Raw genomic sequence first — 288,358 nt, forward strand, 5'->3', positions numbered from 1 at the left:
TCACAGAGCAAGTGAGGAAGAAAGCAACCTCTACTTTTTCTTTGAGATGGACAAGGGTGTAATAAATATATAGATTGTACATCATTTAAAGGAATGTGATAGTGATGTAATGTATACATTATTAGTTTGTTGTTTTAGGTTGTTTTAGGTCATAGATTATCACAAAATGGTTGCTAATGTTCTGTTCATCATAGTCATTGTTTAATTTTAAGTCCAATATGAAGTACTGTTTAGTTAAAACAACAAGAATTGTAATCAATGTCTCACTACTTACAGTGCTCAGCATAAATGAGTACACCCCCTTTGAAAAGTAACATTTTAAACAATATCTCAATGAACACAAACAATTTCAGAAATGTTGACAAGACAAAGTTTAATATAACATCTATTTAACTTAGAACGTGAAAGTAAGGCTAATAATATAACGTAGATTACACATTTTTTCAGTTTTACTCAAATTAGGGTGGTGCAAAAATGAGTACACCCCCCAACAAAATTACTACATCTAGTACTTTGTATGGCCTCCATGATTTTTAATGACAGCAGCAAGTCTTTTAGGCATGGAATGAACAAGTTGGCGACATTTTGCAACATCAATCTTTTTCCATTCTTCAACAATGACCTCTTTTAGTGACTGGATGCTGGATGGAGAGTGATGCTCAACTTGTCTCTTCAGAATTCCCCAAAGAAAATAATTTCTTTCCACCACAAAGGTGAAGGCTACAAGAAGATCAGCAAAGCTTTATTTATCGGTCAGAATACTGTAGCAAAAGTGGTACAAAAATTTAAGAAAGATGGAACTGCATCCATCTCACAGAGACGTCCAGGTCGTCCATGGAAGTTAACACCTCGACAGGAGCACCTTCTGATGAGAAGGGTTGAAGAAAATCGGCATGCAAGTTCACTGCAGTTATCTAAAGAAGTAGAAAGCCAAACTGGGGTGACTATTTCCCATGATACAATATGGCGTACACTGCAGAGGAATGGCATGTATGGATGCTGTCCACAAAAGAAGCCTCTCCTAAAGCCCAGGCACAAAAAAGCCCACCTAGAGTTTGCCAGGGCCCATGCTGATAAAGATGAAGACTACTGGGACTCTATACTCTGGAGTGATGAGACCAAGATAAATGTTTTTGGAACTGATGGCTTCAAAACTGTATGGCGTTGCAAAGGTGAGGAATACAAAGAAAAATGCATGGTGCCTACAGTGAAACATGGTGGTGGCAGTGTCCTTATGTGGGGCTGCATGAGTGCTGCTGGTGTCGGGGAGCTGCATTTCATCGATGGCATCATGAATTCACAGATGTATTGCTCTATACTGAAAGAGAAGATGCTACCATCACTCCATGCCCTTGGTTGTCGTGCACTTTTCCAATATGACAATGATTCTAAACACACATCTAAGGCCACTGTTGGATTTCTGAAGACGAACAGGGTGAAAGTGATTCAGTGGCCAAGTATGTCTCCTGATCTGAACCCAATCGAACACCTATGGGGAATTCTGAAGAGACAAGTTGAGCATCACTCACCATCCAGCATCCAGTCACTAAAAGAGGTCATTGTTGAAGAATGGAAAAAGATTGATGTTGTAAAATGTCGCCAACTTGTTCATTCCATGCCTAGAAGACTTGGTGCTGTCATTAAAAATCATGGAGGCCATACAAAGTACTAGATGTAGTAATTTTGTTGGGGGGTGTACTCATTTTTGCACCACCCTAATTTGAGTAAAACTGAAAAAATGTGTAATCTACGTTATATTATTAACCTTACTTTCACGTTATAAGTTAAACAGATGTTATATTAAACTTTGTCTTGTCAATATTTTGGAAATTGTTTGTGTTCACTGAGATATTGTTTAAAATGTTACTTTTCAAAGGGGGTGTACTCATTTATGCTGAGCACTGTACTTAAACTGTACTTACATACAGTGAGGGGCTGCATTTGTAGTTTCATTAATGATTTGTGACCACGCAAGAATGAAAAGGAGATCATCAAAAACATAACTGTCCGCTTTTGAATTGAGAGGGAAGGACAGCAGTGTCAAGTACTGTGACAGCCAATCAGTTACCTTCTTAATCACATGGCACTTGGAGAAAACATATACTCCCTTCTGAATTTATCATGGCAATGGTGCAAAATAAACATATGCTAGCCTCTTCTGCACACATTAAAAGGACATTTAACATGCTGATAATTGGATAGGAACTAACTGATAGGAAAAAGTAATTTGCCTTCGTGAAAAACGAAAAAAAAATCACAGATCATCTTTTTCTAAGGGAACCTGAGAAGTAAAGCCAGACCAGCAATAGTGACACTATCACTAAGCTCAAGTAATGTTCAAGGAACACACACACACACACACACACACACACACACACACACACACACCATCATCATCATCATCATCATCATCATCATTCTCTCTCTCTCTCTCTCTCTCTCTCTCTCTCTCTCTCTCTCTCTCTCTCTCCTTTGATATGTGATCTAGGGGAAAAGTAAAAAAGCAGATCCATCTTCTCGTAAATTAAACAAAAGTTGTGACATTCCCACTGTCTCTCCTATTAAATCCTAAACAAGACATGGGAACCAACTTTGACAGAACTGACCACAGCCCTACCCTCCTTCTCCTAATGCCTTGTCTCCATAAACCCCTCTTCATGAGTAGGTCATGCAGGCCGAGCCAGTCAGGGAAGTGGTTGCCTGTCAGCATCACCTGCTCCACGACCTCACCAATGAGTTATGACACCCTTGTGCAGATTCACAGAGGACCATATACGGCAGAATGAGGTGAAAGCAATGTAAAACATGTGAAATCAGGTTTGGAATTTCACCTCTCCTTGTTTCTATATAGGAGTGAACTTTGATAAAGTTAGATAATGGGATAACTTCTTCCACTGTAACAACTATGTCTTTTAAAAGGCCCATGGATATAAACTAGGTAGAAAACCCATTGACAGCATGACTACGCACAGCTATCACTTGGGTTCACTTGAAATCCTACATCTGTGTGAACCCAATTCAAGTAGAGATGCTTATCAACAGGTATGTCAAATCAAGTCAAGTTTATTTTTATAGCGCTTTTAACAATAGACATTGTCGCAAAGCAGCTTTACAGAAAATTAAAGACTGCAAACATAAGCTAATTTTATCCCTAATCTATCCCCAATGAGCAAGCCTGTGGTGATGGTGGCAAGAAAAAACTCACTCAGATGACATGAGGAAGAAACCTGGAGAGGAACCAGATTCAAAAGGAAACCCATCCTCATTTGGGTGATAACAGACAACGTGATTATAAATAACTTGCTTCTATAACAGTGTCCTATATAGTCACAAAGTATAACTGTGAAACCAGGAAATTCATTATAGTTTTAACATGAAGTCTGTTTTGTTGAAGTTATAAACTGTTCATTGATGGAAACTTGAGTGCAAAACTGTTCATGACAACTGCAGTCCTAAAGTTAGCAAGTAGTCCTCAGCCATAAAAGCATTACTGTAAGTGTTCAGGGCCATCTTCCAAGTGCAACTTTCAACTATCCATATGGGGCTGTTCTCCATAGGGGCAATGTGATGAGACTCCAGCCAGACATAGGGCATCAGGATGGATCACGCAGGTCCAAGGAGCAGAAGAGGTCAGCATCTCAAATAATAGGAAGTAAACTCAAATGATCAGAGGTGCAGAGATATGTGAAAGATTTAAGCAGAAAACAAAATCATTTTAGTTCTTTCAAAAATAGACTAAGCTTGGCACCTTTGTTCTAACATTTCCAGATCAACTTGGCTGACATCCTGAAGATTTTGGTTGGATTAGACATATCTGTTTGTTTCTGGTGAGACTTTATTGAAAGACTTAGAGAATGATGCTAGGAGCCTGCTGTCATATATTTACTAAAGCTTTAATGTGATTTAAAGCCACCACCCCTGTTCCAGCTTCATTCCTGGCATTCCTAAGGCAAAGGCAGAAAGTGTCTATTTGTCCTCAGATTTATGGTCACTTTACAGGTCTGTGAGTGAACTCTGACATCTTGGAAGAGCTTTTAAAATGCCTCAGTAATCCCTTGTTTGAGCTGCCTGGAAACATCTTGTCAATGCCTATCATTGTACAATTACTGATAGCTTATGCTGTAGCATTAGGTCAGTAAATAAAACAAGCAGGCACCAAAATAAAGAAGTGTGGTTTTGACATATTTCAAAATTAATTTTTATGGAGGTGTTGTAGACCTGTCCTGTTGCGGGAAACTTCTTAGATGGGCACAAGGGCCAAAGATAGATGCCATGATGAATGTTAAATGAATCTACTTTTAAAGCAAACTGAGCCGCTATCAAATCATTGGTCATGAGAAGCTGGGAAAGATCTGCTAGAGCATAGCAAATGGAAGACAAACTCCCTCACTCTACATATACACAGTCCATCACCATGTCTGTCTTTACTTAACCCTTTTGCGTATTTCTGAAGGACATGCCAAGGAATATGCCAGGCTTGTGAGAAAAAAAACAACAACAAACAAACAAAATAACTGATAATTGACACATCCTGTTTACGCCACAATAAAAGTATGAATCCTGATGAGTGCAAGCCTCTTCAGCATGCTGGTTAGCAATGCGCTGGCTGGAGGAGTGTGGGATGTGCTGAAAGAAAAAATGTGAGCACAATAGAGAGAAAATGTGCCTGTTTACATAATTGTAGAGTCAAGAAGAAGAGTGGAATAGACTAATGTTTAAAATATGGTCCTGTATTTGGAATGTGATTTCCTCAGTGAAGAGTACCTACAAGAAATTAATCGTCATCCCTATTTAGAAACATTGTACTGACATTTGAAAGCATCTGAAGGAATGAACCAGGGAAGGAAAATAAAAAAAAAACCAGGTTATTCAAACAATGACTACCCTGCCAATAGCCCTTTTCTGCATTTTGTTGACATGTTACCTGGAACACAAAAAAGACACCATATTACCTGCTCATGTGAATGATGTAACAGTGTCACAGTATTTTCTACAAAATATCGCCATCACCTGTAAGCTCTCCATAGTGCATTAGACCACACTCAAGCCAACAAAATCAGCTTCAATATAAATGCACTGTCAATTATACAAACTGCCTTATAATATATAATCTTGCAGGGCAGCACAGTGGTGTAGTGGTTAGCACTGTTGCCTCACAGCAAGAAGGTCCTGGGTTCGAGCCCAATGGCCGGCGAGGGCCTTTCTGTGTGGAATTTGCATGTTCTCCCCGTGTCTGTGTGGGTTTCCTCCAGGTGCTCCGGTTTCCCCCACAGTCCAGAGACATGCAGGTTAGGTTAACTGGTGGCTCTAAATTGACCGTAGGTGTGAGTGTGAATGGTTGTTTGTCTCTATGTCAGCTGCAATAACCTGGCGACTTGTCCAGGGTGTACCCCGCCTCTCGCCCATAGTCAGCTGGGATAGGCTCCAGCTTGCCTGTGACCCTGTAGAACAGGATAAGCAGCTACAGATAATGGATGGATGTATGAATGGATGTAATCTTGTGTTAACATTAATTTATTAAGATCAGTATCTCTATGTTTGTTCATTGTCTTTGAAATGTTAATGTACATTATTGGATGTTCTTATATCCACCTATAGAATACCAATAGCCTGTAAGCAGACATGTAAGAATAGGAAAAAAAAAGATTATTAATGGTTTAAAAGGTTTATTGAAACATTGAGTATTTAAAATAATATCCAGAGAGTGACTTAAGGGAGCAACCCATCAATGAACTCATCATTCTGGTAGATTTTAGAGTCAGTAGCTACTGGGATAACTGTAGGGGTTTGTGTCTGTAGACATGTATTTAATCACTTTCTGGGGGAATACAGTATTCTTTTAAAGATGGAAATATGAGACCATACTGCTAAATTGCTGAAAAAAGCTATTGTTATGATAATATTGCCAAGTTTATTTGAAATAGGAAAGATTTCTTTTTCATAACAGAGTTTTGAGTTAGGTGTATAGGCACAGGGTATCTTAACCTTTCAAGTGTCAATTCATTAGCCTGTTTAGTGGCAATGCAGGCATAATAATTTAATCATTTATTCATTCTTTAATTGAAGTGCCTAGCCCAGTAGTAGTTTCATATGTGTAAAAACAAAAAATAAATAAAAATTATACCAATACTGTTATGCTTTCAGTCATTTAGCTAATAATGTCTACTAACGGGGCGGCACGGTGGTGTAGTGGTTAACGCTGTCGCCTCACAGCAAGAAGGTCCTGGGTTCGAGCCCCGTGGCCGGCAAGGGCCTTTCTGTGCGGAGTTTGCATGTTCTCCCCGTGTCCGCGTGGGTTTCCTCCGGGTGCTCCGGTTTCCCCCACAGTCCAAAGACATGCAGGTTAGGTTAACTGGTGACTCTAAATTGACCATAGGTGTGAATGTGAGTGTGAATGGTTGTCTGTGTCTATGTGTCAGCCCTGTGATGACCTGGCGACTTGTCCAGGGTGTACCCCACCTTTCGCCCGTAGTCAGCTGGGATAGGCTCCAGCTTGCCTGCGACCCTGTAGAACAGGATAAAGCGGCTAGAGATAATGAGATGAGATGTCTACTAATGGTAATAGAACTGTACAAGTTTGACTTTAAAAGTGAATAAAACTGGGGTGATGTTGCCACCTAGTGGTCCAGAAAGAATCGACATGGTTTCACCCCTACGTTTATGCCGAATTATCATTTTGCTTAGTGCCTCAAAGACCCAGTTATAAGTCTCCACATTGCATTAGCTATCATAGAAATCCAGGTAACACTTTACTATAAGGGCAAGCATTAACAAATCATATTTTTATATTTGTGACACTTGCTGTAGAACTAAAAACATCTCTTTGATAACAGTTCATAATACATGAGAATCATTAATAGAAGAAGAAACCTTTATTTGTCACATGCACATTTCAAGCACAGTGAGATTCATCCTGTGCATTTAACCCATCTGAAGCAGTGAACACACACGCACACAGAGCAGTGGGCAGCCATTCTCATCATCTCTAGCCGCTTTATCCTGTTCTACAGGGTCGCAGGCAAGCTGGAGCCTATCCCAGCTGACTACGGGCGAAAGGGGGGGTACACCCTGGACAAGTCACCAGGTCATCACAGGGCTGACACATAGACACAGACAACCATTCACACTCACATTCACACCTACGGTCAATTTAGAGTCACCAGTTAACCATGTCTTTGCATGTCTTTGGACTGTGGGGGAAACCGGAGCACCCGGAGGAAACCCACGCGGACATGGGGAGAACATGCAAACTCTGCACAGAAAGGCCCCCGCCGGCCACAGGGCTTGAACCCGGACCTTCTTGCTGTGAGGTGACAGCGCTAACCACTACACCACCGTGCCGCCCCACTGAAAAGATATCAAAAACATCAAGGGTTATGTAGGCTACATATTCAAAGACACTTCATTAATGGTTTGTTGTGGTTTGGTTATATTCAAAATAACAACTCAGATGTTAAGAATCATACAAACACTACTACTTAAAGACAACAGAAAAGCACGAAGGCCATGGAACCTGTCCACAGATTTCAGATTTTATAAATGAAGTCTTAAGTTGGATCATGGACAAGTAAGTTGAGTCACTGCCTTACACAATTCACTTATCTTAGTTCATTAACACAAACCCTTAATAAACATAATAAATGAATTCATTGTTACTTTTTTTTATTGCCAATCACATTTATAAGTAATTGTTACATTTGGTAATGCATTTATCAATCAATAAATTAAGAGTTTAGTGAACAAAATGTTTGCAAGAGAAAATGTTGTAGACAACAAGTATATGTTGCTGAGTTCCTATTACTTCCATTTTCAAATCACATAATTAAAATTGCTTAATATCCAAAATATTAGTTATAATTGCTGTCATTTGTTAAAGGTTAACAGAGTTATGTTACTATTGTACTAATTGATGTTTATTAATGTAGTGTTCAATCAGTGTAAAGAAAAGTCAATAAATAATGGACATTAACTTGACAAAACCAAATCAGTAACATAAACTGGGCAGCACGGTGGTGTAAGTGGTTAGCACGGTCGCCTCACAGCAAGAAGGTTCTGGGTTTGAACCCAGCGGCCGGCGAGGGCCTTTCTGTGTGGAGTCTGCGTGGGTTTCCTCCGGGTGCTCCAGTTTCCCCCACAGTTCAAAGACATGTGGTTATGTTAATATGGGACGGCCTTGGGCTGGGGTGCCCTTGAGCAAGGCACCTAACTCCCAACTGCTCCCTGGGTGCTGTTAGCATGGCTGCCCACTGCTCTGGGCATGTGTGTGTGCTCATTGCTCACATGTGTGTGTTCACTGCTTCAGATGGGTTAAATGCAGAGACGAAATTTCACAAGTGTGTGATGAATAAAGCAGGCTGTAATCAAAACTAAAACCAAATCAGACACAATGCTGGAGTGAGACTTCGCAATGTCGCACTGGTTATTTAAAGGGAGTAATGTGATGCACACAGGTGTGTGTCATTAGAAATCAGGTGACTGTGAATGGGGAAGTGTTTTTGACTGGAGGTTATGTGATCATGTGAGTATCATGGGCACTCTTCCACAGACAGCTGCAGACACGAGCGTGACATATACCCAATGTTTCATAGCTGAGGTCTGATTACAATCATAGTCTAGTGCCATGATTGAGACCTTCAGTCTAATCAGATCTGGCTTTAATCAAGATGGTTTTCTACTAGAAGAAAGTAGCCTGTTTTATTTTCTTATGTGCTAATATTTATTAGCCGAAGATGTATAGTGCTGTAACCACCAAATAAATATGAAAACTCATACATTTTCACATTACATTGCTTTCAGTGTAAACCCAGCTGTATTACTCACAGCTTCCAAGAGGTGGCTGCACTTACACATAGTACTATTGTTAAAGGCCATATACAGTATACAGCCCCCTCCAAAACTATTGGAATGGCAAGGCCAATTCTTTTGTTTCTGTTATAAACTGGAGACATTTGGGCCTGAGATCAAAAGATGAATATGAGATGGTGTATCAGAGTTTCAACTTTCATTTCATGATATTTACATCTAAGTTGTGTTAGACTAACTAAGTTGTGTTAAACAACTTAGAACATGTCACTTCTGGTGATATACCACCCAACTTTTAGATGAGCTAAAGTATTGGAACAGATAGCTACACATACTACTCCCGAGATACCAGTGACACCTTCTGCTTTCCAGACCTGCCTAATATATCCTGAGCTGTCCTGATGCCCTGCTTATGGTTGGAATTCTCATCACCTTACTCCTGCAAATGATGGCCTGAAATGGACAGCCTAAAAAATGCACTTAGAAAGTGTGAAGATGGCTTTGGACTCCAACTGATATAAACAGCTTTGCTATGATGGCTTAGACTACAATTGCCATGATAACTTTAGGACTGCAATTTCCATGAACAGTCCTGCACTCAAGTCTCCATCAGGGAACAGTTGACAACTTCATCAAAACAGACTTCATTTTAAAACTATAATGAATTTCTAGGTTACATTATTGCACGTTTTGACTTTATAGCACACAGTTATAGAAGCAAGTTATATCATACTATCCAGTATCACCCAGATGAGGATGGGTTCCCTTTTGAGTCTGGTTCCTCTCAAAGTTTTCTTCCTCGTGTTATTTCAGGAAGTTTTTCCTTGCCACTATCACCCCTGGTTTGCTCATTAAGGTAAATTTATAAACTTATATATATATATATATATATATATATATATATATATATATATATATATATATATATATATAAAGAGTTTGGTTCCAAAATGCAATAAGCGCCATTTTCAAAAAAATCAAGTTACTACCAAAAGAAGTTTGGCATTTGATCGCTATTCAAAGTTGAAAAATCAATTTTATGCAAAACGCGATATCCGCCACATTTCTCTGCATTTTATTTTACCTTTTTTTTCCAAAACATGACAAGCGCCACTACTGATTTTCATCAAAATGCGATTTCTCCACTCAACTAATCACAGCACACCATTCAAACACAGGAACAGTAATAGCAGCTCCCACTGACTGTCAACATTGTGGAGAATCCCTGTCTTTTAGTGAGATTTTGAACAAAATAAATAAATAAGTTTGATGGAATCAAACATTTCTTATCTTCATCTTTTATATAATTATTCCAGTAGAGAATGTGGTCCAATGTTATTTTCCACTTTGAGCATACCTGATTCCTCCTGGGGTCTAGATATGCCACTTATATATATATAGGCACTGCCTAAAAGCGGCACTCCCAATGAGTGTAAAATGTGTTAGTAAATAATCCCACGTTATTTTTTAAAACGCAAATTAAAAATAAATGCTGGACAAAAACCTGTCTAACTTATGTAAATAAAACTACAAATTCCATTCTCTGGTAGTCAAGTGTTTCTGAGATACATTGCCTTGCACTTATGATCCGGTATCCTGTGGTCGCAAAAGCCATCAAAAATCAGGTCAATGCTTTCTCTTAATATGGAGCTGTGCTTTGCGCTGCACTCCGCTCCACTCCATTATAAATTTAACTGTACATGCTGTACAACGTGTCCAAACTTCTAAATTTATTGTTCAGAATAAAAAGTTTGTCCTTTTTTCTGAAAAAAAAAAATTCCATGTAAACATCTGACTAGATCTATTAACATTTCTCAGAGCTTTGTGTGTAAAATAGATTGGGGCTTTGAGATGAAAAGTTGAATGTAATTTGGGAAGATCTCATCTCATTATCTGTAGCCGCTTTATCCTGTTCTACAGGGTCGCAGGCAAGCTGGAGCCTATCCCAGCTGACTACGGGCGAAAGGCGGGGTACACCCTGGACAAGTCGCCAGGTCATCACAGGGCTGACACATAGACACAGACAACCATTCACACTCATGGTCAATTTACAGTCACCAGTTAACCTAACCTTCATGTCTTTGGACTGTGGGGGAAACCGGAGCACCCGGAGGAAACCCACGCGGACAACATGCAAACCCCGCACAGAAAGGCCCTCACCGGCCACAGGGCTTGAACCCAGCCCTTCTTGCTGTGAGGCAACAGTGCTAATCACTACACCACCGTGCCGCCCATTTGGGAAGATCTGTTGTCCAATATAAGAGATCGTCGAAGTTCAGAGGCTGTCGTACATGTAGATCAACTTTACTTCTTGTTTCTATTTATATTTCGCACAATTTTTTTTTATTGAAGCAATGTATGTTGCATTTTTGAAAAAAATCATTTTTAAAATAAAATTTTAAAAATCAAAATTTAGAATTACATTTTTAATGTTATTTTTAATTACAACCTTTAACTTTCTGTTAAACTTTCAAACAGAAAATGGTGGTTTTCATGCTACCAATTTTTTTGGTGAAGAAAATAGATTTTTTCTCAAGTTTATGACAGTGGATTTATCACGTTTTGGAACCAAACTCATCTCATCTCATCTCATTATCTCTAGCCGCTTTATCCTTCTGCAGGGTCGCAGGCAAGCTGGAGCCTATCCCAGCTGACTATGGGCGAAAGGCGGGGTACACCCTGGACAAGTCGCCAGGTCATCACAGGGCTGACACATAGACACAGACAACCATTCACACTCACATTCACACCTACGGTCAATTTAGAGTCACCAGTTAACCTAACCTGCATGTCTTTGGACTGTGGGGGAAACCGGAGCACCCAGAGGAAACCCACGCGGACACGGGGAGAACATGCAAACTCCACACAGAAAGGCCCTCGCCGGCCCCGGGGCTCGAACCCAGGACCTTCTTGCTGTGAGGCGACAGTGCTAACCACTACACCACCGTGCCGCCCGGAACCAAACTCTTCATATGTAAAATTTATACCCAGAATTTCTATATTTCTATCAAGCTGATTTGTGACAATGTCCACTGTAAAAAGCACTATACAAATAAAATTTAGTTGAAATGAATTATCTTCAAGTAAATGAAAGCAAAAGACACTTAATATTTGGTAGCATACCCCTTGCTTGCCATAACTGCATCAAGTCAGTGACCCACTGACATCACCAAACTGTTGCATTCTTCTTTTGTGATGCTTTTCCAGGTTTGCATTACAGCTTCTTTCCATTGTTATTTGTTTTGGGGGTTTCTCACTTCAGTCTCCTCTTCAAAAGGTGAAATGCATGCTCAATTGGGTGAAAGTCTAGAGATTGACTTGGCCAGTCTAAAACCTTCCTTTTTTTAACACTGATAAAGTCCTTTTTGTATTGGCAGTGTGTTATGGGTCATTGTATTGCTACATCATGAAGTTTATCCAAATTAGATTGGACACATTTCTCTGTAAATTAGCAGACAGAATGTTTCTGTAGACTTCTGAATTAATTCTGCTGTGACTATAATTAGTCACATCATCAATAAAGATTAGTGAGCCTGTTCCAGAAGCAGCCATGCAAGCCCAAGCTTGCACTACATTACCTCCACCATGCTTGACCAATCAGCTCATATGTTTTTGGATCATGAGCAGATCCTTTTGAACAGAGCCTTTCTTTCTCCACACTTTGGCCTTTCCATCACTTTCGTAGAGGTTAATCTTGGTTCCAGAACTTTTGTGGCTCATCTCAGTATTTCTTTGTGAATTCCAGTCTGGCCTTCTGATTCTTACTGCTGATGAGCGGTTTGCATCTCATGGTAGGGCTTCTGTATTTCTGCTCTCAAAGTCTTCTTCAAACTGTGGATTCTGATACCTTTACCCCTTTCTGTTGAGGTTGACAGTGATGTCAATGTTTTTTTTTTGTGGTTTTTTTTTTTTGCTTCACAGTGCTCACAATGTTTCTATCATGTCTTCCTTGGCCAACCTGTTTAATGTCTGTTTATTAGTACAGCAGTGGTTTCTTGGTTTCTTTCTTTTTCAGAACATTGCAAATTGTTGTATTGGATTTGCCCAATGTTTGTGTAATGGCTCTGATTGATTTTCCTTCTTTTTTAGCTTCAAAATGGCTTGCATTTCTCCCAGAGACAGCTCCATCCTTTTTAACAACAAATGCAGTTTCACAGGTGAAACCCAGATTTCAAACCAAGAGCAGACATTTAATGCTATTGATTCTTGAAACAATCAATCTAACAGGGCATACCTAGGCAACAAGAAAAACCTGTCAGTTCCAAAATTTTTGGACAAATGGGTGGGTTCAAACAAAAAGTGTGAAAAGGTAATAGTTGTTTAACACATATACGAGTATATGTAAATATCAGGATATGTACGCTGAACCTCTGATCTATTGTGTCATATTCATCTTTTCATCTCAAACCCAAATGTCTTTACTGTATAGCAAAAACAACAGAATTGGCCTTTCCAATACTTTCAGAGGGAACTGTAGGTCTTTTATTCTTTTAGCTATTTCTGTTTCTTTTAGATACTTGACAACAAAGTGATGTATCTGACTTGATGCACTCCATTTTGTTTTCTACTCATGGCATATGAGCTGATAGCCTAGTAGTAGAGTAGCCAATCAGAGCACGTGATTGCTCATATCCAATGAATTTGGATAGAATATGAATATATATATATATATATATATATATATATATATATATATATATATATATATATATATATATAAAACCTTCGAAATAAAAAGGGGAAGGTAGAAAAAACATGATTGTTCTTTGTTTTTAATAGAATACTTACGCTCTGACCTATTTGTACTAGTAAGATAAGGACATCCAATGAATGCTTTAAAGAAATGATTAAAACAATAGCATATTTACAACCAAATATTAATTGCTGCAAATAGATGTAGCAAGCACTGCAATAAAATGCATATGTGTGCATTTTCTAATATATGTGCAAATGAATGTTTAATTTAATTTGTGTTTAATTATGCAAAAAGTTGTCTAGGGGCGGCACGGTGGTGTAGTGGTTAGCGCTGTCACCTCACAGCAAGAAGGTCCGGGTTCAAGCCCCGTGGCCGGCAAGGGCCTTTCTGTGCGGAGTTTGCATGTTCTCCCCGTGTCCGCGTGGGTTTCCTCCAGGTGCTCCGGTTTCCCCCACAGTCCAAAGACATGCAGGTTAGGTTAACTGGTGGCTCTAAATTGACTGTAGGTGTGAATGTGAATGATTGTCTGTGTCTATGTGTCAGCCCTGTGATGACCTGGCGACTTGTCCAGGGTGTACCCTGCCTTTCGCCCGTAGTCAGCTGGGATAGGCTCCAGCTTGCCTGCGACCCTGTAGAAGGACAAAGTGGCTAGAGATGATGAGATGAGATGAGAAAAGTTGTCTAAATTAAGGAAAATTAAAGTTTGGGAAGAGGTCATCACTACCAGCAGATGGAAACATTTCATTGTGTTGTAGAGCTGAAAGTTGCAGTGAAGTAGTCCAGAATGTTAAGGTTTCATACTACATGTACTGTACATGCTTTTTCTGTTTTAGAGATAACCTTCTCCCAGGCTACACAACCAACTCTAGCCTGAATGTTCAGCACTAAGAACACACGCCTGTTTTACAGACATTTTCCTTCCGTCATAACCACAGCTTTCCAACAGGATGAGTCACTGGGATACTATTTGCCAGCTCAGTATGGTGCTTTAGCCACTGGGAAGTTTTACGGACAGTTTCAATCAATGCTTTGATGAATTTTTAGCTTTTTCTACTTGTGTAACTTGTCTTCAACGAGGATATAAACTATTATTTGACTGTAACCTTAGTTAGTTCATCTGTTCATTTGAGAAATAAAATGTTTTAAAATGATTTGAGCAAATGTGCACAATGAGGTCCTGTGTCCATAAGCAACTTCAACAGCAAATCTCTGTAAGCTGATGACGTCTACTGCTGAAGTTTCATTTTAAGTGTAAACATAACTAATGTTTTCATAGGAGTTAAAAAACGAAACTAGAGACATGTTTTTTGTTTATTGCCTTCTTAAAATTATGATACAGAATTAGGTATAGGAAGTTATTTCAATTTCTCTAAGAGGAGTAAACATTCTAATCACTAATCTGATACAGTTATATTGTTATTTTGTTGTTGTCATCAGTGGCGGTGGTGGCTGTCCATCACCAGTGATGATGATTGCTTCATTAGGATGCGCAGAAACGCAGATGGTCTGTAAGGCCCACCCCAGAGCAACAGAGCCACCCGCAGCAGCGGCACAAACGGCCCGACTGAGCCACCACGGAATGTCTGGCCCCGTGAGTTCTTCCATACTATTCTCCTCCCCTAGCAAAGCACTTTGCACAGTAAAGTAAGACAAATGATGTCGTGCCCCCATCGTGTTGTCTCTCTGGACCTCCAGACTTGATGCCAAGTGGTGCACAAAAGTGCCACAGACCTGACGGGTATGGAAGTTGCCCCGCAGTGACAACTGACTTGCCAAGTGATGCCATCCATTGGCCATTTGAGTGGCTCTTCCGCATACCATCTGGCGGTGTGCCATTGACCCTGTTGGGTTCTCCATCCAGCATCCAGTCACTAAAAGAGGTCATTGTTGAAGAATGGAAAAAGATTGATGTTGCAGAATGTCACCAACTTGTTCATTCCATACCTAGAAGACTTGGTGTTGTCATTAAAAATCATGGAGGCCATACAAAGTACTAGATGTAGTAGTTTTTGTTGTGGGGTGTACTCATTTTTGCACGACCCTAATTTGAGTAAAACTGAAAAATGTGTAATCTAAGTTTATATTATTAACCTTACTTTCACGTTATAAGTTAAACAGATGTTATATTAAACTTTGTCTTTTCAACATTTTGAAAATTGTTTGTGTTCATTGGGATATTGTTTAAAATGTTACTTTTCAAAGTGGGTGTACTCATTTACGTTAAGCACTGTAGCATCAAGCACATGATGTATCTAACAGACTGCTATATGAATCTGTTTTTAAATGCCAAAATACTACAAACAAAATGAAGAATTAGATACATTACAGTATACACATGTTGATGCTTTCTGTCCAAAAAGTGACCATATGCATCTGGCTACCTAGAAAGAAGAGTGGCTCCGGAAAAGTACCGAGAGTGTTTTTGGACACATGCCTGTCTAAACTTATAATAGCAAAAACAGAGTCCTCACAAGTTTGCTGCTTGTTGATTCTACATATATAGATCAGCTTTATTTACTGTGACTGTACACAGTCAAATGTTCAGCTTGTTATTATTTGAAAAACATGGTGTGTTTGTTCTTGTGCAGAAAAGGGAGCATGTGAGTGATATCAAGACTTGCTATGTTTATAATCCATATAAAAATTGTATGTATAATCAGATTGAGGAGACCTTGGGTCTCTGCATTAGTAAAAAGTCTGAATTACTGAAGGGCAAACCTTAACCACACCCTGTAAAGGAAATTACAGCACTTTCTACCATCATGATTGCCAAAGCCATTAAGTGAATAATGCCCACTTTGCATGGTTGAAGGCCAGAACAAGTGAGTAATTTTGCTACTGCAAAGAGGCACAAAAACATCATCCACAGATGCTCCATACACATGAACATGAGAAATAGCAGTGTGTGACATTTCAGTGGAATGGAATGGAAAGACTCCAAGAATAGACTTGGCAGAGCTGTAGCTGATTTTGAGGATATTGGGAAAGAGTTTAACCAGAGTGAGTGTTTTAGAGAATAGAGTTGATTTTAAATAGATTTAATTGAGCATTTAGCTTGGCATGATCAATGAAGCACTGAAACAAAAACAATTGTCTCAGGACAATACTGCTGTGTTGAACTCAAATAACTTAGAAGTGCTGTCTTTCTAAATGTCTGTAAACCCCAAATATAAAAAAAATGAGCAGTATATTTTTTCACCTTTCAGATGTTGTTGTTGGAGGCCTCTGACGCAGAAATTAAAGAGTTTTCAATTTTTTATGTTTGAGTTAATTTTTAGGGAAATCTAATATTGCAATGTTGCACCTTGTTAGGAGCAGAATTTCTGTATTTGTACTCACACATTACACTGAGATCACACAATACTGTCTAGCTAGCCTATTATGTTCTCCACTTAACATACTAAAATAACTACATGCAACCCCCCAGACCACTTACATCCCCCAATTCAAGAACATTATCACCTGTCCCTGATCAATGCAACAACCCCCCCCCCCCCCCCCCCCCCCCAAAAAAAAAAAAGTTCCAGAACATTGAGAAATTGTTTCTGCCTAATACAACAAGCAGATGTTTGGGCAAACAACCAAAGTCCAGAAAAAAATCCCAGGAACAGTATTTTTAAATAAGATACAGATAGCTACAGAAAGAGCTTCAAATACGGCAACCAAAAATAATTTATTCCTTTATTTAATTCAGGTCAAAACTCCAAATTGTAACAAAGAAAATACATTTAGAACGTTTGAATCACCATCAACATTACATTTCCATTACTCTATTCTAGTATGTTATTTCCATATGTGAAAATGAAGTGCAATGTCCTCACGTAATGGGTAAGGTGCACATGATATTTTGACTGCCAACCTCACCCAGTGTTGTAGAATTACAACACAGACATAACAAGCTCAAAATCTAATTTGATGAATATGTTCCATAGTAACTAAGTATGTACATGCTCTAGACATTGTAATAAACACACAAAAATATTTCAGGCATTTTACTTACTTGAATCTTGTTATATCCTGGCCAATAAAACAAGGAGATGAGCGTCAAGGAAAGTTTGCAGTTAGAATGAGTTCATGGCCAGATGTACATACACATTTACTATCCAATAGCATTGTGAGGCAATAGGACCCATCGACTATGTAAATGTGTTTTTTTAAAAAAAGTTACAGGTGTATTTTTAGGAGAGCTAAAGATAATATTGTAATTTTAAAGCAGTGGGCCTTACTTAAACATACAAGGTGCAAAACAGAGCAATGTTATGATGCACAAACTAATAAGCCAGAAAGACATAAAATAATCTTTTTTTTTTTAAATGAAACACCCCTGCAGAAATGTTTACTTTTGAATTTGATACTTGTTATTAATTGTCAACAAAAGAAGTCAAATCTAATGCCATCAGCATCATAAGTGAAATAGGGCATTTCCTGCAGCACAGTGCGAAACGTGCTTTTGTCACAAACCCATCAAATTTTTTATAGATTCAAAGGCATTCCAGGTTTCTTACCACATGCTTTTTCAACTACTATATTAAGTGCTTTTTGTTAGCCTCAGAATCAGCATTGTCTTGACAAAGATTGCTTATCATGTTCACATCTGTTTGTCTGTGTACCCCATGAGGGAAAACTACTGCTGATAATTCTTAAAGCTCTTTAAATAACCAATACTACCACCCTCGTCTGTGTGTAACTGTTTATTTCCCAAGAGAAATCTAAACTTCTAGACAGAGCCAACCAAATACTGTGCTCCCCTACTGAAGGTGTCAGCCGTGTTCTGTTTTGAGGGTGGCACACTGGCATAACAGGCAGAGTTACTGCTGAACATGAATGGATGGATGGATGAGTGGATTGATGTTTGTTGTAGAGGAGGTACAGACTGGTGATAAATTAAAGGAAAAACAAATATATTTACATATAGTCTACAAACATCCAGAACTGTTGTGGAAGAGCACAATTTATGTTTTGATCAGTAACTTATGGCCCTTTTCCACTACCCTTTTTCAGCTCACTTCAGCTCGCTTCAGCTCACTTCAGCCCGACACGGCTCGCGTTTCGACTACCAAAAACCAGCACGACTCAGCTCGTTTCAGCCCTGCTTAGCCCCTAAAACTCGCACCGTTTTGGAGTGGGGCTGAAGCGAGCCAAGCTGTGCCGAGTGAGGCTGGGAGCGTGAGCAGACACTCCCCTGTGCACTGATTGGTGAGGAGGAGTGTCCTCACATGCCCACACACGCCCCGCGAGCGCGCTGGGATCTGTAAACACTGCAAACCCGGAAGGAGAATAATTATGAATTACGAGAATTTCTGAAGCCTTATGCGCCTCGCCTCATCTATACGCTCTTGCTAGTATCTGTCCGCGTTGTCGGTGACAACAAGCCACAGCACCAAGACCAGCAACACTAACGACTCCATGTCCTCCATGTTTATTGTTTACTATTCGGGTCGTGAGACTACCGCTTAAAAGCTCACTGAATCAGTGACATACAGAGCATCGTGGACGAGTTCGCGGAGCGCAAGGCTCGTCGTATGCCCTTCAAATAATGCACGCAGTAGGCTATTGATGTTTTATTATGAGCCATGTACAGTATGTCACCTAATGTTTTTTTGTTTCTGAGTTACATGTTCGTTTGAAGGACTTAATGTATAAAATAACATAGTTGCACCCCGTAGTGTTGAAATTGGTAAACACAGTGCATTCAGTGAGGTTTGCACCGCCCTCCTTTTATTTCTGACTCTTCCTGTCACCGTTGCAACCTCTGAGCGCTCATTCGTATGCCCTTCAAATAATGTGCGCAGTATAGGCTATTGATGTTTTATTATGAGCCATGTACAGTATCCTAATGTTTTTTGTTTCTGAGTTACATGTTCGTTTGAAGGACTTCGTTTTTGTAGCCTAAAATGATGTTATGATAAGCTTTAATAAAGGGCCCGGTCATTTGCCCCGCCCCCGGCCCGGCTCTGACTTGTTCCGCCACTGTCACTGATGTCACTGTTTGCGCTGCTTAACGACATCACGTGACGTCCACCCACTTTCGCTAACTCCACCCAATGTGTCCACCCACTTCCAGCCAGCACGGTTCAGCGCGGTTGTAGTCGAAATGCAACTCCAACAGCCCCACTCAGCTCGACTCGGCTCGACTCAGCACGGCACGGCTCAGCCGCGTTTGTAGTGGAAAAGCGGCATTAGTGTTGATTTGCAGTGACCCTTTACTCTAAGGTTACAAGCATAACAGAGCCACCACTTTTCCTTTGTCACAAAACGGTATGTAATTATAAAGTCATTGTGCTACTATAACTCAAGAAACAAGAAAGCAGTGATTAGTAAATTTACTTTGGCTTGTATTTCCTTGCAGACAGTATGGATCCAAGATATCTCATGTTTTGTTTAGTCAACTTCATTTCCTGTGTTAATATTAATTCATTTTCAGGCCTGCAACACATTCCAAAAAAGTTGGGATGTAGATAATTTAGAGCTAGTAATGAGGTAAAAAATTAAATAATGATTTGAAACAGGTGATGTCAACAAGTGATTGTAATCATGATTTGGTACAAAATCGGTATTCAAGAAAGGCCTAGTCTTTGAGGAGCAAAGATGGGCTGAGGATCTCCAGTTTGATTACTGAAATTAAAATCAAAATATTGAAATGTTTAAAAACAATGTTTCTCAAAGAAAAATATGAAGGCATTTGGATATTTCACTGTCTACAGTGCATAATATCATTAAGCAATAACATTTTGGTGCATAAAGGGCAAGGGCTCAAGCCTAAGCTGAACACCTGTGATCTCTGAGCCCTCAGACAGCACTGAATCAAGAACTGTCATTCATCTATAGCTGATATAACCACATGGGATTGGGATTACTTTGACAAACTTTTATCAAGCCCTACAATACAGAGTTACATCCATAAATGTCAGTTAAAACTTTACATAAAGGAAGTTTTATGTTAACTGTGTCCAGAAGTGCCATTGACTCCTCTGGGTTCAGAAGCATCTGGGATGGACCATCACACAGTGGAAACGTGTATTGTAATCAGACAAATCAGTATCCAGGTCATTTTTTGAAAGAAATGGATGCTGTGTGCGCCAGGCCAAAGATTAAAAGGACCATCCAGACTGTTATCAGCACCAAGTCCAAAAGCCAGGGTCTGTCATAGAATGGGGTTGTGTAAGTTACCTTTGCACTTGGCAAAGGTAACTTAAACTTCTGTGATGGCAGCAGTAATGCAGAAGAGTGCATGGAGATTTTGGAGTAACGTTTGCTGCCTTCAAGACAACAACTGTTCCAGGAATATTTCAACAAAACAATGCAAAACCACATTCTACACACATTACAAAGGCCTGGTTGTGGAAGGGGAGGGTGCCTATCCCCTCTGTCCCCAATAGAGAACATATGAAGAATATTGAAATGAAAAATGTGGCAATGACAACCCTGTACTGTTGCGCACCTTAAAGCCAAACAAAACCCAAAAATAAATACCATTTGTTGATCACGGCAAGTGCCCTGATGTGCCCCCCACATGTTTAAATTAAAAATAAAACTTTATAACAACAATTTACCCATTTTTAATTTATGATATTGCTAAAAAAATAGCCTTACCCGGATGCAGCCATTTGCACTGAAAACAGATATCCACTTGTGATGTAAATTAGTATGCTGTTTCCCTTGGTAACACAAAGCCATCAAATAAAGGCTTCTAATTCTAAAAAAATAAAAATAAAAAATCCCTGGGTGCCACTGCTCTCTCTCTCTCTCTCTCTCTCTCTCTCTCTCTCTGTGTGTGTGTGTGTGTGTGTGTGTGTGTGTGTGTGTGTGTGTGTGTGTGTGTTCACTGCTTCAGAGTGATTAAATACAGAGGGGTTAAATACAAAAAAATTCACTGTGCTGTAATGTATTTGTGTCAAATAAAGGCTTGTAGTTCTAAAAATCTAATCAGAAATTTTCTGTAACCATGAGATTTTTACTGGCAACAAAATACACAAATAAACAGACTGACTAAATCTAACTCAGCTAGATAATGCATACGCAACACTGACACAGATACTAGTAAACAATGGTCGTTGTCATAGCAATGTGATTCTTTCCATCTGAAAAGATTGCTTTCTCAGTAAATAAAAACAAACAAAATCATGTCACATAAAAATACAAGGATAGTTTTAATTTTTTGAAAGAAAAAAAATTACTGTGAGTAGCTGGTGATGGAGTTTATAGGCAGCAAAAGGCTCCCAAAGGCTGGGTATGTATGTGCTCCAGTGGCAGCTGGTAGTCTTTCAAACAGGGGAGGCTGGTCGGTTACGATATTTCCAGATTTTAAAAGAAAAAACACATCAATTTTGCCCATACTCTTGCCTCTGATCTGGCTGATTGTTGGCAGGGTCACAAACTGTGAAATAACAGGTTCTTTTGGCCCATTAGCCTACTGTCCAATATACATGATGGTGGTGTTGGGGGGGTATATTTTAACATTTTATATTTTAAAATTGTGGCATGTTGTTTAAAAATTGATCATTATTGAAAGCAGCTCTTTGTCAGGAACCTCAGCAGTAACAGCAGAGTGTTCTGGAATAGGCACAAGCACTGACCTTGGGGAGCCAAACATTTCATTCAATGACACTTTCCCTATATTTTACTTATTTTGACTGAGAAATGTTTTATTGACAATGTTGATAACCCTTCACTTTTAATCCAGGTCTGTAGTGTGAAATGTTCTCGGCTGTGTTTTTGTTTAAAAATGTTTTCCAAATTGTAGCGGTGTTTAATTCATATCCAGAGAAATATATATTCCAATATAATATACTCAGCATAAACATTTTAAATAGATTCTATATTTTTGGTCCATCCATGACATATTACTAAAGTAGCCTATTTACTGTTGTTGATGTGGGTCACTTGCTGTTAGCCAATTAACTTTCTCGTACCAGGAGAGCTGAAAGGAATGAGTATTATTCCCTACCTTTTTCACCAAGTCAATTTGAGGCGTTGGTCTACCCTGCTCTTTAATTTTAATTTTTTCCTCGAAAGGAAGACTGGCAAATGGCTTCGCCAAAATTAAATCAGCAATGCTTGGCATCCGTGCGCAGCTTTCTTGCTAGCTGACTAGCCCCCTCAAGTTCAAGTTCAGTCACTCAAATAAATGAAATTTCTGGAACTAAGATAGCAAACTTGACAACACTATATTTACACTTTATTTACAATGAAAATATATGCAAACTAAAAAAGCTGGTAGAAACCGTATGTAATGAATGAAATCAAAATGTAAGCTGATCTCTTACAATACACCACAGCACTTGCGAATCCGCATGGGACTGAACTGAGATTCACCGCTGCCTGTCTATAGTTGAAACGAGCTGTCAATCAAAGAAAATATCCGGCCGCTTTCACCAATCACCAGTCTCCTCACGGAAACTGCCATGTCCCTCCCACTGTGAGGCTCGGAGTCCGTGGGCGGGCATTTTCGCAATATTTGTCCAATAACCGTCTTGCATTTTGAGATTGACAAGCGCATAGGTCCCAAATGCCATTGAAGTCCACTGAGGCTGGGAGTCCGTGAGACTCCGTGGGCGGGCATTTTCGCAGTATTTGTCCAATAACCGTCTTGCATTTTGAGATTGACAAGCGCATAGCTCCCAAATGCCGTTGAAGTCCACTGAGGCTGGGAGTCCGTGAGACTCCGTGGGCGGGCGTTTTCGCAGTATTTGACCAATAACTGTCTTGCATTTCGAGATTGACAAGCGCATAGCTCCCAAATGCCATTGAAGTCCACTGAGGCTGGGCTGCATCGCGCTGTCACGAGGGGGAAAAACTCACGCACACATTAGGCGAACTGGGGAAAGTTATAACGGAATGATTTCGCACTGTAGTTGGGTTGAGCACATATATTTCTATGATTCTGGATCTGAAATAGCAATGTTATAAGGTCGGCTATAACATAAGCCTAGCGCAATTCATCCTATATGATGTTCGTCATTTTTAGAGGAGGCTGAGCCTCCCTCGTTGTCTTAGAGCAATCGCCCGTGATGTGCTCACTGTTTAATTGTGTGTGTGTGTGTGTGTGTGTGTGTGTGTGTGTGTGTGTGTGTGTGTGTGTGTGTGTGTGTGTGTGTTTCACTGCTTCAATGATTGGATTTATTTTTACACCCAAATACTTGACACTATGGCATCTTCAGGGTTGTTTAGAAGAATTTAGAAGTGATGTATCCACTAGATCTCAGCCTAAGTAAGTCATGTTGGCGTGTAAGTGACGTCACAATCTCAGATTCTCTCACGTAATTTGTACTCAGAGCGTGATATTTGAACATCAGAGAGAGTAAGATGTCAGCACCCAGGGACATTGTTTTTCTTTTAAAATACAATCTGTATACAGTATACACACTGTAAAACCCGGTAAGGTCACTGAACTCAAAAATTTTATTGAAACCGATTACGTAAAAATTTTTGAGGTAAGTAACTTAAATTTTTTAAGGTAAGATTTCTTAAAAATTACACTATAATTACACTTAATTGTAATTTTTAAGAAATCTTACCTTAAAAAATTTAAGTTACTTACCTCAAAAATTTTTACGTAATCGGTTTCAATAAAATTTTTGAGCTCAGTGACCTTATCGGGTTTTACAGTGCAGTTACAAATATGAACAAATTAACATTTGAACATGTCTCGTATGGATATTATCAGTTAGTATAAAGGAGTTTATTTTTTGGGTTTTGTTTGGTTTTAAGACCTGTTTTCAGGAAGAGTGGGACAAAATGACACCTGAAATGCTTCATGACTTGGTGTCTTCAGTCCATCTCATCTCATCTCATTATCTCTAGCCGCTTTATCCTGTTCTACAGGGTCGCAAGCAAGCTGGAGCCTATCCATAAACATCTTTTAAGTGTTGTGAGAAGGAATGGGGTGGCACGGTGGTGTAGTGGTTAGCGCTGTCGCCTCACAGCAAGAAGGTCCTGGGTTCGAGCCCCGGGGCCGGCGAGGGCCTTTCTGTGTGGAGTTTGCATGTTCTCCCCGTGTCCGCGTGGGTTTCCTCCGGGTGCTCCGGTTTCCCCCACAGTCCAAAGACATGCAGGTTAGGTTAACTGGTGACTCTAAATTGACCGTAGGTGTGAATGTGAGTGTGAATGGTTGTCTGTGTCTATGTGTCAGCCCTGTGATGACCTGGCGACTTGTCCAGGGTGTACCCCGCCTTTCGCCCGTAGTCAGCTGGGATAGGCTCCAGCTTGCCTGCGACCCTGTAGAAGGATAAAAGCGGCTAGAGATAATGAGATGAGATGAGATGAGATGAGAAGGAATGGCAATATTATAAAGTGTCAAGGACCAGACAGGAGAGGAGATCAAATGCACTCAAACCACAGTTTAATAATAACAGGGGAAAAGGGAGAATGTGTGTGTGAAGTTCAGTGGCAGGAGGACTGAGAGGCAGGGATGGCTGGTGGGAGCGTGGTGGTGACATCTGAGGTCTCCCATCCAAGTACTGACAAGGCCCAACCCTGCTTAGCAGCTGATCAGGCATTGACTGGATCAGGCATTGTCAGAGAGGTGTGGCTGCAGGCTGACAGCACTTGGGTTACAGGCAGTCTTCCAGCAGTAGTCCCTCAGCAAGCTGGAGATCAGGCAAAGGTACAGGAGAGGCAGGCAAGAGGCAGAGTCGACAGGACAGAAGGCAGATCAGGTTACCGGGGCTGGAGAGCAGACAGAGTCAGACGGAACAGAATATCGTCAGGAGTCAGAGTAGTAGGAACACAGAGCAGGTTATCATGCTGGAAGTTGCAGATGATCTGACACCGAGGCTTGGGAGAACTGCAGCTTAAATACACACAGGGGGGAAGCAGGTGATCGGCAACAGCCAATGACAGTCACTGAAAGTTAATAAGAGGAAGTCAGAGCGGGCGTGGCCGGTAATGCTGAGTGGAGATGTTACCTGAAGAGAGAAGCCCACAGTTAGGCCCATGACAGAACCCCCCCCAAGGGACGGCTCCAGAAGTCCCTAGCTACAGATCCACCAAGTCGGGCGGGAGGAGGGGGAATACCGGTGAAGCGTCAGAACTCCTCTGACCGGTCAATGTCCAAGGCCTCAGGATCTGGTTCAGAATCAGACTTGGGGACAGTAGCGGTTGGCGCATCGTCATTCCGACAAGGACCCCTTGGTCGACCCCTCTGGTTGGCCGGCTGGTCCGGATGCAGGCGATGAAAGGTGCTGATGAGGGTACGGTCTAAAATTCTCCCAGCAGGAACCCACATCCTCTCCTCAGGACCATAGCCCTCCCAATCCACCAGGTATTGGAGGCCCCTGCCCCTGCGCCGTGACTTCAGCAGTCGCCGGACGGAGTAGACCGGGCCACCATCGATGAGACGAGGAGGAGGAGGAGAAGGTGCAGCTGGGACCAGTGGGCTCTCATGCACTGGCTTAATCTTTGAGACGTGGAAGGTGGGGTGCACTCTCATAGACTTGGGCAGTCAGAGCCAGACAGCAGACTGGTTGATTATCCTCTGGATCGGAAATGGTCCGACGAACCGAGGTGCCAGCTTACGAGACTCCACCTGGAGGGGCAGGTCCTTGGCTGACAACCACACCTTCTGGCCCACCCGGTAGGTGGGCGCAGGCGTCCTCTGCCAGTTCGCTCCAATGGAGTAGCTGGTGACTGACTTGAGGAGTGCAGCGTGGGCTTGAGACCAGGTGCGGCGGCATCGGCGTGCATAGGTGAGGGCAGACGGGCAGGTGACCTCTCCCTCCTGGCTGGGGAACAGGGGTGGTTGGTAGCCATACACGCAGTGGAATGGGGACAGTCCAGTGGCTGAGCTGGTGAGGGAGTTGTGAGAGTATTCCACCCACAGCAGGTGCTCACACCAGGCCCTAGGGTTGCGTGACGCCATGCACTGAAGTGCCTTCTCCAACTCCTGGTTAGTCCGCTCAGACTGGCCGTTGGACTGGGGTCGGAATCCGGAGATGAGGCTGGCGGTGGCCCCGAGCAGGTGACAGAATTCCTTCCAGAAAGAGGAGGTGAATTGTGGCCCCCAGTCCGAAACAATGTCCCTGGGCAGCCCATGGATGCAGAAGACCTGCTGCAGGACGATCTGGGCGGTCTCTTTGGCCAACGGTAGTTTTGGGAGGGGAACAAAGTGTGCCATCTTGCTAAAACGGTCCACGATGGTGAGTATGACAGTCATCCCATTAGAAGGGGGCAGACCTGTAACAAAATCCAGGGAAATGTGGGACCAGGGTCGCATAGGCACGGGCAGAGGCTGGAGCAAACCGGCAGGGGGCCGGCTGGAGGATTTATTCTGATTACAGGTAGGGCAGGCTCGGCCAAAGTCTCGCACATCCCTGCTCATAGACAGCCACCAGAACCGTTGGGCGAGCAGGTGGTAGGTGCGAGTGGAACCAGGGTGGCAGGCTAGACGGGAGTCATGTCCCCATTGTATAACCTGGGATCGCAGGTCTTCAGGAACAAAGAGGCGACTTGCAGGGCATGCACTGGGGCTGGGTTGGTCACGGAGGGCTTCCCGCACTCGTTCTTTGATGTCCCAGGTCAGAGCAGCAATGATACAGGGGTCAGGTAGGATGGGAGCTGGATCCTTGGAGGAGGCATCATCTTGCTGGAACTGGCGGGAGAGTGCGTCAGGCTTGGTGTTGCGAGATCCAGGCCGGTATGAAAGGGTGAAATTGAATCTGGTGAAAAAGAGAGCCCAGCGGGCCTGTCTGGGGTTGAGTCGTTTGGCGGTGCGGATGTATTCTAGATTCTTATGGTCTGTCCAGACCAGGAATGGGACTACGCACCCCTCCAGCCAGTGACGCCATTCCTCCAGGGCAAGCTTGACCGCCAGCAGTTCCTGGTTGCCTATGTCATAATTGCGTTCGGCCGGCGATAGCCGGCGGGAGAAGAACGCACAGGGGTGGAGTTTGTTGTCATCTGCTGACCTCTGTGAGAGCACTGCCCCAACTCCCACATCCGAGGCGTCCACCTCAACGATGAATTGCCGCTCCGCATCTGGCATCTGGAGGACGGGAGCAGTGGTGAACCGAGCCTTGAGGGTGGCAAAGGCTTCATTGGCAGCCGGAGTCCAGGTGAAGGGCTGTTTGGTGCTGGTCAAGGCAGTGAGGGGTGACGCAACGGTGCTGTAATTACGAATGAATTTCCTGTAGAAATTAGCGAAGCCCAGGAACTGCTGAAACTTCTTCCTGCTCTCTGGTACTGGCCATGAAGTCACTGCTGAGACTTTGGCAGGGTCCATCTGGATGCTCCCCTCTGCCACGATGTACCCCAGGAACACCACAGACTTGGCGTGAAACTCACACTTCTCTGCCTTGATGAAGAGGGAGTTTTCAAGGAGACGACGGAGCACTTGCTGGACATGCTGAGTGTGTTTGGACAGGGTTTTTGAGAAGATCAGGATGTCATCAAGGAAAACAAACACGAACTTGTTCAACATATCTCGCAGGACATCATTCACCAGAGCCTGGAATACCGCTGGCACATTGGTAAGGCCAAACGGCATCACCCGGTATTCATAGTGACCGGTGGGGGTGTTGAACGCGGTCTTCCACTCGTCTCCTTCCCTTATCTGAACCAGGTGGTAGGCATTCCGGAGATCGAGTTTGGTGAAGATCGTGGCTCCCTGGAGCAGCTCGAAGGTGGAGGTAAGCAGTGGGAGAGGGTATCGGTTCTTGACGGTGATGTCGTTGAGACCCCTGTAATCGATGCAGGGGTGCAGGGATCCATCCTTCTTTCCCACGAAGAAGAACCCAGCGCCGGCGGGAGAAGAGGATGGACGGATGAGGCCGGCAGCCAGAGAGTCACTGATGTAGGCCTCCATCGCCTTCCTTTCCAGGGCGGACAGAGAGTAGAGACGGCCCTTGGGTGGTGCAGTGCCTGGGAGGAGATCAATGGCGCAGTCATAGGGCCGGTGAGGAGGCAAGGAAGTGGCCTTGGCTTTGCTGAATACCTCCCGAAGGCTGTGATAACACACTGGGACATTAGTGAGGTCGGGGGCAGAGCTGGCAGGTGGAGTACGAGGGGTTAGAGTGGAGGCTCGTAAGCAGGTCCGGTGGCAGTCCTTGCCCCATTCTCTTATCGCTCCAGTGGCCCAGTCAAGGTGAGGACTGTGCTGGCGGAGCCATGGATAGCCCAGGATGAGAGGTTGGCCGGGGGAACGGAGCAGGTGAAACTGGATGGTTTCGTGGTGGTTGCCTGACAGAGTCATCGGGACAGGGGCAGTGAGGCGGGTGACGGTGCCAAGGAGATGGCCATCCAGCGCCCTGGCTGGAACAGGAGGGAATAAGTGATGGCTTTGCAGGCCCAACTGGCGCGCAAGCTCAGTATCCATGATGTTAGCCTTGGCGCCAGAGTCAACCAGGGCGGCCAGGGTGTGGGTGAAATCCGACAGACGAAGGCAAACTTGGAGCATAGGTTTCTGGCTGGTGGAGGATTAGATGATCATTGAGCTCAGCCGGGCCCCTCCTATGTCCGGTGAGCTCGGGCTTCTCCGTGCGCTGATGACTGACTGAGTCTGGCGGGCCCTCTCTCGTTGAGAGGTCTGGACCCGGCGGTCAGTGCGGACGGCCAGGGCGATGGCCTCATCGAGTGTCGACGGTTGTTTGTACGAGACCAATTCGTCCTTCATGTAGTCAGCCAGGCTGTGCAGAAAGGCGTCCACCAGCGCCTGCATGTTCCACTTGCTGCGCTGGGCCAAGGTCCGGAAATCGATCAAGTAGTCAGCCACTGTTCGTCTGCCTTGGCAAATACTCATCAGTCCTCCGGATGCCTCTACCGCCGACGAGCCCAGGTCGAAGACCTTAATCATCTCCACTGCAAACAGGGAGAAGGAGCCACACGCCGGTGTCCGGCGTTCATACTCAGCAGTCCCCCACAGGCGGACGCGGCCAGTCAGACAAGTGATGATGAAGGCCACCTTCGCTGGCTCCGACGCGAAGGTTCTGGGCTGCAGGTCGAACAGCAACCGGCAGCTGGTCAGGAAAGCATGGACTTGGGAGGGGTCACTGTCAAAACGCTCCGGACTGCCGACCTTGGGTTCTGGGGCATCGAGTGCAGCAGGAGCACCTCACGGAGCTGGCCAGTCAGCAGCAGGTATGACAGGAGCTGATGCAATGAGGGGCGGCAATGGTTGACTCAGAGAAGCAGGGGGTGCTAGGGCGGTGAGCAGCTGGAGTGCTTGGTCCAGTCGTTGTTGACCAAGCTGGATCAGGGCCGCAACGTCGGCAGACATCCGACTGACATCTCCTTCGGTGCACTGCAGCCGGTCTAGGGCAGAGGGTTCGGGCGCTGACTCCATGGCTTGGTCAGATCGTTCTGTCAAGGACCAGACAGGAGAAGAGATCAAATGCACTCAAACCACAGTTTAATAATAACAGGGGAAAAGGGAGTTGGGAGGATGTGTGTGAAGTTCAGTGGCAGGAGGACTGAGAGGCAGGGATGGCTGGTGGGAGCATGGTGGTGACGTCTGAGGTCTCCCATCCAAGTACTGACCAGTCCTGGCCCTGCTTAGCTTCTGAGATCAGACAGGATCAGGCATTGTCAGAGAGGTGCAGCCGTAGGCTGATAGCACTTGGGTTACAGGCAGTCTCCCAGCAGTAGTCCCTCAGCAAGCTGGAGATCAGGTGAAGGTACAGGAGAGGCAGGCAAGAGGCAGCGACAGGACAGAAGGCAGATCAGGTTACCGGGGCTGGAGAGCAGACAGAGTCAGACGGAACAGAATATCGTCAGGAGTCAGAGTAGTAGGAACACAGAGCAGGTTATCACGCTGGAAGTTGCAGACGATCTGACACTGAGGCTTGGGAGAACTGCAGCTTAAATACACACGGGGGAAGCAGGTGATCAGCAACAGCCAATGACAGTCACTGAAAGTTAATAAGAGGAAGTGAGAGCGGGCGTGGCTGGTAATGCTGAGTGGAGATGTTACCTGAAGAGAGAAGCCCACAGGTAGGACCATGACAATAAAGTGGAAAATGCTTTACTGTCTCAAATTTTTTTTAAATATCTCATCTCATCTCATTATCTCTGGATGCTTTATCCTGTTCTACAGGGTCGCAGGCAAGCTGGAGCCTATCCCAGCTGACTACAGGCAAAAGGCGGGGTACACCCTGGACAAGTCGCCAGGTCATCACAAGGCTGACACATAGACAACCATTCACACTCACTTTAGAGTCACCAGTTAACCTAACCTGCATGTCTTTGGACTGTGGGGGAAACTGGAGCACCCGGAGGAAACCCACACGGACAACATGCAAACTCTGCACAGAAAGGCCCTCGTCAGCCACGGGGCTCGAACCCGGACTTTCTTGCTGTGAGGCGACAGTGCTAACCACTACACCACCGTGCTGCGCTTTTTGAAATATGTTGCAAGAATTAAAATTTAAATGTGTTTATTTTGAAAAATGAATAAATAAATAAAAATTAATGAGTGAAACATCAAATAATGTGCTATTGTATTGTTTTGAGTGCAATATAGGTCAAAGGTTATTTACAAATCATTGTTTTCATTATTTATTTCAATTTCAACATACCATCCCAACTTTTTCTGATTTGGGGTTGTATTTCAGTCAAAGTTACTTATTAACTGAGCCAACCTATCTTTATGCTTCATCTTTGTCATTGGTTTAATTATATATGCATGTAATTCAAGCTACAGTAAGCTCTAATTAAACCAATTACATTACAAACCATCCCAACAGAAAATAGCCTCACAGGACATCAGAGTTTAAAAATATTCTGTTCCATGGCTAATATGACATTGTGTTAAATATTCCATGTAATTAAATAATATTACACCAGTGAAAAGGAACTTCTTCTTCTTCTTCTTCTTCCAGTTGTTCCTGTTAGGGGTCACCACAGCGGATAATATCCCTCTATCTCCTCCTGTCTTCTATATCTTCTTCTGTCACACCAACCATCCTCATGTCCTCCTTCACCACATCCATAAATCTCATCTTTGGTCTTCTTTCCCTTCTGCCTGGCAACTCCATCTCCAGCATTCTTTTCCCAATATGCCCTGGATCTCTCCTCTGTACATGTCCAAACCATCTCAATCTTACCTTTCTCACTTTGTCTCCAAGTTGTCCTACATGTGCTGTCCCTCTAATATACTCATTTCTAATCCTGTCCAACTTTGTCACTCCCAGTGAAAATCTCAGCATCTTCAACTCTGCTACCTCCAGTTCAGCCTGTCTTTTTATCAGTGCCACTGTCTCCAAACCATACAACATAGCTGCTCTTACGACTGTCTTGTACACTTTTCCTTTCACTCTTACTGGTACCCTTCTGTCACAAATTACTCCTGACACTCTCCTCCATCCATTCCAACCTGCTTGCACTCTCTTCTTCACTTCTCTTCTGCACTCGGCATTACTTTGTACAGTCTGCTTTTACCACCACTATTCCTTGTAGTTGTACCATTCCACTGTCCTCCCCCTCACCAGTGAAAACGAACACATAAATGAAAAGATGGTATCCAAGTATAAAACTAAACAAAGGCCATCCCAAATTTTCACTAAAGCCAACTGTTTTTGTAACATGCTGAGGTAGGATTGTACAGTATGCATGCCTCAAACAGGATGTGGAAAGTGTGAGAGAGGTGGCTATGTGGGGTTAAGGCGTGGGCAATGCTGGTTAGTACTCTCTGGGGCTTCAAAGGGAATGTTGTTTTAATGCCTGAATGAGGAATTCCTTGTTTAAACACTGCATGCTCAGACTGTGCTTTAAAATTGAAATGTAAAATGGCAGCATCCACCACTCTCTGAAAAAGGCATTAAAATAAGCAAAAAATATATTTATTTATTGCCACTAGAAAATAAACCAGTACTTTAATATTCATTATAGTATTGGTTAGAATGTTGCTTCATACACAACAACAACAACAATAAAACAATGAAGAGCTTTCAGGAAAGTGATATTTGCCTTGTCTTTTTGAAGCACTGCTCAATGAATTCACAACTGTACAGGCTACTTAGGCCAAATTCTTTTAAGTCTAGCATGGCCAAACAAGAAACTGGGCCCTGACAGAGACAGAAAGATATCTGTAAAAGAATTTGATTTTATTTCTTTCTGTGTGTTTTTATTATTTATAAAATAAACCCCTAAACCTAAGGTTAACAAAGCCATAGCACATTCAAAACAAACATATTAATAGTATATACATAATAATCAGTATCTGTCATTGCTCATTATCCTCTTCTGCCTTTAACTTATTTTATTTTTTTGGCAGAAAAATTCATGACATTTGTGAAAGAAGATCTAACTGAGGAAATCCCAATAATGGTCTTTTAGTATTATCCAAGTATGTACTCAGGATAGTCCAAATAGCAAGTGCTTGTCTTTAAATGTGGTGGCCTAGATACTTAAAAACAATTCAGACTCCTTAACATAAGAAACATCTGGCAACCATGGAATATGGAGATCTTTCCCTATCTATCTTTGGAACTTAAGTCACGAACTATGAATACACCCCTTAGATAAAAATGTATTATGGCTTAATTATTTTCTACTAAATACCACCATACATCATAGGACAAGAACATCTAAAGTCCACATTTAGATGCTGAGTCTCCCAAACTTTCACAATTTGTTATACAGTGACAGATCTGACAGAAACTTACCTTCAGCTTTTGTGTAGTAATGTTGGGTCTTTGTGCTTAATGAATGTACTACCTTCACTGTGTATGGTGCCCAGATGTTTTAACCTTCTGTTTGGACCACACAGTCATGCAATCTAATATGCTGCTTTTGTTTTGTATGCTCAAGAAAGATTGAGTGCTGCGATTGATGCCAAAAATCAGTTACTTATCAGGATGTTGTTATTGCAGTTTTACAAATATATCCTTTAAAGCTATGAGGTTAATATATTAGAAAGGTATTTTTAAAAAAAGTAAATGCATGCTGATGCTGTGCACTTTATAATTCAGCTGTGAATGATTTTCAGATGAAAGGTTTATGCATAGAACAAGCTCTGGTTTTCCTTTCTGCAAAAAGTAAATCAGGGCTGTCTTGCAAAAGAGACGAGAGAATTTCGGGTTAAATAAATGTTAAATTTTAAAAAATAATAATAAAATATTGAAGACATCAGTCTGTGTTCTATAAACCATCACTGTTTTTTATCAATAGGCAGCACAATGGTGTAGTCAAGTCAAGTCAAGTTTATTTTTATAGCGCTTTTAACAATTGACATTGTCGCAAAGCAGTTTTACAGAATTTTAGTAACTTTAAACGTGAGCTAATTTTATCCCTAGTCTATCCCCATTGAGCAAGCCTGTGGCCACGGTGGCAAGGAAAAACTCCCTCAGACGACACGAGGAAGAAACCTCGACAGGAACCAGACTCAAAAGGGAACCCATCCTCATTTGGGTGATAACAGATAGCACAATTATAACATTTTAACAGTTTTAACATGAAGTCTGTTTTGTTGAAGTTATAAACTGTTCATTGATGGAAACTGAAAGTGCAAAACTGTTCATGACAACTACAGTCCTAAAGTTAGCAAGTCAACTGTAGTCCTCAGCCATAAAAGCATTACTGTAAGTGTCCAGAGCATCTTCCAAATGTAACTTTTGACTGGCCATATGGGGCCGTCCTCCACAGGAGCGATGTGATGAGACTCCAAACAGACGTAGGGCATCAGGATGGATCAGGCAGGTCCGAAGAGCAGAAGAGGTCAGCACCTCGATTTCAGGGTTGACATGTAACTCAGAGGGACAGACAGAGTTGGGGGGAGGGGAGAAAGAAAGAGAGAAAACACAGGTTGTTAGGTATACCCAATGTCACCTGATGAGTAAGAACAGTATACATTTTATACAGTTTGCATTTTGCACTGAGTGAAAGCAGGGACTCCAGGAAAACTATGACAGCATAACTAAAAGGGAAGAGCCAGAAGGTACCACAGGCATGAGGGTGCTCCAGGACATAAAGCAGCAGCCAATACACCGTCAACAAACTCGAGTGAGCAAGTAAGTGGGGGCTGACAGCATCCATACAGCCCAGTTTACCAAAACACTCTGTGCCTGAGGACCCTCCAGAGCTACTCCTTTACCTAATAAACTTAACAAAAGGCTTGACTAAACAGATATGTTTTCAGCCTAGACTTAAATGCTGAGACTGTATCTGATTCCCGAACACTACTTGGAAAGCTGTTCCATAACTATGGGGCTTTGTACCATAAGTAAAGGCTCTGCCCCCTGATGTAGCCTTCACTATACCAGCAGATAGCCCACACCTTTTGATCTAAGTAGGCGTGGTGGGTCATAAAGGACCATAAGTTTGCTCAGGTACTGTGGCGCAAGACCATTCAGTGCTTTAAAGGTCAATAGTAGTATTTTATAAGCAATATGAAATTTGATTGGGAGCCAATGCAGTGTGGATAAGACAGGGGTGATGTGGTCATATTTTCTAGTAATAGTAAGGACTCTTGCTGCTGCATTTTGAACTAACTGGAGCTTGTTTATACACTTATTGGAACATCCAGACAGTAAGGCATTACAATAATCCAACCTGGAGGTAACAAAAGCATGAACTAGTGTAATGGTTAGCACTGTTGCCTCACAGCAAGAAGGTTCTGGGTTTGAGCCCAGTGGCTGACGGGGGCCTTTCTGTGTGGAGTTTGTATGTTCTCCCCATGTCTGCGTGGGTTTCCTTTGGGTGCTCTGGTTTCCCCCACAATCCAAAGACATGCAGGTTAGGCTAATTGGTGGCTCTAAATTAACCATAGGTGTGAGTATGAATGGTTGTGTGTCTGTGTCAGCCCTGCGATGATCTGGCAACTTGTCCAGGGTGTACCCTGCCTCTCACCCATAGTCAGCTGGGATAGGCTCCAGCTTGCCTGCGACACTGCACAGAATAAGTGGTTACAGATAATGGATGGATGGATGTTTTTTATCAAGGAAATGGCACTGTGGTGTTAACTGGGTTATTTACTAAAACCAAGGGGTGTTGGTGCTACTTAAATATCCGTACTGTACAGAATAGAGTGTTTTCTCTTGGCTTAGCATTGTGCAATCAAATTATTATTTGCAATACTATCTGCAACCTCTTCTGAAATCAAGCTGTAAACTGTTTCTATACTAGAAAGGCTGATCATTAATTAGGCAAAGTCCAGCCCAACTACTTGCGATTCTAAGTGATGTATAAATGTAAAATATGAAAAATGTGTAGATTGTGTAACATTTCTGCACCAGAAAACAGGCTCCCAATATGAGGAATGCTGTTTAAAATTAATTTAAAATCTTTCATTACAAACAGTGGTGGAGATATTTTAAATATGGGTCAAGTTTTGGTTGATATTTAGATTGTCCACCCAGACTCTTAACATGCCATTTTCAGTTTTACAGTGTATTTATTCATTTTTCTCAAGTTCACCAGAATATGATCTCATATCTGAAAACAAGAACAGCTGTGTATTCATGTAAAAGAGCTCTGTTTCATCTCTGGGTGTTGTCTGTGCCAGTGGGAAAAAAATACTAAATCCCAAGGTAAAAAGAACTCTCTATCAAACACTTGGTGCTTGTGTTATCCTTTTCAGCTGGCTGTATTACAGTTATTTTAACACATGCAGTATATCTGTGATATTTTTCTACACAAAGGGAAAATAAATGATTTTTTCATGTGGAAAGGAGGCTCCGACTGATTGTTGAACCTCAGATTCAGGAGGAGCAATCCGGATTCCATCCTAGTCATGGAATGGTGGACCAGCTCTTTACCCTGATAGGATTGTTGGGGGGATTCATGGGAGTATGACCAGCCAGTCTACATATGTTTTGTAGATTTGGAAAAGGCTCATGACTGTATCCCCTGGGGGCTCTTGTGGGGGGCTCTTGTGGGGGACACTGTGGGAGTATGGGGTATTGGGGCCATTGCTACGAGCCATCCGGTCCTTGTACAACCAAAGTATGAGCTGTGTCCATATTCTTGGCACAAATTCAAGCATGTTTCCAGTGGTGTTGGACTCCACCAAGGCTGCCCCTTGTCACTGATCCTGTTTGTGATATTCATGGATGGGATCTCAAGGCGCAGCTGGGATGAGGAGTGTGTCCATTTTGGGAACCTCAGAATTGCATCTCTTCTCTTTGCAGATGACGTGGTTCTGTTGGCTTCTTCAGAGCATGACCTTCAGCAAGCACTGGGATGGTTTGCAGCCAAGATTGAAGCAGCTGGGATGAGAGTCAGCACCTTCAATTCTGAGGCCATGGTTCTCTGCCGGAAAATGGTGCAGTGCTCCCTCCAGATTGGGAGTGAGTTGCTGCCCCAAGTGAAGGATTTCAAGTATCTTGGGGTTTTGTTCACAAGTGATGGTAAAACGGATCGTGAGATGGACAGGCAGATTGTAGCGGCATCAGCAGTAATGCGGGTGTTGTACCAGACTGTCATGGTGAAGAAGGAGCTGAGCCGGAAGGCAAAGCTTTCAATTTACCAGTCAATCTACGTTCCAACCCTCATCTATGATCATGAGCTTTGGGTGGTGACCGAAAGGATGAGATCGTGGATACAAGCGGCTGAAATTAGCTTTCTCCGTAGAGTGGCTGGGCTCACCCTTAGAGATAGGGTGAGGACCGTAGACATTCAGAGGGATCTCGGAGTACAGCCGCTGCTCCTTCATGTCAAAAGGAGTCAGCTGAGGTGGTTTGGGCATCTGATTAGGATGCCTCCTGGGCACCTTCCTTTGGAGGTTTTCCGGGCATGTCCAGCTGAGAGGAGACTTCAGGGTAGACCCAGAACACGCTGGAGAGATTATATAGCTCATCTAGCCTGGGACCTCCTTGGGATTCCCCAGGAGGAAACTGGAAAGTATTACTGGGGAGAGGGACACCTGGAATACTCTGCTGCCACCATAACCCGACTTTGGATCAGTGGAAGAAGATGGATGGATGGATTTTCATGTGATGAAGGCTTGCGTGTTTGTTTGTTTTTCAGGACTCTGATACTTAATGCAGTCTGTCAGCTTGTTCTCTAAATTACAATTTCCCAAACATATGGATTGTGTAATTAGTATGAACGGTTTCTTGCTCACCATGGGTAAAAAATCTTAAAACTAAGAGGCTATTATTAGATGTTTATGTTTTTCTCTATGTGGGTTTGGATTGTATTTGGGTCACATCTGACCCTCAGTCCTGTCCGCTTTTGTATAATGTTTTTGCTTCACATACTGTAAAATAAGCACATTGTTTATATAAAAGGCAATAGGGGAGTCAACACTCTGCATGCCAGGATATACAAATGGTAAAAGATTACTGCCTACTTTTATTGAACCTGACTACACATTCTGTGATTACTGAAAGTTCATTCTCACCAGATGTTATGTCTGACTGCCAGATAATTATGAAACTGTAATACAACCCCGATTCCAAAAAAGTTGGGACAAAGTACAAATTGTAAATAAAAATGGAATGCAATAATTTACAAATCTCAAAAACTGATATTGTATTCACAATAGAACATAGACAACATATGAAATGTCGAAAGTGAGACATTTTGAAATTTCATGCCAAATATTGGCTCATTTGAAATTTCATGACAGCAACACATCTCAAAAAAGTTGGGACAGGGGCAATAAGAGGCTGGAAAAGTTAAAGGTACAAAAAAGGAACAGCTGGAGGACCAAATTGCAACTCATTAGGTCAATTGGCAATAGGTCATTAACATGACTGGGTATAAAAAGAGCATGTTGGAGTGGCAGCGGCTCTCAGAAGTAAAGATGGGAAGAGGATCACCAATCCCCCTAATTCTGCGCCGACAAATAGTGGAGCAATATCAGAAAGGAGTTCAACAGTGTAAAATTGCAAAGAGTTTGAACATATCATCATCTACAGTGCATAATATCATCAAAAGATTCAGAGAATCTGGAAGAATCTCTGCGCGTAAGGGTCAAGGCCGGAAAACCATACTGGGTGCCTGTGATCTTCGGGCCCTTAGACGGCACTGCATCACATACAGGCATGCTTCTGTATTGGAAATCACAAAATGGGCTCAGGAATATTTCCAGAGAACATTATCTGTGAACACAATTCACCGTGCTATCCGCCGTTGCCAGCTAAAACTCTCTAGTTCAAAGAAGAAGCCGCATCTAAACATGATCCAGAAGCGCAGACGTCTTCTCTGGGCCAAGGCTCATTTAAAATGGACTGTGGCAAAGTGGAAAACTGTTCTGTGGTCAGACGAATCAAAATTTGAAGGTCTTTATGGAAATCAGGGACGCCGTGTCATTCGGACTAAAGAGGAGAAGGACGACCCAAGTTATTATCAGCGCTCAGTTCAGAAGCCTGCATCTCTGATAGTATGGGGTTGCATTAGTGCGTGTGGCATGGGCAGCTTACTCATCTGGAAAGACACCATCAATGCTGAAAGGTATATCCAGGTTCTAGAGCAACATATGCTCCCATCCAGACGATGTCTCATTCAGGGAACACCTTGCATTTTCCAGCATGACAATGTCAAACCACATACTGCATCAATTACAGCATCATGGCTGCGTAGAAGAAGGGTCCGGGTACTGAACTGGCCAGCCTACAGTCCAGATCTTTCACCCATAGAAAACATTTGGCGCATCATAAAACGGAAGATACGACAAAAAAGACCTAAGACAGTTGAGCAACTAGAATCCTACATTAGACAAGAATGGGTTAACATTCCTATCCCTAAACTTGAGCAACTTGTCTCCTCAGTCCCCAGATGTTTACAGACTGTTGTAAAGAGAAAAGGGGATGTCTCACAGTGGTAAACATGGCCTTGTCCCAACTTTTTTGAGATGTGTTGTTGTCATGAAATTTAAAATCACCTAATTTTTCTCTTTAAATGATACATTTTCTCAGTTTAAACATTTGATATGCCATCTATGTTCTATTCTGAATAAAATATGGAATTTTGAAACTTCCACATCATTGCATTCCGTTTTTATTTACAATTTGTACTTTGTCCCAACTTTTTTGGAATCGGGGTTGTAGAGTGTTCTAGACACTACATGCAAAAATTCCAATACAGAGTTAATGGAGTTACTGTAGTCATTGACAATCTACTGAATAAAAGGACTAGGTGTGATCATTATCAGGACGGTGTAAATATGAACTGGACAATGTCATAGTGTTGTATTCACTCTGAATATCTTGGATTCATTTGCATTTAAAACATGGAGGGAAAAAATGAGTGTTTTCAGACCTTCTCTTCAGTTAAAGCCATGTACATTAACTGTGTGCAAACATATTAAAGTCATCAGAAGAGTATTTTACAGAAAATTTCCAATTAAAGTTTTAGAGATCAAGAGACATTTCAAAACATCACATGATATTGGTCAAAGCTCTTTTGCCAATATCCACACAAAGGATTTTCATTATAGACTTATATATATATATATATATATATATATATATATATATATATATATATATATATATATATATATATATATATATAGTGTGATGAGCCACATATGAGAGGATGTGGCTTGATAGTAGGCTGTGGATTATGGATCTTTTAGATGTAGAACATGTGCTGCACACATTGGAGCATGCATGAAAAGAACTAAATTCAAAACACCAGATGAATGAAAGGGACAAATATTTGAAGAAAAGCAGACACTGGGAAATGCTCTTGTGATTGTTCTTTTGAGTGCTTGCTTGTGTTTGTCTACCTGTATATTGGCAGACAAACCTGACCACAAATGATGGTCAGGTTCCTCATTTTTAGGAGCCTTTCATGAGGACCAGAGTTTAGAAAAATGCAACCCACCTGTTCAGACTGTATGTCAAAGTTCAGCCGAGGACAGAGGAGTATTTTACATCACTTCGTCTCATTCAACTTCACGGAGACTATCAATCTCTCATTTATTGTGCAATAAAGATCAGACCTTGAATTAATATGTATACATATGCACCTTCTCTTGATACTACAAACTGTTTAGGTGTTCAAAAAGTGTATAACCGAATACCCAAAAAGCTAGTGTTTAAACAAGGTGGTTTTGGTGGCATCTTTTTAAGAGTATATATATTTCCTATCGATCCAGTACAGTTAAACTACTCGATAGATGTGAAGCACAATATAAATCTTAATATTTCTGTAACTCATGCTGTAAGACTTACATAGTCACTTTAAAACCTGTCTCTCAACATGAAGACAAGGTGCATGTAAATCCCTGTAAAAAGAGCATTGTGATGAATACACAGTAGTGAGTTACTCAATACAAACAATTCAGCCAACCACAGAAAAACACATTATTTAATGACTGAATATTGCTGTTGATGCAGGCAACTAAGATAACATAAAAAAGTCTATTGAGCTCTGGGACAAATGAACCACCCAGTTGAGGACACCAGACAGAGTGGGGCAAAAAGAGAAATGCTATATGGTTTTTATTTATTTATTTATTTATTTATTTATTTATTTATTTTTATGAACAAGGAAGTTGTCACTGCTAGGCTATCCATTGAATATGCTATGTAGTGATATCTTACAAATTGAAATCAAGAACTAAGGTAAATATTTGCTCTTATAGTGAATAAGAGACCCTTTAACAGAAGAGACAAAAATGGACAAACTGATCATACAAAAACATTACCACTTTTCCTCCTAATTTTTATTTTAAAGTTCGCATCTCATTATCTCTAGCCGCTTTAACCTGTTCTACAGGGTCGCAGGCAAGCTGGAGCCTATCCCAGCTGAGTATGGGCGAAAGGCAGGGTACGCCCTGGACAAGTCGCCAGGTCATCGCAGGGCTGACACATAGACACAGACAACCATTCACAGTCAATTTAGAGTCACCAGTTAACCTAACCTGCATGTCTTTGGACTGTGGGGGGAAACTGGAGCACCCAGAGGAAACCCACGTGGACAACATGCAAACTCCGCACAGAAAGGCCCTCGCCGGCCACGGGGCTCGAACCCGGACTTTCTTGCTGTGAGGCGACAGCGCTAACCACTACACCACCGTGCCGCCTATTTTAAAGTTAAAATAAAAAAAATTAATCATTTTCTTATGTGGCAAAATTGTGACTTTTTTTGTCTTAGTCCTCAGAACTGTTTTTGCCTTTGACCAAATGTGAAATGCAAAATTTGGAACATTTGTCTGGAGATGGACACTTGATTATACCCAACATCACCCTGTAGCTACCTGATGAGTCTTAGACCATCTTGTACTTCGACCATCCAAAGTTGTAGGATTTTAAGAGAGCTTCAGTTGGTGCAGCCTAGTGGGAAAGCTGTGGATGTATTTCCATTATTTCCACCTGATCACTTTCCTCTAGAAAACACAGTAGGCATCTCAATCAGTTGGGTTCCTTGTTGTAACACCAGATTGATGATGATGATAGATGGCATGGTGGTTAGCACTGTAGCCTCACAGCAAGAAGGTTCTGGATTCGAACCCAGTGGCTGACGGGAGCCTTTCTGTGTGGAGTTTGCACGTTCTCTCCGTGTCTCTGTGGGTTTCCTCCGGGTGCTCCGGTTTCCCCCACAGTCCAAAGACATGCAGGTTAGACTAATTGGTGGCTCTAAATTGACTGTAGATGTGAGTGTGAATGGTTGTTGGTCTTTTTGTGTCAGCCCTTTGATGACCTGGCGACTTGTCCAGGCCAGGGTGTACCCTGCCTCTCACCCATACTCAGTTGGGATAGGCTACAGCTTGCCCGTGACCCTGCACAGGATAAGCAGTTATGGATGGATGGAATCATCATCATCATAATGTTGTTGTTGTTGTTGTTGTTGTTGTTTTGAGCATTACTTAGTCATGAGATAGGAAGTACAGAGCAGTCTGCTCCTACTGACTCCTGTCCAGTTTACCTCCTCATGACATTCACAAGAAATGTGAATAACAGAAAAATTGAAATGTTTTCTTTTGACTAAATTTATTCGGACATAATAATTTAGTTTTCAACATCATCCAAAATTGTGTAACTATTTGATCTTTTTTTTTTAATTTTAAATAAAGGCCACATTTGCTTTCAGTATAAACTCTTTTGTGACTGTTTTGAGTTTAAATCATATTTTATTCCGTAGTTCCTTATATCCCTTCCAAATGTATGATCATATACATCAGGTTGGCTTGAAAAGAAAAATAAGTGTATAAATTAGTCTTTATTTATTTTTTGATGAAATGTGACTCCATTCCAGACATGACTCTCTCGAGTTGCTTACAGAGTTATGTGGGTTGCCACAGTTTAGAAAACATGATGTAATCATCCTGCCATATTTCAACTGGGTGTTATAAGTAATGTCTCAAATTACATGCTAAAGAAAATCCGCCTTTTGCACATATCGGCAGTTTTCTTTGACGGTTCTTACGTGTCATTAACACTCCTACCAACTTGTTCATCGATACTGTCTACACTTTTAGCTTCGAGTAGAAGCAGATATTGAATGTCAGGGTCATTATCAGCCGGAGGAGGGTTAATGTTGTTCGATTTGGCAACCCAGGGCTCCAGGGGTTGGTCCTCTTCACAGTGGAGCTGGAGACTGAGGTTATTTGTTGGCATGTTTGGGATAACTTCCAGCATAAAGACTTTCCCTGCGTAATTTCTATTCAGTTTTCTCAAGTGATCAGACGCTGCTGTTTCTCCATCTGAGCCAGGAACACGTTTGCTGAGTTTGGGGACATTAAACTGGATGGAAGTTTAAATGTTTTTGGGAGGAAGTGGGTGGCATCTCTTTACAGAAGTAAGATGCGCCGATTTTGCCTTTGCGAAGACTCATCGGTGCTGCTACAAATGAATGAAGTGACTATATGAGAAATGCTCTCCAAATGACGGAGCGCTTTTTACATCACCTCGAACCTGCTTACTGCGATTAAAACAAACTGTGGTCCAGGATCATGTACACTGACTTACACTGAACGTCTTTTCTAGTAATCTGTAGCCTGAAATCTGGACTGGAGTGATCGAGTGGGATTATACTGTGAGTTGGTCAACACCTGAGCTGATTGAAATCAGTCATGTTTTGAAAGTATTCAACCTTTTGTACCAGTCATTTGGTATGCGGCTACAGTAGTCCATTATCCATCTTATGACACTTTGTTGGTTTGTTTTAGCTATCTTTTTCTAAACATAGATTTGTAAATATGAGGGGGGAAGCCATGTGGGGGGTAATTTTTGTGTATTGCTTGGCATTGGCAGTGTTTGTGTCAGATGGGAAACAAGCTGGTCTGCGACCCAACAGAGCACGGCGGCCGTCAACCTCCTTATCCAGACAGAGCCCTTTCCGCCGGGCAGCTCAGAGAGAAGTTCACGAAGAGATGCAAAAAGATGAACCCGGCACTAGCCAAAACAGAAGGGTGTTGAGCCAGACAAGAGGCATGCAGGGTGGGTTGAGAAAACTCCAAAGGGATGGTGGTGTGTCTGGAGCACGGGCTGCCCTGTCCCGCATGCCCAGCTCTGCTGGATCCCCCAATCTGTTGGCCACGTTTGCAGGGAAAAATCGTCTCCTGGTCATCTCAGCCCCTCATGAATCAGACGGCTATTACAGGCTAATGATGAGCCTGCTCAAGCCAGATGTGTATTGTGAGCTGGCTGAACGACATGTGCACCAGATTGTGGTGTTTCACCAGGAGGGCGAGATGGGTGGGAAGGTTAGACGCATTACCAAGGTGGGCAAAGTGATGGAGGAGCCTCTGGATACAGCACTCATCCCCCGACTCATGAACTTCCTCAAGTTAGAAAAAGGAAAATTTGGTATGGTGCTTTTGAAAAAAACACTGCAGGTGGAGGAACGCTACCCATACCCAGTGAGACTGGAGGCCATGTATGAGGTCATAGACCAGTCACCCATGCGAAAGATGGAGAAGGTGAGACAGAAAGGCTTTTTGCAGAAGTGTAAGGAGGCAGGGGAGGAGGGTCAGGTGGTTCAGGGCATCCCCAGCCCTGATACTCTGGTGAATCCACCCATTGTGAGAAGACCAGAGAGAAAACAGGAACCCAACAGAAGACCCAACCAAGTCACCACCACATTGTCTACTACTACAAGACCTCCTCCTACTACTACTACTACAAGACCTACTACTACTACAACTACCACAACAACTACAACCACCACCACCCGGCCCTCTACCGCCCGTCCCACAACAACCATCCGCCTTACCACGAGTTCCCCACAGGCCACCATCACCCAGAGGACAACAAAAAGTCACACGTCCCCACAGTGGGACCTCAATGCCAAGACCAAGAATTACCATTATGATGACAGGGACCAGTCTAAGAAAAACACTCTTCAGCCAACCACCCCCTCTTATTTCTATACTAAAGCCTACACTGCAAAAAATGGAGACAACCGTACTGACCGAAAGGACTACACTCATAAACAATCTGGTATACTGCCAAGTCAACACAAGCCAAGCAAATCTAAGCCACCTAAAAAAAAGAATGGAGATGGTGGTCTGAGTAATGCATATGATGTTGGCAAACCTACAGACACTTACCCAGTGGAAAAAGAGACTGAGGGCGTTCCCATCAAGAAAGTTAAAGACAAGCAGAACAAGGCAGAGAAAAAGAAGAAAAAAGTCAAATCAGACAAGCTGCCAAAGAAGGATAAGACAAAAAGGAAAGGGAAGGAAGATGGGGGAAAATCGGAGAGGAGAGAAAAGGAAGCAGGGCTTGGAAAAAAAATGGACAAGAAGTTTGAAAAAGAAAAAAAGAACTACCAGAAGCCTACAAAGAAACCACCACCTCCTACAAAGGGAGCCCTGGCAACATTCTTGGAATATTTCGAAAACAGAAGGCGGTTACTTGTAAGTGCAATCACGGTTAATTAATATTTAAGTAATGGCAAAGCGCATGTTTATCTTGCACATAAATCAAGGGCTCACCTTCGACACGTCTGTGTAATGTTTTTCTTTGTTGTGTGTAAAATTACAAGTATTTATATATTTTCTGCTTTATTGTTATTATTTTTTTTTTAATTCTAGCTGATTACTGCTCCATCAGAAGAGAACAGCATGTATGTGCAGCAGAGGGATGAATACCTAGAACATGTGTGTGAAATGGCTATTAGGAAGGTCTCTATCATCACCATTTTTGGCACTTTGACCAACAGCACAATGAAAATTGATCATTACCAGCTTGGTGAGCCAAAAGTTCCTCTGGATTTTGTAGCGCTTGAGAAATTATACTTTTAAATGACTGGTTATTTAGGGCTCTCTTTTAGAGTATAGATATCTTAAAATTTTCACATCAGTCCTTCCTGTACCTTGTTTTAATATAATATAAAATATAATATAATGCTACACGGCTCATTTGAATACTTGAATCTGATTGGTCAATGATGGCATTCTGTTGGTTTGTTTCGCAATAATGACCGGCTCCCTGTACATTTATCCCTTACATATAATATATACATAAATAGCGTTCTGTTTATTGGACACTGTAAAGGGGTGTTTTAACATATTGCCATTTTAACAATTACATTTGTACTGTATTTATGGCATTTGGCAGAAGCTCTGATACATAGTGACTTACATTTATCTCATTTCATTCGCATACAGAACTGAGCCATGCCTACCAGGTAACAAATGCCACTGATCTTTACAAAATACAGCAATAGTTTCCTGTTCTCTCAGCTTTTAATTACTCTGCAGTTTGTAATAAATGCAGCCTCATTTTTACTGTCCCAGAATGAACTTGTTGTAAAGGTTACAGGTTTTTTCCATAAGGTTTAATAAGTACCTAAGAAAACCTAGGAACAACAAGAATCTATGGAATCTATGGACAGAGTATGTGATTCTGTGATGTGTAGGTAATAAATATGAAGCATTCTTTTGACTGACAGTATTTGGAACTGTATAAGAAATTTAGACTATTTTTGCATGAAACATTGTATGAAGTCACATGAAACATATAATCAACGATGACACATTTGATTTTAATGTAAAACCAGTAAAGGCACCCAAAATGGTTCGGCTGCACTCAGCAAGGCTGTTTAACTGTCGACAGGAAGCCATGCTGGGAGTATAGTTTGTGAGCCTTCAGTGCCTAATTGTGTCCAGGTGGAAATGGCATTTGAACAGTTATCCATGATGAGAACTGTTGGGCTCTAAAAGAGAAAAAGACTTGTGTGCGACCAGTTCAAAGAGGGTCTTTTCACATTTCAATGGCTCTTTGTGTTGCTGATTAAGAGAATTAGAATGATATCCCAAGAGGAAAGGCCCTTTAATCTGACATTTGGCCTTTGGGTGTAAGTAAAAGCAGTACTTTTCCAGGCAGTGACTTCATATGAGTGTACTGTCTGCTAATCTATTTGAAGATTGGGACAGGGAAAATGGAGAGTTTGAGCTCATCAAGAACAAGAGCGAGTCAGTTCTTGGCTGAGTAGTTCTTAAGGAGGCAATAAAAATATGCCCAGTGCAAGGAAATGCCCCCAGAAAGAAAAATTACAGATACTATATTCTTCTAAGAATCTATTTTTTTTTTATAATTCATAAACAGACACGGATATGTTAAAGAGAAATGGCTATGGGGGCAATGTTTTCTCTATTCACTTTTACTGCTTACAAGTTTAAGAACAGCTAAATTAATATGAAATACTGTGGAGATTAAAGTCAGTAAGCAGAAACCAAAGATGACACTTTTTTTTTTTTTTTGCCTTGGTATGAGTCAGTGGACATTTACATTTCTTTCCACTTAGTCATCCGTCAGCTGTTTCTTGTGGTTATGTGGTAAGGGTCACTTTTACAGACATTAGATGAGAGGGAGAGGGAGAATTAAATGTTGGGTTGAAACGTTTGGAGATGAAGTCATTTTTTTTCTCAGTGTATTGGGCTCTTTCACTGCTATATCTGTCTGAATATGCTGGGTTCCTTCAGTACTGAATTTGAATCTTATTGTGTTTTATTCTTTCAGTTGTGAATCTGTATCTAAATGTGTTTGCTCGTTCATTGATGAGTCTGAATCTCAGTGTGTTGGGTTCCTTCAGTGCTGAATCTGAGATTCAGCATTGTGTTTTTTTGTGTACTGAGTTTGGAACAGGGGCGGCATGGTGGTGTAGTGGTTAGCGCTGTCGCCTCACAGCAAGAAGGTCCGGGTTCGAGCCCCGTGGCCGGCGAGGGCCTTTCTGTGTGGAGTTTGCATGTTCTCCCCGTGTCCGCGTGGGTTTCCTCCGGGTGCCCCGGTTTCCACCACAGTCTAAAGACATGCAGGTTAGGTTAACTGGTGACTCTAAATTGACCGTAGGTGTGAATGTGAGTGTGAATGGTTGTCTGTGTCTATGTGTCAGCCCTGTGATGACCTGGCGACTTGTCCAGGGTGTACCCCGCCTTTTGCCTGTAGTCAGCTGGGATAGGCTCCAGCTTGCCTGTGACCCTGTAGAACAGGATAAAGTGGCTAGAGATGATGAGATGAGATGAGTTTGGAACATATCTGGCGTCACAGTCTGCCAGCACGCTGTGACTGGTCCCAATACATCACAGAGAGGACTGAAAAGAAGTGTGTCTGAACTGAATGGGCTGTGGTTCAGGAACCACAATTAAAGGCTTCTTACCGTGGGTCTCTGCACTGCTGTACAAGTACAGATGCTCTTATAATTGGCTACATGCATCAAAATGTACTCTTTCATTTTCTTGCTCAAGAAGCTATGATGTATTTCTCCATTGGTGTGTGGTTTTAAAAACTATAAAGATTTCTCAGTACTGTGTGGCATTTTTATAAGTAGTCAGATACAGATACACTGTGCTGCAGAGGATTGTTATGCTTGTGCAGCAGTTTGTCGTAGTTCCCCATCAGGTAAAGTTACAGACGTTACAGAGCCTCCTGCTCAGATGTCTTCTGAATAAGGATATCCATGTAAGACATACTTTGACTTTTGAGGTAGGAAAAACAAACCTTTGGGTTTGGCTGCGTTTGCCTGTATGTCTCCAGTGGATGGATAGGGCCTTTCACATGCATGGTTTAGTTTTTATCTGTCTCATTCTGGACACAAGGAAGCTGTTTTCTCAGCATAAATGCCCATTCTTATATAGCTGAATAAGTTTCACATGGCTGGTGATTTTCCATCTAGACAAACAAGTGATTGGTGAATTTCTTAAGTAAACTTAACAGCTACCTGCTCTGGCCTGTTATTAAGAATACATTGTAGGTTTGAATTGGACAGTCAAATCCATCACTGCCACAGCAAAACTGTCATCTAAATCTTGTGTACTATATTGTACTTTTTCTATTCAGCTGACCAGACAATGAATTTGAATCATTGCAGAAAATGATAAACCTATGAAGGGCCTGCGGCAGGAGGATCTAGTGAACCAGGAGCTCATCACAGATCTGAGGAAAGAGTTCAGAATGACCTACAATGATTTCTATATGGTGCTGACTGATATCGACATGAAATGGAAGGTAAGACGATGTCCTTTTTTTATTTGGCATTTCAGGTTTTTCAGGCTGAGTATGTTTTTCACACAAATCCACTGCATTTTGCAGTAGCATGGAATATTAGCACTACACATGTACATGTGTATATATAAAAGTCTAGTAATTCTGTACAGTTTATAAATACCTGATAAAACCAACTGAACTGCTTCCAAATTCAACTTTCAACAGGGAAGTGCTACTTTACTGTGCTCTTTAGTGCACAGAGAGGTGACTGAACCCTTTACCCATAACCCTGTAATAGGATATACCATATTTTCTGCTATGTAATGCGTCACATTTACATCATATTACATTTTGACAGTGGTACGGCTTTAATTCTAAGTAGTTCTCAGTAGCATGTTTATGTGTTCAGGGTAAAACCAGGGCCCTGCTTGCAGACAGCTGGTGTAAACAAAGAGGCAGTGTGTAGGCAGGCTGCTGGGGCACGCAGACGAAGAGTCTTACTCCGTGTAAAAACTACACTGAGCTGTGGCTAATCAAGACACCATGCCAAGTCCTCAATAATGCAGTGTTGTCCATAAAGCTTCATTTGGTCCATTTACTCACACATGGACATGTTGTTGCCAAAAGCACAAGATGACAAGAAATATTTCACTTTGTTGCTTTGAATCTGGCTCTTGCTTGAATTGTCTGTTTATTGTGGTTCAGAATAAAACCTCAAAAATTCTTGTGAAATGTTACACACCATTAGGTTATCAAAAGCACTTTTCTGTGTTCTATATTTCCATGTTGCTGCAGCAATTTTATGAGGTCCCAATTGCCATGAAGGCTGTATTTGGCTACATCGACACATTTTCTTCTCGCATCAGGGAAATGGAGCAACAAAAGCGAGATGGGGTGATGTGTAAAAAGGAAGACAAGCCGCGATCGTTGGAGAACTTCCTGTCCAGGTAGCACAGATCTTCCAATGGGGAGATGGCCTGCAAAGAAACCATAATTGAACAGGGCTTCATTTAGACACGCATTTCACTCTGCAGCTGTCTTAATTCAGCCTAACTGCCCAAAATGGCAATATTTCCTCTCTCAAAGCTCATTTATTTATTATTTCATTTCTTATTTATTTTGTGTGATAACCTTTGCTTGACAGAGGAGAAAAAAAACTGTTTAATGCGCAATAATACAAAAGTGAATTGCGTACTTGTCTGTGAAAGCCCATCTTGGTCTCATTCAAGGCCATTCAGATTGATAACATTTCATTACCGTACTAATGATCCCTGAATGACCCAGTCATCCTGGTTACAGTCTGTTATTTTTCTATGTGATATAAGGTTCAGGTGGAGACGCAGACTTTTTGTGATATCGGCTCCCAGTGATGAAGAGTGGGTGTATCAGCAACAGCTCTATGCCCTGTCCAGTCAGGCGTGCAACCTTGGTAAGTCTGTTTCACTAATAAAGTGGCTTGTACTAGTTGTTTTTGTGTTCCAGACAAATGGGCAATTGAGCTCACAGAATGACTGCAGGCACCGGGAAGAAGAGCAAACTTTTGATTTCCATGAATCAGTCATGGAGGATGGTCAATCAGGTCAATCTTACTGTCACTAAGCTATGGTTTATTCTAATTTGTGTAAGTTTGATATTTGTCGATGTTAGTTTAGGCAGGACTAGCACTGTTGATATTGTACATAAAAACCTGTTTCAAATTGGCAGTTATTTCAGATTACCGTTTGTGCCAGTACTCCTGATAGCAACATTTTAAAAGCTTATATACTCTGCTCATCAAAGATTTAGACATAGTACATTAAATATATAGTCTTTATTGTCTTTGTAACATTTTGATAAATGCTTGTGGTTGAAATTTGTTTCGAAGGCAAATGTAAATATTCAACGTGCATGTATAAATGTATTATTATAAATGTATTTACATTTTTTTTTGTTAAATTGTTTCCCAAACAAGTTTTTTTTTTAAAGAACTTAAAGGAGATATGCAGAATCTTTATTTTTAAATAAATTTGAGTGGATAGTATCTCCATCCTTGACTCTTGTATGCTGTGTAAATGGGGAATAAAAAATATATATTTTTGAGAGTTAAAATTGACTGCAAAGTTGGCATTTGAGCTGCCCTGCTGAGCCAGCCAGCCCTGAGTGCGTGACGTCACAGCGGTAATTGGTTTTAAGGCCGAGGCCTTTGACAGCTATAGACCAAAGTCATATAAATAAAAATTTATGGTGAAAGTAAGAAATACCATTACAGACTTGCTCAACTAAGACTGATTTGACTTCATTGATTGTGAGTTGACACTCATTAAAACGGGATAGGTGTTATAACTTATGCAACATACATGTACATGCATGCATTTTCACTGATAAAACGTAAAAGGCTAATTAAATAATCAGAGGAACTGAGACAATCACATTCTGAAGCAAATTAAATAAACTTAAACACACAATACAAGTTACATGTATTAATCTAAATTCAGGTAAACATGTTGTTTTGTATCCAAACAAGAGTTGCTTCTTACCCGTCTGTGTTCTCGCTTCTTGAAGGCCGATCTTGTGGCCGATTGTTTTGAAACAATCTGACTTTCAGTTGACTTATAGCCAACGCTCCTCAACAGATCAGAGGTCTCGTACGAGTCTTCAGTAAAATGTGCAGAGCAGAGGAGAGACCACTTCGTAGGCGCCCAATGTGCCCGTGAATTTCTTGCAAAATGCGTCCAAATCTTTGCAGTTTGAACATTCTTGGGCCATGAATGCAACATAAATCCACCTTATGTCATGTTGCTGCACCCGCCAAAAACACATCTATGTGGCATGGCGATAAATTGGCTCAAAATGGAGGATCGGAGTTGTAGTCAGCTCTGTGTTTTAGTATAGCGGAAATGGCGATGAGACTGATAGACTTCCTGCTGTGACATCATGGATCTCAAGGTCATTCACTCAAACCGCTACCTATATAAATCACTTTAATCGTAAAAATTACGATCTTAGATTCATTGTTAATGCTTAAAACTATTCCTATGCCATTCTTGAGGTTTCAGGCATTTATAAATAAAAAGTGAGGCCATGGCTCTGAGTATATGCTTTAAGCAAAGCAGCCAAGCACTCAGTAACTTTAAGAAAAACTTCCTGGTTGAAACTCCCTTATGGCAAGAGTGTGCAAAGCCTCAATGGGAATAATGTTAAGAATATAAAATGCATCATTTAAAATAATTTGTTTTATTTAACGTTTCTTGGTCACTATATAATTCTACATTGTATAATTCTGTCTTCAATATTATTCTAAGACAGACAGACAATGGTTGACTGGTAGTATAAATACCAAGACCAAGATCACTACTGATAGGAACCATACTGAAGGGAAAAAAAGGAATGAATGCTTGGGGAAATGTATCTCTGTTTAGTTATTTAGTTTATATTATGTCTAATAAAATTGTATGTTTGTTTGCAGGGCTTCGTCATATTTCTGTTTTAAAGCTCCTGGGGACTGAAATGGTCGACATGGGTGGAGTGTTGGAGCTCTACCCCATTAATGGTAAGGATCTTCTTTTTTTTTTAAGCAGAAAATGTACTATTATAAAGAAATTACCCCAATATGTTGATTTGATGCAGTCTTATAAATGTTCCAGTTGTGTACTATGTCTAAAATGGCTGCAAATTCATGGCTCGCCTGTGTACTAAACAGGATTTTGTGGTACCAGGGTATATCGAAAAGAAAACAAACATGTGGCTAAGTTGGCAGCCAGGTGTTCAGCTCCAGGCTTCTTGGCATGTTGGTGTTGACGTGAGCAGCTTTGCTCAGTTGTACCTTAAGAACAGCAGGTAGGCTTATGCTGTGAAGCCTGCAATACCTTCCTTCTGTGATTCAGTCTCTCCTACTGAAGCCTCAGCCCTGAGGACCACAAGGCTCCCACAGGAATCCTACTTTGCAGAACAAACCTGAAAGCAGGGAAAGGTTTCAACATTGGTGAAACCACAGTGCTGCTCAGTATGCTTGTGCAGCTGATGCTGTGTTGAGTGTCAGGCTTATGTGTGTTTTGAAAATCTGCTTCAGCATGTCTGAGGGATGGCCTCTGTGATGTTTTTAGATCAAAGCTTTTTAAGTAAGCAGTACTGACTTTAGATGTAGCCACAAAAACGGACACAAGCCCAAGGCTGAACTCTGAGGATACATTAGGGAAAAAAAAAAATATATATATATATATATATATATATATATATATATATATATAATGTGTATGTATGTATATGTGTGGTCAAAGACTGTTTTCTTACGTTTTGCCTTAAGTAAAAAAAATAAAGTAAAAAAAATAAAACTGTATTACTCCCCTCCCCTAACATTCTCAGTACTTTGAAGTGGCCTTTTGCTTTCATCATTTCTCATGTGAACAATATTTGAACACCACGGTTCTCAAAGAGGGCTCAGTGCAGGTATACATATTTTATGAGCTCTTACTGAGGTATAAGCTTATTTTACTGTTCAGTTGATTGGGTTGTATCCAAACCTCACTAACTCAACCAAGTCGGTCAATAAATGATGTCAACATTGGTGTGATATATTCTGTCAGTGGAAAGTCAAGGAATAAAATGCTATGTTGCTTTGATAAATATCCATTGTGTTTTTACAATTATTGTACAAATTTAAATAATGAGCTTGATACTTGAATAGTTAGATTAGATACATAAAATACATTTGTAGTAAAGAGATCTGTGGAATTTACAATATTTTACTGCTAAAGGGGTCCCTGGCTATTGTAATAAATGAATAAGTGGATATGTTTAAGCAATATAGCCTGTCAGTTAATCATGACTTATTATTGTATCATTCCAGTGTAATTGTACCATAGCAGTAAGTGGACATGTCTGATTCTGGCCTGTATGCATGTTCCAGGCAGTGCGACAGTGGACCGTGAGGGCTTGTCAGCAACACTCGTGAGGGACATCAGGAATTATTTCCAGATCAGCCCTGAATATTTCTCCATGTTGCTGGTCGGCAAGGATGGCAATGTGAAGTCATGGTACCCATCGCCAATGTGGTCCATGGCCAACATTTATGACCTGATCGACTCCATGCAGCTACGTAGACAGGAGATGGCCATTCAGCAGAGCCTGGGCATGCGCTGCCCTGAGGATGAGTATGGTTCCTATGGCTACCACAATGGTTATCAGGAGAGATATCATGAAGGATATGGTTACTAAAGGCTATAAGTCAGTCTATGAGCCATTCTAAAGGGGCTGTATATTCCAGTGGACTGAATTTTAGTGTCAGAGGTCACACACCATACTTCCTCTTTTTAACTGTATTTTTTTTTTATTAAGCATTTGAATTTAGTCATCTTATTTGTATAGGTTCATCATTTCTCCCTGCCTGAGGATATAGTGTTTTGTATTATTTTCTGGATGAAGTGATCATTTTCAGGGTCACAGCTGGGTTTTTGGTAATGGAAACTGATTTGGATTTTTCTTACTCCACTGAAAATGAAAGACACACAGTTCTTATTTATGTCAATAAATGTCCTTAATGTTAATAAAAATAGCTTTAGGTTTACATTCTGTTTACTACATCACCTCCTGATGGTTTGGATTAGTTTAGCAGGTCATGTGGGTTACTGTGGATTGCTAAGTCTACATGCCAAAGGTTTTCAGGTACCAATCTTCATGTCCCCTTTCCTGCATTCAGGCTTTTTAAAGCCAGTTTGACTATATGTTCCCTCCCTGTTTTCATGCTGTAAGAATAAGGCTTATTAATCTTTTTCAGTATTCTAAGCCATTATAACCTTTCACTCACACTCATTCACTCACTTTTAATAGCCTGATCAGAATCGCAATGAATCCAGAGCATGACGTATACACACCATGGAAGGGATACCAGTCCATCGGATGCATTCACACACTTATTCATACCTACCTGAAGTAATTTAGCCTGCCCAATTCACTTACTTGCATGTTTTTGGGAGGTGGGAGGAAATCAGAGAAAACCCACACATACATGAGTACACTGACCCTGGGATCGAACCAGGGACCCTGGAGTTGTACAGTAGCAACAGCTACCTGCTGTTCTGCCTTTCAGGAAACGTTAATTTTATATTATAAAATATTGCACACAATATATACTGCACTTGAATGATTTTTGTTAAGACTACAGATGATCTAGGATAACTTGTGTGAAAACACAAAGGGGACATTATTTTTTTAAAGTATATCTTTAAACTATTTAAATTATTTTCCAGATCAAAAAGACATGGGATGGTGATTGAGCAGATTTATTTGAAGTGCTACCTAAATTGGCAAACTTGACTGAACTGTTCCTGATGAATTGAAGCATTTTGATTACATGCACTAAGTAGTGTCTTTATAGTGTCAGGAAAATGTTCCCAGTCAATTTTTTTGCCCAGCAGCATTTTAATAAAAAGCAACACTGTCAAGAACACTGATGACAGCTGGTCACAGAATTGTGATTATACAACATGTGACAAACACCACTCTGCCAGACTTCCTTGTGTTTCTCTGGAACATTTTAAAAGCCTTCAATCAAGAATTTTTATTCAGCCCTACCACACACACACACCTGACATTTGATACTGATCACATGAAAGTCAACACCATGGACACAGAAAAATAAAATACCATAATATACATATATTTAGGCCACATTGTTTATACCTATTGTTTGTCCCATTTATAAGAAGCTCGTACCAAAGCGTGGCACACTATGTTTACAATTACTGACTCTAGCCCATCTATTTCTGTACGTAATTTGTCAAACCACTCCATCCCATCCTATCCATGAACGGAAAGGAGACACCACTGACTAGATATGACTTGGGTGGGGGATCATTCTCAGCATAATAGGAACACTGACCTGGTAGTGTCATTGTAGTGGGTTTGCAGTACAACTGCATCAACCTTTTGCACCGATACAGTAGGCATCCCCGAAAAAAGGGTCAATAAATATAGCCATAAGAGCATTATACATACAGGCACATGGACATAATTTGCAAGATAATTACAGTAACATTTTCGTAGGTAAAACCTGAAGAGAGGGCAAATGGGCTCAGAAAGACTCCTCATCAGAATCACCTTCCGTGTCAGACTTATTTAGTCTCTCCAACTCTTCCCCATCCTAAAAAAGAATAAGCAGAAATGCACTTAGTAATGCAATACATGTTTAATAAATGCACAGCCTGTGCACAACATATTGAGATGAGAAATCAAAAGATTGTATCTTGTTCTACTTCAAGCAAGCTTTGATCAAGCTAACCTCAGAACATCCTACTAACCAACCACGAACCTTAAATTATTCCTCCTTTATTTTTTTATGCATGTCCTTTGGTCTAATGTAAGCAGGATCACATTTTCTAAGCTAGTGGCTTGCAAGAATTTATACTAGATTCCTAAATTCAGCTACGATTTCAATACCATATTTAGGAACAAATCGTAACTTGTCACTAAGAGTTGTCCTATGTGAGGTCCGATGTACAGTACCAGTCAAGAGTTTGGACACACCTACTCACTCATCAAAACTGTGAAATAACGTGGAACATATATGGAATTATGAGGTAAACAAAAAAGTGTTACAAATAAAACAAAATGTTTCATATTTTAGATTCTTCAACGTAACCAGCGTTTACCTTGATGACGCTTTGCACACCATTGGCATTATCTTAACCAGCTTCATGAGGGAGTCACCTGGAATGCTTTTCAATTAACAGGTGTGCCTCGTCAAAAATTAGTGGAATTTCTTGCCTTCTTAAGGAGTTTGAGATCAAACAGTAAATAATAAATATACAGTAAATAGCCCTGTTCCACAACTGTAGTAATCCATATTATTATACAAACAAGTGTTTTACTAGGAAATATGCCACTCGGATTTTTCATATCGACTACATCTGGGACACTAACATATTTTCCAATATCTTCACTTGTGAGGAAAATCAATTAATTGTTTTTATAAACTTGTGTAGTTTTGTTTGTGACTGTGTCTATACAATAATAAGAAAATCACATTACTGACTTCGAGATATGAAGTTTATCTTCTCGTGTTAAAAAACTTGTACATTTCATATGAAATACATCCCAGACCTGAGTAATATATTTTCAAGTCACGTATTTTCAATCACATTTTTGAACTTGCTTTAGCTACTTTTCTCCCAGGTGGTATAATCAATCAATCTTATTATCTCATTGCAAGGAATGCAGCAGAATGACAACTGCATAAGTTTTTGAACTCAGCTCTGTTCAAACAGTGAGAGACACATTACAGCACTGTGGCATGTTGAAAAGACGAGGCTTGGACCCGGAAAAACGGTCATTACTCCAGATTTTATCAAGCGGATATCCACTCACTGTCCACTTTATTAGGAACATGTGTAACACCGGAACATGTGTACACCTGCACATTCATTCATGCAGTTACATTATCTAGTCAGCAAATCTTTTGGCAGCAGTGCAACGCATAAAATTATGCAGATACAGGCCAGCAACTTCAGGTGATGTAGTGTACCCACAGCTGCTGGCCTGTATCTACATGATTTTATGCACTGCACTGCTGTCACACGATTGGCCAATTAGATAACTGCATGAATGAGTAGGTGAATAATAATGAGAAGGGTTTTTTTTTTTTACATTTTAACTAGAGGATTGATTTGCATATTGATCTACGTCTAATAGACAGTACACGATAATGTCTTTGTAGTGTGTGAACATCTGAAAGAAAACTGATTGAACTGTCAGATGAGGTGTGGAAAGCTGTGATGGGTAAAATGACTTGCAGACTCTATTTAGAGTTCATCCATGTTGCAAAATGGCATTTGCTTATACGGGCAATTAACAAATCTGTCAAAATCACAATCTGTACCGGAACGTTATTTCTAGGTGAAGTAACAGCATCTCTCACTGCTCCATAATCACTGCAATAGCTACAAAATCGAGAAGATACCTTTTAAAATACTCATGGTCATTAAAGGTACAATTCAACTGTGCATTAATGTGGCAGCTCATCTGGACTGCCTCTTTTTCCCCCTCCACAGGTTTGGGAGCTGCTTTTAGTGCTACAATGTTTTGTGAATTACATTTAGCTTAAAATAAATAAAACAAAATCTCTCTCATTCATTTTATATATATATATATATATATATATATATATATATATATATATATATATATATATAAATATAACACACACACACACACATATATATCTCATCTCATTATCTCTAGCCGCTTTATCCTTCTACAGGGTCGCAGGCAAGCTGGAGCCTATCCCAGCTGACTACGGGCGAAAGGCGGGGTACACCCTGGACAAGTCGCCAGGTCATCACAGGGCTGACACATAGACACAGACAACCATTCACACTCACATTCACACCTACGGTCAATTTTAGAGTCACCAGTTAACCTAACCTGCATGTCTTTGGACTGTGGGGGAAACCGGAGCACCCGGAGGAAACCCACGCGGACACGGGGAGAACATGCAAACTCCACACAGAAGGGCCCTCGCCGGCCCCGGGGCTCGAACCCAGGACCTTCTTGCTGTGAGGCGACAGCGCTAACCACTACACCACCGTGCCGCCCACACATATATATATATATATATATATATATATATATATATATATATATATAAATAAAAAAGTGTGTGTGATATATATATATATATATATATATATATATATATATATAGACACACACACACACATACATACATACATACATTATATATATAAATAAAACACACATACATACATACAAGGTCTTTTGAAAATATGGCTCTAGGTTTCTTTCCATTTTTCCTATACTGGATTATCACTTAAGATTTAGGGTGTTCACACGGCACATATTTGCATCGATGCTGCACCGATGTATTTTGTTGCGATATATCTTACACCGGTGTAAATTTTGCGCAGCGTTCACACGTCACAACCCTGCTTACTAGAGAGAAGCGTGTTAGCACCGGTGCAGCCCCACTTGCGGTCACACGGCAGTTTCTGCGACCGTGTTATAGTAGCAAAAACTTTATTACTATCATTTCCTATCATTATTACTATCATTTCCGATAGTAATAATGCGGAAATGAAATATGCGCATGCGTGAAAATGTACTTCTTTTTCCCGGTTGTCATGGCATCACCAAGCGCCGGGAAAACAACGTGGATGAAGACACCAGTGTTGCCAGATATTGCTGACGTTTTCCAGCCCAAAATATGTTCAAATCCGCCAAAATGCACTTAAAACTGCCAAATCTGGCAACACTGGAAGACACGCAGTTCTGCTGTTGTTGATATTCGCCATTTTGGAAGCGCAAAATACCAGGATGCAAATTATGCAATACCCTTATGTAATCAACTCTCCTCACGCGTAGCGAGTCTACCCCTGTAGCGTTCAGACGGCCCATTTTATATCGGTGCTGCCCCGCAAACTAGCATTTACTCCGGAGTAAATTTCTTAAACCACCTCCCGAGCAGGGTTAGATTTGCACCGGTTTAAGCAGCTTTCAGGGGCTACACCGGTATAACTTTGTACCGTGTGAACGCTCTACCGGGGCAGCCCCGGTGCTACACCGGAGTAAAAGTTGCCGTGTGAACACCCCTATTGCCTTATCTACAGAGAACCATCAGAGGACACATGAATTAAGAAACCCAGTCGCATACAGGAAAGGATGACATAACACACAGAGTATCAGTTACACTGGTCTTAGTCTATAAAGACAAACACAGCTGGAGAAGGCCAAGATGAATATTGATGAGTATTAGGTCTTGCTTGGGCGCATTTAGTTCATTTTGACAGATGTTAACACTCCAACTGTGTCGGGGTAGGCACTAAACTACTGAACTGTTACTTCTGATTTTATATAACTATAATAATGTAATTCCATCGTCTCTAGAAATGCATAAATATTTAAACAAAATCATTTTAACTCTGGTTCCAACTTTAGCAAATGAATTAAGTTTGAAAACATCCTTGGTGTTTTACATTAGTGCAGTTGAATCCTTACCCCTCGATGCCGCTCAAACACCTCTCCATTGATGACCCTGAGCCTCTCTTGCTGAAGCACATACTCTGGGTCCTTCAGGCTGCTGCTGTGGTATATAAAGATGGCCAGCAACACTACTGGCGCCTGTAGGAAGAAGTCTAGTTCTGGGCGGAAATTAAAAAGGAAGAATGACAGGGCTGTGACGAGCACAGTGGTGATTTGGCCCGTCAGCACATGGAACATGTTGTCACGGAACTTAAGGATAAAGGCAACAGAGAGACCAAGGGAAGCTGTGATGAAGGTCAGCGCTACTGAGTAGGCATTGTGGCCATGAAATAGGCCGTAGCGCAGTATCATCGTCCGGGAATCTGTACGCACCACCAATGCCAGGCCATTGAAGGCAACACCAAACACGTACAGCCGACTGTTCTGAATAAAAATACTTTCAGCCAGCTGCTCTCCATCCTTCAGGATCTTCTCATTGTAGATGTTGGCCAGTGCAGAGGTGAAGCACTGAAGCAGCAGCAAGACATAGCCCAGGCCGAAGCCACGTAAACGCTGGACAAGCTGGCTGTTCCAGAGATCAGGGGCTAGTCCCTCTGCCCAGCTGGTTTCACTCTGGTTGTGCTTCTTCATCTCCAACAATGTATAATTTGAGCAGCTGCTGGAGGGAGCAGAGACATGCGCTGCATGCAGGCCATGCACACTGACGGCATGCTGGTTAGTGCATGTGCTCATGGTCAGTGCCACAATGGAGAAGAAGAGAATGACGAGCGAGGCCCACTGCACCCAGGACAAACGCCGCCTGCAGAGTGTGGTATGCAATTACAACAGCTGAATGAGACCGAAGACATGTCTCAGCCTGATATGGACAGCTCATGCACAACACACAAATGTTCCCATTGCTCTTATATACAGAAAGCAGGCAAACAGAATTTGCTTCAATTGTATTAGAGTAGGAAAAATATGGAGTGGAAACAACAAAGCATAAATTTGTGTGTCTTTAACACTTACTTCAGAACAAACCGAAATAGAATGGCTGTTGTAAGAATGACGACATTGGAGAACAATACTGCCATTGCCTGTTCAAACAATCAATCAAACAAACAAACAGAATGATGCATTGACTGACTTAATATGTTGAAAAAGAGAAATACATAAGAAGTCCAAAAAAAAAAAATGCACTACAGAACTTAGAAATTTCTTTCCGACTAAGAACATATCACATTAAAAACTAACTCAACTTACAGGCTGGAGGTAGGTCATCACATAAAAAATAATGAGGTTGTCAAGAAAATAGAGAAATGCAGGGGCAGCCCATTTAAAACAGCTAGTAAAAGAGGAACCAGAGGAACAGCCCAAGTCCTTACACGAACGACTCTCTGCAAAACAAACACAAAAAGATTTAAGATTAAAACCAACAACAATTTGTGGGAAAACTTCTGGCCACATAAAGATTCATGTTCATATTACAAAGTAAAAGTGATACAAGTCTAGCTCTTGCCTAAATCTGCTACAGACCTGATATTAAACACAAATCCATTCCAAATTACTTTGCATGTAAATGCATGTACATATCATGTACATATCTCCCTCCTAGAACTGCCACCTTATTGTGGTGGAGGGGTTTGTGTGCTTGAATGATCCTAGGAGCTATGTTGTCGGGGGCATTATGCCCCTGTTAGGGTTTCCCAAGGCAGACAGGTCCTAGGTGACAGGCCAGACCAAGAGCAGTTCACCAAAAAACCCCTATGGAGAAAAAATCCAGGACCGTGACGTCGCCCGGTAGGACGCAGCCGGGGCCCCACCCTGGAGCCAGGCCCGGGGTTGGGGCTCGTATGCGAGCGCTTGGTGGCCGGGCCTTTGCCCATGGGGCCCGGCCGGGCTCAGCCCGAAGAGGTGACGTGGGCCCGACCTCCTGTGGGTTCACCACCCACAGAGGTAGCAGTAGGGGTTTGGTGCAGTGTGGATTGGGTGGCAGTCGAAGGCAGGGGCCTCGACGACCTGATCCCCGGACACAGCGGCTGGCTGTTGGGACATGGAATGTCACTTCGCTGGGGGGGAAGGAGCCTGAGCTTGTGCGGGAGGTTGAGAGGTACCGGCTAGAGATAGTCGGGCTCACCTCCACGCACAGCTTGGGCTCTGGAACCCAGCTTCTCGAGAGGGGCTGGACTTTCCACTTCTCTGGAGTCGCCCGTGGTGAGCGGCGGCGGGCTGGTGTGGGCTTGCTTATAGCTCCCCAGCTCAGCCGCCATGTGTTGGAGTTTACCCCAGTGAACGAGAGGGTCGCCTCTCTGCGCCTTCGGATTGGGGAGAGGGCTCTTGCTGTTGTTTGTGCCTACGGGCCAAATAGCAGTATAGAGTATCCAGCCTTCTTGGAGTCCCTGGGAGAGGTACTGAGGGGTGCTCAGACTGAGGACTCCATTGTGCTACTGGGGGACTTCAATGCTCACGTGGGCGATGACAGTGACACCTGGAGGGGCGTGGTTGGGAGGAACGGCCTCCCCGATCTGAACCCAAGTGGTGTTTTGTTATTGGACTTCTGTGCTAGTCACAGTTTGTCCATAACGAACACCATGTTCGAGCATAGGGGTGTCCATAAGTGCACGTGGCACCAGGACACCTTAGGTCGGAGGTCGATGATCGACTTTGTAGTCATGTCATCTGATCTCCGACCCTATGTCTTGGACACTCGGGTGAAGAGAGGGGCTGAGTTGTCAACTGATCACCACCTGGTGGTGAGTTGGATCCGCTGGCGGAGGAGGAAGCTGGACAGACCTGGCAGGCCCAAACGTATGGTGAGGGTCTGCTGGGAACGTCTGGCCGAGCACTCTGTTGGGGAGGTCTTTAACTCCCACCTCCGGGAGAGCTTTTCCCAGCTTCCGAGGGAGGCGGGGGACATTGAGTCTGAGTGGACCATGTTCTCTACCTCCATTGTGGATGCAGCTGTTCGGAGCTGTGGCCGCAAGGTCTCCGGTGCCTGTCGTGGCGGCAATCCCCGAACCCGGTGGTGGACACCGGAAGTAAGGGATGCCGTCAAGCTGAAGAAGGAGTCCTATCGGGCCATGTTGACCTCCGGGACTCCTGAGGCAGCCGACGGGTATCGGCAGGCCAGGCGTGCTGCAGCTCGGGCAGTTGCGGAGGCAAAAACTCGGAACTGGGAGGAGTTCGGGGAGGCCATGGAGAAGGACTATCGGTCGGCCTCGAAGAAATTCTGGCAAACCGTCCGGCGCCTCAGGAGGGGGAAGCAGTACTCTGCCAACACTGTTTACAGTGCGGGTGGGGAGCTGTTGACCTCGACTGGGGACATTGTCGGGCGGTGGAAGGAATACTTTGAGGATCTCCTCAATCCCACCGTCATGTCTTCCACTGAGGAGACTGAGGCTGATGACTCAGAGGTGGACTCGTCCATTACCCAAGCCGAAGTCACTGAGGTGGTTTGCAAGCTCCTCGGTGGCAAGGCACCGGGGGTGGATGAGATCCGCCCTGAGTATCTCAAGTCTCTGGATGTTGTAGGGCTGTCTTGGTTGACACGCCTCTGCAACATCGCGTGGCGGTCGGGGACAGTGCCTCTGGAGTGGCAGACTGGGGTGGTGGTCCCTCTTTTTAAGAAAGGGGACCGGAGAGTGTGCTCCAATTATAGGGGAATCACACTTCTCAGCCTCCCAGGGAAAGTTTACTCCAGGGTACTGGAGAGGAGAATTCGACCAATAGTCGAACCTCGGATCCAGGAGGAACAATGCGGTTTTCGTCCTGGTCGCGGAACACTGGACCAGCTCTATACCCTTCATAGGGTGCTCGAGGGTTCATGGGAGTTTGCCCAACCAGTCCACATGTGCTTTGTGGATCTGGAGAAGGCATTTGACCGTGTCCCCCGTGGTATTCTGTGGGGGGTGCTTCGGGAGTATGGGGTTCGGGGCTCTTTGCTAAGGGCTGTCCGGTCCCTGTACGAACGGAGCAGGAGTCTGGTTCGCATTGCCGGCAGTAAGTCAGACCTGTTCCCAGTGCATGTTGGACTCCGTCAGGGCTGCCCTTTGTCACCGGTTCTGTTCATAATTTTTATGGACAGAATTTCTAGGCGCAGCCAGGGGCCGGAAGGTATCCTGTTTGGGAACCACAGGATTTCATCTCTGCTTTTTGCGGATGATGTTGTCCTGTTGGCTTCTTCAAACCAGGACCTTCAGCATGCACTGGGGCGGTTTGCAGTCGAGTGTGAAGCGGCTGGGATGAGAATCAGCACCTCCAAGTCCGAGGCCATGGTTCTCGACCGGAAAAGGGTGGCTTGCCCTCTCCAGGTTGGTGGAGAAGTCCTGCCTCAAGTGGAGGAGTTTAAGTATCTCGGGATCTTGTTCACGAGTGAGAGAAGGATGGAGCGTGAGATCGACAGGCGGATCGGTGCAGCCTCCGCAGTGATGCGGTCGCTTTACCGGTCCGTCGTGGTGAAGAAGGAGCTGAGCCAAAAGGCGAAGCTCTCAATTTACCGGTCGATCTACGTTCCGACTCTCACCTATGGTCATGAGCTTTGGGTAATGACAGAAAGAACAAGATCGCGGATACAAGCGGCTGAAATGAGTTTCCTTCGCAGGGTGGCTGGGCGCTCCCTTAGAGATAGGGTGAGAAGCACAGTCACTCGGGAGGAGCTCGGAGTAGAGCCGCTGCTCCTCCACATCGAGAGGAACCAGCTGAGGTGGCTCGGGCATCTTTTTCGGATGCCTCCTGGACGCCTCCCTGGGGAGGTGTTCCAGGCATGTCCCCCCGGGAGGAGGCCCCGGGGAAGACCCAGGACACGCTGGAGGGACTATGTCTCTCGGCTGGCCTGGGAACGCCTCGGTGTTCTTCCCGAGGAGCTGGCCGAGGTGTCTGGGGAAAGGGAAGTTTGGGCTTCCATGCTTAGACTGCTGCCTCCGCGACCCGGTCCTGGATAAGCGGAAGAAGACGAGACGAGACGAGACGAGGCATGTACATATCTGGAAAGAGCTGATCAGCTGTCAACAGGTTATAATCAGCTAATAATCTGCAATGACGCTTTTGATAATAGTTCATTCATCTCACTACTACAAAGAAAGAATGTTTATGATACACATGGGTCATGGAGCACATGACCTTAATGATTTGGAAAATCAGTTCAAACTAATCTGCTCAAACTAATGATGACAGAGTTGGTCTTCTTACAAACAATTAGTTTCCAGCAAAATCAGGCTTATAATGCAGCCATAGCCTCAAAGACTTTAGAAGACAGGCCATAGTGAATCTGACTGAAGCTCCGATGTAACAAGAGGTGAGAAAATGTAAAAAAATTCAATACTGGATACAACACAGTCCAAACTTTGGAGGAAAAGAACAAAAATCTGCTACAAAAGGTATGTTCAGATTAGTGAAGTGTGAATGTAAAAACAATTGTTGAAAGACAAGTTTGTTTTACTGATGTTTAGGTTTGATAAAAGCTGATACTGGAGGCTCACCTCGAATGATCACTCGCACTGACATGCCTAAACAAAAGACAAGTTTAATGGTCTCTGCCATTAAATTCACAGAGGCAGGATGAAAGTCATACTTGTTTTCTGGAAAAAAAAAAAAAAAGCAAAAGTAAATTAGTAACAGGCCAACATTTTGTAACAGGCTACCTACATATTAACCTGAGCGCAATTGGGCAGCACGGTGGTGTAAGTGGTTCGCACAGTCGCCTCACAGCAAGAAGGTTCTGGGTTCGAGCCCATTCATGGGTTTGCATGTTCTCCCTATGCCTGCGTAGGTTTCCTCTGGGTGCTCCGGTTTCCCCCACAGTCCAAAGACATGCGGTTAGGTTAATATGGGACAGCCTTGGGCTGAGGTGCCCTTGAGCAAGGTACCTAACTCCCAACTGCTCCCCAGGCGCTGTTAGCATGGCTGCCCACTGCTCTGGGTGTGTGTGTGTTCATTGCTCATGTGTGTGTTCACTGCTTCAGATGGGTTAAATGCAGAGAGGAATTTCACAAGTGTATGATGAATAAAGTTGTGCTTTCTTTCTTAACTCTTTACCCCTTAAAGCAGTTGCTACAGTCACCCTTGTATATGTATATACTGTTCACCCTTAGAACATATATTTACAAGAAAAAAGTCTAAAGACAAGGTTTTGTTCATATCAGTTTTCTCCTTCATTATGTTGAAACAATCATGACATACATTTTTGAAAAGAGGGCATGACACAGAATACAAAAATCACTCAAAGTTATGTTTCAACATTCACCAACTCACAGGTAGTGTCTGAAAGGTGAGTAATACCTGTGTGAAAACCAATCTTCACATTTTACATGAAGAATTCATGTCAAATGGTGTACAATAAATGATTACTGCAACTTTCAATCAGAAAGCTTGTTTCACTCTACATATGTAGCGGCAGATGTCGTCATTATGGTGCATACAGTTAGGTCCATATATATTTGGACACTGACACAAACTTTTTTTTACCTGTTTACTGAAACATATTCAAGTTATAGTTATATAATGGACATGGGCATAAAGTCCAGACTTTCAGCTTTCATTTGAGGGTATTCACATTAAAACTGGATGAAGGGTTTAGGAGTTTCAGCTCCTTAACATGTGCAACCCTGTTTTTAAAGGGACCAAAAGTAATTGGACAATTGACTCAAAGGCTATTTCATGGGCAGGTGTGGGCAATTCCTTTGTTATGTCGTTCTCAATTAAGCAGATAAAAGGCCTGGAGTTGATTTGAGGTGTGGTGCTTGCATTTGGAAGATTTTGCTGTGAAGAAAACATGCGGTCAAAGGAGCTCTCCATGCAGGTGAAACAAGCCATCCTTAAGCTGCGAAAACAGAAAAAAACCATCCGAGAAATTGCTACAATATTAGGAGTGGCAAAATCTACAGTTTGGTACATCCTGAGAAAGAAAGCAAGCACTGGTGAACTCCTCAATGCAAAAAGACCTGGATGCCCACAGAAGACAACAGTGGTGGATGATCGCAGAATAATTTCCATGGTGAAGAGAAACCCCTTCACAACAGCCAACCAAGTGAACAACACTCCAGGAGGTAGGCGTATCAACATCCAAATCTACCATAAAGAGAAGACTGCATGAAAGTAAATACAGAGGGTTCACTGCACGGTGCAAGCCACCTCATAAGCCTCAAGAATAAAAAGGCTAGATTGGACTTTGCTAAAAAAACATCTAAAAAAGCCAGCACAGTTCTGGAAGAACATTCTTTGGACAGATGAAACCAAGATCAACCTCTACCAGAATGATGGAAAGAAAAAAGTATGGTGAAGGCATGGTACAGCTCATGATCCAAAGCATACCACATCATCTGTAAAACACGGCGGAGGCAGTGTGATGGCTTGGGCATACATGGCTGCCAGTGGCACTGGGTCACTAGTGTTTATTGATGTGACACAGGACAGAAGCAGCCGGATGAATTCTGAGGTATTCAGAGACATACTGTGTGCTCAAATCCAGCCAAACTGATTGGTCGGCGTTTCATAATACAGATGGACAATGACCCAAAACATAAAGCCAAAGCAACCCAGGAGTTTATTAAAGCAAAGAAGTGGAATATTCTTGAATGGCCAAGTCAGTCACCTGATCTCAACCCAATTGAGCATGCATTTCACTTGTTAAAGACTAAACTTCAGACAGAAAGGCCCACAAACAGACAGCAACTGAAAACCGCTGCAGTAAAGGCCTGGCAGAGCATTAAAAAGGAGGAAACACAGCGTCTGGTGATGTCCATGAGTTCAAGACTTCAGGCAGTCATTGCCAACAAAGGGTTTTCAACCAAGTATTAGAAATGAACATTTTATTTACAATTATTTAATTTGTCCAATTACGTTTGAGCCCCTGAAATGAAGGGATTGTGTTTAAAAAATGCTTTAGTTCCTCACATTTTTATGCAATCATTTTGTTCAACCCACTGAATTGAAGCTGAAAGTCTGAACTTCAACTGCATCGGAATTGTTTTGTTCAAAATTCATTGTGGTAATGTACAGAACCAAAATTAGAAAAATGTTGTCTCTGTCCAAATATTTATGGGCCTAACTGTACACACCGGCACCATATGTCGTCATTATGGGATATGCACGGGGTCATCATTAAGGGGTAAAGAGTTAAACAACATAAACACTGACAAACTTAAGTTACAGTATTGACCATTGCTAATTACATCACCTCATTCAGTTGAATTCGACAAGCTGAAGATTACCTTCATTTTCAGAGAACTTCAGCAAAATGATGCGACTGGTCCCTAGTATAATGAATATCAAGCCAAGAACCAAAGTGTAGGCTGAGGAGCGTGAGCATAGCCAGGTACGTTGAGAGTAACAGCCACAACAGGAGGAGGAAGAGGAAGGTGCCATTTTGGTGGAACAGAGCTGTGGCTGAACCTAGCAATGGAGACAAAAGCAAAACACACGCACACAGAGAGTCACCATCATCATAATAATCACCATTCACTAATACGAAGTGTTTCTTATTTCGCCAGACTTGTAATTGTAGTGTTGAAAGGTTCATCTAGACATATACAGCACACAAATTAAAAGTTACCACTATTTTCCCCTTTACAGATAATAGTAAATAATCCAGGATGAAGTGTCTCTTTATTTGCAGTGGATTCCATGTCAAATCTCCGAATGCTCCCAAATTTTAGCTCCCAACTCCTTATAGTTTTGTCATTAAAAAAAAATATTTTTGCAACTAACCTCGGACCCGTTTTGAACAGAGTTTTTTGGGGAGCCACTTTGAGATTGCTGCATCTAGAAAAGTATTTAAGCTACGTCCTTCAAATTTTCAAGGGTCAAAATTTGGCACCAGTACTTGTAGAATATGGACTATTACATGTGTGCTTTTGGTTTGTCATAGAATTCAGGGGGCTTGAATTTGCTCGGAAATTCTACACTACGCTCTGTGGCAGCATATTTGAAGGACTGTGGAAAGTGCAATTTCAAAGACAGAGGCTTGATATTGCACATACACCTTCCCATATACTGTGTACTTTGTATTCTAAAACTGCCCCTCTGTGATGAGCGGTTTGGAAGATATTAAAGTTTAAAAATGGAAAAAATTAATTTGGTGACGTTTTTGGCATGTTATAGCAAAAAAATGACAGCATCCACCAACATAAAATTGACTGTTTTAGAAAGATTAGATGTCCGTTTTTAACATATCCAAAATTTGTGATGTGTTCTGCCTTATTTTTGCAAAATGATTTTTTGAAAACATGGTGTTCGCATACACGCACAGCATTCATGGCCTACGAAAGCATTTTCAAATGCTAACAAAATGCCCTGAATTTATGACACACAGCTTAAACTCAACAAAATGCTTCATTTGGTTCATGGTAAACTATACCTGAAGGATAACCTATATGCAACCTTTAGATAATGAAATATTAGAGCTCCAATATGGGTGAAAACTGAAACTTGTTTTCATTACAACATTTCTGTTGTACCATAATTTAGAAGAAAAAGCAACCTGTATGCTTCAGTTTGTATTTATCCATGATAAAAAGTCTTTGACAGTCCAGTAGAATTGATTATTATGATTATTATGATTTATTAGGTGTCAGCCTTGTGATGACCTGGCGACTTGTCCAGGGTGTACCCTGCCTTTCGCCCGTAGTCAGCTGGGATAGGCTCCAGCTTGCCTGCGACCCTGTAGAACAGGATAAAGCGGCTAGAGATAACGAGATGAGATGATTATGATTTATTAGGTGTCAGCCCTGTGATGACCTGGCGACTTGTCCAGGGTGTACCCCGCCTTTCGCCCGTAGTCAGCTGGGATAGGCTCCAGCTTGCCTGCGACCCTGTAGAACAGGATAAAGCGGCTAGAGATAATGAGATGAGATTATTATGATTTATTAGGTGTCAGCCCTGTGATGACCTGGCGACTTGTCCAGAGTGTACCCCGCCTTTCGCCCATAGTCAGCTGGGATAGGCTCCAGCTTGCCTGCGACCCTGTAGAACAGGATAAAGCAGCTAGAGATGATGAGATGAGATGATTTATTAGGTTAGTTGCAAAAATATTTTTTATGACAAAACTATAAGGAGTTGGGAGCTAAAATTTGGGACTTTTCCTATTGGGAAGTGTGTGAACCATCTGGAATTTTTTCAGCCAAATCTGAGATGGTCGAGTGGGAGCATTCGGAGATTTGACATGGAATAACCCAGTGGGCATGTAGTTCAGATGTGTCAAGTATTACATATAAATGATCTTCCTACAAAAAAAGAGCGCTAGATAAGTCTTAAATGGCTATAATCCACAATCACACCTATAAATGTCAAAGTTTTTTTTTATGGGTTGTTTTACAATCAGGGTACGCAAGCTAAAAATCACATTTAACACTTATCTTCAATATCAAAAGGCTTGACTAAATAAACTTGGTTGTTTATTGTAGCCCTGTGATAGCTCTATTTACCATGCAAAAAAATTTTTAGTGATAACGTTATTTTTGGTGAATGTATGGTAATGTGTGTCATATTTGGCAAAATTACTCGTGTCATTTAGAAAAAGTGCTTTTTTGACCACAGGTAGCTCCAAAAGGGATGCACTTAAATCATTCTTTATACCATAAAACACATATTTGGTTCCATATCATTGGAAACATAGTTAAGTTTTAATGTTGAATGCCAGTAAGTTTTCAGACTATTTTGATCAAATAGTATGTAATTGTGTGAAAAAAATGTCCTCTCCAAGACAGCTAATTTTTCAATATAAAATAACATATCTAAAATGATTATTTTCATCCTAAAATGTGGTCAAGATATTGGGACATAAATATTAGAGACAACTAACACAAAGCTTACAGCCTTATATTTAAAAGCACTATGGAAGTTGTGGATTCTGAATTGTCACAAAAAAAAAAGTCCTCTCCGAGAATCACTTCATTTGTTTCTCCCATCCCTGCTTAAAGCTACACTTAATCTTCTTTATCTTATAGCAGATTACACAAAACTACCATACACGTACGTCAAAAAATTACCTGAAATCTGTTCTTTAACTTGTCCTTCACTTAAAAACTGGTACAAGAACCAGTTTGAATCTATTTGAATTTCGGACCCCTGTGACACAAACTTTGTACCCTGATTGTAAAACAACCCTTATCTTAGTAGTACAGTATAACACACCCAGTGCTCTACTTTCCGTTCGGCCTCAGAGATGCTCTGTGTTAGTGAGAGTGGGTCTACAGGATCAAGTACAGAGTTAATCAATATCTAACGAGAGTTACACAAATCAGATGCACACACAGGCGCGTTTTAATCACATTATCGCACTTTAAGGCGCTTCAATAGTGAAGCAGTTCGATGTCAAAGTTACTGATCTAAAACAACATGACTCCTAATAATTAAGTTGATATGTCGATATTAAACGACAACCTCTAATAACTACAGTAACGTCGGATTTCATACTTTTAGGGACATGCCTAAACCAGTGCTAATGCGGTATGTAACACGTCCGTTGTTGTTGTTGTTGATGATGCTGCTTTTTGATTAGCTAACTAGCTTACATCGGACCTTTTATTTCCCAATATAAAGCCACACACAACCCATCACCTACAGCTTTAAACAAAATGAAGCAAAACGACTAATATATTTGGTAAAACAAAAATAAATGAGTTATATTACGACCTGTCCATATGTCACACTGCACTTCCCATCCTGCCAGCCACCTTTCATCTACGTCACTGCACATGCGCAGTGTCTTCACTCTTACTTCACTCTAAAAGTCCCTCTTAGTTCACCTTGTCGGAATTGCCAATTAATAATTTGGCTCGAAATATAGGGTTGTTGTTTTTTTCATTGTTACTTCTGTTTAAAATGTACACACACATACAGAGAGAGAGAAGTGTGTGTGTGTACAATTTAAATAGAAGTAACAATGAAAAAAACCCTACATTTCGAGCCAAATTATCAATTGGCGCGCACACACACACACAAAGAGAGAAATACAAATAAATAAATAAGTAAAGAAAAGTAACACACACACACACTCTCTCTCTCTCTCTCTCTGGGTGGCACGGTGGTGTAGTGGTTAGCATGGTTGCCTCACAGCAAGAAGGCTCTGGGTTCAAACCCAGCGGCCGGCGAGGGCCTTTCTGTGTGGAGTTTGCATGTTCTGCCTGGGTTTCCTCTGGGTCCTCCGGTTTCCCCCACAATCCAAAGACATGCAGTTAGGTTAATGTGGGGTGGCCTTGGGCCAAAGTGCCCTTGAGCAAGGTACCTAACCCCTGACTGCTCCCCGGGCGCTCTAGTGTGGCTGCCCACTGCTCTGTGTGTGTTCACTGCTTCAGATGGGTTAAATGCAGAGGATGAATTTCACTGTGCTTTGAAGTGTGCATTAGAGCATGACACGGGAGTGGATTTTCACTCCCATCCCATCCCGCTCCCAGAGAAAAAAATCCCATCCCGTGGCGGAGTAAAAAGACAAATCCCATCCTGTCCCACTCCTGTAGAATGATTCCCATCCCACTCCCATTTTTTTTTAATAAGTTAAGTCATTCAGACAGTTAATGGTTTTTGTTTTTAGATGTTTTTCATCCAGTTTCATCAGTTTATCATGGGTGTAATCCATGGTTACATATCCAAACAAAAATAGGCAGCCGTGGGCTAGGGAGTTGGTCTTTAGATCAGAGGGATGCTGGTTCAAATCCTGCCCGTGACATGGCTTAAGTGCCCTTGAGCAAACCACTTAACCCCACATTGCTCCAGGTTGTAATCAATACCCTGTAGTAACTAAGTTGCTTTGGATAAAAAAAAGCAGCTTAGTGTAATGTAATAATGCAATGTAAATACCTGTAGTCGTTTGAGATGGAGGCCAGTTAAACCAACACAGTACAATGGTCACACCGTATCTATTTATGTCCATCTTAATTAAATTAATCCCAACATGTTGCAAAAATGTAGCAATTTTATTTGGTTCCCTTAAAGCATTAACATTGAAGTACCAATCTTAGATTGGTGTAATAAAAAAGTGCAAAGTGACAACTTTTTGCCCAATGAATTCTAACGTGTGAACCTAAAGAATCACATCACTTAACTCTGATCAGGTTTGCAAAATGTGTATTTTTTTTATTTCTTTCAGTCAATTTCAAATAGATTTTTAACCATTTTTAAGACACTGGTTGTTACACCTAGGATAGGTCACAAACAAAAAATAAGCGCCCATCACTATTGATATGTTGTCCTGCCCTTTAATGTCTGTCTATGCATAGGATAACTGAGAAACTTCCTTTTTATGAACAGGGCATGTGAAGAAATTGACAAAACTGAATTTGACTTTGCCCCTGAAAACATCAAATGGTACAACCACAACAAAAGTAAAAAAAAAAAAAATATATATATATATATATATATATATATATATATATATATATATATATATATATATATATATATATATATATATATAGCGCATTATGTACAGGGTGTCCCAAAAAATGTATACACACTTTAAATCATTGTAAAGTAGGTGTTTAGAATGTACAGACCTTAATTTAGTATTTTGTCATCACTTATTCTCAAAAACTGACTTTCAGTCTGGTCAAGGCACTGCTGAGTACGTGAAATCACAATTCTCTTGGAATTACTGCACTGACCTTCAGTGACTCTTGCAGGTCTCATAACAACCTTTAAACATCAGTTTGAGAATAGGTGGTGACAAAACAATAAAATGATGTCTGTAAATTAAACTTTGAATATTATGTACATTTTATTAAAGACCAACATTACAGTGATTTAAAGTGTGTATGCATTTTTTTTCGGAACACCCTGTATTTACTATACAGTGTGCAAGTGTATGTGTGAAAAACTGTTACTTAATGCCATTACATGTTCCTGTGAAGAAACAGAATTGCATTAACATTCTCGGGGTCAAGGGAGGTACGCCTTGTACCTACGAGTTGTACTGAGGTGTCTTTGTTTTTCACCTTACTTTGCAGGTCACTCTTCCTTTTTTCTCCGTTGCATCAGAGACCGACTTTGGTTGCATCTCGTGTTCTTCATTTGATTTCGTGCCGCCTTTACAGCATGCAAGTTCTGGTAGCGGAAGTCAAAGCATTGTTGGAAGTGTAGTTCTTTAGACTGTTTTTGGTTCATTGAAAGAGGACTGTAAAAACGACGTTCCCACTCCCGTCCGCTGTAAAAACGACGTTCCCGCTCCCGTCTGCTCCCGTTGATTTTTATTCCCGTCCCATCCCAATCACGGGATGAATAAAATTTTGATTCCCATCCCGTGGGAATCCCACGGGATTCACGTGACCCGCGGGAATTCCCGACAAATGTCATGCTCTAGTGTGCATGTGACAAATAAAGGTTTCTTCTTATTATTTATTTATTTGGGCAGCATGGTGGTGCAGTGGTTAGCACTGTTGCCTCACAGCAAAAAAGGTTCCGGGTTTGAACCTCACACCTGATGGGGGCCCTTTCTGTCTGGAGTTTGCATGTTCTCCCCATGTCGACATGGGTTTCCACTGGGTTCTCCAGTTTTCCACACAGTTCAAAGACATACAGATTAGGTACAATGGCCGCTGTAATTGGTGCAAGCTGTAGTGGTTTCCCAGCCATATTGTATGTACATACAGTGCCTTGCAAAAGTATTCATACCCCTTGAACTTTTTCACATTTTTCCACCTTACAACCACGAACTTAAAAGTTTTTTATTGAGATTTTATGTGATAGTATTTTATGTGATTAGTATTCAGTCCCCTGTACTCTGATACCTCTAAATACAATCCAGTGCAATCAATCGCCTTCAGAAGTCATCTAATTAGTTAATAGAGTCCTACTGTGTGTAATTTACTCTCAGCATAAATACACTTGTTCTGTGAAGGCCTCAGTGGTTTGTTAGAGAACACTGAAGAACAAACAGCATCATGAAGATCAAAGAACTCACCAGACAGGTCAGGGATAAAGTTCTGGAGAAGTTTAAAGCAGGGTTAGGTTATAAAAAAAATATCCCAAGCTCTGAACATCTCAAGAAGCACTGTTCAATCCATCATTCAAAAATGGAAAAAGTATGGTACAACTGCAAACCTACCAAGACATGGCCGTCCACCTAAACTGACAGAGCGAGCAAGGAGAGCACTGGTCAGAGAAGCAGCCAAGAGGCCCATGATCACTCTGGAGGCGCTGCAGAAATCCACAGCTCAGGTGGGAGAATCTGTGCACAGGACAACTATAAGTCGTACACTCCACAAATCTGGACTTTTTGGAAGAGTGGCAAGAAGAAAGCCATTGTTGAAAGACAGGCATAAGAAGCCATGTAGGGGACACAGCAAACATGTGGAAGAAGGTGTTTTGGTCAGATGAGACCAAAGTTGAACTTTTTGGCCTAAATGCAAAGCGCTATGTGTGGCGGAAAACTAAAACTGCTCATCACCCTGCACACACCATCCCCACTGTGAAACATGGTGGTGGCAGCATCATGCTATGGGGATGCTTTTCTTCAGCAGGGAAGCTGGTCAGAGTTGATGGGAAGATGGATGGAGCTAAATACAGGGCAATCCTGGAAGAAAACCTGTTGGAGGCTGCAAAAGACTTGAGACTGGGAAGGAGATTCACCATCCAGCAAGACAATGACCCTAAACATACAGCCAGAGCTACAATGGAATGGTTTAGATCAAAGAATATTCATGTGTTAGAATGGCCCAGTCAAAGTCCAGACCTAAATCCCATTGAGCATCTGTGGCAAGACTTGAAAATTGCTGTTCACAGACGCGCTCCATCCAATCTGGCTGAGCTTGAGCTATTTTGCAAAGAAGAATGAGCAAAAATTTCAGTGTCTAGATGTGCAAAGCTGGTAGAGACATACCACAAAAGACTTGCAGCTGTAATTGCAGCAAAAGGTGGCTCTACAAAGTATTGATGCAGGGGGGCTGAATACTAATGCACACCACATTTTTCAGATTTTTATTTGTTTAAAATTTTGAAGACCATTTATCATTTTCACTTCACAATTATGTGCTACTCTGTGTTGGTCTATCACATAAAATCTCAATAAAAACTTTTAATTTCATGGGTGTAAGGTGGAAAAATGTGAAAAAGTTCAACAGGTATGAATACTTTTGCAAGGCACTGTATGTACATACATACGTATCTTGCTTTAAAAAAATACTCTAAACAGCAGTAAGGCATAATAAATGAAACAAGGTCAATATTTGGTGTGACATGACCCTTTGCTTTAAAAAAAAAATAGTTGTCTCAGGTATAGTTAGTAGAGTTTTATAAGGAAATGAGCTGTAGGTTTTACTGAGCATCTTGCAGAACCAGCCACAGTTCTTCTGGACACTTTGACGGTCACACTTGTGTCTTAATTTTGCAGCAAAATCCAGTAGTCTTAATTTTGTTTTCTTTTTTAATCTGAAAAGTGGTCTCTTATGTAATATGCTGCTCAGATGCAAACATTTTTTTTCTGTAACATTTAATTTTGTTCTGGAAAATGAATGTTTGGAACTCTAAAATGTTTTTGTACTGACTCAGTAATGTAGAAGTCATAAAATAGAAATCTATAAACAAAGTTTGTATGAAAAAAAAATAGGGTGGCTCAGACCTCAGACAAAAAAATTTGTATGGCTCTTCTTGCCAAGTGTGGAAAACAAAACACTTAGATTTACTACCTCACATTATAGTTGTCTAGCAAAACAAAGTGTTGTTTTAATGTTAATGTAAACCGGGACAAAATGTTGACATGCACTTATTTTAGCTAACATTAACTAGCATTTACTTATGGAGCTAATTTTAATGCTAGCTAATTCTTTTTGCTAATCTGGAAAACACAAAGCACTAGACTTACTACCTCACCACATTAGTCAGTATAATAAAACTATCTTCCAGCAAAAGCAACAAAGTTGTTTTAATGCTGTAAACTGTATGTAGAAATCTATAAACTGTGGAAGAGGTTCATAAGATCTTGTGTAATCTAAATTCGAGCAAGGCTACTGGTTTAGATTAGCTGTCCCCTTGTTTTGTTAAAAATGGTGCCGAGCTCATTTTATCTCCCCTTGCCTTTATTCTGAATTTGTCTCTGTCTTCTGGTATTCTTCCTGATGATCTTAAGGTGGCAAGGGTAACTCCTCTTTACAATTCTTCTTCTTCTTTTTGCTGCTCCCGATTAGGGGTCGCCACAGCGGATCTTTCATCTCCATTGCTCCCTGTCTTCCTCATCCTTCTCTACCACACCTGCCACTTTCATGTCCTCTCTCACCACATCCATGTATCTCCTCTTTGACCTTCCTCATTTTCATGTGCCTGGCAGCTCCATCCTCAATATTTTCCTTCCAATATATTCTGCATCTCTTCTCAGGATGTGCCCATACCATCTCAGTCTCATTTCCCTTAGCTTAATTCCCAAGCTCTCCACATGTGCTGTCCCTCTGATGTGCTCGTTCCTTATTATGTCCAACCTCGTCACTCCCATCGCAAACCTTAACATCCTCAACTCCGCCACCTCCAACTTTGCCTCCTGTCTCTTTGTTAAGGGTACTGTCTCCAATCCATACATCATAGCTGGTCTCACTACTGTCTTATACATCTTACCTTTCACTTTTGCTGGGACTTTCCTATCACAAATGACTCCTGAAATCCTTCTCCAACTGCTCCACCCTGCCTGAACTCTCTTTCTCACCTCACTATCGCAGCCCCCATTTTCCTGCACAGTTGACCCCAGGTACTTGAATTCACCAACTTTCTTTACGTCTACTCCTTGCATCTTCACTATACACTCTCAATCCCATTCTCAATGATGCACATGTATTCTGTTTTGCTACTGCTCACCTTCATTCCAATGCATACCTCCATCTCTCCAAACCCAACTCAACCTCCTTTCTACTTTCACCACATATTACAATATCATCTGCAAACATCATGTTCCATGGTGACTCTTGCCTCACTTCGTCCGTCAAGCTATCCATCACTATGGCAAACAAGAAAGGATTCAAAGCAGATCCTTGATGAAGTCTCACCTTCACCTTGAACCATTCGGTTGTTCCAACTGCACACCTCACTGCTGTTTCACTGTTCTCATACATGTCTTGCACCACTCTAATATACTTCTCATTCACTCCACACTTTCTCATACAATACCATAACTCATCTCTCGGCACTCTATCGTATGATAGATAGATAGAGTTACAATTTTTATTGTAACTCCTCTTTACAATAAAAATTGTAAATCGAATCCTGGCAACTACAGACCCATATCAATTCTCAGTACCTTATCCAAATTATTTGAGAGAGTGGTGTATGATCAGCTTAATCACTACCTCTCTGATAATGCTCTCCTATATGAGTATCAGTCAGGTTTTCAATTAACATTTTTGACCGAGACCTGTTTGGTTCACCTTTTAGATTATATAAAGCTTGAACAGGACAAAGGCAACTATATAGGGACGGTGCTGCTGGACCTCCAGAAAGCCTTTGATACGGTGGACCACAATATACTCTTGATGATGCTGGAATTAATAGGTCATCATCAACAGACTGTGGATTGGTTTAGATCTTACCTTAGTAATCGCCAACAGGTGGTTGATATTGGAGGTACTCTTTCAGATCCAGCAGACATTTCTTGTGGAGTACAAGGGTCGACATTGGGCCCTTTGTTATTTTTTATCTATGTTAATGATATTACCTCTTCTGTTAGCTGTAAATTACTGCTCTATGCCAATGACTCTGCCCTGATTGTGGCCGATAAGAGTCCAGAGGTAATTTAACATAGACTTTCGAGGGAGTTGGAGTCAATCAGGGAATGGCTGATTGATAATAGGCTATCACTTCATTTAGGCAAGACTGAGTCTATTCTCTTTGCTTCGAAGAAAAAACTCAGTAAAACAAAATCCATTCAGGTGTGCTGTGGTGATAAAGAACTTGCCTGTTGTTCACAGGCCAAGTACTTGGGCCTAACTTTAGACCAGTCCCTTGATGGTGAGAGCATTGTGGACAAGATAGTAAAAAAGTCCAATGCTAAAATAAAGTTTCTTTATCGGCATGCTAACGGTGTTAGCAAAGAAACAAAGAAAATGTTAGTATCGGTCCTTATACAATGCCATTATGACTGTGCTTGCATGGCTTGGTATTCTGGGTTGACTAAAAAGTTCAAGCAAAAATTGCAAGTTGCACAGAATCAGATTGTATATTTCATTTTGAATACACCGGCCAGAACACGTATAGGGGCTGAAGAATTTAAGCAGGTAAATATGTTACCAGTTGAAGCACGAAATATCCAGCTGAAGCTGAACCTAACCTTCAAAATTCTCTACAGTAATGCACCAAATTTTCTTTCAGGCCAGTTCAGCTTTGTACAAAATTCCCATTCTTTTAACACAAGGTCAAGTGGCACTTGTTAGGGTTTTGCTAAGATTCGAACCCGGGTTGCTGGTGTAGTGATCCAGCAAACCCCCACTAGGCCACCAGGGGATTGACTCAAGTGCAGAGGCATGAGATGATAGTAGAGTACAAAAAAAAAAAACAGTTTATTTACAGAGTAAAAAATCCAAGGCAAAAAAAAAGTATAATCCAAAGGTTCAAAGTCCAAAAATGAGAAAAGAAGAGGCAAAATGCAAAACGCTCAGAAGATCCAAAAAGGTAGTACAAAGTCCAAAGATAAGAAAAGAAAAGGCAAAATGCAAAATGCTCAGAAGATCCAAAAAGGTAGAACAAAATCCAAAGAAAACAAAATACCAAAAAACAGAGCATAAGCAAGGTACACGGGACAGAGGAAACAAACCATAGGTAGCACAAAGACTCCGTGACTGGGGACCAAACTGAGGAAGTATTTATACACAAGCTAAATGGGAAACAGGTGACAATAATGAGGACTAAACAGGCAATCAAAACAAACACAAAACACAGAAGCAGTGGCGACCTCTAGAGGCCCAAAACAAACATGACAAGAAAAAAAAACATAACAGCGGCCTCTAGAGGCCAAGACCGTCCCCAGTCCTAACAGGACCCCCCCCTGTTCCCAGGGTGATCTGGATGGGCAGAATGGAAGTCCCGACAAAGTTCTTTATCTAATACATCCTGAGCGGGGACCCAGCAGCGCTCCTCAGGGCCATAGCTCTCCCAGTCCACTAAATATTGGAGCCCAATGCAGACCCGGCGGGAGTCAAGCAGGCGGCGCACAGTAAACACAGTCTGACCCTGGAGGATGCGGGGGGCCGGGGGATTCCTAGGGGCAGGGGCATACATGGACGACAGTACGGGCCGCAACAGGGAAACATGGAATGTGGGGTTGATCCTTAGTGTCCGTGGTAACTGGAGCCAGTAGGAGACAGGGTTCACCCTGCGCAAAACTTTGAAGGGACCAACGTAGCGAGGAGCAAGCTTGTGATTCTCCACCCGCAGCGGAAGGTCCTTAGCGGACAGCCAAACCCGCTGCCCAGGGCGGAAAACGTGGGCAGGCCTTCTATGGCGGTTGGCCTGAGTCTGGTTGGACCTGGAAGTCTGGATGAGGGTCCTCCTGACCTTGCTCCAGGTCTTGCGACACCGTCTCACATATTGGTTGACCGAGGACACCCCAGCGTCCTCCTCCTGGTCTGGGAACAGAGGTGGCTGGAACCCGAATTGGCACTGGAACGGCGACAGCTTGGTAGCCGATGACTGCAGGGTGTTGTGGGCGTACTCTGCCCATGGCAGCCAGGTGCTCCACGATGTCGGGTTATCCATCACCAGGCCTCGCAGGGTGGTTTCCAGGTCCTGGTTGAGCCTCTCCGTCTGGCCATTGGACTGGGGGTGGAACCCAGAGGAGAGGCTGGCAGTGGCCCCGATGAGCTTGCAGAACCCGTGCCACACTCGGGAGGAGAACTGGGACCCCCAGTCTGAGACGATGTCCTGGGGGAGACCAAAGACTCGGAAGACATGCATAAACATTAGTTTCACTGTTTCAAGGGCAGAAGGGAGCTTGCACAGCAGTATGAAGTGGCAGGCCTTAGAGAATCTGTCGACTATGACTAAAATGACAGTGTTACCTTGAGAGTCAGGAAGGCCCGTGATGAAGTCGACCACCACATGGGACCAGGGATGCTGGGGAATAGGCAGAGGATGCAGGAGACCCTGGGGATGCTGTCGTGGGTTCTTGGTTCTGGTGCAAACATCACAGGACAGGACGAATGACCTCACTTCCTTCTCCATGCTCGGCCACCAGAAGCGTCTTTTCAAGAAGTCCAGGGTCCTCCGAGTTCCTGGGTGGGCGGTGAGAGGGGACGAGTGACCCCACTGGAGAACCTTGGCCCGGGCTTGACGAGGGACGTACAAGAGGCCGGGTGGCCCCGTCCCAGGACCGGGGTCCTGGCGTTGAGCCCGTCGGACGACCTCCTCGACACCCCAGCGGACAGGGGCCACAATCCGGGACACAGGGATGGTAGGCCCAACTTCACTCTCCCTGTTGGTGGCAGAGAACAGCCTGGAAAGCGCATCAGGCTTGGTGTTCTTAGAGCGGGGGCAGTACGATAGGGTGAAGTTAAATCGACTGAAAAACAGGGCCCACCTAGCCTGTCGTGGGTTCAGTCTCTTGGTTTGCTGGAGGTACTCTAGGTTCTTGTGGTCCGTCCAAACCAGGAATGGATGTTGCGCTCTTTCCAGCCAGTGCCTCCACTCCTCAAGGGCCAGTTTGACCGCTAGCAGTTCTTGGTCCCCCACATCATACTGGGACTCCGCAGGGCTCAGGCGATGGGAGAAGTATGCGCAGGGGTGCAACTTCCCCTCCGAGCATTGAGAGAGAACCGGGCCAACACCACTGTCCGAGGCATCCACCTCGACGATGAATGGTTGAGAAGTGTCCAGGAGGACCAGAATGGGTGCCGTGCAGAAGAGGTGCTTGAGGTCCTTAAATGCCTTTACCGCCTGAGGAGACCAGACATAAGATCCATCAGTCCTTTTGGTGAGATCCGACATGGGTGCTGCTACGGAACTGAAGTTCCTGACGAACTTGCGGTAGAAGTTAGTGAATCCTAAGAACCGCTGCACCTCCTTAACGGACTTGGGAGTGGGCCAGTCCCGGACGGCCAGGGTCTTGGCTGGGTCCATTTGGAGTTGTCCCGTCCATACAATAAATCCCAGGAAGGAGACCTCGGGGACATGAAACTCGCATTTCTGGGCCTTAGAAAACAGATTGTTCCGTAGCAGCCTCTGGAGAACCTGGGGGACATGGTGGCGGTGCTCCTGCAAGGTCTTAGAAAATATCAAGATGTCATCGAGGTAGATGAAAACGTACTGATTGATCATATCCCTCAAGACGTCGTTGATAAGGGCCTGAAACACAGCTGGCGCATTGGTGAGTCCAAAGGGCATAACTTGGTACTCGTAGTGCCCTGGCGGGGTGTTAAAGGCAGTCTTCCACTCATCTCCCTGTTGGATGCGGATGAGGTGATATGCATTCCGTAAGTCCAACTTGGTGAAGACAGTGGCACCTTGGAGCAGATCGAACGCCGTGGACATCAGCGGAAGGGGATAGCAGTTGCGCACAGTGATCTTGTTCAGCCCCCTGTAATCAATACACGGCCGGAGCCCCCCATCCTTCTTGCCAACAAAGAAGAAGCCAGGCACCAGCGGGTGAGGTGGAAGGTCGAATGAACCCAGAGGCCAAGGCGTCCTTGATGTACTCCTCCATAGCCTTGCGTTCTGGCTGAGAGAGGGAAAACAGTCTGCTGCGAGGAGGGGTAGCCCCAGGGAGCAAGTCGATGGCACAGTCATAGGCATGGTGCGGAGGAAGAATGGCAGCCCTGCTCTTGCTGAAAACTTCTTTGAGATCCCAGTACTCTGTGGGAACTTGAGATAACTCGGTGAGATCAGGAGGCTCAGCAAGAGACACAGGAGAGCTAGAGAGCAGACAAGAGGCATAGCATGCAGGACCCCACTCCACAACCTGGCTAGCGACCCAGTCTATACAAGGGTTGTGGCGGGTAAGCCAAGGAAGACCTAGAATAACTGGGAACTCTGGTGAATGAATCAGGTGCAGGGATATTTCTTCCTTGTGACCTTGAGACTGGAGGAAGACTGGAGAAGTTACTTGGGTGACTCTTCCGTCACCTAAGGCTTGGCCATCCAGGGCAGACACAGATAGTGGGACTTCAAGAGGCGCAGTCGGGACATTGATACTTTGGGCGAAGTGAACATCCATAAAGTTTCCAGCCACCCCGGAGTCTAACAAGGCCTGGCAAGAGTGGACGGACTCACCCCAGGAGATGGAGACCGGGATGTAGACTCCTTAGCCAGGGAGTTCAGGAGAGAGGGTAGGCCCCGTCACAACCCTCCCTCGGCTGGACGGGGCGGTCCTTTTCCCGAGAGCTCGGGACATGATGCTTGGAAATGGCCAGGCTTGCCACAGTAGATGCAGCACTTGTCCCTCCTTCTGCACTCCCTCTCAGATGCGGAGAGACGAGTATGGCCCACTTGCATGGGCTCCGGACAGTCACTGGAAGAGGTAGACGGGTTCCAAGTTGAGGCAGTGAGGCCGGGGAGGCTCAGGACTTGGCGACGCTCTCTAATCCTGTTGTCAAGACGAATGGCATGTGAAATCAGTGTTTCGAGGTCACTTGGGCATCCGGTAGAGGCCAGACCATCTTTGATGGGGTCAGACAGACCATGGTGGAAGGCTGAAACCAGGGCAGTCTCGTTCCATCCACTTACTGCTGCGAGCGTCTGGAACAAAATGGCGTAGTCTGCGACGCTTCCTCCTTGCCGGATGGACATGAGCTTTCTGGCTGCATCTTTACTGATGCCTGCTTGATCGAAGACACGAAGCATCTCCTCCATAAACAGCTGGAAATCAGAGCACTCAGGTCCCTGTCTCTGCCAGATGGCTGTTGCCCAAGCTCGTGCCTTACCACCTAACAAGGTTATCATAAAGGCAATCTTGCGGCGATCCGTAGTGTAGGTGGTGGGCTGGAGCTCAAAGCTGAGTTGGCACTGGGTAAGGAACTCCCGGCACTCACTGTGCTTGCCGTCATACCTCTGTGGTGCAGGAAGGCTGGGTTCACAAGGTGAAGGAGGCACTGGAGCGGATGGTGGAGCAGAATCAGGCAGAGGAGATGGGGGCAGAGAAGTCAGCTGTGCCAGGGTTTTCCCAATTTGCTGAAGCAATACCTCATGGTGAACAAGGGTCTCATGTTGGCTTGCAAGAGTTCGTCCATGAGTGTCCATGGTAGCTCCGAAGCGTGTTAAAGCCGCCATAATTCCCTGAAGGTTAACCGGGTAGACAGTTGAAGAAGCCTCTGCTGAGTCGGTCATAACGGAGTCTTTCTGTTAGGGTTTTGCTGAGATTTGAACCCAGGTTGCTGGTGTAGTGATCTAGCAAACCCCCACTAGGCCACCAGGGGATTGACTCAAGTGCAGAGGCATGAGACGATAGTAGAGTACAAAAAAAACCCAGTTTATTTACAGAGTAAAAAATCCAAGGCAAAAAAAACAAAAGTATAATCCAAAGGTTCAAAGTCCAAAAATGAGAAAAGAAGAGGCAAAATGCAAAACGCTCAGAAGATCCAAAAAGGTAGTACAAAGTCCAAAGATAAGAAAAGAAAAGGCAAAATGCAAAATGCTCAGAAGATCCAAAAAGGTAGAACAAAATCCAAAGAAAACAAAATACCAAAAACACAAGAGCATAAGCAAGGTACACGGGACAGAGGAAACAAACCATAGGTAGCACAAAGACTCCGTGACTGGGGACCAAACTGAGGAAGTATTTATACACAAGCTAAATGGGAAACAGGTGACAATAATGAGGACTAAGCAGGCAATCAAAACAAACACAAAACACAGAAGCAGTGGCGACCTCTAGAGGCCCAAAACAAACATGACAAGAAAAAAAACATAACAGCGGCCTCTAGAGGCCAAGACCGTCCCCAGTCCTAACAGCACTTCTCTGCAGATATCTCACATAGATCCTTATGGTGCTTCCACTTTTATGTACATGGGTATCAAGGCCTGGAATGCTCTTCCAGGCCATATTAAATCCATAAATAATTAGTCAATTTTAAGTCTGCAGTTAAATTGTATCTTTTTAATCAACTTGTACACCAAGAAAATAACACTTTTATATATTTTTAGTTTTTGTTCTTTTTATAACTTTTGGTTTCTTGTCTTTTTTTTTTGTAGTAATGTGTCCATGATAGTTATGTGATTCCGAGGACCACATTGGAAATAAGTGTTTTCACTTTCATGTGTTATCCTGGTTCTTAATGTCTTTCATATATATTTGTATTTGTTATATGTTTTACATAATTTACTGAATAAATCAAATCAAATAAAATATGTAAACCGAGATAAATGTGCTAATTTTAGCTAACTAGAACACTGCAAATATGAAGCTTTTCAAAAGCTGTGCTATAACAGTGTTCTAAATGACAGAAAATTCAACTAGAGAAAGTCTCAATTATTTTTTACTTCAATGACAAGGACAATGGCAAAAAAAGAAATGGTGACTTACTCAGAGGAGTTTGGGGTGTCCATGCAGCTCCAATATTGCTCCAAGATTGAAATCAACAAAAATGTAATGCAAGCTGCAAAACCATCTTTTACAAGAAAACAAAAAGATATTGTTATGTTGGTTATCTTTTAAATTTTTGAGCCCACACTTTTCTTTCAACTTCCCAAGATGCTTCGCTGTTTACAGTAAAGTTTACAGTAAATTCCTGTAAATAATGGCATTCTCCACTGTAATCACTTTTTTTCCTCCCAGATTGCATTACACATTACAGTATGATACTGTATGACATTCAGCATCACTCAACAGAATACTGTTGAGATTTCACTGTAAATTTACATCAAAGTTTTACAGTGAACTTTTTCTGATTTTGGGTTGTATTTTATTATGCGTGCATACAAATATCCAATCATTTAATTAACATTCTACTCTAGATTAAAGTTTGTGAGTTTTCACTATGAAGGTAAAGTATAAATGAACTAGAGATCAGATATCAAACAAAACAAAAAATAATCCTGATAAACTTGGTTCAAGATGAAAAACCAGCATCTTATCCACTGTGGTTTGACAAACACTGATTGGTATTTTTCTATTTTGCCTTTCTTCTTGCACAAAATAGCAAGGACAGACTGTATGTTCTCCAGCTTTCTGTGGTTCAAGGAGCTTTGTGGTTTGACTGCAGCATGTGCACTTTTATAGTTATAAGGAACACTAATTTCTTATTAACATTAATAATTCTCTTTTCAATTTTTCATTCCAGTGTTTCAGTTAATGTTTATTTTGCTGTTTGTTATGTGATGCAGTGGGTGTAGATGTAGTTCTGGGAATGCAGATTTCAACAACAACAACAACAACTAATAATAATAATCATAATAGGTTTAACAGGCATTAGGTTCCTGTTTGCTTTGAAAGCACTGACCTGCTATTCATGAAAGTCTATCTGGATTTTATGAGATTTGCAGCGGGGAAAAAAGGGTAAGTCATACTATCAGGGTAATGATATATTTTCAGTTATAACCTTAGTTTCATCTGCACACTTTCAACAGCTAAGGGAAATAATTAAAAGTTGGCATTTTGTAAGATTTGTAAGAACGAGAGGACATGGTTCATTGACCAATGGTGTGTGCGTGCACGTATGTGTGTGTGTGTGTGTGTGTGTGTGTGTGTGTGTGTGTGTGTGTGTGTGTGTGTGTGTTTAGGGAGGTGGGGGATCTGTAAGGTTCTGAAGAAGAGCGAGTGAGAGACAAATCTAATCTTTACTGAGAGATCAGAAGTTACTGCACTCTTGAACAGACGCTCCTTACCTGGAGCTCAGGACTGAGATATGAGGTTTTTACTTTGGCCAGTTGTTTTGGGCCTTCTGTCTTTTCTGAGTCAGTGTACAGAAGCAGTGGAGAGACACTACTACATCGCTGCAGTTAACATTAATTGGGATTATACAACAAATGGAACTCCAAGGTATTTTATCAGTATCTGGCAATACTTTAAAAATATGTCAAAAATTGTTGAAACGTAGTCATGCTTTTTTTTCCCCTCACGTTTGTGTGATAATGACTGAATAATTTTAATGATGTATCCAATTAAATATTTTTGTTAATATGTACTTCTAGAAAACCAAAATGTGCTGTGTATAATTATATACGCGTACTGTGCGTGTGTGTGTGAGGAGGGGGTGCATTGTATGTGTCTTTTAGAGCATGGTCTATATCAATCTTGGTGTTTGTTTGTGTTTTTTTTTCCCCTGTGGCCTGTATTAAAATGCTTATCTTATTTAGCATTATCTATTTAGATAGAAAAACTTAGAAAATGTACTGAACTGGATTGGTTCAATTAATCTGAATTGTCATATTGAATTATATATTTTCATTCCTTTTAAAAGTATATTTCTGTTTTGTTTTTCCTATAGTAAAGGTCCCATCTATAGAAAGACAGTGTACAGGGAATATGACCCAGGTTTCAATACAGTTAAAACAACTCCATGGTCAGGTATTCAAATTACTTCTCTAAGATGGATGTTCTTATTTTAATATACATTCACTAAGTCATCACTTGCAAAACACACTAACAAGAATCCTACTCACTCCTAGTAGTGAGTCTCTGAAACTACTAAAGAATTATTAAGTTTATATCTACAGGGCTGCTGGGACCCACACTCCGCGGCCAAGTTGGTGACACCATCATTGTCACATTCAGGAACATGGCGAATCATTCCTGTAGTATCCATCCACATGGCATTGCTTATGGAAAACAGTCTGAAGGTCTGTAAACCAATGTGTTAAATGTATAAAATGAATGAATGAATGAATGAATGAATGAATGACAACATTATGCCAGCTATAGTCAGTCTCTATATAAAAATGTGCAATATTATAATGAAAATATTACTTAGGAAAGTGCATTTGTTAGTGGCACTTGCTCAACTGAGTAAACAAACTGAAGAGGTGTATTTATCTTTGTCATACATATTAACCACAGGCTGTACCTAAGTCCAAAATGAAGACTAAAATACTATTAACTATTTTGACTCTATCTGTTTTGATATGGACTATTTTCTTGTCATTCAGAAAAATACTGTCTGCTAAATTTGTATAAACAGTAAATGGCAGTGAAAAATTTAGCTAAATATCTTATCCCACCATAGTGTGGCCAGTTCTAAGTTATCAGGTTGTTATTTGCTTAACTGAGTAAAGAAATTGCCAGTAAGAATAGAGGTATTTTCCCACTCTGTCCCCAAGTCCAAAATGAAACCGGGAAGATGATTTTTTTCACCTCCACAAAAAAATTGATTTCTCCATATAGAATTTAATCCTGACTATAAGGTGAATATTGCCTGTGAAGTTTGTATAAACAGATAATATTTGATGCTGCAAACCTTTAATCCTTTAGGAGCTTTGTACTTTGACAACACATCCCAGTTTGAGAAAGAGGATGATGTCATATTTCCTGGTAAAGAGCATACATACTACTGGGAGGTAACTCAAGATGTGGCCCCAAAGGACGCAGATCCCCCGTGTGTCACATACACTTATTTCTCGCATCATGATATTGTCAAAGACTACAACACAGGCCTGATTGGTGCACTGCTAATTTGTAAGAAAGGTATGTTTATTTTTGTTATCCTCATTACTATAGACAATAGACCCTTTGTGCATGACATCACCCATCACGTGATAATTTCTCCTGGGGGACAACCAGACACTGTCTTTCCTGTAAGCAAGGCTTAATCTGTCTTAAATACGGTTCATTTTTGTGCTGTTTTTGGTTGTTCCAGTAGTTTCTGAAATAGAGAAAAAGATAAAAGCTATTACCATCTCCCTGCAACTTTGTCTTGAACTTCTGATTATGGCTTAGGAACTTGACTTGGGCATTTCTTTAGAAAGGAAATATCCCTGATGTGGGAGTAGGAGATTTTTTCACAACAGTAGGAAGAACCCAGTATGCATTTTTATCTGTAACTGTCAGCAAATCCCTTTGTTGCACTCCAGATTCAATAGCCCACAACAGTGATGCTATGTGAGAACAGCTCTCTCCAAGGCCTGCCATACAGTCACAATGTGCGGCCACCGTCTTGCCTTTTTTTTCACTGACAGTCCACGGGGTTAAAGTTTTTTTGGCCATTCTTTGCGAGTGGTTAACCTGGAATAAAGTATAGGTTGTATTCAGTCACATGACTTTTGCTTGTGAGTTTACTTCTGGTGAATGAAGTGGTGGTCAGACAAACCGATTTGGCTGCCATTATGCAAAGACCTAGTGAAACCATGTCCAACTATTTTTGCAGTTTACTGTAGACGCCAATACACAGTCATGCTACCTTCAGAAAGTTGCTCTTTGCAATGGAATAGATCCTTACACGCTAGTAAAGAAGGATTTTTCCAATAATTTGAAAAATTATCCAGCTGTTGAGTTCTCCAACATCTCAAACTACCTGGTGCTGCAGACCTCGTTCTACACGGACAAACAGATGCAAACCTGGAAGAGCATGGAGGTGCACAACTTTTTACATGTGGCTGGGTTAAAGATCTGGGGATCAGGACACTACACGATAAATCCTGTATCATTTTTGCCCGGGTAAGTAGGCATTTTGGGCCTTTTTGTATGTCTTTGTGGTGGTTGCCAGGACGTGATAAGTTTTAGTATCACGTGTAAACAAACCACAGCCGCTCGATTCTCAATCCTCCCTGCTCTTCTCTTCCAGCAAACAATAAGTTTTTTTTTTAAATTAAAACAGAGAAAATACAGTGAGAAGGTACATTCCAACATCTGTGTAGGTAACACTAGGCCACAAATCTACATCGTCAATCCAATTGTTTCAAGGAATTCTGTACGGCTCATAACTGCTAACAAACTAATTTCTACGTATATCTATCCTTTGCTTCTTTCTGACTTAAATTATCCAAGTAATCCAAGTAAAAGTAAAGCTTTTTTAGCTGTAGTTTTCTTCAAACTACAGACATCTGACATCTTCAATATCACTTGCCTTCATTATGTAAACTAAGTTCACTTGTCCCCCAGGACAAGGGTAGCAACGGTTGCTAACATAAGTGTGACATCAATGCAAGGGGTCTATATGAATCAGTTCATCAATTGTGAGATCTTTCCTTTTGGTCAGACATATTGGATAACCAATGGGTTACAGATAATGCTGTTTATTCTAAAGCTCAGTCAGCCTGATATGCATGCCTTTGCTCCACAGGCAGCCTTGATGAGTCTGGAAAGCAGGTCAATTTTCATCAGGAATTTACACTGTTGTTTGGGGTGTTTGATGAGAGCAACACCTGGTACAGCAAAAGGGATGCACCACTTAAGAACGATGTGAAATACACAATCAATGGCTTCACAAATGGCTCTGTCCCTGGTGACCTGGTTAATTTTCACCTATGAGAGAATATCAATGCTTTTCCAAATTCTAGGAGTTGGGTGTTCTCTTGTAATATTTCTCTTTATCTTCTCCAGATCTTAATGTGTGCGCACATTCCAAAGTAACCTGGCACTTGGTCGGTATGAATTCGGAGCCAGAGCTTTTTTCTGTGCACTTCAATGGCCAGGTTCTGCAGCAGAGTGGGCACAAGGTGTCTTCAATAGGCATTATGAGTGGCACAGCTACCAGCGCAGACATGGTGGCCATCTACCCTGGTCGCTGGCTTCTCTCTTCTCACATTAATAAACACTTGGAAGGTAAGACCTGGTGAGACAACTAGATTTAGTTGTTCCTTTGACAAAAGGCATATAATGATATAGCAACCAACAAAATTCAATAGATTTTTTTTTTTTTTTTTGGGGGGGGGGGGGGGGGTAAAAACTTACAATAACCTGGTTGCATATATGTGCATATCCCTTAATTAATTTTATGCTAAAACACCTTTTACTTGTAATATAGCACCCCGATACAGTCCTTTTAATTAAGAGTCTCCCAATATAGCACATCTTGATTTGGCAATTTCCTGTCGCTCTTGCTTGAGCTATTAAACTGTGAGGACAGCCCTTTCAAGTCATTACATAGGTTTTCAATAAAAAAAATTCAATGTTTTTGTCTAACAGAGGCCTGCAGGTTATGCGCCTTACTGAATTGATATTTGGAGCTATCCATGATTCCCTCTTGACGAGAGTCCCAGTCCCAGCTGAAAAAAAGCAGCTCCGTAGCATGATACTGCCACCACCATGCTTCACTATGGGTATGGTGTTTTTTGGGTAATAGGCTGTCTTATTTTTGTGCCAAACATGTCTTTTAAAATTGTGCCCAAAAAAGCTTTACCTTGGTCTCATTAGACCATAACACATTTTACCACACAGTTAGTGGTGATTTTAGGTGGGTTTCAATGTTTTGTTGTTGTCGTGTTTGTTTGTTTTTCAGGAGAAATTGCTTCTGTCTAGTCACCCTACCCCATAGCGCAGCCATGTGTAGAAGATGACAGATTATTACAGGGAATAATCTCCCTGATAAGATTTATTCTTGTCTTTTCATCATTTTGGATGATTCCTGTTCTTGGTAATGTCAGTGTGGTGCCTTCATGGTGTTCCATGGTACTGCTACATGTTTTGGAAGTTCCTCACGAGTTTAAATGTGATTGTTTAATTCTGAGTAATGTCACATGCCCCATTATATAAGGGTGGACATACTTGTGCAACCAGGTTATTAAAAAAAATATTTTTCACATCTAAAAGATTTCTATACATGTTTTTACTTGAATTTTGTTGGTTGCTATATCACACTGAAGGTAGAAAATGATCCATCTTGAATTTTCTTTTTCTTTTTTTATACATCAAAAAACCTACAAAAAAAAACCCTAAAAAAATAAATAAATAAAATTTAAAAACCTAATTTTAACAGGATGTGTAGACTTTTTCTGTGCACTGGATATTAACTTAATTATTCCTTATGACTCAAATCACACAATTACTTTAAAACTAAATATAACAAAAACATAACTAACATTCCTCACTTTAATTCAGCTGGGATGCACGGCTTCCTGCTTGTTAACACATGTGAAAAGTTTCCTGCACCAAAGCGAAGGCTCACCATTAAACAACAGATAGAGAGTCAAGAATGGAATTACTACATTGCAGCTGAGGAGATCATTTGGGATTATGGCCCAAATTTGCCAGATAATGTGGACAGGTACACACAAATCACTATTAAACAATGACCGATCCCCTGTGTTAACTGTGCTTACAGATATCTTGTCCCTTTTCACACAGGAATTTTCGGTCAACATACTTAAAACAGGGTGCAGACCGGATTGGTAAGAAATATAAAAAAGCTGTGTTCACCCAATATAAAGATGAATCATTTAAAGAAAGGGCAGAGCAAAAGCAAAGGAAGAAGGAGTTGGGAATTCTTGGTCCTGTGATCAGAGCACAGATCAGAGACAAAATAAAGGTAATTTAAAAAAAAACATACAAAACATTGCCATTTTACACTGTTGTTTTGGTAGTGTAGCCTGGTGTCCTTTTTGATAATCAATAATTATGCGAAACTATTTTTCCGTGTTTACAGATTGTGTTCAAAAACAAAGCATCACGTCCGTACAGCATTTATCCTCATGGATTAACCATTGATAAAGCAGCAGAGGGAGCCAATTACCCTGAGGGAGGTTAGTAAAATGCCATTTACATTTATAGTATGTCATACTGTATTCTAAAGTCTAATAGTTAAAATTATCTTTTTTCCCCTTTATGTCGATGGTGTAAATGCTGAGCTTAAACTTTTTGTAATGCTGTACATTTCTGTACCTGTACATGAAAATTAAATTAAATTATTTGATAACTTTAATCTCAACATACCATGCTGGCAAAACTCAGAGAGAGATGTTAGCAGGAATTGATGACTAAATGGCAAAAAAAAAAAGAATTTGTCAGAGGCAGAAAAGGATGTTGAGTCATGTCTATGGCAACAAAAATATTATTTATCAGTTTAACAATTCCTTGGAAAAATGGATCCAAATTACAGGTGGGAATTAAGTGAAATAAGAATGGTTTGGTATGAAAACAGAGAAAATCTATAACCAAGTGATCATGGACACCAAGCGCCTCACACAGAGAGCTGCTACAGTCCCCTTCTGAAAGTATTGGAATGGCAAGGCAACTTCTTTTGTTGTTGTTACTATACAAGAAGCCAAGCCAAGAAGCCTTTATTTGTCACACATATACTCAAGCACGGACTTAAGCACACAGTGAAATTTAACCTCAACCTTTACACTGAACACATTTGGGTTTGAGGTCATAAGATTAATATGAGATGATAGATCAGAATTCCAGCTTTCAATAGCTCTCAGTGTCTTCTCAGTACATGGAATTTCCACTAGACTGCAAGACCAGAGAGCTATCTATGAGAGAAAAGCTAGGGATCATTCCATGCCAACTCAACCAATGGCTCATGCTCTTTGGTCTCAGATTTTCTTCAGTTAGACACTAAATGTTTCTTTATCCACCAAATGAACTAATTTGAAGTTTGAACCCTCACTGTCAAATAGTTTCAAATGAGTGTCTCATCTCATCTCATTATCTGTAGCCGCTTTATCCTGTTCTGCAGGGTCGCAGGCAAGCTGGAGCCTATCCCAGCTGAATATGGGCAAAAGGCGGGGCACACCCTGGACAAGTCATCACAGAGCTGACACATAGACACAGACAACCATTCACATTCACACTTATGGTCAATTTAGAGTCACCAGTTAACCTAACCTGCATGTCTTTGGACTGTGGGGGAAACCGGAGCACCCGGAGGAAACCCACGCGGACACGGGGAGAACATGCAAACTCCGCACAGAAAGGCCCTCGCTGGCCATGGGGCTCAAACCCGGACCTTCTTGCTGTGAGGCGACAGCACTAACCACTACACCACCGTGCCGCCCTTCAAATGAGTGTATGAGCAAAATATTTGCAAGGGCACAAAATTAACCTGAATAAAAGAATAATAATATAGCATATGAACCATCGAATTGTGTAGTGTATTTTGCATCAGTAAACTGCTGCATTGTCATGACAGTGATACCAATAATGAGATACACATAGCAGTTACGAATACATATTTATTCCTTTCTTTGACACCACATGCCATGTGCCAGAAACACCACTACAACATTTATTATGGTGTGACTCTGCTGGGTGCCTGGTGGACAGCGGTGAACTAGCGCTTTCACTTTACATCATTACTATATAGTTATGATCGAATATCAAACTTGATGTGTCAAACAGTTGTCTGGTTACATCGGCCACGGCCACGCACAGCACCATTCGGACTAATTACCATGCACTTGTTCCTGATTAGAGTGCAATCACAGTGCATACACACAGTATAAGGATTCTCAGTAACACAGACTTTGTGAAGTATACGCTCTGTACCCTAAGTCTGATGTTACCAAGCCTTGTATTTTGTATTGTTTTTCTGGTTTTGACCCTGTTTGTGTTCTTGGACGTTGAGTATTGTATTACCTCTGATATTGTGTCTGTGCTTCACTCGACCACTTAACAGTTATTCCATGAAATCGAGTCGTACATGAGCTGATAGCCAATGAGGCACGTAGCACCGAGTTGGCCATAAGCCATATACGACGAGATTGAGCGGAATAACTGTTTGTTTTATTCTGTTCACATTCACTGGATTTTGAGAAACAGAGCATTTTTATTTTTATTTTTTTGCAAATTCGATGAATAAAATCTTGATACAAAACATCAGACAAAATAATTTCTGCTTAGAATGTAAGCAAACCAGTGAAATGACAGTAGCAATTTGTGAGAAATGCGATAATAATAATTTTTGAAAAATAAAAATAGACGTTCTTACCACGAAATACAACCCTGATTCCAAAAAAGTTGGGACAAAGTACAAATTGTAAATAAAAACGGAATGCAATAATTTACAAATCTCAAAAACTGATATTGTATTCACAATAGAACATAGACAACATATCAAATGTCGAAAGTGAGACATTTTGAAATTTCATGCCAAATATTGGCTCATTTGAAATTTCATGACAGCAACACATCTCAAAAAAGTTGGGACAGGGGCAATAAGAGGCTGGAAAAGTTAAAGGTACAAAAAAGGAACAGCTGGAGGACCAAATTGCAACTCATTAGGTCAATTGGCAATAGGTCATTAACATGACTGGGTATAAAAAGAGCATGTTGGAGTGGCAGCGGCTCTCAGAAGTAAAGATGGGAAGAGGATCACCAATCCCCCTAATTCTGCACCGACAAATAGTGGAGCAATATCAGAAAGGAGTTCGACAGTGTAAAATTGCAAAGAGTTTGAACATATCATCATCTACAGTGCATAATATCATCAAAAGATTCAGAGAATCTGGAAGAATCTCTGTGCGTAAGGGTCAAGGCCGGAAAACCATACTGGGTGCCCGTGATCTTCGGGCCCTTAGACGGTACTGCATCACATACAGGCATGCTTCTGTATTGGAAATCACAAAATGGGCTCAGGAATATTTCCAGAGAACATTATCTGTGAACACAATTCACCGTGCCATCCACCGTTGCCAGCTAAAACGCTATAGTTCAAAGAAGAAGCCGTATCTAAACATGATCCAGAAGTGCAGATATCTTCTCTGGGCCAAGGCTCATTTAAAATGGACTGTGGCAAAGTGGAAAACTGTTCTATGGTCGGACGAATCAAAATTCGAAGTTCTTTATGGAAATCAGGGACGCCATTCGGACTAAAGAGGAGAAGGTTGACCCAAATTGTTATCAGCACTCAGTTCAGAAGCCTGCATCTCTGATGGTATGGGATTGCATTAGTGCGTGTGGCATGGGCAGCTTACACATCTGAAAAGACACCATCAATGCTAAAAGGTATATCCAGGTTCTAGAGCAACATATGCTCCCATCCAGACGACGTCTCTTTCAGGGAAGACCTTGCATTTTCCAACATGACAATGCCAAACCACATACTGCATCAATTACAGCATTATGGCTGCGTAGAAGAAGGGTCCAGGGTACTGAACTGGCCAGTCTGCAGTCCAGATCTTTCACCCATAGAAAACATTTGGCGCATCATAAAACGGAAGATACGACAAAAAAGACCTAAGACAGTTGAGCAACTAGAATCCTACATTAGACAAGAATGGGTTAACATTCCTATCCCTAAACTTGTGCAACTTGTCTCCTCAGTCCCCAGACATTTACAGACTGTTGTAAAGAGAAAAGGGGATGTCTCACAGTGGTAAACATGGCCTTGTCCCAACTTTTTTGAGATGTGTTGTTGTCATAAAATTTAAAATCACCTAATTTTTCTCTTTAAATGATACATTTTCCCAGTTTAAACATTTGATATGTCATCTATGTTCTATTCTGAATAAAATATGGAATTTTGAAACTTCCACATAATTGCATTCCATTTTTATTTACAATTTGTACTTTCCCAGCAAGCACAAAGCATTTATAAAACGTTTTATTTGGGTTGCATTAAGGTTAGGTTTTATTAAACGTTTATGAAACGTTTATGAAACGTTGGTGAAAATTTAATAAAGTCATATTTGCTGACCCGTGGCACATTTTTTATCATCTCTTGGTATTTTTAGATATTAAGATGTCATAATGATTGTATTACAATTATCAAAATAATCAGTAAATGAGTAGCGTTTTATTGACGTTTTATAAACGTTCTCTTTAAAACGTTTCATTCACAACGTTTATGAAACGTTTATAAAACGAAAAAATTGTCCACAAATTTTCGTTTTATAAACGTTATTTTGTAACGTTTCTGAAACGCTAGCCAAACGTTTATACAACGTTATATAAACGTTTTTGTGTTTGCTGGGTTGTCCCAACTTTTTTGGAATCGGGGTTGTACTTTCTTTCCATATTTTGTTGCTTTTTTTGTGTTTTTTTTGGGGGGGGTTGTTTACGAGTAGTTTTTATTTCGTCCTTGGTTGGTTCAGCAGCACACTCTGCCATTTTGCTTTTCTCTACTCACAGTATATGAGCTTACATAACAGAAACTTACATAACAGAAGCTGTCAACTGTCCAACAAGCTAGTGGACTAATAAGTGTTTTAACTAGTTTCATATTAAACTGTTGTGAATATTTTCCATAAAATGTGTTAGTAAATAATCCCATGTTATTTTTAAAAAGCAAATTTTTAAAAAAGTGCTGGATAAAAACCCATCTATCTTATGTAAATAAAGATACAAATTTCATTGTCTGTGTTTGAGATATGTTGCCTTGTACTTACGATTGGGTTCTCTGTGGTGGTACGTGTATGGCTTTCATACGTACAGATATTGTATGGTCAAGAAAGCCATCAAAAATCACATTGATGCATTACCATATTCTCTTAAGTATGGAGCGCCACTCTGTGTGTTTCGCATGTGGGGAGTTCCACTAAAACTAAAGAAAAACCATTGAATTAGAAGGTGTGTCCAAACTTTTGACTGGTACTGTATATGATTTGACACAGCTGTATATAATTTATAATCTGAAAGGGAACCAGAGCCATGCAGTGCAACCAGGGGAGACTTACACATACGTGTGGAAAGTCATTGAGGAGGACGAGCCATTAAACAGTGATTCAAGGTGTCTCACCAGGATGTACCATAGTGCGGTGAACACTCCACGAGATATTGCGTCAGGCCTTGTTGGGCCACTTCTCATCTGCAAAAGCCAGTCCCTCAGTACCAGGAATGTCCAGGTAACTTATTGTGATTTTCTGGGGTTTTGTTTGTTTGTTTATTTTAAATAAGTAGTTTTGTATATTTCACGTGACAGCCATTATTAATTAATCTGCTACTGTGTTAATTACAAAATACTTGCTCCATTTTCCAGCTGAGAGCAGACAAGGAGCAGCATGCTATGTTTACCATTTTTGATGAAAACAAGAGTTGGTACCTAAATGAGAACATTTTCACATACTGTGGAGACCCAAAAAATGTAAAACCAGATGACCCAGAGTTTTATAAATCAAATGTTATGCACAGTGAGTAGATTTTTATGTACAGTGAGTAATTGTCTGTACAGTAAGCAATAATCTTTTCCTCAATTTAATTATTAATCATCATTATTTAATTATCTTTCATAGCAATTAATGGTTATGTGTATGAAAGTGGTCAAATCCTGGGGTTTTGCAATGGTGAGATTGCAACTTGGCATGTGTCTAGTGTTGGGGAACAAGATGACATCCAAACAGCCACATTTTATGGACACACATTTGAGCTGAACAACAGAGAGGAAGACATCCTCAGTCTGTTCCCCATGACAGGAGAGACGATCTCCATGAACATGGCTAATATTGGTCAGTATGCCTGAAATATGTAACATGTAAACGTTATTTAAAGAACAATTTTGTCAGAAATAAAAACCAATATTCTTGTAAATGTGTAATTATCACTAATATGTTCCTTAAAATGTATTCCATGCAATATGGAATGCATTTTTTTTTTGTAATGACATTATAAGAAATTGACAGTTATGTACTGTAACATTTTATTTCTCTTTTTATTATCCCTTCTTATTCTTAAGGAGTTTGGCTAATGGCATCACTGAGCACACATGAGACCCAGAAAGGATTAAGAGTAAAGTTTCAGGATGTGGAATGCTTTAGAGATTACATCATGGAATATCTTTCCAATGTTAAAGATGATGAGAAAGACAACATCTACGAAGTGTGGAAACCCACAACTGTAAAAGAGTTAGAAAATGAGAAACACATACCACCGCAAAGAAAAACTGTTGTTGATGAAGAATCTGATGATTATGCAGCACTTCTTGGTTTAAGGACATTGAACAACTCAGGTGCAAATTATATGGAATTTTTAGACCTTTCTCGCTTAGATAATGATGGTGTGCTATGGGACACTGATAAGATCCAAAACACAACTCATTTGGGGTTTGAGTTTGATAACAACCTTACAACAGAAGCTCTACAAAATGAAAGCACAACAGAGTCACTGATCAAATTCTCTCCAGAGTTGACGCCTGCTAACTCCATAACCAATGGAACTGACAGTATCACCACTAATCCCACTGCCATCTCGCTTCTACAAAATATTGACAGTGAAATCACCTCAGAGGACAGACACAATACATCAGAATTAACAGAAGAGATAAGGCCATTGTTATCAACCCAAACATCAAATACTCATAAAGAGAAGGTGGCAGAGGCAGAGACCCTGAAATTCTCAGGACTAAGCTCTGTGGAGGTGGTCAATGATGATTACATGTCAAAGGACAACATACTTATTTATAGTGTACCTGCCCTTAACTCTCATATTACCATTACAGACACTGAAGATATGAAAAAGTTTGTGCTATTGGATAATGGTGAAGAAACAGATGCAAATAGCCACAAGCATTTAGTTGAATATAGTGTCTCACCTACAGAACTTCCTAACAAAACCATTTTGGAACTGCTGGGCAATGCCACTCAAACCACATGGCTTGGGGATGCCCAAGAATTAAATCATACAAATATGAATTTTGAATCATTATATGACATCAGTCAAGGGAACCCCAAAGTGGTTTCAGATTTTACACTGAAGGTTAGTCAAGAATTAAATGGCACCCAAGTGGACTTTGACTTTTCAGTGGAGGAAGATAAAAAATTTAATGGCACCCAAGTGGACTTTGAATTTTCAGTGGAGGAAGATAAAAAATTTAATGGCACCCAAGTGGACTTTGAATTTTCAGTGGAGGAAGATAAAAAATTTAATGGCACCCAAGTGGACTTTGAATTTTCAGTGGAGGAAGATAAAAAATTAAATGGCACCCAAGTGGACTTTGAATTTTCAGTGGAGGAAGATAAAAAATTTAATGGCACCCAAGTGGACTTTGAATTTTCAGTGGAGGAAGATAAAAAATTTAATGGCACCCAAGTGGACTTTGAATTTTCAGTGGAGGAAGATAAAAAATTAAATAGCACCCAAGTGGATGCCACATTTTCACTGAAGGAAGATAAAGAATTAAATAGCACCCAAGTGGACTTTGAATTTTCAGTGGAGGAAGATAAAAAATTAAATGGCACCCAAGTGGACTTTAAATTTTCAGTGGAGGAAGATAAAAAATTTAATGGCACCCAAGTGGACTTTGAATTTTCAGTGGAGGAAGATAAATTTAATGGCACCCAAGTGGACTTTGAATTTTCAGTGGAGGAAGATAAAAAATTAAATAGCACCCAAGTGGATGCCACATTTTCACTGGAGGAAGATAAAGAATTAAATGACACCCAATTAGACACCACATTTTCATTGGAGGAAGATAAAAAATTAAATAGCAGCCAAGCAGACTCCAAATTTTCACTGGAGGAAAACAAAGAATTAAATAGCACCGAAGAGGATTCTGAATTTTCAGTGCAGGAAAATATCAGACACAAGGATATAGAAATTACCTGGGAGAAATTCAGACATCTTACTAGCATCCAGGATCACCTATACTCAGATGTTCAAAAATCCAACAGCACCAAACTAAGCTCCAAAATTTCCAACATGCTGTATGACTCATTCTTTGAAAGTGAAAGGACAGAGAGAACAAACCTTCCTCAGAATGTTACATTCCCTACCATAGTTCCTTTCACTGACTATGCACATAATGAGACAATGAGCCCAAAAGTCAGCAACTTCTGGACATCATCAGAAGAGTTCAGTTCAGAGAGCCTTAAGAATACTTCCTTCTCAAATTGCATTTTAAACCTTTCATCTACAGAAAGTAACTCTTCCCACACTAATATTCAACTGCCAAACAGCAGTTCAGAGCGGGTTGCTGAAGTGGCTATCTATCTAAAGGACAGCAAAAACACTATGGTCATTCTCACCACACCTTTGGATATGCAAACAAAGAACTGGAGCTATGATGGCAAACATGAACTGGTGCCAGTGGAGTTCCCAGATCACATGAACAAATATATAACAGACAAGCAACCAAATAGTGCAAAAGAAGACAAAGAAGAGAAGAAAAACACATATCTAAAAAGGGTGACACCCATGAAAGGGTATGGCATGAAGACAAAAAAGAGAAAGGAGTACAAACCGCAAATTTCTAATGGCATCTCTCAAAGAGGCTTCTCTCCACGAGGCTTCTCTCCACGGGGTTTTGCTCCCTCTCAGTTAACACCAAGGACTACCAAGCCCATCTCTGAAGAAGAAGACATGAGTCTAAAAGACATAGTCATAGGTGTTCCCAGGAATGACTTCAGTGGATATGACATATATGTTCATTATGAGGAGCAGGATTTTGATGTTGAGAACATCCCTGATGACAATGGAGAATATGAATATGTTGAATACAAAGACCCATATGGTAAACCGGCTCAAACAGAAGCTGATGTACTTGATGAAGTAACTAAATATTCTTTGCAAATGGCTGGCAAAAAGTCCAGGGTCTACTTCATTACTGCTGAAGAAGTTAACTGGGATTATGCAGGCTATGGACATAGGTAATCACTATTTCATCTCTTATAGTCAAAGAAACACCTTGCTTGCCCAGTGGGTGAAGAACTCCCCCTTCCAAACACTGTACTACTATATACTATTCCTTTCAAATACTATACTGAATTTTTATTACATCTACAAGTTAGTAAAGTATAATATCCTTATATATATATATATATATATATATATATATATATATATATATATATATATATATATATATATATAATTATCCCTAGCTGCTTTATCCTGTTCTACAGGGTCACAGGCAAGCTGGAGCCTATCCCAGCTGACTATAGGTTAGAGGCAGGGTACACCCTGGATAAGTCATCAGGTCATTGCAGGGCTGACACATAAAGATAAACAACCATTCACACCTAAAGTCAATTTAGAACCACCAATTAGCCTAACTTGCATATCTTTGGACTGTGAGCGAAACCAGAACACCTGGAGGAAAACTACACAGACACGGGGATAACATGCAAACTCCACACAGAAAGGCCCTCATCAGCCGCTGGGCTCAAACCCAGGACCTTCTTGCTGTGAGGCAACATTGCTAACCGCCACACCACTGTGCCGCTACTTTTTAAAATTTATTTATTTATTTATTTATTTGAGTTTGCAGGTTCTCCCTGTGTCTGCGTGGGTTTCCTCCGGGTGCTCCGGTTTCCCCCAAAGACATGCAGTTTATGTTAATTGGAGGCTCTAAATGGACTATAGGTGTGAATGGTTGTTTGTCTCTGTGTCAGCCCTGCGATGACCTGGCGACTTGGCCAGGGTGTACCCTGCCTCTTGCCCATAGTCAGCTGGGATAGGCTCCAGCTGTGACAATGCACAGGATAAGTGGTTACAGATAATGGAGATATATGGTATATACACTACCGTTCAAAAGTTTGGGGTCACTTTGAAATTTCCTTATTTTTGAAAGAAAAGCACTGTTCTTTTCAATGAAGATCACTTTAAACTAATCAGAAATACACTCTATACATTGCTAATGTGGTAAATCACTATTCTAGCTAAATTCTACTAAATGTCTGGTTTTTGGTGCAATATCTACATAGGTGTATAGAGGCCCATTTCCAGCAACTATTACTCCAGTGTTCTAATGGTACAATGTGTTTGCTCATTGCCTCAGAAGGCTAATGGATGATTAGAAAACCCTTGTACAATCATGTTAGCACAGCTGAAAACAGTTTAGCTCTTTAGAGAAGCTATAAAACTGATCTTCCTTTGAGCAGATTGAGTTTCTGGACCATCACATTTGTGGGGTCGATTAAATGCTCAAAATGGCCAGAAAAATGTCTTGACTATATTTTCTATTCATTTTACAACTTTTGGTGGTAAATAAAAGTGTGACTTTTCATGGAAAACACAAAATTGTCTGGGTGACCCCAAACTTTTGAACGGTTGTGTGTGTATATATATATATATATATATATATATATATATATATATATATATATATGTAGCAACTCGGAAGGGTGGGTGGAGCACAGAAGGACGGCAGGCCAAAACTGAGTTCACAAACACGTTTATTACAGCTTTTCAGCCTTAACTATACTTTGATATGCATATACACACACGCCACACACACATGTATTCTAGTCGGGAGAGAGCCCGCTCTGTTCTCGCTCTCTTCCTTAAATAGGGCGTGGCTCCTGGGAAGACACCCAAACAGGTTAATTCACCTCAGTTGTAGTGATTCTGCCACTTACCTTCCCTGACTCTGCCCTCCGGTCACAGACCGACGCTTGACCACGGCCCCACTGCCACATACCCCCACCGCCCGACTCAGGCCGGGCAGCCGTCCGGCCTGCAGCCGACTACCACCCCCCCCCCCCCCCTTGACAGGAGAGGAAGTCCGCCACGACCATCTGCGCTCCCGGCCTGTGGACCACCTTGAAGTTAAAGGGTTGGAGTGCCAGATACCAACAGGTGATCTGCGCGTTGGCATCCTTCATGCGGTGGAGCCACTGGAGGGGCACGTGGTCTGAACAGAGGGTGAAAGGGCATCCCAGCAGGTAGTAACGGAGGGCGAGGACCGCCCACTTGATGGCCAGGCACTCCTTCTTTATGGTGCTGTAGCGCCCCTCACGCACTGACAGCTTACGACTTATGTACAGCACTGGGCGATCCTCCCCCTCCACCTCCTGGGACAAAACAGGCCCCAGCCCTCTGTCCGACGCATCCGTCTGCAATATAAAAGGGAGAGAAAAGTCAGGGGAGTGTAACAGTGGCCCCCCACACAGTGCAGCCTTTACCTCAGAAAAAGCCCGTTGGCATTGCTCCGTCCACTGGACCGGATCTGGTGACCCCTTTTTAGTGAGATCAGTCAGCGGGCTGGTGACGTCCGAATAATTAGGTATAAACCTATGATAATAGCCAACCAGCCCCAGGAACTGTCTCACCCCCTTTTTGGTCTTGGGCCTTGGGCAGGCCGCAATCGCTGCAGTCTTAATTTGGGGACGCACCTGCCCATTGCCCAAGTGGAAGCCCAGATACCGTACTTCCACCCGCCCAATCGCACACTTCTTCGGGTTGGCTGTGAGACCCGCCCGCCTCAGCGACCTAAGGACGGCCCTCAGGTGTTGTAAGTGGCGCGGCCAGTCATTACTATAAATAATGATGTCGTCAAGGTATGCGGCAGCATAGGTGGCGTGGGGGCGGAGGACCCTATCCATCAGCTGCTGAAACGTAGCGGGCACCCCAAACAGCCCAAAAGGAAGTGTGACAAACTGGTGTAAGCCGAACGGTGTGGAAAAGGCTGTTTTTTCTCGGGATAATGGAGTCAAGGGGATCTGCCAATAACCCTTTGTCAAATCCAGTGTCGAGTAAAAGCGAGCTGTGCCTAATCGATCGAGCAACTCATCAATACGAGGCATTGGGTACGCGTTGAATTTAGACACCGCGTTGACTTTTCTATAGTCTACACAGAACCGGACCGACCCGTCGGCCTTGGGTACCAAGACCACCGGGCTGCTCCAGTTGCTGTGGGACTCCTCGACAATGCCCATTTCGAGCATGGTCTCGAGTTCTTCCCAAACCACCTTTTTCTTGTGTTCAGGCAATCTGTAAGGGCGGCTGCGCACTACCACCCCCGGGGACATCTCAATGTGGTGTTCTATGAGGTGGGTGCAGCCGGGCAGGGGCGAGAACACGTCAGAAAATTCTGTTTGCAACCGGGCGACCTCTGTGAGCTGGGTCGGTGAGAGGTGGGCTCCACAAGGGACCGGAGCGGTGGGTGATGCCAATTTTCCCTTTTGAACCTCCGGCCCCAGCTCCGCCTTCTCAGGAACCACCGACACCAGTGCCACGGGGACCTCCTCTCTCCAACGTTTGAACAGATTGAGGTGGTATACCTGTCACGCCCCACCCCTGTCCATTCGCCTCACCTCATAATCGACATCCCCGACTCGCCGTGTGACCTCAAAGGGTCCTTGCCACCTGGCGATTAATTTAGAGCTCGATGTGGGCAACAGTACGAGTACTTTATCTCCCGGTGCGAACTCCCTGAGGCGCGTACCCTTGTTGTACAGGCGGGTTTGTCATTCTTGGGCCTGCTGCAAAGTCTCCTGGGTTAGGTGGGCGAGTGTGTGGAGTTTTGCGCGCAGGTCAATAACGTATTGGATTTCATTTTTACTTTGTGAAGGTCCCTCTTCCCAATTTTCCCGCAGCACATCTAGAATGCCCCGCGGCTTATGCCCATATAACAATTCAAACGGGGAGAACCCCATGGAGGCTTGTGGGACCTCTCGCACTGAAAACAACAAGGGTTCGAGCCACTTATCCCAATTACGTGCGTCCTCACTTACGAATTTTTTAATTATATTTTTGAGGGTGCGATTGAACCATTCAACTAAACCGTCCGTTTGTGGGTGATAAACGCTGGTGCGGATCAGCTTAATACCCAACAACCTATACAGTTCCTTTAGTGTGCGTGACATAAATGCGGTGCCTTGGTCAGTCAGAATCTCTTTTGGGATTCCAATTCGGGAGATAACGCGGAACAGCGCCTCCGCAATACTGCGTGCTGAGATATTGCGAAGAGGGACTGCTTCCGGGTATCGCGTTGCATAGTCCACCAGAACTAATATAAAGCGGTACCCCCGTGCTGACCGATCTAATGGCCCGACGAGATCCATCCCAATTCTTTCGAACGGGGTCTCGATTAATGAAAGAGGGCGCAAAGGCGCTTTTGGAATGGCCGCTGGATTTACTAACTGGCACTCGCGGCACGCCGTACACCACCTATGGACATCACCACGAATCCCTGGCCAATAGAACTGGGCCATTATTCAGGCTAGTGTTTTATCCTGCCCTAAGTGTCCAGCCATGGGATTAAAGTGAGCTGCCTGGAATACCAATTCCCGGTGGCTTTTCGGAATCAAAAGCTGCGTGACTTGCTCTTTAGTTTGAGTGTCCTGCGTCACTCTGTTTAATCTATCCTTCATAATCACGAAGTAGGGGAAGGACGGGGTGGCGTTTGGCTGGAGCGTTTGACCATCGATTACTCTCACTTGGTCAAACGCATGCCGCAGAGTCTCGTCTCGCGACTGCTCTAACGGGAAATCCACCAGGGATTCCTGAAGAGAGAGAGGAGGAGCCGGCGGCTCCTCACTTTGACGCGGAGCTGACGTAGACGGCTCTGTGACAGCTGCTCCCGCCAACGCGACACCGGGACCTCCCCTTATTAAACTATGGCAGGACCCACTCTTTACTAGGTGCCTCATTAATTCCCCAAATCCCGGCCAATCCGTCCCCAAAATTATTGAGTGGGTGAGGCGAGGATTAACCGCCGCCTTCACTATAAATTTTTCCCCTCGGAAAAAAATGTGGACTGACACTAAAGGGTAGCTGTGAACATCCCCGTGCACACACAACACCTTCACCAATTGTGCTCCCCCCAATGCCTCGTCTTGCACCAGGTTTTGGTGGATTGAGGTCTGATTACAACCCGAATCCACCAACGCCTGATACGTATCCCCTTGGATACTCACCAGTATGCGATACGCTCCGGCCTGATCGAGGGCGGCTCCTGGCGTGTCGGGGATCCAAACCATCGCGTCCACCTCCATTACCGAGCACTGCTGTTGGAGGTGGCCCGGCTCCCCGCAGCGCCAGCAAACCAGCCCGGGCTTCCTCTCTGCACTGGTGCTCTGGGGCTCACTCACCTGAGGGGGGAGAGACAGACACAGACAGGAGGGCACCGCGGGTGCGGCGGGCCGGCTGGGGTGGGGCCAGCCCCCGCCTCCGCAGTGGGGGAACGGGGTGAGGACAAGACACAGGAGGAGAGGGAGAGAGAGAGAGAGAGAGAGAGAGGAGAAGGGAGAAGAGGTTGTTTGCTGTCCTGCCATCGGGACAGCCGCCAAATGGTCCTCCGCCAGCTCGATTGCCTGATCCAGCGACGCCGGGCGGTGGCACTGGACCCACTCTGCAGCTGGGCAATTCCAGCGTTATGGACGTGACACTTGAACTCAAAATGGCAACAAATGACCCAGTGCATGTTTTATTGTCTCCCAGTATTTAAACAGGTGTTGCATATTTTAAGGCTGTACCATACTGGAGAAGTGATAGAACAAGAACAATTCCCATAGTACATCTAGGGCATGCCAGAAAATGCCAATAAAAGATGCGTTATGGATGTGACAGAAAAAGTATCACTTTTCTTGGGTGACTGTACATTTTTATCAAACTCTGTGAAATCGTAAACCTAATGTCGAAATGGAGATATCCATTTGATAGAGGGGTCCAAGGTGAATATTAAAAAATCTTTGTTTAAAATATTTTGTATTTCATGCAGAGTTTCAGAAGGAAAAGTCAGCGTTATGGATGTGACGAAATTCCGTTATGGATGTGACGCGTCTGAAATAGACATGGCATATGTTTAGAAAATCAGCAATTTAACCACCATAACCCTTTGAAAAACTCTCTAAATATCAGCTAAAACTATCAAAGTTCTTAAATAATATTTAGGATGGCTATTGTTTTGCTGTTTTGTGGATTTTAGCATACATTTCTGTGGCTTGTGGCAATAATATAGAATTGTACATGATCAAAGTTGATTTTAGCTTGGGTTTTACATTATAAGAAAGAAAGAAAGACTGACAGTGACATATTAGGTTGGTTACAAATTGGTTCAACTTATTCACATCTGTAAAATACAGGCCTACTGTAGGTGATATCTCTGGGAGTGGTTTTGATGTATTACATGTTGCTTTATTTTTGCATGGTGAGGTTGACATTTACATGGAATTGCCCAGCTCCGGCTGGTAGACGCGTGATGAACTGCTCCAGCGCCACCTGGTCGATGATCCCCTCGGCGTCGCGGTTGTCAGCCCTCAACCACCGCCTGCAGGCGTCCCAGAGTTGCTGGCCAAACGCAAACATCCGGCCGACTTCCTCCAAGCGCAAAGCGCGGAAGCGCTGCCGTTGTTGCTCGGGGGTGCATCCCACACGCTGGAGGATGGCCCGGCGAAGGTCCGCTTAGGCCAGCCGGCGGTCGGCGGGGAACTGTAGCGCGGCCAGCTGCGCCTCTCCCGTTAGCAGGGGGAGGAGGCGCGCCGCGCGCTGTTCCATCGGCCACCCCGAGGTCTCTGCAACCTGTTCAAAGAGCGTGAGGAAGGCCTCGGGGTCGTCCTGTGGGCCCATCTTCATCAGGGTGAAGGGGCCCGGTCCCGCGGCAGTGGACCCCGCCGACGCGAGGAGGTGCCGGAACGCCTGTCGCTCCTCCTGCTGAGCCAGCATCAGGGCCTCGAACCGCTGTTCCTGTTCCCTCCGGAGGGCGACTAGTGCCTGGTGCTGGCTTTGCTGGGCCATGGCGAGGGCATGGACCAGCTTGGCGAAAGGGGAGGACTCCATGGGGCTGTTTTCTCCTGCGCTCCGTCCCAGGTTTCAGCACCACTGTAGCAACTCGGATGGGTGGGTGGAGCACAGAAGGACGGCAGGCCAGAACTGAATTCACAAACATGTTTATTACAGCTTTTCAGCCTTAATTATACTTTGATATGCATATACACACACGCCACACACACACTTGTTCTGGTTGGGAGAGAGCCCGCTCTGCTCTCGCTCTCTTCCTTAAATAGGGCGCGGCTCCTGGGAAGACACCCAAACAGGTTAATTCACCTCAGGTGTAGTGATTCTACCACTTACCTTCCCTGACTCCGCCCTCCGGTCACAGACGGACGCTTGACCATGCCCCCACTGCCACAATTATACACAGGATACACATATATATATATATATATATATATATATATATATATATATACAGTGGTGCTTGAAAGTTTGTGAACTCTTTAGAATTTTCTATATTTCTGCATAAATTTGACCTAAAACATCATCAGATTTTCACACAAGTCCTAAAAGTAGATAAAGAGAACCCAGTTAAACAAATGAGACAAAAATATTATACTTGGTCATTTATTTATTGACGGGCGGCACGGTGGTGTAGTGGTTAGCGCTGTCGCCTCACAGCAAGAAGGTCCGGGTTCAAGCCCCATGGCCGACGAGGGCCTTTCTGTGTGGAGTTTACATGTTCTCCCCATGTCTGCGTGGGTTTCCTCCGGGTGCTCTGGTTTACCCCACAGTCCAAAGACATGCAGGTTAGGTTAACTGGTGACTCTGAATTGACCATAAGTGTGAATGGTTGTCTGTGTCTATGTGTCAGCCCTGTGATGACCTGGCGACTTGTCCAGGGTGTACCCCGCCTTTTGGCCGTAGTCAGCTGGGATAGGATCCAGCTTGCCTGCGACCCTGTAGAACAGGATAAAGCGGCTACAGATAATGAGATGAGATTTATTTATTGAGGAAAATGATCCAATATTACATATCTGTGAGTGGCAAAAGTATGTGAACCTCTAGGATTAGCAGTTAATTTGAAGGTGAAATTAGAGTCAGGTGTTTTCAATCAATGGGATGACAATCAGGTGTGAGTGGGCACTCTGTTTTATTTAAAGAACAGGGATCTATCAAAGCCTGATCTTCACAACACATGTTTGTGGGTGTATCATAGCACGAACAAAGGAGATTTCTGAGGACCTCAGAAAAAGTGTTGTTGATGCTCATCAGGCTGGAAAAGGTTACAAAACCATCTCTAAAAAGTTTGGACTCCACCAATCCACAGTCAGACAGATTGTGTACAAATGGAGGAAATTCAAGACTATTGTTACCCTCCTCAAAAGTGGCCGACCAACAACCCTTACAGAAAAACCACATGAACTTCACATGTGAGTGAAATATGTGGAAAATGTGTTTTGTACATGGGAAACATGTTATTTGCACATGGGAAACATGCGGTTTTGGCCCAATTTTATGTGAATCACATGTGGGAATGTTTTCCACATGTGGTAACATGTTTTCCACATGTGCTCTACATGGTAACACATGTTACAAAATCTGATACCATGTATTCCACATGTTACCACATGTGGTAACATGTGAAATACATGGGAAATTCATGTGTTTTTTCTGTAAGGGAGAGCAAGGCATGTAATAGTCGGCAAGGTCACAAAGTACCCCAGGGTAACTTCTAAGCAACTGAAAGCCTCTCTCACATTGGCTAATGTTAATGTTCATGAGTCCACCATCAGGATAACACTGAACAACAATGGTGTGCATGGCAGGGTTGAAAGGAGAAAGCCACTGCTCTCCAAAAAGAACATTGCTGCTCATCTGCAATTCAAGTCAAGTCAAGTTTATTTGTATAGCACTTTAACAATAAACATTGTCGCAAAGCAGCTTTACAGAATTTGAATGACTTAAAACATGAGCTAATTTTATCCCTAATCTATCCCCAATGAGCAAGCCTGTGGTGACGGTGGCAAGGAAAAACTCCCTCAGACAACATGAGGAAGAAACCTCAAGAGGAACCAGACTCAAAAGGGAACCCATCCTCATTTGGGCAACAACAGACAGCATGACTATACTGTAATATTAACAGTTTTAACATGAAGTCAGTTTCGTTGATGTTATAAACTCTTCATTGATGGAAACTTGAGTGCAAAACTGTTAATGACAACTGCAGTCCTAAAGTTAGCAAGTCAACTGTAGTCTTCAGCCATAAAAGCATTACTGTAAGAGTCCAGAGCGTCCTCCAAGTGTGACTTTCAACTGTCCCCATGGGTCCGTCCTCCACAGGAGTGATGTGATGAGACTCCAACCAGACACAGGGCACCAGGATGGATCAAGCAGGTCCGAGGAGCAGAAGAGGTCAGCATCTCAATCCCAGGACAAACATGTAACTCAGAGGGACAGAATGGGGGTGGGGGGAGAGAGAGAGAGGGAGAGAAAACACAGGTTGTTAGGTATGCCCAATGTCACCTAAATAAGTAGGAACAGTATACATATTGCACTGAGTACAACTGAGGGCAACTAACTATGACAGCATAACTAAAAGGGGAGAGCCAGAAGGTAACACAGGCATGAGGGAGCCCCAGGACATAAAGCAGCCAGCCACTACACTGTCAACAAACTCGAGTGAGCAAGCGAGTGGGGACTGACAGCATCCATACAGCCCAGTTTACCAAAACACTCTATGTCTGAGGACCCTCCAGATCTACACCTTTACCTCATAAACACCATTAACAAAAGGCTTGACTAAACAGATATGTTTTCAGCCTAGACTTAAACACTGAGACTGTGTCTGATTCCCGAACACTACTTGGAAGGCTACCATAACTGTGGGGCTTTGTAAGAAAAGGCTCTGCTCCCTGATGTAGCCTTCACTATATGAGGTACCAGCAGATAGCCTGCACCTTTTGATCTAAGTAGGCGTGGCGGGTCATAGAGGACCAGAAGTTCACTCAGGTACTGTGGTGCGAGACCATTCAGTGCTTTAAAGGTCAATAGTAGTATTTTATAATCAATACGAAATTTGATTGGGAGCCAATGCAGTGTGGATAAGACAGGGGTGATGTGGTCATATTTTCTAGTTCTAGGAAGGACTCTTGCTGCTGCATTTTGAACTAACTGGAGCTTGTTTATGCACTTATTGGAACATCCAGACAGTAAGGCATTACAATAATCCAACCTGAAGGTAACGAAAGCATGAACTAGTTTTTCCACATCACATAGTGACATTAAATTTCTTATCTTAGCAATATTTCTGAGATGAAAGAAAGCTATCCAGGTAATGTTATCAATGTGAGTTTCGAATGAAAGACTGGGGTCAATAATCACTCCGAGGTCTTTTACTGCTGCACGTGAAGAAACAGAAAGGCCATCCAGAGTTAATGTGTAATCAGAAAACTTATTTCTAGCTGCATGTGGTCCTAGTACAAGTACTTCAGTTTTGTCAGAGTTAAGCAGAAGGAAATTAATAAGCATCCAGTGTCTAATGTCCTTTACACATTCCTCAATTCTATTAAGCTGGTGTCTCTCATCAGGTTTTGCAGAAACATACAACTGTGTGTCATCAGCATAACAGTGGAAACTAATACAATGTTTATGAATAACATCACCCAGAGGTAACATATATAAAGAAAAAAGCAGTGGACCCAAGACAGAACCTTGTGGAACACCAAACTTTACCTCAGTACATCTAGAAATATCACCATTTATATCAACATACTGATAGCGATCAGTTAAATAAGCGCTGAGCCAGGAGAGGGCCGTTCCCTTAACTCCCACAACATTTTCTAGTCTATCCAGAAGAATGGAATAATCAATGGTATCAAATGCTGCACTAAGGTCAAGCAACACAAGCAGCGAGACAGCCCTGATCAGAGGCCAACAGGTCATTTACTACTTTAACCAAAGCTGTCTCTGTGCTATGATTAGGTCTAAATCCTGACTGATACATTTCATGGATGTTATTCCTATGTAAATATGAGCATAACTGCTGTGCCACAGCTTTTTCAAGGATCTTGGAGATAAAGGGGAGGTTTGATATTGGCCGATAATTAGACAGCTGACAGGGATCAAGGTCAGGTTTTTTAATCAGGGGTTTGATAACTGCTAGTTTAAAGGATTTGGGTACATAGCCAATCGTAAGAGAAGAATTTATTATTTTTAGAAGCGGTTCAATTACTTCAGGTATTATCTGTTTGAATAGACATGTAGGTAAGGGATCAAGTATGCAAGTTGAGGCTTTTGATGCCGAGATTAATGAAAGTAATTCAGTTTCTTTTAGGGAAGAAAAACATTCTAATTGATGATCTGAACTGTGGTCTTGATGCAGGGGGAGAAAAATTTTTTGCTAAAGATCACGTGGACAAGCCAGAAGGCTTTTGGAAAAATGTTCTGTGGATGGATGAGACCAAAATAGAACTTTTTGTTTTAAATGAGAAGCGTTATGTTTGGAGAAAGGAAAACACTGCATTCTAGCATAAGAACCTTATCCCATCTGTGAAACACGGTGGTAGTATCATGCTTCGGGCCTGTTTTGCTGCATCTGGGCCTGGATGGCTTGCCATCATTGATGGAACAATGAATTCTGAATTATACCAGCGTCTTCTAAAGGAAAATGTCAGGACATCTGTTCATGAACTGAATCTTAAGAGAAGGTGGGTCATGTAGCAAGACAACGACCCTAAGCACACAAGTCATTCTACCAAAGAATGGTTAAAGAAGAATAAAGTTAATGCTTTGGAATGGCCAAGTCAAAGTCCTGACCTTAATCCAATCCAAATGTTGTGGAAGGACCTGAAGCGAGCAGTTCATGTGAGGAAACCCACCAACATCCCAGAGTTGAAGCTGTTCTGTACGTAGGAATGGGCTAAAATTCCTCCAAGCCAGTGTGCTGGACTGATCAACAGTTACTGGAAACGTTTAGTTGCAGTTATTTCTGCACAAGTGGGTCACACCAGATACTGAAAGCAAAGGTTCACATACTTTTGCCACTCACAGATATACAATATTGGATCATTTTCCTTCATAAATAAATGACCAAGTATAATATCTTTGTCTCATCTGTTTAACTGGGTTCTCTTTATCTACTTTTAGGACTTGTGTGAATATCTAATGATGTTTTAGGTCATTTTATGCAGAAATATAGAAAATTCTAAAGGGTTCACAAACTTCCAACACCACTATGGCATGGTGGTGTAGTGGTTAGCGCTGTCGCCTCACAGCAAGAAAGTCTGGGTTCGAGCCCCATGGCCGACGAGGGCCTTTCTCTGCAGAGTTTGCATGTTGTCCGCGTGGGTTTCCTCTGGGTGCTCTGATTTCCCACACAGTCCAAAGACATGCTGGTTAGGTTAACTGGTGACTCTAAATTGACCATAGGTGTGAATGGTTGTCTGTGTGTCAGCCCTGTGATGACCTCGCGACTTGTCCAGGGTGTACCCTGCCTTTCGCCCGTAGTCAGCTGGGATAGGCTCCAGCTTGCCTGCGACCCTGTAGAACAGGATAAAGTGGCTAGAGATAATGAGATTTTATATATATATGAACAGTTATTCCACAAATAAAACAGTTATTCCACAAATTCAAGTCGAACATGAGCTGATAGCTGACAAGGCGCATAGCCATGTACGACGAGATTGAGTGGAATAACTGTTTTATTCTATCCACATTCACTGGATTTTGAGAAACAGAGCATTTTTATTTTTCTCATCTCATCTCTTTATCTGTAGCCGGTTTATCCTGTTCTACAGGGTCGCAGGCAAGCTGGAGCTTATCCCAGCTGACTACGGGCGAAAGGCGGGGTACACCCTGGACAAGTCGCCAGGTCATCACAGGGCTGACACATAGACACAGACAACCATTCACACTCACATTCACACCTACGGTCAATTTAGAGTCACCAGTTAACCTAACCTGCATGTCTTTGGACTGTGGGGGAAACCGGAGCACCTGGAGGAAACCCACGCGGACACGGGGAGAACATGCAAACTCCACACAGAAAGGCCCTCGCCGGCCACGGGGCTCGAACCCAGAACCTTCTTGCTGTGAGGCGACAGCGCTAACCACTACACCACCGTGCCGCCCATTTTTATTTTTTGTAAATTTGATAAATAAAAACTTTATGCAAAACGTCCAACAAAATCATTTCCGCTTAGAATGTAAACAAACTGGCAAAATGACAGTAGCAATTTGTGAAAAATGCTATAAAAATAATTCTTGAAAAATACAAAAAGATTTGTTCTTACTATCAATATTATGTAATATGTTCTTACTATCCATATTTTGGGGGTTTTTGTTTCCTAGTAGAATTTTTTTTCATCCTCAGTTGGTTCAGCAACATACTCCACCATTTTGTTTTTCTCTACTCATGGCATATGAGCTGATATTCTAGTAGTAGAGTAGCCAGTCAGAGCGTGCAATAGCTCATATCCAGTGAATGTGGATAGAATAATACTCATCAGAGTACTAAATTTTATATACCGTGTGTGATGTCCCGAGAGGCTGTGTCGTCGAGGGGCGCTACGTCACACGCAGATGGCTCCAACTTCTGGCAGCTATAACTCCATCTGGTGGTGGAGTTAGGAACTTCACCCCTCAGCACACAACATGGCAGCACACCTGTGGCCAATGAGGGCCTAACGAGTAAGAGGACATTGTGAGGGTTTAAAACTCTCAGTGTGAAGCTAGAGGAGAGAGGTTTGTGGACTCTCATTGCTGAGTGGAACTTGCTGGGCAGAGTATTTGTTGGAAAGCTTATCTGGGATTCTTACCTGAAGGATTTTGCACTGAAATACTTCCCTGTGTTATGAATGCCTGCTACTGGGCTGCCACTGGGCTAAAGACTACAGGGATTGTTGACTGGACTCAAAGTAAGGCAGAAGATTTTGTTTGTTCTGAGAATGGGATATTGGATTAAAGGAGACCTGCCTATAATTTTGTTGTTCTAAAGCTAGAGACATTGCTTGAGTTGACTTTTGGGAATCCATCTTCATTTGAGCACTGAATTTTGAGTTACCTTTTCTGTTTAATTTCCTGGCATACATTAAAAATCTTGATTTCTTTTAACTTCTGTGTCCTTGCACTGATTGAAGGGTCCCGCTGAGAGCCAGCCAGCCTCTCGTGATATCACATATGGTGGAGAATGTGGGCATTTCAATCATTCATACTAGCGCATGTGTGAGGAGGACACTGAACATTTGATTGATCCATTTTCCCAGCTAACTATAGGCTCTCTGCATAACAAGATGGAGGAAGTTTTGAAGGCCCTTATCGCAGGCCAGCAGGCCCAAATGCAGGTGAGCGCAGCCCTCCTGGAGGAACAAAGGAAAGCCAACCAACTGAAGGCAGAGGAGTTGCAGCTACAGAAGAAGATGGCTGTTCGGAGTGTTGGCCCAATAAAGGCAAGTGACTTTATCACCAAAATGGGGGTTACAGATGATGTAGAGGCATACTTGCACACCTTTGAAGCCATGGCCACTAGGGAAGGATGGCCCAAGGCGCAGTGGGTTGGACTGTTGGGCCCCATTCTTATCGGGAGAATCGTTGAACGTTGTCCGAGACCTACCCCCTGATAAGACTACAAACTATGATGCTCTGAAGACTGAGATCCTCAGCAGACATGGGCTCACCAAGTTCGGTATGGCTCAACGCTTCCACAGTTGGACATTTCAAGCAGACCAGGCTCCCCGTGCACAGATGCCCGAACTTTCCAGAATCGCGAGGAGATGGCTTAGAATGGTTCCGGTCATACCTGGAAGGGCGCTTGCAGAAAGTTAGTGTCCAAGGAAAGGTATCCAGCTCTCTTCCTGTAACATCTGGGGTCCCACAAGGGTCGATATTGGGTCCGCTGCTGTTTATTGTCTTCATAAATGATTTACCTCTACACGTGAAGAAGACCAACATGTACATTTATGCAGATGATACTACACAACTTGCATCAGGACGTGATATCCACACAGTGGAAGCGTTGCTACAGGAAGATCTTTCGCTTATCGATAAGTGGGCAAGAAACAACAAAATGGCACTGAATGCTGAGAAAACTAAAACCAAGCTGGTGTGCAGTAGACCTAAGCACAGTAAGCTGGAGACGGAAGGCGAGTCCCTTGCTGTAACAATCTCTGGAAATCTTATCAACAGTGTTAAAACCAGCAAGTTACTCGGAATCCATTTCGATGACATACTTTCTTGGGCGGTTCATTCCGAGAAAACGGCTGCAAAGATATCCAAGAGACTGGGTTTGTTAAAGCGGACAAGAAAATTTCTAAATAAAAGAGCAAGAATTAGTTATTATAATGCTGTGATCCAGCCTCTTATGGACTATGGTGCGGTAGTGTGGGGAGATTCTTCAGTGAGTATCAGTGACACCATGCTACGTCTACAAAAGCGAGCTGCGTGGATTATTCTGGATGCTCAATGGGATGCACCATCGAAGGCCCTATTTGATGAGCTGAATATCGTCCCTTTCAAAGAAAAAGTCGCATGCGCTAAAGTGAAGGTGGTGTTCAAAGCCTTGAACGGTCAGGCGCCTGGTTACATCAGCGAAAAGTTCAAAGTTTATAACCAGATTCATCAAAAGAACACCAGGAACAGTAGCTGTAATGTAATTCTCCCAAAATGTAGACAATCATTTGGTCAGAAATCGTTTAGGTTTAGTGCGGCGAAATTGTGGAACAGTTTACCGCGTGACATGAAGTTGTGTAAATTGCCCATCGAGTTCAGCCGAAGGCTGAGTATGACATCATTTTTTTAGAATTGTCACTCTTAGATATTGTTTTTAAATAGATAGAATTTTAATTTTATTTACCTTTTTGATGGTGTTAATTTCATCTTTGCCAGTTATTTTTCTGAGGGCCATGTATGTTATCTATGGATATTTAATGTAACCCTCAATAAAAAATGAAAAAAAAAAAAAAGAACCTGAGAAAACCACAGCGGCTGCAGTAGTGGAGGCCGTTGTCATGGATCACTACATTCGAGCCCTGCCATACGAGATGAAGCACTTCATCAGCCAACAAGCCCTAACCACAGCTGAACTGACGGTTGAAGCTGTGGAAGAGTACCAGGCCACAACAGAAATGCTTCGTGCTTCCAGGAAGGACCCCAGGATTGTGCCCCCACTGCTGGAAGGGGGAGGCCACCCCAACAACCCTAAGGGGTCCAGCCCCCTCCCGATGGACTGAGGCGAAGCGGGAAACCATCCCAAGGTCCGATGAATCAAAAGCAGAACCCTCCCCTTCAAAAATCGTGGACACCACGTCCTCCAGCCCAGCCACAGCAGGACCTGGCTATGTTCCGGGGGAGCTAGAAGCCAGCCAGGTCCGGTTAGGATTCCTTGTGAAGGTGACACCCGACAATGCTTCCGGTGTGGGGGCAGGGGACATATGTCTTGGCAGTGTGGGAACCCGGTGGACGAGCCTATGCCCACTGCAGGGTCTTCCAGCTCATCCTCCGCCCAGCTGTTTGCATCACTCGTCGGGGCTGCAGACAGGCCCCCAGATCAACCCCCCCCCACCTGCCCAGTGACTGTGAATTGCCATGATGTCGAGGCATTGTTAGATTTGGGTAGTCGGGTCACCTTGGTGCATAAGGACCTGGTGGATTCATCGTGTCTGACCACTGACAAAGTTCTCCCAGTTTCCTGCATCCATGGGGACACCAAAGAGTACCCCACCGCTGAACTAAAAATAACCACCACCAGGGGGACTATACACATGAGGGTGGGAGTGGTTGATTCCCTCCCTGTCCCCGATCTGATTGGGTGAGATTGCCCAACCTTCCACCTGCTGTGGAGAGAGGCCCAGCAGAGGCCAGCCTGGGTACCCTGCAGTCAGAGAGGTAAGACTCCTCCTGCAACCACACAAGTACAACCCGCACAACCCCGCATCCCTGCTTTTGCCCTTGCAGGGATGACAGGCACCCAGGCTGACACAGACTGGCCTGGAGACCGGAGAAGAGAATGGGGCCCCAGAAAGCTCTCCGAGCTCCAACGAGGAAGACGCCCCTAGTATCGAGGAGCTTCCCCCTCTCACAGGCCAGTATGGTACTGCCCAGTTGCAGGATCCCACACTTGCAAATGCCTTGAAAAATGTACAGGTGCTAGAGGGTGTGCTGTTAGGGGGTAGAGCCAGCCCTACGTACCCCCATTTCGCAATTATACGGGGCCTACTGTATCAGGTGGTGAAGAAGAATGATGAAGTGCATGAACAGCTCCTGGTACCACAGCCCCACCGGGCGACTGTGCTCAACCTGGCACACACACATCCCCTGGGGGCCCACCTAGGTGTCAAAAAGACAAAAGAAAGGATCTTACAGCGGTTCTTCTGGCCTGGAGTGCACAAGGAAATAGAATTACTGCCGTTGTTGCCTGGAATGCCAGAAGGTGGCGCCTAAACCCCCATACCGTAACCCGCTCATCCCCTTATCAATTATTGAAACTCCTTTTGAGAGGATTGGCCTGGATATAGTTGGTCCTTTGCCAAAAAGCTCCCGGGGGCATCAGTACATCCTGGATTATGCGATCCGGTACCCTGAGGCCATCACCCTGAGGAAGGCTACCTCCAAACAGATAGCCAAGGAGCTGTTCCTCCTCTCCACCAGTCTGGGGATTCCAAAAGAAATATTGACTGACCAAGGCACTCTATTCATGTCCCGGGTGATGAAAACTGTGTGCCCTGTTGAAAATCAAACAGTTGCGAACATCTGTCTACCACCCCCAGACAGACGGGTTGGTCGAATGGTTCAACTGGACTCTGAAGTCCATGCTGAGGAAGGCGATGGAAGAGGATGGGCAGAATTGGGACCAGCTGCTGCCATACCTGCTGTTTGCAGTACGAGAGGTACCCCAATCTTCTACTGGCTTTTCACCTTTTGAACTATTGCTTTCTTACAGACCCAGAGAGCTGCTGGACATTGCCAAGGAGGCTTGGGAGAAGCAACCCTGCAGACAGCGGACCCTGATCGAGCATGTCGGGGCCATGAAGGAGAGAATGAGGGCCGTCTACCCGATGGTGCATGAACAAATGGAGACTGCTCAACGGCAACAGCAGGCCTCCTACAACCGACCTGCCCAGCCGAGAGGGTTTAAGCCAGAGTGCTGGACCTGGTGCCGACCGTGAAATGTAAGTTCCTGGCAACCTGGCAAGGACCGTATGAGGTCATCGAGCAGGTAGGAGAAATGAATTATAAGGTGAGACAGCCTGATAAAAGAGAACCTGGGCAGATATATCACGTTAACCTCTTGAAAAAATGACATGCCAGGGAGGCGTTGTTCAGTTGTTTGCCCCTGACAGAGTCCAAAGAACCCGCCAGAGAGGAGGTTCAGGTGGGGCCAGGCCTATCCCCACACCAGCGGCAGATGACCCTAGAGCTGGTGGACTCAACAGAGACGTCTTCTCCTCACTCCCTGGGCACACAGAGGTGATCCAACACGAGATCCGCACCGTCCTGGGCCGAACAGTGACCCAGCGTCCTTATCGGGTGCCGGAGGCTCGCAAGGTGGCTATCCAGGAGGAGGTGAGAAAGATGCTAGAGCTGGGAGTCATCGAAGAGTCCAAAAGTGCCTGGGCAAGCCCCATCGTCCTGGTTCCCAAACCAGACACGTCGGTGAGATTCTGCAATGATTATCACAAATTGAATGAAGTGTCAGAGTTTGATTCATACCCTATGCCCCGTGTTGATGACTAAGTAGACTCCTTAGAACATGCCTGGTTCCTCACCACTCTGGACCTGACAAAAGGATACTGGCAGGTGCCCCGACCCCGGCGTCAAAGGAGAAGATGGCCTTTGCCACCCTAGATGGTCTCTACTAGTACACACGGCTCCCATTTGGTCTGCATGGAACGCCGGCCACGTTCCAGCGCTTAATGGATCGGGTCCTGGCTCCCCACAAGAGGTATGCAGCAGCATTTTTAGATGTGGTCATTCAAAGTCCAGATTGGGACAGTCATTTACCCCGTGTACAAGCTATGCTTGATTCCCTCAGAGATGCAGGTCTGACGGCGAACCCAAAAAAATGCAGACTGGCCTTCAGTAAAACCAATTACCTGGGGTACACCATTGGCCAGGGACTAGTCAAGCTCCAGGAGGCGAAGCTGCGGGCCATACAGGACTGGCCGCAACCCCTCACCAAGAAGCAGGTGAGGTTGTTTTTGGGCCTAGCCGGCTACTACCGGTGTTTTATTGCCAATTTTGCCTCCATTGCTGCACCCTTGAAAAATCTGACAACTAAACAGCACTCAAGGATGGTGAAGTGGAACCCCGCGGCAGAGGCAGCCTTCATCAACCTGAAGCAGGCGCTCTGTTCCAGTCCGGTTCTGGTGGCACCAGACTTCAAGAGGGAGTTTGTAGTGCAAACGGATGCTTCAGAGGTGGGACTGGGGGCTGTACTCGCTCAAGTACATGAAGGTGAGGAACATCCCATCTTATATCTGAGCAGAAAACTATTCCCCAGAGAAAAGAACTACTCAACGGTCGAAAAAGAGTGTCTCGCCATTGTCTGGGCCCTGGAATCCCTACAGTATTACCTCCTGGGCCAGTGTTTCATGGTGCTCTCTGACCACGCCCCTCTACAGTGGATGGCCAAGAACAACGAGACGAACAGTAGGGTTACCAGATGGTTTCTAAGCTTGCAAGTGTTTAACTTCTCTGTTGTTCACAGGGCTGGCAGGTGCCATAGCAATGCGGACGCCCTGTCCCGGCAAGACATCCTCTTTGCAACCTTCAGCCCGACGAGGATGTCAGTCCCGGGGGGGGGGGTGAGATGTGTGATGTCCCGAGAGGCTGTGTCGTCGAGGGGCGCTACATTACACGCAGATGGCTCCAAATTCTGGCAGCTATAACTCCATCTGGTGGTGGAGTTAGGAACTTCACCCCTCAGCACACAACACGGCAGCACACCTGTGACCAATGAGGGCCTAATGAGTAAGAGGACTTTGTGAGGGTTTAAAACTCTCAGTGTGAAGCTGGAGGAGAGAGGTTCGTGGACTCTCATTGCTGAGTGGAATCTGCTGGGCAGAGTATTTGTTGGAAAGCTTATCTGGGATTCTTACCTGAAGGATTTTGCACTGAAATACTTCCCTGTGTTATGAATGCCTGCTACTGCGCTGCCACCGGGCTAAAGACTACAGGGATTGTTGACTGGACTCAAAGTAAGGCAGAAGATTGTTTGTTCTGAGAACGGGATATTGGACTAAAGGAGACCTGCCTATAATTTTGTTGTTCTAAAGCCAGAGACATTGCTTGAGTTGACTTTTGGGAATCCATCTTCGTTTGAGCATTGAATTTTGAGTTACCTTTTCTGTTTAATTTCCTGGCATACATTAAAAATCTTGATTTCTTTTAAGGGCGGCACGGTGGTGTAGTGGTTAGCGCTGTCGCCTCACAGCAAGAAGGTCCTGGGTTCGAGCCCCGGGGCCGGCGAGGGCCTTTCTGTGTGGAGTTTGCATGTTCTCCCCGTGTCCGCGTGGGTTTCCTCCGGGTGCTCCGGTTTCCCCCACAGTCCAAAGACATGCAGGTTAGGTTAACTGGTGACTCTAAATTGACCGTAGGTGTGAATGTGAATGGTTGTCTGTGTCTATGTGTCAGCCCTGTGATGACCTGGCGACTTGTCCAGGGTGTACCCCGCCTTTCGCCCGTAGTCAGCTGGGATAGGCTCCAGCTTGCCTGCGACCCTGTAGAAGGATAAAGCGGCTAGAGATAATGAGATGAGATGAGATTTCTTTTAACTTGTGTCCTTGCACTGATTGAAGGGTCCCACCGAGAGCCAGCCAGGCTCTCGTGATATCACCAAAAAAAAAAAATCATATAGGGGAGAGCGGGGTAAGATGAGCCACTTTTTACATTTTTCATCATAACTACATGTTAAAGCCATTTTTGCTTCCAGTCTACACACCATACCAAATTTCAAAGTGTACTGTTACTATCTGAGCAAAAAATAATTGATAAGCTCTTATGGTTAGAGTGATATTACCTCTTGAAAAAAAAATGTCAAGTGGCTCAACTTACCCCATGCACGGGGTAAGATGAGCCACTGTGTGGGGTAAATTGAGCCAACACAAAACATGTTAGGTTAACAAAGTAAACAACTTTTATTATTAGAAGTGCAATCAATGAATCAAGTCAAGTCAATCAAGTGGGGGATAGGGCCGTTGCATAGAGAAGGGGAGATGAAGAGAGAGGTGATAGAACGAGATGGGATAGGGAGGGATAGATAGATGGACAGAGAGAGAGATATGCATAGAAAGAGGGATGGTTAGAGAGGGAATGAGAGATATACTATATTATAGAAATTACTAAAACAGTAGAGCAGTGCCAAAAAATCTTATTTCTTTCAGTAGGTTAAAACATTGCTAAAACATGCAGCAATCATTCCATCAATCATTCAATCATTTCATCATTATTCAATGTTCCAAGCATTCAAATTGCAAGGGAACACCATTTGCCTCTCCCTCCGTGCTGTCCCACCAACAGTAAAGGGGCGGGGCAATTTTTTCACAATATCCTGTCTTGACAGGACAGCCTCATCTTTCTCTTTGAAGACAAAGGTTGGCTTTCTTGCAGAGCCATGGCATGACCAGCTTCTTTTGAGAAATCTTGCCTCTATTTCGAAGACATCCAATTTGATTATCTGGCCAATGAAGTAATGCACTTACACCAACTTGGTCTCTACCTCTCCATTCTTTATCTTTTCAATGAACCTAGTCAGAGTCATCCTGTCCAAATGCATATCCCTCGCCACAGCCCGAATAGGCCTGCCTTTCCTGACTTCCTCTGCGGCTCTCTCCAAAACTGCACGGGATTGTGCGGCCCTGTCTGTTTTTCTTTTGTATGAGTGTGGCATCATGCACACCTGTAATAACAGAGGGCATTATTTTATTTATTAAAAACCTTTTAAACACATTATTTATATTAACATGTTTATTTGTTGTTGTTGTCATATATGACCAGTAAATGTGAAAACTTAAGTGTCATCCATATTGGGTAAGCTCAGCCACCAATGGGGTAAGTTGAGCCAGTGGCTCAACTTGCCCCATATCTAATGGCTCATCTTACCCCGTGGCCACCATTTTGTAGAAAAATGCTAATAAAGGGGATTAGGCTAATCAAAATTATTTTTATTAGCATTCATGTCATAGCTTAGAAAGCCACTAACTTAACCCTAATGTGTCTAAATATTATTCTACTTTTGTCTTCTCTAAATCATCTTCACTGTGGACAAACATGGAATTGACTTAGAAAGCACAAAAACACATTTTTATAAATATCTCCCTCACCTAGTTTGACATGTGGTGCTCCTCTCCACAAGTGTAAGTAAATGGTCCCGCCCCCCCTTTGAATGTGGTCACATTTGTTTACTGTTTCTTAGAAACAGGGGGTGGCTCATCTTACCCCCTGGCTCATCTTACCCCGCTCTCCCATATATATATATATATATATATATATATATATATATATCACCCTGCATATCTTCCCAGGCATTAAAATATTTGGACTCTACACTTTGACCCTTTCCTGAATAAACACTTAATTCAAATTTAGAAGAGTTCAAAATTCAAGTTTAGAAATGTAAAAGTTGCACAAAACTGTGACTATATAAAAGACAACTGAAAAAGATCAATGAACCTGATTTTCAGCTGAAATCCTCAGACTTTTCACAAACAGTGTACCTTATGGTTCTTTTGGTTGAATCACTACCTTGTTTCTGCTGTTCTTCTCTCAAGGAGGGAAGATAAATCCTCAGTGAAGGAGAGGCCTACACTGTTCAAGAAAGTGCTGTTCAGGTCATATTTGGACAGCTCCTTTACAACCCCAGACTCTCGTGGAGAAGCTGATGAGCATCTTGGCATCATGGGTCCAGTCATTAAGGCTGAAGTTGGTGAAACCATATATGTAAGATCTGCTAACTGAATGAAATGTTTGGACTTTGGACTACAAAGATAATTCAAATCTACATTAAGCTTAATGAGTCTGTCTTTCACTCTAGGTAGTGTTTAAGAATCTTGCCAGCCGCCCATACTCATTACATGCAAATGGGGTGTCATATAGCAAAAATATGGAGGGGCTGAATTATGAAGATGGCTCACCTTACTGGTACAAGTACGATGATGCTGTTCAACCCAATAAAACTTTTACATATATTTGGACAGTAAATGACAAAGTGGGGCCATTAAACGGTGACTCTGGCTGCCGAATATGGGCCTACTACTCTGGCATAAATCCTGTAAGTTCAAATATCAGACTGCCTTATTGGTATCATGAAAAGCATTTTAGCATGAAGATGATTTTTGGATTTTGTTTATGCAGGAGCGCGATATCCATTCTGGACTGATCGGGCCTCTTCTGGTTTGTAGCAACGGCACCCTCTCTAAAAATCTAGTAGACAGACAAGACTTTATTTTACTTTTTATGATGTTTGATGAGAACAAGAGCTGGTACTATAAGGAAAACTGGGAGATTCTCAAGAAGACAAACAAAAGAGCAACGATGGACCCAAATTTCGATAACAATATCAAATTTTATGGTATTTTCTGGAGCTGTTTAGTGTTTTTGTTGCTGATTTTCTTAATCCCTGAGCATTAGTTCATACAAATCAACCAAGTATAGACTAGTACCTTAACAGCTGTCTTTTTTTTCTTATGTCCTTTTAGCCATCAATGGTATTGTATACAGTCTTAAAGGACTCCGCATGTACGCTAATCGGCTTGTACACTGGCATCTTATAAACATGGGCTCTCCAAAAGACTTCCACAGCATTCATTTTCATGGCCAAACATTCGTTAAAAAGCATAATGACCCCCATCGTCAGGGAGTGTTTCCACTTTTACCTGGTTTGCATTCTTTTTTTTTTTTAATGTTTTGTGTTGATTTACATTGCTGAAATGAGTTAATTAACCCTCTTTTGCATTTCTGCTGCTGTTATGCAGGAGGTTTCGCAACCTTGGAGATGTGGCCCTCAAAGCCAGGGCTCTGGATGTTGGAGTCTGAGGTTGGAATCGCCCAGCAGAGAGGGATGCAGACCCTATTTTTAGTGCTGGACAATGGTATCTAACTATTTGGATACTGTTTAACGTAATACTTTCAGAGATTTTCAATGAATATGAAATCTATATTGATGTTTGCCATACAGTGAGCGCCACTGAGATGAGCACTGTGAGCAGACTTGTATGTCTGAAGAGGAAAATTAACATCTAAATTGTTCAGAACAGCATAATGTTTGAAGCAAATTGAGCAAGAATAGAGAGAAATGGCAGGATGAGTGAAAGGGACTGATTGTGATCATGACAAATTGGTCTCCTCTGAAAGTATTGGAATGGCATGACCAATTCTTTGTTTTTGCTATAATTTTAAGATATTTGAGTTTGATATGATTATTAGACAATAGATAAGAATTTCAGCTTTCATTTCATTATATTTACATCTAAGTTTATATCTGTTAAATACATAGAACAAAGCACCCTTTGTTTGAACCCATCCATTTTTCAAGTGATCAAAAAATATTGGAACATGTGATTGACAGGTGTTTTTGTTGCCCAGGTATGCCCTGTATTTAAATAATTAATAACTGAGTGTCTACTCTTAATTTGAGCCCTGGGTTTCACCTCTAAAGACTGCATTTGTTGTTGAAAAGGATAAACCAACAAAGACCAGAGAGCTCTCTGTGGGAGGAAAGCATTCCATTTTGATGCTGAGAAGAGAAAATCTACCAGAACCATTGGTCACATTTAGAATGCTCTTCAGAGTTTCCTCTGGGTGTTCTGGTTTCCCCCACAGTCCAAGGACATGTAGGTTAGGTTAATTGGTGGCCCTTACTTGACTGTAAATTGTGAGTGTGAAGTGTTGTTTGTCTCTGTGTCAGCCCTGTGATGACCTGGCGACTTGTCCAGGGTGTACCCCGCCTCTTGCCCATAGTCAGCTGGGATAGGCTCCAGCTTGCCTGCGACCCTGCACAGGATAAGCGGTTACAGGTAATGGATGGATGAATGTTCCAATACTTTCAGAGGGGACTGTATGAGTGTAGTGAACAGGGTATCAGAATAAATAAATGGAAATCGTCTTCAAATTCCTCCCATCACTAGATTGCAAATGCATCCTTTCTGTTTTTATTTTGCAGAATGTGACCACCAACTTGGTCTGATTTCTGGAGCTGTTAAAGACAGCCAAATAACAGCATCAGATTCTAGAGGTATTATCACACCCCTGGTCATATGTAATATGTGAGATGATTCAGATAGTTTGATAACCATGATTGACAATCCAATTTAACTCATTCTATATTCAAGACTACTGGCTTCCCAATTTGGCCAGACTGCACAATACAGGAAAATACAATGCATGGAGTACAACAAAGCTAAACCAGTGGATTCAGGTATCATCACACAATGGCAGTCTACAAGTTATTATCCCATAAATTGCACCATGTTCCTAAGTAATTACAAGAAGATGGCTGGTCTTGCTGTTCAGGTAGATTTCCAACGGCCAGTGGTAATCAGTAAAATAGCCACACAGGGAGCCAAACGACTCTTCACATCTCACTATGTTCTGAACTACACAATTTTCTACAGTACAGACCGCAAAAGATGGAGTTGGTATAAGGGAGACAGCAAAACTTCAAAAAAGGCAAGTGACTCCTTCAGTGTACAGTACATATCAAAGATACTAGATTTGTAAATGCTGATTTTGCCTGCTTTCTTTTCCAATTCCCAAGACTTTTGAAGGCAATAGAGGAGCCCATGAAGTGAAGGAGAATATATTCTTCCCACCTATTATTAGCCGTTACGTGAGGCTTTACCCCTCACATTCATATAATTATCCAACTGTTCGCATGGAGTTCTTTGGATGTGAGCTAGATGGTAGGTGTGAAATGGTCTTGCATTATTTCTGTTTTAAGAACAATGAATGCACACAGCTTGGATATGCTATAATCAAAGACATATTTTTGGGTGATAGTATTCCATGTAGTACTCTAATGAGTATTATTCTATCTACATTCACTGGATATGAGCAATCGTGTGCTCTGATTGGCTCCTCTACTACTAGACTATCAGCTCATATACCATGAGTAGAGAAAAACAAAATGGCGGTGCATGTTGCTGAACCAACTGAGGACAAAATAAAAACTGTACTCAAAAACAAAACCCGAAAAAAATACAAAAAAGCTACAAAATATGGAATAAAAGGATTTGATAGACTTTTTTTTCAAGAATTATTAGAGTATTTTTCATAAATTGCTACTGTCATTTTGCCGGTTTGTTTACATTCTAAGTGGAAATGATTTTGTCAGATGTTTTTTGTATAAAGATTTTTATTTATTGAATTTGTAAAAAATAAAAATGCTTTGTTTCTCAATCCAGTGAATGTAGACAGAATAGTTATTACACTCAATCTCGTCATACATGGCTAATGGCTATCAGCTCATGTACAATTCAATTTCGTGTAATAACTGTTAAATGTAGTACTCTAGTAGTAGTTCCTGCATGATCAGTGTGGTACTTGCACAAGTAATACGTTGTCCAACTTGCTGTCCATCCCATCTTCACTTCAGCTTTCAATCTGACATGAACTTCTTTTTGTCTAATTGAACCTGTGATGTGCTTCAGTTTGGGCTTGGAGACAAACGTTTCAAATATAAACATTCATCAAAGCAAAGCAAAAAACATGCATCAAAGCAAAGTGGCTTCTGTATTTGTTCCTGGTATAATGCTGACCTAAAAGGCAGCATGAGAGGCAACAGTACTATTTTCTGAATATTGGAGTAGCAGTCTGACCTGCTGGCATCAGTAATATTGACCAGATCATGCGTGACGTTAGCTGCTAGATATTTTACAGCTTGCTTCAACTGTATCCATTCTCCCAAAGCAGACTCAACCTCAACAGACAAGCAGACATCTCATCTCATTATCTCTAGCCGCTTTATCCTGTTCTACAGGGTCGCAGGCAAGCTGGAGCCTATCCCAGCTGACTACGGGCGAGAGGCGGGGTACACCCTGGACAAGTCGACAGGTCATCACAGGGCTGACACAGACAACCATTCACACCTACGGTCAATTTAGAGTCACCAGTTAACCTAACCTGCATGTCTTTGGACTGTGGGGGAAACCGGAGCACCCGGAGGAAACCCACGGGGAGAACATGCAAACTCCACACAGAAAGGCCCTTGCCGGCCATGGGGCTCGAACCCGGACCTTCTTGCTGTGAGACGACAGCGCTAACCATTACACCACCATGCCGCCCCAAGCAGACATCATACTTCCGAATTACTTCACAGTGAATTCTGTTTACAAAAACGTGAATGTCTTGCTTATCCTTGGGACAGGTATGCTGATCAGAAGATCAGAAAACTTTTACATGCATGTAATTATTCTAAGTCAGAAATCAAAGCATTAGATGATTAAATTTTTTTTTTAGTTTCTGTGTAGCAGACTTTTTTTTTTTTTCTGTCGGTATGGCAAAAATCATACCAGTCAGCATTAGCCTTTAGCCAGGAAATGTCATTTAGCAGCTTCTCTGAAAATATTTGTTTACTTTATTCCAAAAATTTCACTTAATGATCTTTCTTTGAACATTATGTCAGCTAGAAGTGGGAAGTCAGTAGTTGCAACTCATACAGGTTAAGCACCTGTGCTAAGCATAAACTTCAATTCCACTGAAAACCTGTTATCTGTTGAAATATTTTAATGTTGGGTTTTTTTTTAAATCTGGGGTGGTACGGTGGTGTAGTGGTTAGCGCTGTCGCCTCACAGCAAGAAGGTCCGGGTTCGAGCCCTGTGGCTGATGAGGGCCTTTCTGTGCGGAGTTTGCATGTTGTCTGCGTGGGTTTCCTCCGGGTGCTCCGGTTTCCCCCACAGTCCAAAGACATGCAGGTTAGGTTAACTGGTGACTCTAAATTGACCGTAGGTGTGAATGTGAGTGTGAATGGGTGTCTGTGTCAGCCCTGTGATGACCTGGTGACTTGTCCAGGGTGTACCCTGCCTTTCGCCCGTAGTCAGCTGGGATAGGCTCCAGCTTGCCTGCGACCCTGCAGAACAGGATAAAGCAGCTAGATATAATGAGATGAGATCTTTTTATCTGTTGCATTATTTTATGACCTCTCGTTCCATGGTCTAAATAGGCATTTGTGTGTTATGCATAATTATGACAGACTATTGCACACAATCTTTTCACAACACATGTTTTCCATATCATTTATGTCAGCCCCTGGCTACAATAAGATTAATATGCATGTTTTCAGGCTGTTCTGTACCCTTGGGAATGCAGAGTGGATATATAAATGATCATCAGATCACAGCCAGTTCTGTTGCTACCAACTGGTATTCTAGCAGTTGGCAGCCTTGGTTTGCCCGCCTTGATAAACAAGGATCCCTCAATGCTTGGCAGGCTATGGTAGCTAATACACAAATCATATTTTTCTTGCATCCATCCTAAATCCATTCATTCATGACATTCTGATATAATTTTTCCTCCACAGAGTTATGACACAAAGCCATGGCTCCAGATAGCACTTAAGGATGTCAAGAAGATCACTGGAATTGTTACCCAGGGAGCAAAGTCACTGAATACAGAGATGTTTGTAACCACTTATGTTTTAGAGTACAGCGATGATGGAAAGAAATGGATCAAGTACTCAGATAACGAGGACTATGAAATGAAGGTACCTCACTGAACATGGGTAAACAAAAGTTTTTTTTGTACAGCACTTTACACAGTTGCCTGATTTAACCCCCCCCCCCCCCTTTTATTTTTTTGCAGATATTCATGGGCAACTCTGATAACAATGGCCATGTGAAGAATTATATCTACCCTCCAATATTCTCCAAATATATCAGAATTCTTCCTACAAAATGGCAGAACTCTGCCACCATGAGGATTGAACTACTGGGATGTGATTTTTGAATAATGATCATTCACCTTTGTTTCATCATTTTGTACTAAATCCACACATTGTGGATAATCGTTTTCTATATTTGTATCTAATCTCTGCCGCTGATAATTCTGTATTAAACTTACCAATGCAGATAGTCTTTTTATAGTATTTTTATGATCTGAAGACACAGTGGGCGGCACGGTGGTGTAGTGGTTAGCGCTGTCGCCTCACAGCAAGAAGGTCCTGGGTTCGAGCCCCGGGGCCGGCGAGGGCCTTTCTGTGTGGAGTTTGCATGTTCTCCCCGTGTCCGTGTGGGTTTCCTCTGGGTGCTCCGGTTTCCCCCACAGTCCAAAGACATGCAGGTTAGGTTAACTGGTGACTCTAAATTGATCGTGAGTGTGAATGGTTGTCTATGTGTCAGCCCTGTGATGACCTGGCGACTTGTCCAGGGTGTACCCCGCCTTTCGGCCGTAGTCAGCTGGGATAGGCTCCAGCTTGCCTGCGACCCTGTAGAAGGATAAAGCAGCTAGAGATAATGAGATGAAGACACAGCTAAACATGATGTTTTTCTAAAGAATGCTATCTCATAGCATAGGCCAATGGTTTTCAAAGTGGGGTCCTGGGACTCCCAGGGGTGCATGACACATAGCCATGGGGTCAGTGATTTTTGTCACAGTGGTGAAAATCTTATCTGCAATTTTTCATGTTATTATATTCATTACTGAGTGCTTATAATATTAGTTTATTTCACTGGTCAATTAAAACTGAATGAGTTCCATCCACAACAGGGTGGCATGGTAGTTTAGTGGTTAGCACTGTTGCCTCACAGCAAGAAGGTTCTGGGTTCGAACCCCACAGCTGATGGAGGCCTTTCTGTGTGGAGTTTGCATGTTCTCCCTGTGTCTGTGTGGGTTTCCTCTGGGTGCTCTGGTTTCCCCCACAGTTCAAAGACATGCAGATTAGCTAAAATACCTAACCCAGCCACTGGGGTTGCACAAGCCAGTGCATACTCAGCGCCGGTCCCAAGCCTGGAAAGATTGGGGAGGGTTGTGTCAGGAGGGGCATCCGGTGTAAAAATCTATGCCAAAGGGGTTGAAAATCAATTGGGGCTTTGCCCTGTATTCTTCCCTTGTCACTATATGACAAATCAAATAAATTAAAATAAAATTAAAGAATGTCATTTGGGGGGGTGGCACATTGGTATAGTGGTTAGAACTGTCGCCTCACAGCAAGAAGGTTCTGGGTTCGCGGCCAGTGAGGGCCTTTCTGTGTGGAGTTTGCATTTTCTCCCCATGTGTGCGTGGGTTTCCTCCGGGTGCTCCGGTTTCTCCCACGGTCCAAAGACATGCAGGTTAGGCTAATTGGTGGCTCTAAATTGACCGTAGGTGTGAATGTGAGTGTGAATGGTCGTTTGTCTTTGTGTCAGCCCTGCGATGATCTGGCGACTTGTCCAGGGTGTACCCTAGTCTGGCTAACGCGACTTCAAAGCTCTGCGAGCATTTGGTCTGGCAAAGATATTAAGCCCAACCGTTTCCCAAAGTGCGTGGTTGACCCTCCTCCCTGAAATGCCTCAGTTTGCTACTGGTCGAAGCCAGAAAAGGCTGTGACGAAGCTTAAACCAATCACATCACTCTTTCCTCTGACGTACGTGACGCGACGGGGCTAACTGGTAGATTAAACTCTTACCAAAGCCGGTCGGGAGCAAGGCGAAAACGTCCTTCCTTTCAATAAATACCTCCAGGGCTGCTCTTTGCTCCGTTTTCAATGAGAACTTGCTCCATGTTCGTAATGTTTCTAGTGAATGAAGCGCTTCCGGCATAGATTCTGTAAACAATCTATGGCTTCCGGTCGCAGTTCTACTACGTCACTGCCTTGAACACGCCTCTACCCAGGGCCGTTGGAGATGCTCAAAGTTGATTGGCTCCCGATTTTTCGGGAGCTTGGAAGAGCTAGGCCCTCGTGTTGCATCACGCTTAGGATGGGCGGGCCCAGGCTAGGTGTACCCCACCTCTCGCCCATAGTCAGCTAGGATAGGCTCGAGCTTGCCTGCGACCCTGTAGAACAGGATAAACAGGTGCAGATAATGGATAGATGGATCGATGGATGGATTGTCATCTAGGACCTAATGTGTTCCAGGGGAAGAAAGTTCAGGAATAAAAATCTGTGACTCTAATAAATAGACAAAATATTTTATGCACGTTTAAATAATGTCCATGGGAGAAATATATATATACTTGGAATTTATTTTACAGTTAAATGGGATCCTTGGCTGCAAAATGTCTGAGAACTCTCAGCTCAGGCAGTGGCATAACGTCCACTACACCCTTTGTAGTGTACTTCATTACCAGTAGGAAGCCGTTTAGATTTGGACGCTAGGGGAGGGGGATTGGATTGGCTGTGATTCACACATGATCCGTATGCAAAAATAATGCGGGAATATTTTAATCCACTTCATAATGCTGAGAATGTTTAATGTAAAGTGGTAATCTGTTGATGCTTCCTTTCTAACACGGTCAGTTAATTCCACGATGTGGGATAAGATATATTCACCCAGGGAGATTTTGAGAATGAAACTGGTTTCCCTTTCATACACGGGGACAAAAGCAGGAGCACCTACTTAAAGTAGATTTACTTGAAAAAGGAAGAAAAAAAAAAGTCCAATAAAAGTGAGTGGGAGTAAGTGTGAGCGCCCACCCGGGTTTGGTTTCCAGAGTGTTATTTTGTGGAGTCTGTGGGAAGGGGAGAGGGATTGAGGGAAGTTTTCAACCCTGGGATGCAGACGCCATTATAACCCAAGGACTGCCCTCTTCTTTATCCGCACCGACCACCACAAAGAAGGATTTCTCTCATGGAAAATGCATTTAGATATCACACACCGCTGGTAATTTCTTTAAGAAAAAGAAGGAAAAAAAAGTCCAAGCCCGGTTTCTGCCATGTTCTCACGGGACGGTGAGAGTCTGAAGCATCTCTGTCGAGGTGAGGAGACTTTATAAGCGCCTGAGCTACAGACCCTACAGAGAAACTTTCATTCCTCTAGATGCTGTGTTGTTAGCTAACTTGGCTAACATTACTTCAGTCTGCACTTCTCTTCTTACCTCTCTTTCTTTCTCTCTCACCGGGAAACGAGAGAAAGGGAGACAGGAAACGAGCAATGTTCTCATAAAATGAAATGTTTAAGGATGTTTTCGTAATTAATAGAAGAAGAAACGTAAATCACGTTTAGTTTCCTCTACAATGCCAGTATAATGTTGTGCTAGAAAGCTACGTTAGCGAAACTGGCTAGCTTGTTAACCCATTTATAGATTTAGAGGGTTTTTAAATTACATGTAAACAACAACACTAGCCATAGTTTAAATAGGTCGTGAGTATTTCTATAAATAATAATAATAATCTTTGCAGATTTTACCCAGGTGCTTTTCCTGATGCATGAAATTATGATAAATCCGACTGGAAGGGAAAAAAAAACAAAGCCCCATTCACATTATTTCAAATGACAGGATTTATCTCCATGTTTTATTTTCTGAGTTTTTCGATGGGGCCATGAGGCTTGTTTGTTTGTTTAGCAGCTTTAACAGAAGTTCATGACCACCAGTTATATTATGTAAACAGCCTGTTAAATGATCATACCTTTCACTCAAACGACATTATATACTGCCACTATGTTACAAGACTATCAGAATATATCCATCATTTATTAAAATGCATGTTTAAAGTTAGCGGCTGCTCCAGCTATTTTATTTATTTATTTATTTATTTTTTAATCTGTGCAATGGATCATCTGGTCATTTTCATAGCCTGGATTGCAGGATGTTTTACAAAGATGCACAGAAACAACACAGATAAGTGTATTTGATATTGAAGCACTATACTTGAAGTGTCTCAGTTGGGAGCGTCATCCATCCGTTATCTGTAGCCGCTTATCCTTGTTCTACAGGGTCGCAGGCGAGCTGGAGCCTATCTCAGCTGACTATGGGCGAGAGGCGGGGTACACCCTGGACGAGTCGCCAGGTCATCGCAGGGCTGACGCAGAGACAAACAACCATTCACACCTACGGTCAATTTAGAGCCACCAGTTAGCCTAACCTGCATGTCTTTAGACTGTGGGGGAAACCAGAGCAAACCCACACAGAAACAGGGAGAACATGCAAACTCCACACAGAAAGGCCCTCGCCAACCACTGGGCTCGAACCCAGGACCTTTTTGCTGCAAGGCGACAGTGCTAACCACTACACCACCATGCCGCCCTGGAAGTGTAATTAAATTACAATTATCAAACCCCTCTTGTGAGATTCATGCCTTTTTTTTGTTCTCTTTTAGATAACTGTTGTGTGATATTACTGTACTTTCATTTTTCTTTTTTTTTTTTGCTGCCTCATCCATTCCATGGATATTTGAGATCACACCAAGGTGTTTTGGATGTGTCGGAAGTAGGATGCATCATTTTTGTTGCCTTTCAGTTGACTGACTGAACCTCTCGACAATCTCCATAAGGAATAGCAGATGGGAAGTGAATGAAAGGGTGAATAAATGAAAAACTTTTTCTTTCTTCTTCGTTTGGCTGCTCCCGATTAGGGGTCGCCACGGCGGATCTTTTGTCTCCATTGCTCCCTGTCTTCTGCATCCTTCTCTACCACACCTGCCACTTTCATGTCCTCTCTCACCACATCCATGTATCTCCTCTTTGGCCCTTCTCGTTTTAGTGTGCTTGGCAGCTCCATCCTCAGCGTTCTCCTTCCAACATGCTCTGCATCTCTTCTCAGGATGTGCCCATACCATCTCAGTCTCATCTCTCTTAGCTTAATTCCCAAGCTCTCCACATGCGCTGTCCCTCTGATGTGCTTGTTCCTTATCCTGTCCAACCTCGTCACTCCCATCGCAAACCTTAACATCCTCAACTCCACCACCTCCAACTTTGCCTCCTGTCTCTTCGTTAAGGGTCCTGTCTCCAATCCATACGTCACAGTTGGTCTCACTACTGTCTTATACGTCTTAGCTTTTGCTGGGACTTTCCTATCACAAATAACTCCCGAAATCCTTCTCCAACTGCTCCACCCTGCCTGCACTCTCTTTCTCACCTCACTATCGCAGCCCCCATTTTCCTGCACAGTTGACCCCAGGTACTTGAATTCACCAACTTTCTTTACGTCTACTCCTTGCATCTTCACTATACTCTCAGAATAAATGAAAAACAAACAAATAAAAAAGGAAATTAAAAAAGACAACCGTTGCTTTGTTCTTTATAAACTACTTGACTATCTAATCTCATTAAAAGGGGGGAGATTTTCAGGCTAAAAATTTTTTAAGGGGCGGCACGGTGGTGTAGTGGTTAGCGCTGTCGCCTCACAGCAAGAAGGTCCTGGGTTCGAGCCCCGGGGCCGGCGAGGGCCTTTCTGTGCGGAGTTTGCATGTTCTCCCCGTGTCCGCGTGGGTTTCCTCCGGGTGCTCCGGTTTCCCCCACAGTCCAAAGACATGCAGGTTAGGTTAACTGGTGACTCTAAATTGAGCGTAGGTGTGAATGGTTGTCTGTGTCTATGTGTCAGCCCTGTGATGACCTGGCGACTTGTCCAGGGTGTACCCCGCCTTTCGCCCGTAGTCAGCTGGGATAGGCTCCAGCTCGCCTGCGACCCTGTAGAAGGATAAAGCTGCTAGAGATAATGTGATGTGATGTGAAATTTTTTAAGCTAAAATTTTATATTTACAGGTACCCAATTTATAAGTCTCCTTTTGTATAATTCAACCATCCCCTCTGAAATTATTTGATATCTATACAATTAGATCTCTGCATGGTATGAGAGTAGCCTGCAGTAGGAACAACTATTCTCTGTGACTTTGACCCTGAAAGCCTTTGTGACAAAGGACCACTTTTTAGGAGCAAATTGCCTCATGAGTCTGGGGACAATGAGCACTAAACAATCAGAATAATAACAAAGCTTGGGGTTAAAGCATTACAGTAACAAAAGCAGCTTTGTATAGCTAGTAGTAATCCCTGGGGATTTTTAATGAACAGCCTTGGCTAGCATCTCAGTGCTACACTATGAGCTCATTGGCTCCTTGAATAATTTGGTATTTCATCTACATCTGTTCATACGGAATACAGAAGGCTCTCAAACTGAGTGCTGATCATTGCTGAATTGGATCTTTTTCTTTCAGGTGCATAACAACCTGACATGATGAACAGCAGCAAGAATGGCACAGCAGTGGAAAGTTTGGGTGCCAGCGGGACCATGGTGCTCGAGTCAGCCTCAATCATAGTTATAGCTTTGCTTATCTGCTTGGGAAATCTGCTCATTGTTGTGACGCTTTATAAGAAGCCATACCTGCTGACACCCAGCAACAAGTTTGTGTTCAGCTTGACCTTGTCCAACCTGCTGCTGTCAGTGCTCACGCTCCCTTTCGTGGTAGCCAGCTCTCTGCAGCGGGAATGGATGTTTGGGGTGGTGTGGTGCAACTTCACAGCCTTGCTTTATCTGCTTGTTAGCTCGGCTAGCATGCTCACGCTAGGAGCCATTGCTATTGATCGGTGAGTCAGTCTGTTAGACTTTTTTACAATGACATTACAAAAGTCTGGATCTAGTGTATTTCTAAATTATATATGGAGAGCATCAAAGCTTATCACCTCGCTGTTTATTTTGTATTTTTTTTTAAACCACTGAGTGGTTTAAAAGTAATAGCAAATATTAAAATTATTAATTAACAATAATTCATCGAAGGTGAGGTGAATATAGGTATTATTCACTGAGCCTGAGGTGGATAATTGTATTAGCATAAATACGCAGGTGATTTATTTTTAAAAAAAAAATCATATTCAAAATAATTTATTTCAAACTTCAAAAGTGGCATACAAATGTAATAACAGCGAGGCAAAGACTTGCGTCACTTATCGATCTCAAGTCACATAAAATACTTTTTGTTTTGAAGTAGATAAAATAAATCACAATTTCACCTTACCTTTGAATAGTTTTAGACCAAACTTCATAGCATCTTTAGTGCTTTTAGGAACAGCATTTTCTTTCATAATTTGTAATTCTTCCTCACTTACGGTGACAAAGCGATTGGCTGCCGTTTTGCCAAGTCGCTTCAGGTGATTATCGAGAAATAGTCCGAATTTCTTGACCAATCAGCGCATGTGATATTTCTATAATCACTTGTGCATTTATACTAATACTATTAAATATACATTTTAATGAATTCATATTATTAAATGTTTTGCCATTTTGTTGACTCGCATGTCTCTTGTGACATTTTTAAGTGCAACTCTGTTGACACTCCTGTCCATTCTTGATCTTAGGTACTATGCTGTATTGTACCCCATGATCTACCCCATGAAGATCACAGGAAATCGGGCCACAGTGGCCATTGTTTACATCTGGCTTCACTCTTTAGTGGGCTCCCTGCCACCACTCTTTGGTTGGTCAGCATTTGAGTTTGATAACTTCAAGTGGGCCTGCACAGCAGCCTGGTACAAGGAAGTTGGCTATACATCTTTCTGGGTCACTTGGTGCTGCTTACTTCCCCTGGCGGCTATGCTAGTATGCTACAGTGTTATTTTCCGTGTTGCTCGTATCAAAGCACGTAAGGTGTATTGTGGGACTGTGGTGGTTGCCCAGGAGGAGTCTAGCATGCAGAAGAATGGTCGCAAGAACTCCAACACCTCCACTTCATCTAGCAGCAGCCGCAAGAGCCTCATTTACTCAGGCAACCAGTGCAAAGCTTTCATCACCATCCTGGTGGTGATAGGGACATTCTTGGCCACTTGGGGGCCCTATGTAGTGGTGATTGGAACTGAGGCATTGTGGGGAAAAGGAAGTGTTTCTCCACAGCTAGAGACTCTAGCATCCTGGCTATCTTTCACCAGTGCAGCATGCCACCCATTAATCTATGGGCTGTGGAACAAAACTGTGCGTAAGGAGCTGCTGGGCATGTGCTTCGGGGACCGCTACTACAGAGAGTCATTCGTCACACGTCACAGGACATCACGACTCTTCAGCATCTCAAACCGGATCACTGGTTAGTTCCCTGAGATGAATAGAGATTGTGTGCATGTTGCGTTTAAATGCCCTGAAGTATAGAAAGCTTAAAGGGCATATCACGGGTAAATTCAGGAGCAAGATCAATGTAGTAATTCTATTTTATATTAAACTTTGGTCAAATATCTGTAACATTCTGCATTCTCAGCAATTTTTTTTTACCTTGCGCAATAAAAGAAAAATTCAGTTGAAATCAAGCCATTTGAGGCGAATTGGTCCGCCTCTGAAAAAACTTGGCATTTGAATTTCCCGGGAAACATTGATTTTCGTGACGTCATCTGCGGGATGCCTCCCTCTGACTCCTACGTCAGCGCTGGTTTGTTTATGAGAAAACGACCTGGTGGTTTTCTGCAAATTTCTTCGTTATCGCGTAATTATTAAAATGGTTAACAGATGTATTGTAGGAGGGTGTAGCAACACCAATCTTGATGGGATTAGTACTCGTCATTTTCCAAAAGATCGGACAATGAGAGAGAAATGGGAGCGCTTGGTCTACACAGGCTGTGCACTGAAACTGTGCAAAGCTCGCGCAGCCTGCTGGCGCTTCCGCAGATAACATCACGAATCTGGCTCCAGACTCCCTTGGGATTTTTCCAGACGCATTTTATTTTATTTTTTTCTGCTGTAGACAGATGGCCTTGTGCAAAATTACCCTTCTGGATGAGTGTGTAAAGGGACATACTTTCATATAAAAAAAAAAAAAAAATTGTCCAGAATATGCCCTTTAAACCTGCTGATTTGTCTCAAATAAATGTCTTCTTCAGACCTGGGGATGTCTCCACACCTGACAGCCATGCTAGTTGGAGGAGGGCAGCTTATAGAGCCTGCCAGTAGCACTGGTGATACTGGGTTCAGTTATACTCAAGACTCAGGTATGTATGTGCAACACACACAGACTGCACTTGCCCACAATTCCCACACTGATTACAGTCAAAGGAAACTTTCTCCAGAGCACAACCAAACATTTTTGAAAATCCCAAAAGGCTATGATTACTGGTATTTTTATTTATTTATTTTTTAACTGTAAATAGAGCATATATATGGGCTTTTGTTTGATGGACATAGTCTGCATTAAGCATCTCAGACCTATGATGTGTAACATTTTAATGTATTTGGGTATTTCGGCAATCCTCACTGTTTTCTCCTTTAGCTACAGACATCATGCTACTGGATAACTACTCATCTGACACCTCCCATTTCACACACTACAATGGCTTTAAAAGAAGAAGCTCTGTAACATTTGAGGACCAAGTGGAACAACCTTATAAAAGTATTTGAACCCTTTTCGCTTTTGCATCAGCAAAAAATCAGTAAGACACACCAGTGTCTCATAAGTTCCTTAATAAAGAACGTTTATAAACTGTATAGCAACATTGAGAAACCATGTGCTTTTGTTGCAAGTCATGTCTTACCCATAATTACATCTTTGTTCAGGTGACTTCCCAACAGTCCAAGTTACTGCCGATGTCCATAAGTCCCTTGACAGCTTTGCAGCCTGTCTGGCAAAGGCCATAGAGAATGATGCCAAGCTGCAGCTGTTTGGGGACAGCACGTCAATTCCTAGCAGTTTATTGATGGTACGCAACACACCAAGAGGACCACGGTATCAAGCTGGACAGAGACTTAGGATGGAGAGCATTGATGAAGGAATAGTCAAAGATGATGATGATGAAGAAAATGCCCCTGACGAATCTGTCTGATTGTTTATACACTGCACTTTAAGTACAATATAGAACTGGCACACTGTGCACCAACTATGCTGCCTTATTTGGTACAGAATCTTCTGGTATGCATCCATCTATCCATTTAAAAAAAATGTTGCTTAGTGATTATGTAATTGATTAAACATAGGACCTATGAGCTGGTTAAAGACTTGGATAAAGGAGACTGAAACTTGTACAAACAAATTCCACGTACTGTAATGGAGATGCCGCTATAAGCTGTGTTTGTGTACAGGTGGCACTAAAAACAGGTACAACTTGTATACTTTGATTAGTACTTTTTCCATGTGCCCTATTTTTTTTTTTCTTCTTCTTTTTCCTTTTGGAGGAAGCCATAACCACTATATTGAGTAACTATGCGGTCTGTGGGAACAATTAGTGCTGAGGGGGCTCTTGTAATTTATGTTTAGTATAAATATTATTCTATACATGTTTTCTTTTGTATAATTGACTTTTTTATGGAGATGGTTGGTCTTAAAACAAATTAATTTTGTATTCCTGTTTCATGCAGAGAAAGGTAGCCTGGTGACACTATGCCACAATGTTTCTAATGTTTTATATATATTATTATTATTTTATTTTATTTTTTTTAAAGTTAATGTGGTACATTATAATCAGTATTATGAGCAGTTATTTATATGATTGTATTCAGTCAGTCCATGAGGCTTATCCAGCTGTAGGCCTTAGTTGAAACAGCATAGCATTAGGAAATTATTCCATAAGGAACTTCTCCAATAGTAATGAAATGAAAAGCAGTGTTGAGCATCTTTTATTAATACGGCAGCACTTGAAAATGGTATGTGCTGTCTTGATCATGTTCCTGTTCTACTGCTAATGTAAGAATAAGGAAAATGTTCCACTGGCATCCAAACTGTGCAACAAAGAATAGTTTGCAGTTTAGTTTGAGAATTCCTGTGGAATGTTTTATACCAAGGTCAATATTAATTGTGATGTATATTGTTATGGGGGGGGGGGGGGTGTATAAAAATACCATAAAACAAACTAGAGGAGTTTCTTGTATTTGTTTATTACAATCCCAAAGATTGATTATCCATTTGTGTATATGTATATATTAAATCATTTAAAAGCTACTCTTCCATGTCCATAATTACCACAGCACATTCAATTCCATAAATATTTATTTTGTCCTCTCAACCTGTGTACTTTGTACCTAAACTGCTCACGATTCTGAAACTGATGGCTGAACAGAAGATGGTTCACCTTCCTGAATGCTGTGAAATGACTGGTTTAAACAACGGGGAATGGAGTGGTGTGAGAGAGAGCCATTTTGTCTAATTCCCTGTAATCAGTGGCCTTTTAGCAGCACGCTTTGCCCACCAGCTGCCATGTCATGTTAGCAGAGAAACATTTTTAGTGTTGCTCTGCCATCTATCACTGAAGAGAACCACTTGAAAAGACAGCAGTGGGCTGAACTTTTCAATCAAAGGTCTTCTTTAAAAACCTACCCACTCACATTTCATTTTACACATCCAGTGAGCATCAACGAATCCATGTCTGCATCTCTCAACAATACAGACTTGCTCATTTGAAACCTTGAGAATTTGATTCTATCAGAGGTGCCTGGAAAAACAAATGAGGGCTCATATTTTTAAAAAGTAATGTAGTCTAGACAAACCACACAAGGAAAACTGACAAATCATATTGTAGCAACCCTTTTTTAAGGAAGAGAAACTTATGCATGTCAAACATAAAATCATGCTTTAAAGTCTACAAAACTAGAAAATTTCACACAACACTGCCCAAAGCTAGACCATTTGCACAATGGAAATATTGCCTTCAAATATTCTCAAGCATCCACCATCTAGCCACCTCGGTCACATTTTATATATTATATTTATATATTTTTATATCCTGCAAATTATCTTTCCCCACAGATACAATTTACTCCCATGTGAAGTAATCAGTAGAATAGTCATCTTTTAAAAAAATGAATACTACAAATGGATCTAACAAGGGAATATTCTACACAGCCTGTACAAATCTCAAATATTCATTCAAACGTTTTAAAGCAAATGATGCTGATTGTTTTGTGGGTGAGGGAGGAGTGAGGGGATAGAAACTCAGCAGAGCTACTGCTCATCTTCGTTCTCTTGTCCAGAACCCTCGGATCGGTCTGAGAGTTAAAGGGAGAGACAAAAAAAATAAAATAAACATCATGTTTCCCAATTACATAAACAATAAGTTATGAACTTATTTTGTCTATTTGTATTTTCATACTGTAATCCTCACTCTCTGCATGCAGGCCAGGGCATTGAGCACAGATGCTCACACAAGGTGAAGTATTTCTACTTGTAAGTAATATGAGTGTGTCCTCTAGAAGGTGGTTTAACATGAATCACAACAGAATTTACTGAATTAGATAGTGAAGAAGGGCCAAAAACAACACGAATTCTGTGTTTTACTGTAGGGGTCAGCATAGGCACTGACTGGTCTGCAGATATGCAGCCCTGTACTCAGCAAGATGTGATGCACTGTGCTCTGATGTGTTTCTATCACAGCCAGCATTAACTTTTTCAGAAATTTCTGCTACAGTAGCTCTTCTGTGGGATCAGACCACGCGGGTTAGCCTTCGCTCCTCACACAGATTAATGAGCCTTTGACACCCATGACCCTGTCACTGGTTCACTGCTTGTCCTTACTTGGACCACTTTTGGTCGGTACTAACCACTGCATACTAGGAACACCTTACAAGATGTGCCATCTTGGAGATGCTCAGACCCAGTCATCTAGCCATCACATTTGGCCCTTGTCAAAGTTGCTCAGATCCTTGCGCTTGCCCATTTTTCCTGCTTCCAACACATCAACTTTGAGAACTGACTCTTCACTTGCTGCCTAATATATCCCACCCCTGGACAGGTGCCACGGTAACAAGCTAATCAAACGTGAACAGTCAGTTCTCAAAGTTGATGTGTTGGAAGCAGGAAAAAATGGGCAAGCGCAAGGATCTGAGCAACTTTGACAAGGGCCAAATTGTGATGGCTAGATGACTGGGTCTGAGCATCTCCAAAATGGCACATCTTGTGGGATGTTCCCGGTCTCCATTTTACCCGTCAGTGGTTTGTATATGTTATGGTTGATCGGTCGGTGTATAGTCTCATACTTAATACAATAGTGATATTAACACAATATCATGATTGTAGCTTTCTGTAAATACATCCATTATACATTATAATGTGATCCCACTGCTGTATGTGAAGCAAACATGAAACATGGGAGAACTAGCTTGTGTTCATTTATACTCACTTTTCAGTACAAGAGTTTTTGGGTACATCCTATCCTGAGAAGTAGGCAAGAACGCAGGGAGTTTCACTGCTTGGTTCAGGAGTTGCTAAGACTGATAGCAAGCTTCACCACATCATAAGTAGGCTACAGACCTTTTTGCCGAGCTCCTCTCCTCTCCTATTTTCTTTCCAGAGATTGTTTTTAAAGCCGTTATATTTATAATTTTGTTGCCCTTGTCAAACAGCACTGGGTTTTGAGACATAAAGGTACCGTTCAACTACTATTAAATGCCTACTGAGTATTTGGACACCCTACATACTGCTTTTTGTGTGCTAATATTATGGAGGTATGGGTATGCATAATGAGATGCAGCCAAATTGAATGAGAGACTCCGCCAAGCCTGTAGCAATGTGATGTTTCCACAACATGTGCACTGATTGGTTGAATGCGTTCCTTTCGCTGACAAAATATTAGAAAAATCGAACCTGCTGCGAAAAAAATAATAAAAACACATCACTTTTTCGCACACATTCACCTTTGATAAGAAAGTGTTCATTTACAGGATAGTTGTTCAAAAAATATATATATTTTCAGATGAAAAAATCGTGACGACAAATCGCGCTGTATATGTGTAAAGACCTTCACACTGATTTAAACATTATTAATCTGAATTTGATTACACCTGCAGAAAAAAAAGTCACAACGTTTCACCAAACTGTTTCCATCTACATAACTGATACGCCTCTCCACCAACGATACGCACAAGGAGGACTGCATGCTCTGCCTGTCACATTTACCCATGATCCCCCTCTCTGTTTCGCAATGCAAAGACACAAATACACGTTAACACAAAAGTACAAATCTGCTTTTAGTCACCAAAGCTGGAATCTGTAAAACAGACAACACTCTGGACAACAGCTGTACTAAAATAGTATGGAATGTGAAGTTCACCTGTCCGGAGGTGATTGAGTGAAGCCAGCATTCGGAGCATGAAGGAGGCAGGGACAGTAATGGTGTTTCTTGTCTCTTCCAGCATCAGTTCATTACGAGTTATTACCTACAACAGAATCACATCACATATTAAGAATCCCTGCTATAGTGAGTAGTTAATGGACTAGTAGAGTTTCTCTATTCCATATTATATTGATCAATCCAGGATCATCATCCATCCATTATCGGTAGCCGCTTATCCTGTTCTACAGGGTCACAGGCAAGCTGGAGCCTATCCCAGCTGATTATGGGCGAGAGGTGGGGTACACCCTGGACAAGTCGCCAGGTCATCGCAGGGCTGACACAGAGACAACCATTCACACTCACATTCACACCTATGGTCAATTTAGAGCCACCGATTAACCTAACCTGCATGTCTTTGGACTGTGGGGGAAACTGGAGCACCCGAATGAAACCCACGCAGACATGGGGAGAACATACAAACTCCACACAGAAAGGCCCTCGCCAGCTGCTGGGCTCGAACCCGGACCTTCTTGCTGTGAGGCGACAGTGCCAACCACTACGCCACCGTGCCACCCCCAGGATCATCATACGGTATCTAAAACTCTTACACATCTTATGTCTTATTGGCTGAGTGGCATTCCTGTTCAGTGATGCACTAAGAGCAGCCTGAAAGGGAGACTTGGATTTCTGAATGTTGTTGAGCATTAACCTCTCCTACAAGATACAGCTTTTTGGCAGAAGCTTGGACTCAAACAACAGTCAGCTGTTCCACTAGCTCATGTCTCAGGCACGGAGCCAAGGAAGTCCCTCGCATTCCTTATCCTACTTTCTTACAAGGCTTTGTTGAATACTCAATTCTGATTGGTCAATTACGGCAATCTCCGGTCTTGTTATTTCTGAATAGCAGATGCTGCTATGAATCACAGTTGCTATGGACACAGTTCTGATCATAAACTCTGGAGGACTGTGTCCAATCATATCAATCTGCAGAAAGAAGTCTAGTAAAATTTGTTCCTTTAATAATCAAATTAACAACATCAGCTCATTCATGACACCCTGCTAACGTTATTCAATCAGAAAGCATCACAGAAGATTTTTCTAATATTTATTTTAAATATTCAGTTTCACATGAATTATAATGCAAAGTACGCTAATCTTAAGAAGACTACAGAGTATGTTGCTATGGATGCAGTTCCAACTATAGAATCTAACGGACTACGTTTTTTAGCAGAAGCAATAAAATCATTTTTAAAAAATCAATATTTTGTGTCAGATTTATTTCTTTAGTAAGTAGCTATGTAATAAGCGGGATAATGTACAGCGAGAGGGTTATTATAGCGAAATAAACCACTTCAGGGTGATTCACGACCTGCATCACCCTGTCAGGGTTTATTTTGCAACAGTGACTGGCTCGCTGTACATTATCGCTTACAGGACATCAGCCTGATAAGCCTGACCCTACAGAGGTGTGTTATGCTCTGCTGCCCTCTAGTGCACCTATAAATAGAGCATCTAGGCACACATATCCTGTAGAATACCTGTTCTTCGAGCTTGTTTTTAATAGTTTTTATACTACATCACTGCTGAGTTCCGAAATCTGATTGGCCAGGTGTTGATTAATTTTCTATAACAGCACAGCTGCAATTCAAATTACAGCTTCATATTAACATGTTTGTTCTAAGACATTATCTTTCGCATAGACTTGCATGGCAAACAAATCAACAAAATTTAAGGGCAATAATAAATGCATTTGAAAACATTTTGTTTAAAAAGAAAAAAGTGCTTTCTGTTTCTCATTAACATCACTAGCAGCGAGTTTTTCCTTAATAATTTATAAAGAGAGAAAGAAAAGAGGCTGGTAAGGAAATGACTATTTATAGCTGCTATAAATGATAATAGGAACTATCTTGAATTATTCTATCCACATTCATTGGATATGAGCAATCGCACGCTCTGATTTGGCTACTCTACTGCTAAGATATCAGCTTGTATACTGTGAGTAGAGAAAAACAAAATGGCGGAGCTTGTTGCTGAACCAACCGAGGACGAAATAAAAACTCTATGCGAAAACAAAACACCAAAAAAAAAAGCAACAAAATATGGAATAAAAAAATTTGATGATAAGAACGTATCTTTTTTTATTTTTCAATAAATTATTACAGCATTTTTCACAAATTGCTACTGTAATTTTGCCAGTTTGTTCACATTCTAAGTGGAAATGGTTTTGTCAGATGATTTGTATAAAGTTTTTATTTATCGAATTTGCAAAAAATTAAAATAAAAATGTTCCGTTTCTGGCGGCACGGTGGTGTAGTGGTTAGCGCTGTCGCCTCACAGCAAGAAGGTCCGGGTTCGAGCCCCGTGGCCGGCGAGGGCCTTTCTGTGCGGAGTTTGCATGTTCTCCCCGTGTCCGCGTGGGTTTCCTCTGGGTGCTCGGGTTTCCCCCACAGTCCAAAGACATGCAGGTTAGGTTAACTGGTGACTCTAAATTGACCGTAGGTATGAATGTGAGTGTGAATGGTTATCTGTGTCTATGTGTCAGCCCTGTGATGACCTGGCGACTTGTCCAGGGTGTACCCCGCCTTTCGCCCGTAGTCAGCTGGGATAGGCTCCAGCTTGCCTGCGGCCCTGTAGAACAGGATAAAGCGGCTAGAGATAATGAGATGAGATGAGATGTTCCGTTTCTCAAAATCCAGTGAATGTGGATATAATAAAACAGTTATTCCACTCAATCTCCTCGTACATGGCTTATAACCAACTCGGCGCGCCACTCCTCGTCACTTATCAGCTCAGACTTGATTTCGTGGAAAAACTATTAATTGTATACATTCCATAATATTTAACGTAACCATTAAAAAAGTCAAAAGAAATCATCATTAATAAATAATTGATACATTGTAATAACTGGCTAATTACTGTGGCATAAGAGGAATAAAAACACTTATAGCAGTTATAGAAAAATAATCCATTCGGGGTTGGCATCACATCACCCCACAGTGGATTATATTCCTATAGCAGCATGTCCCATCATCCTGCATTGCTGCTCTGGTCTAGAAAACAAATCAGCAAAGGAGCTTTACTGTACCTCTTCAGCAAGGTCTCTGTTAAAAGAAGGTGACTGCTCAAGTGGGGACCAGATTTTGACGTCATAGTCAATTCCAGATGAGGCAAGAACTGGCATAAAACATAAAGCAGCAATAATGTTGATTTCTTTACTGACTTTCTCCTGGCCTACATTCAGAAGAGCATTGTGATACTCACTTGGGTCATAAGGGTGAGGCTGCAGACAGTTAACTACATGATTATCAGCCTCCAGAAGCATCAGGTGCTCTCCTGTATGCTTGTCCCAGATGAAAATATGGCCGCAGTCTGAGCCACTCATGACAAAGTTATTTCCCCAGAAACATGACTCCTTTATCTGTACTCACAAAGAAAGAAATGATAGTTAACTTAAGATTGTTATACACAATCTTGTCCATATTAAATCACAACATAGATTTTATCCTGTTGGAAATTCTAAGTTCTTCTTGCACAGCACTGTACAGTACCATACCATGGTCCTGGAGTTGCGGTGGCCCTTGTACATCATTTTGAATGTAGGGCGTCTGATGTTCTGAGTCTCGCTCTCCTCCAGCTCACGTCTCTCCTTTCTCCTGCGCAAGAGCTCCTGGATACGGGCTGCTGCTGAGCGCCTGGACAGAGAATAAAATATAGACTTTATTGACACCATGAGAGCTAGCAACATTCTGCCTGCATTTAAAAATAGTAAATCAAGGCAAAATTGGCCATCACCTTTAAATCAGTTGTGATGCGTTTCCACATAATAGTGACAAAATCAATACACTGGCGATTAAATAAATACTCTTTTATGCCCATGCTGTAGAAGTATTGCTGCTCACTGTACCAAATGCAGTGTTTACAAGAATTCTTGATTAGACACAAGGCTCATTTCCAAACACATGCATACCACTCATTTGCTGGGTTAGTCACTGACTGAAGTACCATTAAAACCTACCCACATATTTTTGTAACACACTCAAGCAAATGAGGTTACAGTTAGTCCCTGTAAAAAAAAATTCAATTCCACTTCACCATGAATACATTTTCAAGGTTAATATATGCTAAAAAATAATAAATCAACAAACTTTTCACTTCTTGCAGTTAGATTATTTTAGAAATGAGCTCATCACAATACCTGATCATCCTATCACCTATTGCAGAGCCTCTGAAATTAAACCTAATGAGAAAAACAACTTCAGATGTTTTCCTACAATGCATACAATACATATCCTTACTTTGACAATTATTTCTTAGGTGTACTATGTTGAAATAAATAATACAACTACATGTAAAATCTGAAAAATACATGATTTCCTACACATCATGTAGATGTTACATGTATGAAGGGTAGGCATGGGCATTGTTATAATTCCTTCACAGCAGCAGCTCTACAACAACTGTATTTCACTCAAGTTCTGGAGTACCCATACCTTTGTCCCTGAGCTCCTCTGTACCTGGCTGAGGGGATGAGAATCGGGTCGTCATCGCTGTCATCCGAGTCCTGGTTACTGCGTGAAGGTTGAGTGGAGCTCCGAGTACCCTCTCCACCTGGTTCAGTCCTCTTGAAACCTTCTGCTGTTGGTGGAGTCTCTGAAATGGCTGGGTCTTGAAGTAATGTGCTTCCCTGAGAGCTTCCTGAGGCCCTCTCAGTGCCACTTTCTGAGCTCTTGCTCTGCTCTGGCACAGTCTCTGCTAAAGCTGCCGAGGAGGAGCAGTGGCAAAGATTGTGATCGTGCCGGTTCATGATTCCAGGAGGAACAAGAGGACAGTAGTTAGTCTTAAACAGAAGATCTTATTAAGGTGGATTAATGCTGTTTTTGCTGAAATAATGGCTCACCCTGTTGTGGGCTTCCTGCTGCAGGCTCCTGATTCTCCCTCGCTTGAGCAGGCTTTTGTCCTCCACCACCAGTTTTGGAGCCAGATGCTAGGTTACTCCTGCACATTGATGCAAAGAGATACTTATGACTCTTGTGACAAATTGGCTCTGTGGGAAATACTGTGGCAAAACAAAGCAATTTCCAATAGTTTAAAGTTCATGTTAGCCTACAGTAGTACAGTGCAACATGCAGTTATGCGCGAAGTGTGCATTCCCTTTCGGACAAAATGAAGGAGACAAAGATAACAGTGATAGAAATAAATACATCAATTTAAAAATTTTAATCTCCCTTTCAGAATGTGATATAAACATTCGCTATACACCCCACTGCCTTTGTATCTGTCTCCACAACCACTTCTGTATCCTCCAAGCTACATCCTCTCAGTCATAATATTTACGCACACGTTCTTCCTGCTACAGCTGTTTCAACTGTGAATCCTTACCATATACTTCTTGATATACCTGTTAATACTCTGTCATATTTCATATACCGTCTTCTTCAAGTCAGGTCTGAAAACCAGTTGGGTCATAGCAAAACTACTTTTTGATTTTTGGTTGTTTCCAAGCTATTATTCTGTTAATTTTACTAACCCAATTTCCAGAAAAGCTAGGATATTTTCCCATAACAAAAATAATCTGTGATTTGTTAAAGGCCCTGTCCCACTTATTCGGAATTAGCAGGAATCATGCAGAACCAGGCGGAATGAAAATTTTTTAAAAATTCGTGCCACGTTTGGGCGGGAATTTCAAACTGACCAACATTCTTACAGCTTTGTAAGAATGCCATTCGAATACCTAGAATGGGCTTCGAACCCACCTCGAATGATTCTTGCACAGTCCGGGTGTATTAGCTTTCGAATACAGTTCAAATGTAGTTGGAACACAGTAGGAATACCTAGAATGCTGCTAGAATGCAGTAAGAATATTAAGAATGCACTTCGAATGCCGTACGAATGCAGTTCGATTGCTGCCCGAATACCACCCTAAGTCTGGTCGGAAGGCGCCTCGAATGCTGTACAAAATTACCTCAAATGCAGTCAGAACGCTCCCGGAATAGCCACTGAATATGTTTCGAATGTCTAAGAATTCAAAGAGAATGCAACTCGAATACTTAGAATGTACTTCGAATATCCCGGAATATACGAAGAATTTTCATTCAGATGGCATTCTGGCTCATTCGAGGCGCATTCGGGACATTCTGGCAGGATTTGAAGTGGCTTGCCATTTCGATTTTTCCCTCAAACGCGATCAGAATGTTCCGAATGCTGTTGGAATGCCGTAAGAATATTTAGAATGCAGTCAGAATGCAGTTAGGATACACTTCAAATGCTGTTCCATATTTCTCCTCTTCGAATGCACCTAGAATGTTTTGAGCATGAACAAAACATTCGGGCCGGCCACAAGAATGGGCCCGAATGTTTGGAATGCACTCAGAACGCAGTCAGAATTTTTAGAATGCACTTCGAATATCCTGGAATATACGAAGAATTTTCATTCCGACTCATTCTGCCTCTAGTGTGACTACCCTGTAATTCACATGAACCTTTATTTAACTGACAAATGTACAAAGAAAAGATTTTCAATAGTTTTACTGACCAACTTAATTGTACTTTGTAAATATGAATGAAGTTCGAATTTGATGCCTGCAACACACTCGAAAAAAGTTGGGACAGAGGCAAAATAAGACTGAAAAATTCATAGGATATTCAAATAACACCATTTTGGAAGATTCCCCAATGAGCAGGTTAATTGGGAACATGATTTGGTATAAAAGGAGCATGCCCCAAAGGCTCAGGCTTTGCAAGCAAGGATGGGTCATAGCTCACTCGTTTGTGCTAAAATTCATGAGAGAATTGGGAGTCAATTCAAAAAGAACATTTCTCAATGCAAGATTTTAGGTCTTTCAAAATCTACAGTACATAATATTGCTAAAAGATTCAGGAAGTTCGAAGACATCTCAAAAGTCTCCAAATGAACGTGCATAACCTTCCAGCCCTCAGGCAGCACTGCCTGAGAAACTGGTCATGCTAATGTGACAAATATAGCCACATGGGCTCAGGAAGATTTCAGAAAACCGTTGTCACTTAACACAATCTGTTGCTGCATCCAGAAATACAACCTGAAACTGTATTATGCAAGGAGAAAGCCATTCATCAATTCTATGCAGAAACGCTGCTGATTTCTCTGGGCCTGAATTCATCTCAGATGGACCAAAAGACAAATGGAAACATGTGCTGTGATGAGTCCACATTTCAGCTTGTTTTTGGGAAAACCGAACGAGTTCTCTGTGCCAAAGGTGAACATGACCATCCATTTTGTTATCAGAGAAAGATGCAAAAGCCAGCATCTGTAATGGTATGGGGATGCATCAGTGCCCACGGCATGGGTGAGGGGTGTGCGTGTGTGTGAAGGCACCACTGATGTATTGAGGCATACAGTGGTGCTTGAAAGTTTGTGAACCCTTTAGAATTTTCTATATTTCTGCATAAATATGACCTAAAACATCATCAGATTTTCACACAGGTCCTAAAAGTAGATAAAGAGACCCCAGTTAAACAAATGAGACAAAAATATTATACTTGGTCATTTATTTATTTATTGAGGAAAATGATTCAATATTACATATCTGTGAGTGGCAAAAGTATGTGAATCTCTAGGATTAGCAGTTAATTTGAAGGTGAAATTAGAGTCAGGTGTTTTCAATCAATGGGATGAGAATCAGGTGTGAGTGGGCACCCTGTTTTATTTAAAGAACAGGGATCTATCAAAGACTGATCTTCACAACACATGTTTGTGGGTGTATCATAGCGCGAACAAAGGGGATTTCTGAGGACCTCAGAAAAAGCGTTGTTGATGCTCATCAGGCTGGAAAAGGTTACAAAACCATCTCTAAAGAGTTTGGACTCCACCAATCCACAGTCAGACAGATTGTGTACAAATGGAGGAAATTCAAGACCATTGTTACCCTCCCCAGGAGTGGTCGACCAACAAAGATCACTCCAAGAGCAAGGCGTGTAATAGTCAGCGAGGTCACAAAGGACCCCAAGGTAACTTCTAAGCAACTGAAGGCCCCTCTCACATAAGCCAATGTTAATGTTCACAAGTCCACCATCAGGAGAACACTGAACAACAATGGTGTGCATGGCAGGGTTTAGGGCTGAACGATATATCGTTATCGTATCTATATCTAGATATGAACATTCAAGATATTAATATCGAAAAAGCAACGATATAGATTTCCCCTCCCCGCGCTCGCCCTGCATGTACAGCTCTGGCAGTCACAACAAACATCATTTTTACAATTGCCCTTGAATGCACCGCTAAGGCCAGCCAACCACAAACCTTATTTCATGCTTGCTGTGGATCGACAGCTGAAGCCAACCAATGACAAACATATGAGGGCGGGAGTGAGGGAGATGGAGACCGACGCGCACACACACTACAGACACAGCGGGGAAATTAAAAAGAAAGAAAGAAAATGAGTGCGGAAGATAATGTGGCCGGTGGCGGTGCAGAATCTGACTTGGTGCCAAAACATAAATCATCCTTCATTATTTGGAGGTATTTTGGATTCAAAAAGGACGATGTTAACCAGAGTGAGGTGTTGTGCAGGTCGTGCTTAGCAAAAATTGCGACGAAGCAAGGTAGCACAACAAACATGTTTCACCATCTGAAACAACACCATCGCGTGCTGCACGAAGAGTGTATGACAAAGAGAGAAACACCGGGGACTTCTCAGTCATCCCAAAATAAGCCAAAGCAAAGTTTGATTGCTGATGTGTTCAGTAGCGTTACACCGTATGAGTCGACATCCACCAGACATAAAGAAATTACAGACGCTATAACATACCACATTGCAAAAGACATGGTACCTGTGTACACAGTCTTGAAAAAGGGCTTTAAAAAAATGGTTTGGACACTGGACAAGCGTTATAAAATACCATCCAGAACACATTTTAATCAAGTGGCAATTCCGAAACTCTATAATGAGTGTAAAATGAATGTTGAATCCGAGCTCCGTGAAATCAATCATTTCGCCACAACCACGGACCTGTGGTCGAGCCGGACAACCGAACCTTACATCAGTTTAACGGTCCATTTTATTACAACAAACTTCTAACTCAAGACCCGCTGTCTGCAGACGTCCTTCTTCCCTGGGGAGCATTCAATAAATAACAAATACGGATGCATTTGTTATTTATTGTTAAAGCACAGCTGCAGTAAAATGTTTGATTTGTAATTTATTTATTCGTAATTTATGTTAATGTTGATGTTCTTAAAAATAAAACTGCACTTTCCACATTTTTTTTGTATTATGACGTTTTTATTTTTCTGAAAAATGCTTGGTTTTCACCGAACCCGTAGTCATATCGTATCGATATTGAGATATCTGGCATGAATACCGAGATATGAAATTTTGTCCATATCGTTCAGCCCTGGCAGGGTTGCAAGGAGAAAGCCACTGCTCTCCAAAAAGAACATTGCTGCTTATCTGCAATTTGCTAAAGATCACGTGGACAAGCCAGAAGGCTATTGGAAAAATGTTTTGTGGATGGATGAGACCAAAATAGAACTTTGCGGTTTAAATGAGAAGCGTTATGTTTGGAGAAAGGAAAACACTGCATTCCAGCATAAGAACCTTATCCCATCTGTGAAATATGGTGGTGGTAGTATCATGGTTTAGGCCTGTTTTGCTGGATCTGGGCCAGGACAGCTTCCCATCATTGATGGAACAATGAATCTGAAATTATACCAGCGAATTCTAAATGAATATGTCAGGACATCTGTCCATGAACTGAATCTCAAGAGAAGGTGGGTCATGCAGCAAGACAATGACCCTAAGCATACAAGTCGTTCTACCAAAGAATGGTTAAAGAAGAATAAAAAGTTAATGTTTTGGAATGGCCCAGTCAAAGTCCTGACCTTAATCCAATCGAAATGTTATGGAAGGAGCTGAAGCGAGCAGTTCATGTGAGGGAACCCACCAACATCCCAAAGCCGAAGCTGTTCTGTATGGAGGAATAGGCTAAAATTCCTCCAAGCCGGTGTGCAGGACTGATCAACAGTTACCAGAAACGTTTAGTTGCAGTTATTGCTGCACAAGGGGGTCACACCAGATACTGAAAGCAAAGGTTCACATACTTTTGCCACTCACAGACATGTAATATTGAATCATTTTCCTCAATAAATATATGATCAAGTATAATATTTCTGTCTCATTTGTTTAACTGGGTTCTCTTTATCTACTTTTAGGACTTGTGTGAAAATCTGATGTTTTAGGTCATATTTATGCAGAAATATAGAAAATTCTAAAGGGTTCACAAACTTTCAAGCACCACTGTATATTGGGATTTTAGAGAGACATATTCATCAAGTCCATGCTTATTTCAGCAGGACAATGCCAGGCCTCATTCTGCACAGGCTACAACAGCATGACTTCGTAGATACAGAGTGTGTGTGTTTGACTGGCCTGCTGCCAGCTCAGATCTGACTCCTACTGAGAATGTGTGGCGCATCATGAAGAAGACACTCCGGCAACAGTGACCACAGACTTGAGCAGCTCAAGTCTTGCATCAAGCAAGAATGGAAAAAAATTCCAATTGCAAAACTGCATTAACCTCCTAAGACCCAAGCTGTTTTTTTACATGCATTTTTTATTTCTTTTTGCTATTTGGGCTTATTAGAACCTGATTAGAATAAAAACTAAGCATCATCTTTGATAAGATGTACTTTTTGAGAAAAAGTATGTCCACATATGTGGATTCTTGTTCTGAATTTCTAAAAAGTGCTGTCCACATATGTGACCGCTAGGCCCTAGGAGGTTAATTATTATTCTCAGATCCCATACGATTAAAGCGTTATTAAAAGGAAAGATGAAGTAATACAATGGTAATAATGCCTCTGTCCCAACTTTTTTTTTGTGTGTGTGTGTTGCAGGCATGAAATTCTAACTTCATTTACATTTACAAAATACAATTAAGTTGGTCAGTAAAACTACAGAAAATTTTCTTTGTACTCTCGTCAGTAAAATAAAGATTCATGTGAATTAACAAATTACAGATTTTTGTTTTTTATTGGATTTTGGAAAATATCCCAACTTTTCTAGAAATGGGGTTAGTAGACTGCTGCAGAATACACCCAAATTTCATGTTTAATTTCGTGAAATTCTTTCTTTGTAGACAGATTTTACAACAGAGATATTTGTTTCCTTTTCAGCCAGAAACTATTAGGGACTCTCAGTGTGATGTGTCTGGTGCTGATCTGCTCACTCACCATTCATCAGTGAAGTCTAATTTGATGGTGCTGGTGGTGGTACCCTCTGTGCTGTAATGCAGGCTCAGGACGGGCTCAGGTGTGCCTGCTGCTGTCGCCACTCGCCCAGTACCAGAGCCCCTTATTCCAGTCCCACTGCCACTTCCAGCTCCATCTTCAGCAGCTGGAGTTGAAGAGCAGGCTCCAGGGTCATCTTCAGCAGCTGGAGTTGAAGAGCAGGCTCCAGGGTCATCTTCAGCAGCTGGAGTTGAAGAGCAGGCTCCAGGGTCATCTTCAGCAGCTGGGGTTGAAGAGCAGGCTCCAGGGTCATCTTCAGCAGCTGGAGTTGAGCAAGAGGCTTCACTGCTATCTTCAGCAGCAGGAGTTGAGGAGCAGGTTCCAGTGCCATCTTCAGCAGAAGCCTGGCCGATACTTGCACTCATATCACAGAAAACATTCACTGATGCTTCAGTGCTTCCTGAAATAGAGAAAGAAACCAAGAGAAATAGAAATGTGGTCTGAGGACAGCTGAAATCCATTCAAAACTGCGGCTATGAATGTGAAAATGCGAAGATTAAATACACTAAGTGATGAATTTGCTGACTTGTACATAACAGATAACCATAGCAGTTATTTGATTCTGAAAATGACAGCACCATCACCCTGGTAACAGTTTGGAAGGGAGAAAATAGTAGAGTGTGATACTTGGTAATAAAGTCAACAAGTACTGTAAAGACATTATTGGCACTGTATCAACATATTTAATATAAACTGCACACTTCATGGTAACGCCATGCAAGATGAGGGCAAAGTTACACCACTAGAATGTGTTTGCACTTCAAACACAGTGCAAACTGTAAAGATTCAGTTGGTGAAGAAGAAAGGACACTTTAACTCATTGTAAGCAAGGTTTACTGGTAAAGCCTTTAACCAGTTAAACCAGAGTGCAAGTTAGGAATTCACAGAGTGAGAGGAAACTTTCTTTAAACATCATGGCAAGGTTAAATGTACAATCATGAACTGGCACAATCAGCACAAGCTCATCAGCTGTGAAGCAGTACATCAAGTCTTAAGAGGATAAGCATCCCCAAACGTTTTTCCTTTGAAAAGCAAACAAGAGTGCTCTGAGAGCACAATATCCCCCGCTGGCAACTATGCCATAACTCTGGTAAAATGCGATTAACTCTAACAAAATTGCAATATGTATATTATAAACATATAACAAAGAATCTTGCCAAGTTTCGTGAAATTCCCCCCAAAATTGTGAGAGGAGTTGATTTCAGAAAGTGAGTACCCTTCCCGGGACGGATGGATGGGCAGACATCACCACAACATAATCCTCCTTCAGGCCTTTCGGCCAGCGGGGGATAAAAACTTTTTGCCAAATTACATGAAATTCCTCCAAAAATTGTGAAGGAAGTTGATTTCAGAAAGCAAGCACACCTTGATGAAATTGCCAAAATACAAGTTTGTTAATAATCAAGGGCATAACTCTGGTAAAACTTGCCCAAATTAAACGAAATTTCAGTATGCATATCACCGTCATATAACAAAGCCTTCTGCCAAGTTTGGTGAAATTCCTCCACAAATTGTGAGAGGAGTTGATTTCAGAAGAACGTACACCCTCATGAAGTTGTCAAAGTATAAGTTATTTAATCAAAGGTCAAAACTCTGGTAAAAATTTCACAAACGAAATTAAATCACAATATATGTACTACCATCATACAACAAGGCCTTTTGCCAAGCTTCGAGAAATTTGTCCAAAAATTGTGAGAGGCGTTCATGTCAGAAGGCAAGCACACCTTCATGAAATTGTTAAAGTACAAGGTTGTTAATCAAGGGCCACACCTCCAGTAAAATGTGACTGAATTGAACAAAATTATAATGTGCGTACTACCAACATACAACAATGCCTTTTGCCAAGTTTGGTGAAATTCCTCCACAAACTGTGAGAGGAGTTGATTTCAGAAGGAAAACACACCCTCATGAAACTGTCAAATTATAATTTTGTTAATCAAAGGCTGTAACTTTGGTAAAATATGACCGAATTTAGCGAAATTACAATATGCGTACTACCGACATATAACAATGCCTCTTGCCAAGTTTTGTGAAATTCCTCCACAAATTAAATTGTGAGAGGAGTTGATTTCAGAAGGTGAGCACCCTTCCCGGGACAGACGGAAATCGCCACAACATAATCCCCCTTCAGGCCTTTCGGCCAGCTAGGGATAAAAACTGAACCAAGTCTGCTTGAACTAACCAGACTCCACTTAAAAGCTGTAACAAATTTTAATAGTGATCACAAGAATCCTTATATCCAAGCATTTGATTCAATGGGTACAGGTTAAAGACAATGTCTGCCCATCTGAATTGGGGGGGGGGGGGGGGGGGGGGGGGTATGGAATAAAGGATAATTTAATCTTTCAGCTGAATGATTACTTTCAAAATGGGCTTCAACAGAACAGCTAGTATCTACTAAAAATGGCTGGATTTTAAGGACCTGCCCATTGACTGATGATGCTGATGCTGTAGAGAGAAGGGCCACTTCTGTCCCAATGTAACAAAAAGTGCATGGGGACAGAAAAAAAAAAGAGAGAGAGAGAGAGAGAGCTGAATTAAGGAAATGAAAGGAAGGGGAGAGTGGCGGAAGAGGTGAAGTGACGCACCAGGCTTCTCATCCAGAGTCATGGATCCAAGCTGTTTGTTTACTGCAGACGAAGGGGAATCTGGAACACAAACAAGATGTACTGAATAAGCAAATAATAAAAAGAAATGAGCAAAGAAATGATGAAACTGGGGTCGATGCTACAGGTATATTACACACAGCCATCATACTGCAGCACAAGCAGAATCCAAATGATTAGAAGGACGTGTCCTGCATAACAACTGCTACCAAGTCCAAATCACTAATGCCATCTGCAGCTTAGGATATGAAGCTTGACAGCAGGCCATCAGTTGATCTCGACAAGGAAGCCCTTAGTACAGTCAGAACAATGTACACGGATATAATACACAATAAGTTTTCATGCCTAATATGTAATGCTAAAACACAGCTTGGTCTCCCATGTAAAAGGCTAAAATATTTAAGAGTAACAAAATATCAGGAGTTGTACGGCTCATTACTAACATGTTAATATCCATATTTTCCTCAGGGTGTAGTTTTGTAACACCCATTTCTTGCAAGTTCCAAGATTATAAGTTCACACATTTCCACTTAAAGAAAGCAACATGCGAATTTAATAGAAACTTCACACGCTGAATGAGAGTCACAGATACCTTTATATACATCACCGTCCACCTCAATTCTGACTGCATAAAATCAGACACACAACCTGCCAGCTTCTACGATAATGCTCATGTAGGTCAATCACAGCAGAGCCACTGCTGAACAGGGAAAACATGGATGACCTTTATCTTACTTCACTTTATCCGGCTGCTGCTACCTCTATGGGGGTGTCGTGGGGCGATGGAGTAGACGGTCTTGTGCTAGACGTGTCGCCTGTTGGGGTGTCAGGCCAATGGTGCGCAGAGTCTCTGTCACATCATCAATCCAGCGGCGGCGTGGTTGTCCTCTAGCTCTCCGGCCTGACCCTCTGGTGTTGTAGGCTCTCAGGGCTGGTTGGGTAGGTGACATTCTGGTGAGGTGTCCAAACCATTTGATCTGTTGGTGTGCAATGTAATTCTGGATGTTTGTGGCACCAACCATTCCTCTGATCACTTCATTCCTGATCTTGTCTCTTCTGGTTTTCCCTACTGTTCTTCGTAGGCACCTCATCTCACATGTTGTGAGTTTCCTCTGTTGGACTTTGTTGAGAGTCCAGGTCTGGCACTGATAGGTAAGGATGGGGATGAAGATGGTGTTGATTAGGTTTGCTTTTGTGTCCATGGGTATGTTCGGATGCCTGAGAAGGGGGGCCAGCTTGTAGCTAACCGTGTTAGCTTTCTGTATTCTGGATTCAATTTCCCTGTCCAGCTTTCCATCCTCAGAAGATGCTTTCCAGGTATATGACCTTTATAAAAATTATTTGGTTTATTCTCATTAATCTACTTCTGCTCTCTGGTTTTGTTCACACAGCTTCTTATAGATGACTGCAGCTCCACCACAAAATCCTTACTGAAGCACTCAAGGCAGCAATAAAGATCAAATTGTATTCTTTGGGCATAATTTGATCTCTAGTCATTGAACACATATTTCCAGCCAGCTAAGTGGTGGTGTTATGTTATAGGCTTAGTGCAACTGTACTTTGTGCATCTCAAAGGCTTCCATAAAATGCTCTGGGCCATTCACAATTTAATTTAACTTTCACTCAAGCAGCAGACTGAAGCCAGATTCTTGTGAAAGGCATGGATCGTATCTGAGGCTTGACTTGGTCTACTTGGGCTAAAATCTTGTCACACCAGGTGATTGGAAAATGAAGGGAGTGCATTGGGGAGCACCTGAAAAAAAAATTCAGGTCTACCCCCCCAAGAGCTGCAACACAATAGGCAGTTAAATACTACTACATCATGCAAAAAATGACGGCAGCAGGACAACTCAGATTCTCAAACCAACCTGTGAACAGAGTACCAATACACTCCCATACAACAAAGTCAATAGGTGGCAGTATTAACAAACAATGATAGAGTTATCTCTAATAGTGTGTCTGGATGTGTACACAGTATTAAGTTTCATGGAGTAGATGCAGTGCTCCAAAAATCGATAGTTAGATAGCAAACCAGAGCCATTAGAAGATAAAAAGCTAGCAGAGGTGGGAAACGTTAGATGGAAAGGGGCTTCAGCTGGGCAGGATCATGGCTAGCTAGTGAACATGGAGTGTAACCTGCTGGTGGGCGGGTCTGTGGATCAGGACCCTGGGCTCGACTGCCTGAGGCCCGAGAGGCTGAACGCTGGCCTTGCCCAGGGGGGTCAGCCAGAAGCAGGAGCCTCTGCAAACGTCTACACACTAAACTTACCGGGAGCCTGTGGGGACCATAGTCTGGCAGAAAAGCAGAGACAGAAAGATCATGAAATATGAAAGGAGGAAAAGAAAAGGGCAAATTATAGATAAGAGGCACTGGAGACTAATAAAAAAGACAGATGCAGCAGCCTTAAAGATATCATACAAACTGTATTGGTGAATCAACCATTCATGCACTTTGCTTGCATCACAGGTACAGTAGACAGATTCATTCAAGCCATACAGCTGATGCCAAAGGTTTACATACACTGAGCCTAAAGATATTCATTTCTCAGGTTTGCATAACTCTACATATTTTATGTTAACAATGCAAGTCAATTAGGGCTTCTGGAAGCACAGTGGTGCAGTGGTTAGCACCGCCACCTCACAGCAAGCGGGTTCTGGCTTCAAACTTGCCAGTCAACTGGGGCATTTCTGTGCAGAGTTTCTGTGCCAGACTGAAGTTTACAAGATCATCAGCCTTTTCTCTGGTCAGGTGGAATAAAAATTGTACTGTTTGGCCATAATAATCAGTGCGATGGATGGACAAAATGGGTGAGGATTAATCCAAAGAACACCATCCCAACTGTTAAGCATGGATGTGGCAGTGTCATGTTGTGGCATTGTTTTTCTGGAAAAGGGATTACTGCACTTCAGAAATTAGATGGCACCATGAGAAAGGAGGATTATACAGAAATACTGAAACAAAACATCGAGACATTAGCCAGAAAGTTAAAACTTGGTTGCATCTAGGTCTTCCAGCAGGATAATGAGGCTCAATATAACTCTGAAGCTGATATAAAATGGTTTAAAAGGTCATAGGCAATGGTCCGAGGTGAAACATAGAATAATCAACTTTATTGTCTAGAAGAACAACCCAAAAAGCAAATTCAATTTTCCTAGTGTCTAATTTGCACCTTTTTTTTCCACGCACACAATCCACTCTTTCCGCCTCATCTCCTCTTCGGGAAAAAAACAACCCTCTACCTTCACGCGCACAATCCACTCTCTCCACCTTTTCTCCTTTTTCGGAAAAAGCCAACCCTCTCGCGCCGCCTCTTCTTTTTTGGAAAAAGCCAACCCACTCGCTCCGCCTCTTCTCCTCTTCCGGAAAAAGCCAATCCTCTCGCTCCGCCTCTTCTCCTTTTTCGGAAAAAGCCAATCCTCTCACTCCGCCTCTTCTCCTCTTCCGGAAAAAGCTAATCCTCTCACTCCACCTCTTCCCCTCTTCCGGAAAAAGCCAATCCTCTCACTCCGCCTCTTCTCCTCTTCCGGAAAAATCCAATCCTCTCACTCCGCCTCTTCTCCTCTTCCGGAAAAAGCCATTCCTCTTGCTCCGCCTGTTCTCCTCTTCCAGAAAAAGCCAATCCTCTCACTCCGCCTCTTCTCCTTTTTCGGAAAAAGCCAATCCTCTCGCTCTGCCTCTTCTCCTCTTTTGGAAAAAGCCAATCCACTCTCTCTGCCTCTTCTCCTCTTCCGGGAAAAGCCAATCCTCTTGCTCCGCCTCTTCTCCTTTTTCGGAAAAAAAGCCGAACAGAAATTTGCCGCAATCCGCATTAACTTATTTTAATCATTACTTAGGCCACACCAATTTAATTAGTTGGTTCTCGGAATCGCCGCTTGAAAAAAATGCAAAATGAAAAAAAATAATAAAATCGAAATCAAACTCCCGCCAACAGAAAAGGTCACGTGACATGAGGTCACGTGACGCCGAAACCCAATCAAATCGCCCCTTTCACTTTAGATAAAGACTTGTGGAAGAAACATGCCTGTGGAGCGGAATCCTACAAAGCCTGTGTTTGTGATTGTTAGGATATTCAGCGAACAGAAGCGTAAAATCTTTGACAGGTATGTTGAAATTCTGTTTACTGGTTTGCCTGTATTGTTTGGTCCATTTCCACCGTTAATTTTACAATCAGAGCATTTTTTTAATTTAATTTTTTTTTTCGCCCGCTCGCTTCATATTTTTCCTGAAAAAATCCGAGAACCAACTAATTAAATTGGTATGGCCTTATTAACGATACTTCTTGGGACCAGAAGAAAATGACAGAGGGTTTTTTTTAACATATAAAGTTTCAAATATGCATAAAATTAAAACCGTTGCCTATGAGCTTTAAAGACAACAAAGTGAAAGTAATGGCGTGGCCATCACAAAGTCCTGATTTGAATCCCACAGAAAGTGTGTGGACTGTACTGTAAAAGCGTGCCTGAGCAAGGAAGCCCACAAACTGAACTAAATTACACCAGTTCTATCAGGAGGAATGGGCAAAAATTCCACCAAAGTACTGCGAGAAGTTTCTGAAACTGTACCCCATGCATTTGATTGAAGTTCAAGAAAAAGGCAAAGGCACCAAATACTAACAAATTAGATATAAAATTTGATACAGTAAATAAAAGTCAAAATAAATCTGTTTCTTAGCTATTATTTGAAAACAACCTCTTATACTAATGGACTTAAAACAGGAAATGTTTAGTAATATGAAATGTGTGGAGTTGTGACAAACGGAGTTTGAATATCTTTAGTCTAGGTGTATGCAAATATTGGCCTCAACTGTAGATGCATACAATGAAACATTCAAGGGATGACACCTTATAATGAGTTATTTGAGAACACAATCTTCATCTTTAAAAAAACAAACAAAAAACAAAGACTGAACCACAACTCTGTTCTTCCACTTGACTGTCCTAAAATCCGAAAGATAATATTAGTGCGGTGCTACCAGAGATCAGTCAGCATAACATGGGGCCTAAATTTCATAATAACCGATATAATATACCCAACACACCCCTAAAATGATCAGTCTTGAATTTAAAAATCAATAAGAATGGATAATAAAATAAACACTTTACCCAAAATACAAAAATGTATTAAAACACACTTTCAATTCGCCTCTTTCAGCAAAGCCATTGTAATCTCCCCATTTTAGGACTGAAAAAAAAGAAAAAAAAAGAAAAACAAAACCTCTTCTGATAAATATTTGAAAGGAAGGATATTTTGAAAGACTACAACCACTTTGCGGCACATATTTGGAAGTGTCACTGCAATTGTGGTAAGCACTACATTACCAAGGCTAGTTAGCTGCACCAGCCTATACTGATATAGCCTATAAATCATTTTGGTTACTAGGATAGGAACTGAATAATTCATGCTGGGTATTATAATACCTAGTGATCGGCAAACTTCCAGTACTATTACAAAATAGTGAATTCTGGCAAAAATTAGGCTGAGATGACAAAAAAAATACTACTACTGGTACCCTTGGTAAAGTTGCAAGGGAAAGGTTATGAAAAATGGCTGACTGACATGATCTTAAAATTGTGGTCAATTAATTTAATCTTGGAGGAAAAGCAGCCCCACAACACTACAGCGTCTGTACCATGCTTATTTCGGTTATTTTCTGCATAACACTCAATCTTTGTTTGCCCTTTTTTTTTCTTAACTGACCATAGAACCCAGGTTCCAGTAGAGTCTGGCAAACTTCAGAGACATAGGGGTGTGATTAGATGAAATAAAAGGCTTTCTACTAGCATGCCTTCCAAATATTAAATTGGCACAGTATTAGTATTATATTGCCAGCATCTAGTTGTAGATTTGGACACTTGGTGACCTCAAAAAAGCTACCATTTTCTGCAAATCTCTGTGTTCCTTGGAGAAATTGGCACTCTATCTATCCTTCTCATGTTTGTCTCTGTTCATTTTTGTGTTCAACCTCCAAGTGTTGATGAGAGGCTAAGGGAATTTGACCTATGGATGACTGCTTAAGAATTCCTAAACACTCCAGTGAATAAAAAAAAAAGAAAATTGTTAATTATAATATATAATGATTTCTCTCTTATTTTTAGTCTGAGCTTAAACTAATTAACCATTTTTCCATAACCTTTTACTTAACAGTACCAATACTAGTATTAAATTCTAGTTTTATGTTGCATTGTAATTTATGCAAGTCAAATTCTTTAACTTGAACCATGGTTAAGGTTTCTGATTCGCAAACAAGAGGAACTTAAAGGAGATACGCAGAACCTTTAGTTTTAAATACATTTCTGAGTGGATAGTATCTCCGTCCTCGACTCTTGTATGCTGCATAAATGGGAATAAAAAATAGATTTTTTTGAGAGTTAAAATCGACCGCAAAGTTGGCATTCGAGTTGCCCCGCTGAGCCAGCCAGCCCTGAGTGTGTGACGTCACAGCGGTAACCGGTTTTAAGGCCGAGGCCTTTGACAGCTATAGACCAAAGTCATATAAATAAAAATTTTAGTGAAAGTAAGAAATACCGTTACCGACTTGCTCAACTAAGACTGATTTGACTTCATTGATTGTGGGTTGACTCTCATTAAAACAAGATAGGTGTTATAACTTATGCAACATACATGTACATGCATGCATTTTCACTGATAAAACGAACTGAGACAATCACATTCTGAAGCAAATTAAATAATCTTTTACTGGTAACTTAAACACACAATACAAGTTACATGTATTAATCTAAATGCAGGTAAACAACATGTTTTTGTTGTTTTGTATCCAAATGAGAGTCGGCGCTTACCCATCTGTGTTCTTGCTTCTTGAAGGCCGATCGTTTTGAAACAATCTGACTTTCAGTTGTTCATTCAGTTCTCCGTTCATTCGCTTCTTCCACGTAAGGGCGAGATATTGCTGCTGAGGCAAGCATATCCAGTGGGAAATTCAGACAGCTGCTCCACTCATTCTCCATTTTCTCCATACTGAGTACTCCGGCATTACTGCTCGGCTCAGGCAATTACTAAAACTCGGGACAGGACCTTCAACGGTTTTAGCAACAACCGCAGGGAGGTCACTGCCCGAGCGATAGGTCACGTCCTGTTCCGTCCCGGGTTTTACCAACAACCCTCGGCTCACACTCTGGGAGAATTGGTGCAACTGAACTTACTTTCCTTTTTTAAAAAATAATAAATAAAATAAATACTTTCCTTTTCTTGTAGTTTTATTTAATTGTTGGTACTGCACTCTCTTTCAATACGGGCTTATAGCCAACGCTCCTCAACAGATCAGAGGTCTCGTACAAGTCTTCAGTAAAATCTGCAGAGCAGAGGAGAGACCACTCCATCAGCGCCCAATGTGCCCGTGAACTTCTCGCAAAACGCGTGCAAATCTGTGCAATTTGAACATTCTTGGGCCATGAATGCAACGTAAATCCACCTTCTGTTGTGCTGCTGCACCGGCCAGCAACACATCTACATGGCATGTTGATAAATTAGCTCAAAATGGAGGATCGGAGTTGCAGTCAGCTGTGTTTTAGTATAGCGGAAATGGCGATGAGACCGATAGACTTCCTGCTGTGATGTTATGGACGTCAAGGTCATTCACTCAGACCGCTACCTATATAAATCACTTTAATCGTACAAAATTACTATATTAGATTTATTGTTAACGCTTAAAACTATTCCTGTGCCATTCTTGAGGTCTCAAGGCATTTATAAACAAAAGTGAGGCCATGGCTCTGCGCATCTCCTTTAATGTTTAAAATCTTTTCAAAGTCCTGACATATTGTCAACACTGTAACTGTTTTACAATCAATCAGTTCTGCATTGTAAAACTGGTTATAGTACCAAATGCACATGAATCCCACACCTGGTTTTTCAATCAAATCCAATGTGGTGCAACACAAGAAAAAAAGATGGCTTTCTGACTCCATCTGTTCGTTGCTATGCAGATTTGAACATTGATCTTCAAACTTTATGTAAGACTCATCAACTGCATTTGTGTACCTACAACACATATTTGGTATCTGTCCTCAACTTATAGAGGTCACGTTATCAATCCTAACATGCAGCAGTGATGAACTGTCAGTTATGACATTCTTACCAGACAGAACAGGCTCTGTCGAAGAGGTAGGTGTGGCTGAGCTGGTGGTCATCACCTCAGCCTGGCTCTTCTGCTCTTCTGAGTCTGGAGAGGACAGCAGGGAAGAGGATGAGGCAGTGTTGTCCATAGAGGAAGAGGTGGAGGGAGGCAGGACTGTCACAGTGGAAGAGCCTGAGGAGATGGATTTGGGGAGGGGCTTTGCCAAAGATGAGGCTGACGCTGGGGCCGAGGCTGACGCTGGAGCTGAAGCGGAGTCCGAGGCAGGTGGGGCGGAATGGTCAGAGGTAGTGGACTCTACCTCCATGGGGCCCTCAGCCCCCAGAGGCTCCTGAGAGGGGCTCTCTGAAGCTGCAGCCGTCCCCAGTGTCTGAGCTGCCACACCTGTGGAAGAAGAGACATCAGGCAACTTTTAGCTTTAATTTCTTAAAAAAAAAAAAGTGTTTCTTAACAAAAACGTACTCCAACCTAACAGATTTTTTTGCAGAGTAGATTGAAAACACCACTAACATAGACAATGCTTTCATGCATGTAATTACAAGCATTCTCCCCAACTTGCTTATTACTGAACCTTAAATTCACTGTCTTTAGATACACCATAAATGTCTGTTCAAACATGGGCACAAGAAGTTAAAATACAAAAGATATGTTTGACTTGGTTTATAAAAAAATTAATAATAATAATAATAATAATAATAATAATAATAATTCAGGACCAACACTAATAGTAATACGGTGATGCGTGTCATACCTCTTGGCCGAGTTTGTGGACGAGCTCTGCTACTCTGGGCCTCGCTGGCCTCCTCAAACCAACGTGATAACATGTCTGACATCCTCTGCATCAGAGACACATTGGGGCTCTGTTCTCCTGAAGTAAAGGAAAAACATTGCTTCACGACTTTAAAATTCACGACCTCAGAGTCACCCAGAGGAAAACCACTCCAAGCTCTCCTTTTTTTATTAGATGACGGCTCTAAACCCTAGCTCTCACAGAAAACTAATTAGCTCCCTTTAAGTAGACTGTGCCTTGTGATCCACATTCAAGATGCATTCACTCAAACCACTTGCCGAGGTGGTCTGGGATGCATTTGACCACATATCTTTGTCACAAAAAAAATGTTTTCACTCTGTATAAAATCAACTTAAATAGCATTTTAATTGAAAAACGCACACACACACAACTTATGCAAGATAACACAAAACAAGTAGCAATAAATCTCTCTTGCTAACCGTTTATTAACTATTTCTAGATTTACATTACATATAACATTAGTACTACCAGAGCAAACTGTGAGAACACTGGATAGAAAATTTCTCAAAAAAAATCCACAGAAATTTGTTTTTAATGTGCCTACACTTTTATTTATAGACAAATATTTATGTCAGTTGGATTGGTCCATCCATCCTTTCATCATCCATAACCACTTATCCTGTGCTACAGGGTCGCAGGCAAGCTGGAGCCCATACCAGCTGACTATGGGCGAGAGGCGGGGTACACCCTGGACAGATCACCAGGTCATCGCAGGGCCGATACACAGAGACAAACAACCATTCACACTCACATTCACACCTACGGTCAATTTAGAGCCACCAGTTAGCCTAACCTGCATGTCTTTGGACTGTGGAGGAAACCAGAGCACCCGGAGGAAACCCATGCGGACATGGGGAGAACATGCAAACTCCACACAGAAAGGCCCTTGTTGGCCACTGGGCTCAAACCCAGAACCTTCTTGCTGTGAAGCGACACTACACCACCATGCCACCCCAGTTGGACTGGTGTGTGTTGTACATGCTGTGTGCTGGTGAAGGGGACCACAGTTTTTTAATCTTACCATCTCGTTCTCTTTCACTCTCGGGTCGAGCACGGGGTCCAGTATCTGACCAGTCTCCTCTCAGACGCAAGCGTTTCACTGGGGGTTGCTTTAGCTACAAGAAACACACAGTAAAATCACAGTCAAAATTATCTTGGTCCTGAATTCTGAACATGCTACAAATTATAACTACTTTTTCTTTCAGCTGCTCCCATTAGGGGTCGCCACAGTGATTCATCATGATCTGTATATTTGATCTGGCATAGGTTTTTATACCAGATGCCCTTCCTGACACATCATCCCCAATCTTTCTGGGCTTGGTCACGAAGTATGCACTAGCTTTTGCAACCCCAGTGGCTGGGTATTTTACCGAATCTGTATATCTTGGAACTGTGGGAGGAAACCAGAGCACCCAAAGGAAACCCACACAGACATGGGGAGAACATGCAAACCCCACACAGAAAGGCCCCGGTCGGCTGTGAGGTTCGAACTAGGGTTGCCAACTTTCTCATATCCAAATGAGGGACACTTTGTTCCGGGTGCGGACAAGTACCAGTACAGGCCCTGTACGCGCACCCCAGCGTCCCAAAATAGTTACCGAATCGCCTCTAGGTGAGGGTTTCAAATGTAGGCCACTACAAATTCATTTCTAAAATAGAGCTTTTAAAAACTAATAGACCAATTAATGGATTTTTTAAGTAACTTAATGCAAAATAACAAACAATTCTAATATTATTGTCTCATTTTTCTCTTTTAAACTTTGGCCAAATAATTCATCAGGCCATATTTATGAAGGCAATGTCATAACCTGAAAAAGTATTTGCTGTAGCTGTAAAACCCTGATATTTGCTTAATTGTCCATTTGAAAACCCTAAGAACCTTCTGCAATGCTTCATAGCAGAAGAAGAAGAAGAAGAGAGAAAGACATCACAAAGGCAGAAGTGAGGCAGAAAAGCTCCCCTTCTATAGGCTGAGGTCTATCCTGTTTCGGAAGGTTTTTTTTAAGCTATCTGCTATCCTTATCGAACAGTTAGGCTGTATCCACTGGCTGCACCATCTGCTCTAGTTTAATTTGATGCCTATTTTGTCAGTATAGCTTAAAAATTCAGGATATGGCAGCTTTTGACAGTGAATGATTTTAACTCGCAGATGACTGCAACTCGCGGTAATAGCGCTTCTCACGGCAATAACGCAATTTACACCACAGCATTGGAGTGAGGGGCAGGATCTGTCCCTGACGGGACAAATTAAAATTACCAAAAAAACGGGATGTCCTGCCCAATACGGGATGGTTGGCAACCCTAGTTCGAACCCAGAACCTTCTTGCTGTGAGGCGACAGTGCTAACCACTACACCACCATGCCACCCGTACAAATTATAACTTCATAGTTAAATAAAAGTAAAGCCATAAAACAAAATGAAGTTCCAAATGATATTCATAGATTTAGGCGATATTTAACTTGGGATCCTACATGTGAGTACAACTGGGAATTCTGCTGGGTTTTTGCCGTGTTGTACTCAAAACACATACGGATTATCTTTCAGTCATGACCCTTAACTCTTGGGACTCAAATTTAAGTTGCCAGCACTTGACATATTGACCAACATAATGCAGTGTACAAGGCAGATAACAGGATTATATTGATGGAGCCTATTTCTGCCACACCTGGAAGAACAAACTGAACTTTTTTTTGTTGTTGTTTTTCAGAAAAAAATCAGTAATTGCACTCGGATATTAACCCAGATGTCAGACCTAACAGAACAGCTCTCTGAACTGGATTCTGGGAAAGGTGAGTCAGCCCCTTTAACAGCACACAAATATGGCAATAGCTATGCATGTGTACATTTTATATAGTATATTTATATACCATAATAAGTCATACCACAACCAAGTTGAAGTTTGGTATGACTTATATAGTTTGAAGTGAACCTGTAATAACTTGAATTTCCACCATTTCCCCTTTATAACAGCCTCGAACATATTTGTTCCAACTCTACCATATGGCATAAACTCATCTCATCACATCATCTCTAGCCGCTTTATCCTTCTACAGGGTCGCAGGCAAGCTGGAGCCTATCCCAGCTGACTACGGGCGAAAGGCGGGGTACACCCTGGACAAGTCGCCAGGTCATCACAGGGCTGACACATAGACACAGACAACCATTCACACTCACACCTACGGTCAATTTAGAGTCACCAGTTAACCTAACCTGCATGTCTTTGGACTGTGGGGGAAACTGGAGCACCCGGAGGAAACCCACGCGGACACGGGGAGAACATGCAAACTCCACGCAGAAAGGCCCTCGCCAGCCCCGGGGCTCGAACCCAGGACCCTCTTGCTGTGAGGCGACAGCGCTAACCACTACACCACCGTGCCGCCCATTTGGCATAAACTGAGTTCTTGAAATGAAGTGTGCACACCATGAGAAGACCACGGCAAAACTTCTTTCGTATAATTCTTTACAATTTTCTGTTCATTTTACCTAAACTTTTGCATTATTACAGAATACAGTAAAATAAGATTAAAAAAATAGATGCTTTTCTTACACAGAAACATCTGGAGATGCAAACTGCAGCTTAAAACAGCTAAAGGTACATAAAAGAAGGAAACTTCCAAAAGCTGAAAAAATAGGATAAAACACAGAGTTTAAAAACAAAATCACATTTAAAAAGATGCCTGTTATTCTCATGAATTTAATTTGATGAGAGGCCTGAGGGTTTCTCCTCTCTGACTCGAACTGTCATTGTGCGCTAAGTCTATTTCTGTCCCTGCTATGGAACATAGCCTGCGTCTGTAGCTCTGTTTGGAAAGGAATGTGAGCATGGGGGAATCGAGGCACTGCTATACGCACAGAAAGCCTGACAGACCCTGTATCAATGACCCAGCACATTTCACCCCCCTCCCCCCGAACTTTAATCCCACATACACCACCAGGTCTAGTGGGTTAAGCCTCATGATATGAAGGTCAGAAGTCATAAGCTGACGAGTTTGCAGATAATTCAAAATTGTTCAATCAGTATACGTTTACCTAATAAAAATAAAAACAACACAGGTCATTAGTCGTCAAATCAGGGGGTGTTCAATTTATTACACCTCTGGCCTTAGACAGACTGATGGGAGATACATGCATTTGTAAAAACACATCATCGTTTATCTGCACTCCCCATGCGGGTGAGCTGTTTTATGTCCTTAGCAGACAGACAGTTATATCACTTATGTTCCTCACCTCCTCTCTCCTCTCCTCAGATGGACCTTTCAGCTCTCGGGCCTGGTCGTCTTTGGGATCAAACAGGTAAATGTAGTCGGAGGAGTAGCTGACCAGAACCTCTTGCCCATCGCCACTGTAGCACAGGGATGTCACACGGCAGGACTTGTTGGACAAGTGGGCAGGGACGAATCGCACACACATGCCTGTTGTTCCTCGCCCCACGTAGTTACCTGTACATAGTGCGAAAGGAATAAAATACACAAAATGTTGCAATTTTTCTGTTAAAGGTATAGATAGTATTTTTTAAATACATCTTATGAAGTACTACTACCACCACCGATACCTACTACAAGGGGGAAGGAACTTATACAATAAAGCACAATGTTTTCGAGCAGCAGGTAAGATCTTTTGGAAAGCTAATTAGGAGTAAAATGAGGACAGAAACTAAAGTACCGTAAATCCTCTAATATAGGCCGGGGCCTTTATTTCACTCAAGTGCATCTTGGTCCAGGCCATTATTGGAAGGAGGCCAGAATTAGAGGCAGGCCTCTATTTCTATTTGAGCAAAACAGACTACCAGTGGAATGAATAAAAACGAGATTTTGTGTCTATTTGAACCTATAAAATAGGTTCATTTATTGAAAAAGTACAGTTACCATAACGGTATACAGAACATTATCAACAAATACCGGTAATTCAGACATCCTTTCCAGCAGCTGCAATTTTTCTGCACGGCAATACGAAAAAAAAAGACAACACAGGCTGCAATCTTGGCTAAACCGACTTGCAAAACAAAGTTTTGAAAAAATGGGATAAAAAGTTAACGGAAACTGTTCTGCCTGTTCTGCCTGTGCCTGAACTGTAAGGTACGCACTAGCGGTGTAATCCCCCCCCCCCAAAAAAAAACGCTTGCGTGCTGCAGTTTCTATGAAGAGTCGATCTATAGGCTTATACACAAAACAACGATAGAACTTTAACTTGAAATTGAACAATAGCCTTCCATGAACACAGGCTGATATTTGAACAACATATGTGAACTACACACGACAATAAACAATAAACTCTTTATAGCCTCGATTAGAATCTAGTGAACTTGCTCAGCACTACCGCACGCACGACTCTGACACACACTGTAGCGCAACGTGGGGTACATAGACTCGTTGAAAAACTCCTCGGGTATTTTTCTGAGTTTACCGAAAATCAGAGTAGAAGGAGCCACCCACCCTCTGTCTGGTTTGAAGCGGTTCTGTAGGACATTGAGCTTTACAGAGTCCGGTGCACATTTTAAGGCATCTGGTTGAAGTTTACCTATGTCTGATAAATCTGATGTCAGTGATAGCGGGCTGACTCGTGGCTCATTAGTAAAGCTATCTGATGGCTCATTTGTCAGCAAGGTGGAGCAACCATCTACTTCTGATCGTAAGGGACATGGGGAGATGTAGGTGTTCTTATATGAAATTCACTGGATGTATGGCTAGTTTCAAACTCGGAGGTAGATGAAGGCAATTCCCTCAAAGGAACTGAGCTAGCATCCAGCTGCAGCGTACTGCTGCTAGGTTGCGGAGGAGTGGAAGCTGCCGGTGCCGTGTTACTAGCTGATACTGGAGAGGACTGGCAAGCAGATGACACCCCTGGATCACTGCTTTTGGACTTTTTTGTAAAAGTCTGAAACAAGCTCGTTTGTTTCAGGGTTCGTTTACTCATTTTTGACTCGCTTCTCAATAAATTCTCGCACAAGCTCTGACTACTGACGATTGTCTGTCTCTGTTTCTCAAAACTGGAGAGAATCTCAGTGGTGCAAGAAAAGTATATCTGCATTGACCAATGAGCTTTCTTGGTCACGCACACCCCGCCCACTCCTGAAGCACACAAATGCGCCGGCACACACACGTCTCTCTCTCTCTCTCTCTTTCTCAAATTATGTTGCATTGCCAAAGCATTCAGGTAACAATTATAATTAAAAAAAATATCTCTCTCCCCAAGGTACGCCTAGTGCGTACGGCCATACGCCTGGCGGCGCCACTGATCACAATTGTCTTTCAGATCGGAACGATTGTGTAAGGCCACTATGATCTTAGAAACATCGTTGGTTATAGCCCCGGCCTGTATTAGAGTCCGGCCATTATTTACCTCCTCCAACAGTGAGACCGGCCAATATTAGAGTCCCGGCCAGTAATGGAATACAGACCAGTATTAGAGGATTTACTGTAAGACTCAAAGCACATCATATAGGATCCTTTAAAATAAAAACACTGCATGTATTTATGATATCACGATTGGCTTGTTAATTGCAATTCTACTTTAATAATCCAGTCTGTAACCACCATGATATACACAACAATTTCAATATGATTCACAGCAATAAGAACTAAATCACATTATCACACTTAACGGAGCACGATGAGCATTTGATATTTATGTCATGATGCTGATTGAAATAAGCCGCTTACAAAACACATTTATCTGAATTTGTTATAGGTTGCATGTAACAGAAATTAATGTAAATTATGAATAAAACAAAAGTTCAGCTCTCACCTGTAGCTCTAGTACCAAGCATTCGTCGGTCATAGATTCTTACTGAACTGTCCGAGCATCCCACAGCAAGATAGTAGGGCACAAGGGGTGAAATTGCTATCGAAGTTGCAGCTCTTCGGCAATTAATCAAAATATCCTGATGACAAATAACCAAACAAAAGTAGAAGAAATAAAAGAAGAAGAAACAAGCAAGGATGAATACAATGGAGAAAGAAAAGTGAGGAGCAAGACATATATGTATAATATATGAAATGAGTAAGGTCTGGTGTTTTTGGTGCAGAAGTCCTAACACACGTAATAAGAATGCTCAAAGATCAGACTAAGAAGACACAATATACAGTACCAGTCAAAAGTTTGGACACACCTTCTAATTCAATGGTTTTTCTTTATTTTTATTAATTAAAAGACACTTCATGTCTTAAAGTAATGATAGGTGTCGTTTCTCTTTACTTAGTCAAGCAGTTCTTCACATTAATATGGATTACTACAGTAGTGGAACAGGGCTATTTACCGTATTTTTATTATTTACTATTTGATCTCAAACCTATTAAGAAGGCAAGAAATTGCACTAATTAACTTTTGATGAGGCACGCCTGTTAACTGAAAAGCATTCCAGGTGACTCTCTCATGAAGCTGGTTAAGATAATGCCAATAGTGTGCAAAGCATCATCAAGGTAAACGGTGGCTACTGTGAAGAATCTAAAATATGAAACGTTTTTTTTAAACACTTTTTTGTTTACCACATAATTCCATTTATGTCCCATATATTATTTTATAGTTTTGATGTCTCTAGTATTGTTCTACAATGCACAGAAAATAGTCAAACTACAGAAAAACCTCTGAGTGAGTAGGTGTGTCCAAACTTTTGACTGGTACGATAGGTTTCTCCAAACTGTCTGCAATCTCATAAATAATGTCTTGTGTATTAGCGCGAGTGTACAAGATGCTTTCCTCATTAATGCTACAGTCCCAAATATTTGAGTTCAGACAAAACAGGAAGTGTATTTCTTAGCTCAGAGTGGTACAGAAGTTTGTGACAGCTACAGTGGTGCTTGAAGGTTTGTGAACCCTTTAGAATTTTCTACATTTCTTCATAAATATGACCTAAAACATCACCAGATTTTCACACAAATACTAAAAGTAGATAAAGAGAACCCAGTTAAACAAATGAGACAAAAATATTATACTTAGTCATTTATTTATTGAGGAAAATGATTCAATATTACATATCTGTGAGTGGCAAAAGTATGTGAACTTTTGCTTTCAGTGTCTGGTGTGACCCCCTTGTGCAGCAATAACTGCAACTAAACGTTTCCGGTAACTGTTGATCAGTCCTGCACACCGGCTTGGAGGAATTTTAGCCCATTCCTCCGTACAGAACAGCTTCAACTCTGGGATGTTGGTGGGTTTCTTCACATGAACTGCTCACTTCAGGTCCTTCCACAACATTTCGATTAGATTAAAGTCAGGACTTTGACTTGACCATTCCAAAACATTAACTTTATTCTTCTTTAACCATTCTTTGGTAGAACGACTTGTGTTTAGGGTATGGAATGCAGTGTTTTCCTTTCTCCAAACATAACGCTTCTCATTTAAACCAAAAAGTTCTATTTTGGTCTCATCCGTCCACAAAATATTTTTCCAATAGCCCTCTGGCTTGTCCATGTGATCTTTAGCAAACTGCAGATGAGCAGCAATGTTCTTTTTGGAGAGCAGTGGCTTTCTCCTTGCAACCCTGCCATGCACACCATTGTTGTTTAGTGTTCTCCTGATGGTGGACTCATGAACATTAACATTAGCCAATGTGAGAGAGGCCTTCAGTTGCTTAGAAGTTACCCTGGGGTCCTTTGTGACCTCGCTGATTATTATACGCCTTGCTCTTGGAGTGATCTTTGTTGGTCGACCACTCCTGGGGAGGGTAACAATGGTCTTGAATTTCCTCCATTTGTACACAATCTGTCTGACTGTGGATTGGTGGAGTCCAAACTTTTTAGAGATGGTTTTGTGACCTTTTCCAGCCTGATGAGCATCAACAATGCTTTTCCTGAGGTCCTCAGAAATCTCCTTTGTTTGTGCCATGATACACTTCCACAGACATGTATTGTGAAGATCAGACTTTGATAGATCCCTGTTCTTTAAATAAAACAGGGTGCCCACTCACACCTGATTGTCATCCCATTGATTGAAAACACTTGACTCTAATTTCACCTTCAAATTAACTGCTAATCCTAGAGGATCACATGCTCTTGCCACTCACAGAAATATAATATTGGATCATTTTCCTCAATTAATAAATGACCAAGTATAATATTTTTGTCTCATTTGTTTAACTGGGTTCTTTTTATCTACTTTTAGGACTTGTGTGAAAATCTGATGTTGTTTTAGGTCATATTTATGCAGAAATATAGAAAATTCTAAAGGGTTCACAAACTTTCAAGCACCACTGTATAATATGGTCCCTAACAGAATATGAACTTCAAGTGCTATTTTAATCAAAGCCATTGCCCAAATACAAAACAACCTCCAGGTCAAGTCAAACCACATATCATAGCAGGCTGTGAAATACAGGGCGGAAGTTGTTGCCTTCTCACAAGAACCGGCAAGAAAAATTTGGGCGTGCCGCTTTTAATTTGTGCCAAGGATAAAGGTTAAATGTGCACGATCCGATCTCAAATCAGAGCTGCGTCTTCACCCCAGGGCAATCTCAGTCCTTCAACTCTGATGTGATATATTTAATGAGAAACAGTAAAGCAGGAACATGCAGCTAGACTGGCTGCCAAAAAAGCTGAACACATTTTTTCCCCTCAGAAACTATTTTATTAAAAACATTTCAGTTAATATGGAGGAATTCCACATTCATAATTCCATAAATGTTAGTAATAAGGGAATGTAAACTATAAGTACATTTCAATTAAAATCTTCTTACATCTTTACAGTCCTCTTTCGTGCAGCTTGTCTTCATGCGCAGGTCAAACCACCTGACTGTGCCATCCTCCCCACAGGACAGAAAGGTGTATGGGTCATTTGGAACAGTCATTATCTACAGACAGACAGACAGACAGATGTGAATATCTCCACATCATGCCACAGGTCTTAAACCAATAACGACTTTCATAAATTTCTCAGAGAGTATTAAATACAGTACTAGTCAAAAGTTTGGATACGCCTACTCATTCATAGGTTTTTCTGTATTTTGACTATTTTCGACATTGTAGAGCAATACTGAAAACATCAAAACTATGAAAGAACATATGGGACATGTATGGAATTATGTGATAAATAAAAAAGCATTTTAAAAATGTTTTTCATGTTTTATATTCTTCACAGTAGCCACCGTTTACCTTGATGATGCTTTGCACACTATTTACATTATCTTAACCAGCTTCATTAGGGAGTCACCTGGAATGCTTTTCAATTAACAGATATGATTCGTCAAAAGTTAATTACTGCAATTTCTTGCCTTCTTAAAACATTTGAGATCAAAGAGTAAATAGTAAATCATAAAAATACAATAAATAGCCCTATTCCGCAACTGTAGTAATCCATGTTATGTCAAGAACCACTCAACTAAGTAAAGAGAAACGACATCCATCGTTACTTTTAAGACAAAGTGTCTTAATTAATAAAAATAAAGAAAATCCACTGAATTAGAAGGTATATCCAAACTTTTGACTGGTACTGTATTTGAACAGCAAGTTTGTTGCTTTGGAGTATCATGTAAAAGTAAATCACAAATATTGCATGTCTAACATGGCCAGAAGAAAGCATGCAATTGGTGTGTGGCTGCCTGAAGTTTATGAGTGCTTTGCTCTTTCTTTACTGCACTGTTCTTGTACTGCATCATCAAGATAAGCTCACTGTAGATTGTCCGAAAGTCTGAAAGATATTCCACAGGTATTTTTATTTTTCCAGATGCAGCTCTAAGAAAACATACACTGCCAGTCCATTTCTTTTGACACATAGGCTTTTTTTTTTAATTATTACAGTTTACACACTATTAGCAATTAAGGGAAAAATTAAACGGGTATCCCATCAAATTTTAAAATAGGCAAGTTACTTATATATTTTGGAACCATGTGACACACACACGGTTCCAAAATATCAGCGTAGTGGCACTAAACATAAAAAGCCAGGAGCCTAGTTAGAACCCTGATATATATTATAAAGTCACAAACATTTCTCAGTTCACATATTCCTATTTCTTACTTAGGTTTTCCAATTCTACAGCATTTAACTCCAATCCAATTTTAACAAAAAATGGGGGCGCTCAAAACCTTATGACTGGCAGTGTATCTCAAATTAGTACAAAAAAGGCATAAGGACCAAACTTGTCAGCATATCGTGGCATATCAGTCTCAATGCTAACACGTCGCCATGCCCTATTTTTAGCCCAGTATAATGGTGTACAGCAGCTTCTCTCAGTAGTTTATCTTTGAAAGGTATAGCACCAAATGAAGCCAAATTTGAGTTTGAGAACAGCTTCAAAGGTTAAAATCCAAAGTGAGCCCATGCTCATCCCAAATAAAGGCTTTAACTTTTACGGTGTCATTTATCATCAGCATGCAGCCAACGAACTCTGAAAAATGTTGTGGTCTGGTAAGGAGACAGTTAATATATCTAGTTACATATAGTACAAGTAAGCGCACCATCATTTGACAACGTTGTGAAATTAAATTAAGTATAAACGGGGATTGTTATGGTGCGTGTCACTCTTCATAGCGCCTGCACTTTATTAGACCTAGCACGTTGTGCACACGCACGTAAATAACAGCTTAATATTTTAGGATATGGTGGTTGAAACCATTTGAAAAGTAATTTTGCCTGAAATACCATTCTTAGGGGTTTCCTGCTGCTTTCATTTATATCTCCTGTGAGTGTTACTACAATATCACCTGCACCATCTTCATACCTCATATGCAGTTCCATAGTGGCAGGTCATCTGGCACTGCCTGTTGATGTCTGGACTCTTCTCTGTGTGTGTGTAAAAGATGATGCCATCTCCTGAACAGGACACAATCTGCTGGTCGTTAGTGTGGGGCATGAACTTTGCACTAAAAATGTTGGCCCGGTGACCTGAACGAATTGTTGCTTTGACCTGATCAAGAATGGAAAGAGTGGTAAGATATATAGGTCACCGATCAGCTTAATAGCTAGAGAAGCACACAAAATGTGACTCTGTAGTGTATTACACTGATATGGCAGAGTAGTCTGCGTATTAGACCAGGAAACTTCAGTTACGACACAACCTGCTGACTCTAATATAAACACTGTTTAACTGAATAAATCATTTTTCTGGTAGGCAGGTAACGTGTTTAAGTGTGTACATTATTCATACTGGGCAGTAAGGTATTAGGCAGAGACCCGTCCACCCGTAAATTTGACGGGCAATTGCCGATTTCAACGGGCAAGTATACACACAGACGGATACTGAAACGGACGATAATGCCGAAAATTTTCGCACATGAATACTCCCACATGTCATCCGATAAATCCAGTTATGTTCCGCCCACACACGGACTGGCCATCGGGAGTAGCGGGAGTTTTCCCGGTGGGCTGGTGGTTCAGCGTGGGCCGGCGGAGAAAAAAAAAAAAAAAAAAACAGTTGCGCGCTGGCCTTTAATATGATAAGCAATGTTAACAGTTTCTTTAACAAACTGTTAACATTGCTTATTACAGTTGCGCGCTGGCCTTTAATATGATAAGCAATGTTAACAGTTTGTTAAAGAAACTGTTAACATTGCTTATCATATTAAAGGCCAGCGCGCAACTGTTTTTTTTTTTTTTTTTTTCTCCGCCGGCCCACACTGAACCACCGGCCCACTGGGAAAACTCCCGCTACTCCCGATGGCCAGTCCGTGTGTGGTTCCGCCATCATTTACAAATCGTAAGAAACACAGTTTAATACGAAAAATACTGAAAACTTGAAATGAAAAATCAGAATATTTCATCGTTTCCGCCATTTTGGCCCGCACTGAATCTTGTAACATGCGGACTGAATAAATCGCGAATTCTGATTGGTCGAAAATTGCCAAACACCCTGCGTTGTAGTTTCCTCTTTCTTGGCGGGAGAACCGCATTTTTTTTTGCTGACTCACTCTTCTGGATCAAGATGAATCCCAACAAACGCCCCAAATTGAATGTGACAAAAACTGATTCGTTTTTCCACAAAAAGACAGAAAAGGTATGTGTGATACATTGATTAACAAGGGGGTTTCATTGGGGTATGGTAAAATAGAATACTGTTGGTTTTTTTTTTATTAAATACTGTAACTAGATCAAAAGATTATATACAATTCATTGTTGTTTATTTTCTTTTCACTTTTGTTACCAAATCAAACACCATACATACATCTGATACATTCAGGAGTGAAACTGAAAAAAATACAAAGTAAAAATATGCAATATTTCTGATCAAAAATTACACGCCATTTCACCCTGAAAATGTCCTAGAATGCAGGAAATTAAGTCTAAATTTCAAAAATTTTCTGGGGGGGCATGCCCCCAGACCCCCCTAGAGGGACTTCGCGCCTGCGGCGCTCGTCTTCGCACCTGCGGCGCTTATCAGGATTATATAAAATATTATTTTTGACTGGTAAATTTCTTTTTCTGCCTAATACCCTACTGGGCAGTCTAGATTTTGGCTTGTTACAAAACTAAGTAAAATTGCACAACCCTAAAATTACCTTTCTGTTGTAGGGGTTTGTGATGACCAAATTAGTGTCATCAGATCCTGATAAGATGTACTCTCCTGTGTCATTCCAAGATATGGTGTTAACCTATTTAAAAGGAAAGAAACAAATATCTGTTGACCTCGCACTGAGACCACTCGGGATGTCTACTCGCTATTAATGTCAGTGGATTCTAGTAAATGGAGCCAATTTGCCACAGAGGATGAGCTCTGAATCTGCAGTCTGAACTGAAGTAAGAGAGTAAACAACAGCAGCATGGTAGTGAATTCAGGTGAACGACAATTGAGCCCCCAACCATGCCTCTGCCTTTAAAAGAAATCAATCAATATTTCATTAACTTAACCTGCAAAGGCTATGGCACTCCGGCCCCTTCCATTTCTCAGGCCCCAGACTTTTATAAGACAACGCAAAGCTTCATCACACAAACCCATTTTCCCTCAAACCTTCTAACAACTGTCAACTAAACTTTAATTTCTCTCTTTCTCAATTTTCTCATGCTCTTGTTTTTGATTTTTCACTCACAGAGAAGTTCTGGATTTTCACAAAGACAGGAAAAAGATGCAACATATCGATGGCATAACACATTCAGAAATAATGCAACACTGTAGTATCACATCAGTCACTGACACATCAGAGGCTGTTCTAAATATCAGAAGTGTGTCTCCAGTTGGAAACAGTGAGGGGTTATTTTCAGTTTGTTGATAAGAGAAACTCTTTTTGAGAAGGCAGTAAATAAACTGCAAACACTTTTTTTTCAAAACCTTCACACTTCATTTCCCACCAGTGCAACACACTGCATGAGAAAGAGCACAGACATACTGCAGCTTTATTAAACTACTGACAACATCTCAATTCGTTATGATAAGGTGCAGAACTGCTCACAAAAACCTTATAAAAACACATCAAATTTTGCAATACAGCATCACAGCATGCGAGTGAGAGACTGGTGACTATCATCCTCTTAGTTCATGTTATTAATAGATAAAGGGGAAGAGGTCTCGCACAGAGCTGTTGGAATCAACACACATGGGGGGAAAAAAAAAACAACTGTGACAGGGAAACATCAAGTAAACCATGATCCTAAGCAGATAAATTTTTGATACTCACACAGCCATCATGCACTTTAAGTATAGCTTCAAGCTTCAGACGTTGCACAAATTCTCTTCTGCCTGTAGAGGAAAAGGTGTTTATAAAAAGTCACTTCACCAGCTGGGGCTGAGAAATTAATGCACAGCATCGCTCGCATAACCATATTACTAAGTCTGATTTGTACATAGTCATAATCTACTTGCAATACAGGCTTACCCAGCTCAAACAAGCAAAAAGAAACACCAGAAAATTGAAATAAATGTGTTGCAGTTGATAATAAGTTCACCAAAGATGCTATAACTAATAGTAAAAAGCTAATTATAAGAATCAGTTACACAGGCTAAATTATTTGTCCTGGCACACTTAGACTGAATAGTATATTGTATATTTCTGTCCTATCGTCTTAATGACCTATAACTCAGAACTGGATGTCTCATTCAGTGAACGCCTCGAATAGCTTTTAATAACCTGCTGTAGCCAAGTGGCATCTGTACGGTCATGTCTATCCTCAATTATGAAGGGGCAAGAAACTAAAAGCGGAATTTGTATAGAAAGGAAGGACATTCTTGCAAACTTTGCGTCTGTCATCTGCAAAGAGACAATGCCAAATTTAGACAAAAGCCTTGTAGCGCTAAATATACTGACACTGAATTGGCAACTTGCATTCAAAAGAAAAGCAGAAGCTAGAAGGCAGCTCTGTACAGGGCATGTCTTCCTGATTCACACTAGTCAGCCATGTTCACTAGCTCCACAAGTGAACATAATCTATACCGAACACCTCAGCAGAACCTACCCTCCCTTGTACAACCAAGTAATGCTGAAATGATAAATGATCGCTGAAAACACTGGCAAAACAGATGTGTTTTCTTGGCAGTCGAACGAAGTCATAACTTGATTTGGTTTGCAAATTGTTCCCACACAGTCTGATTTTAACTCAGTTTTCCAGAGCCCACATTATATTTAATGTGTCCAGTGACAATACTTTTGTTCATTTTAAAGTAGCTTTGACACCTTCACTCATATATAACCTTTCTTGTGATTTGCGTATAGTCTAGAGACCCCATTTAAATCCCACGGCTGTCTCTATGCTCTGGAGAATTTGCTTGCTTTTTGTGGATTCCCTATCAATCAAGACATGGCAGCCTAGCCAAGCTAAATACAGCACACACACATGATATGCCTGGCCTGAACGCTACCTAACCAACTCGGTTAATGTTTCTATCAGATCTCAGATGTTGTGATCAAGGTGTAACCTTATAGCAAAAGACTGTAATGTTATCGTAAATGTCAAGCTGACTGATTAAACATACAACAAATAAACAGAGTACACTCATGAGGACATGTGTTAACATGGTAAAGCTATTTTAATAATAATAATAATAATTCTTAAACCTTTCCCATCATACATTCAAAATGCAGTTAAATGTGTGGAAAAATCAATACAGTAATTTATATATATCAGGAAGTGTAGACCATTTAGCAGGATGCAAAAGCCTAAAGGCAAACTAAAAACACATTAATTTTAAATGACAAAATAAATGTTAAAATATTGATCTGAGGTGGACTTCTAAAACTAGCGTTAGTCAGAGTTTGTTAAATATGGTAAGATAGTATAAATATGTGGCTCATAAAATTGAAACAAAAATAAATGGGGGGGAATATATATATTATATATATATACACCGTATATATATATATATACACACACACACACACACACACACACACACACACAAACACACAGTAACTTTATAAAATTCAGCCTAATGTGTTTCACAAGGAAATTACAAACACAATAATAATAATAATAATAATAATAATAATAATAATAATAATAATAATAATTTTAAGCTGTTATTATTATTATTATTATTATTAAGTTGGGACATAACATGAACAGCAATAATGATAAATAAATATAAATCATTAAGAAACAATATGAGAAAAATAAGAATAAATTTAATAAAATACAGAAAATATCAAAGATAATTTTGAAGTAAAACAAAACAGAAGAAACTAGAAAAGCACTCGGAGAGCGCAGACCTCCGCCAAGAATCTCATCTCATCTCATTATCTGTAGCCGCTTTATCCTGTTCTACAGGGTCGCAGGCAAGCTGGAGCCTATCCCAGCTGACTACGGGCGAAAGGCAGGGTACACCCTGGACAAGTCGCCAGGTCATCACAGGGCTGACACATAGACACAGACAACCATTCACACTCACATTCACACCTACGGTCAATTTAGAGTCACCAGTTAACCTAACCTGCATGTCTTTGGACTGTGGGGGAAACCGGAGCACCCGGAGGAAACCCACGCGGACACGGGGAGAACATGCAAACTCCGCACAGAAGGGCCCTCGCCGGCCACGGGGCTCGAACCCAGACCTTCTTGCTGTGAGGCGACAGCACTAACCACTACACCACCGTGCCGCCCCCGCCAAGAATCCTTTAAAAAAATCCGGGATCCTGAAGGTGATCCGGATCACCACCAAAATTTAATGGATTGTTACTTGTGCCCAGTCACACCTCTGGAAAAAATTTCAGAGCAATCCGTTCATAACTTTTTCCGTAATGTTGCTGACAGACAAACAAACAAACAAACAAACCAACGCTACCGAAAACATAACCTCCTTGGCGGAGGTAATAATAAGAGTGTGTATAGAAATCTGTCTTTAGGTGCTTTTTAGAATGATCTTTTTTTTCTTTTTTTTAGGTGCATTAAAACAGAAAACTACTTCACCACTTCTTTTCTTGTTGGCTTTGGGTACATTTAGCCATGGTGCAGCACTAGATCCTAATGAAATGGTCTGCAACATAAGGGGACAATCCATAATGTATGATGGCTCTAATCCATTCATGATTTTAAAATACTAGTAGCAGTACTTTAAAATCTATCCTAAAAGAGACTGGGAGCCGATGTAATGCCATCAGGATTGGTGTAATATCATTTGTGTGTACCTGTTAGAACCTGTACTGCAATGTTCTGAAAAAGCTGCAGCCTGATGACTGATAACGCAGTAAGCAGTGAATTAAAATAATCAATATGAGACAAGAGAAAAGCATGTGCCAACTTCTTAGCATTGTGCATGCTGATATAAGGCCTAGCCTGTGCAATGTTCCTTAAAGAATGCTGACTGAGTGATGCTATCAATTTGTCGTTTAAAGGTAGTTCAGAATCAAGGATTACAACCAAGTTTGCTAATTTGTCATTTTTGTCTATTGGCGTTGGGACCACAAGAAGATTTTTTTTTATTTGTTTTCATTAGGTTTAAGGTCATTTTTGTTCATCCAGGTAATGTTTGTTTGCTTCGGCAGTCAGTCAAGGTGTTTAGAGTAATACTGCTGTCTGGGGTAATGGATGGGGTAAAGCTGTACATCACCGTATCTATTAATGATTTGACCCAATGGCAGCATATACTGTCTGGACACAAAGCAGAAGAGTGCCAAATATAGATCTATGTGGAACACCATAAAGAATGTCTTTTTTTTTTAAAGAAACATAAAGTTACAAAGTTCTACCCAATAAGGACATTCCCACACAGTCCAACTCACGTCATATGTATGGAACGGCAGAGTATTTTGTTCCCACAAGTCAAGAAGTCAGGGAAGTATTTTGAACATATTTCTAGTGGCATAGTACTCACAGAACGTGGAGAAATAAGACCGTGTTTTTTGTGTACATGCTACTTCCTCTCTTCCAGTTTTTAAATGCTACACTAATCAGTGGACCACCGTATTGCAACTCTGACATGCTTATTGGATCTGGGTGAACATGATTTAAAATAAAGCCTACTATCACACAGTAATAATGGTGTTATTAACCCTTTCTGGGGTTGAGATTTGCTGTTGAAGCGCAGCAAAATCAGATTCATTTTGTCGTCAATTTTTTTTTTTAATTTGATATTGCATCATACAAACCTTACTATAAACTGTATAAACTGTAGTCTTGACTCTTCATGTGTGTAAAGAATATGAGTAAGATTGGATTAATTTTGCTGAACTTAGCTTAAATCTTTCGTCTGGTACTAAGTAATTATCACAATCAAGCTGATGTGAACAATTAAGAAATGCTGTTTTTTTTTTATATATAAATCAATAATATTGAGACTATGACAATGGCACAATTTCCTGAATACTTTAACACTCCTTGAAAGTGTACTGATTTACTTCTCACAACTATCAGATTAATCTGAGCAGTGGAGGATACTCAGTAAAAGTGGAAAAACAAAAACCAGAGAGACCTCAAAATTCCCTTAAAGTTACATAAATCTGCTTTAATTGACAGAAGAGGGGAGTCAATTTTTAGGTGAAGGGACAACAAAGGTTGAATGTAATTGTTTATTTACTATTTGAATGAGATTGGGAAAGGACACCTGTGATACTGTGCTTATAGTTATAATACCAAAAATGCTGCATACCATCCCAGCCCCAGTAGAGAAAAGAAAGAAAGAAAGAAAGAAAGAAAGAAAGAAAGAAAGAAAGAAAGAAAGAAAGAAAAACTTTATTCATCACACACTTGTGAAAGTTCCTCTCTGCATTCAACCCATCCGAAGCAGTGAACACACACACATGCACACACACGTGAGCAATGAGCACACACACATACTGTACCCAGAGCAGTGGGCAGCCATGCTAACAGCGCCCGGGGAGCAGTTGGGAGTTAGGTGCCTCACTCAAGGGCCCAAGGCCGTCCCATATTAACCTAACCTGCATGTCTTTGGATTGTGGGGGAAACCGGAGCACCCGGAGGAAACCCACGCAGACACAGGGAGAACATGCAAACTCCACACAGAAAGGCCCTCGCCGGCTGCTGGGTTCGAACCCAGAACCTTTTTGCTGTGAGGCGACCGTGCTAACCACTACACCACCGTGCCACCCAGGTTGGATTAATTTTGCTGAACTTAGCTTAAATCTTTCGTCTGGTACTAAGTAATTATCATTATCGGGATTACATATAACAGCAGACATGCCATTACCCTCTTTACAAAACAGTGAAACTATACATCAGCACTAACAGCCTCACTGTGTTCATCCAAGACCGACATTTACATTGCATCAAACAAATTTACAAAGGACAAAAAGCTAGACACACAACTAGGGCTGGTGACCATCACCTGGAAACCTGGTTTCCCTGGAACCTTCTGACAGAGTCCCAGAAGCTGGTTATGAATGAAAAGGATCATCTAATGTTCATAGAACAACACTTGCATACATACCCATCAATCTATTTCATCTCTCCTAAGCACCACAGATGGTGAGAATCACTGAGATAACATATGCCACAATGTCATGAAAAATTAGTACAATTAATTAATATGCCTACTAAAAGTAGTTCCTACCAACAGCCAGACCACATCCTTGGTTTGTGTGCACAATGAAGCAAGTGGCAGGATTTGGATAAGAGTAGTGCATGTCATAGCATCAAGAAAAGCACATTAAACCAATTGGGACATGGAACATGTAACCAATATTCATTCATTCAGCTACAGTAACCGCTTGTCAGGGTCTAGGCACATCCGGAGCCAATCCCAGAAACACTACGTATGAGGTGGGAATACACTCTGAATGGGATGTCAGTCCAGCACGGGGGAGCACGCACACATTCATTCACAGCTAAGGGTAATTTTGTGCCTCCAATTCACCTAATGGCATGTTTTGGGAACTAGGAGGAAACCCATATGAACATGGGGAGCACATGCAAAACCACACAGACAAATAACCTGAGCTCAGGACCAAATTGGGGATAGAGGTTTTCTTTCACTGATTTTTGGATTAGTGAAGTAAAAAACGCTGGTGACCATTAAATCAACCACCTACTAAACATGCTATCCAACTGTGAATGAAAAACTAAAAGTTCGAACACATAAGCTACATGTCCTGGCCACCTGGGCTACCAATCTCTGGGGTACCTGAAGCTCTGACCAGTCACAACGTGTTACAGAGACAGCATCAATACACGTACTCGAGAAGAATAATGAGAAAGATGGGAGTATGATAATGGTATTTATAGGAAATATTATAGTAACTTCTCACTTTGTTGGAACTTCCTGGCATGCACATGATGGTATCCAGGCAATATTCAACAGCCCTGGCAGTCAGGAGGGGTGAAAATAAAACCTGTTTTGTTTTGTTTTTTTGCAAAATGATTAAAGCAGTTCTTAGTTAAAGAAATTATGAGTTGGAAGGAGATGTTGGAAGGAGAATGTTGAGGATGGAGCTGCCGGGCACACGAAAACGAGGAAGGCCAAAGAGGAGATACATGGATGTGGTAAGAGAGGACATGAAAGTGGCAGGTGTAGTAAAGAAGGATGCGGAAGACAGGGAGCAATGGAGACGAAAGATCCGCTGTGACGACCCCTAATCGGGAGAAGCCAAAGAAGAAGAAGTTAAAGAAATTATGGAGTGTTTTGACTTAACACGTCAGCCTCGAGCAAATTTGGGTAATGACTATAAACAATATTTTTGTAAAACCTAACTGGGGGCGGCACGGTGGTGTAGTGGTTAGCGCTGTCGCAACACAGCAAGAAGGTCCTGGGTTCGAGCCCAGCGGCCGACGAGGGCCTTTCTGTGCGGAGTTTGCATGTTCTCCCCGTGGGTTTCCTCCGGGTGCTCCGGTTTCCCCTACAGTCCAAAGACATGCAGGTTAGGCTAATTGGTGGCCCTAAATTGACCGTAGGTGTGAATGTGAGAGTGAATGGTTGTTTGTCTCTGTGTCAGCCCTGTGGTGACCTGGCGACTTGTCCAGGGTGTACCCCGCCTTTCGCCCGTAGTCAGCTGGGATAGGCTCCAGCTTGCCTGCGACCCTGTTGGACAGGATAAGCGGCTACAGATAATCGATGGATGAAACCTAACTGTTACCTGGTTTAGTCCATTAACTACCAATAATTCAAATACTGTGACCTCAAATCAGCTGATGCATCTAATTCAGTGATGTGTCTCATACTTGTCCAAAATGTTATGGTAATAAAGCATGTCATTATCATGCTTACTACCAGTAAGAGGATTTAACAAGTGATTCCCATACATGTGGCTAGATCATATATTATTATAGCCTGATTAGTAATATTAGGTACCTGTTATGTTCAACAACCCTTAAGGCAATTTTGCTGGGGGGAGAGAAGTGACAGCAATCAATGAAGCTATAAGCTTTTCCATTCTCACTAATCAGCTCCCTACACAAGTGACAGCTGTCAACAGCACGTAAATAAAGCGTTTACAAATGACGTCGGTGGGGAAATGAAAACACGGCTGCCTTCTTACCCAGATAGCTGGTTCGGAAAACATTCGGGTCGCTGTAACCGATGGAGCGTTTCCTCACATCCCAAATCAAGTTGCCAGAGCAGGACATGGTGCTCTCAAAGCTCCCCTCGTCTGAAGACAAGCAGCATTGAGAGAACTGCAAGTAGAAAGCACTTCATTAGCTCGCTCTTAGCTTTTAGCAGTGCCTTTTTTTTTTTCTTTTAACAGCACTTATTTACTCCAGTGTTTCATCGTATCAGTAAACAAAATAATGGAGGGAGAATTAAGCAAAATCTACACCCCTGCGACAAAACGAACTACTGCCTGGGTGTCATCATAAGCTAAATATATAACAGAAATGTTGTTTAGCCAACTGCTTAAGATTCTGCCCTCCTGTGCCCAGATCTTACGCAACAGCCAATGAAATGCGAGCTGCGCTCATGTTTATGTTCATGGCGCTGTAGGGAGCTTTGAAGAGCATCAAGTGCGCGCAGCCTTGCGCAGACATTGTTCTGTCTTCCTCTTTCACATCACACACATCACATTATCTCTAGCCGCTTTATCCTTCTACAGGGTCGCAGGCAAGCTGGAGCCTATCCCAGCTGACTACGGGTGAAAGGCGGGGTACACCCTGGACAAGTCGCCAGGTCATCACAGGGCTGACACATAGACACAGACAACCATTCACACTCACATTCACACCTACGGTCAATTTAGAGTCACCAGTTAACCTAACCTGCATGTCTTTGGACTGTGGGGGAAACCGGAGCACCCGGAGGAAACCCACGCGGACACGGGGAGAACATGCAAACTCCACACAGAAAGGCCCTCGCCGGCCCCAGGGCTCGAACCCAGGACCTTCTTGGTGTGAGGCGACAGCGCTAACCACTACACCACCGTGCCGCCTGCTCTTCATTTTCTTTCACCTAAATAAAGAAGAGTGCAACCACCACTGCACCTGACTAAAATTCTTACTAAATACACTACCGTTCAAAAGTTTGGGGTCACTTTGAAATTTCCTTATTTTTGAAAGAAAAGCACTGTTCTTTTCAATGAAGATCACTTTAAACTAATCAGAAATACACTCTATACATTGCTAATGTGGTAAATGACTATTCTAGCTGCAAATGTCTGGTTTTTGGTGCAATATCTACATAGGTGTATAGAGGCCCATTTCCAGCAACTCTCACTCCAGTGTTCTAATGGTACAATGTGTTTGCTCATTGCCTCAGAAGGCTGATGGATGATTAGAAAACCCTTGTACAATCATGTTAGCACAGCTGAAAACAGTTGAGCTCTTTAGAGAAGCTATAAAACTGACCTTCCTTTGAGCAGATTGAGTTTCTGGAGCATCACATTTGTGGGGTCGATTAAATGCTCAAAATGGCCAGAAAAATGTCTTGACTATATTTTCTACTCATTTTACAACTTATGGTGGTAAATAAAAGTGTGACTTTTCATGGAAAACACAAAATTGTCTGGGTGACCCCAAACTTTTGAACGGTAGTGTACGTGACAACTGGTTGACTGTCAATTGCTTTAGTATATTAAAATTATGGCAGTATTATAATTACAAGTTTCTTGTGTTTTACTCCAAACAACAAGTCAAGTCAAATCAAGTTTATTTGTATAGCGCTTTTAACTTGGCAGGGTACAGCCATTGAGCTGGTCTCATCCTATAAGCACCTGGGTTTCCATGTTGATGAACGTTTAACTTTTAAGTAAAAGTTTAGTTTCTAAACTTAGGGTAAAATTGGGCTTTTACTTTAGGAATAGATCTTGCTTCTCTCTTGGAGCCAGGAAATGCCTCGTCAAGTCAAGTCAAGTTTATTTGTATAGCGCTTTTAACAGTAAACATTGTCACAAAGCAGCTTTACAGAATTTGAACGACTTAAAATATGAGCTAATTTTATCCCTAGTCTATCCCCAATGAGCAAGCCTGTGGGATGGTGGCAAGGAAAAACTCCCTCAGACGACATGAGGAAGAAACCTCGAGAGGAACCAGACTCAAAAAGGAACCCATCCCCATCCGGGCAACAACACACAACATGACTATAACATTAACAGTCCTAACGTAAAGTCAGCTTCGTTGATGCTATAAACCCCCCACCGACGGAAACCCGAGCGCAAAACCGTTCACAACAACCGTAGTCCCAAAGTCAGCAAGTCAACTGCAGTCCTCAAGTCAACAAGTCAACTGCAGTCCCCAGCCACAAAAGCACCACTGCAAGAGTCCAGAGCGTCCTCCAGGCGCGACCCCCAACTGTCCACATGGGGCCGCCCTCCACAGGAGCGATGTGATGAGACTCCAACCAGACACAGGGCACCAGGATGGATCAGGCAGGTCCGAACAATGCTCTTCACTCTTCTCACACCCTATTGGTCCCTGAACCTTTTAAAGATGGTTTTATGACCAGCTTACACTGTTCCCTATCTGTAAAGTCCTCGTAGTTTTGGAATAATTTGGTATCCAAAACTGGCACGTTTACTTTTAATCTTGAGAATCAAATGTTGCAAGCAAATAAGAAGGTCTTATAGTTTCCTGTTTGGCATCATGCAGTGTGCATGTCTAGAGTCTGGGCTCAGTGGGCTGGAACAGATCAACAAAATATACCTTGCCAGCCGAGCCAGGAGAAAGAAATTACAAATCAATTTTACGGAACCATAGTTTGAAATTTACCTCCTCCCCCCGATTTTATGTGACAGAGAAGACACATTCACTTAAGGTTCTAAAGATAAATTTCAAAATGCCAATGTCCTTGTCACAAAAACAAAGTTTGAGAAGAATGATAGCTATCTGGTTCCAAAGGTTGTTATTGCCGGGGATGGCGTAGAGGATGAGCTCTCTAGGTCTTCTAAACATCTCCAATGGCTTGTGCAAAATAAAGCCTCTGACAACTAAAGTCCAGCTCCTGGCCCTTTCGTGGTGGAACTGTTTGGTACCAACAGGAGAAGGGGCGAAGGCAGGTTACTGGCGGCTAAAAACCAGTTGCTCATGCTCAACATCCCTGGCCCGTCAGCTTCAAGAGCCACATCCTTGGCAGTACGCTTTTCCTTGGAACCCTGGCCCTCCAGGTTGGGGGTTTTGCACAGGGTTAGCTTCCCTGCCATGTAAAACTAGCACTAGCTACAGAAACTCACTAATGGCGTCACCTCTTGTTAACCGCACTGAACGAATGCAAAAAATGTGAGCAAGCAGAGCCGTCAACTGACAACAACTGAAGACCTGGACAAAGCAAAAAAAAAAAGCAAAGATAGCTATCTTCTATACTTTTGCAATTAGGAAATAACACTTAATACCCAGGATAAGGGTGGCACGGTGGTGTAGTGGTTAGCACTGTTGCTTCACAGCAAGAAGGTTCTGGGTTTGAGCCCAGTAGCCAATTCGGGCCTTTCTGTGTGGAGTTTACATGTTCTCCCTGTGTCTGCGTGGGTTTCCTTCAGGTGCTCCGGTTTCCCCCACAGTCCAAAGACATGCAGTTAGGGTAACTTTAAATTGTCCGTGTGTGTGAATGGTTGAGAAGAGAAAACCTCTATAATAATCCAGTAGAAGGCAACAGGAAACCACTACTGTAATTCTTCCCTAGAAACTGGTTGGCTGAAGCTGTCAGACCGGACCTGCCATCAAGCAGAACACTAAAAAAAGAAGACCCAGGATAAATAAATAAAGACACTCTGCCTTCCAGTGAAATTATATTATACTATTATTTCACCAGTGGCACGGTGGTGCAGTGGTTAGCACCACAAAGGGCCTTTCTGTGTGGAGTTTGCATGTTCTTCCCATGTCTGTGTGGGTTTCCTCCGGGTACTCCAGTTTCCCCCACAGTCCAAAGACATGCAGTTAGGCTAAATGGCTACTTTCATGATCAAAAGTAATGCAGCAGAGGAGTGGCTAGCTGTCTGTACTTACTTAGCCACGAAACCCTAGGAAAGGGACCCAGCCCAGAACACACTGGACAGGCGAAGATGATGATTATTTCACCAGAAGATGGAGTCTCCGAGGTTTTTTTTTTAATGTTTGTCTGCATTTTTCCTACACCTAGAAAGACTACTGGGATTTAGTTTTTTCCCCCTTTCATACTTCTATCTGCCTTACTTAAGAGCACCTATCAAATAAACCAGATCCATATATTACTTCCTTCTTCTTTTGTATGTTCCATTCCAGGTGTACTTTCCCTCTGCTGTTTTAATAACCTCTTTTGGGAAGGCTTTCTACTATATTTTGGAGCATTGCTGTGAGGATTTGTGATCATTCAGCCACAAGAGCATTAGAGAGGTCAGCCACTGATGACAGGCGAGGAGGCCTGGGATGCATTCGGCATTCCACTTCATCCTAAGGTGTTCAGTGGAGTTGAGGTCAGAGCTCTATGCAGGTCACTTGAGTACTTCCATGCCAACCAGACACTCTTCTGGCATACAGAAGAGTAGGTCAGAAAGTTTAGCCTAATAATTATTGGCTCTTTTATCAAGTAGCACTAAGATATTGTCTGTCTTGTTTCTCAAAAATGTACAGTCCAAGAGTTCAATTTAATAGAGGATTTCGACGTGACGTCACAGGTCACGTGACGCCCCGGTGTCCGCCATTTTGAAGGTCAAGCTAGCTAATGTCAACAACATAGTAGCTGGTATGTTACTGTAGCAATGTTTACGTTCAGTCATTTGGATGACTGTTAAAACCTTTCAGTCTCAAGTTTTTCCTTCACTGTATTTACTAGTTTACTGAGCTAGCGCGCTCGGGCAGGCTGGGAGCGAGCGCGCTCGCTCCCAGCCTGCCCGAGCTAGCGCGCTAGCTCCCAGCCTGCCCGAGCTAGCGCACTCGCTCCCAGCCTGCCCGAGCTAGTGCGCTCGCTCCCAGCCTGCCTGAGCGCTCTAGCTCAGTAAACTAGTAAATACAGTAAAGGAAAAACTTGAGACTGAAAGGTTTTAACAGTCATCCAAATGACTGAACGTAAACATTGCTACAGTAACATACTAGCTACTGTTGTTGACATTAGCTAGTGCTAACAGCTAGCTGCTAGTGCACTGCTACAACTACACCGACCCTAATAATACAGTTCTTGGTCATTGCCTGGTAACAGCAAATTTATAACGGGCCATGTCTCAACAGACTAAGAAGTTATTTCAATGACATTTAGTAACATTTTGTTTATCCTGAGGACCGAAAGTAAATGAAAATGTGAACAAACCTTAGCTGTAATAAGATGGCGACCACCGGCTCCAGGGACGACCCGCTGATGTAGGCATGTTACCCAGCCTGGTTTTTAACGACATAGGTATACAGATAATGTGGGCCGAAGTCAGGTAAAGACGAGGGCTTCGTGTACTTCTGTACGTCAGTGAACAATCCTGGTGGAAGCAGGTAAACGTCGTTCTCTAAGCCTGCTAACCTCAATTTTTGCAAATACCTCTCCCTCTGCTCGCCCTGTAAATGCCCTACGTCGCTGGATAGTGAAGGTGTTTTCTGCATCTCGCTCCTTTTTCTTTTATGTTTTTTCCCTGGTATTTCCCACACGCCTGACTGCAGGTCAGGAAGATCACCCGCGCTGCAGCGCTGCAAAGCCAGAAAAAGATAGCCTGGTAACGTGTACGGATCACGTACACCAGCATCATTGATTTTCTGGTGATATCGCTTCTTACTCGCATCATCTAGGCTGGATAAAATACTCGACAATGAGACTTCGTCATGATCAACAGTGTATTGCTACCGGTAGTTGCCATATTTGTGACCGTCAAAATGGCGGCATAAATATTGTCGCTATGGAAACAATGACATAGGCTGAAATCCTCTATACTTAATAATAATAATAATAATAATAATATTATTATTATTATTATTATTATTATTATTATTATTATTATTAACACTATCACAGAAGGGGACATGCCTGATTCATAGTGGCAAATACAGTGGTGCTTGAAAGTTTGTGAACCCTTTAGAATTTTCTATATTTCTGCATAAATATGACCTGAAACATCATCAGATTTTCACACAAGTCCTAAAAGTAGATAAAGAGAACCCAGTTAAACAAATGAGACAAAAATATTATACTTAGTCATTTATTTATTGAGGAAAATGATTCAATATTACATATCTGTGAGTGGCAAAAGTATGTGAACCTTTGCTTTCGGTATCTGGTGTGACCCCCTTGTGCAGCAATAACTGCAGCTAAATGTTTCCAGTAACTGTTGATCAGTCCTGCACACCGGCTTGGAGGAATTTTAGCCCATTCCTCCGTACAGAACAGCTTCAGCTCTGGGATGTTGGTGGGTTTCCTCACATGAACTGCTCACGTCAGGTCCTTCCACAATATTTCGATTGGATTAAGGTCAGGGCTTTGACTTGGCCATTCCAAAACATTAACTTTATTCTTCTTTAACCATTCTTCGATAGGACAACTTGTGTGCTTAGGGTCGTTGTCTTGCTGTATGACCCACCTTCTCTTGAGAAGGTGGGTCATGGACAGATGTCCTGACAGATGTCCTGACATTTTCCTTTAGAATTCGCTGGTATAATTCAGAATTCATTGTTCCATCAATGATGGCAAGCTGTCCTGGCCCAGATGCAGCAAAACAGGCCCAAACCATGATACTACCACCACCATGTTTCACAGATGGGTTAAGGTTCTTATGCTGGAATGCAGTGTTTTCCTTTCTCCAAACATAATGCTTCTCATTGAAACCAAAAAGTTCTATTTTGGTCTCATCCGTCTACAAAACATTTTTCCAATAGCCCTCTTGCTTGTCCACACGATATTTAGCAAACTGCAGACGAGCAGCAATGTTCTTTTTGGAGAGCAGTGGCTTTCTCCTTGCAACCCTGCCATGCACACCATTGTTCTCCTGATGGTGGACTCATGAACATTAACATTGGCCAATGTGAGAGAGGCCTTCAGTTGCTTAGAAGTTACCCTGGGGTCCTTTGTGACCTCGCCGACTGTTACACGCCTTGCTCTTGGAGTGATCTTTGTTGTTTGACTACTCCTGGGGAGGGTAACAATGGTCTTGAATTTCCTCCATTTGTACACAATCTGTCTGACTGTGGATTGGTGGAGTCCAAACTCTTTAGAGATGGTTTTGTGACCTTTTCCAGCCTGATGAGCATCAACAACGCTTTTTCTGAGGTCCTCAGAAATCTCCTTTGTTCGTGCCATGATACACTTCCACAAACATGTGTTGTGAAGATCAGACTTTGATAGATCCCTGTTCTTTAAATAAAACAGGGTGCCCACTCACACCTAATTGTCATCCCATTGATTGAAAACACCTGACTCTAATTTCACCTTCAAATTAACTGCTAATCCTAGAGGTTCACATACTTTTGCCACTCACAGATATGTAATATTGGATCATTTTCCTCAATAAATAAATGACCAAGTATAATATTTTTGTCTCATTTGTTTAACTGGGTTCTCCTTATCTACTTTTAGGACTTGTGTGAAAATCTGATGATGTTTTAGGTCATATTTATGCATAAATATAGAAAATTCTAAAGGGTTCACAAACTTTCAAGCACCACTGTAAAGTGCAGTGGATGTAATAACCTGCAGGTAGCCTATGGCATTTTGGTAGGTGTGTCATTTCTGTAACTAGAGCGGCAGCTACAATTATCAACACCTTAACAATATTTTGGCCATTGCAAAAGTAAAGACTTTAAATACATAAACTGTGCATGAATAATTACTCAAACTTCATGAGTTGATTCCCGATTACTTAGTGTATCAGATCACGTGACACCATTCCACAATTATTGAAACCTTTGTCCACAGTTATCGACATCCAGATGATTATTTATAAAAAATAATAATAATAATCGGAATGTGGTATTAAGTTAACAAAACATAGTCTCTCATCTCCTCTAGCCGCTTTATCCTTCTACAGGGTCGCAGGCAAGCTGGAGCCTATCCCAGCTGACTATGGGCAAAAGGCGGGGTACACCCTGGACAAGTCGCCAGGTCATCACAGACAACCATTCACACTCACACCTACGGTCAATTTAGAGTCACCAGTTAACCTAACCTGCATGTCTTTGGACTGTGGGGGAAACCGGAGCACCCAGAGGAAACCCACGCGGACAACATGCAAACTCCGCACAGAAAGGCCCTCGCCGGCCCCGGGGCTCGAACCCAGGACCTTCTTGCTGTGAGGCGACAGCGCTAACCACTACACCACCGTGCCGCCCCACAAAACATAGTTTTGATTTAAAATTTGTTTTACATAGACTTATATTTAATATAAAATATATTTTATATAAATATATCGATGTCAGTGCTTACGTAAATGAGGAAGTAATTCTAATGTTTGTAAACAAATGAACTGTTTAACCTGTGTCAAATCTTTTTGTTCCACTTTCTACTCACTTTCTAAGTATTTTCGTAGATAACATTTTGTTAATCATTTGTTGCTGTTTGTATTAATTTCTAGCTTTGTAGTTTACCAATAAATGTCAACAGGCAATTGACATTGTAACCACATGAAAATCCAGGTCAAAGGTCAATATTTTTTTTTCAGATTTTAAATTTACATCTAAAAATATAAAATTTCTACTGATATTGTAATATGTGGTAGATATTTACGACAAACTGCAAAAAAAAATTCTGACTGGAATAAAAAAAATCTGAATATTTCAAGCATGTAATTTTTTATATGCTAGGAATTTAATTCTGGTCTAATTATATTTATTGCGATCGGATTCCAAATTCTTTATAAGCATTCAATTCTGTTTTGAATCAGAAAAAAATATATAAATCACAACTTTTATTTTTTTAAAGTACTTCATTTGCTTCAACAATGTTACACAAAGATTGAAACATCACAGTTGTAAATGTCACTTAATTCCACAGGGTGTCTAATGGTGGACACCGGTGAAAGTGATCACTATTATCAACACCTCACGTGACTTCTCAAACACACGTCTAGATACAAAATGGTGACTGTCAAATGAAAGAGTAAGAAACAAAGTAGGTTTTGACAAGATATCATGAAATATCAGTGAATTTGAGAAGTAAAAATATGTCCATGATCTTTCTACCATGTTTACCTGTGATGATAATGTCCGGGTTTTCCTCAAATTGTTGATCCATCCATTATCTGTAGCCGCTTTATCCTGTTCTACAGGGTCGCAGACAAGCTGGAGCCTATCCCAGCTGACTATGGGCGAGAGGCGAGGTACACTCTAGACAAATCGCCAGGTCATCACAGGACTGACACATAAAGGCAAACAATAATTCACACTCACCAATGAGCCTAACCTGCATGTGTTTGGACTGTGGGGGAAACCAGAGCACCCGGAGGAAACCCACGCAGACACGGGGAGAACATGCAAACTCCGCACAGAAAGGCCCTCACCGGCCTCGAACCCAGGACCTTCTTGCTGTGAGGCGACAGCGCTAACCACTACACCACCACGCCACCCAAATTGTTGATCGTGCTTAAAAAAAACCCTCTAGCTCAGGTGTGTCATCAGACAAGATCAAAGGGTGAGGGGGGTCTTCTGGTTGATTAATTAACCAATAATAACTGTTGTAACTGAAACTCATCTTTGTAAAATTGTTTTTTATTGGTAAATCTGAAAAGGTGTCCAAGTGTAGCCGCCGCTCTCTTACTGTTAAATTACATACTTTTTCCGGCAAAATCTTCAAAGTTATTAGTTATTTGTAAATTCAAATCCAGCTGATCAGAGCCTTAGGAAAGACCCAAACGTGCTGGGCCTCCGTAGGAAATGAGATTGTCTGACAAACATAAGGAAAGTGTGCTGTAGTTTATCGCCTCCCTGTGGCCAAACTTCCCGCTGAAGAGACAGAGGTGGAGACAGACCCGGGCAAGAACAGCTGGCAGCAAGAACAGCTGGATTAAGCGGGATGTTTGTTTGTTTTAAACACCTATGTTCTTCTTGCAGTCATGATATAGACTATTACAATTAATTTTACCAAACATTCTCTACGACTCTAATGTTGATGTTGGCCAAACTCCACAAAAGCTCGTTCTGTGTAATTTACCAAAATAGTTTTTTTTTTTAAATCATGCGTTTTAATTGGGTTGCTTTCATAATTCCACAAGTATGAGACGCATTGGCACTGACTGAATTAAAAAGGCCTCCAAACAATAACACTAACAAGGTGAAGGAACATTCAGAGTTTTCCAGGGTGATTATAATGTAAAATGGCATGTTTTATTTCTTTAAGAGGAGATTACAGAGAGGATATTACACAGTGGGGCAGAGATATTACGGGAACGAGTGAAATGTTTTTCAACATGAGAAGATAAACTTCATATCTTCAAGCCAACGTGTGGGTTTTCTTTTTGTAATACATAGGGCCAAATTACTCCATTCTGATTGGCCAATCAAGGAAGGCTTTTTTTCCTTAACACGGGGCCGTATTTCTGAAATGCTATTGGCTAGTTCGTTGCTTGGTTACGGTTACAAAAATTAGCAAATTTTGTCAACAAAATGGCTGACTCAGCAATGCCGCGTTTCGCTATATTTGACGAAGAAATGATAAACCAATTGAAAGCTGCAAGCGAAAATGAAAATACCAAAAAAAGGACGAATTTTTGGCTTTCCGTGTTTAAGAAATGGGCCGCAGAAAGACAAATAAACGACTCTCTAGTGGCATATGAATGCTGTGAGTTAGACATGGTGCTATCGCAGTTTTATGCAGAAATGAGGAAAGAAAATGGGGGAAACTACGAAGCAGACTCTCTTAAAGTAATACAGGCAGCATTGGATCGGCATTTGAGGCAAGAGAAATATCCGGGATCAACCCTGAAAGATGTAAATCCTCGTGTCATGATGAAAGATGCTTTAGAAACTGATTCAAACGTGCAAGATAGTCTTGCGCCCTGATTGGTTCAGAAACCGTGAATAACAAATGTTGTGAACTTGAATGGCTTCCGAAGTATGAATTTGGCCCTATATGTTATAAATAAGTAATCGTATGGTTCCTCGTAAAATTAAGGCTCAATTTCACTCGTGAGTTCGAAGTTTTGAAATTTTCAAAACTTCGAAATCACTCGTGAAATTAATCCTTAATTTTACTCGAGCCCCATAGGATTACCTATACTTATTGTATAGCCACATTCACAAACAAGAAGTACCTAAATTTATCTAAACAATTCATCGATTTCCTCACGTGTGAGGGAAAATGTCACTCAATGTCCCGGATGTAGTTCATTTGAAAAATACGAGTGGTGTATCTCCCAGTAAAACTGTTGCTGCTAACACGGTGTCCAGTAAAAACACTCGTTTCTCTGATATATTACATTACATTGAAATAATTCGGTTTTCCTATAATTTATTTAAAAGAGCATGATTAGCACGTGCGTAAGTGGACCAATCCTGAAAAAGTAAGCTGAACCAACTCAACCAATTGGTGACTTCACATCCTGGGCTGTGTCGTGACGCTAATTTCCGGTTGTTGTTTTTTTTTTACCCACATTCCGACAAATCCCGCCTTCCTTATTTGTATTGGCCATTGTTTGAGAAACACGGGCGTCATTATCGGTTTCGTGCGCTCTGATTGGATAACTAGCATGTGATTCTGCACAACCCCCCAATGGCTGTGTCGTGAGTTGAGATTTGTCGCAAAACCGGTGGAAAATCGCTAAAGCAATCTTGTTAGGCCTGCAGGTTCGTACGATTCGAAACCGGCAGGAAGGTCGAAAGTAGGGCGAGAGGCTATACTTTTGTTAGGACATGTTTATGACTGATTTACTTGTCTAGACAGACACTCAGGCTTGACGAACTCTGTCGGGGGAGTAGCGCGAGCATTGTGTCGTGCCTTAAACATTTTAGCTGTTTTTAAGGACGGTTAAGGAGCAGTGATCATGGCTTTGGTAGGACTGAGAGCCTCCTATCGCCGGCTGCTGGACAAGATCGAACTTTTACTGCCGGCCAAACTGAGACCTCTGTACAACCACCCTGCAGGTAATGTAAGAGGTGTTCGTGTTCATGGCTTTCTCGTCGCTTTTGTTTGTTTACTGACCAGTTTAACAGCTTGGTGTAACTGCTAACATGCTAGCAATTTCCGGAAGTTTAGGGATGCGAAACCGGAGTTAGAAAGTGAAGAAGACTTTAGACTTTTTTGTCCCTCAATGCGACCTATGCCTTGAGGAGGCCGAGCGTCACACCGGGGTCTCAGGTGACCGTGTGAATGAACAGCTTGTGCTCGGTGACACAGTAACGACCTTGGAGCTGGACATCTTTTCATTTGCATAAGCCTTTCATTCAGTAATTCACTGGCTTCAGGCAAACTTATCCAACCCCTGTTTATCAGAATCATTTTATTGCCAGATATGTTACACACACGAAGAATTTGACTCCGGTTCGACTTAGCTTTCATAGTACAGACAGAAACACAACAATTACACAAAAACATAGAAAGTACGAGAGAGCAAAGTCCCGTGGCAGCCATCTTGGATCAGTTTTTAGTGTAGTGGGTTTTTTGTTTGTTTTTTGTTTTTTACCAGAGGTGTGGATTCGAGTCAATTTGGACCTCGAAAAACAAGTCCAGGGGGAAAAAAAAAAGACACTAATGTAATGTTCAAGTAAGTGGTGTTAAGAAGTGAGACTTGTTCCCACCTCGAGGTAACACCGCTCAGAGACAGTGCAGTTCCTTTCATAAATGGTAGTATTAGAGTACAATAATTCTTCCATAGATTTGTATACCCCCCCCCCAATTTTCACAAAAAAAGACTAATTTCTTTAGTTTTAATCCTTTTCATTCTAAAATTGGCTTCATCTGCATTCTGATTGACAGGACTTTTAAAATCAACAACACCTTCTACAGTTTTCACAAAGATTCAAGTAAACTTTCAGATATTCTTGAGCACAATCCCTTTCTCTCTCACGTAATCGACAAAACTTTTTAAAAGCATTTCAGTAAACCCAAATCAAATCCATCCATCCTCTGTAGCCACTTATCCTGTTCTACAGGGTCGCGGGCAAGCTGGAGCCTGTCCCAGCTGACGATGGGCGAGAGGCGAGGTACACCCTGGACAAGTCGCCAGGTTATCGCAGGGCTGACACAGAGACAAACAACCGTTCACACTCACATTCACACCTACGGTCAATTTAGAGCCACCAATTAACCTAACCTGCATGTCTTTGGACTGTGGGGGAAACCGGCACACCCGGAGGAAACCCACGCAGACATGGGGAGAACATGCAAACTCCACACAGAAAGGTCTGTTAATAGAGCCCGCTTGTGCACATTAATATTAATCAATCATTACTTGAATGCCACAGTCTATTTGAGTATCATTGCTGACCATGTGCATCTCTTTATGGCCACAATTTCAAATCAAAGTCCTTCCCACGCCATGTGGCGCATAGGGCAGTGCAGATCTCCGTTTCATTAGCCCTCGGCCTCTCGCCTGTTGCATAGCTAGGGTTACAGTGGGGGGCTAGTCCTCTGGTAACCGTGAGAGTTTGACTCCCCACTCGCATCTGTATTGCAGCGTGCCTTGCCAGACGGCAGTAGGTACCAATTTTGTGATGGTCTTTGGTATGACCCGACCGTGAGTAGAACTCGCGATCTCTCGATCGAGAAGCGGACACGCTAACCACTAGGCCAACTCCCGGTATATGGCCACAATTTACCCGTCTTCTAATGCCTACTTCCAGCATGATGTCAAAATGCAAAAGTCGTCTCGGACAGGTTTCATGAGCATGACTGTGATCTTCAGTGGCCTTCCCAGTCACTGGATTTGAATCCAATAGACCACCTTTGGGATTTGGTAGAACGGGAGATTCGCAGCACAGTGTGCACCTGAAAAATCTGCAGGAATTGCATGATGTCAGTATGGATCTTATGGAATCCATACCAGAAAGAATTAAGGCTGTTTTGAGAGCAAAGGGAGGCCCTTTACTGTGAGTGTACAGCACTGTGCAGAATTCTTAGGCTTATTATTATTATTTTTATTTTTTCATACAAACTTTATAAAATAGAAATCTATGACTTCTACATTATCCAGTCAGGATGCAAACATTTTCGAGTTCCAAACGTTTGTTTTCCAGCACAAAATGTTAAGGCCCTGTCACACTTATTTGGAATTAGCAGGAATCAAGGAGAACCAGCCGGAATGAAATTTTTTTTTTTTTAAATTCGTGCCACATTCAGGCGGGAATTTCAAACTGACCAACATTCTTACAGCTTTGTAAGAATGCCGTTCAGATACTTAGAATGCACTTTGAATCCGCCTCGAATGATTCTTGCACATTCCGGGTGTATTAGCTTTCGAATGCAGTTCAAATGTAGTTGGAACACTGTAGGAATACCTAGAATGCAGTAAGAATATTATGAATGCTGTACGAGTGCGGTTCGATTGCTGCCCGAATACCACCCGAAGTCTGGTCGGAAGGTGCCTCGAATGCTGTACGAATTCACTTCAAATGCAGTCAGAACACTCCCGGAATAGCTGCCGAATATGTTTTGAACGTCTAAGAATTCAAAGAGAATGCAGCTCGAATACTTAGAATGTACTTCGAATATCCCGGAATATACAAAGAATTTTTCATTCCGGCTCATTTGAGGCACATTCGGGACATTCTGGCAGGATTTGAAGTAGCTTGCCATTTCGATTTTTCCTTTGAATGCAATCAGAATATTTCGAATGCTGTTGGAATGCTGTAAGAATATTTAGAATGCAGTCAGAATGCCGTTAGAATACACTTCGAATGCCGTTTGATATTTCTCCTCTTCAAATGCACATCGAATGTTTTGAGCATGAGCAAAACATTCGGGCCGGCCACAAGAATGGGCCCGAATGTTTGGAATGCACTCAGAATTTAGTCAGAATTTTTAGAATCAGGGCTGTGAAAAATCCACGTAATTCTGCAAATTTGGCCGCCAAAAATATCATTTTAATGAATCATCTAATTTTGCAATAAAAATTATTTGGGGGGGGGAGTTGTCTACCGACCACTAGTAGTCGCATACAGTGAGTGTCACCGAGACGGTGAGTCTGGGAAAGAGCCTACCGCAAATTGTTCTTTCTGTAACGACATCGTAATTTTTTCAGTATCTTTCTTTTTTTCTTTTGCGACAATGACAGACCGGTTTACGGCATTTGTGCCATGCTTACAAACCACGGTGCGAATCTTGTTCTTTTCATTTTACCACTGTGCTCTTTAAACACACTTTCGATATCAACGGTTTTGAAAAGGAGAATTTCGTGGTATGTCCATGTCACGGAGGGACATCGTTCAGAGGGAGGACGGTGAGACAGACGATGTCAAAAACATTGACAAGGAAAACGGCATCAAAAATCCATGGAATTGGCGATGGCTGGAGTTTAAAGTTGGTAGTGAAGCTCTCCATGAGCACATACAGAAGATAAAAGAACCGGGGAAAGCTTACTGCATCTTGTGCCATCAGGATGTGAAGTACAGTTCTGGTGGAAGAACGTGTTTGGTTGACCATGTTAAAGGAAAAAAACATGTGGAATTGGTGAAATTGAAGCTGTCGAACTATAGATTACCAGGTAGACCATCTTGTTCACATTTATTATTTATGTAGTTTTAACATGTTATTGTTCATAATGTTCAATGTTATGAATACGTAATCACAGTAATGCATGCGTGCATGTACGGCAAACACAGTTCAAATAACAGTTCAAATTAAATGGCATGGTTGAGAAAATATTTGCTTTCAGGAGATGCTTCAAATCTATCTATATACACAAAATCTGTTCAGCTTCTGGGGCCCTGCGGGCCCCCGGCTACTGGGGGGCTGCGCCCCCTAGACCCCCTGCTAAAATTGTTTCCTCAGATTTTGTCATTTCTATTTCACAGCCCTGTAGAATGCACTTAGAATATCCCAGAATATACAAAGAATTTTCATTCCGACGACATTCTGGCTCATTCCGCCTCTAGTGTGACTACCCTATTACAGGGAAAAAATGTTTGTATCTGAGCAGCATATTACATAAGAGACCACTTTTCACATAAAAAAAAAAACCGCAATGAAGGCTACTGGGATTTGCTGCAAAATTAAGATGCAAGTGTGACCGTCAAAGTGTCCAGAATAACTATGGCTGGTTCTGCAAGATGCCCAGAAAAACCTACAGCACATTTCCTTATAAAACTGCATGAATTGTACCTGAGACTACTATCTTATTTATTTATTTTAAAGCAAAGGGTCGTCTCACACCAAATATTGACGGTTTCATTTATTATGGCTTACTGCTTGTTTTTTTTTTAAATGTCAAAACATTTAATTATTTTTAAGCCGTTTTTGGTTTACAGCATTTCTTTACATGTGCCTAAGACTTTTGCACAGTACTGTATATCTTGTATTAGTACTTTGTATATACAACCCCGATTCCAAAAAAGTTGGGACAAAGTACAAATTGTAAATAAAAACGGAATGCAATGATGTGGAAGTTTCAAAATTCCATATTTTATTCAGAATAGAACATGGATGACATATCAAATGTTTAAACTGAGAAAATGAATCATTTAAAGAGAAAAATTAGGTGATTTTAAATTTCATGACAACACCACATCTCAAAAAAGTTGGGACAAGGCCATGTTTACCACTGTGAGACATCCCCTTTTCTCTTTACAACAGTCTGTAAACGTCTGAGGACTGAGGAGACAAATTGCTCAAGTTTAGGGATAGGAATGTTAACCCATTCTTGTCTAATGTAGGATTCTAGTTGCTCAACTGTCTTGGGTCTTTTCTGTCGTATCTTCCGTTTTATGATGTGCCAAATGTTTTCTATGGGTGAAAGATCTGGACTGCAGGCTGGCCAGTTCAGTACCCGGACCCTTCTTCTACGCAGCCATGATGCTGTAATCGATGCAGTATGTGGTTTGGCATTGTCATGTTGGAAAATGCAAGGTCTTCCCTGAAAGAGACGTCGTCTGGATGGGAGCATATGTTGCTCTAGAACCTGGATATACCTTTCAGCATTGATGGTCTCTTTCCAGATGTGTAAGCTGCCCATGCCACAAGCACTAATGCAACCCCATACCATCAGAGATGCAGGCTTCTGAACTGAGCGCTGATGATAACTTGGGTCGTCCTTCTCCTCTTTAGTCCGAATGACACAGTGTCCCTGATTTCCATAAAGAACTTCAAATTTTGATTCGTCTGACCACAGAACAGTTTTCCACTTTGCCACAGTCCATTTTAAATGAGCCTTGGCCCAGAGAAGACGTCTGCGCTTCTGGATCATGTTTAGATACAGCTTCTTCTTTGAACTATAGAGTTTTAGCTGGCAACGGCGGATGGCACGGTGAATTGTGTTCACAGATAATGTTCTCTGGAAATATTCCTGAGCCCATTTTGTGATTTCAAATACAGAAGCATGCCTGTATGTGATGCAGTGCCGTCTAAGGGCCCGAAGATCACGGGCACCCAGTATGGTTTTCTGGCCTTGACCCTTATGCACAGAGATTCTTCCAGATTCTCTGAATCTTTTGATGATATTATGCACTGTAGATGATGGTATGTTCAAAGTCTTTGCAATTTTACACTGTCAAACTCCTTTCTGATATTGCTCCACTATTTGTCGGTGCAGAATTAGGGGGATCGGTGATCCTCTTCCCATCTTTACTTCTGAGAGCTGCTGCCACTCCAAGATGCTCTTTTTATACCCAGTCATGTTAATGACCTATTGCCAATTGACCTAACGAGTTGCAATTTGGTCCTCCAGCTGTTCCTTTTTTGTACCTTTAACTTTTCCAGCCTCTTATTGCCCCTGTCCCAACTTTTTTGAGATGTGTTGCTGTCATGAAATTTCAAATGAGCCAATATTTGGCATGAAAATTCAAAATATCTCACTTTCGACATTTGATATGTTGTCTATGTTCTATTGTGAATACAATATCAGTTTTTGAGATTTGTAAATTATTGCATTCCGTTTTTATTTACAATTTGTACTTTGTCCCAACTTTTTTGGAATCGGGGTTGTAGGTCCTTTTATTGTTCTGTATATAGAATCATCACAGATTTGTAGCAAAGATTTATCAGTGACGTGTTCCCCTGGCCTCAGTCTGATGGCTTTAAAGAATCTATTCATTGTAGAATTGCATTGTCTACAGTAAGAACTATAAGCATGACTATTAATGTGTGTGTGTCTCTCTCTCTCTCTCTCTCTCTCTCTCTCTCTCTCTCTCTAGGCCCCAAGACTGTTTTCTTTTGGGCACCAATGTTTAAATGGGTATGGGTCATGTTTGTTTATACAATTTATGTAGTTCTTTATGTAGATGTATTATCTGTCTGTTCTAAGAATAATTTCTCAAAGTAACACTGTCTTAAAAGCAAATGCTTAGAAAGAGATGAAGATTTACATAGGAATGTTCATTTTCAGTGTAATGTGCTTCATTTCCTCATAGGGCCTGGTGATAGCTGGTTTAGCAGACCTGACCAGACCAGCTGAAAAACTCAGCACATCTCAGTCTGCAGTGCTGACAGCTACAGGTGCAGAATTTGCTCACTAAGCAGGATGCTGACTGACTCTTTTCCCCACTGTTATATCTGATATACTAACCCCGTTTTCAGAAAAGCTAGGATATTTTCCAAAAGACAATAAAAACAAAAATGTGGGATTTGTTAATTCATGTGAACCTTTAACTGACAAAAGTACAAAGAAAATATTTTCAGTAGTTTTACTGACCAACTTAATTGTATTTTGCAAATACAAATGAAGTTAGAGTTTGATGCCTGCAACACGCTCAAAAAAAAAAAAGTTTACCACTATTTTGGAAGATTACATTACAGGAAGATTCCCCCAGTAAGCAGGTTAATTGGTAACCTGATTGGGTATAAAAGGAGCAGTGCCAAAGGCTCAGTCTTTGCAAGCAAGGATGGGTTGTGGCTCACCCCTTTATGCCAAAATTCATGAGAATTGTGACTCAATTCAAAAAGAACATTTCTCAGTGCAAGATTTTAGGTCTTTCGAAATCTACAATGCATAATATTGTGAAACGATTCAGGGAATTCGGTGGCATCTCGGTGCGTAAAGGGCAAGGTCAGAAACCACTGTTGAATGTGTGTAATCTTCGAGCCCTCAGACAGCACTGCCTGAGAAACAATCATGCTACTGTGACAGGTATAGTCACAAGCTTGGGAGTACTTCAGAAAACCGTTGTCACTTAACACAGTCCACTGCTGCATGCAGAAATACAACTTGAAACTGTATTACACAAGGAGAAAGCCATTCATCAATTCTATGCAGAAATGTTGCTGATTTCTCTGGGCCTGAACTCCTCTCGGATGGACTGAAAGACAGTGGAAACGTGTGCTGAGGTCAGAGGAGTCCACATTTCCGTTTGTTTTTGGGAAAACTGGACACCAAGTTCTCTGTGCCAAAGGTGAACATGACCATCCAGTTTATCAGAGCAAGGTCCAAAAGTCAGCATTTGTGATGAAATGGGGGTGCATCAGTGCCCACGGTGTGTGTGTGTGTGTGTGTGTGTGTGTGTGAAGGTACCATTGATGCAGAGGCATATATTGGGAATTTAGAGACACGTTCATCAAGGCGCTGTCTCTTCCTGGGAAGTCCATGCTTATTTTAGTGGGACAATGGCAGGCCTCATTCTGCATGGGCTACAACAGCGTGGCTTCATAGAGTGTGTGTGCTTGACTGGCCTGCTGCCAGTCCAGATCGGTCTCCTATTGAGAATGTATGGCGCATCATGACAAGGAGAATCTGACAACAGTGACCACGGACTGCTGAGCAGCTGAAGTCTTGTATCAAGCATTAGTGGACAAAAATTCCAATTGCAAAACTACAACAATTAGTATCCCCAGATCCCATACGATTAAAAAGTGTTCTTAAACTGATGTAATACAATGGTAATAATGCCTTTGTCCCAACTTTTTTGAGTGTGCTGCAGGCATCAAATTCTAACTTTTATGTTTACAAAATACAAGTAAGTTGGTCAGTAAAACTATAGAAAATGTTTTTCTTTGTACTTTGTCAGTTAAATAAAGGTTCACGTGAATGAGCAAATTCCGCATTTCTGTTTTTATTGTATTTTGGAAAATATCCCAACTTTTCTGGAAATGGGGTATTTGTACTTAAATACCTGGTAAAGAATTTGTCTCCCAATGCTTTCACCTATGTTTGTAGGTCTCATCTGGTCCAGGTATTCACTGGTTATTATACCAAAGAACTGGAATCTGTTTGCTGTCAACTTCTTCGTTGGCTCTGCAGGTGGATCTCAGCTCTACCGAATATGGAGGTCAGTTCATATTACTAGAAATCTGTAGGTGCTTCACGTGCCATATCGCACCACTCCAGTGTGGATTCTTTTCATATAACTGAACGGATGGCTTTTTTGTTTTGTTTTGTTTTGTTTTGCTCCCCCACCACCATCACAGTGAGTTACCAATAATTCAGATGTTTAGCTTATTTAATGGCTTAATGTTGTGGAATGCTGGAGAGACAAGTTATTTTCTGTCATCACTTATGGTATAGCTGCAGTCATTCCCTCACCCATATTCCCCCTATCCCTCTCATATTTAAATAAAATGCAACTTATTATTTTTATTGAGAAACTGGGAAGTGCAACCGTCTCTTTCTTTCCATAAGATTTTAGCAACTGGGAGACTTTTGTTGGCTGTGCCTGTTAAAGTGCTTACAGTTGAGACTTCTTCCATAATTGTCTCCTTAAAATAACTCCCCACCACAATAATTTTTATCCCCTGCTGGCCGAAAGGCCCGAAGAGGGATTATGTCGTGGCGATGTCCGTCCCAGGAAAGGGTACTCACCTTCTGAAATCAACTCCTCTCGCAATTTTTGGGGGAATTTCACGAAACTTGGCAGAAGGCTTTGTTATAGGACAGTAATACACATATTGCAATTTCGTTTGCAATATATTGTAGGGGGGGATATTCTGCTCTCAGATCACTCGTTTTTCTTTGTTAAAGAAGAATTTTTAAAAAATTGTTTTTAAATAATCAATTGATCATTAATCTTGGATTATGTTGCTCATCTGCCGTACAATTCCGTGTATAAGCTGTTCCTATCAACAGTCTAATGAACTAGAATGTGGATTACTATAAATCCATCGTTCATGTTACAGCTGGAACTGCTGTCCAAGCTGTGCAGTTGCTCAAAAATGACAGACACCTCCTGACCAATCAGAATCAAGAATTTAAACACTGTTGTATAAGCAAACTTAACAATGTTATCCAAATTTTGGTAACCGAATGTTATTGTAAAGTACCCAGGAAAGTGTAGTGTGCAGAATCAAAGCAAATATCAGTGGATTTAATCCTCACACAATTGCAATGCAACAGTTACGCAATGTTGTATGTACTGCACTGTATTGACTATGCATGAATGCAGTAAATAATCACAACAGATTATTTGCAGGTATTAAATACAGTACACTGTAGAACTTATCAATATGAACCCATTTCTCCAGGTACAATCAAGAACAGGAAGCAAAGAAGAAAACTGCAGAGGCTTGATAGTGCAGACACATCCGTGCCATGTGATGGACTGAAAGGGAATCCAGGCCAAGTCAATCTCAGAAAATTACATCCGTGTTTTTAGTGTTACATTTTTATCATCTAGTCTAGTCCATTGTTCCTTAAACCCTAAATGTTCTGATGAAAACAAATGTCACTGACGCACAATACATACAGTTAATATAGATAAGCCTTTCTGTCTACAGTACTAAGCTCTCTAAGGGGAAAAAGATGTGCTTTAAGTAATACTTTGAAATTTCAAGATTGGTACTTCCTATATACACCAGTTAATTTAATGAATAGCTCAAAATAAATTGCAATCCTTTGGAAATATTTATTTAGGAGTTGTAGACATTAACAAACTTGAACAACTTTTTAAAAGTAATATAAGAGAACATTTTTATCTGTACCATGCATTTTATCATTTGCAATGAGTAGAATTGTCAAATTGAGTTTAAGTTAAAAATAAAACCAATATTAAACCTATTCCTAAAGCACAGTGTGTTCCATTATAGCTTAATGGGAGCCAGTATTACTAGTGAAGCATTTTTAATGATGGCACTATAAAAATGGAATAAAAGCTTTTTCATTTTTCCCCTTCAACTTGTACAAAAGATTTTTAAAAACCCAAATGCTGAAAACCAAATATCTCTGTCCAGCAATTTTGCATTAAGCGTTTTTCTTCATTTCCTGTTTTCTTGTTTTGAGGCAGTATAATCAGGTGCATGTTTTGGCATCCATCACACTGGAGGAGATGTTTTGAAAATGAACATTTTGTTTGATCTTGAAGTGTTTAAAAGCAATAGTGTTGTCTGATAAATAAATAAATATCTTTTCAAAGTACGTCTGCCACCTAAATAACACCTCCATATAAAATACCTTTGTCATCCATCAATTAGGAGAAATCCAAAGAGATGTTAATATGAATGGATATTGACCTGGTTTTAGCGAAGGGAAAGGTATTCTGTTTTAGAAACCAAGATCAGGGTGTGTCTAGGAAATTACTATGGGCAACTTATGTAGCGAAGCTAACCTGCCTGTATTGAAGGTCAACTAAGTTAAAAAAAAAAATTCCACGGTGATCCAAATGTGTTTTCATGTATCCAGAGAGATACCTTACATTTCTGAGCGTGATTTTGTGAATGTGCACTAATTGCTGGAAAGCAGTATTTCATCTGTTTTTCAGGACCCAAAGCTCCACCCTTCAAAAAATAAACTTACGAGCGCGAGATAGGTCACGCGACCTCGTGACGTATGTTTCAGAATAACACGGTGGCATAGTCGTTGCACCTGGACTGAAGTGCTGAAAGTAATTTGAGTTGATTTAGTTACTTACAAAGACTGAGTCCAGAGTTTTCGCCTACAGTCTCCAGCCATGCCTACTCGGTGTATAATCGCAGGTTGTAGCAATACATATAAAGACGGAGTAAGCTTTCATCGCTTCCCCAAAGATGAGACCATCAAAAAGGTATGGGTCAAGAAGGTGAGGCTGACGCGAGCGAAATGGAAGGGACCATCGGCCTCCAGCTCAGTGTGCAGTGAACACTTTGCTGACTCAGACTTTCAGGACTCGGGGAGCTATTACACGCAATTCGACATGAGGAAAAAAACTCCTGAAGTCCACAGCCATACCCAACGTAACGCTGGGAGTAAAGCGCTCACCAAAACCTCAGCCAACAAGATCTGCTTGGATGAAGAGAGAGAGGAAGAGGGTAAGTTGATGTTCCATGCATTTATCTTCTCATGTGGGCTTCGATGAAAAATATTGTGCGTGTGGGACATGTTGGACACGTAGCCTATCTAACAGAGGAGTGGCAGTAGACCACTAGGCTCGTTCAGTTGTTGGCGGTGGATTTATGTTTACGTTTATTATAATCCCAACTCGTTTATTAGGCCAGTTGGCTAATTCATGCTCGTGACCCACTGTCCCGCTAAACTGAAGTGTACGTTCTCGGCGAGACTATAATTCAGTCCTCCTCCTTATTAGCATCATTATATAAGATATAGTAATACCATCATCAAATATTTGTCCTGTTGAATGGGTGTAAGCCTTTGCTCCAAATCCTCATCTCATCTCATTATCTCTAGCTGCTTTATCCTGTTCTACAGGGTCGCAGGCAAGCTGGAGCCTATCCCAGCTGACTACGGGCGAAAGGCGGGGTACACCCTGGACAAGTCGCCAGGTCATCACAGGGCTGACACATAGACACAGACAACCATTCACACTCACATTCACACCTACAGTCAATTTAGAGTCACCAGTTAACCTAACCTGCATGTCTTTGGACTGTGGGGGAAACCGGAGCACCCGGAGGAAACCCACGCGGACACGGGGAGAACATGCAAACTCCACACAGAAAGGCCCTCGCCGGCCACGGGGCTCGGACCCGGACCTTCTTGCTGTGAGGCGACAGCGCTAACCACTACACCACTGTGCCGCCTGCTCCAAATCCTGTTGTTACTAAAATTATGTGCACACGTGTATCAAGATTCATAAACTTTTCAGCAGTGCAGACTTCTTTCTATGGCCATAATAGTTTACAACTCTCATAACGTACAGATGGAAGACTAGCTGCTTACTGTTACGAATCTGTCTATATTATTCCCTCTTGTCCTATTCATATTCAGGTGTTGGAAGAAGCACTTTCAGGTGTGCAAACCGACCAGGCTCCTCCACATCAATCCGAGTCAGAACATGAACCGGGATGCAGCAGTTGGATTGAGGTAAACATCACCTAATGTTGCAGGGAATCTGTATAATAAACCTTGTATATCATTGCTGGTCTTATTCTGCTTCCCTTCATCAAAAAGAAAATGTTGTGCTACATTATGAAAACACTACTGCAGTGATTTCGACACAATAACCCAGCATATTGCAAAAAATACTGCACTTGCAATGCAGTGTTTTTCACAAGGCTATTATGATTGTGAATGTCATTATTATGAATATTATTGCTATGTCCTTTTCTGCAACAGCAACCTGACACTAGCGGGCAATCTAGCCAGTCTGCCGGTACCCAGACATGGGTCCCTACCAGTTCTACGGGAACCCAAACATGCAGGTCTGCCACATCATATGCAAAGCGTAAGTCTGAATGAAATTTTCTAAACATGTACCTAAAAAGTACACCACAGTCATGTTACAGTTTGAATAAACAAGAAAATGCACATGTAGCATTGACAATGTGGAAGTCATTCTGACATCAGTCTTCCAAAAGATGACCACATATCTTTAGTGCAGACATTCATTATGTCATGATGTGAAAAATGTGAAAGCCATGGCTCATTGTCATGTATTTGTCTCATTTCATTTGTCTTTATACAGGTATCCAGGTGTCAGTACAGACACGTGATGCTTGGAAACAATACATTGCACTGGATGTGACTGGAAGGAGTAGAGGGAGCCTTTGCAACCTGTCAGAGGAGGAGGAAGACCAGATGGACATTGAAGAGGCGAGGGAGGAGGAGAAAGGCGCAATATCTTCCGACTTCACACCTGGCGGTGATTCCGACCCTGAGTCTTCTGATAGCCAAAGCACGCCTGAGAGACCCACACAAAGGCTTCAGAAATTGTACGTATGAAGCATTTCATATAATACTTAGTCCATAGCATAGTAAAACAAAACCCAGAAAACCGAACCATCGTCATGAATTCACCCCTAATACACTGATTCACTAAGTCACCGATGTGTGATGTTTTAGGATTCTGTTACACAATCTGGACGACATATAGAAAACTACTACTGAGTGACAATGATTTGTCATGTTTATCATACTGTATATCCTGTATATACTGTATATCCTGTCATTGCAGACAAGGTGGAAGAGTTCCTTCAGTCGAAGTGAGGCACAACAGGCTTATTCCTCCCCATGAGGACACTAAGTACATTGTGTTTGAGACAAAGCTCCTGGACCTCTTCAAGCTCTGCCGGGATTGCAAGTCAGGCAATGTCTGCATCAGCAAAAGACTCATGGGCACACTACTGATTATAACTGTGGAGTGTTACTCATGCACCAGCACAAACAAGTGGGAAAGCCAGCCTTTCTATCAAAGTCGTCCAGCAGGAAATTTGCTGCTATCTGCTGCAACTCTATTTGCTGGAGGAAGCTGGACGATGATGCGGCGCATCCTTTCCCATCTAAGACTCGTTTGTATTGCTGACCAGACCTTCTATACCATCCAAAGAGACATCCTGCAACCAGCCATTGAGTGCCGATGGTCAGAGGAACAACAGCGCGTCGTTGGACAGCTGCAGTCAACCGGTACCCCTCTTGTTATCGCCAGCGATGGACGGGCTGACAGCCCAGGCCACTCTGCCAAATTTGGGGTGTACACTGGACTGGAGGCCACCCTCAACAAGATTGTCGATCTGGAGCTGGTGCAGGTATTATGTCTTTTCATTATTGATTTTACTAAATATGCACATATTACACATTGTAAGGAGTTCCGTCTTTTACATTAGGAAGTTTGTTTTGATATCTTTCCATTTCCCAGAGCAATGAGGTTACGTCCTCATACCATATGGAGCTCGAAGGATTCAAAAGACTCCAGGGTTTCCTGTCTCACCATGGACTGCAGATTGGTAAACTGATCACCGATCGCCATCGTCAACTGGCCAAGCATGTCAGGGAAAACCTACCACACGTCTTGCATACGTATGATGTCTGGCATATAGCAAAAGGTAAACAATGTGTGTTTTTGGAGTCACAAATGTTTGCATGAAAACACCACATGGAAAAATCTGATCTAGTACTTTTAGATTCTTTCATATGTCATGTTTACACACAGTAGAAAGTGTCATTTGATATTCTTTACTTACACCTTTGTTACATATAACTATCCCCTGTGACTTCTAGACATGTTCTCTTATTTCACCTGGCGATTATATATTCTGTTCTCTGGTTTATCAACAGCTGTCCAAAAGAAAGTCCATGATCTCGCTAAACAGAAGAACTGTGACGATCTTCTTGGTTGGGAGAAGAGCATCAACAACCATGTGTATTGGGTTGCATCTTCAACTCGGGACCAAGAAGAAGAGCTTCGTGGTGCAAAATGGAATTCCTTGGGAAACCACATACAGGGGATCCACTGTGGACATTCAGCCATCTTCCCAACCTGTCTTCATGGAGACCTACAGGAAGAAAGAGCCAAGAATTGGCTCAAGCCAGGTAAATGTAGTATTTCAGCTTCATCTGTCTTGACCTATCCTAAACAGGAATACTATGAAATAATATATCATAACATCCTCTGAGCTGGCCAGGAGACCAGGGAACCTATAATGTCCTTCAAAATAGTGAAGCCCTGTGCATTGAAATTGATTACAAAAGTTAGATATAGTTGTCTAGACATAGCTATCTAGTAATAAGTTATGTTATAGCTGTAATATGAAAATGACACATCCTCCTCAATCACCAGCCATGCTCCAAACCATGTTTGATAAGCCATGTTAATAAAAAGTAGACTTGTATTGTTCTGTATTCTCATGACATCTTGTGTACTCTTGTTCTGCCCAGGCACAAAAGTGGCTGAAAAGTTTGATGACATCAATAATACAACCTTGGTGAAGGACATCAAGAAAATGTCATCAGGTCACCAGACATCATCTCTTGAATCCTTCCATAGTGTCATCAATCAATTTGCGCCGAAAATGAAGTCGTACAGATATCATGGCATCCTCAGCAGGTAAGTTCATACCTCTCGCTAATCTTGATAACTCAGAATGTTGCTGTTTTCATGCTGATAATAGATAACATCACATTCGGTATTAATATTAGCAGCATCAACAAAATCATTGTTTCTTTCCTATCATTTCTATCTCAGGATTCATTTGGCAGCACTACACTACAATGCAAACAGTGACAGAGAGCAGGCAAGGACAAGTAAAGGGGACCTATGCTATAGTATTCGAAAACCAAAGTACAAGCCAGGAAGTGCTTCAGCTAAGCCAGTCAAAGAACCATGCAACTACTGTAAGTCAAAGGTGGAAAATGTCAAGTTATGTAGGTTGTGATTTCCCCCATACATTTGTCACATATTGGCTTTGCACTGATTTGTAAAACGCTTTACCTAGTGTTACAAAACAGACAGCCCACCAAAACTAAAAGCAGTAATCTTCTTTTGAATGTTTGACACGTTTTTTTAATGTGTGTAGCCTATGTTGAGGAACTCATGGCTGATGTATCGGAGCAAGACTTTGACACTTCACCACCAGAGAGGCAGCCATCACCACCACCTTTGAGCAGTGGCCATGTGTACACCCCCCCCCCCCCCCCCCCAAAAGAGGAGATAATCCGATGCTGTCACAGCCGATTTTCCAAAAAATGATTGATGTGTACATACAGCACAATACAGAGAAACTTTTGATGGGCAAATGTGTCATGTATGATCTTGTGCCTTTTTGGGTCTTTGAAAACTTTTTCAGTTCTGTTTCAACACCATACATTATTATTATTATTATTAATTATTTTTTTTTATCATTGCTGAGGTTATTTCAGGCAAGTGTTAGTGTTGATTATGGACATATAATGTATCCACACTGGATTGGGAAGGATTGCTGTGTGAATCCTTTTCCCAGGTCTTTGGACCTCTGGTTTGTCTTTGTTATAGGGTTAACAAATGCATTAGAACAAATAAATCTGATTCAAGTATACATTCAAACGTCTTTATTTGCCACATTACACCACATCCTGGAAACCTGTATATTCAGTGGATGGGAATGTCTCCCGGATCTTTGTGACTGCACAGGATGGCAGTGGAACGTGAACATGACGGCCTAGGTACTCCCAGCACCATCTAGCCAGCTGCCGATATGCAGTATGTCTGAATTTCCTGTAAATTCAATGTACTTTGTGAATTTACTTTGTGTGTGGTATTATTATTATTATTATTTTACTACAGTAGTGATGACTTTAGCTGCAGCAATACATGAAATATCGGCACTTTTGTTAACAATCAGAGTTCTAGGGGGACAACTCACTCATTTTCAGATTGATCCTGCCTTGCATGCCCACCATCACCATTCAAACTACGGAGGTACTCGGGGGATCCGAGATCCCCTGAAACAGACATGAGATCCCTTGAAAACATGATTTGGGAAATGTTGGGGGGGGGGGGGGGGGGGTGTCTCTAAAATATTGGCAAAATGATGTTTATTGAGGCGGCACGGTGGTGTAGTGGTTAGCGCTGTCGCCTCACAGCAAGAAGGTCCTGGGTTTGAGCCCCGGGGCCGGCGAGGGCCTTTCTGTGTGGAGTTTGCATGTTCTCCCCGTGTCCGCGTGGGTTTCTTCCGGGTGTTCCGGTTTCCCCCACAGTCCAAAGACATGCAGGTTAGGTTAACTGGTGACTCTAAATTGACCGTAGGTGTGAATGGTTGTCTATGTGTCAGCCCTGTGATGACCTGGCGACTTGTCCAGGGTGTACCCCGCCTTTCGCCCGTAGTCAGCTGGGATAGGCTCCAGAAGGATAAAGGATAGAAGGATAAAGCGGCTTGAGATAATGAGATGAGATGTTTATTGACATAGCAACAATGCCGGGGTGGCCCTATATTTAGCCGGGACCATCCCCGGCCCAAACCATCAATGGTGGCCTGCTTGGAGCATGGGGAAAATAATTGTCACTAATTTTGGTCACTGATCTTATTCTTGCATTAATCATCAATTCAACTGCACTCTGCATTTTCACATGGCAGCCCAGACGCCGACAGCATCGCAGCAGATTAAATAGGCGCTACCAAATAAGGAAATTCTCCCCTCCCCTCTATTGCAGTTGGTTTGGTCCAAGACTCCTCCTCTGTATTGCGGGGAACTTAAACAACATTGGCGCGAAACAGCGCGCGTCAGTGATGGAGGGCAGAAAGAGGCTAGGTGGAACCGAAAGGGCGAAGCTTAAAAAAAAGGAAGGAGGTGGCAGCAAAATGTGCCAAATTGACATATGTTCTCAAGACCAGCTGGTAGGTTACGAAAGATATGGAGTATGATAACCCTGTTTGTCGATTTTATCAGTCTATGCTAGGCCTATAATGTGTCGATAGTTTGCGATGTCAATTCAGCTTTTTGATGTCATGTGAAATCTCGTAATTTACACGGTATAGATGTGGTGTATGTCTTAATTCTAAGAAGAACCGGACATTGCTTTACATCCCAGTTATTAACAATTTTGGATGAACAGGTCCCAAATGTGCTGTTGCGCGTTATTTCCTCATCCAGCCTATTTCATCTCGCTGTCACACCGTGCATTTCCACAGGCGTGCGCATTGTGGTTATGAACACACAGGCCTAGAAGTCATATTTGATGTTAAATAATTGTTGTTAAATATATAACTTCGAAGAGGTATATGCGTATGCCAATATTCTAAGCAGAATCGAACACTTGCTTTAGCCTACATTTCATTTAACCATTTTTGAGTTGCCTAATGCGCCCTCACGCTTTATCTGCCGGTTGCTGAGTACCCAGCATTGTTGATTTGCCATTATTTTCGAGGCGTATGCGGCATGTAATGCACAAGCATTGGTTCAAATGCACGCGAGATGGGTGCTTTCGTTATTTTAAGACTATGTGACTAAAAATGTGTTGTGTAATTCGTCTTAAATAACGCGAAACAATCAGCCATACTCGCTGCTTTGCTATTTGGAGTGGCAGTCAGCTGGATTTCGCCCCCAACGTAAAAGTTCATTCCCACACCCGGGCCGAAGATGCCGATTTCTGAAGATGCATGTCCTTTGGATGTTTTTTCAAATATTTTCACTAAGGAACTTTGGGACATGTCCATAGATAATGACATTGTCATCAACAAACTTGCAGAGAGAAGTGCTTTGCTGAAGAGGCTTTTGATGTTTTAACATCCTAAATATGAAGCTACAGTAGAACACCAGCAGTTTGATTGGTTAAATAACTGTACAAACAACTTTTATTCTTAATTTTTATCTTTCGTTTTATGTTAATTTGAATTATAACCTATATTGTTAAAGTGAAGTGAAGTTTACCTGAATTTAAACCAAATAAAAAGCATTGTGAAAGAACAGTTATTTGTTTTATCTTTTTGAATGTATTCAAATTCCTCCTCCATTTCAAAGTGGCCTGAATGTGAATTAAACTCCCGGACTGAAAACAGGGCCCACTCCGGCCCTGCATAGCAATCGTGTGTAACGGGAAGCATTTGCATATCCGAAGTGTTGTGGAAGATTGGTTGTTGACATGATTTGATGCTTTGGTGCTGCTGTGGATCAGATGTGTTGAGTAGCCTGACTGTTTTTTTTTTCTTGCGTGTGGTATCATTGTTGACGCGAGGTTGTTTTTTGAACATGCCAATGCGGACACGATTTCCCCTGATGAGTTATGACTTCAGACGCGATGCGTGTGTGGAGTCCGCGTGATATGTGCGTAAGATAGGCTTCTCATGTGTTTGGAGATCCGCGCTCGGAGACAAGCGCAAGCACCCCCGGGGAAAAAAAAGGGACACCCCCCCCCCCCCCCCCCCCCCGAAAATATCGGCATAGTTCGAACACTGCCCACCATACTGCTGCACATACTGGTAGTGTGCTGTCTCCAGTACCCATCTATCCAGGCAGACTGTTTGAAAGCCTGGGTGAGACGTGATGCACTCTAGTTGTGCATTCTGTTGCTCATTGTAGGCTTGTATTTTTGCAGCCACTTCGGGGATCTCTCTGCAGTACACTGATTCGACGGCAGTCGGCATTGACGCACAGGCAGAGCATGTGCACCTGTGTCACGGAATGAAAATAGTCAACCTACAAATCAGGGCGTTGAAATAATAACATCTTATTTGCTACACAGGCCTACACCTTTCGTGACACAATGGAAAACAATGCACAACACAATGTGTCCCTTTTATTTCGATTCGATCATTTCCACAAAAACTGCAGGGACTTCTTCAGGTATACTTTCTGCATTGTTTTCTGAAACATACGTCATCACCTGTTGTCCAATCAGAAAGGGATATTTTGTAACTTCACTAAAAATATACGATTTTGAGAAGAACAACTTTCTTGCTTTACTTCCAAGTCGGGTTTTGTGTTTTTAGGTAAGAATAAACATATTCATTCATTCATTCATTATCTCTAGCTGCTTTATCCTTCTACAGGGTCGCAGGCAAGCTGGAGCCTATCCCAGCTGACTACGGGCGAAAGGCGGGGTACACCCTGGACAAATCGCCAGGTCATCACAGGGCTGACACATAGACACAGACAACCATTCACACTCACATTCACACCTACGGTCAATTTAGATTCACCAGTTAACCTAACCTGCATGTCTTTGGACTGTGGGGGAAACCGGAGCACCCGGAGGAAACCCACGTGGACACGGGGAGAACATGCAAACTCCACACAGAAAGGCCCTCGCCGGCCCCGGGGCTCGAACCCAGGACCTTCTTGCTGTGAGGCGACAGCGCTAACCACTACACCACCGTGCCGCCAGAATAAACATATTATGAAAGTTAATTTTTTTTAACTTAGTTGACCTTTAAGCCAAAGAAATTGCCCCAGTTGGTGCTGAACAGTTGTCAGAAACAACAGAAGGATTGCCAGAAACAATCCTTTGCTGAAAGATTCAGTAGATATCATTAGCATCTTCTCACTGTTTTATGAGAGCTGGTAAGATATTGTTCAACTGATTTAACTATTTTTCTCCCATGTACTGTACCAGTCAAAAGTTTGGACATACCTACTCATTCATGGATTTTTCTGTATTGACTTTTCTACACCGTAGAACAATGCTTAAGTCACTAAACTATGATGTATGAAATTATGTGGTAAAGTTTCAAAAATGCTTCCTGTTTAAGATTCTTCAAAGTAGCCACTGTTTACCTTGATGATGCTTTGTACACTATTGGCATTATCTTAACCAGCTTCATGAGGTAGTCACCTGGAATGCTTCTCAATTAACAGGTGTGCTTTGCCAAAAGTTAGTTGGTGCAGTTTCCTGTCTTCTTAATGTGCATGAGATCATCAAACAGTAAATGGTAAATAATAAAGATACAGTAAATAGCCCTATTCTTGCCCTATACCTGATGCCAGTGATCCTGGGCTTCAGACCTGCCTGATCCATCCTGATGCCCTACTTCTGGCTGGAGTCTCATCACACTGCTCCTGTGGAGGACAGCCCTATATGGACAGTTGAAAGTCGCACTTGGATGGCTCTAGACACTTCATGTTTTGCTATGATGGCTGAGGACAACAATTACTATGATAACCTTAGGACCACAGTTGTCATGAACAGTCTTGCACTCAAGACTTCATCAATGAACAGTTGATAACGTCAACAAAATAGACTTCGTGCTAAAACTATAATGAATTTCCTGCTTACACAATTATACTTTGTGACTATATACAACACACTTATAGAAGTGAGTTATTAATCATCACGCTATCTGTTATCACCCAAAAGAAGGACGGGTTCCCTTTTGAGTCTGGTTCCTCTCAAGGTTTCTTTGTGTCGTCACAGGGAGTTTTTCCTTGTCACTGTCGCCTCAGGTTTACTCATCAGGGATAAATAAATTTATTTAGGATAAAATTAATTGATATATTAAGTCTCATTTTCTGTAAAGCTGCTTTGCGACAATGTCTGTTAAGAAAGTTATACAAATAAACAGACTTGACTATTCTACAACTGTAGTAATCCATATTATGTAAAGAACTGCTCAACTAAGTAAAGAGAAACAACCTCTATCGTTACTTTAAGGCATGATGAGGCTGAGGACTATTTACATTTAAATACGTCTTCTCCATCTGGATACACATTTTTCAAAGCCCCGTCTCACAGGGAAGGGTGGAGGTCTAGCTGCAGTCTTCAGATGTGGTTTGAAACTTAAAGAGATTGTTTTTCATGATGTTACATCTGGCTTTGAAAACCTCCAATCCCACACCGATGTTGCTGCTCTTAATTTATCGACCTCCCAAATCATCGCCATCTCTCTTTCTGTCTGAAGTGAATGAACTGCTAACTGTAGCCTCATCTGTCTGTCCTGCTGTCATTCTTCTGGGTGACTTTAACATTCATGTTGATATTAGTTGCTCCCTTACTGAGGAGCTCTTGACTGTCTTTGAATGTTTTGGTTTAACTCAGCATGTTGACTTTCCCACACATAATCATGGACATATACTTGACTTGCTTTGCTCTACTGGTACAAAAATTGTATCTGTATCAGGTTCTGATGTAGGTTTTACTGACCACAGATTGAGTGTTGTCTCAGTGTCCCACCTTCTAAACTTCCTCTGCGTTCTACTGTCTCTTTCCGTAATCTTTCTTCTATTGATGTGCATTCTTTCTCTGCCTCTCTCCTTTCCTCTTTTTGTAAATTTGCTGAGGTTTCCTCTCCTGATGATACAGTTGCTATTTACAATAATACGATATCTAACGCACTTAACACTTTCGCTCCCCTTAAAACTAGACAGGTCTCCGCAAATCGCGCCTCTCCTTGGTTCACCTCTGAGCTTAGGGCCTTGAAGGCCAAGGGAAGGCGGCTAGAGCGCCTTTATAAGAAAACTGGCCTTACTATTCATCTTTCACTCTTCTCTGAACACATCACAAAGTATAAGGATGCTCTTAATGCTGCTCGATCCTCCTACTATGCTAACATCATTAAGAGTGGCAATCACAGACCCAAAACTTTGTTTAATACAATAAATAAACTTCTTCAGCCTCCTTCCTCAACCACTCCCAGTTCCCCTGCTCAGTGTCAGGCTTTTTTGGATTTTTTCAATGATAAAATTGCCAGTATTTACCAACACTTTCATTCTGAAATTCATTCTTCTGTCCCGCTAGTAGCTCTTTCTCATAAAGCTGACTGCTGTCTCTCTGCTTTCGCTCCTGTTGATTCTTTTAAAGTATCGGAAATTATAACTAAGTCCTCCTCCTCCTCATGTTTGTTGGACCCTGCACCCACTGCACTTCTTAAATCCTGTGTATCTGCTATCTCCCCTTATATTGCTCATTTGATTAATCAGTGTTTTGCTTTAGGCACTGTTCCTATCTCCCTCCAAATTGCTTCAGTTACACCAATACTAAAGAAACCTGGTCTAGATTCTCTTTCACTGTCCAATTACAGACCCATTTCAAATCTCCCTTTTCTAGCTAAAGTAATGGAGAGAGTTGTAGCCTCTCAGCTTCATACTTTCCTTGCTCAAAATGATCTTTATGAACCCTTTCAGTCAGGCTTTCGTAATATGCATAGCACTGAATCTGCTCTCTTGAGAGTTGTTAATGACCTCCTGCTCTCAACTGATGCTGGTCATCTCAATGTCCTTGTTCTCTTGGACCTCACAGCTGCCTTTGACACCGTACATCATGAGAAACTCATTTCCAGACTATCTTCTTTTGGTATTACTGGCTTAGCTTTATCCTGGTTTCAGTCGTATCTAGCAAACAGGCAACAGTTTATTTCTATTGGTGTTCATAAATCATCCACTGCTACTGTTGCTCAAGGTGTGCCTCAGGGTTCTGTCCTTGGTCCCCTTCTTTTTATATGTTTCTCCTATAGGCCAGATTATTCGTAACCATGGCCTTAACTTTCATTGTTATGCTGATGATATTCAAATCTACATCACTATCACTCTTTCCATAGCCTCTGTTCAGCTGCTAAGGTCTTGCATCACTGACCTTAAGCAATGGCTGCATAAGAACTGCCTTAAACTTAATGCTGACAAAACAGAGGTTCTATTTGTAGGTACCAAAAGACAGGTTCAGAATTTCTCCAGTTTTACTATTGATGTAGATGGTGTGTCTATTCATCCTTCCCAAGTTATAAAAAACCTTGGAGTTATCTTTGACTCCACCCTTACGTTTGAACCCCATCTTAAACTAATTACTAAGAATGCTTTCTTTCACCTCCGCAATATTGCTCGTCTCCGCCCTTTTCTTTTGGAAACTGATGCCAATATGTTGGTCAATGCATTTATTTTTTCTCGTCTTGACTATTGCAATTCTCTCTTTTATGGTCTCCCTGCCACATTGCTCAATCGCCTGCAGTACATTCAAAACTCAGCAGCAAGAGTCCTCACACTCACCAAGCGCACTGCTCACATCACTCCTGTTTTACAGCAACTGCATTGGTTGCCAGTTATCTCCCAGATCAAATACAAAATTTTGCTGTTAACCTATAAAGCTCTTCATGGTTTCGCTCCTTCCTATCTGAAATGACGAATTTTCCTATTTTAAAATGTCCATTTGTTTCGTCCCTATTGGTGGTGACTGATGATCTTTTTGACTCGTGTTTGTATGTATGACCCAAAATTCCAAATTCAAAACAAACAACGTTTGAAGTTGAAAAGAATGTTTTGCGTTTACTTTCTTGTTTCTGTTTCTTTCAAAAATACAAATCAAACAAGGCTCCTTTAGCCGTTTTGAACATAAAGACAGGCTGGGTAAATTAAAGGCACAATGTTCAAAGTAGTGAGTCACAGCAAGCAAACAGGTACGGTCAAAAGCTCTGTGCTCCCAGTCAGCCACACCTTCTTCTTCTTCTTTTTAATGGCAGATTATCACAATCTGTGTATACCGCCACCTACTGTACAGGAGTGTGTGAAGGGACTGGACAGATTCTATGTCGGATTACTAGGCTACAAAAAAAAAAGAATTATATTCTTTTCATTAGACCTGTATCAAGCCACACCTTCTCCAGGTAGCCTCCCAATTTATAGCCACCTTTGACCTGTAGGGGGCACAGACTCACCAAATACAAAAATGCAGGCATTAGAACATAGTAAGGGAATGGCTCCTACACTATCTCTGTGAGTTAATTCATTTGTACTGTCCCTCCCGCTCCCTCAGATCTTCTGTCTGTGGACTTCTGACTGTTCCTCGTTTTAAATTGGCATCTATGGGTGGCAGGTCCGTGTATCATCCGATCATTCAAGTATTCCATTCAATCTGGAAAACGAAAAACAAAAAAACCACTCAATATTTCGTTTTCCTGTTTTTCTGTATGACCAAAAAATGAGGGATTGGTGTTTGTTTTCCTTTTTCCAACTCAAAACAGAACAAATAATAAACAGGGAAACCAAAACGAAATAATAACTCTAATTTACGATTATTGATTTTCTCTAGGCGGCACGGTGGTGTAGTGGTTAGCGCTGTCGCCTCACAGCAAGAAGGTCCTGGGTTCGAGCCCTGGGGCCGGCGAGGGCCTTTCTGTGTGGAGTTTGCATGTTCTCCCCGTGTCCACGTGGGTTTCCTCCGGGTGCTCCGGTTTCCCCCACAGTCCAAAGACATGCAGGTTAGGTTAACTGGTGACTCTAAATTGACCGTAGGTGTGAATGTGAGTGTGAATGGCTGTCTGTGTCTATGTGTCAGCCCTGTGATGACCTGGCGACTTGTCCAGGGTGTACCCCGCCTTTCGCCCGTAGTCAGCTGGGATAGGCTCCAAGCTTGCCTGCGACCCTGTAGAAGGATAAAGCGGCTAGAGATAATGAGATGAGATTTTCTCTATTCCCCACGCTACATTAGCCTTCCCATGATCCTCAGCGACAGTCCATCATCATCTCTGCGTCTATGAAACAGAAAAATTGCATGTGCATGTATATATCAAGTAATTTATTCATACATCCTATTCATTTAATATATTAAGCTGTTAATGTTAAGCTGATGATCTTTTAATTATTATTATCTCAATATAATAGTAATCTGTACTCGAGTTGAGGGGGGATGGGGGGGATGCCATCCCCCCTGGAATAAAAAATGGTCAAAATCATCCCCCCTCTAAAACGGGCATCCCCCCTCCCTTCCCTTGAGCAATTTTATCAATAAATGTGGACATTACTTCTATTTAACATTGGAATTAGAAATGCCATTCCACGTAGCTTTGCTGAAACTGAGCATACAGTAAGCTCCCGCGAGAGAGGGCGCGCGCAAGCGAAGCGTTTGAGGAGGTGACATTCAGTTGGGGTTCCGTTATTTTTGATTTTATTCGGCGTCAGTGACAGCAGCGGATTGCAGCATCATGGCCAAGCGGAGTGGACAGCAAGACCTAAGCAAGTTCGGATTTAAGATCGCAAGAAAAAAACATTTCAGGGGGTAAGTCAAGAGTTACGAATATCAGTCACACTTTCTATGAGCCCACTATCACGCTGTAAAGTTACTGATTCAGTTGCCTGCTGAGGTTTTAATAAATTATTTACCAAACGATTTAAAAGGAGCCTACCATGACTATGAAGTTGCACTTCAAATTGCACTACATGGTAGGCTCCTTTTAAATCGTTTGGTAAATAATTTAATAAAACCTCAGCAGGCAATGTAAATGAACTGAATCTTTTCATATCAAGTCAATAGAATTTTTATTCAAAGCTGAACATTGTGAACATTGAATTAAATACAGAGGTAGGTAGGTAAGCAATAAGCTAAAACAAGCAACAGTAAATTGTAAATCTTCAGCTCTTCAGCTGTTGGTTCTCCTGCATAGGCGGTTTTAAACGGGGGCCAGAGGGGGCCAGTGCCCCTGTAAAATTGCTCCTGGCCCCTGTTGTGGCCCCTGTGCTGAACAGATAATAAGATTTATTAATTTTGACGTGCGCTGGCTCGAAGATCGGAACTGACATGACGGAGTGTTCTACACGGACTCCTTAAAGCGCTACACGCACACTGTTACCTGCAGCAGAAAGACCAGCAGAAGCGCGAATTGTAAACTTCGGACGTGAGTGATAACAGCTGTCACGTCCGAAGTTTTTTGATTGAAAAGCCATCAGATACAGTAGCGTTGACACGTTTCACTGAGCCATATAAAGAAGTATTTTTTGAGCTCTTTAGACTATGCAAAATAGCTGTGGCACTCCCAGTGAGATCTGCCTCTTGTGAGCGGAGTTTCTCCACTTTGAAACTGGTGAAGACCTACCTCCGGTCCACCATTAGTGAGGAGCGTCTAAGCAATCTTGGTGTGCTCAGCATTGAATCCAGAAGGTCCAAGGCTTTGAACCTTGATGCATTTGTAGACCGTTTCTCAAGGAGTCACAATCGCAGAATCTTGTTGTTGTAGTGTTTCAGCCTGCTGTGAATGCTATAGGGTGATTCTGAGACCACTGTATGTGAATTTATTTTTTCTTTCTATTTTCCCCCCTGCTGTACATAAAGAAAGAGTGAGATGATGACAGTGTGATTTAGATAAAGATAGTGATTGTACATTCAAGTCTCATGCTGTGAAAAAGAAAATTCATTCATGCTGTGAATTTAAAAAGTGTCATTGGACAGATAAAAGGTTCATTGTATGCAAAAATAGAAATCTTTTTTTTACAAAAAAGAGAAACATGGTTTTAAGATTTATTGAGCACAATTTATGTTTAGGCTATTGAGACAGAATGTTTATCTCATTGTATTTATGCTCAATGTATTTTGTTTTGGTTTTAAATAAACTAAACAAAACATTTTGAACGCTTAAATATTGCCATGTTTTTTCCTTATGTGCCCCCCTGAAAAAACACTGGCCCCACCTCGGCCCCCCTAGTAATTTTGGTCTAGAACCGCCACTGTTCTTCTGCTTGCTCCTGTATTGTCTCACACTCCGGGTCCTCCAGCTCCTGCCGCACTGTGCTGCAGTTGCTGCTGACTGTCTCATCTCATCTCATCTCATCTCATTATCTCTAGCCGCTTTATCCTTCTACAGGGTCGCAGGCGAACTGGAGCCTATCCCAGCTGACTACGGGCGAAAGGCGGGGTACACATCTGGAATAAAGAGCAGTGGATAAGATAATTTAATTAAATACAATTATAATGTTATTTCTGATTTATTTATTATCTGAACGAGGATTTGAGCTTTGAAAAATTACCGGATTCTTTCTGTAACGTTGATTCCCGCTGTTATCTAGGTCACGTGACACCTTAACGTTGACGGTTACCAAGGAGCTGCCTTGGATACTTTGATACTTTGCTTCGATACATAGCAGCACTTTGATACATACTGGATACAAGCTAGCAAAATGAGTTAAAAGCACGCATCTTTGGAAAGTTTCTTTGGAAAGGGGAAAAGGCCCATTGAGGAGACAGAAGAAGAGCCTATGACGAAGAAAAAGAAAGCTGCATTTTAGCAGACACTGTCGAGTCCTACACCAATCCTGCTCTGCCTTACATGTTGTGACCGGCTCTCTAATGAGGCAATGAAGCCTTCAAAACTGCTAGGGTCGTTAATTTTAGCCTTCCTGTCTTGAATAACACTTTTTGTTGCCTGAAGAATAACAAACGAACGTCCAGGCTGATTAAATTAATGACCTTATACAAGAAATCAAAGCTAACATGAACCTGAGTAAGCTATCGATAGCTGGCTAGACTCCAAACTAACATTCATTATGATAGCTGTGTTGTTATCCGCCGCCCACATATCGGTAACTTTACAGCGTGATAGTGGGCTCACAGAAAGTGTGACTGATATTCGTAACTCTTGACTTACCCCCTGAAATGTTTTTTTTTTCTTGCGATCTTAAATCCGAACTTGCTTAGGTCTTGCTGTCCACTCCGCTTGGCCATGATGCTGCAATCCGCTGCTGTCACTGACGCCGAATAAAATCAAAAATAACGGAACCCCAACTGAATGTCACCTCCTCAAACGCTTCGCTTGCGCGTGCCCTCTCTCGCGGGAGCTTACTGTATGCTCAGTTTCAGCAAAGCTACGTGGAATGGCATTTCTAATTCCAATGTTAAATAGAAGTAATGTCCACATTTATTGATAAAATTGCTCAAGGGAAGGGAGGGGGGATGCCAGGGGCGTGTTTAGCCTATTTTTGGGGGTGCTCAAGCACCCCCCAAAACGAGCTGAGCACCCCCTAGCTCAGCAAAAACACTGCTTTTGGACGTAATTTTCAGAAATAAGTGCCCTTGCGCACTGCGCAATGAATGTGTGCGCGGGCGTGTGTGTGTTCTTGAATTCACCTGTTACGTGATAGTCTATGGCCAGTAAAATCCCTCTCCTCCTTGCGTCCCCTCTGATTGGGTTGCCTGTCCGTGCGAGTGCTTGCTACGACATGGTGTTTTTTTTAACTGGATTCCACGCCGATGAGGAACTCGAAGTAGCACCTGAGTATTACTGGCATAGCGAGATGTGAAGGTACGGACTGGAGTTACAATTGTTAAACACAACACAATAATATGCATAATGCAATATTGATGTTCCCTGGTCTATGAACAGAATGATAAAAACAACATTTATCATCCATATCGAGATACTTTTGTGCAGAGCTGTACAAGTGCTACGGTGCTAGACCACCGTGTGTTAGTCAATTTTATTTAATGTAACATAGCGTTTACTAATGTAAAATCATAATAATACACACTAGTATTACACAATACACAACAACACATTAATTAACAATTACCACTGTTCAAAAATGAATAGCTCCAACATTACAAATGCAGTAGTACGTCTTGTTAAAAATATAACGTAAATATTTGTGTCAGTGGTTGTAAATGTGTAGATATCATAGTTTATTGGGTCAGCTTCTGTTAAAACATTGCAGAATTGCTAGTCTAGTCTTCTTGTCTAGTTAAATCTGTCTAAATGCGGAATAAACGTGGAAACACTGTTATTCAAGCCAGGTGCCTCTGTCAGCTCTGGGGGCTAAGCACCCCCAAAGATCAGATGCTAGAATCGCCCCTGGGGGATGCCCATTTTAGAGGGGGGATGATTTTGACCATTTTTTTATTCCAGGGGGGATGGCATCCCCCCCCATCCCCCCTCAACTCGAGTACAGATTACTATTATATTGAGATAATAATAATTAAGAGATCATCAGCTTAATATATTAAATGAATAGGATGTATGAATAAATTACTTGATATATACATGCACATGCAAATTTTCTGTTTCATAGACGCAGAGATGATGATGGACTGTCGCTGAGGATCATGGGAAGGCTAATGTAGCGTGGGGAATAGAGAAAATCAATAATCGTAAATTAGAGTTATTATTTCGTTTTGGTTTCCCTGTTTATTATTTGTTCTGTTTTGAGTTGGAAAAAGGAAAACAAACACCAATCCCTCATTTTTTGGTCATACAGAAAAACAGGAAAACGAAATATTGAGTGTTTTTTTTGTTTTTCGTTTTCCAGATTGAATGGAATACTTGAATGATCGGGTGATACACGGACCGTGGCAGATCATTTAGTGCTGCTGCTCCTAAACTTTGGAATTCGTTACCACAATCGCTTCGTGACTGTTCCACACTCTCTTCCTTCAAAGCCAACTTGAAAACTTTTCTCTTTACCTCACACTATTTTTCCTAATTTTTTTTTTTTGGTGGTAACTCTTTTGTAAAGCGTCCTTGGGTTTGTGAAAGGCGCTATACAAATTGAACTTTATTATTATTATTATTATTATTATGTGTCTTTTAATGAATAAAAATAAAGAAAAAACATTGAATTCGAAGCTGTCAGAACTAATATGTAACAGTGAGTCATGCCTTGATCTACGTTTTTAAGTGCAAAACACACATCAGTTTGTAAATTTCTAAATATTGTCAAATTGTCTGCAATACCCAAGTTCTGTTGCAACTGTAGAGGTGGACAGTTGTGTTATCCTCGGGTCAAAATGACCCACTACTGTGTTTTAACAGCAGTGAAAAATCTCCTAAATGAGATTGTTTCAACTTGAAATTTGATGACTAGATTGACCCCAAGTTCTGTTGCAACTGTAGAGCTGGACAGAATTGTAACATCTAAATTCTATAACTAAATTGGAAATGTAATCAATAGAACATAACACACCAATTTAGTTAATTATTTCAGCACCAGTGTAAGAAAGTGTCAAAAGTCACACTGAGGCTGCTGCATGTCAGATGCCTTAACAGTTTTCATAGATTCAATCTACAATAACAATTTCTCAAATTACTTAATTTTATTTGCTTCTTCAGGTGGACCTTGTGCATCTAAAAACACTGTCACAATCAGTGAGTCAATGACACTTAGGCACAAAAGTAGTGATAGCAAGATGAAGCTTAATGATGCATTGAAGCTTTTAAGCCAACTGTTAAAAATGGTCAAAAAAGACAAGTACCATATGAAACTATTTTAGATTGTAATGTTAAACTTGCAAACAGATCTTCCCAAATCTGACTTTTTTAAAATATTTTATACATGCAGGTTAGGCTAATTGGTGGCTCTAAATTGACCGTAGGTGTGAATGTGAGTGTGAATGGTTGTTGGTCTCTATATGTCAGCCCTGCGATGATCTGGTGACTTGTCCAGGGTGTACCCCGCCTTTCGCCCGTAGTCAGCTGGGATAGGCTCCAGCTTGCCTGTGACCCTGTAGAACAGGATAAAGCAGCTAGAGATAATGAGATGAGATAAGAAGATTTATTTGGTGCCTTGCACCGCTGACTGCTGTTGACCTGTTTTGCATGGTAACCCATATTTACAGAAGGAGTGTAGTCTGGACTGCTTTCTTCATGTCTTTTTATTATTAGGCACAAAAAGCAATAAGGATTAAATAGGCACAATATAATCTTTGAAACATTAACTTATATTGTTGCTTCACACGCACACACCAAAGATATACAGTACAGTACTACTAAACTTAAGCAAGTTCTACATTTAGAATGCACAAGCAGTGTTTTAAATCCAGGCTATGCTATTTATCTTCAAATACATATCACGAAAAGTTCGACCAATCTTCTAATGTCAAATATTTATACTGCAAAAAGTACATAAATTTGCCATGAGTGCGCTTGCAGAAATCGTACTCGTGTACTGCATACAAATCAGCTGCTCGTGCGTTTTTACTCATCTTTTGGTTGATATCTAAGCATGTCATAGCACAACAAATTATTTCTGATGAGGAAATTTTATCTAATATAAATATAATATTAAACTGCAAAACAAAATAATAAAAAATCATGTGTCTTACCAGATATAAAGTGTCGAAAGCAAACACGGTCGTTGTCAGTAGGTTCCGATCCAAAGCTTTCGGCGAGCTTCAGGTTTCTTTGGTATGGGTAGTAACTCACTGGGCTGCGACAGCCCGCGACTAGTTGGAGACACAACAATTGCGATAAAATATGCGAATTAGCGACAATTTTCACTTGGAATCACACTGAATTGATATTTGCATATTTTTACCGAAATTGTTGTGTCTCCAACTAGTCGCAGGCTGTCGCAGCCCGGCTTTCCCTCGGCAGGCAGGGAAGTAGAGGAAGCCTCACGGAATCTGACTTGAGAAGGGTTCGTGACGGCTTTGCGACACCAGCGATGCATTTGCGGCTATTTTGAGAGAAATTTTGCAGCACAAATTTTTTGAACATGTTCAAAATTTCAGCGACAAAGGAGCGACACTTTGCGACTCATGCGAGGAAATTGAGAAGCCCCGCGAATGTTTCAAGACACTTTTGAAACTCTCGCGAATGATGTTCGCAATTTGTCGCAGCTCAGTGAGATACTGGCTTATGCGGTAAAAGCTTTTATTTTATTTAACCTTTATTTAACCAGGTAAAGCTTACTGAGATATAAAATCTCTTTTTCAAAAGCGACCTGGCCAAGAGACAGCAGACTTTATAGTACAAGCAATGATACAAATAATCATACAATAAATAAAAATATCAGAGATAGATTAACATCTGTAACACATTTTAACATCTGAATTAAAAACAATGACAAAGCCCAATGCTTTCAAGTTCCTTAGTTTTAAGAATTCTAACAAAGCTATCAAGAGGAATCAAATCCGACAATTTTAATTCATCTTGCAGAAAGTTCCATGCAGAGGGAGCAGCAAAGTGAAATGCCTTTTTCCCCAGTTCTGTGAAGACACAAGGGACAGTCAGAATAAAAAAGCCAGTGGATCGTAGGCTATAATGTCCATGATTCCTAACAAGGTAATTTCCGAGATAAGATGGGACCATACCAACACTGTAAAAAAAAATTTGCTCAGTTTACTTGAAAAAGCAAGGCAACCCATATCAAGGGTTTTTTGGAGTAAACTCAACTAAGAAATCAAGAAATGTATTTAAGGGTTTTTCCAAGTATGCCCAACAAGACGACAGAACTTGTTCAATCAATTAAATTAAAATATATTTTTACTTGTTTTTCCAAGTATGCCCAACAAGAGGACAAAACTTGTTTAATCAATTAAATCAAAATATCTTCTTACTTGAAAAATCATTTTTACTAGCTATTTTTGTGACTTAAAAACTAAAGTTATGTTAAATGATTGTCACAACTTAGATTAAAAAGTAGGGGGAAAAAAGTCAAATAGGCAATTCATGTGCACAACCATTTCCTTTATTTTAAACACATATTAACAGTATGCAAAAAACATGCACTGGGGGTTTCAAACCAGGTAAAGTGGAAAGGCAACTGGGACATTCTTCCAAATGACTCTTCTTACTAAATTTGATCAAAACAGTTTCAACACATTTCACTGAATACGCTTAAAAAATACGCTTAAAAACACCCATCACAGAGAGAGACACTTTCTGTATAACCTCAAAAGTGTATCTCAGGTTTTTGAATTGATCAAAATAGTCTCAAAACACACCTTTTAGCACATACAGGACTTGTAAACATAAGCAGTTACTGTATACACAGTGGTGTGACCTGTAGTATTTAGTAAATAAACCTTAAGCCCTTAAACAATTAACAAGTAAAAATCCGTATAAAACAATCAATTAACTGTTCAACAAACTTTTCCGCCTCTTGCCCTCACCTGACTTGCAGCTCCGAGAGAGAGAGAGAGAAATGGACTTGCCACATTAGCGCAGACATTTCTGCATTTTACCTCGGAGTGATTGAGCTCGTGCAGAGCAGCAGTGTGCTCCCATGTCAAGGAAAACTTTCTGTAAAACCTCAAAAGTGTATCTCAGGTTTTTGGGGTATTCCATGTTGATGCAATACAGCAGGCCAAACAAGTATGCGACTGCTGAAGGAAGGTCCTTTATGCCCTGAACGATGACACTCTCTTCCAAAATCACGCCAATGTTGATGACCGTAGGTAGGGACGTAACGGATGCTACATCATCCTCAAAGACTGTCAGTATGGCAATTTTTACACCTTTGGTGTAATCCTCCTCTTCATCTGTGTCCTGAGAGTGTGCAAAGACAGAAGACATAACTGAATATGTGAATGAAATTCACTGCTCCAATAAATAAAGGGAACACCAAAACCATGCAATGCAACTCCAAGTCAATCATACTTCTGTGATACCAGCCAGTCCAGTTAGTAATGAAGCAACGCTCATTATGAATCCATTTTGAGCAAATTTAACAAGCAATGGGTAGAAAGTAGAGGTAATAACCAAAATACACCCCACACAGGCCATTTCTCTTTTTTCATCCTTTCTGGCTGATTTTTTTGGTCACATGTGCATTTTGACAGTTTCACACCCTTGTAGGTACCACGTGACAATCTCCTTCACCCACTGAATTTGCTTAGGTAGTGCTCTTCATCCAAGATGACACAATGTGTGCTGCGGCAAGAAGGTTTGCTGTGTCCCCCAGCACAGTGTCCAGAGCGTGGAGGAGATGCCAGGAGACATGCCAGTACACCAGGGGACGTGGAGGAGGCCATAGGACGGTTTACAACCCAGCAGCGGAATTGCTTTCTCCTTCCTTGTACCAGGTGGCACGGAAAGAGCACTGCCAGAGCCCTGCAAAATGAGCTTTGCAGGCCACTAATGTGCATGTTGATGCTCAAATGGTCAGAACCAGACTTCATGAGGAGGGTATGAGGGCCTGGTACGTGAGGCCTATGCTCACAGAGCGGCACCGTATGGAGCGATTTGCATAAACGAGAGAACATCAAAATCTACATATTCTTGCATTGGCACCCTGTGCTCTTCACAAATGATGTTGCAGGCAGCATACCATTCTCCATGGCATCTCCTGACGTTGTCATGTCTGTCACATGTGTTCAGTGTGAACTGCTCTCATCTGTGAAGAGCACAGGGCACCAATGGTGAATGTGCCAATCTTGATGTTCTATGGTATATGCAAATCAATCCCTACGGTGCCACTCTGTAAGCATAGGAACCACGTGTGGACACCAGACCCTCATACCCTCCTCATGAAGTCTGTTTCTGACCATTTGAGCATCAACATGCACATCAGTGGCCTGCAAAGCTCTTTTTGCAGGGCTCTGGCAGTGGTTTTTCTGTGCCACCTTGCACAAAGAAGGCGATAGCGATCCTGCTGCTGGGTTGTAAACTGTCCTATGGCCTCCTCCACGTCCCCTGATGTACTGGCATGTCTCCTGGCATCTCCTCCAAGCTCTGGACACTGTGCTGGGGGACAAAGCAAACCTTCTTGCCACAGTGCACATTGCCCAACATTATCACATGTTGAGAGTATCAGAGAATAAATTGATTCTTACCAGACATGTCTTGAAAAGATTTGATGCATCCTCCTTGAGGTAAATGGGCAATCCTTCCAAGGCCACTCTCCTCCTATGTTCTGCTATCGCCGTCACCTGGGCACACAGAGATACAGAATTTATTTAGTGGCATGTCAGTGAATATTGTTATTCATTTAGGCCATGTCAGTAAACTGTGTTTAGTAGTAAGCAACTGGACTTCTGTTTGGAGCTTTAAAGTTGTTTCATTCATCCGAAAGGGTTCTTCAGTACTGGCTAGAAGTGAAGATACCATTCGGATGTGAAGTGAAGCATCTTCCAGACCCAAAATGAAGTCCAGTTGTTTACAACTATGCTCTTTTGAACACTTAGTGACATTAGCTGGTACTCCCCACTGAAGACCACCTGGCAGGGTATTAAAGCCAACTACATGAAGTATCCACTATCAAATTGGATGTTTTAAGAAATCCAGCATCAAAATATGATGGCTGTATTGGGTGTGAGGCAGCAATTCTAATTCTGTACACAACATAAATCTGTGGAATGCATTTAGTCTTACATTCAAAGCTTCTATATGAAATTCCAGAAAATGTAATTGGATGAATTTTACAGCAAACAGTCAAAAGAGAGCCACTGTGATTGGTCCTCTCGACAACAACGAACTACTTCCTTGTTCTAAACCATCACCCCTCACATTTCTGCAGATTTGTTAGTATATCTTTTCATGGGACAACATTAAAGAAATTTCACTTTGACACAATGAAAAGTAGTTACTGTACAGCTTATATAACCGTTTCAATATATTGTTCACTCAAAATAATTAAAAATACAGCCATTAATGTCTCATCCTCTGGCAAAATCCTATGTAAAATGCATGGTAGAAACGGCTGACTTTAGGTCTCTGGCTGTATGATTTTTGTGCTTCCTGCTTTTGTGATTGGCAAAGTTGGTGAACTTATTTGTTTTATAGGCACAGCCAACAAATGGACATGTTACAAGTTCACCACTCTTCAAATGTCTTCCGAGATGGCTAAAAAATGCACTTAAACTGCAGACATCTTTGAAAGCACAATGCTCACAACTGAAATTTGATGTGGTGTGAATTGTATGGGTATTTTATGGTAGCGTGAAAGATGAGATTTTAGAGTACTTGATGAGTGGAAGGTGCACACACAGTCAGGATAGAGGCAAGGCCAATTCTTACCTTGATGACCCCCTCAGTGTCTCAGGAGATAATGTTTCAGCAGGGTCTGGACATCCGGGTGGATGAATTTACACTCTCTGCATTGCATCACGAAAAAACATGGGGAAACTAGTTAGTTTAATTAAGGCGGTTAAAACCCAACAATGAAGAATAAAAACAGATCTGACTATCAACAGAATCTGGAGCAAAACCATTCAAACAATTCAAATACTTTTATAATTTACAGTACAGTTTTGGCGTTTTAAGTGTTTGGCAGTCGGAAAGCATTAGCAGGAAACACTGCCATCTTAAACATCACACATTGCACCTAGCCTCATTTCATGAATGTTAAAATAGCCTGCTTTTTGTTGATGAGGCTTATGTGAAGTAGGAAATAGATCGTAAGCTTGCTATACTTCTGTTATATTGGTATGGTGACCGAACCGAAATTGTTGTAATTATTATAATTAAAGTAACACTATTATTCTGCAAGCACACTCACTAAACTGCGAACAACGGGACGCACAAGCTTTCAATGGCGCCACATTTGCCTAAAATGCCCAGACATTAAGGTCCTGACTAACGTCGGTGAAATAAACAAGTAGTCGGTCTCCATTGTGATAGAACAAACAAGCATTTATGTGCCACCTTTCCCTGCTCTAACAGTAGAACCTAGACATAATACGAGTCCCGTTCGTTTATGCTTTTCTAATTTAGACTGAGGCTAATGTTAATCAAGCTAACGTCGAGGGAGGGAGGGAGACCTTCCACGCTAACGACAAGTGCAACCCACGTTTTCAATTAGCCACCTAGAGCCTTCAACAGACCCTTTTGCAGCAGGCAATATAACAGTTGTTTGAATCAACATGAATAAAGTGTAATTACAACTGAACACAGATGCCCTCCTACACATCAACAGTCAATATATCAATAAGCCTCATCAACAAAAAGTAGGCTTTTAACATTCATAAACTGAGGTAAAACTAGCCGGTCATTTCAAAACGGACTGTACAAGGATATAGGCTAGATAAGTTTTGTACTTCACATAAAACAGGTGCAATGTGCAATGTTGATTAGTTTATCGATTATTTTTGAGTGGTAAAAGATTAACCTTCGTTCCTGATGATGACGCGAGGGATGAGCTTCTGAATTTGATCCACTTCCAAAAGCGTGCGTGGAGTTGTGTCTCTAGGGCCCCTCGAGCCGCTTCGGACGTTATCAGCCCCTATGGCTCGGGGAAACCCCGTTGCGTGCCCCGTTTTTTCCAGACAAGTTGAGCTCACTTAGTTATAGAAGTCTCCAGATGAATACATTCAGAACTTGATATGACAACTTCTTATTGCGAGTTAATAGTGTTTTCTTGTCATCTTAGTTCTGTTTACTCATATCAACGTGTGGGCAGAAAAAAATGAAGTTCTATTTTTTACAGTGAAGTAGAGCCTTATAAATAAAAGTCAACCAATGAGTGAATCTTCTAACAGACAGGGATGAGCATTCAGCTTTTTTGTACAAAGTGCAGTGATGGGTCAGATTCTTCCATCCAGTGACAAACCTCAGAGCACAATGATACACAGTATCCAGAGAACATAAACATGTAACTGGTGCATGCATGTACAGTACATCACCATAATCAAGCAGTGGAAGAAAGGTTGCTGACACGAGGCAACCTTCTGGCTCTCCCCTTTTAGTTATGCTGTCATAGTTAGTTGCCGGAGTCCCTACTTGTACTCAGTGCAATATGTATACTGTTTCTACTTATTCAGGTGACATTGGGCATACCTAACAACCTGTGTTTTCTCTCTCTCCCCCCCTCCCCCCAAATCTGTCCCTCTGAGTTACATGTTGGTCCTGGGATCGAGATGCTGACCTCTTCTTCTCCTCAGACCTGCCTGATCCATCCTGGTGCCCTGTGTCTGGTTGGAGTCTCATTGCATCGCTCCTGTGGAGGACAGCCCCATATGGACAGTTGAAAGTCACACCTGGAGGACGCTCTGGACGCTTACAGTAATGCTTTTATGGCTGAGGACTACAGTTGTCATGAACAGTTTTGCACTCAAGTTTCCATCAGTGAAGAGTTTATAACATCAAGGAACTGACTTCATGTTAAAACTGTTAATGTTATAGTCATGCTGTCTGTTGTTGCCCAAATGAGGATGGGTTCCCTTTTGAGTGTGGTTCCTCTCAAGGTTTCTTCCTCATGTCATCTGAGGGAGTTTTTCCTTGCCACTGTTTCCACAGGCTTGCTCACTGGGGATAGATTAGGGATAAAATTAGCTCATGTTTTAAGTCGGTTAAATTCTGTAAAGCTGCTTTGCGACGTTTATTGTTAAAAGCGCTATACAAATAAACTTGACTTGACTTAACTTGACGAGGCGTTTCCTGGCTCCAAGAGAGAAGCAAGATCTATTCCTAAAGTAAAAGCCCAATTTTACCCTAAGTTTAGAAACTAAACTTTTACTTAAAAGTTAAACGTTCATCAACATGGAAACCCAGGTGCTTATATGACGAGACCAGCTCAATGGCTGTACCCTTCCAAGTTGAAACAGGGAGATTTTTTGACAGCACAGTAGCCCTGGAAAACAGCATGACCTTCATCTTATCAGTATTCAAAACCAGCTTTGCAGACGGGCCTGAACATCATCAAAGGCCGACTGTAAAAGAGTGAAAGCTTGCACAACAGACAATACGATTAAATTAGATTAGATTAGAACTTTCTTGATCCCTTTAGGGGGCGGCATGGTGGTGTAGTGGTTAGCGCTGTCGTCTCACAGCAAGAAGGTCCGGGTTTGAGCCCCGTGGCCGGCGAGGGCCTTTCTGTGCGGAGTTTGCATGTTCTCCCCGTGTCCGCGTGGGTTTCCTCCGGGTGCTCCGGTTTCCCCCACAGTCCAAAGACATGCAGGTTAGGTTAACTGGTGACTCTAAATTGACCGTAGGTGTGAATGTGAGTGTGAATGGTTGTCTGTGTCTATGTGTCAGCCCTGTGATGACCTGGCGACTTGTCCAGGGTGTACCCCGCCTTTCGCCCGTAGTCAGCTGGAATAGGCTCCAGCTTGCCTGTGACCCTGTAGAACAGGATAAAGCGGCTAGAGATGATGAGATGAGATTTCTTTGGTGCCTTGCATACCGCTGACTGCTGTTGACCTGTTTTGCATGGTAACCCATAGTTACAGAAGGAGTGTAGTCTGGACTGCTTTCTTCATGTCTTTCTATTATTAGGCACAAAAAGCAATAAGGATTAAATAGGCACAATATAATCTTTGAAACATTAACTTATATTGTTGCTTCACACGCACACACCAAAGATATACAGTACAGTACTAAACTTAAGCAAGTTCTACATTTAGAATGCACAAGCAGTGTTTTAAATCCAGGCTATGCTATTTATCTTCAAATACATATCACGAAAAGTTCGACCAATCTTCTAATGTCAAATATTTATACTGCAAAAAGTACATAAATTTGCCATGAGTGCGCTTGCGGAAATCGTACTCGTGTACTGCATACAAATCAGCTGCTCGTGCGTTTTTACTCATCTTTTGGTTGATATCTAAGCATGTCATAGCACAACAAATTATTTCTGATGAGGAAATTTTATCTAATATAAATATAATATTAAACTGCAAAACAAAATAATAAAAAATCATGTGTCTTACCAGATATAAAGTGTCGAAAGCAAACACGGTCGTTGTCAGTAGGTTCCGATCCAAAGCTTTCGGCGAGCTTCAGGTTTCTTTGGTATGGGTAGTAACTCACTGGGCTGCGACAGCCCGCGACTAGTTGGAGACACAACAATTGCGATAAAATATGCGAATTAGCGACAATTTTCACTTGGAATCACACTGAATTGATATTTGCATATTTTTACCGAAATTGTTGTGTCTCCAACTAGTCGCAGGCTGTCGCAGCCCGGCTTTCCCTCGGCAGGCAGGGAAGTAGAGGAAGCCTCACGGAATCTGACTTGAGAAGGGTTCGTGACGGCTTTGCGACACCAGCGATGCATTTGCGGCTATTTTGAGAGAAATTTTGCAGCACAAATTTTTTGAACATGTTCAAAATTTCAGCGACAAAGGAGCGACACTTTGCGACTCATGCGAGGAAATTGAGAAGCCCCGCGAATGTTTCAAGACACTTTTGAAACTCTCGCGAATGATGTTCGCAATTTGTCGCAGCTCAGTGAGATACTGGCTTATGCGGTAAAAGCTTTTATTTTATTTAACCTTTATTTAACCAGGTAAAGCTTACTGAGATATAAAATCTCTTTTTCAAAAGCGACCTGGCCAAGAGACAGCAGACTTTATAGTACAAGCAATGATACAAATAATCATACAATAAATAAAAATATCAGAGATAGATTAACATCTGTAACACATTTTAACATCTGAATTAAAAACAATGACAAAGCCCAATGCTTTCAAGTTCCTTAGTTTTAAGAATTCTAACAAAGCTATCAAGAGGAATCAAATCCGACAATTTTAATTCATCTTGCAGAATGTTCCATGCAGAGGGAGCAGCAAAGTGAAATGCCTTTTTCCCCAGTTCTGTGAAGACACAAGGGACAGTCAGAATAAAAAAGCCAGTGGATCGTAGGCTATAATGTCCATGATTCCTAACAAGGTAATTTCCGAGATAGGATGGGACCATACCAAGTAGAGCCTTATAAATAAAAGTCAACCAATGAGTGAATCTTCTAACAGACAGGGATGAGCATTCAGCTTTTTTGTACAAAGTGCAGTGATGGGTCAGATTCTTCCATCCAGTGACAAACCTCAGAGCACAATGATACACAGTATCCAGAGAACATAAACATGTAACTGGTGCATGCATGTACAGTACATCACCATAATCAAGCAGTGGAAGAAAGGTTGCTGACACGAGGCAACCTTCTGGCTCTCCCCTTTTAGTTATGCTGTCATAGTTAGTTGCCGGAGTCCCTACTTGTACTCAGTGCAATATGTATACTGTTTCTACTTATTCAGGTGACATTGGGCATACCTAACAACCTGTGTTTTCTCTCTCTCCCCCCCTCCCCCCAAATCTGTCCCTCTGAGTTACATGTTGGTCCTGGGATCGAGATCCTGACCTCTTCTTCTCCTCGGACCTGCCTGATCCATCCTGGTGCCCTGTGTCTGGTTGGAGTCTCATTGCATCGCTCCTGTGGAGGACAGCCCCATATGGACAGTTGAAAGTCACACCTGGAGGACGCTCTGGACGCTTACAGTAATGCTTTTATGGCTGAGGACTACAGTTGTCATGAACAGTTTTGCACTCAAGTTTCCATCAGTGAAGAGTTTATAACATCAACGAACTGACTTCATGTTAAAACTGTTAATGTTATAGTCATGCTGTCTGTTGTTGCCCAAATGAGGATGGGTTCCCTTTTGAGTGTGGTTCCTCTCGAGGTTTCTTCCTCGTGTCATCTGAGGGAGTATTTCCTTGCCACTGTCACCACAGGCTTGCTCACTGGGGATAGATTAGGGATAAAATTAGCTCATGTTTTAAGTCGGTTAAATTCTGTAAAGCTGCTTTGCGACGTTTATTGTTAAAAGCGCTATACAAATAAACTTGACTTGACTTAACTTGACGAGGCGTTTCCTGGCTCCAAGAGAGAAGCAAGATCTATTCCTAAAGTAAAAGCCCAATTTTACCCTAAGTTTAGAAACTAAACTTTTACTTAAAAGTTAAACGTTCATCAACATGAAAACCCAGGTGCTTATACGACGAGACCAGCTCAATGGCTGTACCCTTCCAAGTTAAAACAGGGAGATTTTTTGACAGCACAGTAGCCCTGGAAAACAGCATGACCTTCATCTTATCAGTGGTCAAAGCCAGCTTTGCAGATGGGCCTGAACATCATCAAAGGCCGACTGTAAAAGAGTGAAAGCTTGCACAACAGACAATACGATTAAATTAGATTAGATTAGAACTTTCTTGATCCCTTTAGGGGGCGGCACGGTGGTGTAGTGGTTAGCGCTGTCGTCTCACAGCAAGAAGGTCCGGGTTTGAGCCCCGTGGCCGGCGAGGGCCTTTCTGTGCGGAGTTTGCATGTTCTCCCCGTGTCCGCGTGGGTTTCCTCCGGGTGTTCCGGTTTTCCCCACAGTCCAAAGACATGCAGGTTAGGTTAACTGGTGACTCTAAATTGACCGTAGGTGTGAATGTGAGTGTGAATGGTTGTCTGTGTCTATGTGTCAGCCCTGTGATGACCTGGCGACTTGTCCAGGGTGTACCCCGCCTTTCGCCCGTAGTCAGCTGGAATAGGCTCCAGCTTGCCTGCGACCCTGTAGAACAGGATAAAGCGGCTAGAGATGATGAGATGAGATGAGATGAGATGAGATGAGATATGGTGAAGAGAGGAAGGGGGAGGGAAGGGGCCAGCAGGAGAGATATTGCACATTGTCCAGTATTGCTTATTGTTAAGCTAGGCTACTGCTCCTTCCCCTCCTCTGTCCTCCTGTTACTCCTCCTATTGTTTTGCACCCCAGAGACGCAAAACAATAAATTATTGTGTCTTCTGCATAAAAATGATACAAATCATTGGGCTCATTCTTATCAAATCTGTATGTACAGCTGATAAAACCTCTTGCCGATCAAAACATCACGTGACCATTTGGTGACGTCACGACGAACTTTCCTGTAAAGGCACGCATTTTATCACTTCGGAAGACCCGGTAACGGGAAAGAAAGCAACTACTGAGTCCTTCCGCCTGCGAATCGATTCACTTCATAGAATCGTTTAAAGACAGGCTCTTTGGAGAGTTGCCCATCACTGTGCGATATTAAAAGGAGCAGTAAGGCCACAAGCAGGGCCGTCGACAGGGGGGGACAACCGGGTATTTTGTCCCGGGCCCAGGCATGAGGGGGGGCCCAGAACTGGTCCCTCATGAAGATGCCATTAATCATTCTGTTTCATTTCAAAATGTGTTGATTTGGGGGAGGAAAATGTGCTATATTTGCATTCAATGAATGATTTCTGGTTCTTTTGCCTTTATTGTCTTCGAAAATAGATTCAAGAACCCACGTACCACCCCTAATGCAGAAATGGTTTGGTCTTTGATTAAGGCGCCAAATAACACGGCACTATAGAGATCTTGCAGTCACGTAACCGGAAAGTAAACAACCGCCATCGTGTCGGTCAAAAACACCGCTGAATACTGCTGCACTCGTGTACAGAATGGATCAATTTCAACCGACGGACTACACGGCTCATTTTTCTAATGAACAGATAACTAGATATATGTCTAAAATAAACGATCTACAGATTTGTGACCCTTATGGCTTTCCGGGCGGAGTTTTCATGACCGGATTTTGAACTGCCAGCGGAATACCCGGACGTGTATAATTACCTCATTAACTTTCCCTCGCTGTTCAGTGGTGAAGCACTGCGTGCTTATAAATCTCTGGACAGTTATCTTTACAGAAATTCAGGATTTGCCAGCGACTCAGATGTGGCATCTTGTAAACAAAATAATCCTCACTGGATGGGTAAGTCACTTAAGTATTGAGTATAGCACTGATCAGCCGATTATAGAATAGGATAAGGTAATTCCAAATCGTCCGTGTTGTTTACATGGATCTGGCGTTGGAGAGGTAGAGGCTTGGCAGTGGAGATTTGAGTGGCTGTTTGTATGTGTATATGTATGTGGCAATCATATCCAAATGTTTTAGGCACGCTTGCTGAGCTGGACTCCGATTAGCTGAAAGCCCGTGGAACGCTGCCTCTTGTTAATTAAACCTTATTTTGTTGGAAATCATCCCGTGTAGATACGACGGCATGTGAAATTGCCAGCTAGATAGAGTTTAATGTAACGAATGGGCTATAAATGGGGTGTTTTGAGGTTAGTCTGTTGCAAAACATTAAACTTTCGCTTAGACTGGATACTCTTCAAACAATTCCCTTGCTCAAGTGAAAAATGATAGGCCTGTATGAAAAGCGCAATTAATGAAAGTAGCCTAATAAGCCCTAAATGAATAAAACAACCTCTGTTTTATTGTTGTTGCTTACACGTTAAGATTTTGAAATCTTCTCGGTCCAGTTCTATATCCAGGGAACGTTGTAATCCTTTTGGTTTATCCGTAATAAACGTGTCAGCCCCCAGGTCAGATAGGCTAATGTTACGTGGTTGGGAGGGTGTCAATTTTTTTTTGTAACATTCTAAATCGAGTACGGAAAGGACGTTTATGAAAAACAAGACAAAAAAATACACTGAAAAACTCACTGTACACATCACTAGTGGTGATGCTTCTATGTTCAGATTTTGGGAAAGCCATAACTCCGTTCTCATTGAGGCCCAGTTCCATCCCGTAAACAATCATTTTGGTTTATCAACTACCTGCGCTCAAACATGTCACAGGAGAGGCTCAATGGGCTGGCTATGCTCTCTATAGAGCGCGAACTTGCAAAGAAGCTGGACTTCAATGACCTTATTGACGACTTTGCCACAGCAAAAGTCTGGCGCATTGCATTTCGCACCTGAATAGTTGCAGACTAAGGAAATGTTCAAACTGTAAATATGTTGAAATGTTGAAATAAAATGGCTGACTGTTATAATGGGCTTGGAATACCTGTTATTTAAGGGTTGGAGTGAATGGAGACTGTGAAAAGAGGGGTTGGGTGTGGGTGGTTGCTGTGTGGCGATGTGCGTGCACGCGTATGTATGTGTGTGTGTGTGTGTGGGGGGGCACTCAGATTATTTGGGGGGGCCCACTCAGATTATTTTGTCCCGGGCCCAGCCAAAGCTACAAGCACAGCAATGTAACGGTCCTGGAAACAGCTGCAGCCTTAGCGGCACCGCCTGGCAGTGTGGGAGCCGGAGAGAAGGCAGCAGGTAGGTGTGCATCCTGCGGCTGTGTCTGTTTGGCGGAGTGACTCCGGGGCTTCGGGTTCTGCACAAGAGGCCGTGTAGAAGCGTGCTTCACAATATCTCCACTTACGTCCTGATAAACTTCTCAGTCTGCTGTGGTGGCGGCAGGGGCGCCGCTAGAAATCTTGGGCCCTATGAAAGATTACAATTTAGGGCCCCCCCGGTAAAAATTTTCAAGCTCAAGCAACTGAATTTCAAGTCTGTTTTTGGCTGGCACTTCTACTTTACTATGCATGTGATCAGCTACCTATCAAGTTTAGGTGATACAATTATTTGGTATATGAACATTTTAAATGCAGAACTGTCAGAATTAGACTGAATAGACTGTTGCCTTAAAAATGATATATATGGAAGATATATATATAAATTTTTTTTTCTTTTATGAGCAACTATTATTAGGCCACTCAGTAACCTATGGAGTTCATTCAATCCAAATGTTTGTGCTGAGAGAAATTGCATGCATCGCTGTATCAGTATGGATTTATAACATTCTGTATGCACATTATGGATACTCCAGAGCCTCCAGCAAACATCATCAATAATCAGGATTACAAAATGTATTCCTTTGTTTCCTCCATTTATTTACTTATTGTATGTGATCAAATGTATGCCTTGATGAATAACTACACTAGTTTTTTGATACAATTACATAGTGCACTGCAAGAAATCCACTAAGTGTTTTTGGTTTCTTTTAGGCATCACGCATTTATTAGAAAACACAGAAAATGTTCAAATATTCAAGTTAAATACTTAGCAACAGTATCAATAAATCCACACATGAACAATGGCAATGATATCTATGACCACAGCTAATGTGCAAAATATTAAAGTTAAATGCTTAACAATATCAACAAATCCACACATGAACAATGGCAAAACACCTAGACTTAATTATACAATAAAGATACCTATGAAAAAAGGTGATTTTTTTTCACACACAGTGTGATATCCGGACTTCATAATTTATCACACCTGCTCCTGCTTAGCAACTTCTAGAATGTACACCTCTGCTGCGCACATAAAAAAACTGCCAGTTGATCTAAGCCGCGCTAATAGCGACGCTGTGCACACACTGAGCTACACATTTCACGTGTCCCGCTCCCAGAATCAGACTGTACCATTAGTAAAAAGGGTGGAGGGGTGAAATGACAATGTCATAAATAATTCAAGAAAAATTTTATAGCAAATTATAACCATGTATAAATTGCATATTTTAACAGATGAAATGAAATATTTTATTTCAAAAACTTACACAAGGCAATACTATTAAAATAATATTAATATCCCTCACAGGCCCCCCTGTCAGTGCCAGGCCCTTAGAATCGTCCTAACTCCCCCCTTGCGGCGCCCCTGGGTGGCGGTGCAGCAAAACCCCAGGTGTCGTGTGCGCTCGTGTTTACGGCAGTTCAGCGTCACAGAACCGTTAGCGCAGTGTCCGTGTTGAATTATTATAGTCGAACCAAACCCAGGCACTGCCTCGCTGTCTCCCACACTGAGCTCGTACAGAAGGTGTGTGTAATGATGGGCAGTGAGCGTAGAGCGTTCCTGAGCCCGGCTCTCGGAGATTACACCTTCCGGTCGGTACACATGTCTACACTGTAAATATTATTATACACTAGAGGTGATGTTTTTTTTTGATTGAACTAATCAGAAAGGAATGCAGCTGTTTCATCTTCTCCAGACATTCGCCAATAAGGATCTGTTCCTTAACATGATTAAAATAGGTGAAGGTTTTCTTTTGATGTCATTCAGTTGGTACAGTGCACCGTTAAAACTAAACCCCGTTTCTCCAGGACTGCAGTCTATAATACAACATCAAGTGCAACACTGCAGGCAATAAACGACACCATAGACATAAGGTGCAGAGCTGAGTGTGCATATTGAGGTAGTATATGAAAAGGGAATAAATAAATGTAAACCTTGTTGTGTGAGACATTGTAAAGCAATAGTGTATTATTATCCACTGTGCAAAGATTGCAGTGTGAGTGGTGTGTTTAACAGTCAGTGAGAATCAGTCCAGTCCCTCAGAGTCGAGGAGTCTGACGGCATGAGGAATTGAGGAAGTGTATGAAAAAGGGAATGAATAAAAATGTAAACCTTGGTGGGGTGTGTGTGTGTGTGTGTGTGTGTGTGAGAGAGAGAGAGAGATTGTAAACAATAGTGCATTAATGTCCACTGTGCAAAAGACTGCAGTGTGAGTGGTGTGTTCAATAAAATGTACACTCGAGAAAGAACAAAACCGTTACATTTTATGCAGTCATTCCGGGACATTTTTAATAATAATAATAATAATAATAATAATAATAATAATAATTCGTACAGTATTGTATGTGACTTTTATTTTGAAATGTCTGACCTCAGGGCGCAAAAACGAGCTCTTTTCCAAAATGCGATAAACGCCAAATTAAAAAAAAGAGTTCGTCGTGCTATTCTGCTGTGTACTGAGCCTGTTCACTGCTCTATTAATGTTTCATGCCAAATCGCTGTATTTCCTTGTTTATATGTGCTGCAAATTGTAGTTTCTCTCCAAAACGCTAGAGGCGCTACACCTGTTTTTTTGACTGAGTGCGACATTTCCTCTCGACCAATCAGAGTTCGGTCAGCGTTCTTCACTCTCCCTCATGGCGGCGCCCTGAAGCGAGGAGTTTTTTTTTTTTTAATTGTCAAATATCATTGCATACATTTTGTATAAAAAATATATATAACAGTCTGCCAGGGGTTATGGCATGGAAATAATAGTAGAAAAACAAATAAACAGAAACAGGAAAATAAATAAAACTAGACCGGACAATTTCCCGGGGGAAATTGTGAGAGGATGCAGTGTGCGAAGCAATTCGGTCACACATGTTTGCTGGCCGTGAATGTGTGACCTGCAATGATGTTTCAATGCAATGATTATGTGTGTGCTTGAGACAGCAGCCGTCATGAAGAAGAGCTATTCAAGAGTATAAACAAAGTGACTACAGGCGGAAATTAGCATGTACTGCTATAACCTGGGACAGACATCTGTCCTTAGCACAAGGATAATGTTTAATTTGTGCACTGTCCCTTTTAAAAATAAAATAAACTCTAAACTCTAAGAAGAGTGTTTGAAGTTTGTATGTATGAACAGAAGTGTTCCTAATAAAGTGGGTGGCTAAGGTGAAGTGTCATGCCGACCGAGGCTGTTTTTTTTTCACAAAAAAAAGAAATTCACAAAATTCTTTCACAGTGAGCGCTAGAAGGGTCTCCTGAATAGACGGATGTAATTTTTTGTCTGTAGTGTTAAAAATGAGAGACTTTTCTGTCACTTTTATAATGGGTGTCAATGAGCTAAGAGACACAAGGTATGGAGTTTTGTGCTGTTTTTTATGAAGGACCAGGCCTCGAACAATGACAAATAACTCGACAACGGAAGCAGCTATTCACAAAATTCTTTTACAGTGAGCGCTAGAAGGGTCTCCTGAATAAAATGATGTATATTTTTGTCTGTAGTGTTAAAAATAATGACACTAGAGCAAGTTAAAAATGAGTGACTTTTCTGTCCCGTTTATAATGGGTGTCAATGAAGCCTCTCGGCTGCCCTCTTCTCAGTTTGAGGCTTCTCATTCAAAAACTGTAAATCCTATCGTTTAGGTAGACACATTGTGTGAATCAGGACAAGTTTTCCTACTACTTTTGAGAAAATCATGTCTGTAGAGTGAAATTTGTGGCTGAAAACACAGTTTAAGCGAGAAAGTTTGACCTTTTTTTTCAAGCCCTCTCCACTCTGACTTAACGAGATGCACTGGTGTGTAACGCAATAGACACCCATTCAAAAGCCGGATTTTCTCCCGGTACCCACATGGCGTTTGAGCCGGGACTGATCCGAAAGTGTAGAACCTAGCAGAAAAGTTGAATGCCAGATCCACAGAGGAGAAGTTTTCCTACGTTTTAGAGTTTGAATCACATCTCTAGGTAAAGCATGCCAGAGCAGCGGACGTTTGAAAAACGTTGAAAAAGTGCTTTTTTTTTTTCAATTAATTCCATAGAAATGAATGGGGGTTTTTTGGGCGATTTTTTTCGCGACATAGTCGCGAAAGAATCGTATTCTGTAGAGAAAAGAAATAGTATAGCGAGTCCGCACGTTTTGATATATTGTTTGTCTGTGTGCGACGTATGGTTATTGAGTTATTCGAAATCAAAATTTGCGTAGGAGGAAGAAGAATACGGAAGAAGAAGAAGAAACACGTAGAAGAACAATAGTTGCTGTGCTGCAGCACTGCATCCTAATTACATGAATGCGTTGTACAGCACAAAAAGGGAATAAGACTTCACAGCTTTCTTATTAAGAGAACAAGAGATGGACGCTATATAATGATTTACATAAATGGAGAATTCAATAAAGGTTGGCTTTACATTTTGAAATTTTGACTTGTGTGTGTGTATATATATCTCATCTCATCTCTAGCCGCTTTATCCTTCTACAGGGTCGCAGGCAAGCTGGAGCCTATCCCAGCTGACTATGGGCGAAAGGCGGGGTACACCCTGGACAAGTCGCCAGGTCATCACAGGGCTGACACATAGACACAGACAACCATTCACACTCACATTCACACCTACGGTCAATTTAGAGTCTCCAGTTAACCTAACCTGCATGTCTTTGGACTGTGGGGGAAACCGGAGCACCCGGAGGAAACCCACACAGACACGGGGAGAACATGCAAACTCCACACAGAAAGGCCCTCGCCGGCCCCGGGGCTCGAACCCAGGACCTTCTTGCTGTGAGGCGACAGCGCTAACCACTACACCACCGTGCCGCCCGTGTATATACATGTTTGGCTAAAATGATAATGAAGTAAAACTCAGAAGTGGCATTCCTGTCTTGAGTAACAAAACCAAAGAGTACATTTTCCCATTTCAAAGCAAAATCAGGGTAGACAGGATCTATAATATCTTGATAGTTTAGACCAAAATGTCTTTGTATGAGAGCATGACCAAAATAAAGTGTTCAAGTGTTTCTCTGTGATCCCTACAAAAGGTGCAGTTTACATCAATATCTTTAAGTTTCTGTAAATAGTGGTTGGTTGGGTAAAACCTATGTATCAACTTAAAATAAATCTCTCTGACCTTATTAGTCAAGCAGAATTTATGTGGTAGCAGCCACACTTTATCCCAGCAAATGTCCCCTACATAACTAGACCAGAATGATAAAGAAGGTGGCGCAGTGGTGATTTCTTGTTGGAAAAGTTGACGGATTGTTTTGTTTGAATTCTTATGATTTGAAAAGCAACTTCTTCCAACATTAGTCTCAGCAACATCACGCACGACAGGGTCATATAACTGACCCTTAAAGCCTCTAAATAAAGAAATTATGCCCGCAGGGATGGCATCAAAAACAACAGAAAAGTCCTTCGGGGTGACAGGGATACCATATTTAAGAAGAAACTCGGAATAGGAATAAAGATGACCATCTTGATTGAAGAGTTGATTAACTAAAATGATATCAAACCAATGCTTTAAAAAGAGTGATCTAGGCTATTTTTAAATAAAATATGCTTATTGTTCCAAATATAAAATCTTTGTAGGCTAAAGTTGTGTTTATATATCAGTGACCAGGCCAACAGGATTTGTTTATGGTAAGAAGCAAGTTTTACAGGAATTTTATCAATATTGTAATTGCACATTAGAACAAAGTTCAGACCCCCCAAAGAAGAAAAAATGTAATTGGGAATAAAGTTCCACAGTGATGTTGGATGCCTTAGAAAACGCTTAACCCAGTTTATTTTAAACGTGTAATTAAATGTGGAAAAATCTAGAAAGTTAAGGCCACCCTTACAGTATTCATTCATTATGGCAGATTTTTTAATAAAGTGAGTACGGTTTTTCCAGACAAAGTCACATAAAATTTTGTCTATAGCTTTACATGTTTGTGTATCTACGCTCAAGGAGAGAGCAGCATACGTTAACCTGGAGATCCCCTCTGCTTTGGAAAGTAAAATTCTGCCACTTAAAGACAGATCACGAAGAAGCCATTGATTTAATCTTTTTTTTTTTTTTTTATCAATAATGGGAGAGAAATTAACTGAGCATCTATGAGAGTCTTGTTTGCCTATAGTGACACCCAAATAAACTACAGAGTTTTTAACAGGAATATTTGAAACAGAATCAACGTCGCAGTCCTTGATAGCTAGTAGTTCACACTTTTTTAGATTTAAGTGAAGACCAGATGCCCTAGAAAACACATCCATAAGGCTGATGGCTAAAGGGACTTGAGAACTGTTCTTTAGAAACAAAGTTGTATCATCAGCTAATTGACTGATGAAAATAGTTTTATCAGCTATGGTGATACCTTGTAGGTTGCTTGATTTAATATAAGTGCACAAAAGTTGGGCAGCAAGCAAAAATAAGTACGGTGAAATAGGACATCCTTGACGGATGCCTCTCTGAACCTCAAATCTAGCTGAAGATCCATGTTTAAGCTTTATAGAACAGTTTGCTCTGTTGTAGAGTGTTTTTATAGCATTACAGAAGAAGTTACCAAAACCAAATTTTCTAAGTACGTCATAGAGAAAATTGCGCGCAACTGTATCAAAGGCCTTGCGGAAATCTAAGAAAAAAATAAAGCTATCATCATAAATTGAGAGTAGTCAATAAGATCTAAAACCAGTCTAATGTTGTCAGAGATATGCCTATTGTGCATAAACCCAGTTTGAGCCTCATCAATAACTGAAGAAAGTACAGCTTTAATTCTTTTGGCGAAAATGATAGCCAGCAACTTGTAGTCATTGTTCAGCAAACAAATAGGACGCCAGTTGTCAATCAAGAGTATGCCTTTTTGAGGCTTTGGAATAAGTGTTATTAAACCTTGAGTCATGCTCCATGGCAATGTACTGACTGATAAGCTCTCATTAAAAACTTCTAACAAAAAAGGTGCTAACTGTAGAGAGAATAATTTATAGAATTCAGACGTTAAGCCGTCTGTACCAGGAGATTTGTTATCCTTTAAAAGACTAATACAATTCTTAACCTCTGATAGAGATAAGGGAAGATCACACATGTTTTTTTTCTGATTCATCAAGTTGGGGAATATCCTGTAACAAGTTAAAGAATGTTTGTGCGTCACTGTCGGAGTATTCTGTTTTGTATAGTGTCTTGTAAAAGGTGGAGCAAAATTTTGAAATAATATTGGGGTCATCAGTTACAACATCATTGATTTTAAGTTCAGATACAGAGTTCATATTGGCTCTATACTTCTCCAGTTTAAAGAAATAGGCAGAGTTCTGTTCACCTTCCTCTAACCATCGCCTCCATGATCTAATAAAGGCACCTTTAGCCCTCCTTTTATACACTCCATCTAAGTTCTCTTGCAAATTAACCAGCTCTACTTTCTGTTCATCTGTAAGGGTGTCTGGAGATATCTGGGAGAGCACAGCGATTTTGCTAATGATGTTCTGTTCTTCAGCAGCCCTAATCTTGGCAAGGTTACTACCAAACTTCCTAAGATACTTAGAAGATTCATATTTAAATAACTCCCAGTTTAAACCAAAAGAATTATCACGTTCAGCTTTGGTGAGGAAATGCTTGATTAGTTGCAATATATGAGATTTTACTTCTTCATGCTCAAGAAGACAGTTGTTTAATTTCCAGTAGTTGGCTTTGATGTAGCGACTATTTGAAGGCAGTAAGTTTATAGTGATAGATATGGCTTTGTGATCACTGAGGGGACATGGAAGAATATTAAATGAGATGTCCTGCTCTTTTAAATTACTAGAGACTAACCAGAAGTCAATACGTGATAACCTTGTATGATCTTTGTTATTCCAGGTGTATATAGCAGTATTTGGAAATTTAGCTCTCCATATGTCCACCAAGTTAAATCTTTCCATGAATGATTTTAGAAAAGCGTTTCTCATGCTGCAGACATGAGGCCATCTATCTATTTGAGAATTTAGAACTACATTAAAATCCCCTCCCATTACTATATGAGAATTAGGGAATTTAGACAACCAGTGTTTAAGTCTGTCTTCTATGTCCACAAATAGTTGAGTGTTCTCAACATATGAGTTGTACCCATACACATTTATGATAATGAAAGTAACCTTATTGTGATTAATTACTTGACAAATGTAATGCCCATTTGGGTCTGTATCTGTGTGCACAATATTGCCATTAAACCTATGCTTTAGGGTTAACACACCTGCAGATCTTTCGTTGCAATGAGAAAACCATAGATCATATCCCCACTGACTTCTCCAAAAGTTGACGTCCTTAGAAACTGAATGAGATTCCTGGTAGAAATCTGTATTTTGCTGTTTTGAAAACAAAAAAAGTGCTTTACGTTTAGTGATATTTCTTAAACCCCTGGCATTTAATGAAAGAATAGATAAAGAAATGCTTTGAGAACGAAGTAGCTAGATAAACTGTAATATCCGGCACACTGAGCCAGCACTGCACTGTTAACATTACCATCAGGAAAAAAAACACAGCCTAATATGAATTAGGCAGGCCAAATGGTCGAACATGTCTGTAAACCTAAAACTTATGCTTAAGGCAACCCACAGTTGAGAGAGCTTTCTTAGCTCTTAGTCTTTGAGGTAGGTCTACATGGTCTAGAGAAAACGTCTTGACCGAAAGGCGAACAAGCAACTCGTAGTCCAGCCTCCTGCAGACTAGAGGACACATCAGGTAAGATTGGGGAAAAGTTCATCTTCACAGATGAATGCACGTCCCCCTACGAAGTAGGCATTCTTTCCTTCATCGCACGCTTTCTTCACCGCAGGCCACAGGATCATTCTGGAATCCTTCGCAGATTTCGGCAGATCTTCTGCGAATTGGAGCTTGTGGTCATGCATGAAGGGATGATTTTTTGCAGCCCTCCAAACAGCATCTCTGCATGAATGCAGGGCAAATCGGATGATGATGGCCCTCGGCCCCGTGTCCCCTGGCTTCTTTTTCCCAAGGCGATGTGCAATGTCGATGGCCTCATCAATTTTGTCTTCCTTCTGGAGGATGGTTTGACATAGTTGCACCACATTTTTCTTCACGTTTTCGTTTTGGCTTTCAGGAACGCCATACAGCTTCAAGTTCCATCTTCTTGAGTATGACTCCATTTCAGAGATACGTGCCTGGAGTTTAGCCATTTTCGATTCTTCTTTTTTGAGTCGCGTGTCGACATTGTTTACTTTCTTCTGAGTATCTTTTATTTCACTGAATGCAAAGTCCATTGATTTCTTTAAGCCTTCTATTTTCATAGTGTTGTCATCAATTTTCTTTGAATTTTCGCTCACCAACCTCTCGATGGCATCAGCGCGGTCGTTGATGAGTTTGGACAAAGTTTGGATAACCTTGTTGTCCTGTGTAGATTCCTCGTCCGTTCCGTACAGAGCTTTTTTGGCAACTGGAGATTTGGACGGTGTCACTGGTATGGATGGAAAGTCGTCAGCCATCACTGCTACTGTAGACACGAGGCTGTAGTCATGGCAGGATGCTATCAAAGCGTTAGCTTTATCTGGTGTGCCGTCTACGACATTGTGTCTTTTTTCCTTGGTAGCAGCAGGTAGTTATATGATCTTTCGTTGTTAAATTGTTCTGGGTTCGTCTGTATTTATGTATTACCGTTTCTTTTCTGTTGTTTTTTAAAGTTTTGTGCAGGAGCTCAGCAAAGGACGTCTTACTCGGTCGCCATCTTGGACTGAAGCGAGGAGTTTTGTTTGCTTGTGTAGCTTCTTGAGCACAAATAACTTTTTTGCAAATGGTGGTTGTGAATACTTTTGATGGTTCTGAAGAACCTGTGAGACCTACACCAGGTGGTAGATGTGTAAACAAAGATAACCATGAACGAGAGCAAACTAAGAAAATTCGCTATTCTGGTGGCGGGCTGATTCCCGCCGTTGGATGTAAACACACTGCTGCCAAAAACTTTTGCCATGCAGATAAATTAACACCTGATGTTTTATGTAGCGGGCAATGGTGCTGTTTTTACAGGTTCAACACTTTACTGAATAACTTGATTATTGAATGTATTTTTATCAATGTTGATTATTGTTATTTAGTTAGTGGTTTTGTCATGCTATTTAAGGTGGCGGTGGCACTTTGAATGGATTGCATTTAAAAAATTGAGCTAACTGGCCATTTGTTATTTAGTTAGTTGTTTTCTGTGGTGGTCAGTCTTAAAATGTAAGATTAAACATAAATGAATGTTATTTAACCTTCATCCTACCAAGTGGGGTCCATCTGGACCCCGCACCTATATGTTTGTTTGCCATTTTAAAAATGTGACATACTGCCTCACCGTTTTATGAATTTGTCAGAATTTATGTCTTAATTAAAACACTAAAGCACCGGAAGATCAGCTTTTTGCATTGTGAAGGTATAATTAATTTGTTACTGGGGTCCAACTGGACCCCAGAGTAAAGTTTATCTGTCTTTCATTTTATAATTGAATAGCACACTGAAAGTTAACTTCTTTTATTTCTTTTATGTTCCATAATGAACCTACCAAGGCATTCCTTCTTGGGGTCCGTGTGGACCCCACTGCTGCAATAAGCACAGGCTGCAAAACAAAAGCCCTAAATTATTTTACAATTACTTTTTTGTTTTAAATTCTGTAAGAAAAGACCTAAGTTGTAATCCAGAATGTTTTACAGCTGCATGAGCTGCAAAAATCATGTATATAATGCCAATTTTTTTTTGTGGCGCTATAATTTGCTCCATGTATGCTAGTTATTGCAATATTATTGCAATGTTATTGCATTTATAATACATCATTGATATTCAGCCATAGTGGATTTTGTTCTTCAATAAAGTTATGCCTGTTTGCTGCATTGAATTGGTTCTTACTGCATTGATTTCAAGGTATTCCCTCCTGGGGTCCATACGGACCCCGCCTGGTAGTTTGTGTATGTAAAATTGGCTGGTAGGATGAAGGTTAAGTGTGTTCTTTATGCCTTGGGCCCTTTAGTGTATTGCTGTTATTAATACAAGATTTTCTAAACAAAACTTATCTGGTGATTTTGTCTTTATAAGCTTTAATTTTAAAGAAAAGTATTGGGGTCCCCAATACAATACAAACGGACCCCACATGGTAAGATTAAGGTGTAAAATAGCATGGTAGGATGAGGGTTAAGTGTTTATATAAATTATTTGATTTTATTATAAATTGTATGATGAAAGTTCCTGATATTATATATCTACAGCATGTTCTCTTGTTTTAAAAACAGAAAGACAGAAAAAATGAATGGATTTATAGCGTTTTGAAAAAAAATATAATAAACTTTGGATTTATAATCAATAACATTGTTGTTAGATTTGTCAATTATTGTTGAAAATGTTCAGACTGAACCAACTATCTATTATAACAGGATAAATTAAATATTTGCAAAATGTATGGGTCTGGGTAAATGTCATTTTTCTGAAAACAATCAAAATGGATTTATAGCATTTTAGAAAAGAGCTCTACATATAATCTTTACCACTGTAGAAATGTTTTTATTAATATTTCTACAGTGGTAAAGATTATATATTAAGACGCGTTTTTGCGCCCTAAGGTCAGGCATTTCAAAATAAAAGTCGCATCCAATACTGTACGATTTATGATTCTCTCATCTCATTATCTCTAGCCGCTTTATCCTGTTCTACAGGGTCGCAGGCTATTATTATTATTATTATTATTATTATTATTATTAATGTCTGTGATTAATGAAACATGAGGACGAATGTAAATCAAGCACATTTAAACACGGGAAACATCTGGCTTACTTGTGAAAATAGTGTGTGATATATAAAAAGAGAGAGGGGGATATTACATGGTTGCAGGAAAATATGAAGTTTATCTTTGAGCAGTGAATGGATATATCACAAATGAGTGAAAATATTTTAACATGAGAAGATTAACTTCATATCTTTGCGCCACCGTGTAATGTTCTTTATATTATATGGACACATCCACAAAAAAAACCCACCCTCAAGTTAATTGAAAGAATTTTAATTTTGAACCAGTTCACCATTTTGACAGCACGCATCAAATCAGTGGGAAAAGACTGGGAGTGGTGTCATCGGAGTGAAATATCAGGAATTATTATACATACAGGAGACTTTTTAGATGGAATAAAAACATTTATTCTATTCCCTTCTAGTGGGTTTCATTCATTTGGTTTGATAGCATGCAATATTGTTAGCATGTCGCCTATCTTACTTGTATTACGTCACTACGCAATGGAGCATGAGCATTGAATATGGTTTACGATATTGCATGGTTGTCAAGATAACGTGACCTCACACATCGGAGCTGATGTAAATATCCAATGAGAGAGTTTTCTGCTGCGCATGCACAGAATCATTTCTTTGTTCGCTGGCAGCGTCCGCAGTAAACTGTCACAATGAATTGAAAATGCCACAAGATATGCATTACACATAAAACTTTCGCACTAGCAAGCGACTGTGACAATTTGTAAACAAAAATGGCCACCAGGTTTGCGTCGTTAAATACGAAAGATTTTGAGAGAATTTTGAAAGAGAAAGACGCATTGAACACCTGAAAGGCTACCAAAACTTCATGAGATATTCTTCACACATATTTACAAGAGAAAAACATACAAGCAGACATTCAAAACAAAACAAAACTGGAAAAGAGCAATAGCTGAAATATTGTCAAAGTTCTGCTTGGAGGTGAGGAAACGTGATGGGGACTTTTTACAAGAGGACTTCAATAGTGAGTATTTGTTGCGGCGACCTGCCACAAGGAGTGCCTGAACGCAGGCTCACATGATTGACAGCTGCCTCCGCCACTTCCTGCTACGCTGAATCGCTGCGCTACCAGCGCACGCACGCTGCGCTGAACAGGCAGCCAATCACAGCGCTAGTTAGCAGGGCAGCCAATCAACGCTAGTTAGCAGGGCAGCCAATCACAACGCTAGTTAGCAGGGCAGCCAATCACAACGCTAGTTAGCAGGGCAGCGGTCGTTCTAGAACGATAGGCAGAATTGACGTTCAGTTTGTAAGGCAGCTGGGCCATAGAAGGTTCACGCTGCATGCTGCACACTACACGCTACACGCGTGTAAAGAAAAGTGGACAAACGTAGCATGACTTGCTCTGAGCCATAGAACGGCGTTCACGTTGCACGCTGCACACTTCACGCGTGAAGCGTGAAATGAACATGCACACTTTTTTCTAGGCGTGAAGATGGAAATTCCAGTCAATGCATGCGGTCACCGCCGCGCCAGCCAATCAGAACGGGTCTAGGGAGATAACTCTATGCTTTCAGGGGAAAACTTCAGAAAAAATATAATTGAATGGTATAATTGAAAAATAGTTCTTCATCGGGATTGTCAAGCAGATTATAGAATGTTCGGTGAAATTCACCACGGGTTTCTCTCAGAAGGAAGTGTTCTCGGCTCCAAATTCTGTTCCTTTTTCTCTTCCTCTGTCTCAGTAAAAGCAGAATGAGGCAATCGTCGTCATCCGAAGAGTCCATATTGTTGGTTACTCGGTCAAAGTAGAACAGACGCAACACGTGAACATCCAAGCATGAAGTTTAATGGCCCAGGGTCCGGTTCTTCACGTGAACGTGTAGCGTGCAGCATGCAGCGTGAACCTTCTATGGCCCAGCTGCCTAACGAAGCAGCAGCGCAGCAGTTGCAAAGAGAATTCGCTGCTAACACAAACTTTACAGCACATCAGGGAAAAAAGGACAAAAAAGGCTACCGGTAAACCCACTGAACTTTTTTATATGCAAACGCTGCGCTCGCAGTAATCCGTGGGCATGAGAAATGTTTGTTCCTTACCTGTGATTGGTTTAATGGTTTAAACTTTCTTTCTCAGTGGCGTGTAGTAAAATATCTTCAGTTAAAGTGAACAAACTGCCTGTGAAAGGGCTAATGGTTAAAATGGTTCTTAGTTTAAAACTGGTTTTCTGTTCATTTATATTTGTTCAGCAACATATTACCTGAATGATTAAAAATTGGTTAAAATATACTTAATTTACCTTATACATAAATATTTATATATTGTTGCCTAATTAACTTGGGCTTTGTTATAGAAAAACAAGCATTTATTCATACATGCTTTGTTGTAGACAAACAGGCATTTATTCATACATTTATTTTATGTTTGTATGTTTAAAGGTTTTTCACCTTCTAGCTTCGGCTTCTATCTTCTACTTCTGATTCTACTTCTGATTTTGGTTCTACTTCTACCTTTTGCTTCTGGGAAAACCCACTACTACCACAATTCTACTATAACGTCAGTTCCACTGAAAACCAATAAAATTTGTGGAATCCTGTGTCCGAGTCCTTCCCTTTCAAGTGTGGGAAACTCTGATGCTCACATACACTTGACAGTATTTGTGCTGGCATTAATAATCATTTAAAAGATACATAGTCAAGAGCTCGATAATGTCACACATGCTTCAATGGACTCTCATTGAAGCGCATTCTTAACTTTTTGTAAAATCTTCAATTGTTCCATTGAATGTATGTTTGAGTGTATATATAATATTAGCTGGCCTTTTTTTCATGGTATATCAGATTTCATTCAGCTAGCATGATATTGAACTCGTATTCAATTCGTTCAATATCATGCTAGCTCAATGGAATATATGATATATACCACTCAATGCCAGCCAATATTATTTGAATATGTCACTCAGATCCTTGATGTATTTCGTATGAAAAATGCAAGTTTTTCAACATGAGAAGATAAACTTAATATCTTTAAGCCAAAGTGTGATTTTTTTTCTTATGTACTGTAGACACATTCACAAACAAAGTACCCAAATTTATCAAAACAATTCATCAATTTCCTCATGAGTGACATATCGAGATTTATGTCACGGTTTTGGTTCTCGATGTCCTGGATGTAGCTCGTGTGAAAAATACGAGGGGTGTATTTCCCAGTACAGCACTCGTGTCTATATAATATACATGTAGGATGTATACATGTATATTATAAAATGTAAAAAAAAATTATTTATAGACCTACAGTCCCCTCCAAAAGTATTGGCATAGCAAGGCTAATTCTTTTGTTTTTGGTATACATTGAAGATGTTCTGAGATCAAAATATCATACAAGACAATAGATCAGAATTTCATCTTTTATTGACTGATGTTTACAAGTAGATGTGTTAACTTAGAACATGGTACCTTTTTGTTTAAACCCATTTTTCAAGTGACTAAACATATTGGAGCATGTGACGTGTTGCCTGGGTGTGCCCTGTTAAGTTGATTGTCTAAACAGTTGATAGCTCCGAATGTCTGTGCTTGGTTTGTGCCCTGGGTTTCACCTGTGAAGTCTGTATTTGTTGTTAAAAAAGATAAACCAATATGAAGACCAGAGATCTGTCTATGGGAGAAAAGCAAGCCATTTTAAAGCTGAGAGTCAGTTGGCAAGTTTGGAATTGGTAAAGAAATACAGAGATGAGCCACAAAAGTTCTGGAACCAAGATTAACCTCTATCAAAGTGATGAAAAAGCCAAAATATAGAGAAAGAAACAATCAGTTCATGATCCAAAACATTTGAGCTCATTGATCAAGCCAGGTAGAGTTAGTGTCATGGCTTGGGCTTTCGTGGCTTCTTCTGGACCAGGCTCACTAATCTTTATTGCTGATGTAACTCATGATGGTAGCAGCAGAATGAATCCAGAAATCTACAGAAAGATTCTGTTTACTAAGTTACAGAGAAATGTATCCAATCTTAGGGATGAACTTCATCATGCAGCAAGGTAATGACCCAAAACATACTGCCAACCCAACAAAGGACTTTTATCAACGGAAACAAGTGGAAGGTTTTAGACTGGCCAAGTCGATCAGCAGACCTTAATCCAACTGGTTAAGGTTTCATTCCACCACCTGAAGAGGAGACTGAAGGGAGAAACCTCCCTCCAAAAAACCCAAACAACAACCGAAAGAAGCTTTAGTACAAACTTGGAAAAGCATCACAAAAGAAGAATGCAACAGTTTGGTGATGTCAGTGGGTCTTAGCTTGGTGCATTTATTGCAAGTAAGTGACATGCTAAAATGTTAGTTTTATTTAATTTATTTGAACACAACACTTTTTTGCAATACTTTTTACAATACTTTTGCTCACCTAAAAATTGGATGGTCTGCCACCAAAGATGCCATGTTTTAAATTGTTTAACACATCTAGATGTAAATATCAGGACATCAAAGCTAAAATTCTGATCTATTAGCTCATATTCATATTTTCACCTCAAACCCAAACGTCTTCAGTGTATAGCAAAAGAATTGGCCTTCCTGTTCCAAAACTTTCAGAGGACTGAACGGAGGTCTGCTGGGACACTTGGGCCCTTTGTTGACAAGAATAGCCAGAAAACAAGCATGATGTAATTGGGATCATTTATAGGCTATCCACGTGAAGTCATGGTCACACAGTGATGACTTTGCTTGTTTCCTTGCTGAGTGCTAATAGAAAATTGGAAAACATCACTACTTCTGAAGAAAACTGCCCTTGCAATGCTCCAATCAGTTTCATACATGACCTTCTGTTTTATTTACAATATTGTCCAACATGATACATAAAATTTAGGCTTATTTTTATATTCATGTTTAGGCTTGATTTTATGAAATTTGTCCCAAGTGGGGTCTCTGTAACTTCACTTGCATTCCTGGTTTGACCTTCAGCTGCCCATCACCTGCTGTAGCAAAGAGCCCAAAGGACATTCTTAGCTTTCACAGTATAGCCCATTCTGACCACTTTGCTCAGCAGAGAAAAGTGAAGTGTTTTGATACATGGAAAAAAAAATTAGACATGAACCCCGATGCAGATGTGGTCGTCTTATGCTGCTGTACATTTATTGTCTTTTTCTCCCTGTCAGATTGTAAAAGTTCTTCTTAGTGAGTATCGCTGATGGCTAACTGGCGCTGTATCCCGTAATGATGAGAGTGGCATCAAACCATGGAGAGACAAATGCCCAGATTTGTGACCATCTTTTTTTTCTTGGCACTATCAGGCTTTATAATACTCCTCTGCAACATCACATCTCTGGAAGTGAGTACAGTGACTCTACCAGTGGAACTTTGTGCTAAGTACCTTTTGATATCGGTGCATTTTCTGTGCTACACAAGAAAATGACGACAAACGTATCTACATTTATTCTGTTATGGACCATATTTCAAGATAATTTTAGTTTAGATTCACTTTAATTAAACAGCACTTGCAAAGAGTACCCTATTTATTCATGAAAGAAGAACAAATAGCTTTTTGTCCCCCTGGCAGATAATGCAGGGGTATATAGCTATTGCTCTGTCTGTCTGTCTGTCTGTCTGTAAACATTTTTGTTTCCGGAGCATAACTCAAAAACTAAATTTTTTTACACGAAACCTCAGTTATGTTACGTGACTAGAGGAGTTGTGCCTTTTGACATTTTGGGATTTCTGTGAATTTTTTTTTTTCCGTATTTCCATGGCAACCAATTCAACTTAGGAAAATTTGCAGTGGGGTTTTATGTGGGGGCCAGAGGGATGTGTCATCTTCTGTTGACTCTTGTTTAGCTAGATGTATTCAATGACTGAATAAATCATTATAAAAATGGTATAACTGTTAAATACTGAGGTACACTTTCTAATTTGTATTGCAGATCCTTAAGGATAATATTAAAAATAAATGCACAGATAATTCATTGTTGCATTGTCACAGGAACTGATATTTGTGTGGAATTTCCCCAAAATAGTAGACACTTTTTTTTAATATACAAGTTCTAATTTGTAACTAACTGGTGCTATCAAGTCTTGATTTGTGACTACTGCTTTGATTGTACATGCAAATTCAAATGTGTTTTATTTCTTTGCTCTCAGAAGTTGAGTGGACAAGTTATATCAACCTTCTACCAAATACAGAATGGCATCCAGTCAGCCTTCAAATCCCCTGGAATCTTGTGGCCACTAGAGTTAAACCACACGTACTGTGCACACTTTGGCCAGGAGCCCACAGCAGAAGAGGCAAAAGAAGAGAGATATCTGCTCAATTCCATTGCATGGCCAGGCCCCTTGATACAAGGCTTGCCTGTGGAGTTTAGCAGTGACCCTTCAAAGAGCTACTTTGTGATTCAGGGCCCAGCAGAGCAACACCTAGGCAGTCAGCTTGTGGTTAATGTTCATGTGCAGAACTTCCTGGGCCTGCCCAAGAAGCATGGTGGCGATTTCCTTATAGCTCGGCTACATTCGCCCGAACTCGGCGCTGGCGTTGCAGGGCAGGTGCACGACCATCATAATGGCAACTATACAGTACTATTTCCACTGCTGTGGGCTGGCGTAGCGTGGGTGGAAATCACCATGGTGCATCCGAGTGAAGCAGTGGTGGTGCTCAAGAGGTTGCAAGAGGAGCAACCCGACCGGGTGTTTTTTAAAAGCCTGTTCCGCTCTGGCTTCTTATCAGAGACCACCGTGTGTAACCTGTGCCTGCCACTCAACCAGCAACCACTCTGCAACTACACTGACCCTGAAACTGGCGAGCCCTGGTACTGCTACAAACCCCAAATGCTAAGTTGTGACACACGAATAAATCATTATAAAGGGGGCTACAAGAAAAACCTCATTACTGAATATGAAGCACAGTTTTTCCAGAGGTAAGATGGTAACTGGGGTCTGTTTGGGCAGATGTTTTTAGATAAAGTACTGTAGAGAAGTCTTAGGCACATGTAAAGAAATGCTGTAATGCAACGGTGTCTTTTAAAAAATGAAATGAAGTATTTCTACATAAAATCTACAATAAAGAACATCAAACAGTAATATTTAAGCAATATCACATAAGCAAGACCGTGTTTATACTGAATATCAGCACAGCTGTGAATCCGCCAAAGGTAGGAGGCCACAAGCTGAGCTCTCAGGTAATCACAGCCAATCTGATATTCGGTACAACTGCACGATTGCATGATTGTTAACTCCGGTCCAGTAATTTGATTGGATGAGTGGCATTCCAAGAGTGCTTATATTTACTCTAATCACACTAGAATATTTCAGTTTGTATCACTCTGCTTGTCTGTGTTACCTACATAAAGTTCCAGTTCTAGTGATGGTTCGAAACCGTTACTACAGCAAAGTTTAGCGTAGATTGATCATCAGCAGACATGACAACACATTTTTCATGAATTTTACTTTTGACAAAGTATGAAAGCTTGTCAGGGTGAAGATGAAAGGAAAGAAGGGAAGCCCATTTCTCCTTTAACAGGACAGTTAGGCAACGAGTGTACCTTCTTCAGGATCTGTTTCTGTTAGAGAAGCCATATTCTGTCTCAAATGTCAGTCAGTATTAATTTATTGTTTATGGAACTATTGTATAAAAGCAGTATGCACTCGCAATCATGTGGTTAAACACAATATCAGCACTTGCAGCCTCGTGCCTATGGCCAAATCCCAGCCATGCCAATATTCAATACAAGCGCACACTTGCTTATGTGATAGTTTAATTATAAACAGTAATAAATTAAACAGTATTTGGTGTGACACAAATTTGCTTTTTAAAAATGCATCTTCAGTTTCAGGTACAATTGTATAAGAAAATTAGCTGGTACTTTTTTTTTTTAAAGTATCTTAGAGAACCTGCCACAGTTCTACTTTTTGGGTTGTCGCCTTCCGTCCAACATTCTCAGTAGCATGATAGCTCAAGAACAAATGGATAAAAGTTTGTAGGATATGAAATTGCCATTGTAGCCAGCATATGAACTGATTAGATTTTATTGATTGATTGATTGATTGATTGATTGATTGATTGATTGATTGATTGATTGGAACAGGGTCAAAGTCACAGCAAGGTCAAATGTGTGTGTTTATTTTTTTTTAAAAAAGCTTGTCAGCCGATGATTAAGCTTACCAGCTGATGAGCTACTGCCATCACGCAGCGTCCGTCTACAATTCACAATCACTACTCCTCCCTGAGTTTTCAATGGATTTTGATTGTTTTGTTTTGGAAGATCCAGTCTGCACAAAAGTTACTCTGTGGTTTTGTGACTTCTCATTAATCAATCAAATCAAAGTCCTTCCTACGCCATGTGGCACATAGGGCGGCACCGATCTCAGTTTCTGTAGCCCTCAGCCTCTCGCTTATTACATAGCTAGGGTTACAGTGGGGGGCTAGTCCTCTGGTAACCGCAAGAGTTTGACTCCCAACCCACATCGTGCCTTGCCAGATGGCAGTAGGTACCATTTTTATGATGGTCTTTGGTATGACCCGACCGTGAGTAGAACTCACAATCTCCCGATCGAGAGGCGGACACGCTAACCACTCGCGGTATTTCTCATTAACAAGGCCGGTTAACGAACTTTCAGGAAAATCACTACTCCTCCCTCAGTTTTCACTGGATTTTGATTCTGATTGTTTTGTTTGGAGGATCAAATTGTTCTAATTGTTCTCAGGAAGAACAACTGAGCTAATTATAAACGAGTCTGGTTTCTCATGGTACAGCCGTGTGAGCTACTGGGTCACTGACGCTCTGGTTGAAAAGCCATGTTTGTAAATCTAAAATCGTTTTCCTCTGACTCACTAATGCAGAAGTCACAAAATTAACATCAAAGATAAAAATTAGTTAATTAGAAATTAAGACGGGGTGGCACGGTGGTGTAGTGGTTAGCGCTGTCTCCTCACAACAAGAAGGTCCAGGTTCGAGCCCTGTGGCCGGCGAGGGCCTTTCTGTGTGGAGTTTGCATGTTCTCCCCGTGTCCGTGTGGGTTTCCTCCGGGGGCTCCGGTTTCCCCCACAGTCCAAAGACATGCAGGTTAGGTTAACTGGTGACTCTAAATTGACCGTAGGTGTGAATGTGAGTGTGAATGGTTGTTTATGTCTGTGTCAGCCCTGTGATGACCTGGCGACTTGTCCAGGGTGTACCCCACCTTTCGCCCGTAGTCAGCTGGGATAGGCTCCAGCTTGCCTGTGACCCTGTAGAACAGGATAAAGCGGCTACAGATAATGAGATGAGAAATTAAGGCTTACACAGTATTGTAGCCTTTTTTTTTTTTGGTTTAATTTCTTTATTAAAGAAAATGGGGAAAAATAAGGGGAAATTTTTCAGTTAGTTTCAGATCAGAAAAAAAATCAAGTCCTGAGAATTTTGTATGATTTGCATTACTCTTACCTTAAAATAACAATAAAATCATGCTATGAAGCAAAAATAATTATATAATTGCTCAGTAGTTACTAAAAAGTCTTGTTTTGGAAACAATTATGTCTATTTTACATTTGCTTTCAGGGATGTAAATATCAAAGTTCCTATACATGCATCAGGGATGGACAATGTGACTGTATTACCTGCAGTAAAAGGTAAGTTCTGGTATTAAATTTGTTTCCTTATTTAGCATTGGTTTAAAATTTAGCCATGTACTGTATTGTTACTAATGGTTTTGTACATTAGAAAAAAATGTTTCAGTGAATACCAAGCTATAATGCAGTAATTATGATTTCTGTAAGCCAAGTTACAGTCATCAATTTTTGTGCCTGATGCCTCCGCATACTTCATCTCACCCTGGATTGAGCACTCAAGTCTACAGCAATTAAAGAAGAAGAAACCTTTATTTGTCACATGCACACTTCAAGCAGAGTGAAATTCATCCTCTGCATTTAACCCATCTGAAGCAGTGAACACATGCACTCAGAGCAGTGGGCAGCCACACCAGAGCACCCGGGGAGCAGTCAGGGGTTAGGTACCTTGCTCAAGGGCACCTCAGCCCAAGGCCGCCCCACGTCAACCTAACTGCATGTCTTTGGATTGTGGGGGAAACCGGAGCACCCGGAGGAAACCCATGCAGACACAGGGAGAATATGCAAACTTCCGGGTTTGAACCCGGAACCTTCTTGCTGTGAGGCGACCGTGCTAACCACTACACCACCGTGCTGCCCAACCAACTATGATAGAACTGATTGAAAGTGCATTTCTGGCAGTGGGACAGTTAGGCCTAGAACAGGGTGTGTCCCTGAATTATGGTTCTTGGCTGGTGCCAGATATGGTTAGCACAGTTGGTGATGCGGGGTGTATGCAAGGTAACTCTATAGAACTTTTTGGGCCTACAGCCAAAGAAGACCTAGAGAGAAGCCTATAGGTTTCTAAATATAGAGACAGGCAAAACCAAGTAACCACTTAGGTTGTCATCTAGTCATCAGTGCAATCCTCATCAACCCTGGGTGGACACAAAATAGTCAGAGCCATGCCCTCACACATTTAGCAGGCATTAGTGTGACCCTCAGCTGAGCTGTGGACTGGCCTACAGAAAATACCCTCTATGGCTAAAGAATCCCACAGATCCTGCTCATGATGGGCAAAGGCTGCATCTGACCAGTGGGCTCTGTTGAATTTGGCACAGAGATACAAACTTCAGGTCTACCAGCAATTCTCAAGTTTTCAGGGCTCACAGCCTTGTTAATTTTCGAGATCTTCCACTCTGGGATGACATGGTGGTGTAGTGGTTAACACTGTTGCCTCACAGCAAGAAGGTCCTGGGTTCGAGCCCAACGGCTGGAGAGGGCCTTTCTGTGTGGAGTTTGTATGTTCTCCCTGTGTCTGCATGGGTTTCTTTGGGGTGCTCCGGTTTCCCCCACAGTCCAAAGACATGCAGGTTAGGCTAATTGGTCGCTCTAAATTGACCGTAGGTGTGAATGTGAGCATGAATGGTTGTTTGTCTCTGTGTCAGCCCTGTGATGACCTGGTGACTTGTCCAGGGTGTACCCCACCTCTCGCCCATAGTCAGCTGGGATAGGCTCCAGCTTGTCCGTGACCCTGCACAGGATAAGCGGTTATGGATCATGGATGGATGGATGGATCTTCCACTCTGTTCTAACAGGTTCATTACCTCTTGGACAAAGTTGTAATCAAGAGGGTATATCCAGCTGTCCAAAACAATGGGTTCTACTCATTGCTCATATTTATTTCAGAAAAATGGAAGGAGGTTTTTGTCCAATTCTACATTTGAGCGGAATTAACTGAGGTTTAAAGACCATATCATTCTGTTTGTTAACGCTAGTTTGTTTGTTTGTTTGTTTTTCTGTTGTCTCGCCATGGTTAGCCTCAATTAGTCACTGACTAGAGTAGATGCAATATCTAGGCAGTATATATGCCCAGGAGAGTGGCATCTACACCCAAATGTGGTGTCCCAGATCTGGGTGAAGTTTAGGAAGGCAAAGTAAAAATCTTTGCCAAAAATAACTCCTTGTTGGGTTTTCCTGATGGACCAGGACAGTCTGTTCAGCCAGGATGCACTGGCCCAAAACTGACCTCAATGCATAATGTACTGTATGCACTTCCACCACTGCCATTTATTCAGCCAACATTATACAAAATTCAGCAATCAGGCCACAGAGTTGTGCTTGTGGTACCAAAATGAATAGCAAGGCCCTGATTTCCTCTACTGACTTTGCTGATGGCTGGAATAGCAGCTTCCCACTCAGAAAGGTCTGTTATCTCAATTACAATGGACTTGGACAAGAGTGGGAGAGCTGCATGTTTAAGCCCTTCTTGTATACCCTGGTGGACAGAAACTGGTTTGGAGAGATTTTTTCTGTATTTGGTTAAGGGTTTGACCCTTATATCAGTGAAAGCTAATATTAATGTTACAGCACAGTGGCAGTCCTAGCTTGTACAGCACACTGGGTAAACCTTACGGTTTTTGATCGCGAATGTCACCCTGCCGCCTCTGCCAAAATGCCGCCTTGTGTGGCTGTCCATGTCACCTATACCTAAATCTGCCACTGCTACAGCATACAGAGACATTTTAAGCAATTGTATACTTTCGGCTTTGTGGCAACAGTTTGGGGAAGGCCCTTTCCTGTTCCAGCACGATTTTGAACCTGTGCAAAAAGTGAAGTTAAAAAACATGGTATGATGAGTTTGGTGTGGGGGAAACTCCAGTAACCTACACAGAGTCCTGACCTTAAAACTTCTGAACACGTTTCAGATAAACTGGAACATCAATTGCTTGCTCTGACAAGTGCCTGTCCTCACAAATACTCTTTTGACTGAATGAATGGGCATAAATTCCCTAAGACACAGTACAAAATATTATAGAAAGATGAAAGTGTGTTATAGACGGAAATGGGGTCACCTCCACATTAATAATGCCCATGGTTTTGTAATAGGATCTGCAACAAGCTCATGTAGGTGTGATTGTCAGCTGTCTGCAGACTAATGGTCCTATAGTGTCTTTTTATAGTAAAATATTGTCACCAAATGTTTTGATGTGTATTAATAAGTAAATTGGTATCGATAACACCTAAAAGTTAAGCTATTATATATTCAATATATTTTATTACAAGAGATTTAACCCAGTGCAGTAAAAAAGCAGTAGCTTTTTTTTAATTTGTGTTTTACTGTTGGAACGTTCAGAAATCTGTTGGTGGATTTTTGTTTTTTTTTTCCCTCCTTATTTTACAAAAAGATAATAACCTGGGCCCTCATTATCAACACTGCAGAAAAAGGTCCTAAATTAGATGTAGAGTTAAGCATACTCATTAAAGAGTTATAAGAAGCCATTACTGGCAAAATTCAGACTTTCTCTCTCTCTCTCTCTCTCTCTCTCTCTCTCTCTCTCTCTCTCTCTCTCTCACACACACACTATCAGACTCACACAGTATCAAACCACTTTACACAGCCATACTATACTCACACAAACTAATCCCTGTCAACCCATTTCAGAGTCCAACCTTGTAAACCCTCACAAAAACCCTTACTGAAGACAAAAAAAAAATATCCTTACAAACTAAAAATGAGACAATTATATGTTTTTGAGGCATAATATGTTGAAAAATAAACAAGGAAAAACTTCAGTTGCAATTTTTCCATATCATAATTTACTATATGAAATTCATGATTATGCCCATCCCATAATTCAGAATAATATTTCTTTCGGAGTTAGGGTCAGTGTGTGTGTGTGTGTGTGTGTGTGTGTGTGTGTTGTGCACTTATTTGAAAAGAATCTACAAGTGCAACTGACAAATGAATAGTAAAACATTTTAACTACATATTTACTAAAACAGCAGGAACAATCTGCCCTTTAAATAGGTTTCATTCAGGAAGAAACCTCCCACTGTACCTTATTCTTTTTGCCGGGGTTCCCATTGCTTCTGTGTGTTGAATACTCTTTCAAAAACTACTTGAATGGAAAAACAGAATGGCCATTTTGTTCAGCTCACAGTGACATGTTGTTCAATTTCATGTGGACGCTTGACTTTTGAACATGATATCAAAGTCTGAGCTCTCAAGCACCGAGCAAAACCTGGTCACGGAACGATAATATCCAAGGTACTGAGAATGAAACCCTCTGCCTGCATAACGCAATGGTTTCCGGTTCGATTGGTTATTGCTTGTTTCATATGTAATGCGCACTGTGACCACACGGAAAAAGTACTTGCAGAATACAAACATTTTAGTGAAAAACTAGGAATCGGTAAGACTATTAGAATATGCCCGTAAGCCTGACAAAAATAAAAATCTTAATAAAAAAAAAAAAAAAGATTTACGGCTATTCCTTATGGGTTGACAGGTATGCAAACTGCCAAACCTCTTTCATAGTCATTCTCTCTCTCTCTCTCTCTCTCTCTCTCTCTCTCACACACACTCACACAAACTACTAACCCTCTAACTTTTACTAATGTGTGAGACTTTCACTGTGTTTGTGAGAAACTTTGAGTGTGTGTGGGTGAGAGACTATGCGTGCAAGAGAGAATTAGTGTGTAAGAATTTATTCACAGTTTCTGACTGGCTTAGAGCCAGAGACAATTGCCACTTGCCAGAAGATTGTTTGTTCATTTTTATTGCTCAGCTATGCATCATTGTATCAGTGTAATGACATTTCTTTAAATATTACATTATTCCTGAAATATTGCAACTATTTTGTTGCAAAATTATGACTTTTTTTTTCCTCAAAATATTGACTTTTTTTTCTTGTAATGTTATAAGTCTAGTCTTGAAATTTAGTATTTCTTTTCATTAAAATGTGGCCCTAAAACTCCATTGTGAACTAAAGTTATTAACTCCAACACAAAGTTAGGATAATCAAATGTGCATCTCATAGTTGTTCAAATGTAATAAATGAAGCTTAATACCCACAGATCGTGATCTGCATTTCGCTGCTCTTTAAATACAGACACGCTTACAGTTAACCATATATGGCACGCAGGCATCACTGCACCTTAAGCACAAATGTATATAGACCATTATGTCTGTGTATGAATAAAGCTTGTACACTCAGTTTACATACAGATTAATGAATATGCACTGTTGATAAATGAGGCCCTGTGAGTAGTATATAATTGTGTGATGCGCACAAGCTTTTAAATTTTCTTCCCTCAAAGGAAAAGTCAAGATAAAGAATAATTGCAATACTGCTGGCTACTACTTACACAACTCCTGGAGGCCTTTGAGTGGTGCAGTCATCCAGCAGTTCAATGACTCCTCAACCATAACACAATGTCTTAGAGGGAAGATCATGTACATGTTTGGAGATTCCACTGTGCGACAATGGTTTGAATACCTCACTGCTTTTGTTCCTGGTAAGAACAGGTTTATAAACTATTAATTATCTTTTTGTGAGTTACAGTGGCCTCAAAAAGTATTTGGACACTTGAACCACATTTACAAATATATGACTTGCTAAATTAGAAAACACCAACTCTTGTAGCATTTATTTTATATATGTACTTGTGATATATCACAAGTACACTTAAAAATCATTTTCCAAAAAATAGATTGATTGATTAAAATATAAAAATAATAGATATACTGTTTAAAATTAGACAACAAAGTACTTGAACACTCCTTGTCAGAGGTAATCAATAATTAAGGTGATGAATGTGGTTACTCTGTTATAGGCACCTGTATAATATTAAAGATAACTGACAATGTACCTTAATGAGAGAAAACATTATGACTAACTGCCATATATGTTGTTGGTCTGCCACGTGCCTCCAAAACATCTATATCATGTTTCAAAGATGTTCGAGCCCCAGCACTGCCAAACTGCCACTGTTGGGCCCTTGCGCAAGGCCCTTAACCATATCTGCACCAGGGGTGCTGTATCATGGCTGACCCCGCACTCTGATCCCAACTTCCTAACAAGCTGGGATGTGCAAAAAAAAGTTTGGACACACCTATACATTCATATGCTTTTTCTATATTTTGACCATTTTCTACACTGTAGAACAATACTGAAGACATCAAAACTATGAAATAACATTTAGAACATATATGGAATTATGTGGTAAACAAAGTGTGAACAAAAACAATATGATTCGTATTTTAGATTCTTCAAAGTAGCCACCGTTTATCCTCATGGTGCTTTGAACACTATTGGCATTATCTTAACCAGCTTCATGAGGTATTCCATTACATTAATGGCATTAGAACAGGATAAGCGGCTACAGATAATGGATGGATATCAGACGCTCTTATTCAGAGTGATGTACAACACACCCAGAGGAGCCTGGGGAGCAGTTGGGGGCTGGGTGTCTTGCTCAAGGGCACTTCATCAATTCCTGCTGATCCAGGGAATTGAACTGGTGACATTTGGTCCCAAAGTTGCTTCTCTAAAGCCAGTATCTCACAGGGCTGCGACAGCTTGCGACAAATTGCGAACGTCATTCACAAGGGAGTTTCAAAAGTGTCTTGAAACATTCGCGGGGCTTCTCAATTTCCTCGCATGAGTCGCAAAGTGTCACTCCTTCGTCGCTGAAATTTTGAACATGTTCAAAAAATTTGCATGACAAAATTTCTCTCAAAATAGCCGCAAACGCGTCACTGGTGTCGCAAAGCCGTCACGAACCCTTCTCAAGTCAGTTTCCGTGAGACAGGAAGTACGAGTGTATGGGTAGTATCTCACTGGGTTGCAACAGCCTGCGACTCGTTGGAGACACAATTGCGATAAAATGTGCGAATATCAATTCGGTGTGATTCCAAGTGAAAATTGTCGCTAATTCGCATATTTTATCGCAACTGTTGTCTCCAGCTAGTCGCAGGCTGTCACAGCCCAGTGAGATACTACCCTTACCATTAGGTCATTAGTGGGGCAGATAACCAAAACTGTGCACTTTGTGATAAAAGCATGAAATTTTGTACACTTATAACCAAATACATTCTGAAAATAATTGGATATAGCGCCATCTTGAATTGTCAATATGGCCGCCAGTAACCTTTATTTGTGTGTGTGTGTGTGTGTCAGGGGCGATTTCTCAGAGACAACAAGGGAAGCCGAGCTTTCCCTAAAATTCTCTCCCCAAACTGCGGCATCTGACGTTGAATTCTCATTAAAACAATAACTTGCATAACATAATATATGCCCAAGATTGTATTTACATTCATAACTATCCTGTAACTTATTTGAGTGATGTCTGACGAACTTGCAGTTCGCTACGAGAATCACCTTTGCTGCCAGGCTGTAACCAGCGTTGCCAGATACTGCTGACGTTTTCCAGCCAAAATATGTTCAAAACCCGCCAAAATGCACTTAAAACCGCCCAATCTGGCAACACTGGCTGTAACCTTTCTTATTTCAATGGGCTCTATGGCTGGCAGCCGGGTATCCGTTGCAGTCTATGAGAGGGTTCTGAACAGCCAATTTTGGCTAGTTGTTATTGGTTAAAATCGACAAAATCGTCACTTCCAGGGAAGCCGGGCTTCTCTGGGACTAAACGAGACAGTGGGAGGGGCAAGAAGCCGGGCTGATGGAGGTAGTGTTTGAAAGACATGAGGAGGGCGGTCGCTGTACTTCGGCGTCGGCGAGGAACACGGAAGCATGATCAGTCAGTCAGTCCCTAGCGGATGTCGAGAAAGTGTAGTCGTGTGCCAAAGTGCTGTCTGAATTTCTTTTCATATAAACGTTTCTTCTCATTGATGTCTCTGTACATTACTCTGTAAATAAATGTAAATATTACTCGTTGTGCTCTGTTAACTTTCATCCATTCTATCAGTTTGATCATTCGTGAATTCACTCATTTATTTCATTTGTAGTTCAATCTGGTTGTAGGCTAGCTTGAGCCTTATTGGGATCTGCAGTGCTAGCTGCTAACAGAAATTGGTGAAGTCTCTGGAAAGCACAACCAGCTAGTATGACAGGGTCACAGACCATTTTCTGGAAAAGGAGCGGAGGGCAGAATTTGTGTATAAATAGTGTGCATCATATAATGTTCATGAATCTGAAGTGTGTATATTGTTCAGTATTGTTAAGAGAATGGTGGGCTCTGTGTTATGTTATACCTGGGTATAATATTCAAGGTTCTGTGTGTTGCATAGCCTACCTGGTTATGAATTTCCAGACTGTGTTGCAGAAGATGTTCAAGGATGTGTTGCACAGCTGGGTGTTGTGTTAAAGACTCTGTGTTGCATATCAGGGTATGATGTTCAAGGCTCTTCATTGAATAGCCAGTGATTTTTGGATGTTTGATATTTTTGATTAAGGATATGAGGCACTAGCCTGGCAAGCCAGACTATAACATGAAATGTACAAGCAAAAATACTTTCTTCCACTAGGTAGGGTTGTCTAGTTCACTATGCTAATGGGGCACACCTTTCTATGCTTTGATATCCGGCCTACAGGTTTTACGATGAATGCATAAAATGGGCTTCCCCTGTTTTAAAAACCAGCAGCCGCCACTGGTGTGTGTGTGTGTGTGTGTGTGTGTGTGTGTGTGAGAGAGATGGATATAATTTGATATTGAGGACACAATTTGTTAAATTTATTTACCATACCATTATGAATTACCTTTTGCATACACGCTCACCCCCCATCATGGAAAATTCAAGATGGCCACCAGTTTTCAGCTGTGAGGTGGACTGGTCAGCTATGGATGATCTTGGTGTAGAATTTAACATTTTTCTAGATGCAGAATTTGAAATAGGAACATTAGAATTGCTTGGAAGCTTCCATGTACCTCACAATTCAATATGAACACCATTTCATTCAATTAGTTAATTCCAATAAAATGTGGATGTCGAAACAGCCAGGGCACACTGGCAGTACCACTGCTGTGAAACTCAGCATGGGGTTCAGTGTCGGCTAAATACACTCTGCTTTATAATGACATGCTTTCTGTAGTCAGTAATCAGAATCAGAAACACTTTTATTGCCAGGTATGTGGACACACACGAGGAATCTGACTCCGGTTTCACTTAGCGCTCATAGTACAAAAACAGATAAAAAGCGTAAACACAAAACAAACAAAAAGTGGTGCAATAGGTGCATAGTACAAACTAATCCAGGTAAGTCAAGTATGAAATGGATAAATAAAGTATACAGTGTGCACCGAATGACGGTATGAGTTCAATGTACTGGTTCTGGTCATAGTTTAGTAGTAGTGTATTTTAGTTTCCTAAATGCTATCTAATATTAGCCCCCCCATCTAATTAATATTGTAGTTTGCATATTAAGATGTTGTCATGCTCGGCCCCAGACATCCACTCCGGAGATTACGAATCTCTCATGCCAGCGCCGATCCGGGACGGGAATTCCATCTCGCCTGTATTCACTTCCTGGTTTTCACCACTGCCTATAAATACACCGTTCTCAGACTCTGACTTTGCCAGAATGTCTCGTTTTGCGTCTCTAGTCGTTTCTGTGCCTCGTTGTGGTTTCATAGTTTTTCTCTCTAGCTTATTTTTCTAGTTCATGTTTTTTTGCACTAGCGCTTTTTCCTTGTTCATGTTTTTTTGTTCTAGCGTTTTTGTCCTTATCTGTCTCGTGTTTTGTCAAGGTTTTTTTTTTTTTTTGTCTCTTTTTACCCAGACTATTTTTGCCATTTGTGTTTTTGTCCTGTTTGTTTACCTTTTTGCCATGCCCTTTTCCCCCCTGGATTAAATCACCTTATTTATTGGATTACTGCCTGTGTTCTGCTTTTGGATCCTTATCTCACCACACCTCCACCACCCCTAACAGATGTAGTTAGATAGCCGCACAGGATGTGCCAGTGCGGGCGAGCCAAGCCAAGGGTAACAGGGCTTTATATTACTTTAACATAGTTACCCGGATGGTGTACAGATCACACAGGAATTAAATGGCACTAGATGAACAATTGGGCTAGGTGTAGGTCAATTTTTACACCTGAACCTAGTTGTATCCCATACTTGAATGTGTTTCCTGCGGTTAAAGGTGGTAAAAGGATTACCCCTCAGCCTTTGCTGCATTAATAGTTCTATTTCATTTCTCCTGACCGCCAGAGGCGGTGCTTTAAGCACCCGGATGTCCATCACATGTGCATGCAGTTTGAGTGTCTGTATACCAACAAGGTTGCTTGCGACAGGGGGTGACGTATGTCACTGCACCGGTACTTAAGGTGCGTTCACCCCGGAAGCGTTCTCTTGCATCTTCTCGTGCAGAGCAGATTATTCGAGTAGTACTATTTTCTAAGAGCAATCGCTGGAGTCTTGCAAACCCTTAACGGGTTGGAGCTGCGTTTTTTTTTCGCCCTCTTAAAGACTGCGATTTGCCATTTGCTTAAGGTAAGAAACCGTTTGAGTAAGTTCGCTGACTTTGGCAGCTAGCAACTTCCAATTATAAATTTCAGTTTTACCGCGATCATAGGGGTGTTTTCTCGCCTTGTAGCGATCTAATAAGTATCGTTTTGTTGCAAGTATGATACTTAATTGGTGCTTGTGTGCGCTTCTGATTCGCACTGCAGCTTGTTTACTTCAGCTGGTAGCTGAGTGAGTTCACTCTGACTTTGGCAGATAGCAACTGCTAACTATAAGTTTCAGTTTCACCGCGATCATAGGGGTGTTCTCTCGCCTTGTAGCGATTTAATAAGTATCGTTTTGTTGCAAGTATGATACTTAATTAGTGCTTGTGTGCGCTTCTGATTCGCAGTGTAGCATGTTTACTTCAGCTGATTGCTGATTACCTAAACGCGGCTGGGTGAGCGTGTTCGCTCCTGACTCCACCGCGGATATTTCATTTGGTTGCTTGGCTCTGTATTGGTACTTCGACACTGCTTGTTTACCGTCACCTAATCCATATTTAGGTAAGTAGAATAAACAGCGGTCATGTTTATGTGCTGATTGTCTCAAACCTTTAAGGTAAGTAAAGTATTTTCAACTAAACTGGTTATGAGTGAGTCCACTTGGACTTCGGCAGCCAGCACCCTCTAATTATAAGTTTCAGTTTCACCGCGAGCATATGGGTATTTTCTCGCCTTGTAGCTTGTTTATTTCAGCTTTGATTGCTGATTACCTGAACGCGGTTGGGTGAGTATGTTCGCCTGACTCCGCCGCGGATATTTCGTTTTGTTTGCTTGACGCACTGCTAGGCTTGCTCAGCTGGAAAGCAGTTTGGGCTCTCGACTGCCCCCAGCACCGAGTGACTACGCTCTGCCTCCTAAGTCTAGGAAGCGCCCTAAGCAGCCGTCACGGGAGGCTCCCTGTAGGCCCAAGTACCAGAAGGTGGACCCCTTGGCGCAACAAGTGGGCACCTTGGCTCTTTTTGTATTGTATTGATTTATTTCGCAATAAAAACATAACATGTAAACATAAATATTACGGAGGATAACACAAAAGTAAAAATACTTTTTTCCATTGTGGTTCTTCAGAGCTTGCTGAGATTAAGGCTTTGCTCTATAACCTACAACCACCTGAAGCACAGCCTGCTGATGCTCTTGCCTCTGCTGCTTCATTTACTCCTCCTGAGCCACAGCCTCTGGTGCTGTCCCCGGCCGCGGAGCTTCAAGAGGAGGACGTGCTTTCCACTATGGTCAAGCCCACAATAAAAATGGCGCCTGGGGTTGGACACGGCACCATCTGAAGTACGGATGCAGAGTGCCTTTTTTAGACTCCCCCTCTGCTGTTTTCACTGTTCCACCTTCAGCCCCCTTTATGGAGGAGCTGTAGAGATACAGGATGCGTCCAGTCAGGGTCTGGTCAGCATGGAGGCGTTGAGACCCGACGCTCGCTGTCCACGGCCACAGTGTCGTTTGACCGATGACTTCATCAGGAAGAGCTATGACGCTGCAGCACGGGCTGCACGCATAGGCAATTCGTTATCTCACCTGATCCTGGCCCAGTCTCAGGCTCTTCAGTCTTCTGGAGCAGACCCATCACTGCAAAGCCTAAGCGAGGCCTCGCTGCAGGCATTTGCTTTCATGTCCAGGGAGCTGGGCAGACTCATGTCATCTTTAACTCTCGCCAGGCGTCAGGTATGGTTGGCTCAGTCACCACTCTCAGATCCCTGCAGGAGGGCCCTCCGCACTCTCCCAGTGATTCCGGGACAGCTGTTTGGTGCTGCCGCACAGGCACGTCGGGGTACAATTCCCCCCCCCCCCCCCCGTAAGGGGTGTGGAGGCAGACGTTGACTACTCCACTCCGGCGGTCGGACACTTCACCAGTCAACAACTTGCCTACTGGGAAGTGGTAACATCAGACCCCTGGGTTATATCCACCCTCTCTCAGGGTTACAGCATACAATTCAGATGACAACAGCCGAGATTTCAAGGGGTCAAAATGAAAGCTCTGGCAGTACGCCAGGAGGTCTTGACCCTCCTGGAAAAGGGGGCCATCAAGCCATTAGATCCACCTTCACAAAACAGTGGGTTTTATTCCACCTATTTCATCATCCCCCCCCAAAAAAAAAGGGGTGGGCTTCGCCCCATTCTGGATCTGAGACATTTGAACGACCATCTCAAGGTCTTCAAATTCCATATGCTGCGCACATCCGATGTCTTAAACAGCATCAGACGGGATGATTGGTTCACAACCATCGATCTGAAGGATGCATACCCAGAATCTTTATGAGATTCGTCGCGGCAGCACTGTCCCTACTTCAGAGCAGGGGAATGCGTATCCTCCCCCTACCTGGATGACTGGTTGGTTGGTTCTCAGTCAAGGGTAGACGCGCTCAGCGACCCAGCCGTGCTGGTTTCTCACATCACCAAACTTGAGCTCAGGGTGAACCACACCAAGAGCTTCCTTACACCCAGCCAGAAGACTGTTTTTCTTGGCCTTCAGCTAGATTCTCAGCTGTTGAAGGCAACCCTGTCTTAGCAATGGGTGAGCGATATTGTCCGACGGCTACATCGCTTCAGGAAGGGACGAACCCTGACCTTCAGGTCTTTCCAGACACTACTAGGTATACTCACCGCAGCCTCGTCGGTAGTTCCGTTGGGCCTCCTCACACTCAGGCCTCTACAAATCTGGATGAACAGCCTTGGGTTACAGCCACAACATCACAGGCACAGGCCAGTCAGAATCACGGCCAGTTGCTCCTCATGTCTACGTCCATACCCTCTCGCAGAGAAGTAGTTGCCACCGATGCATCACTGATCGGCTGGGGCACAGTGTGGCAGTGCAGGACTGCCCGGGGCGTATGGGACAACACATCAATGTGTTAGAACTGCGGGCCATTTTCCTCGCCCTGAAACATTTCCGTCCGGTTTTAGCGGGTCGGCATGTCCTTATAAAAACCGACAATACATCTGTGATCTATCATATAAACCACCAGGGCGGCACCAGGTCACTACCTTCCCTGAAAGCTCACTCGGCACCTACTGACATGGGCTTACCCTCGTCTGGTGAGCCTGAGGGCAATGCATTCACCAGGAGTGAGGAACACTGCTGCGGATCTTCTGTCACAACAGAACCCCGATCCAGGGGAGTGGAAGCTGCACCTGGAAGTGGTGCAAAGTATTTGGCTGCAATACGGCAGGACAGAGGTGGACCTTTTCGCCTCCCAGGCCACGACACATTGTCCCCTGTGGTTTACACTGAAAGAAACGTCAAGCCCCTTGGGCCAAGACGCACTGGCACACGAGTGGCCACAGCAGTTCCTATATGCTTTCCCACCACTCCTGCTAATTCTGGCCACTCTCGAGAGGATCCTCAAGGAGGGTCACAGGGTGCTGTTGATAGCCCCCTATTGGCCGGGGAGAGTCTGGTTCCCTACCCTGTACGGGTTGCTGCACAAGGAGCCTTGGTGTCTCCCTGCACGGATGGATCTCCTCTCACAGATGGAAGGTCAAATTTGGCATCCGAACCCAGTACGGTTGCAGCTGTGGGTGTGGCCTCTGAAGGGCCCGACCCATTGCTAGCAGAATGTGAGTCGACCGTTGTGCGGACCATCCAGTGTTCCCGCGCACCTTCCACCAATGCACTCTATGCCAATAGGTGGAAGCTCTTTGTAAGTTGGTGCCAAGCACGCCATCAGGAACCGGCATGTTGCCCGATACCGGGGATTCTCAGCTTTTTACAGTCTCATCATGTAGCGGCTATATCCGCAATGTACAACAGGGTAGACTGGCTGACTGTGGGATCCCACACACGGGTGAGCCACTTTCTTAAAGGTGCTCAGTGCATAAGACCCCCTCAACGCAGTCCAAGACCAGCTTGGGACTTGCCTCTGGTTTTAAGTGCACTGTGTAAACCTCCATTTGAGCCCCTACAGGGGACGGAGCTCAAGTGGCTATCTTTTAAAGACAGCCGACGTCATAGCTAAAAGGAATGCTAAGAGAGCGGGTGAACTACACGCCCTGTCTATTGGCCGGGAGTGCTTACAATGGAGCCCGATGGCACGGGTGTAACATTGTGGCCTAATCCTTCGTTTATGCCCAAGAACTTCTCCTCCTCTTTATACACCAATCAGCCCCTCAGCCTGGAAGCCTTCAGACCACCACCTGAGGAGAATGAGCAGGGCCAAGGTCACGTCCTTCTTTGCCCAGTTCGAGCACGGAGGGCATACATTGAAGCGACTGCTGCATTTCGGCGGTCGGATGCACTGTTTGTGGGCCACACTGGACATAGGCGCGGCCACGCGCTGTCCAAACAGACTGTCGAACTGGACCGTGGAGGCCATTAGTAGCAGCCTCCCGGTCCCTCCCCACATCCGAGGCCACTCCACTCGGAATGTGGCTGCATCATGGGCAGCTCTACGTGGAGTTCCACTCTCTGATATCTGCGCCGCTGCCTCATGGGTCTCAACTTGCACGTTTGCAAGGTTTTATAGGGCTAATGTGGCCATGCACAATCCACTGGCCACAGCCACCCTTTTCAGCCATTCGTAGGGTATATAGGTCTTCCTCGTGACCCTGTTGGTATTAGTCATCCGGGTGCTTAAAGCACCGCCTCTGGCGGTCAGGAGAAATGAAATAGAACGATGGTTACGTATGTAACCGCGGTTCTATGAATTTCGGATGACCGCCAGAACTTGGCCGTCACTCGGAAGGCTGACGAGAAGACTGCCAAGAGAACGCTTCCGGGGTGAACACACCTTAAGTACCGGTGCAGTGACATACGTCACCCCCTGTCGCAAGCGACCTTGTTGGTATACAGACACTCGAACTGCATGCGCATGTGATGGACATCCGGGTGCTTAAAGCACCACCTCTGGCGGTCATCCGAAATTCATAGAACCGCGGTTACATACGTAACCATCGTTTTCACTGTATGAGAAAACATCAAAGAAATCCAAACTTGTGAGTCTTCATGGTCAAGAACCATCAACTTCTTGCACAGGCAAGACTGATTGGAAGCTCTGTATTATATGCCAAAAACACACTGCAGGGGCATTGACATGTCTTTTGCAGTCCAAGCAAGCAGACCTGCTTCATGTCATGCTACAGTTTTGTCCATAAATATTTGGACACAGACAATATTTTTCTAATTTTGGTTCTGTACATTACCACAATGAATTTTGAACAAAACAATTCAGATGCAGTTGAAGTTCAGACTTTCAGCTTTAATTCAGTGGGTTGAACAAAATGATTGCATAAAAATGTGAGGAACTAAAGCATTTTTTAAACAATCCCTTCATTTCAGGGGCTCAAAAGTAATTGGACAAATTAAAGAATTGTAAATAAAATGTTCATTTCTAATACTTGGTTGAAAACCCTTTGTTGGCAATGACTGCCTGAAGTCTTGAACTCATGGACATCACCAGACGCTGTGTTTCCTCCTTTTTAATGCTCTGCCAGGCCTTTACTGCAGCAGTTTTCAGTTGCTGTCTGTTTGTGGGCCTTTCTGTCTGGAGTTTAGTCTTTTAACAAGTGAAATGCATGCTCAATTGGGTTGAGATCAGGTGACTGACTTGGCCATTCAAGAATATTCCACTTCTTTGCTTTAATAAACTCCTGGGTTGCTTTGGCTTTATGTTTTGGGTCATTGTCCATCTGTATTATGAAACGCCGACCAGTCAGTTTGGCTGCATTTGAGCACACAATATGCCTCTGAATACCTCAGAATTCATCCGGCTGCTTCTGTCCTGTGTCACATCATCAATAAACACTAGTGACCCAGTGCCACTGGCAGCCATGCATGCCCAAGCCATCACACTGCCTCTGCCGTGTTTTATAGATGATGTGGTATGCTTTTGATCATGAGCTGTACCACGCCTTCGCCATACTTTTTTCTTTCCATCATTCTGGCAGAGGTTGATCTTGGTTTCATCTGTCCAAAGAATGTTCTTCCAGAACTGTGCTGGCTTTTTTAGATGGTTTTTAGCAAAGTCCAATCTAGCCTTTTTATTCTTGAGGCTTATGAGTAGCTTGCACCGTGCAGTGAACCCTCTGTATTTACTTTCATGCAGTCTTCTCTTTATGGTAGATTTGGATATTGATAGGCCTACCTCCTGGAGAGTGTTGTTCACTTGGTTGGCTGTTGTGAAGGGGTTTCTCTTCACCATGGAAATTATTCTGCGATCATCCACCACTGTTGTCTTCTGTGGGCGTCCAGGTCTTTTTGCATTGATGAGTTCACCAGTGCTTGCTTTCTTTCTTTCTTTCTTTCTTTCTCAGGATGTACCAAACTGTAGATTTTGCCACTCCTAATATTGTAGCAATTTCTCGGATGGGTTTTTTCTGTTTTCGCAGCTTAAGGATGGCTTGTTTCACCTGCATGGAGAGCTCCTTTGACCGCATGTTTTCTTCACAGTAAAGTCTTCCAAATGCAAGCACCACACCTCAAATCAACTCCAGGCTTTTTATCTGCTTAATTGAGAATGACATAACGAAGGAATTGCCCACACCTGCCCATGAAATAGCCTTTGAGTCAATTGTCCAATTACTTTTGGTCCCTTTAAAAACAGGGTGGCACATGTTAAGGAGCTGAAACTCCTAAACCCTTCATCCAATTTTAACGTGGATACCCTGAAATGAAAGCTGAAAGTCTGGACTATGTCCATGTCCATTATATAACTATAACTTGAATATGTTTCAGTAAACAGGTAAAAAAACAAAATTTGTGTCAGTGTCCAAATATATATGGCCCTAACTGTATGTGCTTCCCCCATGGCTAGGTAGTCACCTGGAATGATTTTTGATTAACTGGTGTGCCTCATCAAAAGTTATGGCCAGTAATGGGAGAGAGAGCTGTGTCACCCTGTCATGCGCATTTGTGTGTATCGTGTGCCTACATGATAGTAAAAGTCACTAAAAATGACTTGTAAAATTAAAGTGCACCTGGAATTGCAGCACCTGTCTCTAGTTCTTCATTGCCCACTCTCAAGTTGCTACAGCGACAATAATCGTGAACAGCTGTGTGTGTGTGTGTGTGTGTGTGTGTGTGTGTGTAAAACAAAGGTTACTGTTGAAACAGCTGGTTAATAGTATTTGCAGAAGTGACCATAAAGAGGGAAGTAAGTTTTGAGAAAAAAATCTAGCATCATCTGTTTGCACAAAGAAGGCAATTCTATTCACCAGAGTATTGCAAAAAAAAAAAAAAATCATCTTCTACAGTTGGAGATATATTGTCTAAAAAAGTTGAAAAATGAAGGACACATGAATGAAAAGACAATATACAGGCATAATTATGAGTAGCTTGTCCATGTTCTAGTGTGGATAAACAGAAACTTTGCAGTTGAAAATCCAGAGGAAACTTCCACCACAACTGTTACAGAAATGGGTTGACTTTATGCTTAGCTGTTGGAGTTATTCTGTGAAACGAAGGATGACAAACTAAATGCTAAAACACTAACTGATCTGTAATGAAGCCATTACAAAGTGTCCAAATACTTTTTTTGTCTTAATTTTGACCAGAATATATATTATTTGTATATTACAAAACAATCTTTGTGTGTGTGTGTGTGCGTGCATGTGTGTGCAGGGCCGTCGACAGGGGGGGACAACCGGGTATTTTGTCCCGGGCCCAGGCATGTGGGGGGGCCCAGAACTGGTCCCTCATGAAGATGCCATTAATCATTCTGTTTCATTTCAAAATGTGTTGATTTGGGGGAGAAAAATGTGCTATATTTGCATTCAATGAATGATTTCTGGTTCTTTTGCCTTTATTGTCTTCGAAAATAGATTCAAGAACCCACCTACCACCCCTAATGCAGAAATGGTTTGGTCTTTGATTAAGGCGCCAAATAACACGGCACTATTCCATCATAACGCTTCGACAATAAGCGTGCGAGCCCGTTTGCCAACATGCACAAGTCAGGAGCAAAGAAAAGAGAAAAAGAGATGAAGCCAAGAGCCTCAGGGGCTCACTGCATAGATATTTTAGAAAAGATTCAGATGATGCAGCAGGTGGTGAAGGCAGTGGGGCAGCTGAGCCAGGTAAGACACAGAACTTTTTTCCAGCCCCGTAATGTAACCCCAGCATGCGCGACGCGCCATTCATAATTATAAAGTAGGGGATAGCAGGGTACACTGAGTGAACACTGAAATGCACAGGGCATTGAATTATTTCATAAACATATCGGTTTAATAACACTGTGTTGCATATATCTCAATGAAGCAAAGAATAGCACATTGGCCCGCAATCATATCCAAATGTTTTAGGCACGCTTGCTGAGCTGTGCTGAGCTGGACTCCGGTTAGCTGAAAGCCCGTGGAACGCTGCCTCTTGTTAATTAAACCTTATTTTGTTGGAAATCATCCCGTGTAGATACGACGGCATGTGAAATTGCCAGCTGGATAGAGTTTAATGTAACGAATGGGCTATAAATGGGGTGTTTTGAGGTTAGTCTGTTGCAAAACATTAAACTTTCGCTTAGACTGGATACTCTTCAAACAATTCCCTTGCTCAAGTGAAAAATGATAGGCCTGTATGAAAAGCGCAATTAATGAAAGTAGCCTAATAAGCCCTAAATGAATAAAACAACCTCTGTTTTATTGTTGTTGCTTACACGTTAAGATTTTGAAATCTTCTCGGTCCAGTTCTATATCCAGGGAACGTTGTAATCCTTTTGGTTTATCCGTAATAAACGTGTCAGCCCCCAGGTCAGATAGGCTAATGTTACGTGGTTGGGAGGGTGTCAATTTTTTTTGTAACATTCTAAATCGAGTACGGAAAGGACGTTTATGAAAAACAAGACAAAAACATACACTGAAAAACTCACTGTACACATCACTAGTGGTGATGCTTCTATGTTCAGATTTTGGGAAAGCCATAACTCCGTTCTCATTGAGGCCCAGTTCCATCCCGTAAACAATCATTTTGGTTTATCAACTACCTGCGCTCAAACATGTCACAGGAGAGGCTCAATGGGCTGGCTATGCTCTCTATAGAGCGCGAACTTGCAAAGAAGCTGGACTTCAATGACCTTATTGACGACTTTGCCACAGCAAAAGTCCGGCGCATTGCATTTCGCACCTGAATAGTTGCAGACTAAGGAAATGTTCAAACTGTAAATATGTTGAAATGTTGAAATAAAATGGTTAACTGTTATAATGGGCTTGGAATACCTGTTATTTAAGGGTTGGAGTGAATGGAGACTGTGAAAAGAGGGGTTGGGTGTGGGTGGTTGCTGTGTGGCGATGTGCGTGCGCGCGTATGTGTGTGTGTGTGTGTGGGGGGGGCCCACTCAGATTATTTTGTCCCGGGCCCAGCCAAAGCTGTCAACGGCCCTGTGTGTGTGTGTGTGTGTGTGTGTGTGTGTGTGTGTGTGTGAGAGAGAGAGAGAGAGAGAGAGAGAGAAAATGGGTGGCTTTCTTTAAAATAAATGTCACTTGGTTAAGTGTCCAAATACTTTTTGGGGCCACTGTACTTTGGTCGTTGTTTCATTTTATTATTATTTTTTTCTTCTGCCATGCCTGTTTCCTGCAGAACTGAAGGAGTTCAACCTTCACAGCTCTAAAACTGTGGGGCCATTTATGGCTGTGGACAGCAGAAACAACATTCTGGTGAGCTACCGCTGCCATGGGCCGCCCATCCGCTTCGCCCCAGTACTTTCTTCTGAATTGCGCTACGTAGCAAATGAGCTAGACAGGATCAAGGGTGGGCCGGACACAGTGGTTCTCATGAGCGTATGGTCTCACTTCAGCACTTTCCCTATTGAAGTATACATACGGCGCCTACGGCACATCCGCAGGGCCGTGGTGCGGCTGCTGAACCGTGAGCCAGGAACCTTGGTGGTGATCCGCACTGCCAATCTGCAAAAGCTTGACCCAGAGAACAGCCTGTTCAACGGTGATTGGTTCTCTCTGCAGACTGATGCTGTTCTGCGTGCCATGTTCAAAGGACTCAATGTGCAGCTGCTGGATGCCTGGGAGATGACACTGGCCCATCACCAACCCCATCTTCTACATCCACCTCCCACCATCATCAAAAATATGATAGACTTGATCCTCTCCCACATTTGTCCAGTTGGGACAAAAAAGAGGAGTTAACAAAAGGTCTAAAATATAATAAGCACAGCTCTGTTTCTAAAGCATTTGCCACAGTCGGGCAGTGCCAGAGATTTTCTAGTGCTGGTACTATGGGGCTGCTTGACTTTTCAGTGAGGGTGCTCTGAAAGGTAGGGTTTCCTATTAATGTGCCGGTTGCCACAATTTAATTACCTCCGCCAAGAAGATTATGCTTTCGTTTTTTTTGTCTGTAAACAGGATTATGCAAAAACTACCAGTCCTATTTTCATGAAAGGTGGAGCATGGGCTAAGGAAGAACCCATTAAATTTGAGTGGATCCAACTCATAAAGTGGCTCGATAAATTTAATTTCACATTCACTAAAGTTGCGACATTTAGCCTTGGCAGAGGTCTGTGCTCTCCTTCTAATTTTTATTGCAACACTCCAACACACTTGTGTACACACACACAGACACACACACACAAAAGCACAGTTGGGAAAAAGTTGGGACAGGGGCAATAAGAGGCTGGAAAAGTTAAAGGTACAAAAAAGGAACAGCTGGAGGACCAAATTGCAACTCATTCGGTCAATTGGCAATAGGTCATTTAACATGACTGGGTATAAAAAGAGCATCTTGGAGTGGCAGCGGCTCTCAGAAGTAAAGATGGGAAGAGGATCACCAATCCCACTAATTCTGCGCCGACAAATAGTGGAGCAATATCAGAAAGGAGTTCAACAGTGTAAAATTGCAAAGAGTTTGAACATATCATCTACAGTGCATAATATCATCAAAAGATTCAGAGAGTCTGGAAGAATCCCTGTGCATAAGGGTCAAGGCCAGAAAACCATACTGGGTGCCTGTGATCTTCGGGCCCTTAGACGGCACTGCATCACATACAGGCATGCTTCTGTATTGGAAACCACAAAATGGGCTCAGGAATATTTCCAGAGAACATTATCTGTGAACACAATTCACCGTGCCATCCGCCATTGCCAGCTAAAACTCTAGTTCAAAGAAGAAGCCGTATCTAAACACGATCCAGAAGCGCAGACGTCTTCTCTGGGCCAAGGCTCATTTAAAATGGACTGTGGCAAAGTGGAAAACTGTTCTGTGGTCAGACGAATCAAAATTTGAAGCAGAGGTCTGCGCAGGACAGAATTTTCAGTCCCGCTCCGGCCCACTCCCGCATTGTGCAGTCCCGCTCCCGCCCGCTCCCTCAAAGAATTATGATTTTCTGGCCCGCTCCCGCATTGAGCAGTCCCGCTCCCGCAAAGAATTATGATTTTCAGTCCCGCTCCCACCCGTGCCTGCCATATTTTGTCCCGCTCGCAAATCCCACATGATGCAGATGTTCGCATTATTTCTCACGAAAGTTCTTGTCATTGGCTTGGGGAATTAAACATGCTGAGCTTAGCTGAGCTCTCCACTGACCGATCCTTCACCTAGCGCACGTAGCAAGGGTGCGCGTTACCAGGCGGCATGCGCAGCTGAGGCTTTACAGAGATACCCATTGTGAGCTTCACTAGAGGAGCTCTGCTCTTCTGCCATGATCGGATATCTCAAACACGGAAGAGCGGAAAGGAATCGGAAACGTATGCGAGATTAGACCACTGTGGCAGCGGGGGCGTGGCCAAGCAGCAGTCTGTGAATGGAGGGCGGGGTTGGGGAAGGTAAGTGGCTAGGTCATTACACCTGATGCCAATTTGTGTGTGTGTGTTTGTTTGTTGCAGGGATGGAGTATAAAGGGAGGGGGAGAGGAGAGAAGAGGGATTCGCTCCCCGACCACAACACGTGTGAGTGAACGAGTGAAAGAAAGAAAGCTGAAAAGCTCAATAAAGTGAGTGGGTGTGAACACGAACTCTTGCCTGCCGTGCTTCTGTGCTCCACCCACATCGGGGATTACTACAGTGGTGCTGAAACCCGGGACGCGCACCACTCACTTTTATTGAGCTTTTCAGCTTTCTTTCGTTCACTCACTCTCTCTCTCACACACACACACACACACACACACACACACACACACACACACACACACACACGTGTT

General features: G+C 41.8%; 8 protein-coding genes and 1 long non-coding RNA gene across 14 annotated transcripts; 6 read left to right on the forward strand and 3 right to left on the reverse strand.

Moving 5' to 3' along the window:
• Positions 1-42,889: 42,889 nt before the first annotated feature.
• Positions 42,890-54,295, forward strand: ccdc80 (coiled-coil domain containing 80). Its single transcript, XM_060929843.1, has 7 exons — positions 42,890-45,182; positions 45,360-45,516; positions 48,638-48,774; positions 49,549-49,700; positions 50,079-50,182; positions 52,199-52,282; positions 53,639-54,295. The coding sequence occupies exons 1-7, from the start codon at positions 43,521-43,523 to the stop codon at positions 53,944-53,946; spliced, it is 2,604 nt and encodes an 867-aa protein (XP_060785826.1). The 5' UTR covers positions 42,890-43,520; the 3' UTR covers positions 53,947-54,295.
• A 760-nt stretch (positions 54,296-55,055) lies between these two features.
• Positions 55,056-71,388, reverse strand: slc35a5 (solute carrier family 35 member A5). Its single transcript, XM_060929844.1, has 7 exons — positions 71,332-71,388; positions 67,911-68,091; positions 65,181-65,279; positions 60,967-61,100; positions 60,733-60,800; positions 59,740-60,523; positions 55,056-55,870 (listed from the first exon to the last, which is right to left on the reverse strand). The coding sequence occupies exons 1-7, from the start codon at positions 71,377-71,379 to the stop codon at positions 55,802-55,804; spliced, it is 1,383 nt and encodes a 460-aa protein (XP_060785827.1). The 5' UTR covers positions 71,380-71,388; the 3' UTR covers positions 55,056-55,801.
• A 15,050-nt stretch (positions 71,389-86,438) lies between these two features.
• Positions 86,439-129,706, forward strand: f5 (coagulation factor V). Its single transcript, XM_060928764.1, has 26 exons — positions 86,439-86,572; positions 87,021-87,100; positions 87,250-87,372; positions 88,001-88,213; positions 89,808-89,969; positions 90,068-90,289; positions 91,565-91,730; positions 91,811-91,991; positions 92,109-92,205; positions 97,043-97,248; positions 97,383-97,533; positions 97,636-97,848; positions 98,076-99,649; positions 99,887-100,983; positions 123,538-123,706; positions 123,801-124,037; positions 124,121-124,337; positions 124,465-124,644; positions 124,741-124,857; positions 125,928-125,999; positions 126,097-126,182; positions 126,278-126,433; positions 126,522-126,666; positions 129,045-129,196; positions 129,282-129,464; positions 129,563-129,706. The coding sequence occupies exons 1-26, from the start codon at positions 86,439-86,441 to the stop codon at positions 129,704-129,706; spliced, it is 6,477 nt and encodes a 2,158-aa protein (XP_060784747.1).
• A 2,730-nt stretch (positions 129,707-132,436) lies between these two features.
• On the forward strand, positions 132,437-140,510 carry gpr161a (G protein-coupled receptor 161a). Its single transcript, XM_060929851.1, has 6 exons — positions 132,437-132,653; positions 135,828-136,197; positions 136,966-137,684; positions 138,469-138,576; positions 138,855-138,974; positions 139,139-140,510. Exons 2-6 carry the CDS (start codon positions 135,845-135,847, stop codon positions 139,402-139,404), a joined length of 1,566 nt encoding a protein of 521 aa, XP_060785834.1. The 5' UTR covers positions 132,437-132,653; positions 135,828-135,844; the 3' UTR covers positions 139,405-140,510.
• A 577-nt stretch (positions 140,511-141,087) lies between these two features.
• dcaf6 (ddb1 and cul4 associated factor 6) lies at positions 141,088-188,567 on the reverse strand. 6 transcript variants are annotated; one of them, XM_060929846.1, is made up of 21 exons: positions 188,182-188,567; positions 180,940-181,001; positions 179,827-179,919; positions 178,053-178,238; positions 176,070-176,183; positions 173,144-173,279; positions 170,627-170,838; positions 167,420-167,513; positions 166,339-166,455; positions 165,591-165,971; positions 159,631-159,786; positions 157,477-157,536; positions 154,832-155,288; positions 148,520-148,617; positions 148,137-148,380; positions 147,818-147,859; positions 147,176-147,314; positions 146,884-147,040; positions 146,708-146,796; positions 143,620-143,725; positions 141,088-141,559 (listed from the first exon to the last, which is right to left on the reverse strand). In XM_060929846.1, exons 1-21 carry the CDS (start codon positions 188,267-188,269, stop codon positions 141,516-141,518), a joined length of 3,075 nt encoding a protein of 1,024 aa, XP_060785829.1. In that variant the 5' UTR covers positions 188,270-188,567; the 3' UTR covers positions 141,088-141,515. The 6 variants fall into 6 exon arrangements, with proteins under 6 accessions (XP_060785829.1, XP_060785828.1, XP_060785832.1 ...); XM_060929845.1 differs by having other exon boundaries at positions 148,113-148,380; XM_060929849.1 differs by lacking the exon at positions 159,631-159,786 and having other exon boundaries at positions 148,113-148,380.
• Positions 188,568-199,766: 11,199 nt separating this feature from the next.
• On the forward strand, positions 199,767-210,429 carry mpc2b (mitochondrial pyruvate carrier 2b). Its single transcript, XM_060929854.1, has 5 exons — positions 199,767-200,083; positions 206,285-206,325; positions 206,501-206,585; positions 208,240-208,351; positions 209,541-210,429. Exons 1-5 carry the CDS (start codon positions 199,984-199,986, stop codon positions 209,584-209,586), a joined length of 384 nt encoding a protein of 127 aa, XP_060785837.1. The 5' UTR covers positions 199,767-199,983; the 3' UTR covers positions 209,587-210,429.
• A 102-nt stretch (positions 210,430-210,531) lies between these two features.
• Positions 210,532-216,236, forward strand: LOC132891830 (uncharacterized). The gene is made up of 10 exons (XM_060929852.1): positions 210,532-211,298; positions 212,215-212,310; positions 212,563-212,671; positions 212,912-213,158; positions 213,401-213,971; positions 214,082-214,268; positions 214,501-214,755; positions 215,101-215,269; positions 215,408-215,556; positions 215,739-216,236. The coding sequence occupies exons 1-10, from the start codon at positions 211,278-211,280 to the stop codon at positions 215,909-215,911; spliced, it is 1,977 nt and encodes a 658-aa protein (XP_060785835.1). The 5' UTR covers positions 210,532-211,277; the 3' UTR covers positions 215,912-216,236.
• A 16,856-nt stretch (positions 216,237-233,092) lies between these two features.
• On the reverse strand, positions 233,093-237,230 carry LOC132891275 (uncharacterized). The gene is made up of 4 exons (XR_009655297.1): positions 237,145-237,230; positions 236,055-236,131; positions 234,872-234,967; positions 233,093-233,585 (listed from the first exon to the last, which is right to left on the reverse strand). It is a non-coding gene; the product is annotated as an uncharacterized LOC132891275 (long non-coding RNA).
• A 24,466-nt stretch (positions 237,231-261,696) lies between these two features.
• LOC132891833 (NXPE family member 3-like) lies at positions 261,697-286,663 on the forward strand. The gene is made up of 5 exons (XM_060929859.1): positions 261,697-261,854; positions 262,661-263,430; positions 266,047-266,117; positions 271,137-271,334; positions 285,793-286,663. The coding sequence occupies exons 1-5, from the start codon at positions 261,762-261,764 to the stop codon at positions 286,353-286,355; spliced, it is 1,695 nt and encodes a 564-aa protein (XP_060785842.1). The 5' UTR covers positions 261,697-261,761; the 3' UTR covers positions 286,356-286,663.
• Positions 286,664-288,358: the final 1,695 nt, after the last annotated feature.

This window comes from Neoarius graeffei, chromosome 9, assembly GCF_027579695.1.
Source record: "Neoarius graeffei isolate fNeoGra1 chromosome 9, fNeoGra1.pri, whole genome shotgun sequence".
In the NCBI taxonomy this organism is placed as follows: domain Eukaryota; kingdom Metazoa; phylum Chordata; class Actinopteri; order Siluriformes; family Ariidae; genus Neoarius; species Neoarius graeffei.

Coding starts and splice junctions, on each gene's coding strand:
- ccdc80 (XM_060929843.1), top strand. CDS start 43,521: ATGAGGGGGGAAGCCATGTGGGGGGTAATTTTTGTGTATTGCTTGGCA. Junction 45,183..45,359: donor AAAACAGAAGGCGGTTACTT/GTAAGTGCAATC, acceptor TTTTAATTCTAG/CTGATTACTGCTCCATCAGA. Junction 52,283..53,638: donor GGAGCTCTACCCCATTAATG/GTAAGGATCTTC, acceptor TGCATGTTCCAG/GCAGTGCGACAGTGGACCGT.
- slc35a5 (XM_060929844.1), bottom strand. CDS start 71,379: ATGAAAGGTGGCTGGCAGGATGGGAAGTGCAGTGTGACATATGGACAG. Junction 68,092..71,331: donor GCAGTGTGACATATGGACAG/GTCGTAATATAA, acceptor CTCCATTGCTAG/GTTCAGCCACAGCTCTGTTC. Junction 61,101..65,180: donor AGTGCGAGTGATCATTCGAG/GTGAGCCTCCAG, acceptor TTTGTTTTGCAG/AGAGTCGTTCGTGTAAGGAC.
- f5 (XM_060928764.1), top strand. CDS start 86,439: ATGAGGTTTTTACTTTGGCCAGTTGTTTTGGGCCTTCTGTCTTTTCTG. Junction 100,984..123,537: donor TATGCAGGCTATGGACATAG/GTAATCACTATT, acceptor TCTTCTCTCAAG/GAGGGAAGATAAATCCTCAG. Junction 129,465..129,562: donor ACGAGGACTATGAAATGAAG/GTACCTCACTGA, acceptor ATTTTTTTGCAG/ATATTCATGGGCAACTCTGA.
- gpr161a (XM_060929851.1), top strand. CDS start 135,845: ATGATGAACAGCAGCAAGAATGGCACAGCAGTGGAAAGTTTGGGTGCC. Junction 137,685..138,468: donor CATCTCAAACCGGATCACTG/GTTAGTTCCCTG, acceptor TGTCTTCTTCAG/ACCTGGGGATGTCTCCACAC. Junction 138,577..138,854: donor CAGTTATACTCAAGACTCAG/GTATGTATGTGC, acceptor TTTCTCCTTTAG/CTACAGACATCATGCTACTG.
- dcaf6 (XM_060929845.1), bottom strand. CDS start 188,269: ATGTCCTGCTCTGGCAACTTGATTTGGGATGTGAGGAAACGCTCCATC. Junction 178,239..179,826: donor CAAACCCCTACAACAGAAAG/GTAATTTTAGGG, acceptor ATTCTTGATCAG/GTCAAAGCAACAATTCGTTC. Junction 159,787..165,590: donor GACAGAGCCTGTTCTGTCTG/GTAAGAATGTCA, acceptor CTTTTCTGCCAG/ACTATGGTCCCCACAGGCTC.
- mpc2b (XM_060929854.1), top strand. CDS start 199,984: ATGGCTTTGGTAGGACTGAGAGCCTCCTATCGCCGGCTGCTGGACAAG. Junction 200,084..206,284: donor TCTGTACAACCACCCTGCAG/GTAATGTAAGAG, acceptor CTCTCTCTCTAG/GCCCCAAGACTGTTTTCTTT. Junction 208,352..209,540: donor CAGCTCTACCGAATATGGAG/GTCAGTTCATAT, acceptor CCATTTCTCCAG/GTACAATCAAGAACAGGAAG.
- LOC132891830 (XM_060929852.1), top strand. CDS start 211,278: ATGAAGAGAGAGAGGAAGAGG. Junction 213,159..213,400: donor ACACAAAGGCTTCAGAAATT/GTACGTATGAAG, acceptor CTGTCATTGCAG/ACAAGGTGGAAGAGTTCCTT. Junction 215,557..215,738: donor CAAAGAACCATGCAACTACT/GTAAGTCAAAGG, acceptor TAATGTGTGTAG/CCTATGTTGAGGAACTCATG.
- LOC132891833 (XM_060929859.1), top strand. CDS start 261,762: ATGGAGAGACAAATGCCCAGATTTGTGACCATCTTTTTTTTCTTGGCA. Junction 261,855..262,660: donor GCAACATCACATCTCTGGAA/GTGAGTACAGTG, acceptor CTTTGCTCTCAG/AAGTTGAGTGGACAAGTTAT. Junction 266,118..271,136: donor TGTATTACCTGCAGTAAAAG/GTAAGTTCTGGT, acceptor CTTCCCTCAAAG/GAAAAGTCAAGATAAAGAAT.